The sequence below is a fragment of the Gymnoscopelus microlampas genome (assembly GCF_963454915.1).
Source record: "Gymnoscopelus microlampas genome assembly, chromosome: 12".
NCBI lineage: Eukaryota > Metazoa > Chordata > Actinopteri > Myctophiformes > Myctophidae > Gymnoscopelus > Gymnoscopelus microlampas.
Window position 1 is genome coordinate 22,461,783 of NC_139949.1, and position 265,000 is coordinate 22,726,782.

At 41.6% G+C, this 265,000-nt stretch overlaps 2 protein-coding genes, 1 long non-coding RNA gene and 1 pseudogene across 4 annotated transcripts in view; 2 read left to right on the forward strand and 2 right to left on the reverse strand.

The window, feature by feature from the left end:
• The window catches only part of LOC311057267 (kin of IRRE-like protein 3), a 152,709-nt pseudogene extending 94,151 nt beyond the window's left edge, over window positions 1–58,558 (forward strand). The window contains exons 7-16 of the transcript in view: window positions 28,284–28,432; window positions 30,693–30,820; window positions 32,575–32,701; window positions 43,575–43,675; window positions 44,576–44,774; window positions 49,691–49,798; window positions 50,649–50,717; window positions 53,301–53,422; window positions 53,644–53,730; window positions 58,082–58,558. The product of the transcript in view is annotated as a kin of IRRE-like protein 3 (transcript). The remainder of the gene's footprint in view (window positions 1–28,283; window positions 28,433–30,692; window positions 30,821–32,574; window positions 32,702–43,574; window positions 43,676–44,575; window positions 44,775–49,690; window positions 49,799–50,648; window positions 50,718–53,300; window positions 53,423–53,643; window positions 53,731–58,081) is intronic.
• LOC311056876 lies at window positions 40,278–41,512 on the forward strand. Its single transcript, XR_014601920.1, has 4 exons — window positions 40,278–40,303; window positions 40,647–40,693; window positions 40,792–40,841; window positions 41,142–41,512. It is a non-coding gene; the product is annotated as an uncharacterized lncRNA (long non-coding RNA).
• Window positions 58,559–115,855: 57,297 nt separating the features above from the next.
• LOC311057691 (oligoribonuclease, mitochondrial-like) lies at window positions 115,856–125,549 on the reverse strand. The gene is made up of 7 exons (XM_084074720.1): window positions 125,272–125,549; window positions 124,345–124,428; window positions 124,131–124,208; window positions 123,684–123,795; window positions 120,328–120,436; window positions 118,080–118,133; window positions 115,856–116,812 (listed from the first exon to the last, which is right to left on the reverse strand). Exons 1-7 carry the CDS (start codon window positions 125,542–125,544, stop codon window positions 116,674–116,676), a joined length of 849 nt encoding a protein of 282 aa, XP_083930846.1. The 5' UTR covers window positions 125,545–125,549; the 3' UTR covers window positions 115,856–116,673.
• Window positions 125,550–135,754: 10,205 nt separating this feature from the next.
• On the reverse strand, window positions 135,755–242,973 carry clmpa (CXADR like membrane protein a). Its single transcript, XM_084074719.1, has 7 exons — window positions 242,752–242,973; window positions 158,922–159,064; window positions 157,403–157,598; window positions 154,271–154,438; window positions 141,878–142,000; window positions 138,545–138,686; window positions 135,755–136,736 (listed from the first exon to the last, which is right to left on the reverse strand). Exons 1-7 carry the CDS (start codon window positions 242,780–242,782, stop codon window positions 136,337–136,339), a joined length of 1,203 nt encoding a protein of 400 aa, XP_083930845.1. The 5' UTR covers window positions 242,783–242,973; the 3' UTR covers window positions 135,755–136,336.
• Window positions 242,974–265,000: the final 22,027 nt, after the last annotated feature.

Below are 265,000 nucleotides of genomic sequence, written 5' to 3' on the forward strand. Positions count from 1 at the left end.
GCATGTCGTCACCGAGAGCTTAACAAGCTCCCACTAGCGACACTTCTTGCAGGCTACCATGCTAACACAGGGTAAACACGACATCTTAACATCGTGTTTTTCTCCAGGGTGACTTCTCACCCACAAGCTGACACCGAGTAAACACACCAGCGTCGTCCGCTCTTAGTGTGCTTTCTCCGGGTCAGCTCTGCACGCCACCAGCTAGCGCCATAAGATACCAGCTAGTTTTTAGCATGTTGTCACCAGTGAGCTTAATAAACTCCCACTAACAACACGTTTGGCAAGCAGCAAACACGACAGCGTCCCTGCTTTACATTGTGGTTTTTCTCCGAGGTGGTTCTTAGCCAAGAGCTAAAACACTGAACAAACACACCAGCGTTTACACTCTTAAATGTGTCTTTTCTCTGACCAGCTTAATACGCTACCAGCTAGCTTAGTGCGTTGCCATCGGTGAAGCTTAACAAGCTCCTACCAGCAACACGTTACACACTGCGTGCTGACACAGAGTAAACACGACAGCATAACCTGCTTCACATCGTGTTTTCTCCCAGAGGTGGTTTTAGCCACGAGCTAAACACCGGGCAAACACCAGCGTAGTACGCTCCTACTGTATTCCTTCAGAGACAGCCCTGTACGCCGCCAGCTAGCATAATATGCTACCGGCTTGCTTAGCACGTTGCCATCGGTAAGCTTAGAGCTCCCACTAGCAACACGCTTTGCACACGACGTGCTATCACTGAGTAAAAACATGACAGCATCACTGCTCCACATCGTGTTTTCGTCTCTAAAGTGGCCTCGTAGCCATGAGCTAAAACCGAGCAAACACACTAGCGTTAAACGCTCCTAGTGTTTCTCTTTCAGCTCTGCAAGCCACCAGCTAGCATCATAAACTACCAGCTGGGCAGGCTACAGTTAGCTACACGCTAACACCGACATCGTGTTGTTTCTCTGGGACAATAAAAGCTTATAAAGTTTTTTCTCCCATACACGACTCCCTTGTTTACAGACCTTGCCACAAACAGGCTCCACGCGTGTTGTGAACAATGACCGCTGCAGTCCAGCAACGAAGGGACCCCTGTCCCTCGAAAGAGTGCGGGGTCTGCGGGAATAGAATGTCGGGTCACGACGAACACAACTCATGTGTTATTTGCCTGGGACCAACCCACGCAGCCCGAGGGCCGTGTGAGGAAGGTCCGTTCCGCATAAGCATGCGGACTAACCGAACCTAGGTTCGTCAGAAAAGCGGGCCAAACATTTCCAGTCCCTTCTACACCAAGTTAGGAAGAGGACACGGACGAGGCCCAAAAGTTACTCCGGGGTACAGAATATGTCCCCTATAACCAGGTCATTGAGCAGGCGACTGGCCAGTAAAACGAGCCTCTCCCCACGACTCATACTCGACCTCGAGTTGCCAGCGGCGTAGCCTATAGCCACAAGCCGCAGCCAGTATGAGAGAACGGTTTTAATGCCTACTCCTGTTGGCAACCAGCACTGGGGCAACAGTTGACGTGTCCTGGGCTGAGCCCTACTCTTCCGCTACCCGTAGAAGAAGGGGTTGCCACACACCTCACGTCAGAAGCCACGGCTCTGACACGAGAGCCCAAATCCATTGCGAAGCACGCGTCGCCTAAATGGCAGGCGTTCTTGCTTGCAGTTTACAGGCCAGGAGGAGCACCCTAGCCAGCCAGAGGCAGGCCTCGGGTAGCTACTCTACAAGAGTGAAATACAGAAAGGAGAGGGACATGGCTGGGACTATGTCAGGAGGAGACGGTGGACACCGCCTCCCCCTCTCTCTCTGGTGGTCCTGGAGTTCTGGTGACCGGGCGGGGCGAACACGCTCCACCGCCCGATGGAAAGGAGAATGACTTTACACACTATACATTATGTGGATAATGTTGTGTAAGTATAAACATGAGTTACGACTGTAACCCAGGTTCGCTGATACTATGACCAAGATGTCTCCTTGGCAAGACATCGGAGTGGTTATTAGAAATTGAACCCTCTCTACCTGTTTCTCCAATAAAATTCAAACCGTTACAGCCTGAATTTCAGGGGCACGGCAAAAAGAAATGAAACAGGACAAAACCAGAACATAAGGGACACACGCTCGCTACCACAGAGGTCTCACAGACACTTCAGGGTAGCGGGGCGAATACTCGCCATGAAGAGAGGACGATTACGCCCTGTCCCCAAGGGAACGGCTCACGGTCGACTCTGTTCAACCACTATATGGCGCCACGGCACCACAATCGAGCCTAACCAGTGTTGTAGGAACCCCACTGTATGATATCGGAATGGATAAGGTGCAACACACCACAGTAGGTGCTGCACTCTATATCCAGGGATGTATACTACAGTTCGCCTCGAGACCTCCCCAGGCTAGTGGAAGCGATCTTCTCTTAAGCAGGGGACAGGCGGGCGATTTTCTACAGGAAGATAATTCTCCCTGTTAAGAAAACGAACTGTACAGGAAATGCCCAGAGACCAAGCTAACAGCGGCTCTACTCGTGCTATTCCTGGTCAAAAAGAAGGGGGGGGGGCTGCGTCCGATACTGGACCTAAGAGCCCTCAATCAGTATCTAATGGCGTTCAAATTCAGGATGTTATCAAATCCGTCTCTCCGCATGGTGCGTCAGAGAGACTGGTTCACATCGATAGACCTGAAAGACGCCTATTTTTATGCTCTTTTACCCACCACACAGAAATCTCTGTTGTTAGGGTTCTGAGGTTAAAAATTACGAATACACGGTGCTACCGTTTGTAACGTCCTCAGCCCAGAGTATTTGTCGAATTCACGCAGGTTGCGATTGGCCCTCTGAGGAGAGAAGGCACTCGCATAGCGTCTTACATAAGATGATGGGCTGCTACAAGCCGACTCAAGGATCAGCGGCAAGGCAGCATACTCAGAAAGTGGTGTCTCACCTACTGAAATCAAGTTTTCAGGATCAACTGCGTGTTGGTGCCTGCACAAACAGCGAATTTCACAGGCAGGACTCTGAACTCACTATTGTTCAAAGCCAGCCCGCCACTGAAAAGGATCAGTCCTTTTTGTCCTGCCTGGCACAATTTTGCACGGGCCGGAGGGTCTCCTTCAAAATGTGCATGAGAATGACAGGTATGATGGCCTCAGCCGTATCGCTAAGACGGCTGGGCAGTTGCGGTCGTGTGTTGGTCACAAAGGAATGTGTGACAGCGCTGTGTCGCTGGAGGAATCTGTGATTCCTCTCAAGACGACTGGTCTCTGCACCCGGAGATACCAGGACGGATCTGGGATCGTTTGATCGCCCCCTGGTGGATCTTTTGCCTCACTGGAAGACACGGGATGTCCGTTGTTCTTCTCAGTGGAGGGTGCGGTGCCTCTGGGTCGAAATGCACTAGTGCACAAATGGCTCGGAACTCTTTTTACGTTTTCCTCCGCTGTCCCTGTTGGCTCCCACACTCATGAGAGTGAGGGACCAGGGGCTGATGGTGATACTGGTGGCCCCAGAATGGGGTCACTGGGTGTCAGTCGAACCTGTCCTGTACGACCGCTCGTGGCTACTTCCGTTACGCAGAAACATGCTAACGCTAGTAGGGGACGAGTTAATTTGTCCATGACCAGAACATCTGACTCTCTGGGCTCAGCCCATGAGGGGATGAATCTGAGTACAGAGGGGTTAACCCAGAACGGTTTGAGATGAGGTGCGAGAAATCGCACCCTATATAGGCGTCTCGCACTGTGCCGTTCCAAACCCATGTCCATTAAGTCCTTCTGCAGGACTTAGTTGATAAGGGCAGAGCCTTTTCCACAATAAAAGTCTACTTGGAGGCTATCTCAGCCTGCCGTATTGCTTGAGGCCGAGACGGTGGGTCAGCACTGCCTGATTTGTCGTTCATGAAGGGACCAAACGTCTCTTCCCGAGCCTCTGTGTCAGATTGACAGAACAACTGTCAATCAAGACTGTGTTACTGATGGCTTCAGTGACTACTGTAGAGCTCAGTGATCTTCATGTACTGTCAGTACACGGGGAGTGTACACAGTTCAAGGAAGGGACTACAAGGGTGGTTGTCAGACCCAGACCTGGGTGTGGGCTAAAGAACCCCTTGGTACCAAGTGTCCTTGTGACCTTTTAATGCGTTTTCATCCGCCTCCTTTCGCCTCATGAGAGGATGAAAGGTTACATTGCCTTTGTCCGGTTCGGGCTTTGGAAATGTGCATTGGCAGATCTAAGGCTTTGAGAAAGTCAGATCAGCTATTTGTGTCATGGGCTCCACGGATAGTGGACTAGCCCATTGCATAACAGACACTTTCCCACTGGATTTTAGAGGCTATTCAGTTAGCCTATTACAGTGGTGGGATGCTGCCCCAGTGGGACTGTGGGCACATTCTACAAGGGAAATAGCGACATCATGGGCCCTCTTCGGGGGGGTCTCCATCTGAGATGTCTGCAGTGTGGCATGTTGGGTTAGGCCTTGACATTTGCCAGGTTCTACAGTTTGGACGTAACTGCAGCCCCTGTGGCGCATACAGTACGGTCCTTAGTGTAGCCTCCAGACACGGGGATCAAGCCCCTAGGCTGGTTACTCTGGACTTCGAGATAACAATCAGGGAGTGTATTATATCTCCCATAGCGAGACATCGAGTGAAATATTTGAAATAAAACTATAGGTTACTGGACGTAACCCCGGTTTTATGATAATATAAGCGAGATGTCTCGAAAGACACCCTTCTTGTTTACGAACGAGAAGAGAAAGGTTATCTTGAATTAGGGAAAATGACCCTCCACTGACTGATATAGGATGAGGGCGGGACCTCCAGTCAGAGGAAGGTCAGTCCAGCCAATAGAATTGTCTGGAAGTTTATGAAGGTGTACTTCTGTGTGATCACGCCGGAGGGCGCTCTCCCATAGCGAGACATCTCGCTTATATTATCATAAAACCGGGGTTACGTCCAGTAACCTATAGTCCTCATGTCATCTCTCATTACACATTCATTATGTTACTTTACGAAAAGTTTAAATATGGAGATTAAACACAAACGAGGAGCCTATCGGAGAGTAGCCTAAATGTTAACCTCACGATGCCAAAAAAAATTATGTCTATTGCAAAGTAAAAAAAACGAGGAGGAGCAGCAGGTGTCCTCGGAGGAGTCGGAGCCTGAGGAGGTTCACCTTACCGGTAAACTCCACAACAACGTCCACCCTTCAAGTTCCCCTCCATTATGGATTAACCCATTCAATCTGGGAACGCATCTGTGTCATTTTAGATTTGACCACTATTGACCATTAACCATTATTTTGTACTTTGGCTATTTATTTTTTTATCATGAAAATGTGTGTGCAAAAATATTTGAATATATATATTTTTAACTCAAATCTTTGCTTATGGGGGTCCCTGAAATACAATATTTTGAGATGGGGGTCGGTGGCCAAATACATATCATTTTGAGTATGATGGTTTTACCCATCAAAATGTTATTCCAGAGACCCCCCCCCCCCCCCCCCCCCCCTCAAATGTATTGAAAGATTTGCACAAATGTTCAAGATTCTTTTTTTTTTTTATAGCAGATGTACAAGCTCATAGAGCGGCACTATGAGCTTGTTCCCGGATTGTATGAGCTTCCCGGATATATGAGCTTGGTCCCGGATTGAATGTGTTAATATGCGATTGAAGACATCAAAGGTCATAATTGTAATTTTTATTCCAAATGGCTTTCATTGATTGTCCCTATGTTATCTGTTGCTCTGCTATGAGGTGCTTTCTTGCTTGTTAAAATGTGTAATATTGTTGCACTTGCTGTTACAATAGCACCATATGCTGTTATAATTACACTATCTATACAATATACTACGAGAAGCAGGTGATGCCGTTATTCCCAGCGCCCCTGTATAATGAAGTCAGTCAGAGTGTGTGTGTGTGTGTGTGTGTGTGTGTGTGTGTGTGTGTGTGTGTGTGTGTGTGTGTGTGTGTGTGTGTGTGTGTGTGTGTGTGTGTGTGTGTGTGTGTGTGTGTGTGTGTGTGTGTGTGCACTCGCTACAAGTGACAAAGTCACAAGTTGACACGGAACCGGTAGATTATCAACACAGTACTATGGTGCTAGTAAAGGCTGGGAGAGTGTGTTGTTGTTACTATTGTTTTATTGTCGTTTGAGTTGGATGAAGTGTCTCGTAGCCTAACTGAACGACTGGTTTGATGTTTTTTGAACAATGTCAGGCGGTCAATGGAACCACCGTGACATCGTGACACCTGTCAATCTCAAAGACACCTGACTTAATATTTTGAGGAAATTGAAGGCAAAAATAAGAATGAATACATTAACTAATTAAAAACATCCGCGTGGCCCACCCACTGTCAGCCAGGCCCAGCCACAACTTTCTGCCTACGCCACTGGATCAAGCTACAGCATTGGTCGGCCGGTTGGCCTAGCAACGGACCAATCAACCAGAGCAGGGATTCCCAACCATTGATCCAAGCCGGGATACACAATCGATTGATTCATCTTTAAAAGAAACATGAGGACATTTCCATCTCGAGGGCCCATGGATGGGCGGTTGTACAGAGATTCTGAGATTACTCCGTGGCTGTTTTAAAGTTGCCATGTTTTTATTTTCTTGATAGTCGCCATATCGAAAATTCCCAGTGCTCCTATATAATGAAGTCAGTCAGAGTGTGTGTGTGTGTGTGTGTGTGTGTGTGTGTGTGTGTGTGTGTGTGTGTGTGTGTGTGTGTGTGTGTGTGTGTGTGTGTGTGTGTGTGTGTGTGTGTGTGTGTGTGTGTGTGTGTGTGTGTGTGTGTGTCTGTGTGTGTGTGTGTGTGTGTGTGTGTGATTATGATTATGACACTCATTATGATTGTGACACCACATCAAAATAAAATATGTCCAACAGATTTTGATTGTCCATATACATTATGCTTTAAAAATGTTTTAAGAAACATTCTTTTTCTTCCCGAACATCTATTTTAGCTTACTTTGCCATTTTTGCAATTGTTCTCTGAGCCAGAACTGCAGCAGTGTGATTGCGCAATCATTGCGAGCTGGCGTGTGATCGTACGTGGCTAGGAGCTCCGAGGTGTAGGCCTACATAAAACTACATAGGATAGGCTGTGTGAATAGGAAGAATGATTACCTGCTGGAGGTCATTTGCATGCAGATGCGAGGGGACTTCAATTCATTGAATATATTAAAGAATATATTACTTTTTTTTTTCTTTTGATCATCTCTCACACACTTATGCCAGTGGTGGCACACATGCCTAAGGTTGCCTTCCCCTATTGCTCTAAGCAATTAAATCCAACAACATCTAGTCCTAGTGACTCTATTCATTTAGACTAGTAAAAGATCGGCTTACATATCGCCCTATGTGAATGATGTGATTGACTAAATGCTGTCTAGAATAATAATCTGCAAGCATGTGCTTACTATCACTGGGACTCTTCTTGAACGAGCCATAACAAATGGACACTTGATTTGAAAGGTTTCAAATCACTGTGTAAGGAAGGACAACACCAGAACAGGAGGAGGTATTGTCCTTCAGTATACTGTGTACACTGTATTTTCAACATCTGCCCATGTTATCCACAACTTGCGACAGTGAGGCAGAAATGTGTTTACTGTTTGTTGCCCAGCACTTCATTCTCCCATCTTTTCTCACCAAACTCTAGCCAGATGTTGCAGTTTACGAATCTTGCATTAAAACCAATATATAATACAGCAGTAACAGCACCATTGTGAAATCACAGACATATGCAGCTCTACAAGCTCACAACGTGCCACAACGCTACGTTTTGTGAACTTGTAGATCTGCTATTTTTGTCGAAGAGATTCGGTGTTGCGGGGGGAAAAGAGCGTACCAAGTACCAAGCGGATCGAAGCCTGTCAACTAAGTATTAGTCAGTGGTGGGAAAAGTACTCAAATTCTTTACTTACTGTAAGTAAAAGTGCAATATTTGCCTCTGAGATGTAGTGGAGTAGAAGTAGTAAAAGTACAGAACATTGGAAATGCTCCAGGTAAAGTAAAAAAGACCTCAAAACTGTACTCAAGTACAGTACTTGAGTAAATGTACTTAGTTACTTTACACCACTGGTATTAGTTTACTAAGTATAGAGGGTTTAAGTGGTTAAGTGCTTGAAGATCCAATAATCACTAGAGCGTACAGTAGGCTATGTGATACAAGAGTGCCAATTAACAGGAAACAAATGAAATGGTCAAAGTTGTCATATAGACGTGTAAGGTGTGTTGATTGATTCACGGTATCGACTGATGCATTGAGTAACGTGCCACAACACATTCCACAGCGCTGGAAGGCTTTGAGTGGGACGGCGAATGAAAATATTTTGTCGTACAATATATCTTAACTTTAACTAGTAAACCTGAAAAGGCAGCAATAAAGCATCCTTTTATTTCTTGGAGCTGCTAAAATGTTAGGAGAGAAAACAGCTCCCCAATGATGGATACATACAGCAGATACTTTATTAATGCCCTTGGGGAAATTCAGGTATCCCATAACTCGTACAGGTAAACATAAAGAAGAAGATAGTTAACCCATTCAAACCGGGGACGCATCTGTGTCATTTTAGATTGTTTTGGCTATTCAAAAATAGCAGATCTACAAGCTCGTAGCGCGGCACTCGGTGCCGCGCTACGAGCTTGTAGATCTGCTATTTTTTTTAAATCGTGAACATTTTGTGCAAATCTTTGAATATATATATTTTTTAAAGCAAACATTTGTAACTCAAATCTTTGCTTCTGGGGGTCCCTGGAACGAAACATTTTACAAATGTTCGCTTTAAAAAATATACATTAAAAGATTTGCACTCATTTTCACGATTTTTCCAAAATCACATCAAGATTGTGACAAAAATAGCAGATCTACAAGCTCATAGCGCGGCACTTGGCGCCATGCTATGAGCTTGTAGATCTGCTATTTTTGAATAGCCAAAGATGACGGAGATGCGTTCCCGGATTGAATGGGTTAAAACACAACAAAACAGGGTAACAGTAATAATGCTACTGCATGCCTGAGGCTAGAAGCTAAAGAAAACAGATGCTTTAAAACATAAAAGATACCACTTTAAAATGAGTAATTCTATAAATGAATAAAAAGTGATGAAGTGCATAAACATAAGCATGTGCCCAGAGGCGTGAGGGGGAGGGGACCGTTAAAGACCCCCACACATAACAACCACTCTGATGAACACACATCCACACACAGTCAACAGATAATTACAACATTCTCTATCAAATCAAACAACAGAGTATTGCTCTTGCAACTCATAACTCTTTTTCTTTCTTTCTCTCTTTCTTTCTTTCTTTCTTTCTTTCTTTCTTTCTTTCTTTCTTTCTTTCTTTCTTTCTGTCTTTCTTTCTTTCTTTCTTTCTTTCTTTCTTTCTTATTCTTAGTTTAACACCTTTGTGATATAGGGCACATGCACAACAAATTGCCCACAATTTCACACATTGTTATCGCCCATACAAGCTCCAGCCATACTGGGTTTTATCCTTGTCCACCAGGCCATGAGGGCAAGGGGTGTGTGTGTGTGTGTGTGTGTGTGTGTGTGTGTGTGTGTGTGTGTGTGTGTGTGTGTGTGTGTGTGTGTGTGTGTGTGTGTGTGTGTGTGTGCGTGTGCGTGTGTGCACGCGCATGTGTTCTTGCGTGTGCGTCTGTCTGTCTATGTGATTGTCGAGGCTAATGTGTACACTGCCAGTAGGCCAAGGAAGTACCTTCCCTTTCGTTTACATTTTGTGTATATATTCAGTATGTATATTTATTTTATATAATATATTTCACTTTAATGACGTCCCAGAAGTACGAGGTCATACATCATAGATGTATGACGTCACCGAGTGGCCAACATTTCCTGGCCCGAGATACAGTGTCCGCTCCACTGAGCAACATGAACACTCTCTGGTGGTGTTGGAAAAATGTTTTGCATAATATGCTTTTTATGCTTGTTCAGCAAAGCCATGATTCATTCTGTATTTAGGTAATTACACTTGCTGGCACATGGGAGCCGTCCTGTATAAACCTCACGCTATACGCCTACTGCACAGCTCCGCTGGAGCGAAAGGGGGCTAAAGAGCCCGTGTTCAAGGGCACCTCTACTGTTAGTTGTTGAAAGACAGGACACCGTCACTTGTTAAGTTTTTCCCTTCACCTTCCCTGTCGAGGTCTTCAAAGTCGCCGTGTGTGTGTGGAGGATTACAAATGATGACCGGTCACAAACGTGCTTCTCAAACGGCACCGCGACCCCTGATTTATGTTTTAAGACACCTTTGGGTCAAGCTCAAGAAGGTTGTCGTCATTCATTTGTCTTTAACTGAGTGTATACGGTGCTTCCTCAAGGCTACCTCAGGCATACTTCTTCGCAGAAACCACGTTCGGCGGCGAGGTCGTTATAGAACGGAACGATGTTCTAACGCTCGGCACTCAAAGCGGAGCCTCGCCGAGTCTGAAAGACAGTCTTGTCTTGCGGAGAACTTGTTCAGCTTCAGCAAGAAAGCCACATTCCTTTTATGTATTTCAAGCATGCCTTCAGGGCTCCAATTCGAACTTACTCACCAGCATTTTATAACCACATCATGTATCATGATTCATGAAAAAATGTTTTGTTTTGTTTCACTTCATCGTCTCCTGACCTCTGAGAGTCATCAGTTGTTAGTCCAGGTCTGTTCCGCCTTCGGTTTTCGGCTCAGAAACGGCAGACATTAGAATTTAAATGAGAGCGCTAAAGAGAAGGGAAGGGCCCTATATGTAATTAATGATGGGATTGTTTATTATGCTCGGCTCACACCTTGTAAATTGCACACTGGTGTTTAACCACAGCCAGACAGCTTCATCTAAGCTGTATCTATTTTAGCGCCGGGTAACAAGAGGCGAGGGGATTCCTTCCTCGGCAAACATCAAAGGCACACACGCATGAAGGCATTAGCATTGTTTTGACGTGACAGTGTTTATTATTATGCGCAGCACAACAAAAATGGACCATTACATTTGATTGGAAGCAAATAAGCTGACCGAATTTTTTCTGTTTTTCCTAAACAGTAATGGCCGCGTGGGCAATAACAGGGAAGGCCCTTTTATTAACCCATTAAGATATGAGGCCGATTCTATAAATGTCTTCTAAATCCCAGCAGTTCAAAAAACGTATGTTGCTATGCCAGTGGTTGTCAAACTTTTTCATAATTGTCAAGGACCCTCGAAATTATATGTATTTGGCCGCGGACCCCCATTTCAAAATATTTGGTTCCAGGGACCCCCCAGAAGCAAATATTTGAGTTAAAAACTGTTCGCTTTAAAACAATATATTCACAAATTTGCACACATTTTCAAAACATTTCAAAAATAGCAGACCTACAAGCTCGTAGCGCGGCACTCGGTGCTGCGCTACGAGCTTGTATATCTGCTATTTTTGAATAGCCAAAGTGTAAAATAACGCTTTTTTTTTTAGCTCAAACCAAAAAATGACACAGGTGCGTTTTCCCAGTCTTAACGGTTTCATCAATATTGCCCGTTTTCCTCATTTCTTCCACACGGGTTGTGTCTGTGGATGCGACCATGCACTTGATACTCGCTGATAATGAGCTGTGCGGGTTATTAGTCCGCAGTCCTTGGGTCATACGACATGCAGTGGATGCACTCAGACTTCCTATTGATCGGGCGTAAACAAGTGGTCTCCACATAAGCTCTTGACAGAGAGGGCCCCCGCATGCGTCTGCCGCCGGTGAGTGCTTTCAAGCCACCGCAGGAAACGTAAAGATTTTTATTTCTCTACCGGGGGAGAGAGCGAGCGGAATTTGGCCGGTGAGAAAAAACGGTGACACTCAACACTTGTGTTAACCCATTAAGACTGGGACCGCATATCTGTGTCATTTTTAGGTTTCTTTGGCTATTCAAAAAGCAGATATACAAGCTCATAGCGCGGCACAGAGTGCCGCGCTATGAGCTTGTAGATCTGCTATTTATTTTGAAACATCATGACAATTTGTGTAAATATTTAGTTTTTTTTTAAAGCGAACATTTATAACTAAAATCTTTGCTTCTGGGGATTGTACAAATGTGCTCTAAATCCAACAGTTTTCTGAAAAACTTTTTCATGTCAAGAACCACCCAAAATTATATGTATTTGGCCGCGGACCCCCAAATATTTTGTTCCAGGAACCCCCCCTCCCCCCAGAAGCAAAGATTTGAGTTACAAATGTTCGCTTTAAAAATACAAATATATTGAAAGACTTGCACAAAATTTCACGACTTTTAAAAAAAATAGCCAAAGAAATCTTAAAATGACACGGATGCGTTCCCGGATCGAATGGGTTTAAAAAAAAAACTCCCTTTTTCCCTTTACTTCCGCTGTGCGCGCCATCACTCAGCGTGTCACGGCTTCAATTTAATACTTCCATGCCAACAGGCTCATTCCTCAGTGTCTTTATAATGCTCTCTTGGCTGAGCACAGTATTGATCACCTGAAAAGTGCCCTTTTCCCCCACCGTGTGAAATGAAAAGGATCGGAGCTCTTGAGACTGGAATGCAACCGCCGAGTGCGAGGTCATGTGGAATGTGTAGGAAAGGGAAAGCGGCTATATCTTATAGGAATGCATGCCTCTGTTGAGGCTGATTTGTACTTTAGTCGTACTGTGGTGTTTCCCGTGCACAGTGGTGGAAAAAGTACTTCATGTTTTACCTAAGTAAAAGTATCAATACTGCAATGTCGAAGTAGTAAAAGTCCGGAATTAAAAATGTACTTGAGCAAAAGTACAAAAGTTTTGGAATCAAAATGTACTTAAAGTACCAAAAGTAAAAGTACTAAAATGTTTGAAAAAAGCCTATAGGTATAAAATAGGGCTAAAGTGGTTAATGTATGTTTTATAATGTAATCATTTATATCTGCAAAGTAACTAGTAACTAAAGTTTTCTAATAATTGTAATGGAGTAATAATACAATATTTGCCTCTGAGATGTAGTGGAGTAGAAGTAAAAGTATTGAAAATTGGAAATACTCCAGTAAAGTAAAAGTACCTCAAAATTGTACTTACAGTAAGTACAGTACTTGAGTAAATGCACTTAGTTATTTTATACCGCTGCCCGTGCATATAGGCAATCTACAAGCTCACAACGTGTCACATGACACAGGCGTGCAGGGAAAGAAAATCATTGCTGTCGGGGTAGAAACCTTGGCTTGTCATCCATTTGATGTTCAACACAATGGTGCAAAAATCCCCTGTATACGGACATAAACCCGTTCCACTGTTTGTTTTCTGGCAGACTGGCACCTGGCGTTCCCCGGGAAGAGAGGTGTCTCATTGTGTTTGTGTGCGTGTGTGTGTGTGTGTGTGCGTGTGCGTGTGTGTGTGTGTGTGTGTGTGTGTGTGTGTGTGTGTGTGTGTGTGTGTGTGTGTGTGTGTGTGTGTGTGTGTGTGTGTGTGTGTGTGTGTGTGTGTGTGTGTGTGTGTGTGTGTGTGCTATTTTCACTACTATGAAAATATATCATCTCTGGCGGGTCGAAATGTCCGAAACTGTTACCTTTCAGGATTCAAATTCAAAAGTAGTAGATCAACAAGCTCAAAACGCGACGCATTGCGCCGCGTTTTGATGCTTTTGTGTGACGCTGTAGGGTGTTAATTAACGTCAACAAGAAGTAAGAATGATGGAGATAGGCGGTTTCTGCCCGACAGCAACAAAAGAGCTCCATGAGATCAGCTCCAGGTCTTTTTCTGCTCCGTCTCTCTCCGCTTTCTTCTTTCTCTCTCTCTCTTGTCCAAGGATGGACGTGACCTATTGGACATGGACTCTGAGCAGATCGTTGGCCTGCGTCTTTTGTGCATCATTCATCCTTTTAGGTGTGATTCTGAAAGCGAGATGCAGTTCACATGAAGGGCACAGAGAGCCCTGTCAGGCTCGTTTCACCACACATTAGCAGCACACACACACAGCAAAATCCTGTGTGTTCATTTAACGCTGAGAGTGTACAAATTGACCCGCTGGGGTCGATTTTTACCTGTGTGTGAGCGTGTGTGTGAGCGTGTGTTTGTGTGTGTGTGTGTGAGTGTGTGTGTGTGCGTGCGTGCGTGCGTGCGTGCGTGCGTGCGTGCGTGCGTGCGTGTGTGTGTGTGAGATCCCACCCACATGCCCGCGTGTTTGTGTTTTGCACATTTAGTTATTTACAAATGTAGTAATTCATTTTATTTGTGTGCTTTTTATGCAAACCTGTCTGTTCTCATTCATTATGATGTATTAATTTTACAGTATGTATTATAGTCTGTGAGAGAGTGGCCCAGAAGACAGCCTGGCTCATGCTTTTAAAAAAGAAAGAAAAGAAAAATACAAAAACGAAGTGAGTGACAGGTGGAATGGGAGGGATAAAAAAAAAAGTGAAACAGAAATAGACAACAAGGGTGACAGAAGAACAGTGGCAAGGAGTCACAAGATACAATGAGATGTGAGCAGTGAGAGAGACAGACAGACAGACAGACAGACAGACAGACAGACGGAAAGAGAGACAGACAGACAGACAGACGGAAAGAGAGACAGACGGAAAGAGAGAAAGAGGGAAAGAGGGACAGAGAGACAGAGGGAAAGAGAGACAGACGGAAAGAGAGAAAGAGGGAAAGAGGGACAGAGAGACAGAAGGAAAGAGAGACAGAGGGAAAGAGGGACAGAGAGACAGAGGGAAAGAGGGACAGAGAGACATAGGGAAAGAGAGACAGAGGGAAAGAGGGAAAGAGAGACAGAAGGAAAGAGAGACAGAGGGAAAGAGGGACAGAGGGAAAGAGGGAAAGAGAGACAGAGGGACAGAGAGACATAGGGAAAGAGAGACAGAGGGGCAGAGAGACAGTGAGACAGAGGGAAAGAGAGACAGAGGGACAGAGAGACATAGGGAAAGAGAGACAGAGGGAAAGAGAGACAGAGGGACAGAGGGAAAGAGAGACAGAGGGACAGAGAGACATAGGGAAAGAGAGACAGAGGGAAAGAGAGACAGAGGGACAGAGAGACATAGGGAAAGAGAGACAGAGGGAAAGAGGGAAATAGAGACAGAGGGAAAGAGGGACAGAGAGACAGAGAGACAGTGAGACAGAGGGACAGAGGGAAAGAGAGACAGAGGGACAGAGAGACATAGGGAAAGAGAGACAGAGGGAAAGAGAGACAGAGGGACAGAGGGAAAGAGAGACAGAGGGACAGAGAGACATAGGGAAAGAGAGACAGAGGGACAGAGAGACATAGGGAAAGAGAGACAGAGGGAAAGAGGGAAATAGAGACAGAGGGAAAGAGGGACAGAGAGACAGAGAGACAGTGAGACAGAGGGACAGAGAGACAGAGGGAAATAAAGACAAAGGGAAAGAGAGACAGACAGAGCGGGAAAGAGAAAGAGAGAGAAGGAGACAGAGAGAGACAGAGAGAGATAAATACAGAAAGAGCGGTAGAGAGAAAGACAGAGACAGAGCGAGAGAAAGAAAGAGACAGAGACAGAGAGAGACAGAGAGCGGTAAAGAGAAAGACAGAGACAGATAGAGGTAAAGAGAAAGACAGAGACAGATAGAGGTAAAGAGAAAGACAGAGACAGAGCGAGGGAAAGAGAAAGACAGAGACAGAGCGAGGGAAAGAGAAAGAGACAGAGACAGAGAGAGAGAGTAATGTGGGGGTAGAGAGAGAAGAGATGAGTTGATGTCTCTTGCAAACAGGTCCACATTTCATCCCCATGGGAGGCCGTGGCGTTGGCACCTGGAGCTCTTTGCTCGCTGCTGAGTGCTTTTTATTTTGGAATGAAGCTGTCGCCTCTCGTTTCCTCATTTGTCACTTTTGTAGCGTCTAATGAGAGGCCGGGTTGAGCCGGTTAGGCTTGGCTTGTCATCCATTTGATGTTCAACACAATGGTGCAAAAATCCCCTGTACGGACATAAACCTGTTCCACTGTTTGTTTTCTGGCACCCGGCTTTCCCCGGGAAGAGAGGTGTCTCATTGTATGTGTGCGTGTGTGCGTGTGCGTGTGCGTGTGTGTGCGTGTGCGCGTGCGTGCGTGCGTGCGTGCGTGCGTGCGTGCGTGCGTGCGTGCGTGCGTGCGTGCGTGTGTGTGTGTGTGTGCGCGTGCGTGCGTGCGTGTGTGTGTGTGTTTTGATCATCACATGCAAGTATGGAAGAATTTCAGAAATAGACATTATGAGGACCATTTCCTTGTCCTTTTTTTTAGATTGGGTTAGGATAAGGAAAAGATTTTGTATACATTTCATACATTTGAAATGTTGTGAAATGGGACGTTCTGCATAATGAGTACTTTCTACTTCTGTACTTATACTCAAGTAAATTTAGAATTTTACTTGTAACAGAGTATTTCTACATTGCAGTGTTGATACTTTTACTCAAGTAAAAAAATTAGGTTTTATCCACCACCGGTTCACGGCAGACATTTTGGAACTGGCAATATGCCGTTCCTAGTGCGTACAGTATGTATATGTTAATTGGAATGTGACAGATGAGTGGACAAGTTGACATTCTGCATTAACAGTTGCTGTGCTAAATCAAGACTTAAAGTCGTCATCTGGTCCGTGTTTGTATCTTCATTTGTCTCTAGTCGCAGCGGAGAACACAGGGAGGGAGGAACGAGAGCGTGTGTGTGTGTATGTACAGTAAGCAGTGGGAGGAGAGAACACACAATACAATAGAACAGATGTTAGCTCGGCGTCCTACGGGACCTTCATATGTCTAGACTTATTCCATTTGGAGGGGGGGGCACATGCAAAGCAGAATATATTAAGAATGAGTAAATAATTGGTATGGCATATCACAAATAGGGCTATTGTTGTTATATATCGTCTTCTGTGTGGAGTTTGCATGTTCTCCCCGTGTCCCCATAGGGTAGGTACCCTCACAAAAAAACATGCTGTAATCCTGGTCTCTATACTGCCTCAGCCGGGGCGCCTGATGGAGGGGAAAGGAACTGGTTGGAATAACGTGTTCCTTCCACGCGCTACGTCCTATACCGGGGAAACTCCCCCCTGTCAGGTGATAAGAAGCGGCCTGCTTAACTCCTCATGTGTTGAAGGAAGCATGAGCTCAGTTCAGGGGCTCTCCCCAGGCTGGCAGAGGGAGAGTAGCGCCCAGGATTACATGCTTTGGCAATTGGCACCTCATACGTCCAAAACTGATACTTTTCAGGATTCAAATTCAGATCTACAAGCTCGAAGCTTGAGCTTGTAGATCTGCTACTTTTGATGCTTTTCTGTGAAGCTGTAGTATGATCAAGTACGGCATTATTTTTTCAGTCTAGTCCTTTATCACACTTCAACACAAATATGATGCTGTGCATTAACAACATTGATCATCCATGGAATCACCAGAAAGGTCTTTAGATCAGGGGTCTTCAACGTTTTCAGGCCAAGGACCCCCTAGCTGAGAGAGAGATGAAGCAGGGACCCCCTCTGTATTGTTTAAAATTGTGTTTCAGATTAAACTTTTGCTCTTTTTTCCCCTCTACGCCTATAACTCTTTGCCAAAAAAAAATGGCTCAAGTTCTCCTCAGAAAAAGGATGCTAGGGTTCAAGTGGTTAATGTAAGAAAAAAATTATCATATCACACAAAGATTTGGCGGACCCCCTGTAGTAACTCTGAGGATCCCCTGTTGAAGACCTCTGTTTTAGATAGATATATTGAATGAACAGTATTAAATGTTTATTATGAGCCTAACATTCAAGGCAGTTTTATTATAAGTGAAAATATGCTAACCGTTATCCCGTTTTGACAGGCTCTACAACACACATGCAACACTTAAGCATTAAATAGCAAACAAAAAGCCATATTCCTGTTTTTATCACTACATTTTCACGCACGTTATGAATTGCAGACAGGGGACTGGAGACCAACTAAACTGTTTGTTTAGTTTACCAGGAGATGTAGGAGAACAAAGCTCTCTGGAAGGAGAAGAGGCAATATTCACTGACTGTGCTTCCTCTGTTGACCAATTATTACCTCTCTGATGGGTAGAGAAACCTCATATGTCCCAAACTGTAACTTTTTAGGATTAAAGTTAAAAAATGGCACAAATTAGCAGATCTACAAGCTCAAAATGCGTCACTTTGCGCCGCGTTTCGAGCTTGTAGATCTGCTACTTTTGATACTTTTGTGTGACGTTATAGTTAGTGTGATCAAGTACTGTAGGACATTAATTTACAAAAAAAGGAAAAACATTAATAGCAGACATACGAGCTCATAGCGCGTCAGAGAGTGCCGCGCTATGAGCTTGTAGATCTGCAGTTTTTGAAACACATTTGTAACTCGAATCTTCATGGAACAAAATATTTTGAGATGGGGGTCCGCAGCCAAATACATATCTAAAAATGTTTTCTAAATCCTAACCGTATGTTGCTATATCAGTGGTGCTCCAACTTTTCCATGCCAAGGACCCCCAAAATGATATGTATTTGGCCGCCGACCCACATCTCAAAATATGTTGTTCCATTTTTAAAAAAATGTAGATCTACAAGCTCATAGCAGCGCTATGAGCTTGTAGATCTGCTATGTTTTGAATAGCCAAAGAAATGACACAGATGCGTTCCAGGTCTTAATGGATTAAGAGTATGGAGATGAGAGGTTTCTGCCCTGACAGCAACGGTATTCACACAGTGGCCATTTTGCTGTTCATCACCCTGACACGGCCCATGATCCTCTGCTTGCATCATGTTGTTTATTAGGATCCCCATTAGCTACCTATTGCAGCAGCTATTCTTCCTGAGGTCCTAAATATCACATTAACCACTTTCACCCTGGTGTCCTCTTTTTGGGGGGGCACGTTTGTGGCAGGAAGCTAGGGGACATGTTTCCCCTTCCTCCACTATTTTAAGCTCAGCCCTTTTTTTTTTTTTTCATTATAGGGCAAATCTTCCAAAAAAGAAATAGCAGATCAACAAGCTCACAGCGTGTCCTGATGCAAAGTGTTGTGAGCTTGAACTTAAAAAAAAAAAAAAAAAAAAAATATACATATATAGGTCTTAAATGGTTAATAGACAAGAAAAACAAGTGTGATACGTACAAAATAAATAAATTGATAAATAAATAAAATAACTCTAAGCTCTAGGCATATTTACACAAGTCGTAAGAAAGTCAGTTAAAGCGAGCTCAGGTACCAAGTTTACAATACGGTAGCTCATAAACACTTTGATGACCCCATAAACAAACATTCTGTGCTACAGTATAGTAGTACCACTCCACTGGAGACTCACCGGGAAACAATCAAATGCAGATGAGAGAGAGCTATTGTTCCATTAGACGCTTCTTTGTTGTCTTTTTAAAGCCAGTTTTAGGTCTTATCTGTGTGCGACCTGTGACGGTAGCCCCTCTCTCTGTTCTCATTGCTCTCTATGCAGTGCATTACTCAGTATTTGCATTGCACTCGGGAAATATGAAAAGACCTTTTTGATGAATGACTTGCGTTAGGAGTGTTCATTAGAGCTATATCCCAGTTGCTTATACTGTTTTTTTGGGGGGATCTTAGCCAATGAAATAGTTAGTTCTTACAAAAGATAACAAAGAGATAAGCAGTCTGTCTTATGACCCACCTTAGTATGTTGGCACACATTGTGTTTGTTGTGAGTTCTTTATCCCATTGAGACCTGAAGCCGGTTCTACATGTCTCCTAAATCTCATAGTTTTCTGAAAAACGTATGTTTCTATATCAGTGGTGCTCAATCTTTTTGGTGTCAAGGACCCCCAAAATTATATGTATTTGGCCGCTGACCCCCATCAAAATATGTTGTTCCAGGGACCCCCAGAAGCAAAGATTTGAGTTAAAAATGTTCGCTTTAAAAATATATATATTCAAAGATTTGCACATATTTTCACGATTTTTCAAAAATAGCAGATCTACAAGCTCGTAGCGCGGCACTCGGTGCCGCGCTATGAGCTTGTATATCTGCTATTTTTGAATAGCTCAAAGTGTAAAATAAAGATTTTTAGCTCAAATCTAAAAATGACACAGTTCCAGGTCTCAATGGGTTATTGCACACTACAGAGTGATTCGCGCCTGTTAGAGTGAACACAGTGGTATTTGGATTAATGTGATTTCACTGATTTGATGCCCACTCAGAACAGAAACAGTCTATTTGGCCATGGTGGTTGCAGATTAATTATTTTTTGTGGAGTGGAATCTGCAGGTTTTCGTGTCACAGTTACAGCCTGTGAATAACAGTAATCAATCTCTGTCCATATTTGATTACAGACAAGAAAGAAAAAAAGGAAAGAAAGAAAAAGATTGCGGTTGACTGTGGAAAACACTCCAGATGTCTGTCCATTTGAAGTAATATTTTAGATTGTAATTCTGCATGAATAAGATAGCTATTGTTTGAATTTTCTAGCAGTCTCACATTATCTTAAAGAATAAGAATACGCTGGTAACTTAAATAGAACAAATACAACAAAACAGCAAAGACCAACAATAAAAAAAAAATAACAATGCCAGCAAAATGAATGATTAATAAATCATTCTTAACTTCATGGATTAATGGAAGCCAGTTTATAAGCAAACAGCGTATATACTCTGTTGCCGAGATGATGCTGCAAAGTATGATTAGTGTCTTTTCGTATTTATGTAATGGTGTTTTCAGTGCAATAACTTCTGCTATTACAGCGAGACATGTTGCTGCTTTGCTCTGCTGCACTACTTATCCTGGACTTACTGAAAGGGAACTGTAACAAATCACAGAGAAAATGTAATGGAATAAAAAGATGCATTACTAAGAACACCTACTGTAGATTAAAATCCTCACAGCAGCTCACAAGCAGATCAATGCATCAAAACATTCTTACTTGTACTGTAAATGTATTGTTACTATACTACACTATTAATACACTATGAAGGACACCTTTCTTTGGCTCAACAAAGTCACTAGTGTTATTTTTATTTATTTTTTGTTAAAAAGTTAAAGCTTTATATTCTGATAGTAATCATTGTTATTTATCAGTAACATGGGTATCCCTGTCTGTCCAGCTCTTTAGGAAACAGAAAATACATGTTCAGGTTGTCGATTTCATCCAATCAGGAAATAGGATCAATTTATCAGCTTACATTTTCAATTCCAATTTTGCCTGTTAACGTATTTGGTTCATCACTTCCAATTTCACTTGTTTATCCTGTATGATTGGATAAAATTGGTATCCCAAACTGAACATTTATTTTCTGTTTACTAAAGAGCTGGAGAGATGCGGAGACCACTGTTATATAGAACAAATTATATAAAATAATACTAATTATATATACAGTATATATATATATATATATATATATATATATATATATATATATATATATATACACACACACACACACACACACACACACACACACACACACACACACACACACACACACACACACACACACACACACTGTATTTATTTATTCAAACCCAGGTCTTCCACTCTTCAATTTCCATGAAAGGCTTTGCTTTTGCAACATTCCGCGCCCTTGCAAGGTTAAGGCCAAAGATGAAGTCATTTCTTTCCTAGAAATAGACATTGTGAGTGCTCTACCACTGCCATGTTCACCATAAAACTTCATACAGGCTTGAGCGAGTTTGCATTTCAGCCTTCTGCCAAAGTCAAGGGTCAAGATAATTCTTACCATTGTTCAGGGGTCTTCAAAAATGTTCAGGCCAAGGACCCCTTAGCTGAGAGAGAGATGAAGCAGCGACCCCCACTACATATTGTATACAATTTAGTTGCAGATTAACCCATTGATACCTGGAACGCATCTGTGTCACTTAGATGTATTTGGCTATTCAAAAATAGCAGATATACAAGCTCGTAGCGCGGCACCGAGTGCCGCGCTACGAGCTTGTAGATCTGCTATTTTTGAAAAATCTTGAATTTTTTTTTTTAGGATTTTGTTTGTTTTTTAGAATCGCCTCAGGTCTTAAAGGGTTAAACATTTTCATAGATTTCCTAGATAGCTTCAGAGACTTGACCGTTGACTCTGTTCTTGACTGCTCTTTTTCACTCTGCACCAACTCTCCCAAATGTACAAGCACACAAGCGCCTCGCAACGCGTGGCGTTGTGAACTTGTAGATCTGCTATTTTCGGCTAATGTCCTCCATGACACAAAGATTTGGTGGACCCCCTGTAGTAACTCTGAGGACCCCCTAGGGGTCCCCTGTTGAAGACCCCTGACATAGTTAAGGGGTGTATGTGATGGTATCAATATACTTGAGGGTATTGAAAATTGGCCCTCAAATAATTGGCAAAATGCTACGATTGTACTGATAATATAACATTAATATGAAAAACGTAATGTAAAAAATGTGTTTTTTTCTCTTTAAAAATCTTGAAAAAACGAGTTACAGGTAAATATGAACTTCAATTATAGCATGTTAGCTCCATTGATCCAAGCCGGAACACAATCGATTGATTGATCATTAAAATAAACATGCTTTGGAGAGTGCTTTGAGAAGAGTGTCAGATCAGTGGTTCTCAAAGTCTTTGGGGGGTTCCAGGGGGTCCCCAGCAAAATGTGTTAATATACAGTCAACATCTGTTTTAACCATTTCAACCAAACATACGGCTGTTTGAAAATCAGCTTGCAGATCTGCTATTTTCAAAACAATTGTGATATATATGTTACAGGGAGATTGGCATTCCAGGGAGATTGGAAAATAAGCGCTTATTTTCACCACCCGTCCGCCCCCCCCAGGCAATTCTGTAGAACCAACGCTAGAGGGCAATAAAAGCCAGACATGAGTCCCACACCACACACGCACGCATGCACACGCGCACAAACGAGCACGCATACATACATGCATGCGCGCACACACGCATGCACACGCACACACACACACACACACACACACACACACACACACACACACACACACACACACACACACACGCACACACACACACACACACACACACACACACGAAGCACAAGGGGCGAGCCTGAGGGGGCGGGGGCGGGCTGGCGGGCTATGTTAGTGCAGCGAGTGGCAGTTGGGGCAAACCACAGAGGGGCAAACGCAGTCCCCACAACATCATTTACGATTCTGTGCCTATCGGTACATAACTCGGACGGCGCTTAGTCAACTAGCAGACCATCGGCCGGTCGTCGCGGGCACTCGTGCCTGGAGGCGCTCGGGCGCGACTCCTTGGCCTCAAGGTCTGCTTAGTCGCCGCGCCTCCGTCATGGTCCAAAACTATACTTTATCGGCGAAAATAAGTCTGCGGTTGTTTGAAAAAGTAATGTCCCAAGCGGGAGTCAAACCCAGACTCCCAGTGGTAGTGGATGGGGAGTCCAATGATTATCGAAGTGCGCCACTGAGGCTGGTATGTATGTATATCCATGTTGTCGTCGTCGCCGTCCTCGCATCGCAGCCCCGCCCGAGCCTAAAAACAAGCGCTCCACTTCCAATCTCCCTGGAATGCCAATCTCCCTGTGACATATATACTATATATTTTCATTGAGAATATGTTTGAAACATTTTGTCAACGCAAATATCTTTTCAGATGGGGGTCTGCAGCCAAACACATTTGGGAGTCCTGGTCTCCCAAAGTGGTTTGAGAACCATTGTGTTTGGATAATGGAGTCTTTGAGGCCTGTACTCCCTTCTATACTGAAATGGACAGTTGGTGGGCGTACAGTACTTCAGTAGAAACTATTTCTTCTGTGGATTATTTTGAGCAACTGTGTCATGGTTTCAGGAAAGAGATGTTCCTGTTGAGCTTTTCTCAATCCAAATGCCTTTGAGCTCGATTTTAATGGGGGTGGCAGCAGAAATATATACAGCAAATATATCTTCTACCGTTTAAAATGCATTTAGCATACATACTTACAAAGTATGCAAAGACTTACGAAGTGCAAAAGGGCTTTGCCAGGAGCACCTTACCCTTTAACAACAACTAAAATTCATATACAGCACTTTTCAAGAGACCTAAGGGTGCTTTTACATCGAGATGGAACAAAACAATGAGCAACCAACCAACAAACAAACAAACAAGCAAACTAGTTCCCATAAGCCCCACCACACACCAAACCATACTTGCAGTACGCTTAAGGCCAATTTATGCTTTGAAAAAGTAGCCAAAATAGCCGAACTACAAGCTCACAACGCATTTCAATGTGACGTCTTGTGAGCTTGTACAGTAGATCGGCTATTTTTATTTTATTTTTTTTATTTTTATTTAGAAAAAAGAAACATTACGTGAAAATGGTTAAGCCTGTCTGTGGCTTTAACCCATTAAGACATGGAACACATCTGTGTCATTTTTTTATTTGAGCTAAAAAAGCATTATTTTACACTTTGGCTATTCAAAAATAGCAGATATACAATCGTGAAAATGTGTGCAAATCTTTGGATATATATTCTTTTAAAGCGAACATTTTTAACTCAAATCTTTGCTTCTGGGGGTGTCCCTGGAACAACATATTTTAAGATGGGGGGTCCGCGGCCAAATACATATCATCTTGGGGGTCCTTGACATGAAAAAGGTTTGAGCACCACTGATATAGAAACATACGTTGGGATTTAGAAGACATTTGTAGAAATCGGCTTCAGGTCTTAATGGGTTTATGTTGAACCAATAAAATGTATTAACAAGAGCTTGTGACTAAATAATAACTACACTGTATCCATTTGAACTCAAGTTATTTCCACCCTCATTTTCGGGAAAAGTGGACGTACAGTACATGGTTTCCCCTCGTCAGCGACGATACGTGAACAAGAATCTTAAATGAGTCATTACTCATAATTCTTCCCGTTGTGGTAGTGCCTGCTGCTCCAGGAATAGCAGAATCAGATACCTATCAGGCTGTCATCAGCTAGCATGAGGAATCAGATACACAGCTCATTATAATTAATTCAGAATCGTGATGTGGCCTTTAATGGAGACTTGCTCATATTCATGTGCTGTCAGACCTTAGCAATATGGAACTATCTGGAAACTGTACGTACATTTTGGGTGAACTTCCCCATTAAATACATAATCGTTGCTGTCGGTTGGAAACCGCGTCTGTCCAAAACCGTCCCTTTTTTAGTATTTAGTATTTTTTAAAACATGATTCTGATTATAAAATAATAGCCAAATACTGCAAGTCTCATACTTGTTATCCATTTCACAATGTGCAGCAGACATGCTTTTAATCATTTTTAAAAGCTTATTTTTTTGTGTCGATTTTTTTTTTAGTTGTCAGTGTGTACCCCTGTCCACGCTGAGTGTCGCTCAAACACAATGGGTCAAAAGCTTGATTTATACTTAGTTGTGTGGAAATAGCAGATCTACAAACTCGTAATGCATCACGCCGTGGCACATTGTGCGCTTGTGGATCGTCTATTTTTGGAGTGCAACAACACGGAGCGCAAACCAAGCAAGCATAAATCAGGCCTTTACTCACAACCTCACAAGCCCATGTGTGAATTATTGGCTGTTTTTATTTGTCCAGGAAAATAAATAAAAAACAGAAAGAAAATCCAAGGTTGTTTTGGGGCCTCAGGCATCCACCAGCAGACTAAAACAAACAGGAAAATGTTGAGTTTATGTCTGACGGATGTCTGAATGACCACGGCATCGCTCTGTTTTATTACGTTACGAGAATCTTCGTATTATTTGAACGGATAGAGACTCAGGGCTCTTCCTGCGATGACAGACTTGAGTTTATTACATTGTGAAAATATGATGACAGACTGTCATTAATTGGAGCTGACCAAAAGAGTATTGAATTACTTTTCCAATGAGCTCATTATTCTCGGCGTTGTGCAAGTGGCCTGCTCCAGAAATAGCAGAAACGGATACCTGAGCACTAGGCTGTCAGCATCAAGGAGCAGATGAGGAATCAAATGCAAAGTTCGTTATAGTTAGATCAGAATCAGGCTGTGGTTCTTTTAAGAGAAATGTGCGCGTCGTGTGTCACTTCTGTTTTTGCCTCACCACCACAGAAGGCTAGTATATTTCGTTGCTGTCGGACGGGAACCTTGTATCTCCGAAACCGTTCATTTTCAGGAAATGGTGGGGAAAAAATCCTGTGTTCCAATGGATCCAGTGGACTGTAGTTATACTGTAGTCACAAGCCCTTTGTAATACTTTTAATTGGTTAAATATTTATTTTAAAAATCACTGACGGACTTAACCACTTCCAACCTGATGTCCCTACCGTGGGCATGCCATTTATAGGCAAAGATGTTTCATGTTCAAAACTATGCTACTTTTCCCCAGCCTAAAAAAAATAGCAAAAATCACCAAGGCTATGTTTACCACTTTTGTGTGACACTGTCATACGAAATAGAAAAAAAAAAGATTCAAACTGCAGATACAAGCTTTTTGTCTGACAGGAGGATATTATGTTGACATGGATGGAGGAGAAGGGCATTTCATCGAAATCGATGTCAAGTTACGATAACTTGGCATCTGTGAACGTTACTGACAGCAGGATAATGTGTCAGTCTTGCTGAGAATAGTCAGTCTCAATTTCCGCAGCAGGAACCAGAAACAGATAGGATAACTAGCGGAGAGACATCTGGCCATGAAGCAATTGATTTTGGAGTTGATATGGGCTTGACTTTCATCATGTACGTAGGTCCATGTTGCTCACACACTACTGCATGGTGTACTGGGTATGAAAATAAACAACCTTGTTTTTTTGTTCATGTCAAGGACCCCCGCCCCTACATTCAGTAGTATATTAGCATATGTGGCTGTTGACTCTCCCACGTTAAAAGATCTTGTGCCAGAGAACCTCATAAGAGAAGGTTAATAAATTTGTAAACTATTTTTCAAAAATAGCATCACAACTCGTAGTCTTGCAGATCTGCTATTTTCAGTTAGCCGTATAAAGTATAAAATAGAATTTAATGCTTAAGCTGTTCCTCGTTTTTCTGGGGACCCCCTGGAACCCCCACAAGGACCCCTGGGGGGCCCCCGGAGTGAGCTCACTTTGAGAATCATTGCGTAAGAACATTGCGGAGAAAAAAAAGCTAAGATGCGCGACAAACACTTCAAGATAATCAGACCTGTCTTGAAGGTACCAAGAGATGTCGTGTCAGAGCCCCGGAGTGCCCGACACACGTCTCGCATCAAACGAGTTCAAACATCCACACGTTGCCCTTTGAAGACGGCGACGACAAGCACTAGTCTGACAACATGGTCAACCTCCGTTTTTTTGCAACAGAACGTGTCAGGGGACTTCGCCGTATGCGGCGTGGCAGGCAGTAGAGTGATGGAGAACGGGCACCTGGGTGGGTTCCAACAATGAGAGCCTCTCCCCTGAGAAGTTTCTGATGGGGTTTGAAGATGTACGCGAGAGCCTTCAGATGGCTGCCTCACATGATCTCCGTTTCATGCTGGATTTGTCGGATGGGTGACGCGATGACAGTGAAAGAAATGCTAATGGCCAAACATGCAACATTTCCGTGCATGCTGATGGCCTTGTCAAGTACCTTGTAGGTGACGTCTTCCTCCTTCAATCATGACCCAGATTCCAGCCCCACTTGATCAAGCTTTCTTCCTGAATGAATGGGGTAGCATCATGTCATGTGTGCGTCAGAACACGCAGATGATCTGTCCCTTAAAAAACCTCTTGCTTTTTTCAGTACTGGCATACAGATAGGCTGCCACTGCCTAATCATGCTCCTGTTGAACACATTTCCTTTAAATAATTTAAGGTGGAGGTGGTTGACTGAAGCGCGGTTGACAAAACCGTCGAGGAATTCATAACAAGCTGCAGCGTCAAGGAGACACATTTACAGTATGTGTGTCAGTTCACCAGGAAAACCCTGCACCAACATGTTTCTTCAGTCTATCCTTTGTTACCCCGCAGCTCGACAAATATATGCTATTTCTTTACTCTAGAGATGAGTTAGGTTTAACCACTGTAAACCTGCCACCTCAATTTTGGGCATGTCATTATAGGCGAAAGTTTTAATTAAGATTTTGAACAATTTCGTCAATCTTTCGAAAATAGCAATGAAGTGCTGTCGCGACTCCACAGCTGTGCCAGACGTGTTGATTACATTGATTCTTTATCACTAAATGCAAATCCTTTCAATTAAAATTCCACCTTGACTATTCCAGAGACTTCAACATCTCGTCATTATTTTATTTCTACTTCATGTTGAGAGGAGCTGTGAATAATGCAGCACATCCTTGTGTTGGCTGTGTAACGTGTGCCTGTGCAAAAAGAGAAAAGGGGGGCTGCTGGTGAATTTGTTTAACCCAGATAGGTCTGTGTGTGTGTGTGTGTGTGTGTGTGTGTGTGTGTGTGTGTGTGTGTGTGTGTGTGTGTGTGTGTGTGTGCGTGTGCGTGTGTGTGTGTGTGTGTGTGTCACCATGTGACCCATTTCAGGTGGGCCAAGGGGGGCAGTGTGATCCCAGAGGTGTCGGGGGACACCTACGAGGCCGTGGTGGACCATTCCTTCTTCACGGAGCCCGTGTCTTGTGAAGTCACCAACGCGCTGGGAAACACCAACATCAGCAGGAACGTGGATGTTTACTGTGAGTTTTACTCCTTCAAACAACACCCCCCCCCCCCCAAGTACCATGCCTGGCTGCTCTTATTCTTCTGTTCTGTTTGAACTTTTTATTTATTTATTGTTACTGTATCGTGCCTCTCTCGATGGAAACCTAGAATTCCAAAGCCATTCCTTTTTTATTTAAAGTCAGGGTAAGGGATTTTCTTTGGTTAAAATGAGTGTTAAATAGTTCTATATTCTGATAGTACTCTTTTGCTATAGAGTGTTTGTTCAGTAACAGGAGTATCCATGTCTCTCCAGCTCTTTATCAAACAGAAAATACATTTTCAGGCCGGGATACGAATTTTATCCAATCAGCAAGGGCAAGGGAACACATACAGTAGCATACGAAGAACCACACCATTGAGAACGGTGTTCATTAGAACATAAATAAAGGATGGATGAGAGAAGGGGGACGTAGGTTCCGGCAGGCTTGCTGACCCAGGAGTCTTTGGCGTGGAGGCAGTTTGCATCGTCAGCGCGGCTTTCGTGGACGGAGAGACCCCCCCCCCCAGCAGGAACTTGAGACGAGGGAGAGAGAGATAGAGATGTAGGGAGAAAGAGAGGGAGAGAGAGGAGGGGTGGAGGGAGAGCTAGAGAGAGACACAGAGATAGAGAGAGATGATTGGTGTGTAGGGCGGAGTAAAGGTGTGGTTCTCCGCCTCCAGGACATCTGTTGTCCCAACTCGATTTAAACCATTCAATCTCTCTATAGTGTCAGCATTCATGAAATACATTTCAGTCAACTCACGAATGGATTCAAATATGTTTTAATAATTATAAAATCAGCAATACATTTGTCATGGTTTGGTGATGAATTGGATCTGCTTTTCCCTACCAATAGGTAAAAAAAAAAAACAACAGGTCACCCCAGCTACCACCTGTTAACCCATTCAGACCTGATTCTTAGCTAATGTCTTCCAAATCCCAACAGTTTTCTGAAAAATGTATGTTTCTATTGATTGATTGATTGATGTACTTTATTTAGTAAGACATGAGAACAACAGTACATGGAAGTACAAATTCACAATGCGAGGTCTACTAAACTGGAAGACTCATAAAAGCACTGAGCTTGTTTCAAATTAATTCCCCACGCACACAAATCATGATGACATATAAGAGACAGACAGATATACACACTACAATAGAATGTCATACAATCAGTTTACAGGTTACTGGTATGAAGAGTGAAAAATATGTACAAAAGAAGAAAGAGATGGGGGGGGGGGTAGGGGGGTGGGGTAGGTTAGGACTTGGACAGGGGCCATCTTTCAATTGCAGCCTCCTGAAGGTGTAACTTTAAGGCAGTTTTGAAAGTGAGTAGGGTTTTACACTCCTTTACTCCTTTTGGTAGGGCATTCCACATTTTTGATGAATAGCATGAGAACGAGTTCATTCCCTTTGTTGAGCCAAATCTGGGTTGAACATGATTTGTGGAGCTGCCTCTGGTGTTATGATCATGGACTTCATTAACATTTTGGAAGTATTTTGACAAATACAGGGGGATCCCAATGTTGTGGTGTATCTTGAAGACCAGGCCCATAGCAAGTTGCTGTACTCTGTCCTCAACCCTAAGCCATCCAATCCTAGCAAAATGAGCATGGGTTAGATGGGTTTTGTGATTGAGGCCAAGTAGTAGCCTTACAAGTTTGTTTTGGGATGTTTGGAGCCTTGTTTTTAAGGCCTTGGAGGTGTTGTGATACCATGAAGTGCATGCATAATCATAATGACCTTGTATGAGGGCCACTGCAAGAATTTTCAAAGTATTCTTACTGACTAGACGATCAATCCTCCACAAATAGTGTATTGCTTGGATGACCTTTTTGTTCACTTTTTCGGCGTTTTTTATATCAGTGGTTCTCAAACGTTTTCATGTCAAGGACCCCCATTAATGATATGTATTTGGCCGCCGACCCCCATCTCAAAATATATTTGTTCCAGGGACCCCCCAGAAGAAAAGATTTGCGGCAGGCAAGGAATGAGCAATGAGCAATGCAACTTCCCCATTTAAATAGGCTGCTCTATTATGAAGTGAGTGTGTGATTGGTTGAGAATAAGAGGCATGTACCTGAGACTGACCAATGGTCGGCCAGCAGCAACTGCAGTTGAGTTTCCTGACTGAACTTGCTCTGGCGCATGTACCATGCGCGCCACTCATGCTGAGTCTAAGGTAATGGAATGTCATGGACCATATCACAGGACAATACTGTGTATTGATGCGTTTGGTTTCTTCTCTTAATCAGTTGGGCCCAGGATGGCAGCAGAGCCTCACTCCCTGCAGGTGGACCAGGGTTCTGATGCCGTGTTCAACTGTGCATGGACAGGAAACCCCTCCCTGACCATCGTGTGGATGAAGCGCGGTTCAGGAGTGGTACGTATCACTGACTGACATGTGCCATATGTCAGTGGTTCTCAATCTTTTTTCGTGCCAAGGACCCACAAATGTATTTGGTCGCGGAGTCCCATCTGAAAATGTTTTGTGCCAGGGACCCCCAGAAGAGAAGATTTGTGTTAGAAATTCTAAATTATTCAAAAAATGCCTAAATGTTTTGATATTTTTCACTCAAAAACAAATAGCAGATGTATAAGCTCGCAGCGCGGCACAAAGTGACGCGCTGTGAGCTTGTTCATCTGCTATTCTAACCTAAAAATAGCAGATCTACAAGCTCACAACGCATCAGTATGAGCTTGTAGATCGTCTATTTTCAGCGATGAAATGTAGAGCAAAAACAGAAAAGTCTTAGAGCCCTGAGGGACTCTGGTGAACCAAGTATAGGGTTTAAGTGATTTAAGTGGTTAAGTAACATTCTGAGGTGCCTTTACCTTACTTAGACACTGAACCCATAATTGCTCCCTATGAGCAGGTTGGTGCCTTGCATGGTTTCCTCTGCCATCGGTTAATGAATGTGTGTGTGAATGGGTGAATGTAAAGCACAATCTATGTAAAGCACTTTATAAATGCACCATTTATTTGAATATTTCTATGTTTTAATACGTTTACTATACTTATAGCTCTTATCTAAGAGGCAAATATCGTACTCCACTACATGTTTTTTAATTTCTTTTTTACATATTTAGTTGCTCGTTACTTTACAGATTTAGATTGTTAATTCAAAACATACATTAACTGATCCATTATTATGTATTATTATAGGTTAATCTACTCAGCAGCACATTCACTAATTAAAATCAGCCCCACCTTTGCACAAATGAATGCATCACTAATTACAAGCCAATAATATGATTGTGAAATGGGCCTGCATTCTGCATAATGAGTACAAATAGAAAGATCGGTCCAGTGATCACTGGTCCAAACTGATGAATATCCTTCTCCTTTTTAAAATAGTTTTGATATCATTGTTAGAATAACAAATAATGAGAAACATGATTGATTCATCCATCCATGCCTGCCTGCCTCATTCCCAGTTTACTTAAAGGACGACTTCACCGCTTTTCAACCTATCATATAATTGGTCCTCACTAATACTCATGATAAAATGGTACAAGAGGAGGACTGTGGACAGTTCAGAGTCCCATCTACCAGTGACATCATCAATGGGGAATCCAAGCTAATAGAAACTGCAGGCTTTCTATTCCTGGAAAGTTGCAATGCAATAAAAGAAGCCATTGTTCTCGTGTTAATAAAAATCTAAATAAAAAATTTGAAATCTTGTTGGAAAAAAAATCATGCCTAACGATGATGTCACTGGTAGACAGGTTTCTGGACTGTCCACAGCCCTCCTATGAGACACAGACCAAGTAGAAAAAAATTGTACCATTTTATCCAATGTATTAGTGAGGACCAATTATATGAAGATAGGTTGAAAAGCGGTGAAGTCGTCCTTTAATACATTGGGAAAACTTTGACTTGATGGTTATTTGGAAATCATGCAGAATGTCATAGGATCATCAAAGCAGAGTGTTCTAATTTAAAGACGCAATCTGCAAGTTTTATGTTCTCCCTGGGATTCAAACCTATAGATTTGATTTGGCTAATAAGCGGTCCTTTTGATCGGTGCTTATTGCATTTCATCCAGGTGAGCTAATAAAGACCAGTCTCTCTCACGCAAGAAACCTGAGCAATCCTTTATGTGACCTTTCGACCCTCTCCCCCTCAACACACAGGCGCTTAGCAACAAGAACACTCTGACATTGAAAGCAGTGAAGCCGGAGGATGCTGGGAAGTATGTGTGTCGGGCCGTGGTCCCGAGAGTGGGTGCTGCGGAGAAGGAGGTGTCTCTCACGGTGAATGGTGAGTACACTCTGTTGAATCCACTGACCAAATGTGAACACTTAATCAGGATGAAGCCTGATTTATGCTGCGTTGTAAGGCTGCGTTGTAAGGCGGCGTTGTAAGGCTGCGTTGTGCGCCGGAAACGGATGATCTACAATCCTACAACGCTCCGTGGATGCAACGCGCTGTAGGGTTGTAGCTATTTTCAGAATTAAGCAGTAAAGCTGAGTAAGAAGCATTTAAGTCTTTATTACAAATTTACTGGTGAATTTGTAAATTCCCCATTTTTCCAAATTCACTTACAGTGTACATTTGTTCTTCTCAGTCTTTCTCACTTTAAATGTCTTTGTTTGTTTTTTCTTATGGTCTGTAACGGCCATTATTATGTTACACAATTTCTTAAAATGAAAATGTAGAATTAAAAACAATGTACTGTATTAACTTTGTTAACATTATGCCCCCAACGAAGAGGCAAGTTCCACGGCTTTGCTTGCACATCGATCAAAAAGGCAGCTGAATAGGCTGGGAAGCACAGTGTTACTGTACTGTATGCTATTTCTCACTGGCTTGCATATTTGTTTTTTGAATATGTCTGGTGGTCTGTCCGATCCTCCACCCCCCAGCAAATACACAATACCGTTCCACAGAAACAGGCCAGCTGCGTTAGCCATAACAGTGCCTTTGCCTTGGCAAACTCTTACTGTATGTCCTGGAAAAACAGGATAAAAGGTTAAGCAAGCATTATTACATCAATTTGTATAGGAAAAAATCTCCATTTCTGAGACCTGTGATTCCTGGTCACAGTTAATTGAAGCATTGCCACCTTTTTTGAGAGAATCAATACGTATAAAGACACATGGACAGTTTAATAAAATGACTCCGCAAGGTCAGCTAGATTGTCAGCATATTGACTTGGCTCCTTTGTAAGTGCTGATTTTCTAAAGGCATAAAAGCTTTGGGTGCACATGGGTGACTTCAATTCACTGTCGAGTCATATACGGGATGGGAAGCTTCATCGAATTTCTTAGTAAAAACCTTGTACATATTCTGATTGATACACATAATACATTTGATGAATTGCAACTCCAAATGAATTCTAAGTCCATTGAAAATGTTAGATTATATATTTTCCACACTTTCATTCCTCTCGGAAAAGTCCAACCTCAGATATTTCTGGATTCACGAGCAACACTATACAGGCCTTTTAAACTAACCCATTTTAAATGCATAAATTGCTGATATACTAGTTAAAAGTACATATAACTTATAACTTCAGGTTATCAGTTATATGTTTGGTAGGGCCCCTCTCTGGTCATTAAGGCTGCCATGTTTAGAAAAAAGCTTAAAAGCCAGCTTTGCACACAGTAAAGTGAGACTTCTTCACTCTCTTAGACCAATGGTTCCCAAACTGGGGGTCGGGTTCCTAAAAGATTTTGGGGGGGTCCCCAGATGATTAGCTTAATGTGCTACATTCTTTTCTCACTCAACAGTAAATAAACCAACATACAGTATAAGTGTATACAGGGTATCTGCACATCTCTAAAGTGACATTTAAGAACTTTTAAGACCTTTTTAACACCAAATTGGGCAAATATTACGTAAGAAAGAGGCGAACATTGTGAAAATAGCCGATCTACAGCTTGTAGATCGGCTATTTTCACAATGTGTATCTGTGGAACCGAGTCAAACTAAATGTAATGCCTTAACTCCTACAATTCCAAGGGTGGGGCGGGTACCCAGTTCAAATATGATTATATTGGGGGGGTCGTGGCCTGAAAATGTTGAGAATCAGAGGCGTGTCTTGAGGACAAGAAAAGAACAAAGCGAATCTCCGAGCAGGAATATGGTAACTTTTCTTGAGATTTACGATAAATATTAGAGTAAATGAGCACAGCAACGGGGGCAGTGCTGCCACCTCTCAAGAGTGTGCTAGAAGAATCAGGTCGCCTCCACTACAATAAGTAATCCAAGGTTATTATGCCATGCACTCGAAGGGGCACTAGAGCTGCCGCCATGTATTTAGTTATTATGCTCCAGGCTAGACTTTTGGTATTCCTACTGTGCCATGGGAGGTGAATGAAATAGTCTTCATGAATGTTGTAATGTCTGCTGTTGTAAACCAACGGTGCTGTGACTGAATATCTGGCTGTTAATTCTGAGATCTAGAAGGGAGGCATAGTGCTTCTTATTACCTTTTCTGCATTCCAATATGCTATAATACTGTTGTGATCACACGTTTTTCACCGAGAAGTTTTCCATTGCTAAAGTTAGCACGAGTTCTGCACCCTATTTATACGCGGCTCGCGTATGGCTGAAGTCCTGTAGGAACTAAAGGAGGGAGTTTTCAGAGCATAGCTCCATTCTAATACTATTAGAATGGACAATGGAGCTATGCTCTGAAAGTCCAACAGACTCACACATTATGTGCAACATAACAACATAACAAAACTAAAGCCTGGTAGTGCTACAGACTCATGTGAGCCATATACTTAATCATAGGCTACTAGAGCGTCACACAAAAGTCACATTCAAAAATATCACTGTTACTTTTCAGGGTTCACATTTAAAAATATCAAAAGCAGCAGATCCGCAACCTCAGAACGCGTCGCTTCGCGCCGCGTTTTGAGCTTGCGGGTCTGCTACTTTTGATATTTTTGAATTTGAACCTTGAAAAGTAACAGTTTTCCACTCGAGACGATATGTAAGACAGAGCAAATCATCACACCAGCAGCCATCGGAGCTGGTGTGTATTGGAATCGCCCCATATGTCGTCATTATTATTAATTTTATTTAATCGTATTTTTTCAAATCGTATGTGTATAGTCAGTGTCACAGCGCAAGGTCAACATGTTTCCCACTTATCCCATGGGCTCACTGTGGGAGTGGGTTGTGTGGTATCGGGTGCAGCAGGATACATGTGAGGAAGAGTAGGGTACAGTATGTTAATAACTTATACAATTGGGGTGGTTGTATTCTGTCTCCCTGCTCTTCTATTGAGACATTTAGATTGTGCCAAAGCAAAGGTCATGTCTCACCATAGACACAGGATCTGACACGATTTTTTGACCTGAAGGTCAAGATTCAATTTATCCCCCGAGCAAGCGGCAGGCTCTATTAGCTCAATGGTAACAATGTCAGCGCTTGTGCAGGAAACAGAGTTCAAATCCGGGGTAGAAGAAGAAAGTTGGCTTCTTTGTTGTTTAAATAAAAATTTTGGGTGGAAATTTCAGAAATTCTGTTGGAAAAGGTTTTGGAAATAGGGGATATTTAGGCTACTTGTGACCATAAAAATGGGTCCGTGACCCAAAACTTTGCCCGACCCAGTGGTTTCCAAACACTGGGTCTAGAGAGTACAAGGCCTCATTATCCTAATGCAGGGAAACACAGTTGAAGATTTAAACCCCGATAATAACCTTGATTCGGCCAAGACGACTGATATCCCAAGGTCTGAGCTGGTCTGCACAAATTAGGGCAGGTCACCCACCATGCACGTGTGGGGGTTTGGAGTCCAATCCGTCACCCCCTGATCGAGCCTCGGGCGATCGTTGCTGTCGGGCAGAAACCTCTTATCTCCATATTCTTACTTTTTGTGTTTTTTTTGTAAATTAACGCCCTACTTGATCATACTACAGCGTCACACGAAAAGCAGCAGATACACAAGCTCGAAACGCGCCGCGAAGCGACACGTTTCGAGCTTGTAGATCAGCTACTTTTGCTGTTTTTGAATTTGAATCCTGAAAATTAACAGTTTTGGACATAATGAGGTTTCCACCCGACAGAGACTATATCAAACGTGTTTGTAGGGTTTTTAACGTTCCTGTAGTTTGTGATTCCCAATCCTTACTCGTCATCGGCACGTGCGCGCGCCTCTATCAAGGAGTGTGTGCTTGTCAACAAGGACTGTAATCTGTGAAAAGTTGCTAATGTGTGATAATGCTTTTCACAGTTTTAAGGCTTCTAAGAGTGTTCGAGGCGTAACACAGTGTGTGGCATCTCTCTCTCCCAGTGCATTTCTACACTAGTCCCATTTTTGTTTATATCCACGATGACATCATTTACCAGAAAAGGCAGAAATATCCATCTGGAGCCATATTTCGTGTTCGCCATTACAGATTATACACTTTATCATGACTCCTGGGCAGTGGTGTAAAGTAATTACATTTACTCAAGTACTGTACTCAAGTGCAATTTTCAGTACTTTTACTTGTACTCCACTACATCTCAGAGCCTAATATTATACTTTTACTCCACTACAATTATTTGAAAACTTTAGTTACTAGTTACTTTGTAGATTTTGATTATTATTGCAAAACATACATTAACCACTTCAGCCCTACATACATTTCAGCATCGCGACGCATTGTGAGCTTGTAGCTCTGCTATTTCATACATTTGAAAAGTTGTGAAATGGGACATTCTGCATAATGAGTACTTTCTACTTTTGGTACTTTAGGTACATTTTAATACCAATACTTCTGTACTTTTACTCAAGTAAATGTTGAATTCCCGACTTTTACTTGCAACAGAGTATTTCTAAATTGCAGTATTGATAATTTTACTTAAAGGGTAAGACCACTTTGGTAGAGGTTTGGGTTGTGTAGTTACCTTGCCATGATGTAACTCCAAAGGTGGGCAAGAAATAAAAAATAATTGCTCCATTGATTAGAAATTGATAATTCAAAATATGCGCCTCATTGACTTACATTGTACGGTAAAACAGCTCTCAAAGTCACTCTTTTAGCACGTAAATGAACCCAAACAAAGTTGATTCAGGCAATATAGAGCATCACCAAACCCAGTACTGTTTTTTTTTTTTTAATAAAAATGTCAACTTCCTGTTGATTTTATTATTTGAAGATTTGGATCCGGATCCGCCGATCCAGTCCGGGTTTTCTACTTATTAAAAATGGCAAAATCAACAGGAAGTTGACATTTTTATTTAAAAAAAAACAGTACTGGGTTTGGTGATGTTCTATATTGTCTGAATCAACTTTGTTTGTGTTCGTTTTTGTGCTAAAAGAGTGACTTTGAGAGCTGTTTTACCGTACAATGTAAGTCAATGAGGAGCATATTTTGAATTATCAATTTCTAATCAATGGCGCAATCATTTTTGATTTCTTGCCCACCTTTGGAGTTAGATCATGGCAAGGTAACTACACAACCCAAACCTCTACCAAAGTGGTCTTGCCCTTTAAGTAAAAATTTTGAGTACTTTTTCCACCACTGCTCCTGCGGCATGAGAAGTGTAAAGCCTATCATTTAAAATAACATAATTCTTAGAATAAATACTGCAAAAAAGTGCTCTCGCGGGGACTGCGACACACGTACAGTATCAACACCCTCTCCGCAGGTGCAAGCGCGTTATTTTCGTCGAGCGGCTCGTCGGAAGTCACATTGTCACAGAATCATAAATGAAGCTTATATATACGGGTGACACTTTCTCCTCCCCTCGTCTCTGACGCCTTCAACATTTCCTTATGGAATCCACCCTTCGACGCTTCGACTCGTATATATATAATACCTCCTCTGGCCATATCCCAGACCGAGACCGCACACACCAGATACGGCCGTCTAATTATAGCACTAATTTGTGCTTCTTGTTCCCTTGTCAGATAAGAGAGGACCCTGTAGGACCCTGTGAAAATATAATGTCTCAATGTCGGTGCCCCTGATTTCACAGAGTGCTCCCCCCCACATCTCCTTTAAAAAATGTCAGTGTCAGGGTCAGTCCCACAATTAAAAGGTAAAATAAAGTGAACACCGTGTTCGTACCGATATAGAGGTAGAACAATGATAAAGTAATTGGTGTGCTAAAGCTGTAAGATCTGCTTTATTCACAATCTAGGTCTTAAATCCAAAAGGTGGGTTGCGGTGCCGCCGGAGAATTCAAATGGGTTCACTGGGTGAAAAAGGTGATATACCTGGATACGTGGGCAAGGCATACACCCACCAAACATAAATGATTGGTGGAAGTATTTCAATGAATGCGGGAGAGGACTGTTTACCTAAAAATGCCTTTAAGATACCTGGATATGCGTCTCTCTTTTCTCTGCTAGGGAATCTCCCTTACATATGTAAATTAGAGGTTTGTTCAAACAATGGGAGGTGTGGGGTTCAGAGTGGGGGGGGGGCTCAGAGAGAGAGAGAGAGAGAGAGAGAGAGAGAGAGAGAGAGAGAGAGAAACAGTGAACCAAAGTTGCATTGTGACATTCAAGGAAAAGCTAATACAAATATTTAAAAAAAAAAATGTGTTCTTAGGTCTTGCATAGGTGAGCAGTGTTAGTTTACAGAAAGGACATACTAATAAAGCATGACACAAACACACACACACACACACACACACACACACACACACACACACACACACACACACACACACACACAGACACACAGAGAGATCAGAGTGCAGTCTTGGGGCAAATATTGTACTTTTACTCCACTACAATTATTTGAAAACTTTAGCTACTAGTTACTTTGCAGATATAAATGATTACATTATAAAACATACATTAACCACTTTAGCCTTATTTTATACCTAGGCTATTTGAAAATAGCCGATCTACAAGCTCACAACGCGTCGTGTTGTGAGCTTGTAGATCGGCTATTTTCAAACATTTTAGTACTTGAACACATTTTGATACCAATACTTTTGTACTTTTACCAAGTACGTTTAAGGGTCATTAAATGGTTAAAATTATATCACAAACAAGGCTTACTTTATGTGTGTTTTCGTGTGTATTTTGGGGGGTAGAGATTTACATGCAAGCACAACATTTGCATGAAAGGTGTTGATGGGTTCAGTGGCCCTATTGTCTCAGGTCTCTCAGACAATAGGAGCTCCACCTCTATCACCATATTAACCACTTTAGCCCTATTTTATACATAGGCTATTTGAAAATAGCCAATCTACAAGCTTGTAGATCTGCCATTTTCAAACATTTTAATACTTTCACTTTTGGTACTTTAAGTATATTTTGATGCCAATACTTTTTTTAAACTTTTACTCAAGTAACATTTTGAACACAGGCCTTTTACTTGTTTTATTATGTTTATATTTTGTTTGTATTTTTATATTGTGGTATTGCTACTTTTATTTAAGTAAAATAACTGAGTACTTCTGCCATCACTGCCAAAAATACAGGTTACCACCAGTCATGTGGTTAATAAACTATTTAGTTTGTTTTCTAGTCTAGGCCCAGTAGTGCTCAAAAGAACAAAATGTAATGGACTTTTCTTGTAACAAGTAAGAGCATTTCTACATTACACTATTGATACTTTTACTTAAGTATAAAATGTCAGTTCTTTTTTTGTGCTTGTTGTTTAGTGCAAAGCATTAGTACCTCTACATAGTAACGTTTAACTTGTTAAAACTAACTAAACTAAGTAAATAGTTTATTTCCAATCTTTCTCTCTCTCTCTCTCTCTCTCTCTCTCTCTCTGACTGCCAACATTTAACATGCACATTCAAATGGTGGGGAGGGGAACATTTGTGTCTATCCAATCAGATGTGTCCAAACAGAGTTTTCAAACATTTGAACTGTTTGGGCGGTTGGGTGAATTCATTCTTCTCAACCATGTACTGCTGGCCTGTTGGGTGTTTTTGGACTAGCTTTGTAAATGGTAAGCTGCTATTTTATCTAATTGTAAATCATTAGTAGGTTATACTGTTTATTGTATTTACTTTGATCAGTTCTCTACAGTCTGTTTGATCAGTTGTAGGCTAGTGTTCCTTTACCTGTATGAGTTCAGATTGTTTTAAAACATGTGGCCTAGTCAAGTAGCTAGTCAATTCATATGCCATGATTTAATTTGTCAGCATAATGCAGTATAGTAAAATACACAGACTTTATACATTTTAGTAACTAAAGTTGGATTGCTTTGTAGTTTGTCTTTACTGTGGCTATATTGAATACAATGGCAAAGCATTGATTCATCCCACTAACCCCTAAAATGATATTTGCAGGGAGAATTCCATTGATTTCCCCACTGTTGACGAGGAAGTTTTATAAGGTACTACACACCCACACTCTTCATTTAACTTTTTTTTTGTGCACTCCTGTTTCAGTTGAAGTTTTCTGAGTTGTAATTGCTGTTATATTATTTTACAGTTGTTGGCACCCAGCGGTACATGTGTGAGGACCTTTCGGAGTTTTAACAGGTAATCTCCAGAATAAATTGCAATTTGCAGGACAATGGCTTGGTTTTCAGCAGAAGATTCAGCAGACAGTCAGCAGGCAATACACACACACACACACACACACACACACACACACACACACACACACACACACACACACACACACACACACACACACACACACACACACACACACACACACACACACACACACAGTAGTGTGGTAGAGTGTGGTAATTGTATTAACATTGTTGTGTTCCGGTTTCAGTGGTTTTGTGGTTTAATTGTAATTCTTTTTTTCTTCTTCTGTTTTTCTTCAAGGCTTCAAGGACTGCCATTTTGGATCTTCAGCCCTCCAGCAGTCCAAAGTTCAGGAGATCATCTCCAAAAAGGACACAGAGCAACTCCAAAGATGGACTTCCATTTTGGATCTTCAGCCCTCCAGCAGGAAGAAGTTCACAAGATCATCTCCAGGACCTTGTACCAAACGCTGTGTTCTCCAGGACCCAATGCTTGACGACAAAGAGCTTGAGGACTATGTTTTTAGTGCAAACATTTTAACTCAAATCTTTGCTTCTGGGGTCCCTGGAACAAAATATATTTCTTTATTTTCTGTATTTCTTCCTGTGGATTATACCAGGGACACATGACTTGGATTTAGCTCTTCCTTGGACCCAGCCACCGTGGATTACATGAGTAGCCTACAAGTGGCTTTTCACTGTTTTCCTTTTCCCGCTATTTTCTTTGCTCTTCTTCATGTCACTACTTGCTGACTATATGTCAGTCTATGTGGATTATGCGGTCGACACACACTGACATTTTGCACCGTAATCCTGTGTATAACGCACTGACTTTTAACTTTTTTTTCCAAGCACCTTAACTAACGTCCATAAGTATATCATGCACAGTATACATTGCTGCTATGTTCATGCACATATCTTATCTCAGGTACTAGTGTGAGTATATAGACACAAATTTCACCCACTTTTTTTAATTAAACCTGTGATGTGACAATAAACCTGATTCTGATTCAGAATATTTGAATATATATTTTTTAGAGTGAACATTTTTAACTCAAATCTTTGCTTCTGGGTCCCTGGAACAAAATACTTTTCTTTGAAACAGTTTACCTTATCTGTGTGCTCCTGTTCCATTGTTTTGTATACATTTATTTTTCTTGATCAATAAACATAATTACATGAGTTCTGCCTATGTGTTTTTCTATATTGTTTGTGTGTGTGGATATATATATATATATATATATATATATATATATATATATATATATATATATATATATATATATATATATATATATATATATATATATATATATATATATATAAATTAGTGCAGGTAGTGGGGGGGAACTATAAACCACCCCTCCCATTGGGGGTGGGGGGGGGGGGGGACAAGCCACAGCCCCTGGGGGGGGGGGGCTTTAAACCACCCTTCCCACTGAGGGGGGGGGGGTATAAACTAGGGGGTTTATACAAGAATTAGCATGCAGAATGTGGGGTGGGTGGGTGGGGTTATAAGCCACAGCTTCCAATCAAATGTAGTTTTCTGCACATGCTCAGAAGTGGTTGGGGTGGAAGGGTGAGAGGGGTGGAAGGGTGAGAGGGGTGGGAGGGGTGGGTGTGTGAGGTCCTTGCTGGCAGACATGCAAATGAAGGTCTCAGAAATGGTACATACACCTGAATATGTGGGAGGTATGTGGGAGGTGGTACATTAATGAATGAGGGCAGCATACACACACATACTCCCTTAAGTATCAGGGGTATGCCTGAGGGATACCCTCCCAAAATCATTGCTTTTCACCCAGTGGTTCTTTACTAATTCTGCACCTCGCTCCATCTCCTCTATTCTTTTTTTTCTTCTTCTTTCTTCCGTGTCCTGGTAATATCTGGCTTGTGTCGGTGTAAAATCCCGTGACAGGAATTTCTGAGGGTGCTCAAAGCGGGGAAACGGCCATTGAATTTGGAGTTTTATTTTTTTACGTTTTATTTTTTATTTCTCAGGGTCAGCAAGTTCTTCCTTTTGGCGAGAACCCTTTAAAAGCGACAAGGCTTTGTCATTATCTGTCGTAGCCGGGGCCGAGGCCAAAGGTCGGGCCGTTTCCAGAAGATTCTCATCTCATACAAAGTGTGCACTGTGAAACGCCCGAGTGTTCTTTGAACTCTTGAGAGCGTACAAAATGGAACCAAATGGACCCGTGAGGGTCCATTTGGTTCCATTTCGTACGCTCTCAGAGACAGTCACACACACTCTCTCTCTTAGAAAGTCAATGAGCCCCAGCAGCAGCGGATTCGGAACAACCACAATGACCGCTTCTCAAACCCTCTTATCTCACCACCAGTGAATTCCTCCACCCCCCCCCCCCCCCGACCCTCTCTTCTTCCCTCTCCTTTTGTCCACGCCGTCATTTTCCCAGGACTTCTGTCGTAAAAACATCACACGCGCTTCCTTTCCCTTTCCCCCCATGCCAGAAAGAAAAAAAACAACCTCTCACCCCCAACAGCAAAAAGCTAATTAAAAATCACGCGATGAATAACGTCTCAGGTTTTTTTTTTACTGTAAATGTAATACGAGCAAGCAAGCCTCTGCCCTTGCCACCGGTCGTCCCTTGTGGGCCAGATAATGCTATGCGCCCCGCGATCGTCAGAGTGATGTACGGCCGAGGTTTATTGTGGTGATTGAGTGTCTCTCTGTCTTTCTCTCTCTCTCTCTCTCTCTCTTGTGCCTCCTCCACAGGTCCGCCCACTATCTCCAGCACCCAGACCCAGCAGGCGCTCTATGGAGAGAAGGGTCAGATCAAATGCTTCATCCGTAGCACCCCTCCGCCCGACCGCATAGTGAGTCACTTGCCTTTTTTTTTCTATCCCTTCATTCATGGCCCGGCCGCTGCGTTCGGAACATATCGGGTCCGAATGCAGTGCAGTTCATTCTCAAAGTGGGGGTCCGGGGGGGCGGGCAGGTTGGTCCTTGAGGAGGGGGTTCCAGTGGGGACCCCAGCAAAACAGTTGAACCACTCTAAACCCTATTTTATACTACATAGGATATTCAAAGATGAACTCGTCGCTCTCAACCATCTACAACTGCACTGCATGGAACAGCTACAAATTCAACCAAATGGATCCTTTTATGTGTCCTTTTGGTTACATTTGTAGCCTCTCTGAGTTAGATTAACTCTGAGGATTTTAGTATTGAGTGATTGATTGAATGCCTTGTTAGTCAGAAATGTAAACGGCACAGTGAGACATTAAGGCTAAAAGGAGAACACACAAAAATCCCAGGGACTTGTTTCGATTGTTGGCTTATGTATGTCTCTCTCTCTCTTTTAATCACCGTAAACCCCACCATCCCTATTCTGGAGGGAACATTCGCCAAAAATTGCCAATCTTGCTTGACAAAGAGATTTGCTTTTGCACCAAAAAAGCCACCCAAAAAAAAATCTTTAAATAGATTTGCTGTAGAGGGAAAAAGTATAGAGGCAACCAGGGCAGGAGTTTCAGGGAGGCCACGAAGGCCATGGCCGTTGTTGCCCCTCAGTTTGGCCTTGTGCCCCTCAAAATAAATGGCATGCCCTGAGGCCACAGTGGCCTTAATTAGTGTCCTTAGTAGGGCATTAATTTACGAGAAAAAACCCTCCAAAAAGTTTAAATACGGAGATAAGAGGTTTTTCCGCCCGACAGGCAGCAACGATGTTGACCTTTAACCCCACCTGTTGCCCCTCCCCTCCCTCCCTCCCTCAGGCGTGGTCATGGAAGGAGACGGTGCTGGAGTCCGGTACGTCCGGCCGCTACACGGTGGAGACGGTCAGCACAGAGGAGGGGGTCATCTCCACTCTGACCATGAGTAACATCGTCCCGGCCGACTTCCAGACCATCTACAACTGCACGGCGTGGAACAGCTTCGGGTCAGACACCGAGATCATCCGCCTCAAAGAACAAGGTGAGGAAAGGAGCAACTACTCGCTTTGTCTGTCTGTGCTTTACGTCGTCAGCAGTGGTGGACAGAAAGCTCTTATTTCCCGTTTTCTATCTTTGTTGTTTTTTCGTTTGTTTTTTTACGCCCTACTTGATCATACTACAGCGTCACACAAACGCATCGAATGTAGCAGATCTGCAAGCTCGGTTTTGAGGTGGTTAATCCATTCAATCCGGGAACGCATCTCTGTCATTTTCGATTTCTTTGGCTATTCAAAAATAGCAGATCTACAAGCTCATAGCATGGCGCCGAGTGCAGCGCTATGAGCTTGTAGATCTGCTATTTTTGAAAAAAAAACTTGAAAATGTGCGCAAATCTTTGAATGTATATATATTTTTAAAGCGGACATTTGTAACTCAAATCTTTGCTTCTGGGGGTCCCATGGAACGAAATAGATTGCGAAGATTTGCAAACATTTTCAAGATCTTTCAAAAATAGCCGATCTACAAGCTCATAGCTTGTATATCTGCTATTTTTGAATAGCCAAAGAAATCTAAAATGACAGAGATGCATTCCCGGTTTGAATGGGTTAATGTCATTTTTTTTTTTTAAGTTCCTATCACACAAAGATTTGGCGGATTTGCAGTAAGTCTGAGGACCCCCTAGGGGTCCCGGACCCCCTGTTGAAGACCCCTGTAGTAGTCTCACATTGCCAGATGATCGGAGAGTCTGGGGACTCTGAAATGGAAGGTAGTTGCCGCTTACTAACAGAATCAAAGACAAGCAGATCTGACAATCCTCTTGAAGGCAGGCGCTGGCCCCAAAGTGAACTGAGATCAAAGGGATTGAGGTGGCAGCACACTTTGCACAGCTTTAATAGGACCCCCAAATTGATATATATATTTGGCCTCGGACCCCCCCCCCCTCCCCCATCTGAAAATGTTTTGTGCAAGGGACCCCCAGAAGAGAAGATTTATGTAAAAAAAAATGAATGCAAGATTATTTAGATTATAGATTTTCAAAAAATAGCAGAGCTTTAACATCTGCTATTTTTAATATCCAACGTATAAATGGATGATTGTGATGCTGTATTAACTCATTTTGCTGGGGACCCCCCGGACTCCACTTTGAGAATCACTGCGCTAACAAACCTACGCCTTCTGCTTTGGAGACATGAACAATCATGTCACTATCCCAGTAGGACCGCTCTAAAAACTTTGGATTGGCTCTGTAATGCAGTTTGTTTTTAATAAACTTTACTTGTTTTTCCACCCAGATTTAGCAATGAGAGCTGTGAGATTGTCCTCAGGATCTAGTTGAGAGAATCATTTAGAGAGACTGACTTATGAGACTAATCTTGGTATCGCAATGGAGCTCGCTAAAGATATTCCAAGACAGGCGCGTGCGTGCGTGCGTGCGTGCGTGTGTGCGTGCAATACACCCTCACAATACTGATTGATTGATTGATTAACAGTTTGCACAAGGTATGCGATTATACAATGATGTTAAAAGGGTAACACAAACAGCCCTGAGGCCATGTTTCCATTGTGGTCCTCTGTATTCAATTCATCAAGAGACTGTACTGTACGGATCCTCACAAGAGAGATTAGGAAAATCATGGAAAGTGTGGACATTTAGCTGGCCCTCCCTTTTCAAGAGTCTCTTTTAGAGTTAGAAGCTTTGGCTAGAAGCAGTGGTGGAAGGAGTTAGCCTGGGACCAGACGAATCTGCGAGTGCCAAAAAAAAAAGCACTCTGCGATTTGGGTCTGGCACCGCTCCATAGAGAATCCATTTCCTGTTCCAGAAGACGTGTGTAACAAATCAGGGCCCAGTATTCGAATATGGGCGACTGTAATTGGTAGTTGGTTGTAGGTCTAACCAATTGCGTCGAGGGCCATTGTTTTGATCCCGCCCCTTGGGAAAAAAAACTTCCTCATGGAAGCACCAGACTCATATCCACGCAGTGATATAGTCTAGCTACGCCAGGCTAGGAAGGAGTACTCACATTTTTTACTTGAGTAAAAGTATCAATACCGCATGTAAAAATACTCTGTTACAAGTAAAAGTACGGTATTCAAAATTGACTTGAGTAAAAGTACAAAAGTATTGGCGTCAAAATATACTTAAAGTACCAAAAGCTAAAAGTACTCATTATGCACAATATCCCATTTCACTTTCCAAATGTATAAACATTTATAAAATAGAAGTGGCGCGTTGTGAGCTTGCAGATCGGCTATTTTCAAATAGCCATGGCTGAAGTGGTTAGTGTATGTTTTACAAAGTAAAGCTAAAAATACCTCAAAATTGTACTTAAGCACAGTACTTGAGTACATGTACTGTACTTAGTTACTTTCTACCACTTGGAAGTAGACTCACGGTGCAGATACATGGAAGCGAAGCGAATCGCCTTCACCCTCAATAGTTTGTCTCTGGTAGGGACGTGCACAGATAGACTCTAGGTGGTGCTAGAGCACCTGCCCTTTGCCCTCTTGACCAGAAGTGCCCTTTTGAAAAAAAACGTGTTTTTTTTTCCAGTTTACAGCAGGGGTCTTCAACAGGGGGTCCGGGACACCTAGGGTGTCCTCAGAGTTACTACAGGGGGTCCGCCAAATCTTTATGTGATATGATTTTTCTTTTTACCGTAACCACTCGAAACCTAGCATCCCTTTTCTGAGGAAAACTTTAGCCAAAAATAGCAGATCTACAAGCCCACAACGCCTCGCGCTGCGAGGCGTTGTGGGCTTGTAGATCGGCTATTTTTGGCAAAGAGGTATAGGTGTAGAGGGAAAAAAGAGCAGACCAAGTAAACAAAAAAAGTATAATTTACTTGAGCACCTGCCCCTCAAAATGTCTGTGCACGCCACTGGTCTCTGGTGAGCACGGTGTCGCTAGAATGCAATCTGTGTTGAAATGTCTCTAATCCCCTGGAAGCATCAACAATCTGCAACATCTCTCTTCACTGTGCTTTATTTGGGTTTTCTCTGTACCCATTCAGAGACATTGTTAGTGCTTCTGGTGGGTTTAAAAATAGAAACAGCTTGTCATACAAAACAGAAGAATGGAACTTTTTGTTTGACAGTGGCAGCTGAAGGTGATATTAATTGTGGGTATATTTCACACCAGCGTTTGACAGGTCGATCATGAAATTTTAGTTGACGTTTAACAATTTCATTATGTTTCTTGGCATTGAACATTGGAACATATAAACCAAAATTGCACAGGGCAGATATGACAAACATCTTTAATATACACAGAAATAATGTACTATGGGCTACTATATATTACTATACTATATATTTAATCATTTTATATTTTCAAAAAAAGAATAGTTCAAAATAATAAAATAGTGGAAATAGCCGATCTACAAGCTCACAGAGCGTCCCAGCGTGTCACATCGCTGCGTGTTGTAAGCTTGTAGATCTACTATTTACTCTACCGTTGGACATGGTTGAAATAAATATATCGTCTCTGTTGGGTGGAAGCCTTGTCCAAAACTGGATTCAAATTCAAAAACAGTAAAAGTAGCAGATCTACAAGCTCGAAACGTGCCGCTTCACGCCGCGTATCTGCTACTTTTGATACTCTTGTGTCACGCAGTAGTATGATCAAGTGGGGTGTTAATTTATGAGAAAACACAAAAAGTAAAAATCTGGAGGTAAACGGTTTTGCTTTTTCAACAGCTGAATTCATACAGATGAAAGGAAACGATTATGGAAACTTGACTGCGATTATCTCAGATAATTGCGATCGGGCGATCATATAATAATTGTGACAGGCCTATTGTTCCCATCATGTCACATTCACCAGAACAGTGGTTCTCAAACCTTTTCATGTCAAATCGATATGTATTTGGCTGCCGACCCCCATCTCATAAATATTTTGTGCCAGGGACCTCCAGAAGAAAAGATTTGAGTAAAAAAAAGATATATGTATTGAAAGATTTGCACTTAATGTTCACGGTTTTTCAGAAAATAGCAGCTCTACAATGAGCTTGTATATCTGCTAAAGTATAAAATATGGTTCAAGTCGTTAAAATGATTGTGATGCTATATTATCTAATTGTGCTGGGGACCCCCTGGCACCCCCCTCCCCAAGGACCCCTGCGAGGGGTAGTCTGCAACAGACTCTCTCTACTTTGTGACACTCTAATCACCTGCTCTGCTCATAGAGTTATAATATGTCTAGAGGGCGGACTGCCCCGCCCCCAGTTATTCATTCAAGTTGCTCAGTGGCGTTTAAAGCACCCGGAAGTCTGCCGGAAGTACCAATATCGGAGCCAATAGAGGCCATGGAGTTATGAGCACACGCAGTATAGCATATTGAATGCGCAAGAGTTGCTATCCCAGATTTGACCACCAGGCGACGGCCGCTTCACCGTTCTACCGTGGTTCCGGGGGGCGTGGCTCTGCTCCACTGTACCGTTAATCCCACAATCCATTGCATGGGTTTTTCCCAAGCCCCCCAGAACGACGGTAGAACAGTGAAGCGGCCAAGCCTGGTGGTCAAATCTGAGAATGCACTTACAATGCTACTGCGCGTGCATCTCCCGTTTGTGCGCATGCTCACGACGCGTCACCACTCATGGAACCAATGGAATGGATCCATATTGGTTCCATGGAACCAATATTTCTTACTTCAGGGTGCTTCAAAACGCCACTGAGCACTTTAATAGAAATTAATAGCTGGGGGCGGGGCAAGCCGCCCTCTAGATTTATTATAACTCTATGGTTTTTCCTGCTACAGTGTGCCTGTTGTTTCCATTGAACATAAATGAGAAAGCATACATTTTATACATTTGAAAACTTGTGAAATGGGACATTCTGCATGAGTACTTTTACTTGTACTTTAAGTATATTTTGATACCAATACTTTTGTACTTTTACTTAAGTACATTTTTAATTCCAGGTTTAATAACTAAACCTGTCCTTGTTTTGTTTCAGAGACCCTACGATTGGCTGTCATCATCGGTGTGGCGGTGGGGGCCTTCCTTGCACTCACCGTCCTCATGGGGACTTTAGGCGCTTACTGCTGTGCCCGCTTCCAGAGAAGTACGCTCTCATTTAATTAAAACTTTTATACAGGCAAAAAAAAGAGAGAAAAAAAAGTTGTAATCGCGTTCACATTTGTGGCTCGAGTTTTTATTGTCTGTTTCTGACATTTTCAATCAAAAAGAAAGCCCTCGAGTATGCGCTGTAAAGTAGGTCTCAATAGGATTCTTGTCAAAATGTGGAGCTGTGCTTACTGTAGATATAAAAAACAAAACAGAGGGCTCTCAAACTTCCTAATTATTCAGTCCAACTTTCCAGCTTGAGTTTTCTCCATTTCTCTCTTTCTTATTTCATTGTTGTCGGGCAGAAACCTTGTATCTCCATATTTCAACTTTGAATGTTTTTTTTTTGTAAATTAATGCCCTATTCTTCGTCAGACAAGAGAGTCGCACGCAAGTAGTGAAAACAACCAAACTACAAGCTCAAAACGTGTCTACTTTCACTATTTACATTTTGTTTTTAAATAATGTAGAAAAGGAATGGTTTTGGACATTCAAGGTTTCCACCCGACAGCAATGATTTCCAAGTGATCTTTTTTCTTTTTTTTTTCATCCAGAATGATTTGTTTGGTACCCAATTACATGACATGACCTTTTAGATAAAGGTTGTTCTCACTCTGCTATAGAAGGCACACAGCAAAATACAGAGTGCTATTTTAACTCAGAAAGTGTAAAAACGTGTATTTTTTCAGAGTTAGATTAACACTCTGTATTTTACTATGTACTGTTGGTCTCTAGTTGCTTTGAGTGCAGAATGTCTGAGTAGAAATGGGAAATAAGGGGGGGGAAACTATGACTCACTATTTGCTCCTACTGTACCTTTACTGTTGTGTCTTTGTCGTTCACTGCAGAGGATGTCCATTTGGTCATGTCGTCGTTGCCTGTGTCCCTGTCACGACAGAGAGATCTGAAAGCAGAAAGTAAGTGGTGGAAGAAGTGGTGGAAAAAGTACTCAATTGCTTTACTTAAGTAAAAGTATCAATGCTGCAATGTAGAAATACTCTGTTACAAGTAAAAGTCCGGAATTCAAAATTTACTTCAGTAAAAAGTACAAAAGTATTGGCATCAAAATGTACTTAAAGTACCAAAAGTAAAAGTACTCGTTATGCAGAATGTCCCATTTCAAGTTTTCAGATGTCTTAAAACCATTTGAAAATAGCAGATCTACAAGCTCACAATGCATCACGACGCATTGTGATCTTGTAGATCGGCTATTTTCAAATGGCCGAAATGCATTTAGGGCTGAAGTGATTAATGCATGTTTTGTAATAATACTCAAAATGTACAGTAACTAAAAGTTTACAAATAATTGTAGTGGAATGTAGTGCAATATTTGCCTCTGAGATGTAGTGGAGTAGAAGTAAAAGTATTGGAAATTGGAAATACCACAAAATTGTACTTAAGTACTTATTTAGTATTAAATGTCATTAAATGTGTGCACAAGCTTCAGCATGTGTAAAATATTGTACGGTACCATTAACATCATCTTACTTCAATAGTGTCAACACCTAAATAAAGAACCCACAAAGAAGTGTCATCACTTACTGTAGTAGTTGCAGTGTACTGTAGTAGTTACATTACTGCTTGTTTGTTAATCAGTTCAACATGCGTCCAACTGATTTCCAAGCTAGCAGCGCGCCGTGTGACAAATTATAAATAAGGCTTTAGGTTAACCACTTGAACCCTAGCATCCCTTTAATGGGCATTTAGCGAATATAGGAAAACAATGGCCGAAAATAGCGGATCTACAAGCTCACAAGCCCGATTTGCGGCAAAGATATTTGGCGTAGAGGGGGGAAAAATGGAGGGGACCAAGTGCAGATCCCGGGGGGGGGGGGGGGGGGGGACACCTGTCAACAAAGTGTAGGGTTTAAGTGGTTGTTGCCATTGATTGCTGTTGTTGCTACGGATCATATCCGATGAGGTTTAGTGAAAGAGACTAAAGACTGATGCAGGCTGGCGAAGATTTAAATCTTTCAGCTACACCCCAGACAGCATTGAAGTGCTCATCCTCTTCCATGGGCCATTTTCCAAAGATTAAAAATGAAGACTTCATTCATCTTTTTCGTGCCAACTTTGGCGGCGGGGAAACTTGTCCTCTTGGAACTTTTTGTTCTTGCCAGTGGATGAGCTAATGTTTACAGGGCATTGTACTTTGTTGTGAGCATTCCTTCAAAACATATCCATTAAACACCGGGAAAGCATCTGTGTCATTTTAGATTTTAACCACTTTAACCCTTTTATATTTTAGCTATTCAAAAATAGCAGATCTACAAGCTCATAGCGCGGCACGAAGTGAGCTTGTAGATCTATGAGCTTGTAGATCTATGAATACATATATTTTTAAAGCAAACATTTTTAACTCAAATCTTTGCTTCTGGGGGTCCCTGGAACAAAATATTTTGAAATTGGGTCTGTGGCCAAATACATATCGTTTTGGGAGTCCTTGACATGAAAAAGTTTGAGAACCACTACGTATTTTCAGAAAACTATTAAGATTTAGAAAACATTTGTAGAATCGGCTTCAGGTTTTAATGGGTTAAACCCTACAGTATTATACTTAGTTGACCGGGGTACCTCTGTTTTTTTCTTCCATCTACAGCACATTTTGCTGAATGTTAAAGAGGTGGTGCCATGGTTTTGCACTTTTTCTGTCTTTCATGTGTCTATGAGGTTGATAGAACTTCATGTAGCCCCCTGGTGGTGTTTTTATGGTGTTTTATGTCTTCTCTGACTATTTTGAGTTTCTACCTGGAGGCTGAAACCTTGAGGGTCAAACGTGCCAATAGAGAAACAGCGCTTTAGTGACATAGTAAAAACATACCCTCCCCCTCATTATCATAACACAACAGGTGTGGGCATGAGGAGGAGGAGGGACTAGGACAGGTGGGTGGTGCGAAGGTGGTGGAGGAGGTGAGAACCAGGTATACTTAATGAACTGGAGGCGTGTCCACATAAAAACATAATTATAACAATTTCTGTACACTTTTTAAAAAAAAATCTTCCTCCTAGTATAACCATAATACCTGATGATTATGTTTTAGGGGGGGGGGGGGGATCACTGAAAATCACGGCACCCCGTCTTTAACCTATTATAGCTGAATGTTAGGCCCAGAATAGGAACGATAGGGTTCATCTGGTTAATAAATACCACATCTAGTTAAAAAAAAGTGTGTGATCTAAAAACAATACAAAAACAAAAGTGACACAGTTCACATACAGTACTGTAGGCATACAGCACCATGTAAGAAAATCCTGTACGTATGCGACTAGCATTTTCCTGCAAATGTTTGTCATGTATTCTAATACTATTCATTTCATATGCTTCCAGCATATGACTTATAACTTATATGGGTCATCATACCTATAGCAGTGGTATGATCAGAAGAAAGCAAGTGCCTTTTGAAGCTCTAGTGCTGTTTATGAGGAGGTATATACCCGTGTGTCTGTCACACCTTGCTAATGAGCCCCGCCTCTCTCTCTCTCTCCCCCGTATCGTGTAGATCTCAAAGGGGTGGCCGCCGCCAAGAACGACATCCGGGTCGAGATCGTGCACAAGGAGCACAGCAGCAGCGCGGCGGCGGCGCGCGAGACGGAGGAGCACGCCACCATGAAGCAGATGATGGTGATTGAACGCAATGCGGCGCGCTGTCGCGAGTATCTGTCATCCGCGCGTCACACAGACGTTTGAGAAAGAAAAGCATTATCCCCAAGTGTTTTCTCTGGCAGTACACACTGCCAGCCCAAGAGACTGTTTCAAAAACAAAAAAAAACAGAGGAAAAAAAAAAAATCTAAACACTATTACATTTCCAAAGCCCTGATTAAAGTTTTGCTGTGTGATCCAGATTGATCGTGGCGAGTTCCAGCAGGAGCCCGTGCTGAAGCAGTTGGAGGTGCTCCAGGAGGAGGAGAAGGAGTTCCAGCACATCAAGGTGGGTGGTGGTGGGGGGGGGGGGAGGATACCCACATCTATGGGGAGGGGGGGGGGGGGGAGGAGAGGGTAGGGGGAGAAGGGAGGGGATTTGATGTGATGGGATGTGATGGGAGGGGAGGGGATGGGAGGGGAGGGGATGGGAGGAGAGGGGCGGGGAGAGAGGGAGGGGGAGGAGAGGGGAGAGGAGGGGACAGAAGGAAATGCTGAAGAATAGACTCAGAGCGCGCATTTTCGATGTCATTTGCGAGAGTGAAGCGTCACATGACAGCATCTGGTTCACTAAGAAATGCATGCATTTCAGGCTCCGTGTGCACGAATGGCAGCCTTGTGGGAGCGTCTAGAGGCACACACTGCATACTGTAAGACTAACGGAGCTGACAGAACACATCACAGAAACCTCTCTGAGGACCATGACACATCCAAGACGGGAATGTAATATTGGAGCGATAATTTATAACACACATATTGTAATTCTATTCTTTACGTGGGAAATTGATGCGTTTTTTTGGTCATTTAGGGCTGCTTTATTAGTTCACAGCTGCAGGGTTTCACTCGTATTAGCCCAATGTTTAGCAGCAATCTGATCACGTGTAAATGATCAAATAATGTTGCACAAGCCCTTGAGAACGCGAGTATTGTTAACCTCAGATTTATATTAAAATCATCAGTAATGGGTCAGTGTTACATAAAATAGTTAAGCGAGAACATGACAAAAAGCCCTAATTTGATTGTCTTTGGACCGCAGTGTGAGGCCTGCACATTGGATTGATAAAAACAGAAGAAACAAATGGTTGTTTCTCCCTATTAATGTCCTTTTGACAGTAATTACAATGGAAGTAGTTGGGACGAAAGAGCCATTACAATTATTCATGTCTGTACTTCTCTATCAGCTCTGTAGCAGGAGCGTGATGATGATTTAAAGGTGGCTTAAATCATCAAGCTCGGGCCCTCATTGTAGTGATTTATTCAGCCATGTATTCCATACAGCTGTAGAGGGACCCAGAGCCAGCTATATACGGGGGAGTCACGTCTCCATTGTCACAGAGATACACATTCAGGCCCAGTTTATTAGCTACCAGACTGGCTCCACCCAGCCGTGACCCTGGCTGATGAGTTGTTTTTCAGAGATTCTATTCTGCATTCCCACCGTTTGTTATTCGTGTGGTTGTGGACCACCTGTTTTCTTATCCCATTCAAACCGGGAAACGCATACTGTGTAACCCACGTTATCCTTGTTTTCTACTTAGGCTATTCAAAAAAATAGCAGATTTACAAGCTCAAATATTTAGCGGAAATATTTGAATATATATATAGATTTTTTTTTTAACTCAAATCTTTCTGGGGGGGGGGGGGGGGTCCCTGGAACAATAATATTTTGAGATGGGGGTCCGCGGCCAAATACATATCATTTTGGGTGGTCCTTGACATGAAAAGGTTTGAGAACCACTGATATTAAAGCAACATGGGTTTTTCAGAAAACTGTTCGGATTTAGAAGATATTTGTAGAATTCCCCAGAAGCAAAGATTTGAGTTAAAAATGTTCGCTTTAAAAAAATATATAATATTTGCACAGATTTTTCAAGATTTTTCAAAAATAGCAGATCTACAGGCGCGGCACCGAGTGCCACACTATGAGCTCGTAGATCTGCTATTTTTGAATAGACAAAGAAATCTAAAAATGACACTTTCCCAGTTCAAATGGGTTATATCATTCTTGTCACTATCCTATTTTTATTTTTTCATTTTTCTAATCAACAAGCTGTCAATTTGAAAAGTTTTTTGTTTAGCCCCCCCACCCCCCCCACACACGTAATAAATCTGTTTGTCATTGTCATCCGTGAGAAAAAAAGGGGCCATTTCATGCTGGAGCTGCCACGCCTAGCCAAAGCCGGTCCCAATCACAGTCTGGATATGATCTTCAGTAACTGAATCCTTCCATGCCTGTCTACCTATTTATGAAACATCTCTCCTTAATAGTGATCCATAATACGATATTGATTTTCTGCTGCGTATCATCGCAAAGCATTTTTGAGTTGATGCCAAGGCATTTGCAGCTCTCCATCCTTCAGCCAGAGTCACTCTTACACATCCTCAGGGTCGTTGTAGTTTAAACACCAACTCTCGTGTACTTAGCTGACCGGTGTACCTCAGAGCTCTGTACTAGGCCCTCTTATCCCCCATCCCCCCCCCCTACACCAAATATGTAAATATGTTGGCGAAAATAGCTAATCTACAAGCTCACACACAACGTCCCATTTGGCTGAGATGTAGTGGAGTAGAAGTAAAAGTACTGAAAAATGGAAATACTCCAGTGAAGTACAAAATACCTCCAAATTATACTTAAGTACAGTAGTGAATGTTCTTAGTTACTTTTCACCACTGGATCTAGCTCAGACCAATTAGAATCTCCGCCTCGGACTCGTGTGTCTTATCATCACAGGTCAGGGTCACACTTAATGGCCAACGCACCTTAGATGTAGAAATTCCCACAGGCACATATTCCTCTGAATGTTATCGATGCACTCTGTTAAGGTCACGAGGTTACTTAAATGTATTTACATCTCAACCCAAGAGGAATCTGAATGCCTCTCATTCTTACTTGGACCAATGCCAGTTCTCCTCATTATGGATATTTATTATGAATGGCAGAATCATTTGTGTCTATCATTCTCACGCCACATTTCATGTTGCTTTTTAGATTCTCAATCTCAGTCTCAATCTGTACAAAACACTGCACAGTTTTTTGTTTTGTTTTACATACCACAGTTTAAGGCAAGTTTCAGAAAGCTTAATGTAACTGACATGTTTAGTTAAAGTTAACATGCATTTAGTAAACTAGTGACACAAAGGAAATGGCAGTTTAGCTGATGTTAAATGTTAAGACTTATTCAAGGCATTAAATGACACTATTGAAGTGGAATAATCAAATAATGAAAAAGGAAATCATTTCTTTTAGTTTCGCTTTTTGCTGTTTTGTTGATTTACCTTGTTTTGTTTTTTGAAAGTTTTCCTCAAGGAATGATAGAGGTGCAATTATAGTTAAAGAGTGATGGCAATTACAGCTTCAGACATTGTTGACTATTCATTCAGTCAAAGGGAGGCAATCTCTGATGTGGAAGTGGGCAGCTTTCAGCTTTCAGCCTCTGATGAGGAAGCCATTTATGTTTGGCTGCCATTGTTAGCTATGAATAGACAACTCTCCCACTAATCACTGTTTATTATACTTAAGCCATTTAGACCGGGGACGCATCTGTGTGTCATTTTTTTTTAGTTTTTTTTTTAGATTTTGTTATTTTTTTATTTCTTTATTTTTTTTTTAGATTTTTTAGATTTTTAGATTTTTTTAAAGATTTTGTTATTCTTTAGATTTCTTTGGGCTATTCAAAAATAGCAGATCTACAAGCTCGTAGTGCGGCACTCGGTGCAGCGCTATGAGCTTGTAGATCTGCTATTTTTGAATAGCCCAAAGAAATCTGAAAATGACGCACAGATGCGTTCCCGGTCTGAATGGGTTAAGAAGCCGGCATTAAAGTTAAAAGAAAAACATGGGTATTGAATCAAGGACTGGTGATTGGATGTTCACAGGCAGATTGTTTGTTCCCCATAGAACTGGAGGCGTGCGTCTCAAAGCCGTCTAATTTCCTGCATATGGGTTTGGCGCTAATGGAAGCCTTATTTACCAGATGGAAAGGTTGCCGTTTCAGGCTCTCTAACCCATAAATAAGTAATAACATTCTTTAATGTTTTGCACAACTAAATTGGGGGTATAACATTTCGACAAGGAATGAAATTATGACTACAGATGATGTGCTATTGCTTCTAGAAGGGTCTTAACTATGAATATTTCATGAAAAATTAAAATGCACACAATTACATGAAACTGCATAAAGGTAGATCATGTAATCCACGACGCATTTGGATGTCAGAGGCATTTAATAAACAGAGAAATTACATTTCAGTGAGACAGCAGCAATACATTGTTATGTTTTTTTTTTTCTTCATGTAGCAAAAATTGGCTTATTATTTTTCTATGTTAATCATTCCATTTTAATGAACAGCTTTGGTTTTGACCTTCGAGGGAGAAAGCAAATGTGCAAATAGATGAGAAACCCACAGTTTCTGTTTTACATTTCCATGTCTTCAGGGCTCCGGTGTTTGTATCTGTTACACTTCATATAAACCATAGTTTGTAATTACTAAATGTGTAATTATTTACTGTCAAGGCACAACAAACAGAGCTCTTGAGGGCAGCTTCTCTTCATCAACAATATCTGCATCCGAGCCACTTCCTCCAATAATAACACGGCCGATATTGTCTTTGCTTTTATTCCTCTGGCTTCGCGTTGCAGGACCCCACGAATGGTTACTACAGCGTCAACACCTTCAACGAGCACCACACCACCCCGACCATGTCCCTGGCCGCCAGCCAGACTCCCGACGTGGTCCGCAGCCCTCCCAGCGGGACCATGACCATAGGCAAGCACCGGGTTCCCACCGGCATGTCCTTCACCAACATCTACAACACGCTCGGCGCCGGCCCCAACCGCCTGTACGACTACAGCCAGCGCTTCGTGCTGGGCATGGGCAGCAGCTCCATCGAGCTCTGCGAGCGAGAGTTCCAGAGGAGCTCGCTCAGCGACTCGAGCTCCTTCATCGACACGCAGTGCGACAGCAGCGTCAGCAGCTACAGCAAGCAGGACGGATACGTGCAGTTCGACAAGGACAGCAAGACCTCGGCCTCGTCCTCCTCCCACTACTCCCAGTCTTCCTCCCAGAACTCAGACCTCACCAGGCCTCTGCAGAAACGCATGCAGACCCACGTCTAAACGTCGGGCGAAGAGATCGGGAAACAGAGCCCAGTGGGAATTCAAGGGACGTTTTTCAAAAGGAAACCAAAACTCGAGGTGTGTTTTCGTACAGTGTTCCCGCTGGTGTCCTTTCAGTGGTTTGTTGATGGGAACTTTTTTCGCCACTTCACGATGAACCTGCTTTTTGGCTGGCGTGGGAGAACGACACAGTGAGTCCTGATGAAACAAATGGAAGCAAAACGCCACATCATTCTCATGATTGCCACCGTGAAAAGAAAATACAAATCATGACAATCATTCTCCTGCTTTATCGACTCGCACGGCGTAAAACATCGGTGTAAACGGCCATTGGACGCTGTCGGTCCATTCTGTTTCAGTTCGCAGTCTGCCTTGACACGTGCATTTCCGAGGTGCAAAGTTATGGGCATGTGAATATAAAACTTCTTAACATAGCTTTTTGTTTCGTGTTTGAGGAATCGAGGGGTGTGCTCGGCTGCCCTGTTAGCATTTCAAGCACAACGGGTATTGCGGAAAAAAACTGACAGCAACCATTTGTGTACCCATGAAAAGATTGCGAGATGACTGATGATCCCTTCAAGCGGGGAAAGGGATGGGAGTTGGCACTATACAGCAACCGTTAGATGTCACAAGGTACCTGTAAGATTTGTGCTGAACACACCTTGGCAACCTCTAACCGGAGCTGGATTTGAAGTTGTGATCCCATTTATAAAATGTGCTGTACTTTGTTTTCTTCTTTTGAAGGCTATGGACTTTTATTTTGGGTTGTTTTTTGGGGGGAGGGGGCGGGGGGACTCTGTATACAAATTCTGCCCTGTGGTGTATGCCCTTGTGAAGGTTCATTATGAACTCCGAGATCACAGATGAATGCATGATGAAACCGTGGATGTGTATCTCGTCGTGTGTTTACACACGCAAGGTCAACGTTCTAACGCTTTTGTACACTCCCCCACATCTCCTTGCGGCATCGTTTTCAGTCATCCCCAATGAAGGGATTTTCTTTCTAAATGTTTATGAGTGTATACAGCAAGGGTGGCAAGATCTGTACTTTTCCCATTTAATGTGAGACACTTGCAGCTTGTGTGTGTGTGTGTGTGTGTGTGTGTGTGTGTGTGTGTGTGTGTGTGTGTGTGTGTGTGTGTGTGTGTGTGTGTGTGTGTGTGTGTGTGTGTGTGTGCACGTGTGCGTGCAGGTGTGTGTGTGTGTGTGTGTGTGTGTGTGTGTGTGTGTGTGTGTGTGTGTGTGTGTGTGTGTGTGTGTGTGTGTGTGTGCGTGCGTACACTGTATCTCTGGCAACCATCCTCCAGCTGCCAGAGCAGTTTCTCATTTCTATACTTAGCTGATATCGTGTTGTTTACACTGGAGCTCTGTAAACCCAGCATTTTGTGTACTGTGATTTGACTACTGAATGACGAGGGGTGAACATACAGTAAAAGCGACTTTTCTCAAACTGATATTCCCATATCTTACCGTGACGTTTCATGCACACTGTTTTGAGTGAGCTTATGAACGACTAGACGTACTAGAAACGAGATGCTGTCATCCGTTTGAAGTCTAACAATTGGACTACCGGCCTAAGAATAAGGATCGGTGAGCAAATGCCTGCCTTATGATAATAAGCAATTCCAGTGCTGCTCAACAAAATGAAGATAGGCCTATCTGATATGATTGGGAGGTTCATTGGGCTGTTTCAATTTGTCCTTTATCTGACAAGTAAACTATAAACTCATGGTAGAAAAGCCAGGAACAATCAAATAGGCAATCAATGCACGATGCAAATACAGTAAGAGACTATGCCCCATTATGTCACCTTTAATGATACAGGAAGGCTGTTAATGAGGAATCAAACGCTATACGATGAAAGCACAAATGGGTACAATACATGGCTACTCATGTTGTAAAGCTGAATATAACTGAATAGCATGGGTTGATGTACTGTCATAACTAAGCACTTACAACTGTATTTGGCTCACCTTATTGTATAATAAAAAATGAATCTCATCGCTGTTGTGTTTGACAATCCTGCCATACATTTTGGGATTTCTGTTGTGAATGTACATCATTGTACATAAAGAAATGTGTGCCAACACCATGTCTTGATTAAAGAAATCTGCAGTTTACCTCAATACAAGTTGATGCAACAACTTTTTTTGATTGATTTGTTCAAGTAAAGAAAGAAGAAGTGAAATGAACTCCAACTTTCACGGAGAATGGCCCATTTTAAATTCTCAACACAGCAGCCGCCTACTTCTCTAGTAGTGTAGTACCAGTGAGTTTTCTGCTTCTGTTCACAAAGCCAGCCCAACTTGCAACTTGAGCCATAATGAGCCGTTGCGCCTCCACAGACGATCTTTGTCAGACACAGATGGTCCGTGTCTGGGATTCAGATCTGTAGGTGAGATCACAGACATCCTCGCACACATCCACAGATGCTCTGTGTCAAACATTGCTTGAGTAGTAACTTCTTCTGCTTAACCACTTTTCAACCTGGTGTCCATATTCAAGGCTTGTCATTATATATGGTAAATGGTGCATTTATATAGCGCTTTTATCCAAAGCGCTTTACATTGATTGTGCCATTAACCCATTCACACACACATTCATACACCGATGGCGGAGGAAACAATGCAAGGCAAGGTTGATGAAAGGCACCAACCTGCTCATCGGGAGCAATTAGGGGTTCAGCGTCTTGCTCAAGGACATTTCGACACTAACTCTAGGGGAGCGCCCCAGCCCGGGATCGAACTGGGAACCTTGCGGTTTTCCAGTTCACTCTACCCGGCCACTCTACCCCTGGCCTGAGCCACTGCCGCCCCATATGTTCTTAAGTGGAGGAAATAGACGATCTACAAGCTCACAATGCGTCGCCAGTGGCGTTTCTGGCCACCCCGGCACCTGAAGCGAGATCATGGTCAGTATCATGGTCAGTATCGTGTCAGTATCATGTCAGTATCATGGTCAGTATCATGGTCAGTATCATGGTCAGTATCATGTCAGTATCATGGTCAGTATCATCAGTATCATGTCAGTATCATGGTCAGTATCATCAGTATCATGTCAGTATCATCAGTATCATGGCAGTATCATGGTCAGTATCATGGCAGTATTATGGTCAGTATCATGGTCAGTATCATGTCAGTATCGTGACAGTATCATGGTCAGTATCATGTCAGTATCATGGTCAGTATCATCAGTATCATGTCAGTATCATGGTCAGTATTGTGTCAGTATCATGGTCAGTATCATGTCGGTATCATGTCAGTATCATGTCAGTATCATGGTCAGTATCATCAGTATCATGTCAGTATTGTGTCAGTATCATGGTCAGTATCATGTCGGTATCATGTCAGTATCATGGTCAGTATCATGGTCAGTATCATGTCAGTATTGTGTCAGTATCATGGTCAGTATTGTATCAGTATCATGTCAATATCATGGTCAGTAGCATGGTCAGTGTCATGGTCAGTATCTTGTTAGTATCATGGTCAGTAGACTTAAAATGAAGAAAAAGGCTGCACTTTCCCGTAGCCACGATGCAAACAATTAAATGAAACACAACGACGTTTCGACCAGATAAGGTCTTCTTAAGGAATCCTGTGAAAAATAAATGATACACATTAATACGTGTCGATGAACGACAACCACACAGTACTTTACCATTGAAGTTTACATTTTTTTCGGAATGTTATCCTGTGTCACCCTTTATCCTCAGTTGAAGTGATTACAGATATGCATGTGATACAGATAGTGGAGACTGTATTATCAACAGTTTGACATCCACAGCCTCTAGAGTTAGATTCTTACAGGAAGTTTGTTCCCCCTGTGGACTTGCAATTTGTATGGACTTCCATGAAAGCACAAGCAATATAAACTATAGATGGGATATGGAAACGAAATATGACTTGCAGTACACTACAAATTACGCTTTTGGGTGCCGCACTGTATCTGCAGATCAGTGAAGCTGCTGGGACAATAATAATAATAGACTTTGTTTGTGGCGCGGGATTGAAAAATATAATATAAAGAATATATTTTAAAAATCTCAAAAAGTTGTCAAAGAAGAGAAATGTCAACAAGAACATGATGAGATCTCCAGCACTGGGAGCTATTGTTGATATCTGGTGTCTAAATTACAGTGAATACACTAATATCTGAAAGCAGTGATACCACTATATCCTCTGCATTGTTGAATCCATGTGCCTTCTTAATAATACAAAAATAAAATAAAAATCTGAGTATTACCACGATAACAAGAGCCTCGGAATTATGTATGCAGAGTTGCTATGGCAGAAGTTGCCCACGTTCTTGTGAATTATATCCATACAAAAGCCACGACTTTTCAAACCAATTCCCTCTCCAGACTTCAGGAATTTATTGGCCTATGATATTTGCTTCTTCTAGTGATTAATAAAGGGTCGAGGGCAGACAGACTTTGGACCAAGGGGAAATCAAGCAGTGACATTTCATCGCTACGGCCCAGAAGGGCTCCAACTTGTGGACCAAACACGCTGTAACCTTCTCCTCCCTCTGGCATTGGCAACACGCCAATCATTTATTTATGCCTTCGTTATACTGCAAATGATTTGCTTTTTCCTCCTGGTTTTGATCGTGTGCTTTATAATAATTGAGCCTTTTCAACTTAGCGGGCTGTCTACATCTGTCAGACGAGGCTAATTATACACAAGTGCTTACCTTAACAATACATAGGCGTTTTCTTTTTCCCCATCACTTTCCTTTTAATTAGCTTATTTCAAACTAATGAGTATTTTAACTAATGAGTCCTTGTCACTGGAGAAGAGATGGGTCTTGGCGGGCGTGTGTGTGTGTGTGTGTGTGTGTGTGTGTGTGTGTGTGTGTGTGTGTGTGTGTGTGTGTGTGTGTGTGTGTGTGTGTGTGTGTTTTATCCATTTGCTAAGTCTTAAAGTGTACAAATGTAACATTTGTGAACAGGGTTAGGGTTAATTCTGAAGTCTTATCAGAATTTCACAGTGTGCAGCAGTGGTGTATAGTACATTTACTCAAGTACTGTACTTAAGTGTAATTTATTTATTTATTTTTTACTTTACTGGAGTTTTTCCAAAATTCAGTACGTTTATTTCTACTCCACTACATCTCAGAGGCAAATATTATACTTTTACTCCACTACCATTATTTGAAAACTTTGAAAACTAGTTACTTTGTAGATTTTGATTATTATCACAAAACATACATTAACCACTTCAGCCCTATATACATTTTGGCCATTTGAAAATAGCCGATCTACAAGCTCAAATGTGTCGCGATGCAACACATGTGTGAGCTTGTAGATCTGCTATTTTCAAAAGATTTGTATACATTTTGAAAACTTCTGCATTCTGCATAATGAGAACTTTCTACTTTTGGTACTCAAAAAGTACATTATGATACCAACACTTTAACATTTTGAATTCCGGACTTTTGCTTGTAACAGAGTATTTCTACAGTGCGGTATTGACACTTTTACTTAATGTGGGTACTTTTTTCCACCGCTGGTGTGCCGTCCTCATGCTTTGCCAGTCACTTTAGGTAACAGTTAAGTTGTTATGTGTGGCGCTCATCAATCCGCTCTTTCATTTGTAAGAAAGTCCTCTTTTCATTCCAGTTGCCAACAAATGCTCTCTCCCCTGCCATTAATCCCTTGAACACAGATGTTTGGGAGAAGAAAGTCCATTTGCTAAACATGTGTCAGTAAATGGATGGCGAATACTTAATTAAAAGCCATTCCCTCAGTGAAAATCCTCTGAAGGATAGAAAAACATCAAATAGACTTACCTCATTAGACACCAGAGCCTGGTCGTGAGGAAAGTGAGCGCCTACTGGCTGGCATCCGTGCACTAAATTGGAATTAATGACAGAATTTCCACTATATGTTTAACATAGGTTTCATCTAAAAACAGAACATGAGGTCATTATTTTCTTATAAGGGGCATGAAATCCCAAGGCTGATTTTGTGGTTTGTTTTCAAGTTTCTGGTTAAAAACTGCGGCAGATTAAAACCATGACAGGTAACTAAGCAATGCAGCAGCAATAGGGTGTGATAGAGGGTTCCCAAACCATTCAGGCCACGACCCCCCAACATAATCATATTTGAACTGGGGACCCCACAACCCTGACAAGCATTTGGAATTGTATGCAGCATTATATTTAGTTTGACTCGGTTCCACAGATAAATATTGTGAAAATAGCCAAACTATAAGCTCTGTGGGGCGTTGTGAGCTTGTAGATCGGCCACTTTCACAATGTTTGGGTGGGCCAATGTGCAAAGCATAGACGGTAGTAAATAGTATATAGATATATAAACGTAGATATCTCATCGGCCGCTGCGGTTCATGGAAGCGATGCGCCATATACGCTGAATTCTCAAATGATTTTCACGCAGTTTGTTTTGTTAGAAATGTCCGACATGTAGTTATGATACAAAGATACTTAGTTGAATAAAAAAAAAGGATTTTCATATAAAAACACCATCGACTGATTCGTCTCTGTCGGGTGGAAACCTCATATGTCCAAAACTGTTACTTTTCAGGATTCAACTTCAAAAGTAGCAAAAGTAGCAGATCTACAAGCTCGAAACGCGGCGCGAAGCGACTTTTTATGCTTTTCACAGGTACTTCTATACAACTCAACTATGGGGGTGGTGTTATTGATGTGCGGCTGCACAGGCCAATGAGGCATCTACCTATTTATGTCTTGTATTGTTAAGGCACAATGGCAGGCACACCTAAATCTATCTCACATATTGTTCATTTCATTAGCTGCAGCGGCGTTGCTAACGTCACTGTGTATTATGAGGTCGCTCTTATATATATAGTTTTCACCCTGCTGTCATTTTTAACTTGACCATGGAAAACAAAACTACAAAATCAGCCTATAGAGTGTGACGGTTCCCTGTATGCTATTATAGTAGTATGTTATAGGTCACTCTTAGGTTGTATATGGTTATGGTTGCGTTGTATTCATTTCTGTTTCTCATTGGTTCCTAGGACTTGGGGAGCAGTGAGATATGTTGGCAATCAGCCAGATTGGCGTGCACCTGGGCCCGGGTGTCGACGCCCTATAAAAGCCTGCCTCCCCAGTCCTCTTTCTCTCCTTCAGTTCATTTGCTTTTGCTCCTCAACCCAGCTACACCTCTTTCTCCCACATTTATGTTCACACATTCAACACTCACACACACTACACAATCCACTCATGCATACACGCATTACACTACTGACTTTACTGATTTCCACACCTCATCTGTTCATTTATGATTATTTGTTCATTTTGGTTACTTAAATAAACACTATATTCTTTGTAAACTGCACAGACAAATGGGGGCTCGTCCGGGATTTGAACCCGGGACCTCTCGCAGACGACCGGACGAGCCCCCATTTTGTTATGACCCTGGCCTAGGGGAACCAGGGAACACAACAAAAATACAGGGGAGACGCAGTTTACAAAGAATATAGTGTTTATTTAAGTAACCAAAATCAAATGCTGCCGATTGTCTTTAAGAGTAAAAACTTGTTTATCATTTCATCAAACTGGCGCTATTCAGTCAAGGTCTTCAATACAGGTCAAAATGGTTGATTATAGTTTAAACCTGCCATTCGTATTCATAGTAGACTGTAGCATGAATCAATGGTCCCACTGCATTGTTCAATACTCCAGTCGGGAAAAAAAGAATGACATGATCAATATGGTTGTATTGGGGACAATGAGTTTGTCTTCTTTCAACATGCTTTATGCCTTTGCTTTTGCATGGCTGTGACTCACAGAGGCCATGAACCACTTAAACCCTCTCTAGTCTGGTTACATGGCGCCTTTCCGACATGTCGCCTTTCCGACGTTAACGAACCCTATACCTAACCCTCACCCTAACCCTAACCGCACGCGGAAGCCACTAGTCGGAGTGGCGAGATGTCGGGATGGAAGACGGTTACCCTCTAGTCTTAGTAGAACGGACCTGAGTTTCACCGTTATTTTTCTGTTTACACCAAATGTCTTTGCCAAAAATAGCAGATCCACAAGCTCCTAATGCGTCGATATGCAATATGCAATTTTCACTGAATGGTTTTTACAGCTTGGCAACAAGCTGTCAATAAACAGACCCTGCAACTAGTCTCACTTTCTCACTTTCTCCCTTTTCTCCCTATTGGCTAAAGACCAGCCAATGAGGGGTCACCCATATGGCTTCCCATACTCTGAACCAAGCCCCCAGAACCGCGGTAGAACAGTGAAGCTGCTATCGTGCAGTCTGGGATTGCACGACTTCCGCATTTAAAACGCTACTGCACATGCTTCTACGGTCTGAAACCCTAGTGCGCGCACACAAACACATATACAACACAAACCCTAGTGCGCGCACACAAACCCATATACAACACAAACCCTAGTGCGCACACACACACACACACACACACACACACACACACACACACACACACACACACAAAAGGACACAGACAGACACAGATGCACTTGTTTTCTTTATATTGGTAGCCAAGCTGTAAATGTTGTTTTTGATTGATTTAATAATTGGTCAGAAATATAAACAGCACGAGGTACAGTCACACATTTAGGCTAAAAGGAGGATAACACAAAAAAGTCCTGGGGACTTATGTTTCCATTGTGGTCCTATGTATTCAATTCATCAACATGCCCAGTAGAGGGCGCAAGGGTTCATGTGGTTAATGATAAGTTCACACCATCTATTGTACAAAGCATTGTTGTCTCCGCCAGGCCGAAAGGCATGGCGAGAGTATGTTTTGCCCCCTGTCCGTCCGTCCGTGTGTCCGTCCAGGGGGGTCCTCAGATGACAGTGAATTTAAGAACTTTTAAGACCCTTTTAACACCTCAAAAAGAAAGAATGAAAGAAAAAAAAGAAAAAAGACCATTACTGCATCAAAGGTAATCAACAAACTATAGGCCCACTGTAAAAACTAGTCAAACATTGGCCAAATTGTCAAATAATATAAGAAAAAATTGGAAATAGCAGATCTACAAGCTCACAACGCCTTGCAAGAGCTTAGATCTGCTATTTTCGCTATATTTATCTGTGTAATGCCTCAACTATACAATTCCAAGTGCTTGTCAGGATGGGGGTCCAGAACTACTGGACTAGAGCATCAGTAGAACATTTTCAATGTGCTAATACAGTATAATATATTAGCACAGAGCAGCATTGGCAGCAAATCATATCATGCTTTGCTGCCAAATGCATTTCCTTTAATATCTGTGTGTGCACACATCAAATGCACACACGCACGCACGGACGCACGGACGCACGGACGCACACACACACACACACACACACACACACACACACACACACACACACACACACACACACACACACACACACACACACACACACACACACACACACACACACACACACACACATTGAACTACAAAAGTTAAATAATCATGAGAGTCAAGAGGGATTTATTTGTCACTTTCTCTGGGACGTGTTCCGCAGATAAAGATGCTAGTGCTTCAGAGAAAACTACATTACCTGAAATAATATTTACACCGAAATTATATCTGACAGTAAAAATGAAATGAAAGAGATCACAAATATGATAAATACAAACGATATCTTTAAAGCATCCTTTAAAGATATGATTGTATTTATCATATTTGTGAACTAATGTAGTCCAGTGCCCCAACAGGATAGCTTAACCATAACATGAACCGCACCTTATAGCAGACAAGTCTTCTCATTTTTTGTCTTTTTACCTTTACCTTTTTAAATTATCTTACAGGGAAACCCTATTGAGACCAATGTCTCATTGCCAATGGTTCCCTGTTTACAAGCAACTAAATCATCGTTACTCAATAGTAACAGAACATGAACAAAAGTTTGGGGAATTGCACCTTAACCTGCACCTTAATGTTGGCAGAATAATACAGTGGCAAATGCACCATTTTAGCAGAAATATACATGACTTGGAATTGTTTTGAAAAATGAAACGTTTCTAACAAGCAATTATCGTTGTATCACACTGGTAACACCTGAAGGTCTTACTGGTGCTCTTGACTGTCTGGAAGACAATTATAGCCATGATTAACAAGACGCTTACACAATAACCTCAACGCTGATAATGGCATGGCAACACAGCCGGGGTCTTTGTCAAAACAGTCACTGGATGAGATAAAAAAGCAACATTATGTGACATTAGTGTGGCTAATCAGTGTTCCATTAACTCTCAGTCTCAAGAGTAACAAATGCTTACTTTGACATTAATAGTAATTAACTCATCATGAGATAATTAATTTAGGTTTAATGTCAAGGCTAGAAAATCATACCAAACTTAATTTGTGAACCCTATAAGTTCTCCTCACCTACTGTATATAGAAAACAATAAAGTGTATCAATCCGATATTGTGATAAATAAACATCTGGTAATTAGAAAGCGTTATTACATTTTCTACCGCTCTCATTTCTAGAAATGTGTGGATCAATGAAGGTCTTACTATACTGCTGTATATCAATGATTGGTGACTGTGAGTGCTGTAACAAAACCAATAGGACTGTTGACATGACCCACTCCCCCCTGGGAGACGAAACACATTCATAATGTGTTTATTGACATTTTGCAAGTGATGACATGCGCTGAGCAGAATCCTGCTGAGGTGAGATGCCAACACTTGACAGTGTCGGTGCAGTGATGACTGTAGAAGTCAGCTTTAGGGGTCTTCAACAGGGGGTCCTCAGAGTCACTGCAGGGGGGCTGCCACATCTTTGTGTGATAGGATTTTTTTTTCTTTTTTACATTAACCACTTGAACCCTAGCATCCCTTTACCAAAAATAGCAGATCTACAAGCTCACAACTCCTCGCGCTGCGAGGCGTTGTGAGTTTGTAGATCAGCTATTTTCAGCAAAGGGGTTTGGTGTAGAGGGAAAAAAGAGCAGACCAAGTACAGAGCCAATGGTCATGTTTACTTAGTATCGAGGGTTTACGTAGTCAAATGTCTGAAAATACACATTAGCATGAATCCACCCTATTGATCAATCAAGTCAACAAAACAGATAAAAACATTACTTTACACAACACTGATGATAGTGCTGCCAAAAAAGTCTATGACGCTATCTATGAAATCTATGAAATGTTTAATCTGCAACACAATTTTATACAATATGTAGGGGGGTCCCTGCTTTGTCTCTCTCTCAGCTAGGGGGTCCTTGGCCTGAAAAACATTGAAGACCCCGGGAGTAGAGGGTCTGTATTCCACAAAAAATCAAATATGTTCAAACAATTCATCGGCCGTAGATCTATCATATTCCCATTGTGTGTGTGTGTGTGTGTGTGTGTGTGTGTGTGTGTGTGTGTGTGTGTGTGTGTGTGTGTGTGTGTGTGTGTGTGTGTGTGTGTGTGCGTGTGTGTGTGTATTAGTCTACTGCGTAATATCTACGCAGTAGACTAATATCTACTGCGTAGATATTAGTCTGGAATCTCTGTGTGGAACCTGTATTTCCGAGGGGCAAATAAAAAAAAGGCCTCTGGTGATAAACCCGCCCCATATTTGTAAAATGCTGGTGACGAAAAAATGCTGGTGACGAAAAATGACAAAAAATGCTGGTGACGGAAAAATGCTGGTGACGAAAAATGACGAAAAATGCTGGTGACGAAAAATGACGAAAAATGCTGGTGACGAAAAAATGCTGGTGACGAAAAATGACAAAAAATGCTGGTGACGAAAAAATGCTGGTGACGAAATATGACGAAAAATGCTGTTGACGAAAAATGACAAAAAATGCTGGTGACGAAAAAATGCTGGTGACAAAAAATGACAAAAAATGCTGGTGACGAAAAAATGCTGGTGACGAAAAATGACGAAAAATGCTGGTGACGAAAAAATGCTGGTGACGAAAAATGAAGAAAAATGCTGGTGACGAAAAATGACGAAAAATGCTGGTGACAAAAAATGACGAAAAATGCTGGTGACGAAAAAATGCTGGTGACGAAAAAATGCTGGTGACGAAAAATGACAAAAAATGTTGGTGACGAAAACATGCTGGTGACGAAATATGACGAAAAATGCTGGTGACGAAAAATGACAAAAAATGCTGGTGACGAAAAAATGCTGGTGACAAAAAATGACAAAAAATGCTGGTGACGAAAAAATGCTGGTGACGAAAAATGACGAAAAATGCTGGTGACGAAAAAATGCTGGTGACGAAAAAATGCTGGTGACGAAAAATTACGAAAAATGCTGGTGACAAAAAAATGCTGGTGACGAAAAATGACGAAAAATGCTGGTGACGAAAAATGACGAAAAATGCTGGTGACGAAAAATGACGAAAAATGCTGGTGACGAAAAAATGCTGGTGACGAAAAATGACGAAAAATGCTGGTGACGAAAAAATGCTGGTGACGAAAAATGCTGGTGACGAAAAAATGCTGGTGACGAAAAATGACGAAAAATGACGAACAATGCTGGTGACGAAAAATGACGAAAAATGCTGGTGACGAAAAATGACGAAAAATGCTGATGACGAAAAATGACGAAAAATGCTGGTGACGAAAAAATGCTGGTGACGAAAAATGACGAAAAATGCTGGTGACGAAAAATGGCGAAAAATGCTGGTGACGAAAAATGACGAAAAATGCTGGTGACGAAAAATGACGAAAAATGCTGGTGACGAAAAAATGCTGGTGACGAAAAATGACGAAAAATGCTGGTGACGAAAAAATGCTGGTGACGAAAAAATGCTGGTGACGAAAAATGACGAAAAATGCTGGTGACGAAAAAATGCTGGTGACGAAAAATGACGAAAAATGACGAACAATGCTGGTGACGAAAAATGACGAAAAATGCTGGTGACGAAAAATGACGAAAAATGACGAACAATGCTGGTGACGAAAAATGACGAAAAATGCTGGTGACGAAAAATGACAAAAAATGCTGGTGACGAAAAATGACGAAAAATGCTGGTGACGAAAAAATACTGGTGACGAAAAATGACGAAAAATGCTGGTGACGAAAATGACAAAAAATGCTGGTGACGGAAAATGTCGAAAAATGCTGGTGACGAAAAAAATGCTGGTGACGAAAAATGACGAAAAATGACGAAAAATGCTGGTGACGAAAAAATGCTGGTGACGAAAAATGACGAAAAATGCTGGTGACGAAAAATGACAAAAAATGCTGGTGACGAAAATGACGAAAAATGACGAAAAATGCTGGTGACGAAAAATGACGAAAAATGACGAACAATGTTGGTGACGAAAAATGACGAAAAATGCTGGTGACGAAAAATGACAAAAAATGCTGGTGACGAAAAATGACGAAAAATGCTGGTGACGAAAAAATACTGGTGACGAAAAATGACGAAAAATGCTGGTGACGAAAATGACAAAAAATGTTGGTGACGGAAAATGTCGAAAAATGCTGGTGACGAAAAATGACGAAAAATGCTGGTGACGAAAATGACAAAAAATGTTGGTGACGGAAAATGTCGAAAAATGCTGGTGACGAAAAAAATGCTGGTGACGAAAAATGACGAAAAATGACGAAAAATGCTGGTGACGAAAAAATGCTGGTGACGAAAAATGACGAAAAATGCTGGTGACGAAAAATGACAAAAAATGCTGGTGACGAAAATGACGAAAAATGACGAAAAATGCTGGTGACGAAAAATGACGAAAAATGCTGGTGACGAAAAATGACGAAAAATGCTGGTGACGAAAAAAATGCTGGTGACGAAAAATGACGAAAAATGCTGGTGACGAAAAATGACGAAAAATGCTGGTGACGAAAAAATACTGGTGACGAAAAATGACGAAAAATGCTGGTGACGAAAAAATGCTGGTGACGAAAAAATGCTGGTGGCGAAAAATGACGAAAAATGCTGGTGACGAAAATGACAAAAAATGCTGGTGACAAAAAAATGCTGGTGACGGAAAATGTCGAAAAATGCTGGTGACGAAAAAAATGCTGGTGACGAAAAATGACGAAAAATGACGAAAAATGCTGGTGACGAAAAATGACGAAAATGCTGGTGACGAAAAATGACAAAAAATGCTGGTGACGAAAATGACGAAAAATGACGAAAAATGCTGGTGACGAAAAAATGCTGGTGACGAAAAATGACGAAAAATGCTGGTGACGAAAAAATGCTGGTGACGAAAAATGACAAAAAATGCTGGTGACGAAAAATGACGAAAAATGCTGGTGACGAAAAAATGCTGGTGACGAAAAATGCTGGTGACGAAAAAATGCTGGTGACGAAAAATGACGAAAAATGCTGGTGACGAAAAATGACGAAAAATGCTGGTGACGAAAAAATGCTGGTGACGAAAAATGACGAAAAATGCTGGTGACGAAAAAATGCTGGTGACGAAAAATGACAAAATGCTGGTGACGAAAAAATGCTGGTGACGAAAAAATGCTGGTGACGAAAAATGACGAAAAATGCTGGTGACAAAAAAATGCTGGTGACGAAAAAATGACGAAAAATGCTGGTGACGAAAAATGACGAAAAATGCTGGTGACGAAAAAATGCTGGTGACGAAAAATGACAAAATGCTGGTGACGAAAAAATGCTGGTGACGAAAAAATGCTGGTGACGAAAAATGACGAAAAATGCTGGTGACAAAAAAATGCTGGTGACGAAAAAATGACGAAAAATGCTGGTGACGAAAAATGACGAAAAATGCTGGTGACGAAAATGACAAAAAATGCTGGTGACAAAAAAATGCTGGTGACGGAAAATGTCGAAAAATGCTGGTGACGAAAAAAATGCTGGTGACGAAAAATGACGAAAAATGACGAAAAATGCTGGTGACGAAAAATGACGAAAATGCTGGTGACGAAAAATGACAAAAAATGCTGGTGACGAAAATGACGAAAAATGACGAAAAATGCTGGTGACGAAAAAATGCTGGTGACGAAAAATGACGAAAAATGCTGGTGACGAAAAAATGCTGGTGACGAAAAATGACAAAAAATGCTAGTGACGAAAAATGACGAAAAATGCTGGTGACGAAAAAATGCTGGTGACGAAAAATGACGAAAAATGCTGGTGACGAAAAAATGCTGGTGACGAAAAATGCTGGTGACGAAAAAATGCTGGTGACGAAAAATGACGAAAAATGCTGGTGACGAAAAAATGCTGGTGACGAAAAATGCCGAAAAATGCTGGTGACGAAAAAATGCTGGTGACGAAAAAATGCTGGTGACGAAAAATGACAAAATGCTGGTGACGAAAAAATGCTGGTGACGAAAAAATGCTGGTGACGAAAAATGACGAAAAATGCTGGTGACAAAAAAATGCTGGTGACGAAAAAATGCTGGTGACGAAAAAATGCTGGTGACGAAAAATGACGAAAAATGCTGGTGACGAAAAAATGCTGGTGACGAAAAATGACAAAAAATGCTGGTGACGAAAAATGCTGGTGACGAAAAAATGCTGGTGACGAAAAATGACGAAAAATGCTGGTGACGAAAAAATGCTGGTGACGAAAAATGACGAAAAATGCTGGTGACGAAAAAAATGCTGGTGACGAAAAAATGCTGGTGACGAAAAATGACAAAATGCTGGTGACGAAAAAATGCTGGTGACGAAAAAATGCTGGTGACGAAAAATGACGAAAAATGCTGGTGACAAAAAAATAATGGTGACGAAAATATGACGAAAAATGCTGGTGACGAAAAATGACGAAAAATGCTGGTGACGAAAAAATGCTGGTGACGAAAAATGACGAAAAATGCTGGTGACGAAAAATGACGAAAAATGCTGGTGACGAAAAATGACGAAAAATGCTGGTGACGAAAAAATGCTGGTGACGAAAAATGACGAAAAATGCTGGTGACGAAAAAATGCTGGTGACGAAAAATGCTGGTGACGAAAAAATGCTGGTGACGAAAAATGACGAAAAATGACGAACAATGCTGGTGACGAAAAATGACGAAAAATGCTGGTGACGAAAAATGACGAAAAATGCTGGTGACGAAAAATGACGAAAAATGCTGGTGACGAAAAAATGCTGGTGACGAAAAATGACGAAAAATGCTGGTGACGAAAAATGGCGAAAAATGCTGGTGACGAAAAATGACGAAAAATGCTGGTGACGAAAAATGACGAAAAATGCTGGTGACGAAAAAATGCTGGTGACGAAAAATGACGAAAAATGCTGGTGACGAAAAAATGCTGGTGACGAAAAAATGCTGGTGACGAAAAATGACGAAAAATGCTGGTGACGAAAAAATGCTGGTGACGAAAAATGACGAAAAATGACGAACAATGCTGGTGACGAAAAATGACGAAAAATGCTGGTGACGAAAAATGACGAAAAATGACGAACAATGCTGGTGACGAAAAATGACGAAAAATGCTGGTGACGAAAAATGACAAAAAATGCTGGTGACGAAAAATGACGAAAAATGCTGGTGACGAAAAAATACTGGTGACGAAAAATGACGAAAAATGCTGGTGACGAAAATGACAAAAAATGCTGGTGACGGAAAATGTCGAAAAATGCTGGTGACGAAAAAAATGCTGGTGACGAAAAATGACGAAAAATGCTGGTGACGAAAAAATACTGGTGACGAAAAATGACGAAAAATGCTGGTGACGAAAAAATGCTGGTGACGAAAAAATGCTGGTGGCGAAAAATGACGAAAAATGCTGGTGACGAAAATGACAAAAAATGCTGGTGACAAAAAAATGCTGGTGACGGAAAATGTCGAAAAATGCTGGTGACGAAAAAAATGCTGGTGACGAAAAATGACGAAAAATGACGAAAAATGCTGGTGACGAAAAATGACGAAAATGCTGGTGACGAAAAATGACAAAAAATGCTGGTGACGAAAATGACGAAAAATGACGAAAAATGCTGGTGACGAAAAAATGCTGGTGACGAAAAATGACGAAAAATGCTGGTGACGAAAAAATGCTGGTGACGAAAAATGACAAAAAATGCTGGTGACGAAAAATGACGAAAAATGCTGGTGACGAAAAAATGCTGGTGACGAAAAATGACGAAAAATGCTGGTGACGAAAAAATGCTGGTGACGAAAAATGCTGGTGACGAAAAAATGCTGGTGACGAAAAATGACGAAAAATGCTGGTGACGAAAAATGACGAAAAATGCTGGTGACGAAAAAATGCTGGTGACGAAAAATGACGAAAAATGCTGGTGACGATAAAAATGCTGGTGACGAAAAATGACAAAATGCTGGTGACGAAAAAATGCTGGTGACGAAAAAATGCTGGTGACGAAAAATGACGAAAAATGCTGGTGACAAAAAAATGCTGGTGACGAAAAAATGACGAAAAATGCTGGTGACGAAAAATGACGAAAAATGCTGGTGACGAAAAAATGCTGGTGACGAAAAATGACAAAATGCTGGTGACGAAAAAATGCTGGTGACGAAAAAATGCTGGTGACGAAAAATGACGAAAAATGCTGGTGACAAAAAAATGCTGGTGACGAAAAAATGACGAAAAATGCTGGTGACGAAAAATGACGAAAAATGCTGGTGACGAAAATGACAAAAAATGCTGGTGACAAAAAAATGCTGGTGACGGAAAATGTCGAAAAATGCTGGTGACGAAAAAAATGCTGGTGACGAAAAATGACGAAAAATGACGAAAAATGCTGGTGACGAAAAATGACGAAAATGCTGGTGACGAAAAATGACAAAAAATGCTGGTGACGAAAATGACGAAAAATGACGAAAAATGCTGGTGACGAAAAAATGCTGGTGACGAAAAATGACGAAAAATGCTGGTGACGAAAAAATGCTGGTGACGAAAAATGACAAAAAATGCTGGTGACGAAAAATGACGAAAAATGCTGGTGACGAAAAAATGCTGGTGACGAAAAATGACGAAAAATGCTGGTGACGAAAAAATGCTGGTGACGAAAAATGCTGGTGACGAAAAAATGCTGGTGACGAAAAATGACGAAAAATGCTGGTGACGAAAAAATGCTGGTGACGAAAAATGCCGAAAAATGCTGGTGACGAAAAAATGCTGGTGACGAAAAAATGCTGGTGACGAAAAATGACAAAATGCTGGTGACGAAAAAATGCTGGTGACGAAAAAATGCTGGTGACGAAAAATGACGAAAAATGCTGGTGACAAAAAAATGCTGGTGACGAAAAAATGCTGGTGACGAAAAAATGCTGGTGACGAAAAATGACGAAAAATGCTGGTGACGAAAAAATGCTGGTGACGAAAAATGACAAAAAATGCTGGTGACGAAAAATGCTGGTGACGAAAAAATGCTGGTGACGAAAAATGACGAAAAATGCTGGTGACGAAAAAATGCTGGTGACGAAAAATGACGAAAAATGCTGGTGACGAAAAAAATGCTGGTGACGAAAAAATGCTGGTGACGAAAAATGACAAAATGCTGGTGACGAAAAAATGCTGGTGACGAAAAAATGCTGGTGACGAAAAATGACGAAAAATGCTGGTGACAAAAAAATGCTGGTGACGAAAATATGACGAAAAATGCTGGTGACGAAAAATGACGAAAAATGCTGGTGACGAAAAAATGCTGGTGACGAAAAATGACGAAAAATGCTGGTGACGAAAAATGACGAAAAATGCTGGTGACGAAAAATGACGAAAAATGCTGGTGACGAAAAAATGCTGGTGACGAAAAATGACGAAAAATGCTGGTGACGAAAAAATGCTGGTGACGAAAAATGCTGGTGACGAAAAAATGCTGGTGACGAAAAATGACGAAAAATGACGAACAATGCTGGTGACGAAAAATGACGAAAAATGCTGGTGACGAAAAATGACGAAAAATGCTGGTGACGAAAAATGACGAAAAATGCTGGTGACGAAAAAATGCTGGTGACGAAAAATGACGAAAAATGCTGGTGACGAAAAATGGCGAAAAATGCTGGTGACGAAAAATGACGAAAAATGCTGGTGACGAAAAATGACGAAAAATGCTGGTGACGAAAAAATGCTGGTGACGAAAAATGACGAAAAATGCTGGTGACGAAAAAATGCTGGTGACGAAAAAATGCTGGTGACGAAAAATGACGAAAAATGCTGGTGACGAAAAAATGCTGGTGACGAAAAATGACGAAAAATGACGAACAATGCTGGTGACGAAAAATGACGAAAAATGCTGGTGACGAAAAATGACGAAAAATGACGAACAATGCTGGTGACGAAAAATGACGAAAAATGCTGGTGACGAAAAATGACAAAAAATGCTGGTGACGAAAAATGACGAAAAATGCTGGTGACGAAAAAATACTGGTGACGAAAAATGACGAAAAATGCTGGTGACGAAAATGACAAAAAATGCTGGTGACGGAAAATGTCGAAAAATGCTGGTGACGAAAAAAATGCTGGTGACGAAAAATGACGAAAAATGACGAAAAATGCTGGTGACGAAAAAATGCTGGTGACGAAAAATGACGAAAAATGCTGGTGACGAAAAATGACAAAAAATGCTGGTGACGAAAATGACGAAAAATGACGAAAAATGCTGGTGACGAAAAATGACGAAAAATGACGAACAATGCTGGTGACGAAAAATGACGAAAAATGCTGGTGACGAAAAATGACAAAAAATGCTGGTGACGAAAAATGACGAAAAATGCTGGTGACGAAAAAATACTGGTGACGAAAAATGACGAAAAATGCTGGTGACGAAAATGACAAAAAATGTTGGTGACGGAAAATGTCGAAAAATGCTGGTGACGAAAAAAATGCTGGTGACGAAAAATGACGAAAAATGACGAAAAATGCTGGTGACGAAAAAATGCTGGTGACGAAAAATGACGAAAAATGCTGGTGACGAAAAAATGCTGGTGACGAAAAATGCTGGTGACGAAAAAATGCTGGTGACGAAAAATGACGAAAAATGCTGGTGACGAAAAAATGCTGGTGACGAAAAATGCCGAAAAATGCTGGTGACGAAAAAAATGCTGGTGACGAAAAATGACGAAAAATGCTGGTGACGAAAAAATACTGGTGACGAAAAATGACGAAAAATGCTGGTGACGAAAAAATGCTGGTGACGAAAAAATGCTGGTGGCGAAAAATGACGAAAAATGCTGGTGACGAAAATGACAAAAAATGCTGGTGACAAAAAAATGCTGGTGACGGAAAATGTCGAAAAATGCTGGTGACGAAAAAAATGCTGGTGACGAAAAATGACGAAAAATGACGAAAAATGCTGGTGACGAAAAATGACGAAAAATGACGAAAAATGCTGGTGACGAAAAATGACGAAAATGCTGGTGACGAAAAATGACAAAAAATGCTGGTGACGAAAATGACGAAAAATGACGAAAAATGCTGGTGACGAAAAAATGCTGGTGACGAAAAATGACGAAAAATGCTGGTGACGAAAAAATGCTGGTGACGAAAAATGACAAAAAATGCTGGTGACGAAAAATGACGAAAAATGCTGGTGACGAAAAAATGCTGGTGACGAAAAATGACGAAAAATGCTGGTGACGAAAAAATGCTGGTGACGAAAAATGCTGGTGACGAAAAAATGCTGGTGACGAAAAATGACGAAAAATGACGAAAAATGCTGGTGACGAAAAATGACGAAAAATGCTGGTGACGAAAAAATGCTGGTAACGAAAAATGACGAAAAATGCTGGTGACGAAAAAATGCTGGTGACGAAAAATGACAAAATGCTGGTGACGAAAAAATGCTGGTGACGAAAAAATGCTGGTGACGAAAAATGACGAAAAATGCTGGTGACGAAAAAATGCTGGTGACGAAAAATGACAAAAAATGCTGTTGACGAAAAATGACGAAAAATGCTGGTGAAGAAAAAATGCTGGTGACGAAAAATGACGAAAAATGCTGGTGACGAAAAAATGCTGGTGACGAAAAATGACGAAAAATGCTGGTGACGAAAAAAATGCTGGTGACGAAAAAATGCTGGTGACGAAAAATGACAAAATGCTGGTGACGAAAAAATGCTGGTGACGAAAAAATGCTGGTGACGAAAAATGACGAAAAATGCTGGTGACAAAAAAATGCTGGTGACGAAAAAATGACGAAAAATGCTGGTGACGAAAAATGACGAAAAATGCTGGTGACGAAAATGACAAAAAATGCTGGTGACAAAAAAATGCTGGTGACGGAAAATGTCGAAAAATGCTGGTGACGAAAAAAATGCTGGTGACGAAAAATGACGAAAAATGACGAAAAATGCTGGTGACGAAAAATGACGAAAATGCTGGTGACGAAAAATGACAAAAAATGCTGGTGATGAAAATGACGAAAAATGACGAAAAATGCTGGTGACGAAAAAATGCTGGTGACGAAAAATGACGAAAAATGCTGGTGACGAAAAAATGCTGGTGACGAAAAATGACAAAAAATGCTGGTGACGAAAAATGACGAAAAATGCTGGTGACGAAAAAATGCTGGTGACGAAAAATGACGAAAAATGCTGGTGACGAAAAAATGCTGGTGACGAAAAATGCTGGTGACGAAAAAATGCTGGTGACGAAAAATGACGAAAAATGCTGGTGACGAAAAATGACGAAAAATGCTGGTGACGAAAAAATGCTGGTGACGAAAAATGCCGAAAAATGCTGGTGACGAAAAAATGCTGGTGACGAAAAAATGCTGGTGACGAAAAATGACAAAATGCTGGTGACGAAAAAATGCTGGTGACGAAAAAATGCTGGTGACGAAAAATGACGAAAAATGCTGGTGACAAAAAAATGCTGGTGACGAAAAAATGCTGGTGACGAAAAAATGCTGGTGACGAAAAATGACGAAAAATGCTGGTGACGAAAAAATGCTGGTGACGAAAAATGACAAAAAATGCTGGTGACGAAAAATGACGAAAAATGCTGGTGACGAAAAAATGCTGGTGACGAAAAATGACGAAAAATGCTGGTGACGAAAAAATGCTGGTGACGAAAAATGACGAAAAATGCTGGTGACGAAAAAAATGCTGGTGACGAAAAAATGCTGGTGACGAAAAATGACAAAATGCTGGTGACGAAAAAATGCTGGTGACGAAAAAATGCTGGTGACGAAAAATGACGAAAAATGCTGGTGACAAAAAAATGCTGGTGACGAAAATATGACGAAAAATGCTGGTGACGAAAAATGACGAAAAATGCTGGTGACGAAAAAATGCTGGTGACGAAAAATGACGAAAAATGCTGCTGACGAAAAAATGCTGGTGACGAAAAAATGCTGGTGACGAAAAATGACGAAAAATGCTGTTGACAAAAAAATGCTGGTGACGAAAAATGACGAAAAATGCTGGTGACGAAAAATGGCGAAAAATGCTGGTGACGAAAAATGACGAAAAATGCTGGTGACGAAAAAAATACTGGTGACGAAAAATGACGAAAAATGCTGGTGACGAAAAAATGCTGGTGACGAAAAATGACGAAAAATGCTGGTGACGAAAAAATGCTGGTGACGAAAAATGACGAAAAATGCTGGTGACGAAAAAAATGCTGGTGACGAAAAAATGCTGGTGACGAAAAATGACAAAATGCTGGTGACGAAAAAATGCTGGTGACGAAAAAATGCTGGTGACGAAAAATGACGAAAAATGCTGGTGACAAAAAAATGCTGGTGACGAAAAAATGACGAAAAATGCTGGTGACGAAAAATGACGAAAAATGCTGGTGACGAAAAAATGCTGGTGACGAAAAATGACGAAAAATGCTGGTGACGAAAAAATGCTGGTGACGAAAAAATGCTGGTGACGAAAAATGACGAAAAATGCTGTTGACAAAAAAATGCTGGTGACGAAAAATGACGAAAAATGACGAAAAATGCTGGTGACGAAAAATGGCGAAAAATGCTGGTGACAAAAAATGACGAAAAATGCTGGTGACGAAAAAAATACTGGTGACGAAAAATGACGAAAAATGCTGGTGACGAAAAATGACGAAAAATGCTGGTGTGACGAAAAATGACAAAAATGCTGGTGACGAAAAATGACGAAAAATGCTGGTGACGAAAAAATGCTGGTGACGAAAAATGACGAAAAATGCTGGTGACGAAAAGATGCTGGTGACGAAAAATGACGAAAAATGCTGGTGACGAAAAATGACGAAAAATGCTGGTGACGAAAAATGACGAAAAATGCTGGTGACGAAAAAATGCTGGTGACGAAAAATGACAAAAAATGCTGGTGACGAAAAAATGCTGGTGACGAAAAATGACGAAAAATGCTGGTGACGAAAAATGACGAAAAATGCTGGTGACGAAAAAATGCTGGTGACGAAAAATGACGAAAAATGCTGCTGACGAAAAAATGCTGGTGACGAAAAATGACGAAAAATGCTGGTGACGAAAAAATGCTGGTGACGAAAAATGACGAAAAATGCTGGTGACGAAAAATGACGAAAAATGACGAAAAATGCTGGTGACGAAAAAATGCTGGTGACGAAAAATGACAAAAAATGCTGGTGACGAAAAATGCTGGTGACGAAAAAATGCTGGTGACGAAAAATGACAAAGAATGCTGGTGACGAAAAATGACGAAAAATGCTGGTGACGAAAAAATGCTGGTGACGAAAAATGACGAAAAATGCTGGTGACGAAAAAATGCTGGTGACGAAAAATGACGAAAAATGCTGGTGACGAAAAAAATGCTGGTGACGAAAAAATGCTGGTGACGAAAAATGACGAAAAAATGCTGGTGACGAAAAATGACAAAAAATGCTGGTGACGAAAAATGACGAAAAATGCTGGTGACGAAAAAATGCTAGTGACGAAAAATGACAAAAAATGCTGGTGACGAAAAAATGCTGGTGACGAAAAATGACAAAAAATGCTGGTGACGAAAAAATGCTGGTGACGAAAAATGCTGGTGACGAAAAAATGCTGGTGACCAAAAATGACGAAGAATGCTGGTGACGAAAAATGACAAAAAATGCTGGTGACGAAAAAATGCTGGTGACAAAAAATGACAACTTCAGATGAGAGAAATCCAATCTCTATTGAGAGGGGCCAGACCTAATCTGTCAAGGGCAATTTGTTTTAGCAATGGCAGATTTGTCTGGAACCAGGCTAGAAAAAAAATATTGAATGTAAATTAAAAACCTTGCACGTAACAGATGTGTTGAAAGATCACAGGATCCTAAATGATGCTTCTGAAAGGACTATCGAATGATCAAAAAATAATAATAATAGTGCTCTCGATGAAAACTTGAAAGTGTTCTTTTTCTCTGTGCATTTACATTTTTGGTCTTCTATTTGATGATGACATTTCGAAGGAGAGCTTGAAACAGAATTTGAATATAGTGCTGAAGCACACCAGCATGGAGAGCGTAATGAAAGGTGTCACCGCTTTCAAATGGAATAAGTTGTGATGCCATGATGGTGAGCGTGGTTATGCAGAGCAGAGTTTCACCTTTATGGAATGGCATTCAGATAGTTTACTACAGTATAGCTACTTCATAAGACTCTGGATGCTTAAGGATAGATGCCTGTACAGTTGCTATCTCCCATTAAAGTCATCTAAGCATCAAAGTGTTCAGTGAAATTTCAACATTCAGCCTAACTTCAGTGTGATGAACGCAGTCACATAAAACAAAATAAAGTAAAAACAGACAAACATACAAAAAACGGTTGTGATTTCTTCTCTGAAGTGTGGGTTTGTTATGCCTCTGCTGTCATACAGCCATGGGCGCAGGCATTATGTTTTCTGGTTGCACGTTCACCTGACCGACCCTACCCAATCGTGTGAACGCAATATCTCAGGAACACTAGACTCCATATTTGGGCAAAAGGGACACAGAAATCTCAATAGCCAATATGGAGATCAGGAAAAGTTGTACTGAGCAAGATTAGCCACTTCTCAAACGTTAACATTTCCAGGTCTCCCCTTAACTCTGAGAGTGTACAAATGAGAGTGTACGGGTCCATTTGGTTCCATTTGTACACTCTCAGAGTTGCAGACCTGTAAGGGTCCATTTCGACTCTCCTAAAGGAACCCAGAGAGTCCCTGTAATCCACTTTGAGAACCACTCCCCCTATATATATTTGACCAAGGCTCTATAGGTCTGATACTAGGTCCCTCTACCCCAAATATTCATTGGGGTAGAGCTGATCTACCAGCTCACAATGCATCGCAACAATACACATTGTGAGCTTATAGATCGGCTTTCTCCAGCAAACGTTCGCCCCCCAGAATAGGGTCGTTAGGGTTCAGGTGGTTAGCGGGAGCCAGGAAATGTGTTGAAATAACATTTGGCAACAATGGGTGTTTTTGCAGAGAAACAGAGCCTTTTATCCCACACTACCCTACATACAAAACATCTTTTTTTCAGGCCAAATCCCAGCTACTAGTGGGGTTCCAGAAGCCTCTGTTTAGTTCATGTCATGCCCTGTTGTATTTCCATCTATTTCTCTTGTATCGGCCGGGATTGCATTCTCTCGCAGAGATGCAAAGGCAAGATGCACCCACACAATACGCCCATCAGTTAGACAATGGAGATCTTAGTCCGCAACAGTGATTCTAAACTGAACCAGGCGCGTGTGACGCCCGGGGGAGACAAACAACTGTCACGTGATCAAAGTTTTAACATCCTCATCACGTTAGATCCGCTGCATCCACAGCATCTAAACTGAAGTCTGGAGACACCGAGGACCGCATGTTTACAACTAGACTCGCAATCAATGAGAGGTGAGAGTTTCTCTGTGCTAAACCCAGCGTTAGCCAGAGATTTTATCTAACATTTCCAAACAGATGTTCTGGAAGACAAAAGTTCTCCCCCCGCAGCTCAGAAAAATGGATATATAATTGTCTGATCACAACGGACTTGCTTGGATTTCGTAAATCAATCACATTTTATTTTCCTCCTTCCTTACCTCGCAGCACTCATTCGAATGAGTCCATGGGTTTAATGTTGTTTTGCTTCTGTTTTCTACATTTTTTTGGGTGTGTTTTGTGTTTTTCTTCTTCCTCGGTGCCTGTGACACTGGATTACTCACTGTCAGGTGTAAAACATCTCTGATTAATGTTGACATTTGCAGCATTTGCAGCAAAACAAGCCTGGGCCTAAGATTGCAGACATATCTTCCCCTTCATGGTGTGATCGCCTAATGACATGATCAGACAAACACACCCAATAGCACGACTGAATTATCCGCCCAACTCATCTGCTAAAAAAAAATGCTTCGGCGGTCTTGGATTTGAGCAGATAGACACAGACACATCTATGACCAGTGGTGGAAAAAGTACTCAAGTTTACTGCGATGCAGAAATACTAAGTGTATGCTAAATAATAAGTAAAAGTCCGCAATTAGAAATTTACTTTACTTGAGTAAAAGTACAAAAGTATTGGTATCAAAATATACTGTAAAGTAGAAAGTGCTCATTATGCAGAATGTCTCATTTCACAAGTTTTCAAATGTATAAAATAGCAGATCTACCAGCTCACAATGCATCGCGACCCATTGGCTGAAGTGGTTGATGTATGTTTTGTTTACGATAATCAAAATCTACAAAGTAACGAGTAACTAAAGCTGTCAAATAATTGTAGTGGAGTAAAAGTACAATATTTGCCTCTGAGATGTAGTGGAGTAGAAGTAAAAGTTTTGAAAATTGGAAATGACTCCAGTAAAGTAAAAATACCTCAAAATTGTACTTAAAGGGGGAAAAGTACAAACTTTGGCTTTTACCTTTATCTAATCTTTCATTGAACACCACGCAAGTGAACAGATTGAGTAAGAACCACTGTGGTGCAGTGGTTTAGATACAGGGTTTTGTAACCAGAAGGTTCACAGTTCAAAACCAACTAGGATATTTTTCCAACTTTTACCTGACTCTTGCGCCTTTATCTAATCTTTCACTGAAGAATGTGCAAGAGACCTAAAAAAGTATTAACCATGGTGGAGCAGTGGTTAAGATACAGGCCTTGTACACAGATGGTCCTGAGTTCAAAACCAGCAAGTACATCTTTCCAACTTTTACCGGGGGCTTTTACCTTTATCTAATCTTTTAGTGAATACCACGCAAGTTAACAGAATAATAAGAACCTCTGTGGTGCAGTGGTTTAGATACAGGGCTTGCAACCAGAAGGTTCCCGATTCAAATTCAAGTAGGACATTTTCCCAACTTTTATCTGACTCTTGTGGTCTGTATCTAATCTTTCAGTGAACAGCCTGCAAGAGATCAGAGAAACTATGAACCATGGTGGAGCAGTGGATAGGATACAGGCCTTGCACACAGAATGTTTTGAGTTCAAATCAAACAAATAATACTTTCCAACTTTTACGTGTCTGTTTCACCTTTATCTAACCTTTCAATGAAGAACATGCAAGTGAACAGAATTAGGATGAATTACAGTGGTGCAGTGATTGAGATACAGGGATTATAACCAGAAGGTTGCTGGTTCAAATCCAACAAGGACATTTTTTTGAACTTTTAGCTGACGCAAGTGACCAAAGTCAGCAAGAATCACTGTGGTGCAGTGGTTAAGATACAGGGCTTACAACCGGGAGGTTCCCAGTTCAGTTCCAACTCGGACATTTTTCCAACTTTTACCTGACGCTTGCACCTTCAAATCCCACACATGCTGATTTGCCATTTCCAGGATTTGATTTCCAGGATTTGAGTCTTGAGACTCAAGACCCAAAAGAGTCTTGAGTCGAACCAATTATTGACTGATATCCTTAGTGATGCTTCCCTTTGCAGACTAACTTCTAGAAAAACAAGTTAAAACCACCAGGAAACCTGTAACTCTCAGCCAACAGCATAGCTCAACTGGTAGAGCGTCTGTCCAATATCATGACTTGGCTTTACTTGAGTGGGTTCGATTCCCACTCGAGTCAAGTGTCCCCGGTAACTTGGGGCAACGGATAAATTGACTGATATCCTTAGTGATGGATAAATTGACTGATATCCTTAGTGATGCTTCCCTTTGCAGACTAACTTCTAGAAAAACAAGTTAAAACCACCAGGAAACCTGTAACTCTCAGCCAACAGCATAGCTCAACTGGTAGAGCGTCTGTCCAATAACATGACTTGGCTTGACTTGAGTGGGTTCGATTCCCACTCGAGTCAAGTGTCCCCGGTAACTTGGGGCAACGGATAAATTGACTGATATCCTTAGTGATGGATAAATTGACTGATATCCTTAGTGATGCTTCCCTTTGCAGACTAACTTCTAGAAAAACAAGTTAAAACCACCAGGAAACCTGTAACTCTCAGCCAACAGCATAGCTCAACTGGTAGAGCGTCTGTCCAATAACATGACTTGGCTTGACTTGAGTGGGTTCGATTCCCACTCGAGTCAAGTGTCCCCGGTAACTTGGGGCAACGGATAAATTGACTGATATCCTTAGTGATGGATAAATTGACTGATATCCTTAGTGATGCTTCCCTTTGCAGACTAACTTCTAGAAAAACAAGTTAAAACCACCAGGAAACCTGTAACTCTCAGCCAACAGCATAGCTCAACTGGTAGAGCGTCTGTCCAATATCATGGAGTCGAACCCAGGATCGCTCGGTCCTGGGTTGAACTGGATTTGAACCAGCACACTACTACAAGTTATTCTACGGATATCAGTCAATTTATCCGTTGCCCCAAGTTAGCGGGGACACTTGACTCGAGTGGGAATCGAACCCACTCAAGTCAAGTCAAGTCAAGTCATGTTATTGGACAGACGCTCTACCAGTTGAGCTATGCTGTTGGCTGAGAGTTACAGGTTTCCTGGTGGTTTTAACTTGTTTTTCTAGAAGTTAGTCTGCAAAGGGAAGCATCACTAAGGATATCAGTCAATTTATCCATCACTAAGGATATCAGTCAATTTATCCGTTGCCCCAAGTTACCGGGGACACTTGACTCGAGTGGGAATCGAACCAACTCAAGTCAAGCCAAGTCATGTTATTGGACAGACGCTCTACCAGTTGAGCTATGCTGTTGGCTGAGAGTTACAGGTTTCCTGGTGGTTTTAACTTGTTTTTCTAGAAGTTAGTCTGCAAAGGGAAGCATCACTAAGGATATCAGTCAATTTATCCATCACTAAGGATATCAGTCAATTTATCCGTTGCCCCAAGTTACCGGGGAGACTTGACTCGAGTGGGAATCGAACCCACTCAAGTCAAGCCAAGTCATGTTATTGGACAGACGCTCTACCAGTTGAGCTATGCTGTTGGCTGAGAGTTAAAGGTTTCCTGGTGGTTTTCACTTGTTTTTCTAGAAGTTAGTCTGCAAAGGGAAGCATCACAGTAAAGACACCAGTGGGATTTGAACTCATGGCCTCTGGATCATGAATACTGCGTCTCAACCCATTGAGCTAACTATTGGCCAAGCAATACAGCCTTCCTGGTCCTTTGACTTGAACAACAAACAAGACAAATACATTTATTTTTTCACCATTGTGTCACTACCGAAACGAAAGTTTTTCACTACGTAAACGAAAGTTAAATCCGAAAAAATCACTAAGTGTGGAGGCCAAAATCGTCCCCCCAAAAACCTGTTAGGAGTACGTTTCAGACAATTTTAGTTGATTGGTAATTTTCGTTTCGGTAAAATTTTACCGAAACTAAAATTACCAATGAACTCTAAATTTTCTGAAACGTACTCCAAACAGGTTTTTGGGGGAACAATTTTGATCTCCACACTTAGTGATTTTTTCGGATTTAACTTCGTTTCGGTAGTGACACAATGGTGTCACTACCGAAACGATTTTTTTTTACTAAGTCCAGAGCTCGATGAATGTTAGGGACCAAAATAAAAGTCACTACAAAGTACTACCAATCAACTTTAAATTGCCTGAAACGTACTCCTAACAGGTTTTTGGGGGAACAATTTTGGCCTCCACGCTTAGTGATTTTTTCGGATTTAACTTCGTTTCGGTAGTGACACAATGGTGTCACTACCGAAGCAAAAAAAAAATGACTAAGTCCAGAGCTCGATGAATGTTAGGGACCAAAAAAAATGTCACTACAAAGTACTACCAATCAACTTTAAATTTTCTGAAACGTACTCCTAACAGGTTTTTGGGGGGATAATTTTGTTCTCCACACTTAGTGATTTTTTCGGATTTAACTTCGTTTCGGTAGTGACACAATGGTGTCACTACCGAAACGAAAAAAAAATGTACTAAGTCCAGAGCTCGATGAATGTTAGGGACCAAAAAAAAAGTCAATACAAAGTACTACCAATCAACTTTAAATTGCCTGAAACGTACTCCTAACAGGTTTTTGGGGGGATAATTTTGGCCTCCACACTTAGTGATTTTTTTGGATTTAACTTTGTGTGACCAGGGCACTTAGGCCCGGAAACAGGATACCAGACTACGCCACTCTGGGAATTTCACCCAGAGAATATTATACAATGCACAATACACCTTGAATACTAGACCACAGGTTGTTATAATAAGGGGGAGCAGAGACGTGTGTTTCCAGTTGAAAATAATATTTGTTTTTATTTATAACTCAAGGCAGAATAAGAAACTAGAAGTGAGGCTTCAAACTGGAAGGGGTCAAGTTCATGAAGTTTAGGAAATATATTTATTATCAATTACAACAACTAATTAAAATGTAGTCCAATATATCAAAAGTATCAAATAAGGTTAAAAGGGGCCAGAGCCTAAGATACCAGTAGCAGGGAGGTATAGGTGTCCTTAGCACACAGGGGGAGGCAGGGAGTGAGGGGAGAGCACCGCCACCAAAAGCGCACACAAACTTCATTCACTGCAAGACACAAGAGAAAAATGTTAAAACACACGCAACGCTAGGTTATTTAAAATACTGAGCATGCAAGCAGGATATCATGCACTAAAGGTAAAACCAAACTCCAATACTACAGCCTATCACCAGTGACCACCCGCCTGTCGGGACCACAACTATGACCACCCGTATTACTGGTAGCCTATGGCCAGAGCCAAATATACCTCAGTTTACCTTCAATATTACTCAGTAATAGAGGAACAGAGAACAGATAAACAGTTGGTTTGCACAACAAAAATAAACCTAAATCAAATAACCAAAATAATAAGGACAAAAACAGCAGCGGCAAACGGAGCTTCACCTAACAAAACAAACATGACATAATTAATAACCTGATCAATACATAAAACAAGCTACAATGTGCGCAGCGCGACTGCCTTACCTCTTTAAACAGTTAGAGCAGCACAGACTGGACAAACAGACAGACAGCACGCCACGCACACCTCTCGCTTACGAAGAGGACAGGTCGGGGAGGGGGGAGCAGTGAGCACCTGCAGAGTAGAACAGCATTAAGTTTTGCTAGGCTCACACATCACTATGCAGTTAACACATATAGTTACATTCAGTACCTTAAACGAGACGCTGAACCACGACGCTCCCGCACACAACCCACAACAAGGCAGACGGACAAATGCCAACTAGCGTCCGCGTACAGCTGCCTATTAATCAGCCTGGTGATTACGGGGGCGTTGCGTTGCTAGGGGCAACCAGAGAAGCTCAACCCACTACATAGAATAGAAACCCCATTCAAACTTTAAAATGTTCATCCTAATATGGACATGTTTGCCTGAAAAGGGATCTTTGAAATGTTTCATTGTTTTAGAATAGTACTCCTTTAAAAGTTCAGAGATTTATAATGGAGGTCTATGGAAGATTTTGGGACCTCAAAAAATACTTTCACCTAGAAACTCCATTCACAGTTAAACAATTCCATCTTACTGTGGACATGCATGCTTGAGATTTTTTCTTTGAAATCATTTGTAGTTTTGGATATATTTAACTTTAAGCGCCCCATGCATTGTCGATGCGGCAATGGATATTTAAAGGGAAACGAGTACAGGCTACTAATCCTACATACTTACGCCTAGTAACCTCATTCATACTTTAAAATGTTCATCTTACTGTGGACATGTTTGCCTGAAAAGGAATCTTTGAAATGTTTAATAGTTTTAGAATTGTACTCCTTTAAAAGTTAACAGAATAATAGGAACCTCTGTGATGCAGTGGTTTAGATACAGGGCTTGCACCCAGAAGGTTCCCGGTTCAAATTCAACTTGGACATTTTCCCAACTTTTATCTGACTCTTGTGGTCTGTATCTAATCTTTCAGTGAACAGCCTGCAAGAGACCAGTGAAACTATGAACCATGGTGGAGCAGTGGATAGGATACAGGCCTTGCACACAGAATGTTCTGAGTTCAAATCAAACAAGGAATATTTTACAACTTTTACGTGGCTGTTTCACCTTTATCTAACCTTTCAATGAAGAACATGCAAGTGAACAGAATTAGGATGAATTACAGTGGTGCAGTGATTGAGATACAGGGCTTATAACCACAAGGTTGCTGGTTCAAATCCATCAAGGACATTTTTTGAACTTTTACCTGACGCTTGCACCTTCAAATCCCACACATGCTGATTTGCCATTTCCAGGATTTGATTTCCAGGATTTGAGTCTTGAGACTCAAGACCCAAAAGAGTCTTGAGTCGAACCAATTACTCCCACGGAGACATCAAATTTCTCTTTTGGGCTTTGAGTCTTGGGACTCAAGGCCCAAAAGAGAAATTTGATGTCTCCGCGGGAGTAATTGGTTCGACTCAAGACCAAAAAGAAGGTAAACTGACTGTAATGATTAAAAATGTCATATATAGAATAGAAACCCCATTCAAACTTTAAAATGTTCATCCTAATATGGACATGTTTGCCTGAAAATGGATCTTTGAAATGTTTCATTGTTTTAGAATAGTACTCCTTTAAAAGTTCAGAGATTTATAATGGAGGTCTATGGAAGATTTTGAGACCTCAAAAAATACTTTCACCTAGAAACTCCATTCACAGTTCAAAAATTCCACCTTACTGTGGGCATGCATCCTTGAGATGTTTTACTTTAAAAGGATTTGTAGTTTTTTAAATATTTAACTTTAAGCGCCCAATGCATTGTCAATGGCAATGGACATTTAAGTACAGTACTTGAGTAAATGTTCAGGGTTGCATTCTTCGGCTACTGTACATTTAACACCTTCTCTTCATTATGCAGAAAGCCCAGATTAGAATGAAGTTGTTTACTGAGGAGTGAGGCGGGTCGTTAGAGGGCTATAACTATAGGCCTATTGATTATTTTCCTAGCGATTGTTCTATCGATGACTTCTTCCTTCAATCAAATCATTGAGAAGCATTTCTACTTCGGCAAACAACTGTGTCTTGCCAAAATATAGTGAGGATAGCAGATCTAGCTAACAATATGTCGCATCACGGCGCGTTGTGAACTTGTAGATCTATTTTCACTATTTTTTGGGGGGTAGGCTTTACACATATGCCTATCAGTGGTGGAAAAAGCACTCAAATGTTTAATGTTTTAAAAGTATAAATACTGCAATGTAGAAGTCCTCTGTTACAAGTAAAAGTCCGGAATTAAAAATCTTAAAAATCTACTCTGTACGTAAAAGTACAAAAGTATTGGTATCAAAATGTACTTAAAGTACCAAAAGTAAAATGTTTGAAAATAGCAGATCTACAAGCTCACAACGCGTCGCATCGCGACGCGTTGTGTGCTGTGATGTATAAAATAGGGCTAAAGTGGTAATAATTACAGTAATAATTACTTTACAGTATCTGTAAAGTAACTAGTAACTAAAGTTTTCAAATAATTGTAGTGGAGTAAAAGTACAATATTTGCCTTTGAGATGTAGTGGAGTACTAGTATAGACAATTGGAAATACTCCAGTAAAGTAAAAGTACCTCAGAATTGTACTTAAGTACAGTACTTGAGTTACTTTACACCACTGATGCCTACATACTGTACTGTATACAGTAGCGTGGGGGTCATGGTTTCACCAGTGCTGTGTGAACCAGGTGTTAACCTATATGGTATTAACCTGTACATAACATCTTTCAAATGTGCTCCGCCCCCTCCCATACCCACTGTCTTCCCACTGCTGTGATATGTGTGCTGATTGTCCAGCAGAAAGCATGTGCATCGGTGAGAGTCACAACTTAGAATCAGAATGATTGCCCTAACTAGCACTAGGATATGACTCATGGAAGAGAGATTGTCAAAACTATAAATTCACAATTCCCACGATGTGTGAAGTCTTGGCACAGAACATCTGCTTTTGGCTGAATCACTTCCCCTGCAGTGAACGCCTTAAAGCACCTCTCACATTACACAGATGTGATATATTACACTCAATATTGAAAACACCTACCAAACTCACCTAGGAGATTCTGGATGCGGGAGAAGGAGGATTCAAAGCAGGTTTGATAGATAACTCATGGGCATTAAGTACATTATACCAGTGGTTCTCAACCTTTTCAGGCCGTGACCCCTCAAAATACTCATAATTTTGAACTGGGGACCCCCGACATAATCATATTTGAACGGGGGTCCGCCCAAAATAATCATATTTGAACGGGGGTCCGCCCAGCCCAAAATAATCATATTTGAACGGGGGTCCGCCCAAAATAATCATATTTGAACTACTGGGACCCACGACCCTGACAAGCACTTGGAATTGTAGGAGTCGGTTCCAAGATAAATATTGTGAAAATAGCAGATCTACAAGCTCACAACGCCTCGTGTTGGGAGGTGTTGTATGCTTGTAGATTGGCTATTATCAAAATGTTTGTCTCTTTGATGCAGTCATGGTCTTTCTTATTTTCTTTCTTTTTCTTTTTCTTTTAGGTATAGGTCTTAAAAGTCCTTAAATTGTCACTTCACTGTTATCTAGGGACCCCCCAAAGAAATGCGGGGAATCTGGGAACCCCCCTGGGGAGTATACTGTAGTTGCAAGGCTCATAGCTCACGACATGAATGCTGCCTGTAACTGCAAACTGTTCCTGTTCGCTGATGACTCGGCACTCCTGATTTCGGGAGAGGACAAGTTGCAAGTCGAGGAAGCTCTCAGCTCTGAACTCTCAAAAATCCGTACCTGGCTTACCGATAACAAACTGTCACTACACCTTGGGAAAACCGAATCCATCCTATTTGGGACCAAACATTCCCTCAGTAAAATGAAGGTAAATGACTTCAAGGTCAAAGTCGATGACACAATCATCACTAGCAAAGAAGAGATTACCTATTTGGGATGTATTCTTGACAAACACCTGTCAGGTGAAAGCATGGCAACAAAGGTGTTCAAAGGAGTAAACCAGAGAACCAGATTTATGGGCAGTGTTTCCTCCTTTGTCAACCCTCAGGCACTCAGGACCCTCTCGGGGGCCCTGATTCAGCCCCTTTTTGACTATGCTAGCTCCTCTTGGTACTCCAACACCTCAGTGTCACTGAAGACTAAGCTTCAAACCTCCCAAAACAAACTGATTCGACTACTTCTCGGACTGGGGCCCATGACCCACCTCTCTCCCACTCACTTTGCCAGCCTAGGCTGGCTCAGGGTGGAAGACAGGGTTATACAACTAAAAATGGGACTGGTCTTCAAAATTGTAAATGCAGATCTGCCCGAAATGCCCCCTATACCCGCATATCTGTATAAGTACCTCGAAAAAGTTAGTGACACCCACAGTCACAAAACTAGAGGGAGCGTAAACAATAATCTGGTAACACCCACCCATAAAACAAACATGGGCAAATTCTCCTTCTATAGCACTGCCACCAAGGAATGGAATAGTCTAACCCCATCCCTCAAAAAATGCAGTTCGCTGGGCTCATTCAAAACAGCCCTAAAAACTCATCTTTCTGGAGGCCTAAAGAGGAGCTAGTACCAGTTTCCCTGTAGACAGACGACCCCCCCCCTCCCCCTTTTTTTGTACATACTTTTTATTTTATTTTCTAATGTTTTTTTTTTTTTTTGTATATATATATTTTTTGTACATAATGGTATTTTTTTCCCCCTCTGTATTCTTATGTTGATTATTGAACTGTTTGGTTGCTACTATATATGTCTATGAAATTAATTCAAGGACCCCAATGGAAACAAGCCCGCAAGGACTTTTTTGGCCGGACCTTTTAGACAAAAGTATTATAAATGTAACTGTGTTGTTTTACATTCTTTTTGCCTAATAAAAATTTCAATCAATCAATCAATAGTCTCCACCAGGCCGGAGACTATGTTTTCAGTCAGTCAGATTTTGCGGTTTCCATACCAATTGGCTATGATGACTACCTTCCAAACTGTGCGGGCCCTGGGTAGGCAACTTGGCCTGGCGAGGACCTGTGCTCTGAGGAGCGCGCTTTTCTAGTGCTTTCTGTTTCCACTCCACGGACAGATCCTGGGCTTCCAGCTAGCTGGTCTCTTGGTGCATAATCATTTTTTTCTTCTTTTTTTCATTGCACCTTTTAATACAACGCTCTCACACTGCATAACATAACAACACACACTGCAGACATGACTACTGACTTATTCAGTCTTCATACCCATTACGTTTTCTTGTTTATTTAGTGCCTTAGTAACTATACACTAAGTATAGTTCAATATAAGTTTAAACTCCAGCCATGTAACCGCCTTGGTACATGACACATGCAACATAATAGAGCCACATGTGTAGCCTACATAGGCTACAGATCAATCCAGATATTAAGTATGGAAAACATTGTCCGGTTTTTAAATGCGCATGAGTGACATAATTATCCCTGTTTGAGTGCAATCTAAAACTGCTATTCTGTTATATATATATTATCTTAATTACCGCAAATGCCTTTCACATCCTGACAACATGGGACATTTCTACAGTAGCTGTGAATTCCTCACATTAAAATAAACAGGCTGCAGCCTATTTTAAACTCCTACGCATTGTTTCATGTCAAGTCAAATTTAATAACAGTGTAACACCAAAGCATGGCGTCCAAATACATTTTGGAGCTTGTATTTTGCACATTGCACTTCCACCCCTCCACATTATTATGAAGCTTTGATTGAGTCATAACGCTACCCTCCAATATATGCTTGTGTTGGCCGTCCATGTTGTTGTTTCTTTCCCCCTCCAATCTAATTTAAGCATGCTGTCAAAATCTGGCTTGTCTAAAGCGCACATATTGATAGAACAGCTTACTGCACTATACTGCAGCTACAGTGATGGTGTCTTGGAGTCTTTCAGCAACTTAAAGAGCCCGTAAACAGTAAGTACCCTAACCCAGTATGAGTAGGCCTATAAGCAGTATTATGTATTCATTTTTTGTCAGACCACAGAATAATGTTTGTTATAAACCACCCAGCCAATTTAGAATGATTTAATACATAAGTCACAAAAGTTGGTTTCAAAGTCATGAAAAATAAGCAGTAGCTTTTCTGCTTTTCTTTTTATTTTGATGGGGGGGTCCACTGAAGGCAGTGAAATCATTATTTTATACCCTAGAGTACAACGCCAAAAGATGGCGATGCACTCCAGGGTATAGAATCAGAAGATTGGTGTACCTTGGCAGAAGACTGGTGTAGTTATTTAGTTATTCAGTGACTCTGATGACATCACTGAAACTCACCTGAGCATGTCATCAGGTGAGGTGTTTAGCCCCGCCCAGAAAACCTGCTCTCAGTGGGAAATGCCCAAAACAGGGCATTTCCTGTTTGTGGGCTCTTTAAGACATATTGTACGACAAATAGCGAACGTAGCTCATGTACCCATATTGTGAGCTTGTAGATCTGCTATTTTCGTTATTGCTGTAATGACATACCCAAAATTGGGGCACCAGGTAAAGGAAAAGCCTTTGGAGGAAAAGTCTTCATCAGATATCTCCAGGGGAGCGATTACTTTAATAGGAAATCAAACAAACAGGAAATAGTAAACCTAATATGATTATCATACTCACTGATGCTTATAAGTATCACAATTACAAAACTCCAAAAGCTATTCAACTGCCCACGTCAAACAGAAATGGAAGAAGGAATGGGGCCTGGAGAAGATACAGTATATCAGAGGATGATTGGAATGATATTTGGGAAGGTCAGGGCTATGAGCGCCAACTCAAGGCGATGATGGCGTGAATTCTGCTGGAAGAACATATCGAGATATTTTATGACCCCAAAAATGAAATTTATACAGCAGGGTCTTCAGGGACAGGATGAGTGTGGGAGGCAGTGAGATAAATCAATGCCAGGCCATTTTCATATATTTTGGGCCTGTCCTGTAATTCAGTGGTTACCAAACTGGGGGTCGGGACCCCCAGAGGGATCCCCAAATTATTTGGGGGGGGGGATCCCCAGATGATTACTTTAATTTGCAACAGTAAACAAACCAATTCACACACATTCAAATCCAGCCCAAAACCCTATTCCCGCACTGGCTTCCATGGCGTGGCTTGCTAATCATTAGACTGCCAATCCTAACCTCCCTGGATCGGATCCCGCTACCGCCACCGTCACTAGTTTTCCAACAACCGCAGACTAGTTTTATTGCCGATAAAGTAACGTTTTTGTCTGCGTCGAAGGCGCGACATCTCGAGCGGACTTGAGCCACGAAAAGGCACCGCCGAGTGAGCTCAGGTGAGCGAGTCGCTGTGCCGAACGCTGCGAAGTCCGTTTGAGCCCACTCAGCGCCGTCCGAGTTATGTCCCGATAGAGACAGAATCGTAAATCATGTTTTGGGGTGAACATTTGTCCCAACCATATATCAAAGTGACTAGGCCTACTGGCCAATCACAGCGCGTCTTTTCCGGGACTTGTCAGAATCTAGTTATATAATAATATAATGTGCATCACATGATACTGTAGAAAAGGTAACGTGCACCAATGGCTGTGTTGAGGTTGAAGTTATGTGACAAATCTTGTTTGGGGGTCCCATGCACAACATCATTTCCAACAACATGTTAGTTTGGGTATCCTTGACATGAAAAAGTTTGAGAACCACTGCAGTAAAGTTGTTGTTGTTGCGTTGGAGGGGAAAGCAGACTATTTTTTTCTGAAACACAATACTAGCTTTGTTATCATGATTCCCTTTGTTCATGCTAGTGTCTAGACCAGATCCAAGGAACCAGAGAGACAGTGGACGACGTCACCTGGAGATCTGTCATCAAACATGATGGAGGAATAGAACAGCATCTTCCGCCTCAAACTGAGGGATGACCTCAACAATTTCATCTCTGTCCGGTGTAAACCTAATACAGTATAATACTAATACTGTACGTCCGAAACTGTTACTTTTCAGGATTCAAATTCAAAAGTATCAAAAGTAGCAGATCTACAAGCTCAAAACGCATCGCTTTGCGCCGCGTTTCGAGCTTGTAGATCTGCTACTTTTGATACTTTTGTGTGACGCTGTAGTGTGATCAAGTAAAGGCATTAATTTATGAAAAAACTAAAAGTTAGAATATGGAGATAAGAGGTTTCTGCCTGACAGCAACGATTTGTTGAAAGCTTCTGAGTGGATGACGAGGAAATATCTTATGATTTTTGTTATTCAGTCATTTAGAGGTGCATAACCTTTTTCGTTTTGCCTTCACATTAAAGTGTTATTGGTTGCTATGAAATCATTTAGCGGTGTATAATTTGTCCAGAACGAAAAAACGCTTTTACTATTAAAAAACAAAGAAATAAATACTTGCGGATAAAATGATGGGAGTATTAAATCACTGGTTTTCAAATTGGGGCCCGGGGGCCCCTAGGGATCCTTGAGGTATTTCCACGGGGTCCCCAGTTAATATAGCATCAAAGTCAGTTTAACCACTTTCACGATGCAATAACTATTTGAAAATAGACGATCTCACAGCGTGTCGCGATGTGAGCTTGTAGATCAGCTATTCTAAAAAACAGCAACATTTTAACAGCACAAATCTAAATGGGGGGTTCCTGGCACAAAACAGTTTCAGATGCGGGTCAGCGGCCAAAATCCATTTAAATTTGGGGGTCCTTGGCATGAAAAAGTTTGAGAACCACTGGATTAAATAATATTAAGGCATCTCGGTGAGCGCAACAGTGGGAAATGAGTTCCTAACACTTTGAAATACAAATGCATCACTTTAACTTTTTCTTCGACATTATTTCGAACACAAATCTTGATATTTCTCCCTTTCTTTGATGCCAGTATGGAAACCGACTGCATACAGTATGTCATTATAGCCACTGACGTGAATTTGAACGTACTATAACTGCCATGCATTCTGTTGCCATTGTAACAGACCAAAGCATCTCTGTTTAAGGAATATCAACACTAATATCCATACGGGTACAGAAGAGCCCTTCTCTCTCCCCCATAAATCTTGCTGGGTTACTCTCTATTTCATCACTATTTTTTTTCCATTATTCCTTTCTTCAGAAAGAGTGCAGCTGAGAGATGCAAAGTTGGTAATATGCACAGGCCTTGTGCTGGCTCCCACTGGTGGATTACTAGGTATATGTACACAGTTGCAATATATACAGTGAGTATTATGTACATAGCTACAAGGACAGACTGGAGGGTATTGCTACAGGCCAACAGCTCCAGATAATACGTGTGTGTGTGTGTGTGTGTGTGTGTGTGTGTGTGTGTGTGTGTGTGTGTGTGTGTGTGTGTGTGTGTGTGTGTGTGTGTGTGTGTGTGTGTGTGTGTGTGTGTGTGTGTGTGTGTGTGTGTTATGGGGGTGGATGAGATAACTGCACAAGAGCTGCTGTTAATGGGCCCCTGGAACGTATAAATTAGCTGAACCTTTTTGATCACCAAACCAGCAGCGCAGCCTGGGTCCTCACTCACCAGTGTCTAGTACCTCCATTCACAACGGGTCATCGCATCGGGCACCTCAAAGGGTTAATCCGGCCCTGCCAACTCCCACTACATCACTGGTACATGCAGTGGTGGAAAAAGTACTACAATGTTTTACTTAAGTAAAAGTATCAATACTGCAATATAGAAACACTTAGCCTGGTTCCAGACAAATCTGCCATTGCAAAAAATAAATTGCCCTTGGCAGATTAGGTCTGGCCCCTCTCAATAGAGATTGGATTTCTCTCCCTCCAAAGTTGTGAGGGACCAATCAGGGCCCAGTATGCAAATATGGGGCGGGTTTATCACCAGAGGCATTTTTTTATTTGCCCCTCGGAAATGCAGGATCCACACAGAGATTCCAGACTAATATCTACGCAGTGATATTAGTCTGGCCATGCCAGGCAAAGAAATACTCAGTTACAAGTACAAGCATTTAGCATTTGTAGTAAAAGTACAAAAGTATTGGCATCAAAATGTACTTAAAGTACCAAAAATAAAAATACTCATTATGCAGAATGTCCCATTTCAAGTTTTCAAATGTATAAAGATCTACAAGATCTACAAGATCACAATGTGTCGCGATGCGACGCATTGTGAGCTTGTAGATCGGCTATTTTCAAATGGCCAAAATGTAGGCTATAGGGCTTGAGTGGTTAACATATGTTTTGCAATAATAATCAAAATCTTCAAAGTAACTAGTAACGGACGTTTTCAAATAATTGTAGTGGAGTAAAAGCACAATATTTGCCTCTGAGATGTAATGGAGTAGAAGTAAAAGGAAATTGGAAATTGGAAATACTCAAGTAAAGTACAAATACCTCAACATTGTATTTAAGTACAGTACTTAAGTAAATGTACTTAGTTACTTTCCACCACTACATGCCACCAACAAAAGGTCTCCGATTACTGGTGGAGAGTTTCTTAGGGAGATGTGTGACAACAATCATCTCCAGCACAACATCGGGGAAAGAGCCAGGAGCTGGTGGTGAACTACCAATGGAGCAAGAAGAGACCCCCCCAATTCCCTTCACAACTCGAGGGGAGGAGGTGGAGGTGATGGACAGCTACTAATAAACTGGACTGGACCGACAACTCCACAGAAAAGGGACCGAGCAAGCTGTTCTCCCTGAGGAGGTGGAAGTCCTTCATGTGCAACGTGCTGCTGCAGAAAGCTCTGCCGGTCTGTCGTATAGCCGGTGTCCTCGTCTTTCTCCTGGCTTCGTTGGGGGATAGCATCAAACCAAGTAATGCCAATTAGCTGTGCAAGCTGGTTAAAGGCTAGCTCCATAGTTGGAGAGTTGAACTGGATAGTCTGGAGGAGGTGGTTGTGGAGGGGAAGCTGGACGCTATTCTGATTAACTACACCAGTGGTTTTCAACCTTTTTCATATCAAGGTCCATTATGGATTTGCCATTTTGAGCCACAGACCACCGTTTGATGAGATTTAGACTCTCAGACCCCAAATGTTTTGTTATCGTTGGATACGATTTTGTCCACAATTCCATGTTGTATTGATGTTGGTACCATAGGAGAGATAACAGGCAAACGTTGATCAAAATAACAATTTTAGTACTGCAGATATTTAACAATAATTTAGCTCTTGAGAGCGTAAAATGAAACCAAATGGACCCGTAAGGGTCCATTTGGTTTCATTTTACGCTCTCAAGAGTTAAATATCTATAAGGGTCAATTTGTTACAAACCCTCCATCATTTAGCTGGGGACAATCTGGAACCCCTTCAAGGACCACTGGTGGTCCCCGGATCACTGGTTGAGAACCACTGATCTACACCCATCCCGTCTATGATGAGCTATCAAAGATGTGAAGCATATCCAGCCAGAAAATCATCCCTCCCCAGCACACCACAAAGTGCCTTGGCCAGTGCTTTGTGCTAGTATAGCCATCAGGCTCCACAAGCAAGCTTTAACCCCCAAATGAGAACTTGAGAGACCTGCACTGTCTGTTACTGACTTTTGACTACTGACTTACTGACTCATGCATGCACTCGGGCACACGTGGACTACTAGGACGCACACTGCAAAACTTTGCGAGATAATTGTTTAAAAGTTAGTACACCCCCCAAAATGCCTTTTTTTCTATCGATTAGTCACCCCATGGAGACTTTACATTACATTATTACATTACAGTCATTTAGCAGACGCTTTTATCCAAAGCGACTTACAATAAGTGCATTCAACATAGGTAGGGAACGAAACTACTAATCACCAGAAGTCTTAAGTGCATTTCCTGTAAAAACAAGCAACCAAGAGTATACCTAGCGCTAAGGTAAAAGTGCAATATATCAGCTACCTACTTTCTTAAACACATGAGATAAAATAGCCAAATCAAATGAGCACGAGCTAATACAAAAGTGTATCGACTAAGCAAGATCCAATACAGCAATACAACAATAGTTCCTACAACTAGTTAACAACAAGTAGGCCAGGCAAAGAGGAAGGGTAGTGTTTCATGAAGAGGTGGGTTTTCAGCCTGCGGCGAAAGATGGGCAGTGACTCTGCTGTCCTGACATCAGTGGGAAGTTCATTCCACCACTGTGGGGCCAGAACAGAAAAAAGTCGTGACCGTGTCGATCGACCAGAAGGACCGTTGAGTGGCGAGGGAATCAGTCGCCCCGAGGTGGCAGACCGGAGTGGTCGGGCAGGGGTGTGGGCATTGACCAAAACCCGGAGGTAAGAAGGAGCTGTTCCTTTCACTGCCCTATAGGCTAGCACCAGGGTTTTAAACTGAATGCGAGCTGCTACGGGGAGCCAGTGCAGAGAACGGAGAAGGATAGTTGTGTGAGAGAACTTGGGGCGGTTGAACACCAGACGAGCCGCAGACTTGAATTCAAGGATATTTTTTTGTTTTAAGCTAAGCTAATAATTTGATGACGGGCAGTGGTTCCGGTAGGAGACACAAAGAGTCTCCTTTGTGTCTACTATCGGAACCGCTGCCTACCGGTCCACTGGTCATCAAATGATTGGCTTAGGAATGTGACAAAAGCCAAAAAATATCCATGAATTCAAGTCTCCATGGGGTGACTAATTGATTAAAAAAATATATTTTTGGGGGATGAACTATCCCTTTAAGGATAACTGTTGAGAAGCTGTACTTATAGTATAGTCACTCATAGACTGTACTAACTACAGTATACATTCAGATACTCACGGAGATATATATTACATTTATTCACTGTTGTTAGACAGACATCCAGATATCCATTCTTATATTCATTATTGATAGACACAGCCACCCATTCATTCATATATTCAGTGGGACAGGTGGTGACAGATGTATAGTATAACGATAGATGTATATCCATCCATCCATATATGGATATCGTGTACATTTTTGATAGAACCCACATTATGTTCGCTCAATCAGAGATCCATTGCAGATATCTAGGGCCAGCGACGCGTTGTGAGCTTGTAGATCGGCTATTTTCAAATAGCCTAGGTATAAAATAGGGCTAAATAGGTTAATGTACAGTATGTTTTATAATCATTTATATCTGCAAAGTAACTAGTAACTAAAGTTTTCAAATAATTGTAGTGGAGTAAAAGTACAACATTTGCCTCTGAGATGTAGTGGAGTAAAAGTAAAAGTATAGACAATTGGAAATACTCCAGTAAAGTAAAAGCACCTCAACATTGTACTTAAGTACAGTACTTGAGTAAATGTACTTAGTTACTTTACACCACTGCAGTGGGTTCTGAGTCAGTGACATTCTTGTCTATCTTTTACACTGAGCCTGTTGTTCTTCCTTTGTGTTTGCAAACTCTCAACACAGCAGTTAAGCTACAACAAATAGGGAAAGAGAGAAAAGAGAAGAAAGGTACATAAAACACAGAACAAGAATAACAGGAAGATGCAATAACATGCAGTCAAACCAATATACAATATTTTATTTGTATCTTTTATTTTTATTCTTATTTATTTGGTTTGGTTCTTGATTCTTACCCTCTCTTCTCCTGTGTATTATTCTGGCTGCTGTTGCTGCTAGATGAAACCAGAATTCCCCTCCGGGGATCAGTAAAGGTTTATCTTACCTTATATTATCTGACTGCAAACACAAAGGAAGAACAACAGGCTCGGTGTAAAAGATAGACAAGAATGTCACTGACTCAGAACCCACTGCAGTGGTGTAAAGTAACTAAGTACATTTACTCAAGTACTGTACTTAAGTACAATGTTGAGGTGCTTTTACTTTACTGGAGTATTTCCAAGTGTCTATACTTTTACTTTTACTCCGCTACATCTCAGAGGCAAATATTGTACTTTCACTCCACTACAATTATTTGAAAACTTTAGTTATTTACAGTACTTTGCAGATATATATTATTATGTTATAAAACATACATTAACCACTTTAGCCCTATTTTATACCTAGGCTATTTGAGCTCACAACTTGTCGCATCGCGACACGTTGTGAGCTTTTGTGAGCTCAAAATAGCTTGTAGATCTGCTATTTTCAAACAATTTAGTAATTTTACTTTTGGTACTTTAAGTATATTTTGGTACTTTTACTTTTGAATTCCGGACTTTTACTTGATACAGAGTACTTCTACATTGCAGTATTGATACTTTTACTTAAGTAAAACATTTGAGTACTTTTTCCACCACTGACCCACTGTATAGCACAGTTTGTTACAATAATCATTACACCAGATTATACCTCATTATACTACTGGCCTGTATGTTCCTACCCCTATGGTACTACCACACGCATGGAGACACCCCGTCTTCAAGTTTGAAGAATGATAACAAACCATTGCCTCTTGCATTTGTTTTTTGTGTTCCATGTCCTGTCTGGAAGTGGGAGACATTTGTCTAATAATAGAAAATATGTTTGGTTTTACATGTGGTATTATATTTGTCTTGCAAGGTCTTGTAAGATCCTGCAATTCGATATGACTTTATTACAGAGCTGCGGCCAACAGTAAAAGCAGACACTGTAGCAAGAGTGGGTGAGCTTTTTATTTTATTTCCTACTTTAAAATGATCTGCCTCCACTTTTAGAACATCGTTGTAACTAAAGCCGTACTTTCATCTTGGTAGGATACGCGGTGAAATCTGGAGTGTTAAATCAACTCTGAACAGTTCCATTAACAACCTGGATTTAGCTGTGTATGAGCCCAAATGTAATGGTTGGTTAGTGTTTTCTGGTTTTCATTTATGTCATTTCGGAGGCTGGGCTTGCATGGCACATTAAAGACATCAGTACTTTCCCTTCAGAACCTCGAGCTGTGATATGTGTAAATTGAAATAAAATGAAAGTTCTTGTATTACAGTGATAGTGCGAATTGGAATACCTGCTGTAACAGGATGTGTTTTGAAGCCTTAAGGGCAGGAGACAGCGCCCAGACACCAGCTGCAGTTGATGTGACAAAGGCCTTTCTCTTCCCTTCTACCAAGATGTCACCGGTGTACACAGCACAGCAACACACATAACCCAGCATGCATAATATCATCAACACGAACACAACACCTCGAGTACAACAGCCTGGGTTTCCATCTCCTTTGTGTCTCCATCTGTCTGTCTTATGTCCTCTGTTTTCATGGCGTGCCTCACTTTGAGCCAATTCATCTCAACAAAGGCAGTGACGCATCATAGGAAACAGTGGAACACGAGCAAACAATTTCTTGACAAAGCAAGCAAACTGTCAGAGATTTAATTCCATTTTTTGTTATGTCAAACATTTTATTTCTCTGCAGTGCTGTAGCTAGGAATGGTGCCACGGCAGGTGGCATATAGTCAGAGACAGAATGATTATGGATTATGCTCGATGTCAAGTCAAGTCAAAGAGTGGGAGCAAATGATGAGCTTGGCGTTTATTAGAACCAGCAAAAGGAATCTGTCCTTTTCATCATTATTTGCCATTTACTTGATGCATAATAGATTAGATGTTGACAATAATAACATTGAGTCGGTGCTTGCTGGCAACACTGGTTGTTTGAAGACTATATGAGACTGATTATATGCCTCATGTGTATAAACAATGGGAAAATAAACGAGAAGTAGAGAGATGAGGCAGGAGCTGTTCCCCAGACCTTTGGCTGCATGCAAAGAATCTCTTCTGAGCAAGTGGATCATGGGAAAGACTTTGGCACCATCCACTGGAAGTAGAGGGAACTATCCATCTCAAAGAACCCTACTCGCACTTTGTTTAGAACAAAACAGGACAACATCCTCACCCTCACACTCCACACTGCCCTCTCTCCCACCATTCAACACCATTGTGTCCTCTAAGCTCGTCACCAAGCTCAGAGACCTACAGTAAGACTCAAACTCCTGTGCAACTGGATCCTGGACTTCCTGACAGACAGACCCCAGTGCACACAGCACCTCTTCACAGACCCTTAGAACCAGGGTCCCACAGAGCTGTGTGTTGAGCAGTCAGGGTACTAAAGTATCATTTGGTCCCTACAGTATAACAAGAAGAGGAGAATTCAAGTTTTTGCCACTGTGGACCTCATGAAGGATACAGAAATATGCATGTTTGCAGCTGTGTGCCTCATGCAGGAAACAAATTATACTTTAGTACCCTGACCCTGACATCTCCTCCTGGGCCACACACAGCACAAACAACACCACAGTCATGGCCTGATTATAGACTATGATGACGACACACACAGACACGTCGCTAGGTCTCTATTAGGTTGGGGGCTTAGCCCCCCAGGCAACGGGCACATGCACGCGGTTAGGGGTAGGGTTAGGTTAGGGTTATAGATATATAATAAAAAAAAAAAAATGTATTGGTGGCTTTGGATAAAACATTGGTGGCTATAGCCACCGAAGCCCCCGCCTAACGACGCCCCTGGACACAAACACACTTTCTCATTCTGTTTGTTCCTTATTCCATTGTGGGAAGTAAACTAAAATTATTTAAATCTTTGCTAATCGTTTGGTGTCCATTTCATGTTGGCGTCTCCACTTCGAGCCTTGGTTTTTGAATTACTGTGTGGAGACCGTAACAATCTACTACATCTCATCCACATCTCATCAATCCTCCATGTCATGTTGCTCACATACTGCTCACAATCTGTGCGTCTCTTTTTTTCTAATCCTTTTTGATCTTTTTTCTAACTTTCTTTTTTGTTTTCTGTAATTGAGGGGAAAGCACAGCAAGGCGTGGGCCAGAATGAGCATATAAACGTTGTTCCTTCTCATGGAGACATTACATAGGCAGCTGTGAGACGACACGCTGATCAGTCTACAGTGAACCTCCTGCAGTAGTGCTTTTCAACAGGTCCACTAAAGACAGCCATGAAGATGATGCTTCTCCTCCTGGCGTGCTCTGCAGCACTGATCTCCCATATGGATGCCGCTAGGGCTAGGCCCATTGTCGTCAAACGCAACACCGTCCTGGAAAATCTCGGACGCTTAAATGCCACGCTCCCCGAAGTAAGAGCTTGTGACCACAGCTGCAAAAAATAAATGTGGTCATCTTTTTTTGTTGAGTCTGGTAAACTGCACAATGTAGTAGCCTACCTCTTTATTAGTTCTCTAAAATATATGTTAAGTGCTGTTGAAAACATGTTCACTTGCAAAATGCATATTTCCTCTTTTGCATTGTAGGAGTTGAAGCATAGCTTTGTGGAAGACATTGAGAAACTGACGCGTGTACCTCACAAATGCAAGGTGAGATTAACCGCTGATACACTTGTCAGTAATTGCTAGAACAGTTCTCAGTGCATTTTGTGATTAACATCTTGAGCAGTATTTGTAAATGTTTTACAGGAGTCTGCACAGCATAGCAGCTAGTCATTTGTATGAAGAATAATGACATACATTTGGCACATGACTAGATATTTAGATGCTTATTGATTGTTCTTCTGTTCCATACAGCATGAATTATTCTGCAAAGTAGAAGCAATCCTTGCTAATCACACAGACTTCGAGAAGGTGAAGGAAGTATTGACGGCCCTGACTGTACTTAACGCTGACATCAAGGTAAGAACTGCAAGCATAATTGAATCATTGATTGGTGGGATATGTAGACATACAATATACTGAACACTAATACGTCACACGACCACATCGCAATGACAAAGCGATATATATTGGGCTCAAATCTTACTGACTGAAAATGGACCCATAGTAACTTACTGTAAGAGAATCTTAGTTCTGATTTATTTACCATGGCAAGTCAGTTACGTCTTCTCTTTCATTCACTTAATGGTGGTGAACAAAGATCATCCTCATTGAGGCCGGGGTTGTCATGATTACTGTCTACACGCAATTGACAGAAAGGAGACTATCTGTTTAATTTCAAACTAGGAAATTGCGATTCACACATGGAAGCGAATTTGGCACGGTTTCAGCGCGACCGCAGCCCCTTTGACTTGCATAATCAAATGAAAGTTGAATATTTTAAAAAGTATTTAAAAAACTGCTTCTGTGGCTTGGCAGTGTGCACAAGAAATGTGGTGCTGATTGGTCCAGCGGTTTGCAAGATTAGCTCCTGACACAGAGACCGACACACTTATCGAAGTTATTATTTAGTTCAGGACGCTATACGGCCCTCACACCTACATGTACATCGCACCGTCGATCCAACCGAGATCCCTGATGTCATCAGTCTATGCTCATATATGGGCATATGGGCATGAATATCTCTGTAGCTGCCAGTCCTTGTCCATTGTATGCCCATATATGGAGATCACTAATGTCATCTGTATATGCCCATTGCCCATATATGGGCATGGCTATATCTGTGATGGGCTGCGGTGGTCCACCGGCCCACTCGCCCGCCGACCCATTAGCCAATTTAATATAGAATGTTCAAAGACTTTGAACATTAACATGAAATGTAATGCCACTCAGAGGAGGGATTATTTTAGCCTAATGGATTTCTGTGCAGTTGATAGTTTTTCATCTTTCAGGGCACTTGCGACAAGGTGAAGGAGAGTGAGACAACAGATGACGAAATAGAATTCCAGAAGCTGCTGAAACTCTTCAAATAATATTGTCTCCAATACAAAAACTTCCATGGATGAACCCCCCAGCCAGACAGCAGGACACACAGTTTGGTTCCAGAAGTGAGGTATCCACCTTTAAGAAATTGCCACCTACACTCTTTCAGTCTGTTATTGTGACTGGATTAGCTAAAACTTCTGATTGATCAAATGTTACTTTTTTGTTTATTTTTTATTCTACTTAGAAAAACCAAAAGACGAAGGCACTCTTCCAGTCGATTATTTTCCCCTATCATTATTTCCCCCTACCAAAGAGCACATTGGAGTCCCCTTTTCTCCACATAATTGCTTACTCTGTGTCTAGGCAGAACTCCTCTCCTTTTTTGTAATTGTTGAAACATTTTCTAAATTGTATTATGAGCTTAATGTGTTTTTTCTTAATAGATTTAATTGTTTTCTCCATTGATTGTGTGCATTTTCCAGTTTGTCAAAGAAACCAATGCACGTCACTGTAGGTGTAGGTTTAATCATTTTTTTTTTTTGTATTCCTACTCTATCCACTTTATCCCTGGTGTCCCTGTTTGGAGCATCTCATAGGCAAACAATCAAAAAGACATTTTCAAAAATACTTTTTAAAACAGCGGCTCGCCGGCTCTACAACCTCACAATGCAGTGCATTGCGTTGAGCTTTTTTTTAAAGGGACTACACCATGAATTTGAACTTTTTCTTCTTTTTTTGTGTTTTTGGTCTCCCCTACCTCAATTCTATCCCCAGAAATACCCCAGTTTGAACACTCAGGCTTTCACAGCAAATCTGGGGTTTTCTGTAAATTGGTCTCAAAACAGGCCAAACTGATTTGGCACAATCCCTCCTGTTTTTCAGTTCCAACTTTTTTTTTTACTTTTTCCACACAGAACCAGAACTATCACCGCAGCCACCCATTCCACCCTCACCGCAATAAATCTGAAACAATCATCGGCCCCGACTCCCTCACCCGCTCCACCCAGGACTTCTCACTCAATATCGACGGCTCCCTCATTAAAACCTCCCCCCACATCCGCAACCTTGGTGTAATTTTTGACCCCACCCTGTCATTTCTCCCGCACGTAAACAACATCACCAATCTTTTTTCTTTTTTCACCTCCGGAACATTGCCCGTCTCCGTCCCTCCCTGACATTTTCCGCTGCCGAAACCCTCATTCATGCCTTCATCTCATCCCGGTTAGACTACTGCAACAGCATCCTCCACGGTATCACCGCCAAAACCCTCAATAAACTCCAATATGTACAGAACTCAGCCGCCCGCCTGCTCACCCACACCAGAGACCACATCACACCAGTCCTCCGTGACCTCCACTGGCTCCCGGTCAAACACAGAATCAACTTCAAAATCCTCATCACCACCTACAAAGCCCTCAACCACCAGGCACCCCAATACATTTCCGACCTCCTTCACAACCATGTCCCCACCCGTTCCCTCAGATCTAGCGATGCCAACCTCCTCAGATTCCCCACCAAAAAAACGAAGCGCACCTGAGGTGATAGGGCATTCTCCGTTGCAGCACCCACCCTCTGGAACCCACTCCCACCTCACATCAAAACCGCCCCCACCCTTGCCATATGCAAAACCTCCCTCAAGTATTCCCCCTAGTATTATTGTTGTTGTTGCTGATAGATTAAGAACGTAATTTAAAGTTTTGACATATTGTAGAACTGTTGAATGACTTGCAATCACATATTATAATGTTCCACACAATAGCCTATTTTATCGACACAATATTCTTTGGATGAGGAGTCCCATTTGCTAACACATACACTACTAATACTACATTTAAGAGTACATGGACTTCCAGATGGAGCAGTACGTCTATAAGAGAAAAAGCGATGGTGTGTACATCATCAACCTGAGGAAGACTTGGGAGAAGCTGCTGTTGGCTGCCAGGGCCATCGTTGCAATTGAGATAATAAGAATGTATTATTATCCTACAAAACGATATACATGCAAATATAATTTTTTTATAGGTCATGGTTATATAGCCTTCCTATTCTATGCATTATAACTTATTTTGTAGTATTGTTTTATCGTGTATACAATCAATGTCACGCACACAATTTTATACTGATAAGTTAAATACCCATTTTTCTATATATTTTAGAGAGATGCATTATGCATAGCCTATATATTCTTTCTTGTATTATGTTGTATAGACAGATTCAACTCAGCAATCAGTAGTGCCATTTAAAGTGTTGCACATGCTTCATTTGTCCAGAACCATGTTGGCCAGAATGTACTAGGTCCAGATCCCACTTGCTATATGTTTTGGGAATGTTCAAAACTATTGTATCGGAATACTTTCGTACTTTCTCACGTGTGACAAAACGTCCATAGCTACCTACTTAATGGGTAGAGAGGCTGCTGGGAATCAGAAGGTCCCCGGTTCAGCCCCTGGCGCGTGTAGTCTATGTGCTGAAGTGTCCCTGAGCAAGATACTTAACACCTTTATCCCCTAGTTCTGCTAATAGTTAGGAAGGGTAAATGAAGAAGACACATTTCATGCATGCGCAAATGTACAGTGATAAAAATACCCCCAAAAGAGTCGGGAATCATTTAACACCCCCAAAAGAGTGGGGAATCATTTATTATTATCCTCCGACAGCAACCTTTGGTGTTTGTGCCGCCAGGTCAATTGAAGGCCATAGCTTTTTCTTCATAATTAGCCAGAATAATTCTGCTCAGTTGGAAGATTGCCATCAACTGATCAACATTAGGTGGTGAGGAGGTGATGGCATGTTTAAAGATTGCTTCAAAAGGATTGCGAGCACACGTCTAAATCAAGTCTCTTATGTATGGTTCAGAATGAGGACCAATAAAACGAGAAAGATCACCAGCTCACTTAAAGTAGTTTCAGGTTCTTTCATAGTTTGGCACAGGCAGCAGCACAGCTGCACAGCTCGGCCGGACCTGCATTGTGTCTGTGGTCTGTGGGCTGCTGCCCGTGCCACTGCCAAACAATAAAAGAACCTAAAAGGACTTTAAAGGGACTACACCATGAATTTTAACTTTTTCTTCTTTTTTGTGTGTTTTTGGTGGTCTCCCCCACCTCTCTTCTATCCCAAAAATACCCCAGTTTGATCACTCAGGCTTTCACAGCATATCTGGGGTTTTATGTAAATTGGTCTCAAAACAGGCCAAACTGATTTGCCCCCGAAAGCGACGTCACTAGCGGTACAATCCCTCCCGTTTTTCAGTTCCAACATAAAAAAAATATATATTATTTTTATTTTTTTCATGTTTTTTTTTTTTCCACACAGAACCAGGAGATAACATGCATACAAAAAACTGGCTCAATGGCGCCACGTGCCAAATCAGGACAATGTGGTATTGCAGGTAAAAGTGCTTTAAAAGCCATGAGAGAAGTTAGTTTGAATGAGTATATCTGAGGCTTGATTTAGGCTCAAACCTTTTGAAAAACGTTTGAGGGACATAACATGATATTAAATGTTAAATATTTTAAAATTCATGGTGTAGATCCTTTAAACCCATTAAAGACCTGAGGCCGATTCTACAAATGCCCTCAAAATGAGTTTTTCTCACACTTTCATGTTTTTGTTTTTTTCCTTATAATTTTTATCCCCCGATTTTGTAACCCTTTTTTCACCCGGTGCCAATTTGCTAAGTGAACCTGGGCACTACACTCCCCCCACCAGCCTAGGGAGGGAGGCCAGGGCCGAGCTCATGCCTCCTTCAATGCATGAGAGCCAACTGACCTTCTTGTCACCTGACAGGGGGGAGTTTCCCTATCGTAGGACCTCCCCCCCTGTAACCACTGGAGGCGTCGAGGAAGTTGTTGTATCCCCCGGAGTTGGCGGTGTCATAGGACCTACGTGAGTCTGCCACCGCCGGTCTCCCATAGGCAGATCCATGGGAGACTGCACGGCGCGTGGCGCACTTCGTGACGAATGCAGACAGGTCGTCGAAGGTCTCCTTCATGCCTTTAGAACGATGCCTTTAAATGATTCTGTGCTAGATGTTGTATGAGAGGGGTGGTGTCTGAGGTGGTGTCTGAGGTGGAACGGTCTGGGGGGTGGTTGGAGGCCTCAGAGCGTCCGGGCGCGTTGCGCGCGCCATCATCGGCATCACTGCCGGAGTTGGAGGGCAGAAGTAGGGGGGGAATGCCTGAGGGGGTGCTGGTAGCCGGGTGGCCAGGCACGGCGCTGCGGTGGCGGCTGGCGGAACGCGAGCGCGGGCGCCGGGTTTGCTCAGGATCAGACGAGTCCGATGTCGAGACGGTGGTGGCGATTGGCGCGTCAATGTGCGGTCCGGGTCAAGGTGTCGAGTCTCGCTGCGTCGAGCCTCCTCTCGGATCGGGAGGTGGCCAAGTCGGCGGACAAGGTGGCTACCAGGGCGCCCAGGTTGTCGATAGTTGTCTCGAGTCTAAGGGTCTTCAGGTCGGTATTCGCGGCCATGGGGGCCGGCGTGTGGTCAGGGCTGCTCATCTAGACTATATAATTGTCCCTGCGGGCTTTAATGCACTCGCAATCGGTCTCGCTGGCTAAGCGGAAGGCTCCTACTACACTATGAGGAGGATCGAAAACGACCACTGTTGGAGAGCTTAATCGCTGGTTCTTACTGTTAACCGCCGCGAGTGCCGAAGGCCCGGAGAATATCCTGAATCACACAACTAATATATGGTGAAAAGGCCTGGTATTTATATTATTATATTATTGCTATTATTACTATTATTACTACTGCAACCGTCGACTGGTGTCCCTCTGACGGCGACTTAGTATTTATGGGTAGGATATGATGCCATGCTGTCGTAAGACGACGTCACGCTGGCGTTGTATCCATATTTGGGCGTAGTACCGGATATCGCTGTCGTCCTTCGTAACACTGCATAACGGAACATGCTTCCACTTGCCCTATTGCAATGTTTGCATGACAAATGTGCCATCTTTCCATGGGGCCAGTGCTGCTGCTTGGAGCATAAACAAACAAAGGGAAGGTTAAAAGTCCTTAAATTGTCACTTTAGAAATGTGCAGATACCATATTTACACTTATACTGTATGTTGGTTTGTTTACTGTTGAGTGAGCAAACAATGTCACACATTAAGCTAATCATCTGGGGACCCCCTCTGACTGACCATCTGGGCACTGACCACTCCTTAGTGTGGAGTCATATTAATCAATCAGTTATTTATCCTCCTATTCTGTCTACACCCAAAACGGTTAACAAGGAGTTTAATATGGTTATTAGACTTAGATTAATAATAATCTCATTGATATTATTTTATTATTTCTTTATGAATGCTTCTTAGTATTATTAATAATAACACAATTGCTGTTGGCAGTTTTTGAGTGGTGCCAACCACTCCTACATTTGACTTTGTCCGTGTGTCCGTATGTCCGTCCGTATGTCCGTCCGTATGTTTGAGCACGGCTGATTGGTCAAGCTTCACGTGACACGTGACAATATGTTGTCACGTGTCACGTGACAACATATTGTTGCTGATTGCAACACAAGGATGCAACCAGTTACACTTTCAAAGGCACCACTCTCTTCACACTGGGTGTGATTTTTTTTTTCATTTCAGACTTGATCCCTTTAGTTTTAACAAGCACTTAACCTTCCTGTCATCCACACACATAAACTATTCAAACATACAAAACGGGCAATACATTTTACATAAGTCTAGCACTTCTCTGAGTCTAGGTGACTAAAACCTGACACAGATACAGTATGCATCAATAATGCAAAATGTTAACATGAGCTTTTTGCCATCCTTGGGTGCCCTCTAGTGTCCATCTATGATATTCCAGACAAATGGATATTTCCAATGCAGATGTATTTGTCTTAAAAATGCACACATCCTCTTTATAGATTATGTCAAATATATAACCGAACATATTTGCTTTTTATGACCAGACACTGGTCATATGACCAGACACTGGTCCTGTCATGGAGTGCACAAATACAAAATATATATAATTCATATTATTTTACTCTTGACATTGTCTTGACATCTTGTTTTGATTGAATACTTTATTAACAGTTTGCAAAAAATGCATGGCGGCCCAATAAGCCCAGGGCTAGTTTCCATTGAGGTCCTGTGTATTCAATTCATTGAGTTTTGTACATAAAACCAAATGGATGCCAACATTCAATGTAAAAATGAAAATCTAGAAAACTTTTGCTTTTCTTTAGTTAAGTATGTTGTATGTATGTATTTCTCCTTTGTACATTAATTATTTTCAGTAAAGTAAAAAAATAAATTAAAAAAAAGTCAAGTGCAGTTTGTATTCTTGTATGGCAGAGGTGTATTCTATGTATTCTAAAAGAAACAACCCAGCATCATCATCCCCATTCCCAAGCAGCAGAAGGTGACCGGCCTCATTGACTCAGGGCACCACAGGGCTGTGTCCTCAGCCCTCTCCTGTACTCCCTCTACACACCAATGACTGCTAGGGGACACAGGCTTCAAACCACACGGTGAAGTTTGCAGACGACATGGCAGTGATGGGCCTTGTCGGTTCCAATCCGTGTAAGACAAGCAAAATGGGTGGAGGATGACACAAGCAAGTTAAGAGAAAGTGCAGAGGTTGTCTCCAGGGGGGGGGGTCCCAGATAACAGTGACAATCTAAGGACTTTTTAATACTAAAAAAAGAAAGAAAGAAAGAAAAAAGACCATTACTACATCAAAAGTAATCAGCAAACTATACTATAAAAGCTGGTCAAACATTGGCCAAACTGACAAATAATATAAGACAGAGGCAAAATATTTGAAAATAGCCACAACGGGCAAAGCGAGGTGTTGTGAGCTTGTAGATCGGCTACATGTACAGTATCTGTGGAACCGAGACAAACTAAATGTAATGCCTCCACTCCTACAATTCCAAGTGCTTGTCAGGGTGGGGGTACCCAGTTCAAATATGATTATTTTGGGGGGTCCCCAGTTCAAATATGATTATTTTGGGGGGTCCCCAGTTCAAATATGATTATTTTGGGGGGTCCCCAGTTCAAATATGATTATTTTGGGGGTCGCGGCCTGAAAAGGTTGAGAACCACTGCTTTACAGGGTAGTGCATAATGTAGTTGGTTTGAGCAAAGATGGTGGATATAGAAAGATAGGCCATCCCAATTGTAGCCACTAGAGGCAAAATGGTACACAAATAGCATACAAGTGGTCTCCTAAGTGGGCGTCGGCTGACGGCAGATCTCGCGAACGTCCTATGTTTATTGGTGCTAGATCACACACGTGTGTTTCTGGGAAGGTTGATAATAAAGTTCTCCTGATGTCTCTCTCTGAAAAAAGCCATTTTAGTGTCAAAATGTTCGGAATATTGTGTGGCTTGTGGCTATTGGGTAAAATATTTATTTCAGTGACCATGGGGTAAAGATGTCATGCAGATACGGGAAGTAAACCGGAGATGGCATGTTTTTCTTTCTTTGTCTTGGGTTTTAAGTTAGTAGTGACATTAGTGAATTTCAAAATAAAAGTGTGATAATACTTATGCAAGCTAGCAACACACACGTCGGGCATAAACCATTAACGAACAGAGAAGATACACTGTCTCAAGCTTAAAACCAGAACTTTATAACAAACAACAGGTTTTGGTCAATTTCACTTATTTGAAGCCCATGGCCTCCACAACTGGAGACCCTATATTATTTTCTGACAACAATTCTGTAGGTTTTATATTTCTGAGGTCCTAATCTGTCAAGACAGACTCAGAGCTCTGGGGTGGAAAAACTCATAATCTTTGTTTTACCGATGGGTTCCCAGATTGCTGAGGTCCTAATGGATTGCCCAAGTATCTGGTAATTGTGACCATAATGATTGTCTGTCTCAATCATTTCCCCAGGACCTAAAATCTTGGTTGTAAGCCTTGAGACACTGTGCTGTTCCCTAAAAGTTTAAATATTGAGATAAATATTTTAGCATACAGATGCAGGCAACTCTATTGTTATTTCTCTCAACAAAATGTTTATTGTTGCTGTTGTTTCTTAACAAAAAGGGTTAAACAATAACTCCATCTGAGACAAAAATTGGCTAAATGAATACAAGCCTTTTTCTCTGTGCAACAGAGTGACAATGGCAACTTTTTATGATTTAACTTTTGAGCAAGTAGCTTTCTTTTCAACCCGTTTTAACATCAACCTTGATCCAAGCAATGAAACCTTAAAAGGTTTGGACCGTACAGAAATAAAAAAGGTTCATTCTGGAACTACACAAAAAAGGGAACTAAAATAAGACAAACAATCATCATTCTTAACGATTCATCCATTAAGGGAACGCATCTGTGCCATTTTAAATTTCTTTGGCTATTAAAAAATAGTAGATATACAAGCTCATAGCACGGCACCGAGTGCCACGCTATGAGCTTGTAGATCAAATTTATTTTGAAAGAAAATCCTGAAAATTTGTGCAAATCTTTGAATATATATATTTTTTAAGCGAAATGTTGGCTTTAAAAAAATATATATTCAAAGAATTGCAAAAAAAAACAAGGAAAAAAAATAGCAGATCTACAAGCTCAGTAGATCTGAGATTTTTTGAATAGCTCTTAAACTGACACAGATGCGTTCCCGGTCTTAATGGATTAAAGCAGCTTTTTTTCTTTTCTTTCTCTTTTCACGAACCAAAAGTCAGAAGGAGGTATAGAGGGTTTAATGCTCTCATCCAGAGGTGGACACATCCGTGTTGCTCGCTCCATTCTCCAGGACCCTGCGCTTCTTCTCCTCTGTTGGGGATTTGAACACGTTGGCTCTGTAGTACTGCAGCTCTTTGATGCTCTCCTGGATGTCACCCAGGGCTCTGCGAGGGTAGGGGTGGATTTTAGGCTAAAATGAAGACCTGAGGCCCAGTCTACAAAATTCTCAAACTTTTTCCTAATTCAAAATTATTCGTCATTTTCACGATTTCTCACAAATGTTCAACAATAGCAGATGTACAAGCTCGCAGCACAGCACAACGTGAGCTTGTATATCTGCTATTTCTGAACAGCCAACACTAAAATTTAAAATGACAGATGATTTCCCGGTTTTAACACATTGCGTGCCAATCGCGTAGATCTACGCGAACCTAAATAATTGCGCAGCGTGCCAGTCGCGTAGAGTCGCGTAGAAGTGGTCTTTTTTTTTTTTTTTCCTTGCAGGTTCACATTTCATTGTAGGCCTCCCTCGCAGTGACACATTTCATTGTAGCACACCCGGAAACGGAAATATCCGTATCCGGAGATTTTCATTCCCACCCGCCTCCGCTCTAAAGCTTCCCCTAATCCTCCATTATCTCTGAGTTTTTTTTCTCCTCGCTGATCGCTGTTTAACATATACCGTGACTACTTCAAAATGATCGATCGCCGATTGAAACGGTCTTCTCTGGGCCACTCACACAGCTACCCTGTGTGTCTACAAACAGTTTAACGCACGATCTTAAGGTATTTAGCGAGGTCTGTGGTGACGTGAAAAAAACAACAACAAAAAAACAATAAATCGCTGGCACCGGTGAGTACATTATGATATTAAACTCTGGCGTGGAATGTTTTAATCGGTTAAAAGTAGGGGTGCAGCTGTTATCGAACTAATCCATTGAATTCATTATTAAAAAAAAAGTTTTGATAAAATAATCGATTTGGGGAAACAATTAAAAATGTATTTTCCCCCCTCCATTTCCCCGGCTTTTTCTTTTTTCATTTTTGAAATACAGCTGCAAAAGTGTTTTTTTTTATGGCAAAAATAGCAGATCTATAAGCTCACAATGTGTCATGATGTGATGTGAACTTGTAGATCTACTATTTTTGCATGACATAACATTGTACAACAAAGAATAACACTGGGCCTAAGTGGTTAATCAGACTAATTGATTTAGTCAATTTGCCGATTCATTGATATATACAGTACATAAATGAGTTTCTCAATTATTAGAAAAATGTATTGATGGAATAATCTTCTCTAAGAAAATAATCTTAAAACGGTGATATTACTCCTGGGCTTACAGTATTTATATAATGTAATGAGTGAGTACATAAGAGGATAATTCATAGAGTAACAGAGGAAACAACAATGTTTAAAAAGGTTCTTGCCTGTGGGATGCTTTCTTCTGAGGTGCTTTCTTATATTCTTCTAGGAACCAGCGTCTGAGGGCATTTATATCAGTGAAAAACGTTGTCATATCACAGTAATTCTCTATAATATCCATCTAGCCTACGGCTAAACTAGGACTCTTCTGTCATTCAGTTTGTGTCTGTCTCTGGCATGCAGATTTATGAATGGCAGGGAACTTTATCAGTAGGGCTTGAGTGAAAAGCAATCCATTAATGAAATCAACAAGGAAAGTATGTTAGACATGTTAAATAGTCTACATGTCACAAGCCGGTTTTCACTCTCACTCTCTCACACACACACACACACACACACACACACACACACACACACACACACACACACACACACACACACACACACACCTTTCTCCCACATCACAGAGACAGCTAGGCAACACAGACTCGTGGTCGGGCATAGGAAGAGGGGGAACAACATTTGGAAAATATTCAAATGCAACCCCTAACAGAGTGATACCATCAAGACGGAGCAGTTTGTGAGTCATCAACATCTCAAGAACAAGCCTCTCAACGAGCGGTACAACAGGTTCTCATACGGCTTCAACCTTTTTTTGAAGACAATGTATTAATATGTGTTGTGGATCTGTTCAAAAACAGATCTGTTCAGAAGGATCTATTTGCAACAAAAGCAAAGGAGGGCAGAACTGGACAAGTAAAGCTTGTTGAAAAAGACTTTCACCATTGAGAGAAAGTCAATCAATCTTTATTTCAGACTCTACTAATAGGTCCATATAAAAGACAATACAGGGGACAACACAACAAAGATTAGAACAACAAAAAATATATAAAAAGGAGGCACTTAAAATCTAAAAACCATACAGACACCCTCTCCAATGTCTCCAGAAACAAGAAGAGTACCTAACTGCTCTTCTTAGGCATGGTTCGTCACTATAATTTCATGTTTGCTCACCTCTGATCAAAGTTAGGAGCCTTTGCATGAAACTAGTTGTGACACTGCATTAATTTAAATCAATTAAAGAATCCTTTAAATCCTGTGATGCCCTTTATCATTATCTAATCACTCATCATGTACAGGTACAGATGTGCCACTTCAAAACTTCACACGTTACTGTTCTTTCCCTGAAAGTGCCCTGAAAATGCATTTTTCCTCCCTGTTCTGCCCTTAAAATGCACTGTTTTGCCCCTGAAAAGAAGTTGTCACTACACACCCCCGTTTTTCCCTTCAACAGACATCCATATACATGAGAACAAAAGAATGTGTTGAAGAAGGTGTCAGACTCATTATGAGGCGAAAGGTGATTTGAAGAGGTCCTTGACCAGTTGCTCAAATTAATTAGCATCGTAAAAGCAGTGATCATCAAAATAATTCAGCATTTTAAATGCCCTTCTTTGTCCCTCTTATTGCCCTGGAAATCCCCTGAAAATGTACTGTCTTGCCGATGGCAGGACATTTGAAGTTTTGAAATGGCACATCTGTACGTACATCTTTTTCCATTGTTCCATTGGCATACCTTATATCACAACTATGCAAGGTCTAACGACTTTCTCATCATCATGATAGAAGATTTCTCATCAAGATGTCACCGTAATGGAAACCACAACTATCGAAGCTACCTTACCAAACCAAAGAATAGTTTTGGTTTGGTAAGGTAGAACTGGTAGAACTTCTCAAGTAACACTGCCCTCTGAAAAGCCAGCAATTTCTACAATAACCATATGGTACGCATCAACTCATCTCTGCACCTAAATGGCCCTTTGCTCATGCAACGTGTGATGGAAGCACTAACTGTACTGATAAGACCCAATTATTGAAATCCCAAAGACGGAATAGACTTTCACCATTCAGTCTTGAGGGTTTCTTCAGAATTGGGTTACCTCTTTAACCCTGGCTGGCATCCCCATTTTGGGTAATTTCTGAAATGTTTCCAAAAATACCAGATCTACAAGCTCTCAACATGTCATGATGTAATGTGTTGTGAGCTTTTAAAAAACATATATACTTACATTTCTCTGTGGCTCAGTGGTTAATGCAGAAATGCTATCATTGTAAAATGTGTAGCACATTGGCATAGACACTATGGCCCATTAGGAGTTCATTATGTATTTCTGGTCAAATTATCGATCACTTATTGTGTGGCAAAAATAAAATGTTGATGAAAATGTCCATCACAAGCTGGCATGGTGATGAGGACCCCTGCTCTAGGCTATAGGGCCCAACATCAACACAACATTAGACACAAAAGCTCACCTGCAAAGCTCCTTGATAGTGCTGACATCAATGATTCTATAGTGGAGGTGGTGCATGAACTGGGGCATGAATTTGTCCAGGAACTTCTTATCCGCATGCACAGAGTTACCTGTGAAATGATTTGAATTATTCAAATGATGAAAACGGTACAATCCTTCTATGCTGAAAGTCAAATGATCTGCATCAATTATAGGTAGCTGGGTTACACTAAAGCAGTGGTTCTCAAACTGTGTGTTGACTGAGGCACACTGGTGACAAGACAACCACACATTATTATAGCAATATATAACTACTAGAGTCTCGGGGGGCTTCGCCCCCCTCGACCCCAGCCGCTGCGCGGGGCTGTGTGCTTGCTGCAGGCTACGTCAAGCTCGCCCCCGCTACGCGGGGGCTCGCGTCTAGCCCGCGGCCACGCCCACGTAGCGCCCGCGGCCACGTGGCAACTCATATAAGTGGCGTAGCGTCATGAGGGTTAGTGGGGCCGTGGCTGGGTCAGTGAAGACCCTGTAGTGCGGATGATATGTGGCATAGAGGGGCAGATTGTAAATCCCCAGAGGAAACATCCGTGGGCTACCATTGGTTCAGCGATGTGTGCGGTCGCCCTGCGGCCCCTCCTACTCCAGCAATGTGCAGTATTGAGAGCCCTGACGTCACAACAATTGGAGGGATGGGCACTGCACTGTGGTTGGTTAGGGTACACCTAGGGCCCAGGTAGAACCCAGTTAAAGCCTGCATGGGCAAACCCAATTAGAACCCGCCTTGGTCGCACATAAACATGGCTAGTTGGGGCCCACCTAAGGGCCAGGTAGAAGCTACTTATAGCCTGCATGGGCATGGCAGTTGGGACTGAAGTGGATGCCGCTGCGCTGACATTGCTGACATGGGGTCCATATAGTTTAGCCCACCTTGAAACCATATGGGAAGTACGCTGGCATGCTGGCTGTAATGCAAACGCTGCATCATACCTGCAGTGTGTAGTTTGCTGTTGTGTGTGTAGCAGATATACCTGCAGTGTGTAGATCAATGTCCATATGAAAGTCAATGCTCAGCAGTGTTTTTTTTCCCCAGCAGAGTTTCTAGTGTCTCTGTGTCTCTCTGGAAGAGGTTGCACATGAACTCTGCAGCCGCACTGAGGCGCTCCAACACAAACACTCTGACATTAAGCTGCTTCACACAACAAACATCAGCACCACGCTGCTGTGAGTCCAAAAGACACAATATCTGCTGTCCCACCGACGTCATGTGTTCATGTATCGACAGCCGTACAGAGTCCTTTTGACACATTTTACCGCGTTTATCCAGCTCTCACTGACTGTCCACATGGGGCTGTTATTTTGCTGCGATGAAGGCAACGATGTGAGAGATTAGCTATCACAGACGGACGGACAGGGGGTGAAACATAGTCTTGCGCCATGCCTTTCGGCCTGGCGGAGACAATAATAAAAGGAAAGTAAATGAAATGACCATTTCTGCAACAGAAGTAGTCAACAAACTATACTATGAAAACATGGGCCACATTGTGTAAGAATCTAAGAAAGAGGCAAGCATGTAGAAAATAGCCGATCTGCAAGCTTACAAAGCCTCTGAACGTGAGGCGTTTCGAGCTTGTAGATCGGCTATTTTCACAATATGTACTTGTGGAACGGAGTCAAACAGAATGGGGGGGTCCCCAGATCAAGTACGTTTTTTTGGGGGGGCGGCCTGAAAGGGTTGATAAGCACTGCTGTAGTCGGAGCGAAATTATCTGAAATTACTACATGACCATAATGCAGTCTAACATGCGTTGCACGGGGCGGTCCTGCCATTACGTTAGTTACTGTAGTTACTGTGGAGCTACATAGTTCTCCAGAAGACACACACAAACATACACCATCTACAATGGACTAACTGAGCAGCAATATTGACATTCACCACACGAACGTGCATTGTTGTGAAAGTGATTGCACAGCCGCTGCAGGCATGACAACCACGTTAGCGTTAGCGACATGGCAGCTATCACAGCGCCCTGTCCGTCGAGGGAGTGTGATGGCTACAGCAGTAACAGCAAGCTGTCTGCGATGCCATTGTCTGGAGACTGGTGTTAGCGTGAGACGACCAATGAGAGTGAGCGCTGTAGTTGTTGCTAAGATACGGTGGCGTCTCTGCCCCATAGCTTGTAGATCTCTCACGCATGATTGGCGTAGGCTGCGTTGCCAGGTCTGACTGTTTGTATAAGCGATTTAGGGCTGATTTGGGTGGACTTTCGGGCTCGTTTCCATAGACCACGGCAGGGGCGCGTGGGGACCCCGGGGGTCCCCACGCGAACGCAAATGTTTTACATTTTGTGGGAGGCAGGGAATAATCATAGTATACCTTCAAAAAATAAGTAGAACACAACACTGGGACCCCCGTAGAAGAGGGCGGGGCCCTTGGGATGGGTGTTGTTTGTTTGATGTAGGTGGTTGCTTCTTTCTGGCGCTGGCTGTGCAAACCTGGCAACGCAGCGCATGCTGCCGTACGTTACACCAGAAATGGTGCCTGGAGAAAATGGTGACCAAAAAAAAAGTTTTGAAAAAAAGGAAAAAACCCCCGCAGCGGCTGGCTGCTGTTGTGGTGATGAGGTCGTGCGCACGGTAAACGGTACGAAGCTGGCTCCCCTTCCGTTTTGTCCGACATTTGGTGAGTAGAATTAATTATGTTGCGCGGTGGAAACGGTGTAGTGAGCAGTGAGATGTCCCCTACGCGAGGCGTAAATTCAGCGCGGCCGCCGTGGCGAGTCAGTAGGCGACATGTGGTCTGGCGGTGCGTTGTTTATTCGATAACAGAGCTGTGGGGTGTCGCCACCGAGGGTGCGGAAGTTGCTCGCCATTTATATAGTTAGATACAATGAATATTTTTTATTTTATTTACTATATCAGTATTTAGGGTTAGTATTGGGAATTTGCTTCCCAATACAGAGGAAAATTATATACCCTGAATATATATTTTTTCCAAGTATATGATATAGTATTATTTTCAAATGTACAGTAAACAAAAAGCCAATCTACAAGATCGCACATCCCATCACTATGCGTTATGAGCTTGTAGATCAGCTATTTTTCGATAGGAATAAAGAAGTGCCTTGAGATTATGACTTGCCCATTGATGTGCCTTAGCCACAAACATTTTGATAAACCACTGCACTAAACCAGTCTCTGTGTGTGTGTGTGTGTGTGTGTGTGTGTGTGTGTGTGTGTGTGTGTGTGTGTGTGTGTGTGTGTGTGTGTGTGTGTGTGTGTGTGTGTGTGTGTGTGTGTGTGTGTGTGTGTGCATGTGTGCGTGTGTGTGTGTGTGTGGTAACTGTATGTTCCGTGTGCATAGAGTGAAAAGCCACTGACCGGCAAGAGGACACTGTCCAGGCGGGGTGTGCTGTCTGACGAAGGAAAGGAACTCGTACTCGGCTTGCTGCAAGCTGATCTTACTTTGCATTACTGCCTTTGTCAGCCCTGACTGAGACAAAACAACACATACTGTAGATAAGTACTTTGTTGCTGTCGGGCAGAAACCTCTTATCTCCGTATTTTAACTTACAGTGTTTTTAATGCCCTTCTTGATCATACTACTGTACAGCATCACACAAAAGCAGCAAAAGTTGCAGATCAGCTACTTTTGCTATTTTTGTATTTATTTGAATCATGAAAAGTAACAGTGTGGGCCATACTATGAGGTTTTGAGCCGACAGAGAGGACCTGGAAGGACTGCACCATCCACTGACCATGTTTTATTGACTAATGTTCAATATATTCCATAGATTCATTGTGCACACAAACAAACTAAAGCTTTACCTGTCCATGATGCTCCTTACACCAGTCATCCATCCCATACAAGAGCTCATTTGGTTGGTTGATTATCAAGTTCGGTCCCTGTCATCAGAAAACGATTATTAACAACTTAAGACCTTTTTGAAAAATGTCACCTAAGGCCAGGTGTAAAGTGGTTAAGTGCAATATTATTCACACATGGATAGAGAAAGGAAACAACACAACCAGTGTTAATTACCTCAGCCACAACATTGAGTTCAGAGTCTGTGATAATGCATGCCATCTCGATGATCTGGTCCTTTTCTATGTCCAGGCCAGTCATCTAGAAGGAGCAGGAAAGGAAAACAATACAATACAATGAAGACTGTCTGTTGTACCAAAAGAAACACATGAGCTGCTGCAGCAGCAGCAGCAGCAGCCAGCAAAGCCATCTGTAATGCATTTCAAAGTGCACCATCACCGTAGTTGCTGACATGTTACTACTGTAAAACACACAGAATGGTCCAGATTGATTCAAGATATGTATTTGTCATTGTGCTCAGTCAGATATACTGTACATATGTACAGTGTTTTTTTTTTTTTTTTTGCACATGCCACATCATGCTGTTTTTGTACCCCTCCCCACTCTGAAGCCATACCTCCTGTAAGCAAAACGTTACATACAAAAAAAACAGGGTGCCTCAATAATCAATATGTGCAATGACAGCGCTTAGTAGCCTTGGATCAACACTATCACAGATGTATGTTAGGATCAAGTCTATCACAGATGTATTTCAGCCTTGGCTCAAGGCTATCATAGGATGTACATGTATGTTTAGCCTTGGATCACTATCATAGATGTATTTTAGCCTTGGATCAAGGCTATCATAGATGTATTTATCCTTGTATCAAGGCTATCATAGATGTATTTATCCTTGTATCAAGACTATCATAGATGTATTTTAGCCTTGGATCAAGAGTCTATCATATATGTATTTTATGTACCATAAAATACATCTATGATAGTCTTGATACAAGTCTATGGCACCATTTACTGACTTAAAAGTTAGCAAGCTAATTAGCAAAGCCTTCAAGTAATGCACTGTGCTTGGGCCAACAAACATAGATGAGGTGCACATGAAGTAAAATAGACAACACGCAGGCATTGAGTGTTGTGTAAACTTGCCTCCAGGTCCACCCACACCATCCTCTGGCCCATGATCATCTTGTCAGGCTCTGATGTTCTGCTAGATGACGACATGTTGATGTTGTTCTTTAGGAACACTGCAGTCCGCAGTCCACTAGTCCTCCTCTGCTGTGTGTGTGTCTGTAAACAATGACTTGTACGGATCAATGAATGGTGTCTCAGTTGACGAACGACTGCTGGCCGACTACTACACCTCCTGCACACAAACTCCAGAGTAGAGACAGTCCTCCACATGCTGCACACACCCGGCATCCTGTGTCCACTTCCGACCTCAACTGTCGTAAAACAAAAGGTGCGTCATCAAGTCTGTGTGAGCCCTGATACTTGCATGGGTGAACTTCAACATAGTGTTTTATTTGTCTCCCTTTTTGGCCCTTACATCTACATAAACGTCCATATTTCAAATATGAAGTGCATACCCCATGGCCACGGATGTTACAATTATGTACGGGCCCTCAGAAGTACCCGTATCTTCCGTATTGTTCAATAAAAAGCATTTTGATCCGATTGCTGGCCATTTATTCCATTTCTTCATATGCTTTTAACTAAGCAATCCTATTGGTTGGGAGGTGTATTGCACTCTGATACATAATAACTCTATGAAAAAAATAGCCACTAATCAGATTAAAATGCTTTTTTATTAAACAATACGGAAGATACGGGTACTTTTTGGAAGCCGTACATTATTGTAACATCCGTAGCCATTGGTTAAGTACTTTATATTGAAATTTAAACGTTTATGTGTATGTACGGGCCATAAAGGGAGAAAGAACAAACGCTATGTTCAAGTTCATCCATGACGGTCATGACAGATCCATGGCTATATGTACTCTGCCGGTAGTCGAAGTAAAAGTCATCACACGTTTTTGAAATCTCACACAATCATCGTAATAGTCTATGTGTGCTGGTTTAGTGGTTATTTATTACATCATGACCTCAGGATTATTATCTAACCAGAGAGACAGCTAGGGTGTTAATTTTGACTCCCTATTATCAAGATATTTTTTAAATAGAGCTGCGGGAACCACACGTTATATTTGTGTTTTATTGTCATTTTAATGTGTGTTGATTAATCATATTTCATTCATTTTTTTAAACATGAAACGCATCCAGGAAAAGTAAAACGTTTTCTTGTTCCCCCCTCTACACAGTCCCCATCTAGTGGCCAGGAAGGTGTAGTGTATGGACATTCACAGGAAACTTTAAAGGATCACTTCACCCATTTTCAACCTATTTTCATATAATTGGTCCTCACCCATGTTCATTCGAAGCGGGCCTACGTGCTAACATCTGACGTCAGAATTCTTATGGGTTAGGTTATAACGACAAAAAGTCAATAAGAAGTTCTGATGACCGGTCTCCGAACTCTCGGTTGTCACCTCAGCACTAGTTGTCTTTACTGTCCGAATTTAGTTCGGACATTAGGCCTACCGACAGTGTGATTGGTCACAAGTTGGGTGGGCGGTCCCAATTAGGAAAGAGACAGGAGAACAAAGAGAGCAGAGAGAGAAGAGATTCACCAGTAGACAGTACACTGCCCTGTCATGTTGTGTTCGGTCTGTTCATCTACTTGGCAATTATCCACAGCAGAGCGCAACCCTCGTTTTCCTCCGCCTCAAGACAAGTTTCTCCTCCTCCTCCTCTTCCTCCTCCTCCTCCAGTAACCCCAAAACCACTGCCATCTTCGCCATTGCTGTCATGTTCTCCATTTCATTCTCCCACAATAACAGTCAGATTAGAGAGTGGCCGAGAAGAGCGGGAACTATAACCAATTCGGAACCAGTGGTAGTTGGGTCAACCCATCCCATAAATATATAAATATATATTTTAAATGAATGGCCTTTGAACAACAAATAGGCTACACGTCTCATCTTTGACCCATATTTCTGTTCAGTTTTCCCACAACAAATGTTTTGAGATTGAAATGAATTGTAATTGACAGGAGTGCATGCATGCGTGCGTGCGTGCGTGCGTGATGGTCGTATAAATCAAAAGTGTTAAAAGCTTTAACCAAACAATACATAATTATGACTAGTTTGCTATGCTCTCTATGTTCTCCCTTCTATCACCATCAAGTGCTTCAGCTTAGAATTATTGTCTGCCGATTAATAAAATACTATCAAATGTAATAATGTTAATACAGTAGCCTGGGGGATAGTGTTTAACCTTGTCCGTGAACACAGTTTCAAACACTTTAACTCATAACCTGTCAGGCCTTGACAAAGATTTTTACAGCAGCACTTGTCCTCTGTGCCATTGGAATTGTATTCCTGAACTGCATGATAAATCACTTCTCAGCCATGGTAAAAGGACATTTAGGGACTCATGAGTAGTGGTGGAAAGTAGTACATTTACTCAAGTACTGTACTGAGTTAAAAGTTTGAGGTTTACTTGTCCATTTTTCAATACTTTATACTTCTACTCCACTACATTTGAGAGGAAAATGTTCTACTTTTTATTCCACTACAATTACTACATCAAAGCAGCACTATGTCCTAGGGTAGATACCCTCCCAGGATTACAGAGGCAATTGGCACTGGGTGTAAAAAAATGGGGTTACAAAATCGAGGGATCAAAATTTTGAAGAAAAAAAAAAAAAGGAAAAAAAAGAAGAAGAAGAATGAATTGGAGTACTTCTTCCACCACTGCCCATGAGTAATGTGAGCACCTCTCCGTGTGGTACAGTATGCAAACACTTCCATTGATGTATTGATCACATGGAGCCTGAGATAGGGAGGAAGCCGGCGTAGGAAGAGTTATTGGAGGGAGAAACCTGGGCAAACAACAGCTCCAGATGACGGCTCAATTGATTTAATTATTAATCCTCAGCGGTTAGTGCGAGTCAGCAGCAGGCACATTCGTGTGTGTGTGTGTGTGTGTGTGTGTGTGTGTGTGTGTGTGTGTGTGTGTGTGTGTGTGTGTGTGTGTGTGTGTGTGTGTGTGTGTGTGTGTGTGTGTGTGTGTGTGTGTGTGTGTGTGTGTGTGTGTGTGTTCTATACATACTATATATAGGCTGCTATATTGTCGCTTTCGGGCAGAAAAACCTTGTATGTCCATTACTTACTTTCCAGGTAATGGAAACAAATAACCTTCCAATAGATCCAATGTAGTTGTTTAGTCACAAGCTGTTGTTAACACTTTACATTGGTTCAATATTTACAAATATTGAATATTGAGTTCGATTAGGCGAACTCGCTGTGGGCGCTGGGGGGCGTGTCCTCTCCTCCGCGTCATCAGTGCCCATATATGGGGTTGGCGAAAGGGCCTTTCTGTGTGGAGTTTGCATGTTCTCCCCGTGTCTCCTAGGGTAGATAGATACCCTCACAAAAAAACACGGGTCTCTATACTGCTCCCCCCCTGGTCAGCCGGGGCACCTGATGGAGGGGAAAGGAACTGGTTGGAATAACGTGTTCCTTCCACGCGCTACGTCCTACCGGGGAAACTCCCCCCCCTGTCAGGTGATAAGTAGCAGTCTGCTAACTCCTCATGCGTTGAAGAACGCATGAGCTCAGTTCGGGGCTCTCCCCAGGCTGGCAGAGGGAGAGTAGCGCCCAGGATTACAAGCTTAGGCATTGACACAAGATAGGGCCCCAAGTTTGCATCATTATAGATGAATTGTAGAGGGGTGTTGTGGGGACTAGTATACTTACCTACTTACTTACTTTAAATTCCCTGAGGAACATAGGCCATTGATGAAACTCCTCCATCCCCTTCGGTCTTGTGCCCTCCGCTCCAGTTGTTGCCATGACAGCCCTTGCGCCTTCATCTCCTGCTCTGTGGTTCTTCTCCAGGTGGCTCTAGGCCTTCCTCTCTTCCTCCTACCTTGCGGGTTCCATGTTTAGAGCCTGTTTTGTGATTGATTTATTATGTATTCGCAGTGTGTGACCTATCCAGTTCCATTTCCTCCTCCTGATTTGAGTTTCTATTGTGTCTTGTCTAGTGAGGTGACTGAGGTCCCACAGGTTGGCATTGGAGATGGTGTATATTCCTAGGAGGCAGCGGCTGAATTTTGTATTCTGTTGAGTATCTTGGTAGTTATCTTCCAGGTTTCTGAGCTGTAGAGTAGGGTGGATTTGACATTTGAGTTGAAGATTTGTAGTTTGGTCTTGCGTGATATGTCTTTCGCTTTCCAGATTTATTTAAGCTGTTGAATGTGGTCCTTGAATGTGGGGACTAGGATCCTAATCTGAAAATGGCTAGACACATTTTTATTTATAAAATAAAGCATTGACATAGCTCTTTGGTGTGAGTATGAGCGGAAGATATATTCTTTACCACTAGAGAGCAGCGGTTAGCTTGCTGAATTCACAACAAATGAATCCTCATTTGTAGCATTATAGTGGTAAGCAGTATAAGAGTGAAGGTAATCTAACAAATCATACTGTATTCAAACTATTTCCAAATAGTTTGCATTTGGAAAGGTACAAAGGTACAAAGGTGCTCATATGGTAGCAAAAAAGAAAATTTCAAATGTTTTGATTATTATTAGTAAGTTAACCTAGTTAACCTATAAACAATATTATATTGAATTCTCCTCATGGTTTTCTTTATTTTTTATGTCAGGATGTATTATAGGACTACAGTTACACTGTTTGAATGTGGAGACACTTGCCTTAGGCCTGTACTAAAGCCTGATTTATATTTATACTTTGTCATATGACAGTGGCGCGCACAGAAAATAGCCGATCTACAATCTCCTGAATCAACCCATATATACATGTTTTGAGTTTGTAGATCGGCTATGTTTGGCGTATGGCATAGTACATATTAGGCGTGATGTGAAACAGTCACTTTTCAGCTTTTACACATATGTTTCGTTGTGAAGTCTGAAGAAAACAGCCTGAGCAGCCTTTTCTCCCCACTGGGGTTTCTTTCCTTGAAATTCTATGTTTCTTGTTGGTTCTTTCAAGTTCATCCGGAGTGTGAAAAAGGAATGTGTTTACTGGCATTCCATTTAGCAGATGCAGCAGATCAGTATTTGAGTTACAGACCGAGAGAAGTGGCGCATGCAGTTGTTTTGCCTGTGGGATTATACTGAACAAGAATAAAATCATACACACTTCCTAGTCAAACTCATCACTTTCAATACACTGGAAAGGGCAACATTTCTGAAGTGCATATCCCTTCAGTACTACACAACAGTGTCAACCTTTTTTATACCTTGAACCAGTTCTCCCTCTGTCTGAGCTTTTCCATAGGCCTACTGTTCCATCATCTCACTTACTTAACATGTTTAGTAGACAAAATGTATATGTTTTTTTTTTATGAAAGTGTTTTTCTTATTCGTTCATTTTCATTCATTCATACATTTATGTACAGAATTAACGACTTTCAGGCTGGCATCCATTTGAATTATTATTACTATTTTTAGGAGCAAAAATAGCCGATCTACAAGCTCACAATGCTTCGTGATGCAACACAATGTGACATTTTAGTTCCACAATTTTGGCTATTTGTCATATAACAGAAGTATCTAGAGATTAAGTGGTTGTTCTTCTCTGTAAAGCAGCAGTTTTGAATGATCCCAAATATACATTAGTTGGTTATAATTCCATACTTTGCATGAATGCTTGACTTCCAGTTTTCCCCCCAAAATAATCATGGAGTATGACTGGGCAGCCCATAGAAGATTATTTTCTGTATGTAAACAGTAAAGACATTCACTCATTGTTAATTTCATCAAACGTTTTATTAAAAAACAGCAGTACTTAGATACTATACAAATATACATGTTTCACTCAAGGGGTGAAATATATACAGTACACGGCTTTTTGGTTTAGCCTGAATCAAAATAAAAGCATGGCATCGATATGATTAGCACAAGTGAGAGACAATTCGAAGAGGAGTCCCTTTTATGCCTAATGTTATGCTCCATCGTATGACGGTGTGGCGCTTTTCTGGACGCAACACGGTATCTTACAACAAAGTATAAATTAGGCTTTAGCACTGCATTGTTCCCATACTGTGTACACAGTGGGCTAACAGGACATCTACACCAGTGGTTCTCAACCTGTGGGTCGGGACCCCCAGGGAGGTCCCTACATGATTTTGGGGGGGGTCCCCAGTTGACAGTAAAGTCACAATTTAAGGATTTTCAATTTAAGACCTTTTTAATACCTAATATATATATGTGTGTGTGTATATATATATATATATATATATATATAGAGAGAGAGAGAGAGAGAGAGAGAGAGAGAGAGAGAGAGAGAGAGAGAGAGAGAGAGAGAGAGAGAGAGAGAGAGAGAGAGAAGAAATCAAATGAAAAAAGATCAAAAGTAATCAACAATCTATACTATAAAAACTGGTCAAACATTGGCCAAATTGTCAAATAATATAAGAAAGAGGCAAAAACTGTGAAAACAGCCGATCTACAAGCTCACATATGCGAGGCGTTGTGAGCTTGTAGATCGGCTATTCTCACAATATTTATCTGTGGAACAGAGTCAAACTAAATTGATTGCCTCAACTCCAAGTGCTTGTCAGGATGGGGGGTCCCCAGTTCAAATATGATTATTTTGGGGGCCACGGCCTGAAAAGGTTCAGAACCACTGATCTACACAAGCACAATGTAGGTTACAAGAGAGTACAAAGTACTTACAGTATTACCGAGTGCATCACAACATACAAATTCAGAATCAAATGAGGAACCAAAAAATATAAATCTTTATGAATTTACAGTTTGAATTGTATTGACCATTACATTGTATCTACAGTATTATCATCTCTATTTTATATAATCATTGAGGCGAAAAAAGAAAAAGGAAAAGAAAAACTTTGTCCTCTAGTTAAGTATCTGTGACATGCATATAACCATTATTCCTCTGCTTCCATGGAGAATTTACCCCTTAAATCTCTCTTCAACCTTACACCTCGTCCATGGTGTCAAACGCTGACACTCATACAGTACACTAATGTTTCTTCAATGAACAGTGTCTTTAAATGTCTGTTTATAGACGGGACACTATCGAGGATAAAAGGTTTTCCTTATGACACAGCCATGTGTTTAAGGTTATTTCCTATATAATGTTTGACACCAAAGACATTCCAGTGAAAAGTACAGGAACTATGATTCCATCTATCTACCATTCGAGCATGGTTAAACAAGTCAGGCAATAAAGAAAGGGGGGTATAGGCTTACTTGAAAATTCAACAGAGCCCCCTGGATAAAAAAGGGAAATCAATCATGCTGTGTATCCCTATACCACATGAAATAGCTGTAAGCTGAATTCAATCATCTCCCTGGCCTCGCAGTATTGGTTTTCCTAGGCATTATGGGGAAATTCAAAGGAGGTTGCGCATATATTGACAATATTCACGTTTTGCTCTTACATCATACTCGGTGAAGGTGGGCAGCATTGTTGGCAGATTTTGTGAGAGAAATAATCAGCCATATCTATGAAAACAAGTCCAAAAGAAGCCACTTGGCTGCATGAGCACTTTAAACCACCTATACATTGGCTATTTTCAAGAGATCTTGAAAAGAAAAAGTGAAATATTTGGAATATATTTGAAAAATAATTTCAGATGGGGCTCTGCGGAGAAACACATGAATTTGGGCGTCCTTGACATGCAAACGTTTGAGAACTGCTTTAAACAATAAAACGAAGAAATAGGAAGCAAGCCCAAATAACTGCACTTTAGAAACAAGCCCAAAACCCGCAACTACCAATATTTACAAGCAACTTTACAGAAGAAATAATCTCTCTAATCTGTCAGCACCGCTGCCCTAAACATGTAGTGTTGTTGTTGGTAGCACTAAACGCAGAAGCACCCGGGAGGAAGTGGACTAAGAAAGGGGAGGAGCCAAACCGAGTTCCTGTTTCTACACAAAAAAAGGAGATGGTGCTCCCAGTGGCAAAAACAAAGGAAACATATATATATATGTTTCCTTTGTTTTTTTTTTTTTTTTTTTTAACATAATGGGTTCCCAGATTGCAGGGGAAAAAAGATAAGCAGACATGGCAACACTGAAGCCAAGTATGACGTATATAAGAGCAAAAGGGTCGGCGTGTGAATATAGTCAATGAGGGACTCTCCCTCACGTCTTGTAATGTTTACTGACTCTCCACTGCTCCATCTGCAGTGTGAGTGTTGAAGGAGGACCGGGTTAAAAGCAGTGGTGGGCAAGCAACAAACATTCAACACATCCAGAGGGGTCGAGGCTCTTTCAACTGGACACTGGAGGGAATGCCCCGCCATGGCTCAAGTGATAATTACAATATTCGCCTTCTGCTAAAGTGGGAGTTTAAATGAACATCTGCTGCGTAAACATTTTTTTTGTCCCCCCGCTGCGTCCATGCCTGTTGGATTGATGTTATCTGGTTGCGATGGAAATCCGACCTCGTCTCGCTGTTGAGACTGAAGAATCACAGAAGTGCCACGTCTCTCTTCGCAGAGACGTGTGTTTTAGCTGGTGTATTTAGTCAAGCCATTTGCTCGATAAACTGGGTCATCTGAAAAAGTTTGCATGTTCAATGCATCTGTAAAGTCTTTGGCTTGGATGCAACAAGGAGGATTCCTCGAACTGAGAATGCGCGTTAGCCCCGCCCTCACCCTTTCTTCCTTGTCTATGCACCGGATATAGAGCACACAGCTTTGAAAGGAGAGCGAGGTGGTGTGGGGAGACGTACAGGACAAGTTGAATGAAAGAAGAGAGATAAGCCGCGGCCTACTTCTCTTCTTTTATGCGACTTGAAACGAAAAGTCTTGTGACTAAAGAATGAGAAAGGAAGGATCATGGTTTTGTCCTCTCTGGCCAGTCGGAGACGAGGCGTATAAGGACAGTGTGTCTGAGTGAGCTATGACTGGTATGCACAAGGTCAGATAAAGTGGTGCTCTCCTCCTCCCCAAAATGACATCAGCTGTGATTCATTTGTCATGTTACCTCTCAAAAAGCCAGTTAAAAATCCTTGCTGGGTCATGCAGTGTTTCGTCAAGATGTGTAAGTTAGTTCACTGAAATAATACTGTGTCTCCGATGAAAGCAGCGCGTATGACCCGCGTATACTATGACCCAAGGCACTCTTTAGTCTTTAGGATCATTATTTCTCAAAATATTTCTACTCAGAGAGTGCAGTTTAGTATGTGATATCTCTATATATATAAATGTGTGAGCTATATAAAAGACTATTTTTTTGTTTGTTTTTTAACTGTGCAGGGTTTAACATATTGGTGGATTTGAAAACAATCTCAAATAGCATCACATTCTTGCAATGGTCCAAAAGAAATCTATGATATACACACACACACACACACACACACACACACACACACACACACACACACACACACACACACACACACACACACACACACACACACACACAAAAAGAAAACTAAAATCTGTTACCATCATATGTGGCACTTTCACAACAGGGCCTTTTCTATGCCCTTCTCACAATCCTCAGACAATTTTGGTATGCTAACTGGGGTTGCCTGTATGTAATGTATGTATGTATGTACCTGTATCTATGTGTGTCCCCACAACAGTAGACCAATCAAATGAATGACTTCACAAAACAGAAACTGTACAAGCAGGAAATGCGAAAAGTGAAACTCGAGAAGAGTAAGAAAGTTAAATCGTAGTTGATAAGCATTAAAAAAAAGAAAAAAAACTTCCAGCGAATCTCTCAGTTACACCAACATTGTACTTGTGAAGCATGTTTACTATAGGTGAAGTATTTATAAAGATTACTATTTGGTCAAGGGAGATGTACTGAGTAGACTGCCACCACACCAATCGACCGATTTTTCATGTATAGTGAAAGTCACCGCCGAACACTACAATTTGTGTGGCTTCGTTCACAAACTGCACACTCGGTAACAGGGAGGTCATGCCGTCTTGCTTTCCTATTTGCTGCGCTGAGCTTAAATGACTGTATTCAGTATGGACCCCTCTAACATCTCCTGACTACAACGTTATGTGCTAGATACATTGAAAGTGGGGGAAATGTGCACATCTAGGCTCTAAGTATTTTGAAGTCAGGATAAGGGAGGCAGCGGGCAAAAGAAAGTCACTGCCATCAACATCCATGTTGCCTCCATGTGACAGATGTAGGTGTACTTTATATTCTTAAAGTAATATCTTTATACAATCAGAGCCACACATCCCTTTCACAACAGTATATTATTTTTGGCTGTTATTTAAAGCTGCAATCCGTAAGATTTACGTCCTACCCGGGATTCCAACCCGGGTCTCCCGCACGAGCACCGAAATGTCTACTGCTGAGCTAAATCGTTCAGCCCGTTTGGGCAGGGGAGATATTATGCTTTGAGCTTCAGGCAATATCTCTTGTCACCCAGCAGTGTGCCTACCTGAACACAGGATTATGTTCTCAATAGAAGAGTAGGGAGCCCACCCCCCACCCACCGCAGTACTGTTAGTTATATTTATATTAACATACTCTACCATACAGGTTGGTTATACTAATGTTTTATTCGCTAAAAAGGTTATGGATCGCAGCTTTAAATCAGTCGGCACACTACCTGTGGAAAATGGTGGAAGAGGAGATGTCCCGAAGGTTATGGTTGGCCGCGCGCCCGTGCATATGAGCGTGATGTGTGCTGTTTGATATTATCTTTGTTAGTTATAATGACCTGCAGTGACCTCTTCAGCTGTAGCAAGGCTGAACAGCTCTGAGCAGATCTGCAGAGACTGAAAGTCTGCACAATGTCTTCCATATGTTGTTTATCAGTGCTCCTCGCTCTTTTGTGTGGCACCCCGCCCGCGCGCCATTGCTTTGCACGAAAACCCACTCTCTCTTCCCACAAACAATCCGCGTGTTGCTTAAATTTACAAATGTTTCATTTCTTGTATGAGATTCTTCTTCGTTTTTCATCTAAAGCCGCTGTTGACTTCATTACAACGTGTAGTTCCGAAGGAAGTGATGCTTTTCTGGACCGTGAAGGGGTGGGCGGTGTGGGCCGGGTGACATGGCTGGATTTGAACCGGTGTGTAACTCATGAGGGGGTCAGTCTTTTTGTTTGTGTTTGAAGCTTTGTCCGTCCTGAGGCTGTCCTAGCGTCGCTCCATCCGTCTCAGTCACTCACACAGTTTGGAAGGCCTTGGTCTGGGCCGGGATCATGACGGGCGTGGCCCCCATGCGGGCCAGGTTCGCCGGGCTCAGCTTGGGCGGCGGGGTGGGCTTTATGGAGTTGGAGGTAGACGTGGAGGTGGAGGTGGGTGGCGTGCTGGACTCCGCGGGGGTCTTGAGGGGAGGCACCTGGTGGGGGGTGTAGGCGGGCGGGGCCTGGGGGAAGGCGGAGCGGTAGCAGTTCTCTTTGAGCGCCGCCACGGCGGGCACGCAGGGGCGCTGGGCGCGGGGCGGCACGTTGTGGTGCATCATGGACTGGGTGGAGGAGTCGCCGGAGCGAGAGCTGCCCGAGCGGGAGGATGAGAGCGAGTTGGGCTTCACCAGCTTGGCCTTGGGAGCCTCGGCATCCTCCCTGAAACAAACAAATCACGTTATGTTTTAGCATGGATGCTTTAAGTTGACCTGTCTCAAATGCGGGGTACAACTAGTAGTAAGTACCTCTCTGGGTACTTTGGGGTACTATTTCTCAGCCATCCGCCAAAAAAACAAGTTGCCAGCTAGCGTGCTGCATTATTTTCTGACCTGACCTGACCTGAGTTTTGAATATTAAAGCCAAACAGGGGGAGGTTTAAGACAGAAACACCAAAAATGTATCAGTATCAGGAAGAATGTTTTGTGCTGGTTCGGCGGTACTCAGCTGAAAACATACTGGAACAGGGTAAACTGGTAAATAAAGTTTGTGAACCACTGCTATGTCTCATTGCCCATAAACGATGACCTTCACTTGATGTGTTGACATAATGTGTAGACATGTAAACAGGACCGGAAGGTCTCGTCTGCGACCCAGACCTCTTCCTTTCTCTGTTACATTATTGATACCCGGTCCTTCCCAGGAGCCTGCATAATTCATCCTGATGCTTGCAAAAGTAGCTACCGGTACACGTACACGCTGCAGCGGGGATCCAAAAAAGAGCTGATGTTCCAGCCGGTAGTGCCAGCATATTAGGCATAATTTAGATGAGATGGTGCAAAGGGAACAGGGCTCAGGAAGTTAAACGTGCTGTTGGATTTCCGAGGGTTTTCTAGGCACTTTGTTTGGAGGACGGCGGTGTGGGGGGTTTGTGGTGCGTTCCGAGCATTATTATCTGCAATGACGGTGCAGAAATGGCTCCAGGAAGGAGTCCAAGGATTTGATGCTTAATTGTCGGAGGCCGAAAATACACCCTTACATTGTGAGCATGTAGATCGGCTATTTTCGGCATACGAAACTGTCATACAACGAACAAAGCACTGTATATGACAGGCTTAATTAACAGGGACATGGTAGAGAAACTTTCCCCTCTTTCAGTTCCTTTGAGACTGCGTTTTCTTGCAAGTCTGAGTAAAAGTTGGATAATGACTTACTGTATGTGGACAGTTTTAGGCTAACAATAACAGTGAACGTTACGATGTTTATGTAAAGTCAATGGCTCTTACTCTGAATACCCATTCCCTTTCCTGGACGTTGTAAACAAAGCCTGGTCGGTCGGCTGTATCTAACGACACAATAAAATCATCAGAGTTAATTGAACACTGAGGATTTTACCGTGTTGCTATACTGCTGAGTTATCAGTGGGATCATTTCAATCTCTAGACAAACATTTCCACAATGTGACCGGATGAAAGAGAGAGAGCGTTCGGATGAAACTTGGCGGCCATAGCTGAATGGGTAGAGAGGCTGCCTGGGAAACAGAAGGTCCTCCCGGTTCGCGTCCCGGGCCCCGGCTATGTGTCGTAGTATCCCTGAGCAAGAAGACACTTTACCCCTAACTACTCCCTGTTGCTGCCCACTGCTCCTGATACTTGGGTTAATTGCAGAGGACACATTTCACTGTATATCACTGTTGTTGGGCAGAAATCTCTTATTCACACATATATCTATTCAAACTTTTTGTGTTTTTTTTTAATCAACACCCTATTTGACCATACTACAGTCACACAAAAGCATCAAAAGTAGCAAATCTACAAGCTCGAAACGCGTCGCGCCCGGATTTTGAGCTTGAAGATCTGCTACTTTTGCTATTTTTGAATTTGAATCCTGAAAATTCACAGTTTTGGACATAATGAGGTTTCCACCCGACAGAGACGATATGCAAATATACGTACAGCAACAAATACAGGACCAAATGATGATGATTATTATTATTATTATGAATTAATGTGATGCAGTCGACTCTGTACCTGATCTCATTGGGAGTCTCCTCTTCATCGTATTTCTTCATCTCTTTCTTGCGGAACACCAGCCAGATGATGAGGATGAGGAGGAGGACGCCGAAGGACACGCCTACGACCGCACCGGCCACCACACCCATGCCTCGGACATCTGCACAGGTCAACACACACACACACACACACACACACACACACACACACACACACACACACACACACACACACACACACACTCGCGCGCGCGCGGACATACGCACAGAGGTCGAGATCATCAGTGCATATACGATAAAGCCAAGAAATAATACAGTATGAACTGAATTTCACTTAACATTTAATTTGCATTTATTTCAGTCATAAGAAAAGAAAACGCAAGCAAGAGAAGCCAAGTCAAGTTTTAATCTAGTTTTGTAACTTTCAGTGAGGTTCAAATCTGAATATTCATGTTGCAACTTAAATTGCAAACAGACTGGTCAGATGTGGTCATGTGGATGCATCACAGCTGACCATAAGGTGTCAAATTACTCTATGGGTCTACAGTATGTGCTGTCAAATTAAATGTACGTATGTTGTTCTGCAAAATGTGTCACCTTGGCTACTCAAAAATAGCAGATATTTAAGCTCAACATACTGACATACTGTAGCCTAAACTTGGACTAAGCCAGTAGCTGTGTACCGAGGCACACTGTGCCGGGAGACGAATCCACGTGTACCTTGGGATTTTGTAACAACCACACATTATTATCACCATAATACTGTATACAACTTAAAAAAAAGGTCACTTTTGTTTCAATTTTATTTATCAGTACAGAGGCAAATTCAACACACTAAAGAACTATTTTAACCACTTCCAACCTGGTGTTCTTAATTGGGTATGTCATTATAACTTTATAAAAATGTTCAGTTATTTCTTTTATTTTTTTTAAATAAATACACACACACAAATGTTCTAACATTGTGAAAATCACACATACAAAAGTGTGATACAAGCTCACATTTGCTTGTGAGCTTGTTCGCTATGAACATAGGTGTGTGCCTAGAGCCTTTGACTTGCCCTCTGGCGGGCCTTTGGGCCACAGAAGGTTTTGACAACTAAGCTGTCCATCAAGCTTCCATTTTGACACATCATCATCTATTTATAGCTTCATTCTTTTCTCTTTCGGGGAGCAACAGCAATGCACTGCTTCATGGAGGCAGGGCGGTATGACTGCAGTTCATGAGTGATGTCGTTTGTAGCCTATGGGGAAAGGAACAAACTGCGTGTGTCCAATAAAGAGTCTCAGTTAGAGGCCATAATAATTGTGGGACTCCTGCAGGCTCCACTAAGACTGCTGTTAGTAGATGGAAGGTGAGCTAGAGGAACCCCTGTCGAGCTGTACTAATAGACAAAGAACCCAGTGAACCACATGAACCCTACAGAGTCCCTATTCTGGGAAAGATCTGCTATTTTCGGCGAAGAGATTTGGCGTAGAGCAGTGGTTCTCAAACTTTTGCATGTCTACGACCCCCAGATTTCTGTGTATTTGGCCGTGGACCCCAAACTGATTTTTTTTCCTGTGCCAGGGACCCCCATAAAGTTTTTGAATACTCAAAACTACACATTTCGACATGAAAAAAAAAGAAGCACCTCACGACGCTTGTGGATCAACTATTTAAAAAAATATTGTCACCATTTTCAAATAGCCGTATAAAGGTTTAATGTGGTTAAAATGATTTTGGAACCCCGTCAAGGACCCCTGGGGGTCCCCAGACCCCACTTAGAGAACCACTGGTGTAGAGGGAAATTAAAGGAGGGTTGGCCTATAGGATAGAGCCCTGACGCCGGTCAACAAGCATTCATTTCAGTGGCCCTTTCTCATGATGTGTATAACCAACCATACATTTCTTTGTGCTGGCTGCACTGCGAGCGCTTCTAGTTAACCCATTAAGACCGAGAACGCACCTCTGTCATTCTAGATCTATTTGGCAAAAATAGCAGATCCATCGGTGCCGCGCTATGAGCTTGTAGATCTGCTATTTTTGAAAAAATCATGAACATTTGTGCAAATCTTTGAATATAAATATTTGTAAGTGAACATTTGTAACTGTCAGATATCTAAACGTAATGTCTTGCTGTATCAGTGGTGCTCAAACCTTTTCTTTTCAAGGACCCCCCAAAATGATATGTTTTTGGCCGCCAACCCCCATCAAAAGACGTTGTTCCAGGGACCCCCCAGAAGCAAAGATTTGAGTTACAAATGTTCGCTTTAAAAAACATATATTCAAAGATTTGCACAAATTTTTAAGATTTTAAAAAAAATAGCAAATCCACAAGCTCATAGCGCGGCACTCGGTGCCGCGCTATGAGCTTGTATATCTGCTATTTTTGAATAGCCCCAAAAAAATCGTAAAATGACACGACAAGATGCGTTCCCGGGTCTTAACGGGTTAAAAATCCCCGGAGCCTTTCACAGAAAGGCGTTGGTGTTGTCAGTCACTGTAGCTCCTTTTCCAAAAAGCCCTGCGGCGAGCTTTATCAAAAAAAAAGCGCCGGGAGCGCTTTTTTGATGAAGCTCTGGGATGAAGCTCCCCCCATGCAGCACCGTGCCAACACTATTCTGGCTGCCAGAGGACAACCTTATTATATGGACACACTCCCTTATACATGAGAGCGGATGAGAGATGCATGGTCGAGCAGGGGTCTTCAACAGGTGGTCCGGGGACCCCTAGGGGGTCCAGAGAGTTACTACCGGGGGCCAAATCTTTATGTGGTAGGATTTTTCTTTTTTAAATATTAACAACTAGCATCCCTATTCTGAGCAGGCCTTTTGACTGTATTCCGTTCTGTCTAAACATCCTTTTTTTCTGAGACAATAATGTGCTGTATACTGTATTTCACTGTACATTAAGTACACGTACAAGTTCTCAAGTATACGTCTTTAAGTAAACGCGATATCTGGCACTCCTTTCCTAGTACCAGTATGTTCCCTTTAATGAACTGGTATAGTTTGCATACTTATCACTGCTATTAGCATCTAGTGCATTATCTATTGGTTGTTACCCGTAGCTGCATCTCCTCTTTTCTGTATCTACCCTGAGTTATCTTACTGCTGCACTGCCTTTGGCAACTGTCTGTCTGTCTGTCTGTCTGTCTGTCTGTCTGTCTGTCTGTCTGTCTGTCTGTCTGTCTGTCTGTCTGTCTGTCTGTCTGCCTGCCTGTCTGCCTGCCTGCCTGCCTGCCTGCCTGCCTGCCTGCCTGCCTGCCTGCCTGCCTGCCTGCCTGCCTGTCTATCTAGAGACAGTGTGAAAGTAAATTCAGAACTTCATATTGAGGTGTAATGGTCCGTGGAAAGCCGAATCACTCACAGTGCATCTTGACCTCCACCGTGCAGCTCTCCTCTCCCACATCGTTGCTGGCTGTGCATTTATAGACTCCAGCGCTCTCCTTGGTCAAGTTCCTCAATGTCACAATCTCTGGGTTCTTCAAATCTGATTATACAGAAAAAGAAGACATAGCACAATGCACATCACATATCACGTTGCATTCACAATGCGGTTTTCACTCCGACCAAAGACTTTGTGCTTCTTAATCCTCTGCATCAGACAGCAGACTGGTCCTTCCCGGCCAATTAGTGTATAAAATACACTTGTTTTTTGATTTTTTTTTTCCGTTTCGGTAGTGACGACTAGTGACGAGTGACGAAAACAGAAAAAAAATTGTTCCCCCAAAAACCTGTTAGGAGCACGTTTCAGGCAATTTAAAGCTGATTGGTAGTGATTTTTCTGTGAATTTTTTTTCCCGTTTCGGTAGTGACGAAAAGTGACGAGTGACGAAAACAGAAAAAAAATTGTTCCCCCAAAAACCTGTTAGGAGCACGTTTCAGGCAATTTAAAGCTGATTGGTAGTGATTTTTTTGTGATTTTCTTTTTCCGTTTCGGTAGTGACGACTTGTGACGAGTGACGAAAACAGAAAAAAATGTGTTCCCCCAAAAACCTGTTAGGAGCACGTTTCAGGCAATTTAAAGCTGATTGGTAGTGATTTTTTTGTGATTTTTTTTTCCGTTTCGGTAGTGACGATAAGTGACGAGTGACGAAAACAGAAAAAAAATTGTTCCCCCAAAAACCTGTTAGGAGCACGTTTCAGGCAATTTAAAGCTGATTGGTAGTGATTTTTCTGTGATTTTTTTCCCCCGTTTCGGTAGTGACGAAAAGTGACGAGTGACGAAAACAGAAAAAAAAATTGTTCCCCCAAAAACCTGTTAGGAGCACGTTTCAGGCAATTTAAAGCTGATTGGTAGTGATTTTTTTGTGAATTTCTTTTTCCGTTTCGGTAGTGACGAAAAGTGACGAGTGACGAAAACAGAAAAAAAAATGTTCCCCCAAAAACCTGTTAGGAGCACGTTTCAGGCAATTTGAAGCTGATTGGTAGTGATTTTTTTGTGATTTTTTTTTCCGTTTCGGTAGTGACAAAAAGTGACGAGTGACGACAACAGAACAAAAAATGTTCCCCCAAAAACCTGTTAGGAGCACGTTTCAGGCAATTTAAAGCTGATTGGTAGTGATTTTTTTGTGATTTTTTTTTTCCGTTTCGGTAGTGACGAAAAGTGACGAGTGACGAAAACAGAAAAAAAATTGTTCCCCCAAAAACCTGTTAGGAGCAAGTTTCAGGCAATTTAAAGCTGATTGGTAGTGATTTTTTTGTGAATTTTTTTTTCCGTTTCGGTAGTGACGAAAAGTGACGAGTGACGAAAACAGAAAAAAAATTGTTCCCCCAAAAACCTGTTAGGAGCACGTTTCAGGCAATTTAAAGCTGATTGGTAGTGATTTTTTTGTGAATTCTTTTTTCCGTTTCGGTAGTGACGAAAAGTGACGAGTGACGAAAACAGAAAAAAAATTGTTCCCCCAAAAACCTGTTAGGAGCACGTTTCAGGCAATTTAAAGCTGATTGGTAGTGATTTTTTTGTGATTTTTTTTTCCCGTTTCGGTAGTGACGACTAGTGACGAGTGACGAAAACAGAAAAAAAAATGTTCCCCCAAAAACCTGTTAGGAGCACGTTTCATGCAATTTAAAGCTGATTGGTAGTGATTTTTTTGTGATTTTTTTTTCCGTTTCGGTAGTGACGAAAAGTGAGTGACGAAAACAGAAAAAAAAATGTTCCCCCAAAAACCTGTTAGGAGCACGTTTCAGGCAATTTAAAGCTGATTGGTAGTGATTTTTTTGTGATTTTTTTTCCCCGTTTCGGTAGTGACGACTAGTGACGAGTGACGAAAACAGAAAAAAAATTGTTCCCCCAAAAACCTGTTAGGAGCACGTTTCAGGCAATTTAAAGCTGATTGGTAGTGATTTTTCTGTGAATTTTTTTTCCCGTTTCGGTAGTGACGAAAAGTGACGAGTGACGAAAACAGAAAAAAAAATGTTCCCCCAAAAACCTGTTAGGAGCACGTTTCAGGCAATTTAAAGCTGATTGGTAGTGATTTTTTTGTGAATTTTTTTTTCCGTTTCGGTAGTGACGACTAGTGACGAGTGACGAAAACAGAAAAAAAATTGTTCCCCCAAAAACCTGGTAGGAGCACGTTTCAGGCAATTTAAAGCTGATTGGTAGTGATTTTTCTGTGATTTTTTTTCCCCGTTTCGGTAGTGACGAAAAGTGACGAGTGACGAAAACAGAAAAAAAAATGTTCCCCCAAAAACCTGTTAGGAGCACGTTTCAGGCAATTTAAAGCTGATTGGTAGTGATTTTTTCGTGATTTTTTTTTTCCCTTTCGGTAGTGACGACTAGTGACGAGTGACGAAAACAGAAAAAAAAAAGTTCCCCCAAAAACCTGTTAGGAGCACGTTTCAGGCAATTTAAAGCTGATTGGTAGTGATTTTTTTGTGAATTTTTTTTTCCGTTCCGGTAGTGACGAAAAGTGACGAGTGACGAAAACAGAAAAAAAAATGTTCCCCCAAAAACCTGTTAGGAGCACGTTTCAGGCAATTTAAAGCTGATTGGTAGTGATTTTTCTGTGATTTTTTTTTTCCGTTTCGGTAGTGACGAAAAGTGACGAGTGACGAAAACAGAAAAAAAAATGTTCCCCCAAAAACCTGTTAGGAGCACGTTTCAGGCAATTTAAAGCTGATTGGTAGTGATTTTTTTGTGAATTTTTTTTTCCGTTTCGGTAGTGACGACTAGTGACGAGTGACGAAAACAGAAAAAAAAATGTTCCCCCAAAAACCTGGTAGGAGCACGTTTCAGGCAATTTAAAGCTGATTGGTAGTGATTTTTCTGTGATTTTTTTTTCCCGTTTCGGTAGTGACGAAAAGTGACGAGTGACGAAAACAGAAAAAAAAATGTTCCCCCAAAAACCTGTTAGGAGCACGTTTCAGGCAATTTAAAGCTGATTGGTAGTGATTTTTTTGTGATTTTTTTTTTCCGTTTCGGTAGTGACGAAAAGTGACGAGTGACGAAAACAGAAAAAAAAATGTTCCCCCAAAAACCTGTTAGGAGCACGTTTCAGGCAATTTAAAGCTGATTGGTAGTGATTTTTCTGTGATTTTTTTTTCCCGTTTCGGTAGTGACGAAAAGTGACGAGTGACGAAAACAGAAAAAAAAATGTTCCCCCAAAAACCTGTTAGGAGCACGTTTCAGGCAATTTAAAGCTGATTGGTAGTGATTTTTTTGTGATTTTTTTTTTCCGTTTCGGTAGTGACGAAAAGTGACGAGTGACGAAAACAGAAACAAAAATTGTTCCCCCAAAAACCTGTTAGGAGCACGTTTCAGGCAATTTAAAGCTGATTGGTAGTGATTTTTTTGTGATTTTTTTTTTCCGTTTCGGTAGTGACGAAAAGTGACGAGTGACGAAAACAGAAAAAAAAATGTTCCCCCAAAAACCTGTTAGGAGCACGTTTCAGGCAATTTAAAGCTGATTGGTAGTGATTTTTTTGTGATTTTTTTTTTCCGTTTCGGTAGTGACGAAAAGTGACGAGTGACGAAAACAGAAAAAAAATTGTTCCCCCAAAAACCTGTTAGGAGCACGTTTCAGGCAATTTAAAGCTGATTGGTAGTGATTTTTTTGTGATTGTTTTTTCCCGTTTCGGTAGTGACGAAAAGTGACGAGTGACGAAAACAGAAAAAAAAAAATTCCCCCAAAAACCTGTTAGGAGCACGTTTCAGGCAATTTAAAGCTGATTGGTAGTGATTTTTTTGTGATTTTTTTTTTCCGTTTCGGTAGTGACGAAAAGTGACGAGTGACGAAAACAGAAAAAAAATTGTTCCCCCAAAAACCTGTTAGGAGCACGTTTCAGGCAATTTAAAGCTGATTGGTAGTGATTTTTTTGTGATTTTTTTTTTCCGTTTCGGTAGTGACGAAAAGTGACGAGTGACGAAAACAGAATAAAAAATGTTCCCCCAAAAACCTGTTAGGAGCACGTTTCAGGCAATTTAAAGCTGATTGGTAGTGATTTTTTTGTGATTTTTTTTCCCCGTTTCGGTAGTGACGAAAAGTGACGAGTGACGAAAACAGAAAAAAAATTGTTCCCCCAAAAACCTGGTAGGAGCACGTTTCAGGCAATTTAAAGCTGATTGGTAGTGATTTTTCTGTGATTTTTTTTTCCCGTTTCGGTAGTGACGAAAAGTGACCAGTGACGAAAACAGAAAAAAAAATGTTCCCCCAAAAACCTGTTAGGAGCACGTTTCAGGCAATTTAAAGCTGATTGGTAGTGATTTTTTTGTGATTTTTTTTTTCCCTTTCGGTAGTGACGACTAGTGACGAGTGACGAAAACAGAAAAAAAAATGTTCCCCCAAAAACCTGTTAGGAGCACGTTTCAGGCAATTTAAAGCTGATTGGTAGTGATTTTTTTGTGATTTTTTTTTTCCCTTTCGGTAGTGACGACTAGTGACGAGTGACGAAAACAGAAAAAAAAAAGTTCCCCCAAAAACCTGTTAGGAGCACGTTTCAGGCAATTTAAAGCTGATTGGTAGTGATTTTTTTGTGATTTTTTTTGTGAATTTTTTTTTCCGTTCCGGTAGTGACGAAAAGTGACGAGTGACGAAAACAGAAAAAAAAATGTTCCCCCAAAAACCTGTTAGGAGCACGTTTCAGGCAATTTAAAGCTGATTGGTAGTGATTTTTTTGTGATTTTTTTTTTCCGTTTCGGTAGTGACGAAAAGTGACGAGTGACGAAAACAGAAAAAAAAATGTTCCCCCAAAAACCTGTTAGGAGCACGTTTCAGGCAATTTAAAGCTGATTGGTAGTGATTTTTCTGTGATTTTTTTTTCCCGTTTCGGTAGTGACGAAAAGTGACCAGTGACGAAAACAGAAAAAAAAATGTTCCCCCAAAAACCTGTTAGGAGCACGTTTCAGGCAATTTAAAGCTGATTGGTAGTGATTTTTTTGTGATTTTTTTTTTCCCTTTCGGTAGTGACGACTAGTGACGAGTGACGAAAACAGAAAAAAAAATGTTCCCCCAAAAACCTGTTAGGAGCACGTTTCAGGCAATTTAAAGCTGATTGGTAGTGATTTTTTTGTGATTTTTTTTTTCCCTTTCGGTAGTGACGACTAGTGACGAGTGACGAAAACAGAAAAAAAAAAGTTCCCCCAAAAACCTGTTAGGAGCACGTTTCAGGCAATTTAAAGCTGATTGGTAGTGATTTTTTTGTGAATTTTTTTGTGAATTTTTTTTTCCGTTCCGGTAGTGACGAAAAGTGACGAGTGACGAAAACAGAAAAAAAAATGTTCCCCCAAAAACCTGTTAGGAGCACGTTTCAGGCAATTTAAAGCTGATTGGTAGTGATTTTTTTGTGATTTTTTTTTTCCGTTTCGGTAGTGACGAAAAGTGACGAGTGACGAAAACAGAAAAAAAAATGTTCCCCCAAAAACCTGTTAGGACCTGTTAATCCAGTATCCACGGAGCAACGGGATCACATGGAGGAGAACTAAAGAGGGATGCGGTTTTGTTTTGTTTTGGTACTCTTTCTCTTCTTGCCTCTTTTCTTTTTCTCTCTTTCTTGTCTCCCTCTCCCCTCGCTCTCTCTCTCTCTCTCTCTGCTTCTCTCCCCCACGCTGCTCAGGAATGTCAACAAAACTTTGGAGAAAACAGCTGATACCTGGTCACATGACCAACAGCTGTTTGGGTGCGTGTGACTAACAGCTGTCCAGAGCTGTATGGGAGCCCAAAAGGACCAAACTACTACAAAGTAAGACTGTGTGGGTTAAGCTAATAGAGTTGAATGAACTTATATAGTAACCCATATTTAATGTTGTTTTGTCCGTTCTATATATATATACATTTATTTTATTTTATTTTTTACTCTCTCTTATTTTAATTTTATATATATATATATAACAGCATTTTATTTATTTTTATTTGTTATTTTCCAATAGTTTATATTTTATATATAGGCCCATTTCTTCTCTTTTTTCTTTTTCTTTTCTTTTTAACCCCCTGAACAGTCTTTCCTTGTTTATCAGTATTAATTACTAGTATGTCTTGGTGGCAGAGGGGGGGAGGAGGGGGGGGGAAGGGAAGCGGGGAAGGGGGACAATTTGACTAGTGTGAAAAACAAGATAGCATACAGTTAAAATAACCTATTTGTTTTGTTTGTGAGGTCGAGAAGTCCAGGGGATACTGGTTTAAATATGGTCGATCACTACTGGTTCATATTGGACAATGGTAATATCATTTAAGATGCACGGTAGTGCGTGCAATTCGTTAGGTAGGTTAGAGGATTTATAGCTTACAGAAATAGGATTTTTGGAGTCCTGCTGCTTGCCCTATTTTTTTGGACAAGCCTAGGAATGGTTAGGAGTGTCTTTTTCTTTTTTTTGTCATGGGGTGTGGGGTCGTGTTTCGGCGTCTGTGTGGGACCAAGGGTGGTGGGCGGGAGTGTACGTGCACGCGTGTATTTATACGTGTGTCTCTCTCGGGTCGCTTTTTGTCCCTTGTCATTGTGTTGTCACTGTGTTGTGTGTGTATGTCCTAGTCATGTATTTTATTTTCATTCTCTTTCCCACGTGCTTTCCCTCCAAGTTACCCTCAAAAAGAAACTATGGTACTACTTTTGTGGTAATATATACATTATGATATTAAGTTTAAACTTCAAGTTTGATAATGGCTAATGCAATAAAAAATGTAGGAACATGCGTAAGATTTGTCTCCTGGAATGTTAAAGGGATAAATGGTCCAGTTAAGAGGGGCAGAATATTTTCACACTTGAAACACCTTAAAACTGAAATTGCTTTTTTACAAGAGACTCACCTTATTAATAAGGACCATCACAGGTTAAAGGCGTCATGGGTTGGCCAATCCTTTCACTCTAATTTCAGCAGTAGAGCAAGGGGTACAGCAATTTTAATACATAAAAAAGTACAATTTTACCCCACTACTGTTATAGCGGACCCTAATGGCCGGTTTGTAATTGTATCAGGCTCTCTTAATAATGTGGCCGTTGTCCTTGTAAACCTATATGCTCCTAATTGGGATGACGAAGCATTTATTGGAAGAGTAATATCACTCTTGCCAGATTTAAACTCTCACCGCCTAATTTTGGGGGCAGATCTTAATTGCGCAATATCTCCATTGTTGGATAAATCGCACCCAAAACGGGGAATTCCCTCTAAAATGGCTAAAGCAATTTCATCCTTCATGAGTCAAATAGGAAGCACAGACCCATGGCGCCATCTCCACCCAAATGAAAAACAGTTTAGTTTTTACTCTAATGTCCATAAATCTTTTTCAAGAATTGATTATTTTTACATTGATGATCATTTTCTTTCTGCAATTAATAATATTGAATACTCTGCTATAGTGATATCTGATCATGCTCCATTGCTACTTGACCTCTCACTAACACTTCCCCTGAAATCACGACCTCCCTGGAGGTTGAATTGTGCACTGTTAAGTGATGATGGATTCTGTGATACTATTTCTAAAGCAATTGATGAGTTTCTTAACTTTAATGACTCTGAACATATATCCCCGTCTTTACTATGGCAGACATTAAAGGTGGTTCTTCGCGGGGAGATAATATCATATGCTGCCAGGCAAAATAAATTGAAAAGGGCAAAACAGGAACAACTTTTGGAAAGCATACAAAAGCTGGACAGCATACTGTCAATGTCAAGGTCCCCTGAACTAGAGAAAGAAAGGCAAAATCTCCAGATGAATTATAATTTACTCTCAACTACTGAGACTGAAAAATTACTGTTAAAACAGCGTGGGCTTTTTTATGAGCACGGTGAGAAGGCAGGACGTATTCTGGCACATCAAATTAAGAGTCAAGCATCCTCTCAGGAAATTAAACAAATAAGGACCCCGTCGGGTGAACTGTCTGTAAACCCGGCAATTATTAATGACTCTTTTAAAACATATTATTCAGAGCTATATACTTCGCAATCCCCAGCTGACAACTCTGACATGATAAGGTTCCTGGACAGCCTGGAATTTCCATCTGTAACAGCTATTCAAGCAGAAGAGTTGAATCAACCATTAAAAAAAAGTGAAATTGAAGACTCAATTAAACTAATACAAAGTGGGAAGGCGTCCGGTCCTGATGGTTATCCTATAGAGTTTTATAAGAAGTTTATTGATAAATTATCCCCCCTTTTGTTAAAAATGTATAATGATTCCCTGGACCGGGGAGCACTACCTCAAACTCTCACTGAAGCCTCAATAATACTTTTGCCTAAGCAAGGCAAGGACCACACTGAGTGTAGCTCATACAGGCCTATTTCCCTTTTGAATGCAGACTATAAAATCTTAGCTAAAGCCTTAGCACTACGTTTCGAACCAGTTATGGCAAATATTATATCACCAGACCAAACTGGATTTATGAAGAACCGCCACTCCTTCTCTAATATACGTCGCTTACTTAACATTATTCTCTCCCCTGCATCCACTGAGACAGCAGAGGTGGTTGTCTCTTTGGATGCAGAGAAAGCGTTCGATAGGTTGGAGTGGGGGTATCTATTCGAGGTCCTTAAAAGGTATCGTATGGGCTCTAAATTTATATCCTGGATAAAGCTTTTATATTCTTCACCTAAGGCATCACTGAATACGAACGGCACAAGGTCCCAATACTTCTCACTCAGCAGAGGCACACGCCAGGGCTGCAACCTGTCCCCTATGCTCTTCGCCGCGGCGGTGGAAACGCTATCTATGGCGCTTAAATCTGCCAACTTCACTCAAGGGATTTATAGAGGGGGCTCAGAACACATTCTTTCGTTATATGCAGACGATTTATTATTATTTATATCTGATCCGTTAACCGTTATTCCCCAGACAGTAGAACTATTGAACAGATTTGGATCTTTCTCAGGTTATAAATTGAACCTCTCAAAGAGTGAATGCTTCCCAATAAACAGCTTGGCCCTTCAAATCCCAGAAACGTGCCTCCCTTTCAAAATGTCTAAAAACTATTTCAAATATTTAGGTGTGAATATCTGTAGACACTTATCAGACCTCTACAAAAATAATTTCCCACCTCTAATGGACAAGCTTAAATCGGATTTGGAAAGGTGGAATAGCTTACATATAACCCTTGCCGGGAGAGTAAACTGCATCAAAATGAATGTGCTCCCACGCTTTCTGTATCTTTTTCAAAGCCTGCCAGTCTTTTTACCCAAATCCTTCTTCGGAACAGTAGATAAACTAATTTCATCCTTTTTATGGAAAGGTAAAATTCCTAGGATAAGGAAGGAGTTTTTACAGAGACATAGCTCTGAAGGTGGACTATCTCTACCTAATCTCAGAAACTATTATTGGGCAGCCAATATACACAAAATGATACTCTGGATACAGGATCCTACACTGACCTGGTGCGACCTTGAAGCTAAAACATGTCCTACCACCTCATTTCTAGCCTTACTTACATCTAAATTACCTATTCAACCTAAAACATTCTCAACTAATCCAATTGTGGTCTCCACCTTAAGAATCTGGTCTCAATTCAGAGTTGCCCTTGGACTCAGAGGAATGTCTAACCATAGCCCTATTCTGAACAACCACCTTTTCTCCCCATCCAAAAATGATGCAGCCTTTTCTTTGTGGCAGAGATCAGGCCTTGTTAAGTTAAGGGATCTTTATATAGACAATATATTCTGTAGCTTCAGCGAACTGTGTGAAAAGTTTAACCTCCCAAATTCTCATCTGTTCCGATATTTCCAGGTTCGAAACTTTGTGAAAAATAATAACTCCTCCTTTCCAAATGCTATCCCCAACTCTTTAATTGACACAGTTTTGGACATCTCCATGAGGGGGAAAGGTTTACTTTCAAAGGTTTACACCTCAATTTGTACTCATACAGTTATTTCTTTGGACAAAATTAAAACAGATTGGCAACATGAACTGGGCAGGGTTATAGATGATGATCTTTGGGAGGAGGCTTTAATGAGAGTGAATGACAGTACATCATGTGCTAGGCTGAACCTAATACAATTTAAAGTGGTGCACCGTATTTATTTTACTAATTTTAAACTTTCTAAAATATACCCAAGTATCACAGATTCCTGTAACAGATGCCATATGTCCCCAGCAAATATGACACACATGTTTTGGTCTTGTCCCCGCCTACAAGGCTACTGGACTGCCATTTTCAAACATCTTGCTGAAGCCTGGAACATAGAGTTGTCACCGGGTGCAGAGATGGCGTTGTTTGGAATTTGCCCAGATCACCAACACATCGGAAGGGGTATAAAGCAGAATCTTGCCTTTATATCTTTAATAGCAAGAAGAAGGATACTACTGGAGTGGAAGTCACCACTGGCCCCTAAAGCATCTGTATGGCTTAAAGACCTCATGATGTACCTAAATTTGGAGAAAATAAAATTTAATCTGAGAGGATCACCGGGCAAATTCGATCAGGTTTGGGGCCCCATGATTAAATATATAACTAAATTAAAGACGTTACAGGACAGATAAAGCAAACACTGCCATCGACACGTTGACAAGCTCTAGGTTAATGCATGTTAAAGGAAGAAAATAATAGATTGCTATGTTTCTTTTCTTGGATACACTCCATATGTACCATGGGGAGGGCTAGGAGGGGTAGTGAGGGAAATAATACATATGAATTGACTATTTTCTTTTCTGTATTTTTTATTATTTATTTTTTTATTATTATTTTGTTTTGAGTTAAGTGTATGTTACATGTCTGAATGTTGTATGTGGGATTGGGGTGGGGGGTAGATGTAAGGGCACAAGAAAAAAAAAAAAAAAACTACTTTTGACATCCTATGGCAACTGTTTTTCCTATGTACTATTTGCTGGTCAAAAGCAATAAATAAACATTTAAAAAAAAAAAAAACCTGTTAGGAGCACGTTTCAGGCAATTTAAAGCTGATTGGTAGTGATTTTTTTGTGATTTTTTTTTTCCGTTTCGGTAGTGACGAAAAGTGACGAGTGACGAAAACAGAAACAAAAATTGTTCCCCCAAAAACCTGTTAGGAGCACGTTTCAGGCAATTTAAAGCTGATTGGTAGTGATTTTTTTGTGATTTTTTTTTTCCGTTTCGGTAGTGACGAAAAGTGACGAGTGACGAAAACAGAAAAAAAAATGTTCCCCCAAAAACCTGTTAGGAGCACGTTTCAGGCAATTTAAAGCTGATTGGTAGTGATTTTTTTGTGATTTTTTTTTTCCGTTTCGGTAGTGACGAAAAGTGACGAGTGACGAAAACAGAAAAAAAATTGTTCCCCCAAAAACCTGTTAGGAGCACGTTTCAGGCAATTTAAAGCTGATTGGTAGTGATTTTTTTGTGATTTTTTTTCCCCGTTTCGGTAGTGACGAAAAGTGACGAGTGACGAAAACAGAAAAAAAAATTTCCCCCAAAAACCTGTTAGGAGCACGTTTCAGGCAATTTAAAGCTGATTGGTAGTGATTTTTTTGTGATTTTTTTTTCCGTTTCGGTAGTGACGAAAAGTGACGAGTGACGAAAACAGAAAAAAAAATGTTCCCCCAAAAACCTGTTAGGAGCACGTTTCAGGCAATTTAAAGCTGATTGGTAGTGATTTTTTTGAGCTTGCAGATCTGCTACTTTTGATGCTTGTGTGTGACACTGTAGTGTGATCAAGTAGGGCGCCAATTTACAGGGGAAAAAAGTTCAAATATGGAGATAAGAGGTTTCTGCCCGACAGCAACGATACGTATCTAGTGCCTGGAAGAGGAATTCCTTACCAAGGTGCTAAAGTACCGACATCTTAAGGATGCTATTATACAGCTTGGTTACATTCATGTAAACCGCTTGTGTTCATATTTGGAAGCCTCGGTAATGTCCATAAATGTGTTGTGAGAGGCCTGCAGATTGCAGGAATGCCCAAGCTAAGAGCTAAGGCATTGGCTAAATTCCGTGCTAATTGGCAGTCGCCACATATGGAGGAGACGATGGTTCCTGTATATCCGTGATCTGTATCCTGAATCACTTATTGTTGAGTTTCCCGAGTTTGAGCGTCTACTATTGTTTGCTTAGGAATGGGTCAAAAACAAAAAAATATCCATGAATTCAACTCTCCATGGGGTGACTAATCGATAGAACAAAAAGTCATTTTGGGGGTGAACTATCCCTTTAAATGTGTGTGTTACAGCTACTGTAGATCATCATCATCACATGGACAGTCAGACCAATAAACACACACACACACACACACACACACACACACACACACACACACACACACACACACACACACACACACACACACACACACACACACACACACACACACACACACACACACACACACACACACACACACCCACACACACACTACTAAAGTGTTTCTTACCTAGCAGGGCGAGTTGGGGAAGCTTTCCGACATACTTGCCCTTGTCCAGGATCCTCTCCCACTTGTAGTGGATGGGGTCGGAGCCGTCGGCAGACCTACAGCTCATCTTCACGTCAGCACCCTCCAGCAGCCTGCCCTCCATCCAGCAACGTGGCTTCGAGGGTTTCACTATGCGCACGCACGCACACACACACACACACACACACACACACACACACACACACACACACACACACACACACAGTCAGACACAGCATTAAGAACCTGAGGCTGATTCTACAAATACCATCAGTAGTTCTCACACTTTAAAGATTCTTCTAAAATGTAAAAAAAAAATAGTAGATGTACAAGCTTGCAGCACGGCACGAAGTGGCGTGCTCTGATCTTGTATATCTACTATTTTTCCATAGCCAACGCTAAAATCTAAAATTACACAGATAGATTTTTTTCCTTCACTTTCACAGTCTAAATCTGGACTAACAGCACTTGATAATTTACATATCACAAGGATGATTCCCAAAAGCTCTGTGCAGTGCTGTGTAAAGATGTTTTACATTCCAACAATAAAAGCCAAACAGGAATGGATTTTTGAGAACACGTGTACGTGTGTTGCACAAATAACGCAAACACTTTCAGTTATCACTGGGCATCAATTTAGGAATACAAAACTCTTCTCACTATTTCTGCTTTAAAAAAAAAACATTTACATCTGCTATGTATTGAATGCAGACCCTGAACTTGCACATAAGCCATTTTGCAACAGTTCGGGGGTATATACCCCTGCACTGGAGCAACAGTAATCTGACTCTGTTACTTATGATCTCTGCCGTGGGAACATTATGGATGAGTTCTAATTAACGGGGAAAACACGTTTTTGCTGCAGCAGTGGAATTGAGATACTGTTGCGTTTTATGAGGGACCCACATGGTGTGTACGCTCCTCCCCGGGCACACACACAGATCACACAGCGTGCTGATTGGGGAGGGCAGACTGCAAATCGTTGCTGTCGGGCAGAAACCTCTAATCTCCATATTTGAACTTTTATTTTCGTAAATTAACCCCCTACTTGATCACACAAGCACATCAAAAATAGCAGATATACAAGCTCGAAACGCTGCGCGAAGCGACGCGTTTTCAGCTTGTAGATCTGATACTTTTGATACTTTTGAATTTGAATCCTGAAAAGTAACAGTTTTTGACATAATGAGGTTTCCACCCGACAGAGATGATATGTGACCACCAGGCTTCCAAACCCTGCAGTCTTCCTGAATAACAGAGTGGTCATTATTTTCATGCCATTATTGTGCTTTCTCCTGGTACTGTACATTGTGACATGCTGCTCAGTTTTCAAGAGCACACCAGTATAGGGAATTGCAGTGGCGGAAATACCTGTGGTAAAATATTATGGGTTTTCTATCTGTGGCACTACAAAATGGCCGCCACTGCTATGCTTTAAAGCGTTGAATTTCGTCAAAACAACACGTTATGCCTAAATACATAATAAACAGTAAACAGCATACTCTTTCTGCTGTTTATTGAACTGCTCCACCAAACGTTTTGGGTTGCATATATCGCCTCCATCGGGTGATGATGGCTGATAAAGGCGTGTAGTTCAATAAACTGCCTAAAAGCAATAAGCTCACACTGGACGCAGAAGCGCTGCTGCACTTAACTGGCTGTTCCCACCAGAACCTCAATAATACAGTATGTTTGTTTATCCAGTTTTGATGGATTATTAATCTGACATAGGCTATTGCCAGAGTCGCTGTGCGCCACTCAAAGGAACAGAACAGAAACTATAGCTGCACATCTATAGCTGCACATGGGTTTAAGTTATATTGTGTTTACTCTTATTTACTTTACCAAAATAAGATAAAAATCAAATTAGATCTGCGGAACTACGCACCGGTACGAGGTGTGTGTGTGTGTGTGTGTGTGTGTGTGTGTGTGTGTGTGTGTGTGTGTGTGTGTGTGTGTGTGTGTGTGTGTGTGTGTGTGTGTGTGTGTGTGTGTGTGTGTGTGTGTGTGTGTGTGTGTGTGTGTGTGTGTGTGTGTGTGTGTGTGTGTGTGTGTGTGTGTGTGTGTGTGTGTGTGAGTGAGTGAGTGAGTGAGTGAGTGAGTGAGTGAGTGAGTGTGTGTGTGTGTGTGTGTGTGTGTGTGTGTGTGTGTATGTGAGTTGTGCAACATTTAAAAATATATATTTATTTACAGTATATTATATAACATTACATAGCCTACAAAGTCATGTTAAACAGGTCTTAAGCCAGGGTCAAACACAGTTAAATGTGGGCAGCACATTTAACTGGTTAAGCTAACAGGGCAAATAGTAACAGCAGAACAGCTTGGAAGAGTTTAAATTGACAATGGAATGTGGAATATCAGGCCTGCTAGAGGAATTCAGAGTGTTTTCTTTCTATTATTTTAATTGCCCCCATCTATCTCTAAAACACAGTTTTTAACAAGCATGCAAACTAGCTCACAACGCATCACAGATCTGCTGTTTTCTGACAGCAGCAGATCCATGACACGTTGGGAGCTTAGATTGGCTGTTTTCTGCCGCAACGCTAGCGTACAATTAAGTATAAATTGGGCTTCATGCCTTGTTTCCACTAAGCTCTGTGTGATGTCCAAAATTCAGTTTAGTCCATACAAGAGTATGTTTTTTTGCTAGAGATTTCGGAGAGCCTGTATGCCTCGTGTGCCATGAAACAGCAAAAAAGACGCTGTTTCATTCGATTCAGTTGCTTAATGTTTATGATCACTTTATTCTCCTCTTTTCTTTTCTCTTTTTACCCCTTTTTCTCCCCAATTTAGTCATTATGCCTCCCCACATACATTTGTGTGTTGTCACTGCTGTTGTATCCTACTGAGTATCCTACCAGTGTCTGAGGAGCCCCCACCAGGAGGACGAAGAGCCTTCATCCACTTTATACTTTGGCCATTCAAAAATAGCAGATGTACAAGCTTCGCACGTCTGCTATTTTTGAACATTTTTAGAAAATTCTTGAAAGTGCAATTTCTTTTTTTACACAAAACTTCTCTTCTGGCAAAAAAACATTTCCAGATGGGGGGGTCCATGGCTCCTCGTTGACGTGATAAAGTTTGAGAACCGCTGCAGCGCAAACTACTTACCGAGCACGATGAGGCTGACGGTGCTCCACTGGTACTTGCCGTCGTTCTTGACCTTGCAGTTGTACTCCCCTGAGTCGGCCAGTGACAGGTCACTGATGAGCAGAGAGGCGTCCCCCCTCAGGTACTCCCCGGCGAAAGCCACGCGGCTTTCCGCTTCGGTGGGGTTATAAACCCGCCCGGCGAAATATGTAATCACCTGAGGCAGGGAATGGGAGCGGAGGGGTGGGGTGGTGGGAGGTAAACGAGACATGTTTCAATTGAAGTTAATTAGCTAAATTGAATACGTTAATGAATTAATAATTGATCATTAATTAAAGTGTAACAATGTCAGTGAATGATTGAGATGCAAAAACAAGGTCATCGTCACCCTCTGGTTAACCTCGGGAACCCATTCATTTACCCTCTGATTGAAGTGAGATATCACTGCTCAAATATTGTATAGAAATGTATGAAATATTACATAGGATAAGGAGTAACTGTTTAGACTTTTGACCTGAATCCTATTTATCTATTATTGTAAGGAGGACATAAAAAAAACTCTGACATAATACTGTAGTTCTGTGTGCCAAGAGCTCACTCTCTAAGGTAATCTGTGCTAGCCTACATAAAATGACACATTTTTGTGTATTTTGAGAAGACAATTTGTGTTTCCAGCATTGTCACATGTCCTCCTCACAATTAATAAGAGTCAAGTTTAGATATTTGGTCATAATTTATAAATCCTGCCGCTCCAGTGACAAGGATGAATATACGGAAACTGCCAGGGTGTAAGTTAATGATATTCATGTTATGCATCTGCGTCAATGCCACCAAGACCGATTCTTGTATGATTACTGATCTTGGGTGAACACTGAACAGTGATAATAAAGTGAAACACCAACTGTAATGGTGGGGGGGGTAAACTATTACAAGTATGACCTCTGTGATTTAGAGAAGCAAGAAATGTTGCATTCTTACTGATTATTTCCAGTGGTGGAAAGTAACTAAGTACATTTACTTAAGTACTGTACTTAAGTACCATTTTTAGGTATTTGTACTTTACTTGAGTATTTCCAATTTCCAATACTTGTACTTCTACTCCACTACATCTCAGAGGAAAATATTGTACTTTTACTCCACTACAATTACTTGAAAATCTTAGTTACTAGTTACTTTTCAGATATAAATTATGATATTACGAAACATACCTTAACCACTTTAGCCCTATTTTATACATAGGCTATTTGAAAATAGCAGATCTACAAGCTCACAACACGTCGCTTTGCGACGCGTTGTGAGCTTGTAGATCGGCTATTTTCAAACATTTTTGTACTTTTAGTTTTGGTACTTTAAGTACATTTTGATGCCAATACTTCTGTACTTTTACTCAAGTAAATTTAGAATTCCGGACTTTTACTTGTAACAGAGTACTTCTACAGTGCAGTATTGTTACTTTTACTTAAATAAAAAATTTGAGTACTTTTTCCACCACTGATTATTTCTCTCCAGTAATAACCTTTAACTCTGGGTGGGCACTCACCACTTTCTTGAGCTTCAGCCATTCGATGTCCAGTGTAGTGGCGTCACCTGCCCAGTACTGATGGTGGCACGGCAGAGTGGCATTGTCTCCAACGACCCGTTTCATGTCCGTCTGGGCACATGTCGTTAGCACACCCAGGAGGACTGCAAATGGGAACAGAGAGAGAGAGAGAGCAGTTCACATCAGGTCCGCGAGGCATTCAGGGCACTTAGAAAAACTTGGGATTGATTGTCCGTGTTCTGGTCATTAGCGTCACACCTAGGATTTAGTCACAGGCAGGCGATTTGATGTGGTTTAATTGCCCTCTTCTCTTTGTTCTTCTCACAGATTACTGAAGATGACCCTCATTGTTCTAATGTTTTTATACAGCATTACCTCACATGCAAGGGCTAAAATGTAATTAAAATAGCATGTTATGTAGACAGATGCCAGGTCATTTGTAGACCTGGCATCCTATAATGTGTATATAGTTTCAATGTACAGATATGTTTTGATATTATACTGTTTAGACGAGGGGTCTTCAACCTTTTCAGGCCAAGGACCCCCTAACTGAGAGAGAGATAAAGCAGGGACCCCCTACTCTATATTGTATAAAATTGTGTTTCAGATGAGATACGTTTTTTTTTTTACTTAGTCTGCTCTTTTTTCCCTCTACACCTATAGCAGGGATGGCAAACTCATTTTAGCTCAGGGGCCACATGGAGAAGGGCCAGAGGGCCAGAGGGCCGGACCGGTACCGGACCGGTAAAATCATGGCATAATAACTAATAATAACAACAACTTCAGATAGTTTTCTTTGTTTACTTTACTTAGTCTTAGTTAGTACAAGCACATTCTGAAAATGTAAACTTCACAAATAGGGATGGCCAAATGGAGACATTTTATTAACCGTTTACCTACCGTTAGGCCATACCGATTAATTCATCGATAACCGTTAAGAAAAAAAGTGCCAAAATACATTTTATTTCAAAGGGCCAAGTCTACACAGTTTGTTTTGTGTCTCCAGCAGAGTTTCTAGTGTCTCTATCTCTCTCTGGAAGAGGTTACACATGAACTCTGCAGCCGCACTGAGGCGCTCCAACACAAACAATACCAATACAAAGACGAGGAAGAAGAAGAGGAAAGTGGAAGTTACGTGTGGTTGCAGGTGTAGACTTGGCCAAAAAACAATCAAAACATTTTTGGCACTAAAAAAAAAAAAAAAAGTTTTTTTTTTTTTTTTAACTTTTTTTTCAAAATCATCTCGCGGGCCGGATTAAACTAGTTAGCGGGCCTGATCCGGCCCGCGGGCCGTATGTTTGACATCCCTGACCTATAGCCTCTTTGCCAAAAATAGCCGATCTACAAGCTCTCAACGCCTCGCAGCGCGAGGCGTTGAGAGCTTGTAGTAGATCTGCTATTTTTGGCTAAAGTTCTCCTCAGAAAAGGGGATGCTAGGGTTCAAGTGGTTAAGGTAAAAAAATAATAATATCACGCAAAGATTTGGCGGACCCCCTGTAGTAGCTCTGAGGACCCCCTAGGGGTCCCGGACTCCCTGTTGAAGACCCCTGGTTTAGACTGATGATAAGTTCTTGGTTTACTGTACCTATGATCCTAGATTACTATCTCTATGCATTTGATGTATTACCTTGTGTTTTCCTTGCTTACTGTAAATCGCTCTGGATTAAGAGTGTCTGCTAAATGCCTATATTGTAGGCATTATTGTAATTAACCACTTAAACCCAATCGGCGCCGTCAGGCAGAAACCTCTTATCTCTATATTCAGTTTTTTCATAAATGAATAACGCCCTACTTGATCATACTACAGCGTCACACAAAAGCATCAAAAGACAAGCTGGAAACGCGGCGAAACGCGGAGCTTGGGGATCCAATCCTGAAAAGTAACAGCTTTGGACATATGAGGTTTCCACCCGACCAGAGACGATATACTTGTTGAGTCCCTCAGGGCTCTATAAGAGTACATTTTTGTTTTACCACCACTGCTGCTCTCCACCAAATAATTATGAATTATAGATTTGATCTGTGTATATCTTTTCCCTTCTCTCCTGAGATTGTCAAGCTATTACACCAAACAGCCACTAGAGGGAGATGTGCTCGCCACAGAGATGGGAGACCAATCAAAGTAATGGACGTTCTGTCAAGCAGGAAGGTAATTCCCAAGCCACTCATTGGTTATATTAGTTACTCCCAACGGCCAGAGTGTCATCATCCTTCTTACTGATTGGCCTCCCACTTCATTTACATACTTGAAGTACTCAGTCACAATGTAAATGTCACTTAGACAGTGCTTCTCAAACGTTTTCGTGTCAAGGACCCCCAGAATGATATGTATTTGGCCGCGGACCCCCATCCACGGTTAAACTGATTCTGATGCTGTGTAACGAATTTTGCTGTGGACCCCCTGGAACACCCACCGAAGGACCCCTGGGGGTCCCCTGACCCCACTTTGAGAACCACTTACTTAGCATGATAGATTCTGATATACAGTACATGGCCATAAATTGAAGACCTGGACAGATCCAAATGGATTGTTGTTGTGATGTTAGACCTTTGAGTGTAAACTGTGTGAACATAAGCCATTTCACATGAACTGAAGCACTTTTTTAAAAATGTTAAAAACCCACAACCCATGCCAGAAGAAGTCTTGGTGTAGTCATGGACTTACATCTCAATTTCAACAGCCGCATTAAGACAATTACAAAGTCAGCCTACTATCACCTTCAGAATATATCAAGGCTTTATAGGACTTATGTCTCTCAGGCAGGATTTGGAAATAAACTTGTCCATGCATGCATTCATCTTCAGTAGACTCGACTACTAGACGATGTCTTCACAGTTCTCCCTGGGGAACGAAATCGATCAGACAACTGCAATCGATTCAGAACACTGATGCTTGAATCCTTGCTAATACCAAGAAAGTGGATAATATCACTCCAGTTCTCAGATCTTCACACCCAGCGCCCTGTCTGTCAAAGAATTTATCTCAGGGCCAGTATACATTTCTGATCTTGTGCAACCTTCACAGTACATCATCAAACACCCATACCTCTCACATCATGTGGGACAGGTCTGCTTTATGAACCCAGCACTAAAACAGTTCAGTGTTTTATGCACCACGTATCTGGAACAAACTTGCAGAAAACTGCATGTTCGGCCACAACTCTCAGACCGTTTAAATCAAAGCTAAAGAGCTTTCTGATGGCCACTGCCTTTTACTAAGGTTTTCTAATCATTTCTTCTGCACTGCAAGGTTAAACTTGAATTCGTTTTTTTTTTTTTTACATATTCGTATTTAATAGTATTCAAATGTCCTTTTACTGTCCTAACCACTTAAACTAAACCCGATATACTTTGCTGTACATCAAATAGCAAAAATAGCAGTTATTTAAAAAATCAATCATTTGTGTTCCAGCTTGAATCAATGGAACTAACGTAGTAGGCCTACACTTTAAGTTGCTATTCATCTTATCACAATGAAAACACGTTTTTCAAGGTTTTAAAAGGGTACCATGTCATTCTTTTAACATCATGTTTTTATATTATCATTTGGGAAGCACTGCGCTATGCAAATAAATTTGACTTGGCCTCCATTGATAAATCATAAATATTACACACAGTAATATTTAATATTTAGTAGTTATTTGTAAGCAGGTGAAAAAGTTTCATTTCTTTTCATGCAGTTCATACCAATAAGCCTGTACAGATGTTATGATGGGCAGAATCCAAAGGGGATATTAGCTTACACAGTAAAAATCCTCAGTAATAAATGCATCCATTCATAACTCTGTGAATGTACAGAATGGAACCAAATGGACCCGTCAGGGTCCATTTGGTTCCATTCTGTACATTCTCAGAGTCACATTATCACCGAGGATTCCACAGGGTACCAACCACACAGCAGGGCTGACAGTGATACTGGCACAGCTGACCAGAACGACCAAGAGTCTTGGGAATGGAGGATAAAACACTAAAGCGTGCGATTGTTCCTCCCTTTATGTATTCATCCTCCTTTTGGACAGTGATCAAATGCATGAGCTGGGGCCGGTGTGGCTGCATGCACGCATTTGTCACCAGTTTTGGATGACCAAGACAAAAATAGAATGCGGAACTATAGTGTGTGTGTGTGTGTGTGTGTGTGTGCGCGTGTGTGCGTGTGTGTGTGCGTGCGTGTGTGCGTGTATGCGTGTGTGTGTGTGTGTGTGTGTGTGTGTGTGTGTGTGTGTGTGACTACAAGCGCTCATGTGTGTAAGTTTGTGTACTTTAAGCTCGCACCCGCGCACACGCACGCACGCACGCACGCACGCACGCACGCACGCACGCACGCACGCACACACACACACACACACACACACACACACACACACACACACACACACACACACACACACACACACACACACACACACACACACACACACACACACACACACACACACACACACACACACACACACACAGGGGCCCATGTGTGATTATCAGCAGAAAAAAGGCCTGAGCTGTTTGGTTGGGAGGAGAGGGAGAAGGAGGGGAGGCTCGTTGAGAGCTCAAAGGAGAGGCTGCATGGTAGCTTTGTTCCTCCTCTGTGAAGATGCCCTGCCTGGGGGGAGACGTGCTTCACTACCTTCTCCCCCTCCTCCTCCTCCTCCTCCTCCTCCTCCTCCTCCCTCACGGACCCCCAGCTGGACCAATTACAGTGGCACCGGCCCACCACCCGGTATACCCTTCAAAAGTGCCCAAAGTCACATCATCACGCCCGCGTTGCTCGCTCTCACATGGCCGAGTCAGCACGTCACCTCATGACTCCTAGAGAGAGAGAAGTGGTTCTCAACCTCCTTTTCCCCCATTTCAAGGACCCCCCCAGTTTGATTATCGTTGTTGTCGGGCAGAAACCTCTCATCTCCATATTCAAACTTTTTTTTTTTTTTTTGTAAATTAGTGCTCTACTTGATCATACTACAGCGTCAGACAAAAGCATAACAACTAGCAGATCTACAAGCTCGAAACGCAAGCTTATTGATCTGCTACTTTTGTGGTTTTTGAATTTGAATCCTGAAAAGTAACTGTTTTGGACGTGTGATGTTTCCACCCGACAGAGACATTAGGCCACAGACCCCCCAATTTGATACAAAATACATGTATCTCTGGGACCCCCCAATCTGCACTGCAATTAACACCCCTCAGTGTTAATTGCAGTCATTTACCTCTGAGTTAGCTGTACAATTACAGTGGCACCCTGTACTGTACCCTTCCAAACTGGCCAAAGTCACATCATCACGCCCTGCGCTGCTCGCTCTCACATGGCCGAGTCAGCACGCCGCCCATGACTCCAAGGCTCCTACAGAGAAGTGGTTCTCAACCTTTTTTTTCATTTCAAGGACCCCCATTTGGTTCCATTTGTACATTATCAGAGTTACAAATGGATAAATGTATTACAGAGGATGTTCACTGTGTAATCTAATATCCCCTTTGGATTCTGCCCATCATAAAATCTGTACAGGCTTATTGGTATGAACTGCATGAAAACAATTAAACCTTCTCACCTGCTTACAATAATGACTGATTGTAAATGGTGCATTTATATAGCGCTTTTATCCAAAGCGCTTTACATTGATTGTGCCATTCACCCATTCATACACACATTCATACACCGATGGCGGAGGAAACCATGCAAGGCACCAACCTGCTCATCGAGAGGAATTAGGGGTTCAGCGTCTTGCTCAAGGACACTTCGACACTAACTCCGGGGGAGCGCCCCAGCCCGGGGATCGAACTGATCCGGCCATTCTACCCCTGAGCCACTGCCGCCCGCGATTGATTGATGCATTGCATTGTGAGCTTGTAGATTTGCTATTTTCAAAAGATTTTTATACATTTGAAAACTTGTGAAATGGGACATTCTGCATAATGAATACTTTCTACTTTTGGTACTTTAAGTACATTTTGATACCATTACTTTTGTACTTTCACTCAAATACATTTTGAATTCCAGACTTTTACTTGTAACAGAGTATTTCTACATAGCAGTATTGATACTTTTACTTTTACTTAAGTAAAACATGTGAGTACCTTTTCCACCACTGGCTTTAAGTGGTTTAATTGCTGTACAATTACAGTGGCACCCTGTACCCTTCAAACTGTCCAAGGTCACATGGCCTGCATTGCTCGCTCACATGGCCGAGTCAGCACATCACCCATGACTCTAATACACTCCTATAATAGAGAAGAACAGTTTCCCAAGCATTGGCTCGGGACTCATGTTCGTGTTCACAGACCAATTTTTTGGGGTCCAGTCCAGAGTAAATTTCCTTTTTTTCCCCCTTACGTTTCCTACAAAATAATTGTTTGTTATTATAAAAAGAAAGGGCAAAGATACCGTTAAAAAAATAACGAAAAAGTGAATATAGCAGATTTACACACTCACAACAATTGCAATGCATTGCGAGCTAATAGATCAGCTATTTTAACTGTTTTTGAAATGGGGCTTAAATCTTCTCTGTCGGGTGGAAACCTTAGATCTCCAAAACTGTTACTTTACAGGATTCAAATTCAAAAACAGCAAAAGAAGCAGATCTACAAGCTAGAAAGATGCCTTTGTTTGACGCTGTAGTATGATCAAGTAGGGCATTAATTTACGAAAAAACTCAAAGTTAAAATATGGAGATAAGAGGTTTCTGCCCTGACAGCAAAGTTTGGGTCCTGGGGAGACATTAGTTTTATCTTTTGGGCCTTGAGCTGAAAAGTTTGGGAACCACTGCTAGAGAAAGCTCTGGTCTAAGGGGAAAAAAAGAAAAAAACATCAAACTTATGCCTGTGAGCTCAGTTGTCCATATAGTCTTCTAATTGCTTTCCCCTTCACGATCGTGTAGGAAATTAGATTTTTTATTTTTGTCATCAAATAGACGTGAACTAAGCATGACTCCTCCCTGGGAGGCTCGTGAGCTGCATGCAGCAGAGCTATAATGTTTGGCCTTTTAATTCCACTGTGGTCTGTTGAACATTATTGGTGTTAGATTTAAATGTAACTCATGATAGTCACGTTTGGAAAAGTCTTAATCACATTGTTCACAGACTGGCCGTCGTACCGGTGCGATAGAAAGTGTCATTAAACTCATTAACACATTGACTGCCTGAATTATTTTCACTGCCTATTGTTATTCATGGCAGAGATTTTTCAATGAAAAAAAAAAAAGTACTCAGGAGCCGAGATACACATTTTTAAAGTTTTAAGTTAACAAGGAAGTGGATGAGAGTAAAGATCTTCGATTTTTTTTTTTTTTTTTTTTTTTTTTTAATTATTTTTTTGCTAAAATCGAAAAAACTCGATCTTGGCAGGCAAGTGATGAAAAGCTAATATCGAGTTAACTCGATCTAGGCAGTCAATGTGTTAAAGGTAGGAACATTTTACAACTTCAGATATTTACATATTGGTTCATATCTAGACAAAAACATCAGTTACTTTTAAAAAACGAATTTACAAAAAAAACGGACTTACAATGAGAAACGCACTTGCACTGCAGGCAGTCGCTAGTCTTACATATACTGTAGTGTATTGAACATACTTGGTGTAAAATTGGCCAATAAACTTACATTATAATTGCCTCACATTCAAAACCAGCTCTACTTGCAGTGCTCTGGAGGCCTCTCCGCTGTTAACACAAAAACATTTACTAGATATTTCCTGAATGTTGGGAAGGGATGATTTAGGTGTTCAATCAATCATTTCAAAATATGTATTGTCTATGAGAATGCAATATTATAACATTTGTACCTTTTTCCCACATTATTTGAATTTGCAGCATGTCTTTAAACATGTTGGCGTGTCGTTAATTTACAGAATCAGAAAAACTTTCAAAACAGCATAATTTATTTGTACGTTCATCAAATACTCCGGACAAAAAGGCTACGGAAATGTGAGTCCATTCATTATCTTCCCTCAATGAGAATGAGAATCAATGATACTTTTTTAAATATCATTTCAGCCCCTAAGGCATGAGCCTAATGAGAAATGTGTGTCCATTTTCTGAACAAATTACTGTCTGGGAGGAGCACGGTGATACAGTCTGCTATGCTGTATTAATGTCCACATTTACAGCCAGGTTGGCTCAGGGGAAAACAGTCACACACATGCTCAGCCAGCCAAGCGCAACACAAAATCCTGAGTGCAAAAGTCCATCAAAAAGGCTATGGCTAGGGCTCATCAGCTTGTCGGCTTGCGATGGACATTTTAGCCAGAATCACACACACACGCACGCACGCACACGCACGCACGCACGCACGCACGCAAACTGGATCCATAGTACACCAAGAATGTCAATGAGAGCATGGAGAGAAAAATAACCCTGTTGGTGCCATATCGCCACTAACAGGCATCACCAGAAGGAATGTGTTCCTGTGATGTGATTCACATGGGGATTGAGAGCTACATTACATACAGTAAATTGTCCCTCAAGTTAGCCCATGAGCTTAGATTGGGCCATGAAGCTGTGATCAAGTCAAATAAAAAACATGCTGTCGTCAGCAGCACAGATAATGCTGCACTACATTTCATATCTCGTCTTAGTTCGGGTGGAAAGCTCGAATGTCCAAAACTGTTACTTTTCCCCGCCAAAAATAACAAAAATAGCCGATCTACAAGCTCACAATCGTGACGCCTTGTGAGCTTGTAGATCGGCTATTTTTGCTACTTTTGTGTGTCACGGTAGTGTGATGAAGAAGGGCGTTCATTTACAAAAAATAAACATTTGAAACATGTCTGTTTTGCTGACCAAACATTTTCGTCTAGCTCAGATCTGCTACTTTTGCTGCTTTTGAATTTGAATCATGAAAACTAACAGTTTTTGGATATATGAGGTTTCCACCCGACAGAGACAATGTGGTCGAGGGTCAGTCCTCCTTGGTATGTTAGCACGCTAATGATGTTTGGTCTCTTTCAACATGTTCACACAGCTCTGTCCACAAAACCACCAAACCACTAGCAGAATATTCTCAAACCTTTTCATGGACCCCCAAATTGATATGCATTTGCCCGCGGACCCCCCATCTGAAAAATGTTTTGTGCCAGGGACACCCAGAAGAGAAGATTTTGAGAAAAAAAATATTAAAACATAGCAGTAGATCTGCAATTTTTTAATAGCCAATGTATAAATGGATAAAGTGGTTACAATGATTGTGATGCTATATTAGCTACTTTTGCAGGGGACCCCCCGGAACCATTATCTTTTTATTATGAGTATTAGTGAGGACCAATTATATGAAGATAGGTTGAAAAAGTGTCCTTTAATGTATGTTTTAGGTACCGTAGTAAGTATCTACATTACATTATTTGCCTCTAAGACTACTTTACACCACTGACACGTTATTAAGAGTGTAAAGACTGCTAAGGTTTTACTGTAGGTGAACCTATCAGTAGTCTGTAGACTGCCTGCCAGCACCACTTGTTCCAAAACACCGACCTTCACAGATCAATAGGAAATATACTTTTTGAACTGCTAAGTGCTTTTTTGCTGCAATTGGCAACTTTTGTTCCCATTAAGTGGAACATAGCGCTGACTGTGCATGTGTACGCGCGCGTGCGTGCGTGTGTGTGTGTGTGTGTGTGTGTGTGTGTGTGTGTGTGTGTGTGTGTGTGTGTGTGTGTGTGTGTGTGTGTGTGTGTGTGTGTGTGTGTGTGTGTGTTTGTTTGTGTGTAATAGGATGAAAGAAGTGGTCCTTCAGACAGCATTGCAGGGCTTCTTACTATCCAGTATACCAGTAATACTATGTAAGCTGTCTTGATATCGCTGTTGTCGGGCAGAAACCGCTTATCTCCATATTCTAACTTTTTGTATTTTTTTGTAAATTAACGCCCGCTGCTTGATCATACTTCAGCGTCACACAAAAGCATCTAAAGTAGCAGATCCTCAAGCTCGAAACGCGTCGCGAACGAGCTTGAGGATTTGCTACTTTAGATGCTTTTGAATTTGAATCCTGAAAGGTTTTTGGACATATGAGGTTTCCACCCGACAGAGACGATGTGGTCGAGGGTCAGACCTCCTTGGTATGTTAGCACGCTAATGATGTTTGGTCGCTTTCAACATGTTCACACAGCTCTGTCCAAAAAAAAAAGAAGCACCGAACCACAAACGAGCAGAATATTGTCTCCTTTAGTCTCTAATTAATGGCCAGCTGCGCCACATGTGGTCGAAAGAATGCTTTTTCATATCCTAAAAGACGTCCTTAAGCTATTGCACAGCACAACCTCAGTATGATCGAAATTCTAACTAATTATAATTTAATTGCGTGGACTCAAATGTATCGTTTAATGTGCGTTGTGTTGTGTGTGCGTGCAACGCGAATGCGCGAGATGAACATTTTTCCCGTCTCCCCACAAATGAACCCTCTTTTCAATTGGCTTCCTTTTGGCTGATGTGGAACTTTGCCTATTATCATAAGCCACAGCATAGTTTTGGTTTTCATTAAGTCTAATGCAATAGCCCCCGGGGCAGCTTGACGGAGTACTGCAGACATTCTTTTCGTCGCTCTGGGGAAAGAAACCTCTTATCTACATATACTAACTTTTTTGTGTCTTTTCGTAAATGAACGCCCTACTTGATCACACTACAGCGTCACAAAAAAACATCAAAAGTAGCAGATCCGCAAGCTCGAAACGCGGCGCGAAGCGACGCGTTTCGAGCTTGCAGATCTGCTGCTTTTGCTACTTTTGAATTTGAATCCTGAAAAAGTAACGTTTTTTGGACATGTGAGGTTTCCACCGCGACAGAGACGGTTTTTACAACTTTCAAGGAGGCTGTAAAAGCAGGGCCTAAACACTGCAGACACTGTGGTGTAAAAACATGACTAATTGGGGTGGTGTAGTTAGCTGGACGGCACTCACACCAAACCATGAACTAGAACCCCTTTCATGGCTGCAAAAACGGGGCTGAGGTCTGAGGCTTAATTAGAACCGTATGGAGCTGCACTGGAGCAGAACGTTGATTAGTCATTTGTTGTCTAAAGCTCTTTTAAATAAACCAGAGTGATTCGCGCTTGTTAAAGATATCGTCGCTGTCGGGTGGAGACCTTGTATGTCCCCCAAAAAAAGTACATTTTTTAAATTATTATTATTTTTTAAAACATTTTAAAGTAGTGAAAATAGCCCATGTACAAGCTCTTGTAGATTGGTTATTTTCACTACTTTTGTGCGACACTCTTGTATGATGAAGTAGGGGCATTAATGTACAGAAAAACACAGAAATGTTTGAAACGCGGAGATATGAGGTTTCTGCCCGACAGCGACGATATATAGACTAGAGGCTTGCATCCGTCCTCATCCAGTCGCACACGTGGAGCCGTTTAAGTCTAACCGACCCATGTTTTCTGCTTCCCTCGTTTGTTTTACATTCTGCAATGTAACATAAGAACCGAGACGGGAAGATCGTATGTGGCAGCTCGAGCTTTTGACAGAAAGAGATAATAATGGGTGCGTTTGTTGTTGGGAGTCTGGTTGTTGGGTTTGCTTTCATTTAAGTGCAGAAACTGAACTAGGAGGATTTTTACGTGCGTCACAATTGAGTTGGTTAGACAACAAAAAGAGATGTATACGATATATTGTCTCTTGTAGGGCTTGGCAATAGGAAAGTATATTGCAGCAAATATGCCCTGGCAAATTGGAAACATACAGCATTATAGTCAATGCTTCATTTCCTGGAGGCCCTGCGTCAGAGCTAATAACTGTCTCTGGGACGTGTGGTGTATGCATGGCTCTCTGGCACGCGGCGTTGTCTATTATATTGGTTCTGTATGCTAAGAAGAAGCAAAGCCTGATTTATACTTAGTTGAGCCGCCGGTGCCGTCTCGTCCCGGAAATAGCAGATCTGCAAGCTCACAGCGCATTGCAGCTGCAACGCGTTGTGAGCTTGTAGACCTGCTATTTTCGGCGCAAGACATTCGGCGACCGAGCATAAATCTGGCATAAAAGGAGGTTATGAGGTTTGGAATAGGGAGTGACATGTTCCAACTACACCCTTCTCCTCCAGGGATTGGGATGATGCAGAATGTCGAAGAAATATCACCTTTGTTGACTGTGTTAGTGAAAATATGCTTAAACATCAACACTGTTTTGAATAGCAGGAAATATTAGACGACAGAATTGGGGGAATGTTTTGAAGAACTATAGTCTAGACAGCCATCGGGAGTGGAAGCTGGCAGCCACGTCTCTCTGCAAGTGCTCCCGGAAAATAATGGCTATACCAAAGCCTGTTCTTGACACATCATACACGGGCAACTGGCAGACCCGAAGACACATGCGGCCCCCACCTGCACTTAATATCAGAATAACGATATACTGTTGTGTTCAACTGTTCCAGTTCCAAACATAAAAGTTTACATGGCCCGTTTTAATTACTAAAGTCCATTGTATTAAATTGTAGTGTATCTTTTTATGTCCATTGTGTTTGTACTTAAGTTCATAAAATGTATAAGCATTAATAAATGCATTTGAAAAGTAATGAAACATGTACACTGAATAATAATAATAATAATAATAATGCATCCAATTTATATAGCGCTTTTCTTGTTACTCAAAGTTGCTCTACAAGACAGAACAAACAAAAAAACAACTTTATTAAGAGAACAACTTAAAAGGCTAAGAACTAAGCAAAGAATGGCTATACTATTTTCACTCCTTACACAATGGACATAAAAAGATACACTACAATTTAATACAATGGACTTTAGTAATTCAAACGGGCCATGTAAACTTTAATGTTTGGAACTGGAACAGTTGAACACAATAGCATATCGTTATTCTGATATTAAGTGCAGGTGGGGGCCGCATGTGTCTTCGGGTCTGCCAGTTGCCCGTGTATGATGTGTCAAGAACAGGCTTTGGTATAGCCATTATTTTCCGGGAGCACTTGCAGAGAGACGTGGCTGCCAGCCTCCATATAGCCCTCTCCATCATCAAAGTTGCCCACCCCTGGTCTACATTGACTAGGAAAGCGTATTTAGGAAATATGATAAAAAAAAAAAAGAAAGACTTGTAGAAGCGTTGCATTTTAAATAGGATCCCACTAAAGCGCATAATAATGATAATGACCCACTACATTAAGAGCCATCTGCTTGTTTTATTTCTGTAATCACACTTGCAACTACAGCCGTTAAAGCCATGCATTCTGCTGATTAACAAGAAAACACTCAATCGATGTGTATGTAGAAATGCGTCAGACTCATTCCCAGGTACAGTATGATGCAATAAGCTCTATATCGTCTCTGTCCGGCGCTCGAGCTTGTAGATCTGCTACTTTTGATGCTTTTGTGTAGTAGGATCAAGTAGGGCGTTAATTTACAAAGAAACATACAGTTAGAATATGGAGATGAGAGGTTTCTGCCCGACAGCATGTATTATGATAAAAGTCAGAGTTGCCAAAAGTAACAAATAAAGAAGAGGCATTTAAAAAGAAAAGAAAAAAAGAAAGTATTTCATTTTCTAAAAGGTAACATTGCACACTCTCAGAGTTACAGTACATTGACAGTGTACAGCCCCTCAATTCAAACACACACACACACACACACACACACACACACACACACACACACACACACACACACACACACACACACACACACACACACACACACACACACACACACACACAGCAGATGGATGACAGAGAGGCAGGAAGTGGTCTCAGCAGGTGGGGTAAAGGTCTACACCAGATGGATGTAGAGGCATGGTGGTGGACCCTGACATGGACACTGGACCTGCTGCATGCTTGCACACCAAAATATAATGCTGGCACGTGCGCACGCATACGCACACGCACACACACACACACACACACACACACACACACACACACACACACACACACACACACACACACACACACACACACACACACACACACACGCTCCTCCAAAATACAAGCAGTTAATTGGCACATACAGTTTAGAGTCCATAACCTGCCCAACCTGCCCAGATACACACGAACGAACGTGCGAGCGCGCACGAACACACACATGCACGTACGCACACACACACACACACACACACACACACACACACACACACACACACACACACACACACACACACACACACACACACACACACACACACACACACACACACACACACACACACACACACACACACACACACACACACACACACACACACAGGTTCCTCTCCTACGTTGATGCAGGTCTGTAGGCAGGAAGCAGAGGAGGTGAACTGATTGTAACCAGATGAATGGTCAGGATGCTTACTAACCCCCTCTCCTCTCCTCTCCCCTCCTCCCCTCCCCTCCCCTCCCCTCCCCTCCTCTCCTCTCCTCTCCTCCCCTCCCCTCTCATGGCTCCCCTTTTCTTCTACCTCCCAAAGACCTAAATTAAAACAATGTGGGCGATCTGGTGCCAAAACATCACGTCTAATGGAGAGTGCCACAGTAGAACAAGAGAGAGAGAGAGAGAGAGAGAGAGAGAGAGAGAGAGAGAGAGAGAGAGAGAGAGAGATGGTTGTGGGAGGAGAAGTGGGGTTTAGATATCGTCTCTCTCGGGCAGAAACCTCTTATCTCCATATTTTAACTATTTGTGTTTTTTTGTAAATGAATAACGCCCTACTTGATCATACTACAGCACAGCATCACACGAAAGCATCAAAAGTAGCAGATCTTCAAGTTCGAAACGCGGCGCAAAGCACGCGTTTCAAGCTCGATCTTCTACTTTTGCTGTTTGTTTTATTTTAATCCTGAATAGTAACAATCTTTGACATATGAGGTTCCCATCTGACCGAGACGATATGCAGATGATCCAGGGATTATACATACATCACCATCGATTTACCAGTCAATACACTATAGAAATGCACCATTTATCATTTAATACACCTATAAGCTCAAAGTTTAGCTCAAAGGAAGGCATGTATTCTGTCAGTGGGGTGAGCAGTGACGTCAAATCACAGAAAACTAAAGGCCAAACTGTACTGTAGGTGTAAGGCGAAAAAAAAAAAGAACTAATCCTCGGGTGAACAGCTCTTCTCTTCGTGGCAGCCGAGGTTCCACAATAACTGTCTTTCCCCCACACTCATTGCCTCCCTCCCATACTGCGCTGATTAAAATGCATACCTTATCTACTTTATATTTATACATTTTGGCAACACGGGGGGGTTTCCATACCGCTGGAGCACTCAGGACATTATAGCACTTGGAATGTAATCAATGCGTCAGCCCTTTTAGCTGGGGACAACACTCACGGTCCAAAATAAATGGATTTTCTTTCAGCACCAGGAAGTAAAAATCTCATCTCTTGACTAAGTGGCTGCTATCTGTCAGTAGCACTTAAGGGAAGAGAATTGTGTACTGTGCCAAAAAAGATGGACAGAAAAATAAAGAATAAAATAAACAGGGCCTTTAGTATGACATGATGAGGTTAAGCTAACATAATGTAAATGTTAGCGATGTAGCATACAACTTAATTCAACATTTCGACATATAGATAGTCCGTTAAGTACTGTGGGTGAATCAAATGATTATGGCTTTCAGTTGCAACAGTAGGGAGAAATAGTGAGAAGGGAAGAGGCAGCTATCAAGAAAGAAGGTGAAAACAAAATGTTAAGCCTGTTTCATAATGTGTTGTGTGCCGTTGTCGCTCGGCGATAATTGCCAATTTACAAGCTCACAACGCATCGCAGAGTAACACTTTGTGAGCTTGTAGATCGGCTGTTTTCAGCACCATGGGAAATTAAATATGAATCCAGCGTTAGGCACTATAACTACATTGATAACTATAACTATATCTATCATTCACCACGGCCTTTATTTAAGTTGTGGTGTGGACTCATCCACTTGAGTCCACCACACTCAAGTGGACTCAAGTGGAGTTATACTTACAGTTACAGTTATAGCTATAGTGCTTGGTGTAAAAGGCATTTAAGCCCTACTTGCGTCAGAACTCTTAAAGCCCCCTGCATACTCCATTTTAATCCATCTGACGTCAGAACTTATCATTCATCCACCAAAAGTCCCTTAGGCAGCTACATACTCCAAATGAATCCACCCACCCACCAAAACTGGGTGGGTGGATTGCTGCAAAATGACGTCACTGAGCAGCGGTGATAAACGGTGAGGTGGTCACCTCAGCACACACTCTCCAGCCACCCACCCCTCCAATGGCGCGTTCGGAACCAGAGGGAGGTATGATGGTGTCTGTCTCATCAATAAGGAACTTTAGACAGTGGATGTTAAGGGAGTTAGGTGGGTGGATGGATTCATTTGGAGCATGTTGCTGCATTGCCTTCATCAGTGGTTCCCAAACTGGGGGTCGGGACCCCCAGTTTGGGAATTGCGTCCCCAAAAGATTTTTTGGGGGTCCCCAGATGACTAACTTGATGTGCAACATTGTTTTCTCACTCAACAGTAAACAAACCAACATACAGTATAAATGTATACAGGGTATCTGCAGATTTCTAAAGTGACAGTTTAAGGACTTTTAAGTCCTTTTTAATACCAAATTGGCCAAATTGTCAAATGTTACGCGAGAAAGAGGCAAACCTTGTGAAAATAGCCGATCTACAAGCTCACAACGTCTCGAAGTGCGATGCGTTGGCGAGCTTGTAGTTCGGCTATTTTCACAATATCTATCTGTGGAAGCGAGTCAAACTGAATGTAATGCCTACTATTCCAAGTGCTTGTCAGTTCAAATATGATTATTTTGGGGGGGTCGCGGCCTGAATTGTTTAGGAACACTTGGCCTATACAGTACATGCTCCGAATGCTGACCGGTGGATGGGTTGGTCCACTTTGGTCCAAGAAGAGGAGAGGAGACCTCTGGCTGGATTGTCATAGGACTTACTGCAGCACATTCATGTTCCCTGAAGGATGCACACTAACCATTAGTGAACTTTAGCACCACCCTCGGGTGAAAATGTCAACTTTGCACACAGTATGTATCATAATCTAATATGGCAGGTTGCATGGTGGCGGTGAACCCCTGCTGGTTTTAGTGACCCCCGTGGCCTGTCCTCTAGCACCACCCTTCAGCCCATTTCCACTTGGGTGTAAAGAGCCTCTGAGAGCTCTAGGGAGCATAGTTACTGTATGTGTTGAGTGACTAGCATGCTAGTGGATATAGGAACTGTTCATGTTCTGCCTTTTGAATGATGTGGGTTGACTGACTAGTTGATGTCATTTAACTTGGTGGTTCTCAAACTTTTTCAAGTCAAGGACCCCCAAACTAATATGTATTTGGTCGCGGACCCCCATCTGAAAATATGTTGTGACCCCCAGAATAGAAGATTATGTTCCAAACATTTTGGAGATTTTTCAAAGAAATTCTAAAATAACTACTTTTGAATAGCCAACATATAAATGGATAAAGTGTTTAAAAAGATCGTGAAAGTGTTTAAAATGATTTGCTGAGGACCCGCTGGAACCCCCCCAAGGACCCATGGGGGTCCCCGGAACCACTGATTTAACTATATAGTCATTTAGTTGCGATGATGTGGGTTAACTAACTAGTTGTGTAGAGAGGTGTGTTGTTGTTGTTTTTATATAGCTCCTTTCATCCAAAGTGCATTACATTCACCCATTCGAATAAATATTTACACATATTGGAGGAGGAAAGAAACCAATGCAAGGCCTGCTCATTTGAAGCAGTTGGGGGTTCAACGTCTTGCGCAAGGACACTTGTGTCAGGGAGAGCCTGGGATGGAACTAGTAGGAAACTGTAGGAAGTGTGACACGTTTTCAGCTTGTCGATCTGCTACTTTTGATGTTTTTTTAATTTGAATCCTGAAAAGTAACAGTTTTGGACATGTGAGGTTTCCACCCAGCAGAGAGACAATTTACAATTTACGGATTTAGCAGACGCTCTTCAGAGCGACTTACAATACTGTCTTTGCTTCTGGCGGTCCCTGGAACAAAATATGTTGAGATGGGGGTTGGCGGCCAAATACATATAATTTTGGGGGTCCATGACATGAAAAAGTATGAGAACCACTGTTTTTTTTTTACACAATGTAATAGCATACGCGGTGTCAGCCAACGTGAGCCATGACGTCACACGCTTTGCGGTTTTCCCCTGTATTGCCTGTTTACATGGAGACGCGAGGCGTTTTCAAAGATTTCCACTCTGGAAGGGGGTTTCACTTTTTTGCGTTGTCAACCCCGAAAAATGCTGTTGCCGTCTAAACGGAAGGCACATCTGACATTTTATTTTGCCGTTTCCTCCAGAGACCGTTGTCGTCTAAACGGGGCCAGTGCTTATACATTTAAAGCTTACGATCTTAGACGTGAGTGTCTCTAGCAAGTCCCTGGAGCATGTCAGTCTGAATAAGTACCAATGAATCCCGGAGCGGGGGAAATAAATGACGGAGGTCGGCCGAGGGTACGCCATTTGTCAGCCTGATAAGGTGGGCTTTGACGGGTGTACGCAGGCAACAGGTTCAAAGGTCATCTGCTGTCACAGCATGCCACGCAGCCATGCAGTATACGAAGGGGAGGGAGGGGCTGTGCGCCGAGTTCTCTGAGATTGTGGTGGTACAGCAACATTTTCATGCCAAGGACCCACAAAGTAATATGTATTTGGCCACGGACCCCCATCTGAAAAGATTTTGTGCCAGGGACAACTATGAATAAATTATAAATTATACAGATTTTTTCCAAAATATTCATAAAATAGCAGATCTACAAGATCACAAGGCGTCGCACCAAGACGCATTGTGAGCTTGTAGATCTGCTATTGTAAATCTGTTTTTTTTTGTTGTAGATCTGCTCTTGTAGAACCGCTATTGTAGATTGGCTATTTTTGACTATAGCCAAAGTATAACATAGGGTTAAAGTGGTTCAACTGATTAAGTGATTGTGTGATGCTATGTTAATTGTGCAGGGGACCCCTTCAAGGACGCCTGGGGGTCCCCAGACCCCACCCCAGAACCACTGTCTGACTTAGAGGAGAGTGTGTCAGGCAGGGGACCGCTCAGAAACATACAGTACGTACATGCACAGGAAACCTGTGCTTAATTAATTAAAAAAGAATCCCCATTTCCAGCATGTTGTGTGAACTCCCAGTCCCAAACCATTGGGTCCCACTCCCGGCTAACGTACACAGATGAGCACTGGTCACTGATGTGTGTCCAACGTGCTGCGAGGTCACACCAGGGGCCAAACACAATAGCCTGGGACGGGTCAGATGGCCACCAGAGATGGTTAATGAGCTGACATGAGCGCTCAGTCCTCTCCATACCCCCCCCCCGGTCACACAGAGTATAGTGAGTATCTCCACGATGGTTAATAACCCAATGTGAATGTAGGAATACGTTGCTGTCGGGGCAGAAACCTCTTATCTCCATATTCTAACTGTGTGTGTATTTTTTTTCGTGAAATGAACGCCCTAGCATCAAAAGTAGCAGACCTGGGAGCTTGAAACGCGGTGCGTTTTGAGTTGGAGATCTGCTACTTTTGCTATTTTTTAATTTGAAGTAACAGTTCTGGACATATGAGGTTCCACCCGACAGAGACGAATAGTGAGCCTGGGCTAATATAGCCCATAGGGAATAACCCCCCCCCCCCCCCCCTGTACTGTACCTGATGGCAGCTAATTGTCACATATACTGTCAAACCACAAGAATAGCTACTGAACAGTGTAGTATTGGTTTATTTAACTGAATATATTCTGGGCAGGCTGTGATATGGAGTTATTAATGTAATCTCTCTATCTATCTATCTCTCTATCTATCTATCTCTCTATCTCTCTATCTCTCTATGCATATATCCTTTTGCAGTGCGCTCGATTTACGATAAATTGTTACATGCCTACTGTCTGTCTGTCTGTCTGTCTGTCTGTCTGTCTGTCTGTCTGTCTGTCTGTCTGTCTATTGGTAGTAGTAGTAGCAGTAAAGTACCTATACTGTAGTATAAGGTGTTTTTTCTGTGTCTGCAATATAACTATGAAATAGTGAAACAGAAAATGACAGAAAAATGACAGAAAATTCAGTGAGCTCAAAATGAGTAAAGTCACAACAACCTTCATTTTTATGCTGCACTTTAAAAGGGAGATTTATTAACAAACATGCCCATGGCAGATGTCCCCTACTGGGCATAGTTCTCTCTCTCTGTGTGTGTGTGTGTGTGTGTGTGTGTGTGTGTGTGTGTGTGTGTGTGTGTGTGTGTGTGTGTGTGTGTGTGTGTGTGTGTGTGTGTGTGAGAGAGAGAGAGAGAGAGAGAGAGAGAGAGAGAGAGAGAGAGAGAGAGAGAGAGAGAGAGAGAGAGAGAGAGAGAGAGAGAGAGAGAGAGAGAGAGAGAGAGAGAGAGAGAGAGAGAGAGAGAGAGAGAGAGAGAGAGAGAGAGAGAGAGAGAGAGAGAGAGAGAGAGAGAGAGAGAGAGAGTGTGCGTGCGTGCGTGTGCGTGTCTGTGGGCGTGCGTGCCCGTGTGCGTATAATGGAATGAGTGCGTGGCAGAGAGTGCTGATGATCAAATGAACGGCACTATTAGTATGCCAGTGCGTGTGTGTGATTAAACACGCACACACACTTCTCATAAGTGATGTCATATTATGACATAATTTATGACTTGTTTCACACATGAGCTCTGGAGTTTCTAAACCTGAGCTTCACAGACGTTTAGAATGGCAGTGGTTCTCAAATGTTTGAATTCCAACGACCCTCCTCAGGGTGATACGCCTTAGGGCAGTGGTTCTCAAACTTTTTCATGTCAAGGACCCCCAAAATGATATGTATTTGGCTGCGGACCCCCATCTAAAAATATTTTGTTCCAGGGACCCCCAGAAGCAAAGATTTGAGTTACAAATGTTCGCTTTAAAAATGTATATATTCAAAGATCTGCACAAATGTTTTTTTCAAAAATAGCAGATCTACAAGCTCATAGCGCGGCACTCGGTGCCGCGCTATGAGCTTGTATATCTGCTATTTTTGAAAAGCCAAAGTATAAAAGGTCATAATTATTCTGATGCTATATTTACATATTTTGCTGGGTACCCCCTGGAACCCCCTCAAGTACCCCTGGGGGTCCCCGGACCCCACTTTGAGAACCAATGCCTTAGGGCCAGTAGTTCTCAAAGCCTTTCACGCCATGGACCCCCAAATTGATATGTATTTGGCCACGGACCCCCCATCTGAAAAGGTTTTGCCAGGGGCCCCCAGAGGAGAAGATTTATGTACAAATTATTCAACATTTCAACGCGCTGTGAGCTTGTAGATCGGCTATTTTTGAATAGCCAAAATAAATGGTTAAAGTGGTTGTGATGCTAACTTAACTACTACTAACTTTACAGAGGACCCCTTGGAACTCAAGTTTACAAATGGAACCCGAATCTGTAAGGTTCCATTTGGTTTCTAACCATCTATCATTTTGCTGGGGATCGCCTTGAACTCCCATCAGGGACTACTAGATGTCCCCGGACCCCACTTTGAGAACCACTGTATTAACGGAACACGTTGTATCCAATTCCATCCTTGATAAAGGACGTGGGATATATTGTATATCAGCCTCAAGGTAGTGAGTGATCGATCTCTAAAAGTCTCGGATCCATATTGAATGGAAGTCTGAACAAATCTGTATCTTAAGTTTTATACAAGAGTGAGTATCCATTGCAGTTGAATACAAGCGGGTCCATTTTTTCCACTGAGGATGTGACTGTGTACAGCCGGTTACTGAGGTTTTGTGTTACAATGTCTGTTTGGTTGTATTGCATGACATTTGAGAAAGACACTCGTTCACACTGGACACTGCGGTCACAGCGCGGGGCACGGAGGCATAATGGTGATGCCTTCTCCAGCTACTGCTATATTTGTGCATAACACAGTGTATTGGTGGGGCTACAGGTAATCAAACAATAGTCTTTCATTTATAATAACAAATATATATAATTGGTTTAAAAATAAATCCATTTTAGGGGGAAACAATTTGAATGTTCTTTTTTTGGTCAAAATAATATTTAAAAAATGTTCAAAAATAATTTATAGATAACCTATTTTAGCCACTCTAAAAAGTACTCAATAGAATAATTGCTAGGGAAATAATCGATAGTTGCAATCCTACAGCAGATGTAATTTCAGTATAAGGTTCTGTGATTTGTACGTTTGCATTGCATGCGCATGAGTGGGTGCGTGCGTATGTGCATGTGTGTGTGCGTGCGTGCGTGTGTTTGCGGTGTTTGGGGCAGAGTGTGGTGAGAATGCAGAGGAAGAAGGCCAGAGACTGAGCGGAGACGTCTCCGAGTGGCACCATGTTGCCGTGACCCCTGCTCATGACCTACATATCCACCTAATGCTGCTCTTATCTCCTGCTGCTCTGCCTCCTCCCTTTAGCCCTTATTCCCCTGCTCCCTGCTCCACTTCTCAACTCTCTTCTTTCTTCTTCCTTCCTTCCTTCCCTCCTTCCTTCCTTCCTGGCCTCCTCACATTTCTTCAGTAATAACAAACCCCCCCCCCCCCCCCACCATTACCTTGGCCTTCATCTCCATTCATTTAGGCCAGTGATGCTCAACCTTCTGAATTTCAAGGACCCTCAGTTTGATATGCATTAGACTACCGTTTCCCAAACAGTGGGTCGGGACCCCAAGCATCTTTGGGTTTTATGGGTCTCGAGTAAATATCTCCTCATTTCTGTTTCCTACATTTAAAAATATAGATATATATATTATTTCAATGGATTTAAAAAAGTTTAAACCAAAAACATCACAAAGTTTCATCAATTACAAACAATTCCACCATTTCTCAAAGTATTTAATGAATAAAAAGATTTTTTTTTCCTAATTTCCATAAATAAATAAAAAGATGCAGTGAAAATAGCAGATCTACAAGCTCACAACATGCCGTGAAGCGACGTGTTGTGTGCTAGGGGACCACGGACCCCCTCTGGATACCATGTTTTACCTCTGGGACCCACATGTACGCTGTAAAAAAATCTCTCAGTGTTTATTTAACTCTGACAGTGTACAGACTCTCAGAGTAACAGAACCATAAGGGTTCATTTTGAGACCCCTGCATTAGAGTGCTATAGGGCAAGCCAGGAGCAATGCCCCAGGAACAGTGGCTTGCCCCAAGACACTTTGACAGGGATTTTAGAAGGGTGAAAGGGCGTCATCGACACCAAGAATGAGAACTATTAACCCATTAAGACCTGAAGCCGATTCTACATGTCTCCTAAATCTCAACAGTATTCTGAAAAACGTGTGTTTCTATATCAGTGGTGCTCAATCTTTTTCATGTCAAGGACCCCCAACATTATATGTATTTGGCCGCGGACCCCTATCAAAATATTTTGTTCCAGGGACCCCCAGAAGCAAAATTTTTAGTTAAAAATGTTTGCTTTAAGAATATATATATTCAAAGATTTGCACACATTTTTACGATTTTTCAAAAATAGCAGATCTACAAGCTCGTAGCGCGGCACTCGGTGCCGCGCTAAGAGCTTGTATATCTGCTATTTTTGAATAGCCAAAAGGGTAAAATAATGCTTTTTAGCTCAAAATGACACAGTTCCAGGTCTTAATGGGTTGAAGATGTTGGGTTGAAGATGTTGAAGAACTTGTTCTGTAAACATGTTGAACGTGACGCCCCATGAATTGGGATGGATTTTGATTGGCCGGGCAGTGTTACTGTCGTTCATCGAATTGCTCTGATCCAAACGTTCTTCACTGTCGTTTGTCGGTGTGGACTCCTCCGCCATCCACTTCATCTAGTCACATTAATCAAATTTATTATGCAGATTGGTCATATATTATGCACTTTATGCCTCTCCTCTCTCTTTTATGTTATGACTCTCTATCTATCTTTTAACTGCAATGATGAGCCTGCACAACTTTCTCCCACCTTACTTATAATGTGATGTGACAATAAAGATTGATTCTGACTTGAGTTAGAACGATGTGTATATATATATATATATATATATATATATATATATATATATATATATATATATATATATATATATATAGGGGCAACGACGTTGTGGCTACCGTGAAATTCCTGCCCTGTATATATTATGTATATATATATATATATATAACTTTTTTACAAATTTAGAACATTTTCTTTTTTTTCTCCATTTGTTTTTTCTTTGCATTTGTGTATTCATGTTTCTTGGTTTGTCTTGTTTATATGATATTGCTTGTGTTGGTACATGTTCTGTCCAAGAGGTTTTTTTTATGCCTGTTTAAGATTCTTTTAAATCTGTATTTGTCCCAAACTGAAAGAGCTATAAAAATAATGAATCGAAGAAGGAAAAAAGTAGGGATGCCAGGGTTATAATGTATTTATAGTTATCATTATGGTTGTTGGTGTGGACAGGCCTTTAGAGTGCTATAGGACAAGCCAGGAGCAATGACTCTGGAACACTGCCTTGCCCAAGGGCACTTTGACAGCGATGAACGCCTAGGTCAGGAAGTTACATAGATCCAGTGGTGGCAAAAGTTCTCACATTTTGTACTTAATTAAAAGCAATGTAGAAATACTCTTATAAGTAAAAGTACCAGTATTCAAAATGTACTTGAGTAAAAGTACAGAAGTATTGGCATCAACATACACGTAAGTACTAAAAGTAAAAGTACTCATTATGCACAATGCCTCATTTCACAAGTTTCCAAATATATGAAATCCTTTAAAAATAGGTCTGAAGTGGTTAATGTATGTTCTACAAAGTAACTAAAGTGTTCAAATAATTGTAGTGGAGTAAAAAGTACAATATTTTTTTGTAATAATACCTCAAAAGTATACTTAAGTACAGTACTTGAGTACGTACTTTGTTACTTTCCACCACTGCATAGATCAGACCTGTAGCGCTGCCACTGCTGCAGAGCAGCCTCACTCTGACTGCATGGTATAGTCATTCTCACTGCTGGAACATGTACTCTGTTACAAATAAAAGGCCTGTATTCAACATTCTACTTGACTAAAAGTACAAGAGTACTGGCATCAAAATATCATTGCTGTCGGGCAGAAACCTCTTTTCTCCATATTTTAACTTTTTGTGTTTTTTTCCATAAATGAACGCCCTACTTGATCATAGCGTCACACAAAAGCATCAAAAGTAGCAGATCTACAGTACAAGCTCGAAAGCTCGAGCTTGTAGATCTGCTACTTTTGCTACTCTTGAATTTGAACCGTGAAAAGTACGTTTTGGAAATGTGAGAAACTCACAACTTTTGTCGAAAATAGCATTTGCATATATTTTGCGTATAGTTTCAATAGATGAGGTGTAAAATACGGCTTAATTGGTTAATGTGTGCTTTGTAATAATAATATGAATCTACAAAGTAACTTGGAACTAAGGTTTTCCAATAATTGTAGTGGAATAAAACTGTTACAATATTTGCAAGTTAAGTAAAAGCACCTCAAAATCTTACCAAAAAAAAAGTGCACTACTTGAGTAAATGAACTTATACAGTACTTTCCCCACAGGAGATGACCCAGCTATAAGGTCTCGTTGCTTCAGTATTCCAGAACACACTTTGCTAATTAATTCCTGCGTGGGCCTCGATTAACTCCAGTGCTCTCCTAGATGTGCTTGGTTTGAAAACGTGCTCTGAGGTTTAACTGTGTGTAATGTCGCACTACGGAAACCTCGTCTGAACTGGTACTTTTCAGGAAATGGAAAAAAGAACCACTCAGATCCTCTGAGCGGGGAGAGACTGTCTCCCCAACCCATCATCATCCGTTTTCACGTCTGGAGACTCCCGTTCAGAACCCAGGCTTCAGACGCGCCTCCTCAGGAGACTTGGCTCAGATTTGAACCCATTTGATTCGGCGTAATAGGAACCTGTTGCGACCGCATGCCCTTATTGCCGACTGTCTCTCCAACCCATATACATTATGGAATATGTAGAGGGTAGAGACTGGAGAGACAGACCCGACACGATCAACACATTCTCACTCCCAAGCAGCGGGCCTGATGGCGTCATAATGTCTGATTTTACACTTGGTTGCATGCTGAAAATAGCCGATCTACAAGCTCACAACACGTCGCGCTGAGCTTGTAGATCTGCTATTTTCACCCGAGCGCAATCAAACATAAAATGACTTGTCTTGTCCTCACTAACATTTTAGTCTAGTTTTTATTTGTTGACAAAATTGTCAATATATTTAGTTACAGTTTTAGTCATCGTAGCTTATTTAGTTTTTATTAAGTTTTCGTCAGTGAAAAAAGGTAGTCGACGAACATTTTTGTCATAGTTTTAGTTGACGAAATCAACAGTGGTCCCAAGAAGTCAAACATTTGACTGGAATGGAGGGGGGGGGGGGGGCAAAAACGGCACATGCCCGAGACGGCACCATTTGACTGGAAGGGGGTACCCTTTCCGGCACAAAGTGGCGTGTTTTAAGCTTATACATCTGCTACATTTTGCCGTTGGAATCCTGAAAAGTAACAGCTTTGGAAATGTGACGTTTCCACCGTACATATGGAATATGTAGGGTGGAGAGACAGTCTCGACACGATAGAGAACCACTGTGTTCCATTGGATCCAATGCAGTTATTAGTTATTATTTATTCACAAGCTCTCGTTAATACTTTTCATCTGTTAAATATTTATAAAACCCACAGACACAGCTTGTACGGATATTTTCGCTACTTTTGTGCGACATTCTTGTATGACGGGCGTAGTTTTATGGAACTACATAAAAAATAAATTTGAAATATGGAGATATGAGGTTTTTCTGCCCGATATCAACGACTTTACAACCTCATGAACAGTGGAAACGAGAACTGCATTTTTCATGCTTTTTTAATTGATCAGAACTTTCACGGCACATGCTGTTTCAGTGTGCTACGCTGCTAGAAATGACACACACACACACACACACACACACACACACACACACACACACACACACACACACACACACACAGTGAGAGTCCGTTTCTTGTGTCTGCATCGGAATAAATTTGCATGCCAATATTCTTCTGCAAAACAGCGTAGGCAATTAATCTATCTCTAGTTTTTTGACACATTTGCATAACATCAAAACGGAAACGCATGGTTATACAAAATATAACCCTCCCACCCAACACTCCCACACGCACACGCACACGCGCACACGCACACACACACACACACACACACACACACACACACACACACACACCAGTCAGTGTGTACTGTGTGTGTACGCGGCAGAGGGAGAATGCTGTCAAAAAAAAGTTGTGCTGTCACCAGAAAAAGCCAACTCTTGTCTCAGAGCCAGAGGGGTTTGGCCATTAAAATGTAACACAACAACAGAGAGACGGAGGGACAGCGGGGGGTGTTAGGGGACGGGCAGCTGACGTCCGGGAGACAGCCTTTACCACTCAGCCAAGGGGACACAACGTCCCACACACACACACACACACACACACACACACACACACACACACACACACACACACACACACACACACACACACACACACACACACACACACACACACACACACACACACACACACACACACACACGCACGCACACACACTTATAGGGCTGAAACTATTGATTATCTTCTTAGCTATTATTCTATCCATTACTCAAACTTTTTCAAGTCAAGGACCCCCAAATTGATATGTATTTGGCTGCGGACCCCCCCCCCCATCTCAAAAATATTGTTGTGTGCCACGGACAGAAGCAGGGCAGAAACCTCTTATCTCCAAACTGGAACTTTTTGTGTTTTTTCGTAAATGAACGCCCAACTCGATCATACTAACATGCAGCGCCACACGAAAGCATCAAAAGTAGCAGATCTGCAAGCTCGAAACGCGGCGCGAAGCGGCGCGTTTCGAGCTTGTAGATCTGCTGCTTTTGCCGTTTTTGAATTGGAATCCTGAAAAGTAACAGTTTTGGAAATGTGAGGTTTCCACCCAACAGAGATGTTATTAAGGAATCAACGCGAAAAATGTCTAAATTGATTTCTTATAATCGACTGAATGGATTAGTCTGATAAGCCACTTTACACAGTGTCGTGCACAATCAATTGTTTTTCTTCCCTAATCGATGAACTATTGCACCCCTATCACAATTTGCACATGCATGCGAAAATCTATATCCCAAGTAGGCGTAACAACAGTGTTGTAGTTGCACAACGTGCAATATTCCAGGTACTGCAGCCAGCACCTGCATTAGGAGCTGCAGTGGCACACAAATTAGTGCGCAGTGGTGTAAAGTAACTAAGTACATTTACTCAAGTACTGTACTCAAGTACAATTGTGAGGTATTTTTTTACTTTACTGCAGTATTTCCAATTTTCAGTGCTTTTACTTCTACTCCACTACATCTCAGAGGCAAATATTATACTTTTACTCCACTACAATTATTTGAAAACTTTAGTTACTAGTTACTTTGTAAAGTTTGTAGAATTGATTACCCACTTCAGCCCTATATACATTTCGGCCATTTGAAAATAGCCGATCTACAAGCTTGCGATGCGACGCATTGTGAGCTTGTAGATCGGCTATTTTCAAAAGATTTTTATACATTTTATACATTGAAAACTTGTGAAATGGGACATTCTGCATAATGAGTACTTTTGGTACTTTAAGTACATTTTGATACCAGTACTTTTGTACTTTTACTCAAGTAAATTTTGAATCCCGGACGTTTACTTGTAACAGAGTATTTCTACATTGCAATATTGGTACTTTTACCTAAGTGAAAAATTGAGTACTTTTTCCACCACTGCAAGTGCGAAACACACGACAAATGCAAACACAGACCTCAAAGGCCTCGTTTTGCATACAGAGAAGAAAACGATTACGGGAGCCATTTTCAAACCTTCAGAAAAAATAACGTCCAGTGGATTCCGCTGCGTCCGCCCCTGACCTCTAGTTGTGATCAATCGATCGGCTCTAATCGCTAATTAATGTATGTGATTTGGATGGAAAGCCGAAGCGTGGAGTGCAGCTGTAAGGCCTGTTTAGAATACTGAGGGTTTCAACCTGTTCAATACAGCTATATACTGTACAGTATAGCACAATGGTTGTCAAAGTGGGGTCCGGGGACCCCCAGGGGTCCTTGAGGGGGGGTTCCAGCAAAAGTAGTTAATATAGTGTCACAATCATTTTAACTACTTTTAACCATTATTTTGTACTTTGGCTATTCAAAAATAGCAGATCTGCTATTTTTGGAAATTTGTGTCAAATACATGTCATTTTGGGTGGTCCTTGACATTAAAAAAGTTTGAGAACCACTGATATAGCAACATATGTTTTTCAGAAAACTGTTACAGGATTTAGAAGACATTTTTAGAACCGGCCTCAACCGGTCTTAATGAGTATAAATGAGGACAGCCGTGACTCGTCAGTGACACTGTCACTGTAGACAGACTGGACATCATCATCATCATCATCATCATCATCACCACCACCACCATCATCATCATCACCACCACCACCATCATCATCATCAGAACCGTCATGGCTCGTCCCCCCCCACCCAGAGTTAGTCACAGCCTTGTCACCGTCTTGTCACGCGAAGGCTCTGGCCTCTGTCAAGAGGTCACGGCAAAGCCAGGACAAGGCCGTCTTAAACTGACTGATGGGTTGACGTGACGCACTGTCATACATGCAATGATGAAATGTGACGGTACCACCCACGGTGGTTATAAGAGTGATTCAGGTTCATTTTCAACCCAAATTATAAGCAAAGATAAGATACAGCTGGTGCCTGCCGCTCAATTAACCTGTTCATACCGGGAATGCATCTCTGTCATTTTAGATTTCTTTGGCTATTTATTTTCTGTTGTGTTTTTCTGTTGTGTTTTTTTCTTTTTGTGTTTTTTCTATTTATTTTAGTTTATTTGCTTAAAAATAATTGTACACTGTAAATTATCAGCAAAAAAAGCAAATAAACGCCTTTGTTAAAAAAAATCATTTTTTTGCAGATCTATAGAAGCTCATAGCGCGGCACCGAGTGCTCAAATGTTCGCTTTAAAAATATATATATTCAAAGATTTGCACAAATGTTCACGATTTTTCAAAAATAGCAGATCTACAAGCTCATAGCGCGGCACTTGATAACGTCAATTTTTGTAAGCAATAACAATCATCCTTCCATAAATGTATAGACTCAGGGGGGTCGCTGCTAGGGGCTTGACTGTAAAACTATGAATATTAGGGGAGACAATGAGTTTCATCCTGGCATTTGCCAAGGCACCAATAAGGCAGAACTGCTAGTCAAAGCGAAGACTGGCCAATCACGGCGCGTCCTCGCCGGACATGCTTGCAGAGACTGTTGGGTAATGAAGTCAAAGACGTTGGCTGCCATGTTATTTGTGTCCAAAGTGGCCACTGATACCCCCAAACTACTGCTAGTGCTACTGCTACTCCTCTTTCTTGTTTAATTTTTGGAAACCCTAACTATCTTCCACTTTTTTTGTAGAGTATCCTGTTGTGTGCCACCTGAGTTACTAGTCCAAATATTATCCATCATCTTTATCTGTTGCGTTCTGTGTTCTGTGATGGAGGAACCAGAAGTAGCATTCACACTTATTGTGTAACAAAACTTTTTTTTTTCTGTGTCAAAGACTTTTGGCATGTTCTATTTTCCCACCTATTCTTCCTATTGGTGGCTGTGGCGTCACTAGAGTAACAAAGCCTCGCTAACAATGCTTTGTTACTCTAGTGACTAGAGGAATACCGTATAACATGGTGCTTTGTTTGCATCTGTTTACAGCGGTGTTTCTCAAACTTTTTCATGTTAAGTAAATTGATATGTATTTGGCTGCGGAGCCCCCATGTCAAAAATATGTTGTGCCAGGGACCTCCAGAAGTAAAGATTTGAGTTTAGAATGTTCGTTTAAAAATATATATATATATAATTTTCAAAGATTTGCAAAAAATATTTTTGAATAGCCAAAGTATTTTATGGTTAAAGTGGTTAAAATAATTTTGATGATATATTAACTAATTTAGCTCTGGACCCCCTGGAACCCCTCCAAGGACCCCTGGGGGTCCCTGCCGTACCCCAATCAGCATATATGGACTTTTATCATGGTCATTTAGCTATATTACCGTACAAAGCAAAGTCCTACCAAAGTGCAACATTTTCTTTCGCGCCGTGTTGCTAGCTTGCTTATCTGCTATACTTTTGATGCTTTTGTGTGACGCTGTAACGTGATCAAGTAGGGCGTTAATTTACCCCCAAAAAACACACACAAAAGGTTAGAATAAGGAGATAAGAAGTTTCTGCCCGACAGCAACGATTTGCACAATCTCTTGAGTTAAATTACCACTCCGACTTTTTTACAGCGATAACAGCTCCCCACAGCACCGCTGTCACGCCATGAAATTAGCACCCGGAGGTCCTGATAAGAGTGAGTCTACCTGGAGAGAAGGAGGAGAAGAAAAGGAGGAGAAGAGGAGGAGAAGAGGAGGAGGAGGGAGGAGCAGGGTGTTCTGTTGTTGCGGGAGTCGTGACTCTCGTGTCAGTATGAATAATGTTAATGTGGGGTGAACCCCGCCAAGCGCCCCGGGGCTCCTCTGACATTGACATAGCGGGTGGCGGCGTGTTCATGAGGAGTTTGACATGCAGGGGAACAGACGTGATGAGACTCCCTCATCTCAGAAAAGCATCTTAATGATGCGACCGGGAGGTGTCCTTTTCGCCTCGCGCCCATCACCACGTTTCCCCCCCTAATTCCCAGGTTTATTATCATAATGAGGCTTAAGAGGTATTACGATGTCTTTATGGCACCGATGAGTAGACTATAGGCACATGGAATGACCCAATGGCTTAAACCCATTAAGACCTGAGGCCGATTCTAGGAATGGCTTCTAAATGAGTAGTTCTCAAACTTTTTCGTGCCAAGGACCCGAATTGAGTAAAATTGGCCGTGGACCCCCCTCCCCCCAATCTGAAAATGTTTTGTGCCAGGGACCCCCAAAAGAGAAAAGTTGTGTACATTTTAAATAAAAGTTTCAAAACATTCAAGATTTTTCAAAAATGTAAAAAAAAAAATGAAACCCCAAAGTGACCCGCTGTGATCTTGTAGATCTGCTATTTTTGAGAACCACTGTTCTAAATCCTAAGAGATTTTTTGCTACATATATTATAGCTAAAATCGAAAATGACACAGATGTTTTCCCGGTTTTAAATAATGGGTCAAACGATGCTCTGTCGCCCGCTCCTTTTCCTACGTGGATCTGATTACAGGCTTTTCACATTCAGCGTCCTTTTTTTATGTCTTTAATAATGTGACAACGAGCAAACGAGAATACGTGGCTATAATAGTGCTTTTTCTTTTTTGTTGGGAAGCGGCGGATGTATGCTAACTATTTCCAGATCAAAGGGAAGAGAATTCAAAGGCGAGAGCAGCGAGCAAAAAGCTCGCTTTTCCCCGACAAAGGCGGCAAATTGGGAACCCGCCACTCTCTTTCATTTTGACATAATTGAGTGCAAGGACGAGCACAATAGCACGAATTAGGGAGAAATCCCATCTCGATGCCAAAGTTTTCATGTGTTAAACAGGACTGAGCGAGATCAATGGACAGGGAGAGGGAGCGATGCTTAGTTTATACGCCGTCACAAGGCGGTGTCGCTCGGCGAAAACAGTCAGCAGGTATACAAGCTCACAACGCATTGCGCCGCGGCGGGGTTGTGAGCTTGTAGATCTGCTATTTTCCCGTCGTACGCCGACGGCGCGAACCAGGCCCTTCTCCGTGTCCAACCCCGGTGCTCTCATAAAGCCTCGTTTGGCCTGTTTATTATTTTCAGCCACACATTTTTCGGGACAACAATGACAGAACCATCTGCGCTGGAGATTAGATTGAGCACCAATGGGGTTTTTGGGAAAGGATTTGCTTTCATTGCAATAGAAAAGACAGGACTAAACTAATTTAGAGAGAGAGAGAGAGAGAGAGAGAGAGAGAGAGAGAGAGAGAGAGAGAGAGAGAGAGAGAGAGAGAGAGAGAGAGAGAGAGAGAGAGAGAGAGAGAGAGAGAGAGAGAGAGAGAGAGATGCAGAGTATACTGTATGTCATGGTAGTGTGTTTGTTTGTGTGTGTGGGTGTGTATTTAAAATACAGTGGGAGTTTGTGTGGTAAATAAAATGGTAACTGGCGCATTATCCCATTAAGACCTGAGGCCGATTCTACAAAATGTCTTCTAAATCACAGAAGTTTTTTGAAAAAAAAACCTACAGTATGTTGCTACATCAGTGGTTCTAAAATATTTTCCTGTCAAGGACCGCCAAAATGATATGTATTTGGCCACGGACCCCATCTCAAAATATGTTGTTCCTGGGACCCCCGGACGCAAAGATTTGAGTTACAAATGTCAAAGATTTTTCAAAAATAGCAGATCTACAAGCTCATAGTTTGTATATCTGCTATTTTTTAATAGCCAAATAAATCTTAAAATGACACAAATGCGTACCCGGCCTTAATGGGTAAATATAGCACCTTTCTCCAAGGTGCTTTATGATTACATTTACACACCCACGGCAGAGGAAACCATTCCAGGCATCAAAAGGAATGTGAAGTTTCCTGGTTGAATCCCAGCTCCTACTGGCTGTGTGTCAAAGTGACCTTGAGCACTTTGACACTAAACTGCTCCTGATAAGGAAGTTGGTGGCCTTGCATGGTTGCCTCCACCGTAGGTGTGTGTCGTGTGTGTCGTGTGTGTGTGTGTGTGTGTGTGTGTGTGTGTGTGTGTGTGTGTGTGTGTGTGTGTGTGTGTGTGTGTGTGTGTGTGTGTGTGTGTGTGTGTGTGTGTGTGTGGGTAATGTGAAGGGAGAAAGGCGCTATAGAAATGCACCATTTACCATTCTGCTGCTCTACAAGGACGTGATGAAACAGTTATGTCCAAATACCCCTTTGTCCTGCCAATTGATATTTTCATTTTTCACCCGTGCTGTACGTCTTTTTCTTCTATAATGTTGTGGAATAAATGCATTGACTGAATGCTCACCATTTCATCTTATTCATTTCTCCCTGTGACCAGATCACTCCTCTCCTCTCCTCTCCTGTCCTCTCCTCTCCTCTCCTCTCCTCCCCTCTCCTCTCTCTCCCCCCCTCCCCTCTCCTCTCCTCTGCTAAACCCTCCCTCTTCTCTCTCTCTCTCTCTCTCTCTCTCTCTCTCTCTCTCTCTCTGTCTCCGTGGTGAGTTATAGGCTCATGAATTGCTCCGTTTCCAAGTCTCAGCATTTCTTACTTGGCCCGCTGACCCGCCTTTATTACCACGAGTCCCAGTCAGTAAATTTGATCAGCCACATCTCGCTGATGTTTGATTCATTTCATACCTCCCGCAAATATCCATCCAGAGGCCTTCAGTAATTCAATGCGCAGGCTTTCTTCAAAAAAAAAAAGACAAAGACAAGATGTATTAGCAAAAAACAAACAAACAAAATTCAATAGCCTATTTGCCTATTTGATTGTTGTCCTCTTCCTGAATCTATATCTCTCCCTCTCTCTCCATCTCTCTCGCTCTCTCCTCATATTTTCTGGCAAGACTTGACACAGAACGAGCAACGCACTCACACACTCACACATGGTGCTGCAATGCAGTCTGGGAGAGAGGGACAAGGAGAGGAGAGGAGGGACGGAGAGTGAGAAAACAAGGGAGGGAGGTACAACTGACGCGTGAGAGCATGGTGTCGAGGTGGCGTTAGAAAGCTATAGTAATACTGTAGGTGTTTTTCAGTTTGCTTACTTTGAGTGTGTCCGTGTGCCGTGGCCATATACCGTTGCTGTAGGGCACAAACCTCCACATGTTAACTTTTCACGTTTTTTTCATAAATTAACGCCCTACTTGATCACACTACAGTGTCACACAAAAGTAGCAGATCTACAAGCTCGAAACGCGGCGCGAGCCGCGTTTCGAGCTTGTAGATCTGCTACTTTTGCGACTTTTGGATGTGAATCCTGAAAACGAACTGTTTTGTATGAGGTTTCCACCCGACAGAGACAATATGTGTGTTTTTGTGTGTGTGTGCGTGTGTGTGTGCGTGTGCGTGCGTGTGCGTGTGTGTGTGTGTGCGTGTCAGTAAATAGAGACAGAAAGCGTGCCCCTGAGGAGTGAACCTCTCTGTAGGGCAGCCCAGCGATGCAGCAAGCATCAGTCAATGTGTTTATGTCTGCTGCGATGCTGTGACACTGGCAGTCCAGCTTACTGCAGTATATCGCTGTAGTCGGGCAGAAACCTCCTATCTCCATATTATAACTTTTTGTGTTTGTTTTTTTTCGTAAAATGAACGCCCCTTCTTGATCATAACAGCGTCACACAAAAAGCATCAAAAGTAGCAGATCTACAAGCTCGAAACGCGGCGCGAAGCGACGCGTTTCGAGCTTGTAGATCTGCTACTTTTGATGCTTTTGAATTTTAATTCTGAAAAGTAACAGTTTTGGACATATGAGGATTCCACCCGACAGAGACGATATGCTGCCTAACCTACAGTATTCTGCGGAAACAATGGAAGCCTCTCACCTGGATGTTTCGTATAGTTTGTTTCAGTTTGTTTCATGTCAAGGACCCCCAAATTCACATGTATTTGACGCCCCTTCTGTAAGGATTTTGTGCCAGGGACCCCCCAGCTTTTAGAACGCCGATTTTCAAATTGCCTAAATATGACAAATGAGGTCAAAAAAGTGGTTAAATTGTGGGGCTTGGGGACCCCTCTGGAATCCCCCTCAAGGACCCTCTGGGGGTCCACGGAACCCACTTTTTAGAACCAGCGTGTTACAGTACTGTTTCCTACAAGATGAGAGCTGCGTGTTAGCTCCTCTGATTGTGTGGTTTGGGCAGAGGTAAATGTTTGCAAATATCACCCGCGCTGATCTCGACCAACGCATACAGTACAGCATGAATTATGCATAAAGTTCTAAATTCCGTAATAATCTCCCTCTGTGCCCGTGGTATTGTGAACGGTCCTGCGGGGGACTCGGAGGCACCACAGAATCCCATTATGGAAAAACTAACACCGCTTGTCTCAACACGAGAATATTACTGTAGCCGCAAAGAACGGTGAAACAGCAAAAAAAAAAAAAAAGCAACCGCACCAACCGACCAAAACGTGCTCTGTTTATTTCCTGTTGCATAACCTCACAAGGTGATGTATTAATGTTCTTGCTCATCATATATCACGTTCGGCTGCAATTTAAGCAGAGGGCTCACGACGAGAAGACGGAAGGGTTGACCTTCAATTCACCCTGCGGTTCAGCACTGATCATCTCTGAAGTATACATCAGTTCTCCTCCATGCAGCGAGATGGTACGGAAATTAATCCATATATGCCTGTGGTTCTGGAAGAGCAGCCAGGGGTCCTTGAAGGGGTTCCAGTGGGGTCCCCCAGCAAAATGTGTAAATACAGCATCACAATCAGTTTAGCCACTTAAAACCCTCTTTTATACAAAAGTGGTGCAATGCGTTGTGAGCTTATAGATCAGATCTTTTGGAAAAAAATGGGGAAATCATACAAAATTCGGGAGAAAAATCTAGTGTTTTATGTTTTTTTTTGCACAAATCTTCTCTTATGGGGGTCTCTGGCACAAAGTCTTTTCAGATACCGGCTCCACGGCCAAATATAACATCAATTTGGGGGTCCTTGACATGTAAGTGTTTGAGAACCATCGCCATAATACCGTACTGTATATGCACATCCAGAAACAATGCTACACAGTGGACTCAAACGCATACATCATTACAGTGCGTTTTTTTACGTTCCTGTTCAATAGTGAGTGTGTGTGTTTTTGTAGGAGGAAGGGAAGGGAATGGAAGGGAAGGGGGGCTTCCTGATGATGCCCCCCCCCTGTCCCCTGGTCCCGTAAATATTGCCCGTCACTCTGTATTTTAATCAGGCAGGCTAAGATTGATGCCCGCAACCCGTCATGTTAACGGCGGGCATCGATCAAAAAGGCCACGGCATTTTGCTCCTGTCAGCATGGGTGGGGTGAGACACGCTTCCCCAACCGGGAGATTCCCATAGAGGCATTATAGAGACACACACATATCGTCTCTCTGTCGGGTGGAAACCTCATACGTCCCCAAACTGTTTCTTTTCAGGATTCAAATTCAAAAGCAGCAAAAGTAGCAGATCTGCGAGCCCGAAACGCGGCGCGAGCTCGCCGATCTGCTACTTTTGATGCTTCTTTGTGTGACGCTGTAGGATGATCGAGTAGGGTGTTAAAGGAGTAGTTCACCCCCAAAAATTACTTATTTTCTATAAATTACACACCCCATGAAGGCCTTGAATTCATGGAGATTTATTTGCTTTTGTCTCATTTCTAAGCCAAGAATTTGGTGACAATAATAAAGATGCTTATGTATCCGGTAGGAGACACAAAGGAGACTCTTGTAAGTCGGTAATCAAATTATTGGCTCAGGAATGCGACAAAAAAACAAAAAATCTCCATGAATTCGAGGCTTCATGGGGTGTTTAATTGATAGAAAATAAGTATTTTTTGAACTACTCCTTTAATTTACATTCAAATTACATTTAAATTTAAAACCCAAAAAGTTTGAATATGGAGATAAGAGGTTTCTGCCCCAACAGTAACGATATGCAATTATACATACAGAGGATAGACAGAGTGGGAGTAACATTCACATAGAAGCAGGACACACACACACACACACATGTCTCTCGGAGTTACAAATGGTTAGATGGACAGTTTGGACACGCTGAGGGTTAGACCGCGTACACATGGGCGTCCCCCGTATTAGAGCGGTGATAGACGTCCCCATAGATCAGAGCCACCCACGTCCCACGCTCCCATCGGCAGGCTGTCCCAGGAGACGGCTTTTAAAGGATATGGAAATTGATCGGAGCGCCTCAGCCATCGTCCCACGCTGTGGGGTGGGATGGGGAGGCTCCCGACCCACAGCATGAGGGAGAACAACTCATCGCAATGTTAGAGACATGCAAAACAACACAAGCTACTGGACATCGTATTACATCATATAAGTTAAGCCATATGAGATCAATTAGGATGTTCCATATAGGCTCAAAAACGCACAATGTTGATTTTTGCATTGCCTTCATAATCCATAATGTTTTATTTACGGTTAGGATATAGGGACATACTCTTTAGCAGGGGTGGGCAACCTTTTCGGGGTACAATATCACCGTTTTCCAAATGTGATCACAGTGCCAGACCACCTTTAGTTTTGAGTCTTATTATAGGCTGCTAATAACAATAACACAAGCACAGAATACGTCAATTATGTAATAATAAAACCTAACAAAGAACGAGACACTTATCTAAGTATCTAATGTGAATAGTTTTGTGTGGCTTGAAAGTTAAAGAGAAATCAAACATTTTGCCTAGGGCACTGCATTGCAAGATTTAGCTTAGCATGGTGCTTGGCTAATCCAGAGGCAGCATTTTAGAAGTGGAGCCATCAGTGCCAAGTATTATAGCTGTATGCAATTGGCTGCAATAAATGTTGCAAATCTCTGATGAGTGTTCCTGCTTGAACCATGATTTGGTAGTAGGCTATGCAAGAGGGTATTATCCAGTGGTGGAAAGTAACTAAGTACATTTTCTAATTTAGATGCAATTGCGAACAATTATAGCCAAGTACGATAATGTATCTATTGGCCAATCATACGGTTCACTGCAGCTCAACAGCCAGTGTGAGGGGTGGTCATTTACTAATGTAGGCTACTGTACTTAAATAGATAGTTCACTCCCAAAATGACTTTTTTTCCCATCAATTACACACCCCATGGAGACTTGAATTCATGGGGATTTTTTAGTTTTCGTCGCATTCCTAAGACAATAATTTGATGACCGGTGGCAGCTCTGGTAGGAGACACAAAGTGTCAACTTTGTGTCTCCTACCGGAATCATTAGCATCTTTCCGCTGGTCATTAAATTATTGGCTTAGGAATGCAACAAAAACAAAAATATCTACATGAATACAAGGCTTCATGGGGTGTGTAATTGATGGAAAATAAGATATTTTTTGGGTGAACTATCCCTCTTTAAGTACAATTTTGAGTTACTTTAATTTCACTTGACTATTTCTGTTTTCTGATGCTTTCTACTTCTACTACTACTATAAATAAATATTGTAATTTGTTTTTCAGAAAACTTTTGGGTTTAGAAGGTCTCAGGTCGTAAAACATCAGAGTACTTATTTCCACCACTATTATTACTGTGATTACGACATCCTGAGGTGTGAGCTGATAAGCTATCTGGAAACTTTAAATAGGCTGCTGTATTTCACCCCTCTGGGATATGACTAGCATTTCTGTTCTACACAGCAAAGTGTGTTTGTTTACCACTCTGGGTTTTTACCATGCACAACTTAAGCTTCTAAAACACAGATAAACACCTATCTGATCAGCCAGTGTGTTGGATTGGAACCGACATCTGGAAAACTGTATCCCTGCCTATATCTGTCTACAGTACCGCCCAAAGCCTATATTCACACACCGTGTGATAAACATAGATTATGTCCCAGGCAAAGGTCAAAGGTTATTTTGCTCTAATTTCCACTGAAATGTCAACATTTAAATGTCAAACGGTATGATAAGGCTTAGTTTTCATACTATCCATTTCTGTACCGACAGACAGTTTTAGGACCATACATATTGAGGTGATTTGTTCTCAGCACCACCGTTCATATTGTCACTCCTGTTGGATTATATCCTACTACAGTAATAATACAAGAAAGAGGCAAATATTTTGAAAATAGCTTATAGATCAGCTATTTCCACAATATTTATCAGTGGAACCAAGTCAAACTAAATGTAATGCCTACAATTCCTACCATTCCTGTGCTTGTCAGGGTGGGGGGTTTAGGAAATATCTTTTTGTGTCAGGGACCCCCAAAATATTTTGTGTTTTGAAAATAGCCGAAACTGATTTTGACTCATTAACCCATTTTGCTGGGGACCCCCTGGAACCCCCTAAAGCACCCCAAGTGTGGCTCCCATACCACAATTTGAGAACCACTGCTGTACGGGGCCACAACATCTATAAATAAACCACACGTCTTGTTTACATCCCAAGCAGCCAGATGAGATGGAGTGCATTCCAAATAGAATACTCCAAAAACCATGTGTGTATGCAGAACGAACGGAAAGAATACATGTTTTATGTAACAACAAATGATTGCCCCATTCCCAATGAGAGTGCATGATGCAATACTCTGTATACATTAACATGATAGGTGGATGAGGAACGAGAGCCTGGGACTGGCAGAGTGATATGTGGATCGTCCCACTCCCCACTCCCACACAGCAATTGATTAGTGTGAACTATAGCATCGGTTCTCAAAGTGGGGTCCGGGGACGCCTAGGGGTCCTTGGGGGGGAGGTTCCAGGGGGAGCAAAATGTGTTAATAATATAGCATCATAAAAAATGTAACCACTTTAACCTTTTATACTTTGGCTATTCAAAAATAGCAGATATACAAGCTCGTAGTGCGGCACCGAGTGCCGCACTACGAGCTTGTAGATCTGCTATTTTTTTTAAATCGTGAAAATGTGTGCAAACATTTGAATATATGTATTTTTTTAAGCGAACATTTGTAACTCAAATCTTTGCTTCTGGGGGTCCCTGGAACAAAATATTTCAGTTGGGGGTCCGCGGCAAAATACATATCATTTTTGGGGTCCTTGACATGAAAAAGTTTGAGAACCACTGAACTATAGGGCTGGGCAAATCACCGAAAATATATAATATATATATATATTTAGAAATTATATTATATTTTAGACTTATAACCAAATAATCGAGAAGCAATATATGTTTTTTCCTCATACATCAACAGATCCGACATGAATTGAATCTGCAATGGCTGCCGTGTTAAGTTGTTAGATGGGTGGGCCGCTGCTTAGTGGGCTTAGTGCAGTCTGTCTCCTCATCTGGACTATAATGATGAAGCCTTTAAAGTAAACACAGCATCTACTATGATGAAGCCTTTAAAGTAAACACAGCATCATCAATTGCACAACAAGTCATTAATTTCTTCCCTTTTAAGACACAGTAAACACAGAGACAGTACGATAAGGAAAGGTCATGACCCCTGCGCCTGTGGGTATTTGAAGAATGTCAGTCTCTGCTGCTGATAAGATCTCAAGAAGCACAGAGCATGATGTGGCACCAAAACACAGTCGGAATGAATGAGAGAGAAAAGGGCAAACAAAGCAAAAGCACTGAAGAGGACAGGAGGGAGGAAGAGTGGATGACTCCACTATCTCTAGTGGGTCTCAAAGTGGGGCCCGGGGCCCCCCCACGGGTCCTTGAGGGTGGTCCGGGGGGGTTGACAGTTAGGGACAAATGGACGTGTTAAGTAACTAAGTACATGTACTCAAGTACTGTACTTAAGTACAATTTTGAGGTATTTGTGCTTTACTTTAGTATTTCTAATTTCCAATATCCAATACTTTCACTTCTACTCCACTACATCTCAGAGGCAAATATTGTATTTTTTTTACTCCTCTACAATTATTATAGTAGATTTTGATTATTATTACAAAACATACATTAACCACTTCAGCCCTACAGTATACACATTTTGGCCATTTGAAAATAGCAGATCTACAAGCTCACAATGCGTCGCATCACAAGCACATTGTGAGCTTGTAGATCTGCTATTTTCAAAAGATTTTTATACACTTTATACAACTTGTGAAATGTGATTCTGCATAATGAGTACTTTTAAAAAAATCCATACTTTTACTTGTAACAGAGTATAACATTGCAGTATTTATACTTTTATTTTAAAAAACTAAAAAACATTTGAGTACTTTTTCCACCACTGCAGGTCTGCAACTCTGAGAGTCTAAGCCTGATATTTTGTCTTGTCCTATGTTTTATTTTTTTCTCCGGACTGTGCCCCGGGCCAGTGTAATAACTGTATGGGGGAGGGCGCACTACAAAAACCTGAACCTATGAACCTAAGAATTACATCATGTACAGTAATGTAACTCTGAGAGTGTACAAAATGGAACGGGTCCATTTGGTTCCATTTGTACACTCTCAGAGTTATGGGAGGTCATTGGCCTTTAATGCATATCAAATTAGGTCTCCTTGAAATTAAAGGGTTTTGAGAATCACTGCACTATCTAATGTAATCAATGCCCCACTCCCTCAGCCACCGCCTTGTTTTCTGTGATGGCCCCACTAAAGCTAGAGAACAACGTCTGTTGCCAAAGACGAGATGCGAAAGTGAACGGGCAGGAGTCGTGCCAATCTTTATCTCACCGTCTCACACCAGTTATAGAGAAGTGGGGGTGAACTAAGGTGGATGGGAAGAACACGGCAGTCGTATTACTGAAGCTCTCTGTGGATATATCTTCGCCTATATCAGATACATCCGTTAGTGGGGTTGTTCGTTATGCCACCTTAACCACATGAACCCTATAGTCTCACATGCAACAGAGGTGAGGCATGCCAGCAGCAACTTCTGTACTCTGAGCCAACTCTCTCCTCACTATGGGGACTAAAGCAATTCACTGTTTACAGCAGGGGTCTTCAACGTTTTCAGGCCAAGGACCCCCTAGCTGAGAGAGAGAGATGAAGCAGGGACCCCCTCTATATTGTATAAAATTGTGTTTCAGATGAACTTTTGCTGCTCTTTTTTCCCTCTACAGCTATAACTCTTTGCCAAAAATAGCCGATCTACAAGCTCACAACGCCTCGCAGCGCGAGGCGTTGTGAGCTTGTAGATCTGCTATTTTTGGCTTAAGTTCTCCTCAGAAAAGGGATGCTAGGGTTCAAGTGGTTAATGTAAAAAAGATTTGGCGGACCCCCTGTAGTAACTCTGAGGACCCCCTAGGGGTCCCGGACCCCCCGTTGAAGACCCCTGGTTTACAGTATTATTTATTAAAATGTCATACTCTATTTGATCATTTTCTTTATAATAAATAAGGCTATGGGTATGTGAAAACAATCTGGGAACCCATAGGCAAAATATATATATATATTTTTTTTTTTGTAGAGACCGGATGTCAGCCTGTTCAGTCTTCTTCAGCCCTCCTCTTCCTTTGGTGCTCCTTTGTTTATATTCCTATAATGACAACAACTCTGCTTTTTGCCGACAGATTCAGCTGCAGAGCTCTGAATCTGTCCTGAGAGATTAGAGATAAACAAAAGATCACCAAGCATTTTGTCAATGTCATCCTCAGGTTCGGCAACACGCTCGGTTGCCATTGGCTGGATAGCTTGTGAACTGAGTAAAACATTTATTTCACTGTTCACCGGAGGAGGTTTCAGGCAGAAGATTCTTTCAGGATGATAGAAACGTAAAACAAATAAATGAAATGTGCGGTTAAACACCGGCTGTTCATGATTGGAGGAGAAGATCAAGCTGTGGCTAAGGGCTCCAGAATCACTATCAAACATAATGTAGTCGCTGTCGTGTAGAAACTTGTATCTCCACATTTCATAGATGAATATCCTGCTTCGTCATACCACACAACGTCACACAAAAGTAGCAAAAATAGCAGATCTACAAGTTCATAACGCGTCACATCGCAACACGTAACTAAAAGATAACTACATAGGATCCATAGGAACCACAGGTTCTTTTTTTCCATGTCCTGAAAAGTCGATATAGTCCGTTTTGGACATACAAGGTTTCCACCCGACAGTACCGATATGGCTTGGTAAAGTCACAAAATAACAGCGCTTGGTACCTGTCCAGAAGAAATAGAGCAAGTCTTCAAACGTTTACAGTCCCTCAGCTCTCGCCAACAACGTTCACTCACTTCCTTTATTTCTTGATCGATCAAGAAATGACTCTTTATGTCCTTCTGTCTTTATCTTGGATATAATTTTGATCGTTGTCTTGAGTAAGCTGTGAAAGTTTGTGGTATGCTGGGCCAGTGATGGAAGACGTACTCACATTCTTTACTTGAGTAAAAGTATCAATACCCTCTTGTAGAAATAGTCTGTTAAAAGTACAAGATCGGTATTCAAAAATTACTTGAGTAAAAGTACAAAAGTATTGGTATGAAAATGTACTCAAAGTACCAAAAACGAAGAACATTATGCAGAATGTCCCAACTAAAGTGAGTAAAAAGAGTAAAAAGTACAATATTTGCCTCTGAGATGTACTGGAGTAGAAGTAAAAGTATTGAAAATTGGAAATACTGCAGTAAAGTAAAAGTACCTCGAAATTGTACTTTTAAGTACAGTACTTGAGTAAATGTACTTCGTTACTTTTCCACCACTGATGCTGGCTTTCGGCCAATTTCAACAAAGTTAGGGCAGCACAAAACCTGCACCACTACAGTCTGTCAATCATGCTGACATGCACATGACTGACAGGCAGCTAGCTCTGTCACATAGTTATGGTTCAACTTCACCGAGTTCTCCCACACGGGGAGTGGCAAGACTCCGTGGGAGTGGGAGAGAACCCAAACACAGAGCGAGGAATAACACAGAGGCTGCAGTTTCTCACACCATTTTTTTGGCATGATTATTTTTGGCAATCTGTGCTTTATTTGTGCTTTATTAGCTTACCAATAAATCCTACGAAATCCTTCTAAACAGTTTTCGGGAAAAAATATATCGTTGCTGTCGGTCAGAAACCCCTTATCTCCATATTCTAACTTTTGGTGTTTTTTTCGCGTCAATTTACGTACAGTATGTCCATACTTGATCATACTACAGGGTCACACAAAAAGCATCAAAAGTAGCAGATCTACAAGCTCGAAACGCGGCGCGAAGCGACGCGTTTTGAGCTTGTAGATCTGCTACTTTTGAATTTGAATCCTCAAAAGTAACAGTTTTGGATGTACGCGGTTTCCACCGGACAGAGACGATGTATTTAGCTAAAATCTAAAATGACATAGATGCTTTCCTGGTTTTAATGGGTTAATATCACTGACCGAGATAAAGGAGACGTCCATGTCCAAGACATGACAGGCGTTAAGATTCAAACTCAGGTCCTTGCGAGTTCAGTAGCCACCAGGCACCTCTTGTTATGAAAAAACAAAATCAACAAAATGTTCTATAGGAGGGTGACATTGACTTTGCAGACTCCCCTGACCATGGCGGCCGGGGCAGAGCGAAGACAAGATCAATAGCGCGATGCCATCTGCAGTGCCAGGTGCCGGGGCATAAGCTATCCAGCCAGCCGCTACCATTGTGATAATGGAAGACATGTTCAGGGTCAGATTGCCGTAGTGGAGATCATATGAACATAATATGGTGTGTACAATTGGAGTCATGCAGTAGGGAGACGGCGGCTGTTGTGCTGAATCAAACGCATTTAAAAGCTGCTTTGTTTTTTTAGGTGAGGCTCCCTCCTGTCTCTCCTTTTATTCACTGTATTGATTGGACAGAACTATTACATTAACACGGACCGGTGCATCATTGCAAAGCAAACCCACCCAAAAGAGGAACAAGATTATTATCTATCGATTTCACAATATTAACATCATTGTTTCCATTTGGGGTTAAACTCATCTCCTTTGAATCCTAAATCCACGACTGGAGGCACAGTAAAGGGGAAAGGGTGTATACATTTTGAGCACGTAAGGAGCTGTTAAGAGTCAAGTGTCTTCGACTTGTAGAGTGGGCGGAGCCAAGGGTCAAACCGACGACCTTTCGATTCCCAGACGTCCTCTCCACCTACTCAGCTATGGCCATTGGCCGCCCCTATATAATATGGCTCCTGGCTGCTGTAGTATCCCTGAATAACACTCAAGAGGTGGAAAAAGTACTAAAATGTTTAACTTAAGTAAAAGGTAGAAGTACTCTAAGTAAGTAAAAGTCAGAAATTCAACATTTACTTGAGTAAAAGTACAAAAGTATTGGTATCGAAATGTACTTAAAGTACCAAAAGTAAAAGTACTAAAATGTCATATATTTATATCTGCAAAGTAACTAGTAACTAAAGTTTTCAAATAACTGTAGTGGAGTAAAAGTACAATATTTGCCTCTGAGATGTAACGGAGTAGAAGTAAAAGTATAGACAATTGTAAAAACTCCAGTAAAGTAAAAGTACCTCAAAATTGTACTTAAGTACAGTATTTGAGTAAATGTACTTAGTTACTTTACATCACTGCTGTTGTAGCCACCTAGATAAGCCGTAGCTTGTTCCACGACTGCACAAACATGACTAACAGAGCTAGTTATGCATGTGCATGAATGAGTCTACGCGCCGACATCATTGTGAACGTGACTGATAAACTGCCGTTGTTAGTTTAGCGCGGTGCGCAGGGCACAAAGTGATAAAAGCTGCTCATAGCGTGTGCTCACCGCGCGCTAATGAAGTCCTTTCACTAGCCACTGCAGAGTAAGGACAATGATTTATGCAACTCCAGCTTTTCATTAACATCACAGAGAAGTGGGGATTTAACATTGAATATAAATGATAATATGAATATGAAATATTCAGAACACCAGAAAGTGTCCCCTCCCCCCCTCCATATATTATCTTAAGCACCACAGAGGCAGGCACTTCTCATTGGTTATTATACTGTACCTAAGCTACGGTGATTAATATTTCATGGGTGTAAGAATGCTCCTTTCTTCATGCATGAATACAATGCACTAATGGTCATATAATGTCGTTATAATGAATACATTTTGGCTCTATTAAGGCAGATATTTGAAAAATAAATGTTCAGTTATTGAAAACAATATTGACACACATTGATACGTGTAGCTACCAATGTCTCATGCGATACATTTCGGACAGCAGGTGACAGTATTTCAATTGCGGGAACACAGTCAGATCTGTTAATTTATAAATGTATAACTCTGAGAGTGTTAACCAAATGGTCCATTTGAGTTAAAGTATTTTATTGGGTACCATAGGCCTTTTTGACGCCAAGTTGTGACATTAATGATGCATTAAATTCGGTGAGACCAAAGCAAGACAGCACTAGGTTTGTTTATGTACACAAGTACACTTATTTACATAATACTGTAGGCCAATTTTTGCAAAACAAATCTTTTGATACTACTCTTTACAGATTTTGTCCAAACCTCACAGAAATCAGCACACGTTGTCTCTGTAGCCATGTGATCAAGAGGTATCTGCTAGATTTTTCATATTCTTATGAAATAATTCTGATTGGCTATGATTAGCTTCCAAAGTTTGCGGGAGTGGCCCGTTTTGCACAACATACCACAAATCAGGGACGCATTGTCCAATTGACGTGGATCTTTGCACGCACATTTCCCACTATAGGCCAAGGACGATCTGACACCCAAATGTTTCAAAATACAGCTGCCGCTGGAACAGGTCGTAACACACAGCCTCGGGTAGGCAACCCGGTCAGGTGGGGATCTGCGCTACGAGGAGCGCACGTTTCTAATTGCATCTCTCTTTTCTGTGTCTGTGTTTGTCCTGAGTCTCGTACTGCGGTACTGCCATGACAACTGACATGATAAACCATCAATAAAGTTATATCTGACTAACACTAGTATCACATAGCGTTGCTGCCGAGCAGAAACCTCTTATCTCTGTATTTTTACTTTAAATGTTTTTTCGTAAATTAGCGCCCTAATTGATCATAACAATGTCACACAAAAGTAGCAGATCTGCACGCTGGAAACGTGGCGCGATGCGACGTGTTTGAGCTTGCAGATCTGCTACTTTTGATGCTTTTGAATTTGAGTCCTGAAAAGAAACAGTTTTGGACCCATGAGGTTTCCACCCGACCGAGACGATATGGTCTTCTTTTTTTTAAGACCAAAGAAGTAAAAAGAGCAAGTTATGCAAAAACTATATCTCAGTAAAAAAAAAAAAGCCTCATTATCATTAGCAGAGTTGTAGTAGAGTAACATGCGTATAAATAACAACATCACATGAAGAGGAAACAGCAAACAAGGGAAACTTCAAACACTTGTTCAGCAAGCCATCGGAGAGACACAGAGACACCGAGACAGTGGCACCAGTTCATTAAATCTACCACGTCTGTACATACTGTATAAATTATTTAAATGACCGAGCTAAAAATAAGATATACAACTTCACAGGAAATGTTCCAAAAAAATAAAATAATTATAATCAGAGGCACAACCCTGTGTTATTATAATATATTTTATATTATTAAATATTATTAAATATTAGACAGTCTGCTTTGATCATAGGACGTTAACTAGGGAGTTGTGGCCTTCACTGTGAAGATTTACATTTGCAATTCAATAAATTGATAAAACAGCTCATCGGGAAAGTGTGAAATCCTCAGTGTTAATTTAACCACATGAAACCGTCCCTATTCTGGGCACCATGTCATAACAGGTGAACATTCGGCAAAAATTGGCGAACATTCAGCAAAGATTGCAGAGGGAAGAAAGGAAGAGGCCAAGTACAGACCCCTGTGCGACCCCGGTCAACAAAGTACATATGGTTTAACTCTTGTGCACAAATGGAACCGTATGGACCCACACAGGGTAACTCCAGGGTCCATTTAGGTTCTGTTTGTACATTGTCAGAGTTAAATGAACACTGAGGATGTCACTGTGCAAACACCCAATAGCAATGCAGTTGAGGCACTCATTTTAAGGCAATAATGTTGTTGTTGTCGGGCAGAAACCTTGTATCTCCATAATTCAACGTTTAACGTTGTATCTTTGTTTTCTTTCGATCATTCAATAGTGACATTTAAAAGTAGTGACAAACAATAGCCAATCTTCAAGTGAACTTGTTTTGGACATACAAGGTTTTCATCCGATGATAAATTCAGCACCATGGACAGTGGTCCGGTCCTCTGTATAAACACTAATCAACCTTGTTTGAACTTCCCATCCTGATGTTTGCCTTCATTGTTTGCCAGTCATTTTTCTTTGTTTGTCAGTGTAATTAGCGTGTTGTACGTTTGCTCTAGTCACCGAAATTGATCCGTTTTGTGCAGTAGCGTGACTAGAAGTGGCTAAGCTACTACTGCAGCTTAACAACACAAGTATAGCTTCACTACTGTCAGAATGATGTGGCTTATCTTTCCAGCCCATGTAGTGGGGGTCACTTGACAGAGGCTACATCACTGTGTTTTCAGTGGCTTTCAAACTTTATTTCTCCAGGAAAACTACACAGGTGGCCAGTGTGCACGCGTGAGAATGAGAGAGATAGAATTAATGTGGTGTTAAAAATAGCTCAACAGCAAGCCAAACATTAACTGTATCAAATTAATGTGCCATACGAGCAGTGGGACCCCGGGGCCTTTCAGCTGGTGTTGGGCACCCAAGCGCTTGCAGAACAGCTGTCCCTCACTTGATGCTGCTTTAGTTTAGCGGCTCACGCACTGGGCTTTACCGAGGAATTCGTTCCATGATGGCAGAACGTAAAACACAGCCAAAACTTGCATTGGTGGAAAAAGTATTCTAATTGCTTACTTAAGTAAAAGTATCAATACTGCGATGTAGAAATACTCTGTTAACTTACTAAAGTAAAAGTCTGGAATTTAAAATGTACTTGAGTAAAAGTGCAAAAGTATTGGTATCAAAAGTGTGTGTGTGTGTGTGTGTGTGTGTGTGTGTGTGTGTGTGTGTGTGTGTGTGTGTGTGTGTGTGTGTGTGTGTGTGTGTGTGTGTTTTTGTGTGTGTGTGCATATTTCACACTTCAATGCAAATGGTAACGGATTAAACATGTACTGTATGTCGGACCAAAATTGGAAACATTACACAGTCATTTACGTAACTCAATCATTTACACTGGCTTATCTTTGGCTACCTATTTATTCTGTGACAATTTGCCTAAACATTGCTGAGGGGATATGCTGGGACATGATTGTCAAACATGAAACGTTAAGTTGTGGTCGTACTTTTCATCTCCCCACAATAATGCAGTGCATGCGTGCGTGCGTGCATGCGTGCGTGCGTGGGATAGAGAAAGAGACAATGTTTGCAGTGCATGATTTGTATGTTGTGGCTTACATCAGAAGTCATTCTCGGCCCAATAAAACAGCCCCACTGATTTAGTCATTGATCCAGCTCAGATTAAACAATCAATCCCCTTGTGTCAACATGAGATATCTTAATGAGTGGGTAGAGGGAAATTAATTAAAAAACCTGCTGACGTCCATGATTGTTGTTGTGGCTGTTGTGGTGCTTTTGTGTGTGCGTGTGCGTGTGCGTGCGTGTGTGCGTGTGTGGGTGTGTGTGTTACGGGTCCATTTCGTTCCATTTGCACGCTCTCGGAGTTATAGACGAATAAGGGTCTATTTAGTCCCCTGGTGGTCCTGAGGAAGGATTATACATTAAAATGTAATTGTTTTTATGGTTGTTTATACCTAACCTTTATATTTTACCATCACTTATGATAGTGCTTATATAAAACATTATGATATGACATGATATTTGGTAGCCTGTAGGAGCCAAGATGTCTTCTTCGCTAGGCCTGATACAGTAGCGATTGTTTTTGTTAAAGCCTGTCTTGTTATGGTTCAGCTTGTCCTTGTAGCAGCTAGTATAACTATAGTCTGAGCCCTGCGCTCGTCGGCAGAACTACCTTACCACCGATCCTTGTCAGACTGTGTGTCTGACGTACTTCTCCCCATGATATCATGTGCATTAAAGCAGTGGTTCCCAAACTTTTTAGCTCAAGACCCAAAAGGAGAATTCGATTTTTTTTCCCGGGACCCAAACTAGTGAAAATAGCAGATCTACAAGCTCACAACGCAGTGCTGTTTGGGAAACAGTGCTTAAAGCATACCATCACCACCTAGAATATTGTCTCGACTCCCGTTGCCTCATCGATTACTGATTGATCCACAATTCCACGACAGTCCCCAGACACGTGCCCTAACACACTTGTGTTTACAGTGTGTTAGGGGCTGAATAAACACAAGTACCACAGTGTTCCCTGCGGCTACGCTGGACAGAACATACGCTGAAACCTGGTCGAAACCATATCAAGCTGACATTACTGTTCCTTTGAGTATGCATAGAGCAGAGTGGTTCTCAAACTTTTACATTTCAAGGACTCCCCTAAACTCTGACTGTATACAAATGGAACCAAATGGACCCGTTAGGGTCCATTTGGTTCCATTTGTATACCGTCAGAGTAACAGACTTGTAAGGGTCAAGTTAGAACCCCATCAAGGACCTCTGAGAGTCCCTGGACCCCACTTTGAGAACCACTGGCATAGAGCATTAAAGTGCACTGAAGACAAAGTTGTAAACAAAATACACAAACAAAATGTGGACATTTGAAAGGTACAGTACTGTGTAATTTGACGTTGAAATGTGTTTCATTCCATTCATATATAGAATGCTAAAATGTAGAGGGGCTGACGCCAAACAACAATGTTAATCTTGTGTAGGCTACCGTATAATTATTTTACATCTGCATGCACATTTACACGGTGTGCATGCATAATTACGCAGTCTTGATATGCGAGGTATCATGTGCCAGTGAGTGTTGTACATGTGTTTGAATATGAGTAGGTGTGTGTAGTGGGCTGCCTCTACACACAGGGAGACAGGCAGATACGGGGGATAGGGGGATTAGCGTTGTCAAAGCTTGTTCTTGTTCTTCTTCCTGGCCTGCTCGTTCATAAACCTGATGGGGGGGATATTCCGCAGCCTACTACCAGTGGCATTGTGGCTGTGAAGCCATTTTTCAAGTGACAACTGGAACAGTCTGTGGTTGGGATGGCTAGGGTCTTTGATACGCCTTGTCAGCTTTGCTGACACTGTCTGTCGTATGCTGTATGTCCTGGATGGAACTGAAGCACAGCCCCCTCTGCAGTGCTCTGCAGTCGAGGGAGCTACATTTCCCGTACCAGGCACTGTGATGCTCTTTGTCTTTTAGTATTGTTTTGGCTTTGTCTTACTTTGTGTTATTGACCTCTGCAACCGCACCCCTTCAGTGTCAGGACCACAATGTCTTTTTTTATCCTTTTGAATATTATAATAATATTTTCAATCAATTCAATCAAAAAGAGGTTGCTGCCTCTGTATAGGACCTTGGGCCCCATGCCAGACTTACTTCAGTCACCTGAGGTGAAAGAAGTGTTGCTGTAGTGTAGTCCATGCTCAGCTCTTTGGTTTTGTCCACGTTGAGAGACAGGTGGTTCTCCTGGCACTGCAGTGTGTCAGGAGGATTTCCGTCTCGTCATTGTCAGTGATCTTGTCGTCAGCAAACTTGACCACTAGGCTGAAGCTGTGCATTGGCCACACAGTCGTAGTCTGGTAAACCCCCTCCTCCCTCCGGAAATCTCATTTCCATTAATCGAATGCAAATGAGATTTCCGGAGGGAGGGGGGTTTACCAGGCTAACACAGTCGTGGGTGTACAGGGAGTAGACTAGAGCAGTGGTTCCCAAACGTTTTAGCTCGAGACCCAAAGGAGAAATGTTACGTCCAAAACTAGTGAAAATAGCTGATCTACAAGCTCCCAACGCGTCGCATCGCAACACGTTGGGAGCTTGTTTTCACTCCTTCCTTCCAAGTCGGCCATCCCACCCATGACCCAGGAGTCACAACCCATTAAAATTGGATTCAAAAACTAAATGTGAGACGCCAGAGGATTAAAAGTTACGTTCTTTTAATCTAATTTCTTAGATAAAAAAAAGATATACATATTTTTTTAATGTTTAAAAAAAAATAATTTTCTTAGGAAATTTCTTTAAAAACCAAACGGTAGGAAACAAAAGAATAAAGGGATATTTACTCACAACCCATCAAAATGGGTCCGCGACCCAAGAATGGGTCCCGACCCAGTGTTTGGGAAACAGTGGACTTGGGTGGGTTACCAGATACAGTAGGCGGGCTGTAGACCAGAGCTGAGCACAGAGCTATAAATACAGTAGATACCAGACTTTTCCCCAGGCGGGAAGATCGATGCGAGTTAAAGTTTAATGTTGAGGATATATCCTGGAGTGGTTGGCAGATACAGTCGAAGAACTACAGGGGTGGAATAGCTGAACGTGGATTAACTGAACGTCACGCTCTCTACGCTCGAGAGGAAGAGCCAAATGGGGCGGCTATAGCTGAATGGTTAGAGAGCCTGCCTGGGAATCCGGAGGTCCCGGATGTCCTGGGTACGATTCCAGCCCTCAGCAATGTGTCGAAATGTCCCTGAGCAAGACGCTTAAGACTGAACTACTCCCCTCTCCGTGCTCCTCTGTGAAGCTGAACAATGAAGTTCCCTGGATGTTATCCGTATGAAAAAAAAGACAAGGCAGCTGTTGAAACATGACAAGCGGTGGACATTCACAAAATGACCATTATTATGACGATGGAAATGTCTCCATACAAGGAACATGGACATTCTCCGTCACAGACCTTATGTGTCCACATGAGGCAGCCAACGTCACCTGTCCTCCATGCCACTCCCCAAATAAATACATACATAAATCAATGAAGGTTCGTCCAAAAACACCACCGGAACTCCGAACCCTAATGGCGTTGGAGCCAGCCCTGATGTACTGTACTGTAGGTGAATGTATGCACTTCACCGGGTATGGTCTAGTTTATAGTAATACATCTACGGTACAGTTGTATACAGTGCTGTAGATGTATGTATAGTACTGTAAGTGTATGTACAGTAATGTAGGTGTACAGTACTGTAGGTGTACAGTATGTACAATAGGTGTATGTACAGTACTGTAGGTGTACAGTATGTACAATAGGTGTACAGTATGTACAGTACTGTAGGTGCTGCCAGTGGACATTGTGGTAAGAAGGTTCTATTTGTTGCCTCAGTACACCTGTGTGTATGAGGCTCAGAGATAGATACTGACAGGTTACCTGCAGAGGACCAGCCTGTTCTGGTGACTAAAGAGAGAGACAGACAGATAATCAGAGAGAGGGAGAGAGAGAGAGATGTCACTTACATGCCAGCAGTTGGCATTTCTTTACATGTGAAACAGTGTGTGTGTGCGCGTGCGTGCGTGTGTGCGCTTGCATGCATGCATGCGTGCCTGTGTGCGTGTGTGCGCGTGTGTGTGTGTGCGTGCGTGCGTGCGTGTGCGTGTGTGTGTGTGTGTGTGTGTGTGTGTATGTGTGCGAATGAAGAGGTCCTCCCCACTGATAGTGCAGAACAGGTGGGGCCTAGAAAAGTGTGTGCCAGCACTGCGGAGAGAGGGAGGGAAGAGAGAAGGAGGCATCGAGAGAGAGAGAGAGAGAGAGAGAGAGAGAGAGAGAGAGAGTAAGAGCACGGGGAAATCCTGCACAGTGAAGAAGAGAGAGAGAGAGAGAGAGAGATGGAATGGAGAGAACATGAGGAAGAAAGAGGTACAATGGAGAAAGAAAGAAATAAGAAAGGATGACAACATGGCATTCCTACCTTCTATTCCCTCCCCTTCTGTCTCTCTAATGCTTACATTTTAGCGCACCGTTGTACAATGAAGTATACTGTACATCGTGGCGGTCTATTTTCACTATTTAATCTTTTTTTCTTTTTATAAAATAAAAAAAGAACGGTTTTGGACAGCGACGAAAGGGCTTAAGATCTTTGATCCAGTATGTGTCATGGCTCCCCTGCTGTGTCTCTCTGTTCCCTGCTATAGAGGTCAGTTTGGAGGCAGTGTGGTATGGATAGCCAAGGGGCCAGCAGCATGCCAGACCTGGCAACCTGCCTGACCTGGCAACCTTCACGCACAACAGAGATGAACAAACATACATAGATATTCACACACAATGCAAGCTCATTGCACACTTGCAAGCATGCCCATGGACACAGACTCACCACTGCAGTGCAACACGACACACACACACCTACACACACACACACGTACGCACACACACAAAATATTGTTGCTGTTGGGCAGGTTCTTTTTTTCTCCATTTCTTGAAAAGTTACAGTTTGCACATACAGTATGAGGTTTCCACCCGTCAGCAACAATATGCAACATGAACAAGTACTTCTAGACATGATATCTGCTGTCTTCTTAATCCTTTTCCCCCTCACATACACATTCAGTGCACATATGCAATACCCACACATGTACTATTCCGACAATAGATATAGAGACAGTAACGGATCTACACTGTGTGCATATAGATAAATCTCATTCAGATCATTTAATGGAGTTGAGCAGGAGTTCGCAGCAGGAGAGAGCTCTGGCTGTGGCTTTTTGTGAGGGTGCACTGAAGGGGAGGAAGACAGACGCAGTGTAGGGCTGTCATCATTACAAATATTTAAGTTGACAATTTAATTGTCATACAAATAATTGCGATTTGATTGTGTTTTTGGTATTGCACGCTGGAACATTATGAATAAACGTTTAATTTCTGTTTAGCTTTTAGGCGTCGTAAATAACGATTATCTCAAATAATTGTGATTAGGCGATTATGTAATAATTGTGACAGGCCTACGTACGCAGTGTAGATCGAACACAGAGACAGAAGTACACAGATTTTGACTGTGTCTCGCCCCCTTCTACAGGTAACACAAATTATCGATGTGACAGTTTTAGCACTTCTTCCAAAACATTTTCAGTTCCCATGGTAACCTTATCTGTATTGCGGAGGAAGTGTGAGCCAGGTGGCTGAAGTGGCACTAAGGTGTCGGGAGACAGATAGGGGACCAGAGTGTCGCCCAATAGCGTCAGGGCAATAACGTTCTAGATTAGAGAGATGAGAGAGTTTAGTGGAAGTGTATAACACTAGAGGTTCTCTAGTGAGTTCCACTACTTCTTTAAACATTTGTTTTCTAATTTATGGAATTTATTTGATTATAAAAATTAATGCAATTCTGTTTCTTATTCATGTAAAGTTTTGCTTTTTAAAATGTTTTGAGATAATAATAATAAAAAACAAAAAGTATAGGAAAACAAAAAAATAAAGCGATATTTATTTACTCATGACCCATACAAATGTGTCCGCAACCCACAAATGGGTCCCGAATTCTGTGGCCTACTGGCAGTGTGTGCAAAACATTTGGCATCTATCGGTCCAGCAGCTTGCGAGATGAGCTTGGAACACACACAGACCAACCCTCTTACAGACAACTAGACTCCTACAGGATAAAAAGTCGTTGTACCGGTAAGTCATTAATGTAAGTGTGAATATTATAGAACCTCTGACTGTACTTTTATATCATTGAGGTTATTGTAAGCCCGTATTCTTCACACCACACAAACATGGACAAAATTACCATGACTAGAAAAAGAACATGCAGCAGAATGGTGCAAACATATGCCATGTATTCCATTAAAACCGGGAAAGCATTCGTGTCATTTTAGATGTTAGCGTTGGCTATTCAAAAATAGCAGATATACAAGGTTGTACATCTGCTATTGTTGAACATTTTTTAAACAACTTTAAAGTGAATTTTGGAATAATTTGGAATTACGAGGCAGTTGTGGAATCGGCCTCAGGTCTTAATGGGTTAAATACTAATATAACAAATCATTGCTGTCGGGCAGAAACCTTATACCTTTTTTTTGTGTGTGTGAATTAATAACCTACTTCCTCATACTAGTGTCAAACAAAAATAGAAGATCGACAAGCTCACATTGCGTCACGATGCAGCGTTCTGTGAGCTTGTCGATCTTTATGTATTTTTTTAAAGTCTGTCTGTGGGATTTATAAATATTGAACCAATAAAAAGTAATAACAAGAGCTTGTGACTAAACAATAACTACATTGGATCCATTGGAACACAGGTTCTGTTTTTCCCCCCCATTTTCTGAAAAGTAACAGTTTGGGGACATCCTGTTCCGAGCTTCCCAACCGACAGCGACAAAATATGTGACCTTGTGCAGTAAGCCGCAGCACTTGTTTTCGCATCGTACTCTCATTATTCTGGATGGGAGGTGACACACTGACACTATGAGCTAATTCTCTGCCTCCATATGAGCGCATTGGCGGATGTGTAATGAACAAGCTCCATGACTACAGCCCGTTTGTTCAGAATCCTCGCATCCGAGGCTGCCAAGGCAATTTGGAAAGATTGAAGTAGGTTTATTATTTATGTATTGAACAGTTTTCGCTGCGCTTTTGTTTGGCGTCGGGATGTCTGAAACTCCAAACTCTTTCCAGCCTTTTTAAATGTAAGTATAATTCTCTATGAACATTGTGGTGAGTCATTACTATGGCAGCAGATCCACTTGCATAGGGTGTATTGGCATTGGGTCTAGCTATACCCCATAAACTATAGTTGAACTGTTTACATTCATATACTGTATAGGGTATGACGAGTGTATACTCTTCATATACTGTACAGTACAGATTTAACCCATTAAGACCAGAGGCCGATTCTAAATCAGTAGTTCTAAAACCTTTCGTGCCAAGGACCTACAAATTTATATATATTTGGCCCACGGAGCCCCATCTGAAAAGGTTTTGTGCCAGGGACCCCCAGGAGAGAAGATTTGTGTCAACATTTTTCAAACACTTTCAAGATTTTTTCAAAATAATTAAAAATAGCAGATGTACAAGCTCGCAGCGCGGCACGAAGTGACGCGCTGTGAGCTTGTACATCTGCTATTTTTGTATAGCGAACGCTAAAATCTGAAATGACGCAAATGCTTTCCTGGTTTTAATGGGTTAAAATACAAGTCTGTATACAATAGGTACATGCCAACATACCATTACGCATACAATACTGCACTGTATGACACAGTATCTATGATATCAATTTACCGTACTGTGGTGTATGTATCAGTGCAGATTCTTCATCCTCTGCACAACCCTCCTCTCTATATTATCTACTTCACTGCGTTGGGGCTCTATATAGTTTCTTTCTAAAAATAGCCATTCCAATAAAAAAACATGATTCACCAAAAAATAGCTCTGGCATCCGCACACCTCCCTTCCTCAGAACATTGATGTGGCTGGATTTGCTGACTCATTGCTTACATTAATGCAGTGAAACAAAGAGGGAGAGCCAGACAGAGAATGCACACTTTTTCCTCAGACAATACAGTGGCTGATCGTCCACACACACACACACACACACACACACACACACACACACACACACACACACACACACACACACACACACACACACACACACACACACACACACACACACACACACACACACACACACACACACACACACACACACACACACACACACACACACACACAGTGGGGGGATAATGGGAGGACAGAGGACACATAATCACCCAGTCATAGACCCATCAATCATCGTTTTTATTGAATGAAATGAGTGTTTGCCAATCTGCTATTTTCACAGCTTTTGTGTGTTGCTGCGTTCACACACTGGCGGATACAGAAGATCAAAACAGCTACACAGCATTATGTGTACCTTTGTATCTTTGTATCTGAAGTTTAGACCACTAGGGCTGTCACGATTACAAATTTAAGTTGACCATTAATTATCACTCAAATAATTGCGATTAACAATTTAATTGTGTAATTGTGAAAATTAATGGAACATTATGAATAAAAATTACGTTTCTGTTTGGCTTTTAGCTTTCGTAAACTAAAGTTGCACAGGGCAGTTATGACAAATAAGACATATTTAATTACTTTATACTTAAAAATAAACATTAATAGTGGAAATAGCCGATCTATAAGCTCAAAACGCGTCGCATCGCGACGCGTTTTGAGCTTATAGATCTGCTTTTCCACTATTTTTGTCATTTTTTGTAAATTTATGATTTTTTTTAACATGGAATTGATGATGACGATCATGACAATTATGCAAAAATAATTGCGATTATATCAAATAATTGCGATTAGACAATTATGTAATAATTGTGACAGGCCTATAGACCACCACAACTTACAGTATGTCGGATGTGTCTTTGTATCTTCATGTCGCTGGTGTCCCAGTGTGATCTAATATGAGAGAGACGACACTAGCGTTGACTCCCACTGTAAGAATGGAATGCGGAAATGCTCTGTCTATCTCTATCTCAATGGTATAGCTTCAATGTTTGGAACTGTAGCCCATAGCAGCCCGCTTTGCGGCGAGATCAAAGCGTGTCATAACTCTCTCTCTCTCTCTCGCTCTCTCTCTATGGGTCTGTGGTGTCCATTGAAAATGAATGGTAGCCTGTATCTTTGTATCTGCCAGTGTTAACGCAGCATGACACTCCTGTATGACGACGTAACGCATTCATTTACCAAAAAGCATGGAGATATGAGGTTCCTGCCCGTCAGCGACGATATATAGTACTGTAGGTCTACATAAAGCTGGATTTATACTTGCGCACCCAAATGAGCAAGGCGTCGCTCTGCAACACACTGTGAGCTTGGAGATCAGCTATTTTCGGCGGGCGACACCACCACGCGCAACGGTATAAATCTCAGGAAATAATTGAATGACCTAATCCGCTCGACTTCAACACAGAAAGGTGTTGTAATACGGTTCGGTTTTACAATTGATGTGCAATGGTTTCAAATCTGTACCGTCAGCACATTTAGGAAAAAAATAACATCTCCCAGCAGTTCACGTCCCTGGAGACCCCGCGTGCGAATAATGTGTGAAAGAGTTGAATAAGTCAGGAAAACGTGCTGGTGCAGAAACAATAAGTGCAATCTAGGTAATTGAAGACCCGGCTTCTAATAGGCCTGATGAGTAGCAGAGGCCGTCTATCACGTTGACAGACATTCGTGAGTTCAAACCTTGAGAGACACTTTCCCTGCAGTTCAGTTCAGTTCAGTCCTCGCTCAGATGAATAGCATCTACTAAAACGCACCAGTGTGCCAGTGCGTGCATGTGTGTGCGCGTGTGTGTGTGTGTGTGTGTGTGTGTGTGTGTGCGCGTGTGCGTGTGCGTGTGTGTGTGTGTGTTATAGAGAGAGAGGAGGAAGGGGGGGGTGCAAGTGAATGAACGAGTAAGGGAGAAATGCTGAGGCTTTAAGAGAATGACACCACACACAGACATAAAAGAAAACTTGAGGACTCGGAGCTGCATTGTTGCAGTGCCACTGTGTGGGTAAGAGTGTGTCTGTCTGTGTGTGTGTGCGCGCGCGCGTGCGCGTGCGCGTGTGTGTGTGTGTGTGTGTGTGTGTGTGTGCTCGCTCGCAAGTGTGAGAGTTGTTTGTGTGAGTGAGTGAGTGAGTGAGTGAGCAGGGACTTAGGAAAACAGACATAGAGATAAGAGAGTGAGAGTGATCTAAAGAGAGAATCAGAAAAGCAAAAGACAGATTGGACGGAGAAGTTCAGATAGAGGACATTCTTGTTTTTGGTGCAGCCAGTGTTTGACAGACAACATATACGACATATCTGTGATGAAACCGGCCAACCGGTAAATCGGTCAGGCTCTGGTTAGAATGCACAAAAGACAAACATGCTAAAATGTTTTCCAGCTCCAGGGATTTATGCCAAAATGAAACAGACAAGCATGACCATGGGGTTCAATTAGCTATAGTATAGGGGGGATGGGGGAGACCCGTGCCTCTGCTTTTGATATATCCTCCCTCTCTGGCCATTCATTTTTATGTTTTGGTGGGGATATGTTTTCTCCCTGCTTCTGGTTAGAATGAATTAAATATATGCATTTCATTTGGGAAATGAAGACTGTCAGACAGACATGTTTGATATTTATGATCGATTGAACAATGTAATTAAAAGTGTATGTTAACAATTAACCTGGCATCCCTATTTAGGGCAAATTTGTCAACATTTGTCTACATTTATGATAATTATAATCGATATTATAGCACAAGCTCACAACGTATCATGTTGTGAGCTTGTAGAGCGGCTATTTTCACAATTTGTCATACAAAGACGTATAATGCTGTAGGTCTCAAGTGGTTCTGTTTTTGTTTGTTTGTTTTTTTTACAAATGGAACCCCAAGGTTTACAGGTTTGTGTGATGACAGCTCCTCTGCCAACTGAAGTGATGAAAATAGCAAAGGAAAGACTCAAAGGAGCAAGGTTGCATTGACACCAACATTGCAAATGCCACACCCCCTACCTACTGCACCTCTCCTGGGATGGTAAAGAGTGCATTTATACTGTATAGAACCTTTCTCCAAAGCACTTACAATGTGCATTTCATTCACCCATTCACACACACACACCGATGGCAGCGGAAACCATTCAAGGCACCAATTGCTCTGCATTTAAAAAAAAGGAAGAAAAAATAATGACACTTCTCATTGACATGACAAGTGTCCATGACCCACTGTGAATGGTAAACGTGCATTTATATAGCGCATTTATCCAAAGTGCATTTCATTCACACACCGACGGCGGAGGAAGCAAGGCAAAGCGTTAAAGTGTCTTGCTCAAGGCCACTTCTACACTAACGCGAGGATCGAACCTGGAACCTTCCAATTCCCAAGCGGCCGCTCTACCTCATGAGCCACTGCTGCTGTCCCACATAAGTTCACGGCGAGTCCCCAAAATACCAAATAATATGCAGGAAAAACATGCCATTGTGCCTTGGGAAACTGTCAATTTGCCTAGGGACAGCCTCCTAGGGTCCTAAGGGACCCATTACTTGAGTTTCTGCCTAGGGACAGGCACACACTCAAATGGGTCCATGTAGATCACTCTCAGAGTTAACACTGAGGTTTTTACAATGTACTGAACAAACACACAAACACAATTCACTCAAACACACACTCGCACGCACTTGCACACACGCAAGTGTGGGCTTCTCAGTGGCAGGTGAGCCAGTAGGATACAACAGCAGTGACAACTTACAGAAATGTGTATGGGGAGGAATGAATTGGCTTAATGGGATACAAAGAAAATGAATAACTAGAAAAAGTGCTCCTCGGAGCACAGGTCTCCGCCAGGTCAGGTAGGCTATTGTGGCCTCCTGGTGGCGCTATAATAGGCCAATGTTAACATAGTGTGAATGTGTGTGCAAAGTTTGACCGCAATCGGACGGTGCGTTCATGATTAGTGGAATTTTGTTCAAGACAAGGCAATAATGCAAACTTTAGATGTCAATCTTAGCCGATCAGGATGGAATATGAAAACTCAAACACATCCGTCTTGATCACATGACTATAGAGATCATGTGCAACGATTTCCGTGAAATTTGGATAAAATTGGAAGGAGTAGTATAAAATAATGTGTTTTACATAAGTCGGCCTCCTGGTGGCGCTATAAAAGGCAGATGTGAAAAATGCAGGGCAAAGGTTTTTCCTTGAGCTCTAGGGAGTGTGCATACAAAGTTTTACACAGATCGGTGCAGTTATAGGTAAAAACACGAGTCGGCCTGTTATAGCGCCACCATGAGGCTGATTTAAAAATGTTCAAATGGTATTTCTTCCTCGGCCTAATGGGAATGTGCGTGCTTAATTTCACGGAAAGTGCATGCTGCATTCATGATTTGAGGCATTTTGTTCAAAACGGAGCACTCCTGCAAACTTTGGAAGACATTTTTAGCCAATCAGGATGGAATATGAAAAATCTGAATGACCCGTTTCGTGTAATGACTATAGAGATACTGTGTACCGATTTGCGAAAAAAATCAAAATCTGTAGGAGTACTGTCAAAAAATATATTTTGCACAAATTGGCCTCCTGGTGTCGCTATAAAAGGCCCATGAGAAAGATTTGGGGCAGAGGTTCTGAATTGGCATCCAGGGAGTGTGTGTGCACAGTTTCGCTGCGATCAAGCCAACGGTGCCAGAGATTAGCTGGTCACAGACGGACGGACGGACACACAGACACACAGACACACGGACGGACGGACGGACGGACAGAGGGAAAAACATACTCTCTCGCCATGCCTTTCGGCCTGGCGGAGACAATAATAATAATTATAATCAAAGTGGTACATATTACTCTGTGTGTGTACGTGTGCGTGTGCGTGTGCGTGTTCGTGCGTACATGCTTGTGTGTGTGCGTGTCGTGTGCGCACGCACACGCGCTGCGAGTGAGTGAGAATGACACTTCAGCATTCCAGTGCAGGGTGCGACTACTGAGAACGCTGAAAAGCAGTGCTAAAGAGTGCCGTCTGTCTCGTCAAAAAGAGTGACGCTGTTACGACCATGGGGTCTCCATGCATATCATAATGCGGTATGTGTGACTAACTCTGTCCCGGTGTGAGGTTGCTCCTGTTGAATGTGTGGCAGGTGTGTGTGAGCTGCCTGCGTGAGTAGATGAGTTGCGTGAGTGATTGAGAGACTAGGTGGTGATCAGGAGGTGACCAGCAGGAGCTGATTGGTCCCAGGCTGACGGTGGAGGAGGATAAAAGGCTGGTTCCTTGTACTGTACTGTAGCTCCTGTGGGCCTCTCTCTCTTTGCTTCCACCAGCAAACAGCCATTATGCAGTGTTTCCTTTTGTATCTGCACTGCTGAGGTTATCTGAATGAATTATCCCTTTAAGACCGGGAACGCATCTGTGTCATTTTAGATTTATTTGGTTATTCTTGAAAAATCGTGAAAACGTGTGCAAATGTTTGAATATAATAATTTTTTAAAGCGAACATCTGTTACTCACATCTTTGCTTCTGGGGGTCCCTGGAACAAAATATTTTGAGTTGGGGGGGGGGGGGGGGGGTCCGTGGCAAGATACATATAATTTTGGGTGTCCTTGACATGAAAAGGTTTGCGAAACAATGATATAGCAACATACGTTTTTTCAAAAAACTGATTTAGAAGACATTTTGTAGAATTGGCCTCAGGTCTTAATGGGTTAAACAGCCAGGTTGTGGTAAGGGTGGGTGATTTGTAGTTTGGTTCCCCTTTTCTCCTGTTTTGTTGTTAGGAGTTACAGTAGGTTAATAATTCTGTTATTTTTGGGTTAGTTAAGTTAGGGTGGTCATTTTGTTTATTATTTTCTAATTTCTAACAGTAAACCCACTCACACATGTCATGGCTGACTTGCTGGAGATTCTTTGATGGTTTGAGAGAGAGCGGTCATACGTCGGTTCCCCTAGACTGGGGGCGTAAGTAACAGACACGACGGGTCATTTTGCTGCAACACATCATCATAGACAGTATGACCTGGGTGACAATGTTGACAATGACTAGTACTGACAGGTCTAATGAAACACACCTGGCATTACCGCAACACCTTGGTTGAATGATTTAATTATTATTTAAGGTCTCTCCATTCCCGAGATATAATCAATTATGTAACCCTGCTTTTAACCTTCTATGATTGATTATGTAGCACTCTGAGATTCCCTGTGAATGAAAAGTGTAACACAAATAACATGTATTATTATCATGTACTGCTGGCATTGACCTTGATTGTGACCTTCACCTTTTGTCTTTGATTAGATTTAGCGTCAGCACATTTAGAAAAAAAACATCTCCCAGCAGTTCACGGCCCAAGAGACCAGCGTGCAAATAATGTGTGAAAGAGTTGAATAAGTCAGGAAAATGTGCTCGTGCAGAAACAATAACTGCAATCTAGGTAATTGAAGTACCTATAAAGATTAGATTTTTATTGTGGATTTAAAAGCACAACAACACAAAAGTGGTATATCGATACAAAACCCCAGAAGCTATAGCACTTAAAAGCCTTTTACTAAAAACACTAATTTCCAAAGTGGTCCTCGATGGAGATAAACCTTTTGACCCCAAATAATAATTTGTTCAGCTTAGCCTGTCCCAACAAGTTTACTGAAAATCCGTCCATCCCTTCTGAAGTTATTTTGTTGATAGACAGACAGACAGACAGACAGACAGACAGACAGACAGACAGACAGACAGACACACTGACAGCAGTGATTGCAAATGTCCTGGCATGCTTCGCTGCGGGGTAATTACCTCGGCTTACGCCATTTACAGCCTACCAGGATCCCTGTATCGTTAACATGAGCATAATCTGTCTGCGGACATTAAACCTGTAACTCTAAAGTTAATCGTATCTATGAATCTGCCATATCGAACGGCAAAGGAACACCCAGCGCCTCACCGGCTCTGAAGCGCAGTGGGATGCTCCGCAATCTGTCTTGGAACTATTATCCCTTTTCTCCGCTTAATGGCTATATAAAAGGTCAGTGCGACTCCTGGGAATACCATTCTGCCACTGTCATGGGGTATTTCATATGACCTTATATAGGCTCTTGCCGATGTGGATATAATACCTGCATGGGTCCGATACATGTCTCCGCTAGAGAAAGGGTGAGAGAGGCGTATGGTTGAATTCGTTCAATGGTTCAGCGCACAATGAAAGAAATCAAATTATTACAAATAACCCCCAATGGCTTTCACACGCTATTGTGTGGCACACAGACGAGAAGAAAAAAAAAACAGAATCGTGTTTGTATGCTTGTGATCTGGTCTCCTTTCACAGCATCTTTCCCCACCCAATTCCAAATCCATTTCCACTCCACTGTGCTGTGAAATTTAGGGACAGCCACCCAATTAATTTCCAGTCAATCCTATCACTGTACCAGGCATTACTGTTGACATGTGTGAGCGAGCGCTTCTGACTCCGAAAGCGCTGAGACTCATGCCTCATCCAGCCCCAGTGATGGATGAGTTTGAGGGGGGGGGGGGGGGGGGGTTGCAATAATCCATTCTAAACATATTTGTCACCTTCTGCGTGCTGAATCCACACATTCCATTCCATGACTAAAGCTATCATCGCCGAGGAAATATAAGCGTTCAAGGTTGTGAGATGGTGGCCACTTATTTCCGCCTTGGACAGGATTATGGCTTTTAACAAGAAAAGTACTATAAAAAAAAAGAACCGGAGATATGTCATGGAAGGAGATTACTCTGCAAATGGAATTATTTGGAAAGTGTGAATGTAGTTTATGATAACACAATAAGAATCTTTCAAATGTCCTCTGGTCTAGATGACAAGTCATGAAATTAAATAACCACCATTTCCTCCACTTCTATAATGTATTGTATAGCAGCTATGTGTAGCTACAGTATACTATAGCTACATATACAATGTTGCCTTTGATATTGGCGAAGCAACATTAACCCATCAAAACCTGAGGCCGATTCTACAAATGCCTTCTAAATCGGTGAATCAATCGGTGAATCAGTAGTTAAATCGGTGAATCAGTAGTTCTCAAACTTTTTCGTGCCAAATACCCCCAAAATGATATATATTTGGCCACGAACCCCCCCCATCTGAAAATCATTTGTGCCAGGGACCCACCCACCCAGAAGAGAAGATTTGTGTTAAAAAAATGCAAAATTATTCAAGTTTTCAAACACTTTTTTTTTGTTGTTCAGAAATAGCAGCGTGACAAGCTGTGAGCTTGTATATCTGCTACTTTTGAGAACCACAGTTTTCTGAAAAAGCGGTTTTAATGGGTTAAAGACCCAATCCATGATTGTAGCATAGCCCTAGTGTGTGCATGTCCAGTATACTCACGTGCTTCCCTGACCGTTTTTCTTTTTTTAATCGAACCCTTGTGCCAGTGTATGTTAGACTAGTTGTAAATTCTAGCCTCCAGTCGCCTCATTAATCCATTAAGACCGGGAACGCATCCGTGTCATTTTAGATTTGAGCCATAACCATTATTTTATACTTTGGCTATTCAAAAATAGCAGATGTACAAGCTCATAGCGTGGCACCGGCAACCAAAAGCTTGTAAATCTGCTTTTTCTTTTAAATCATGAAAATGTGTGCAAATCTTTGAATATATGTTTTTTAAAGCAATTTTTTTTTTACTCAAATCTTTGCCTCTGGGGATTCTACACGTCTTATTTTGCTATAATATCAGTAGTTCTCAAACTCATGTCAAGGACGCCCAAAATTAGATGTATTTGGCCGCTGACCCTCATCTCAAAATATTTAGTTCCAGGGACCCTCCCAGAAGCAAATATGAGTTAAAAATGTTCGCTTAAAAAATATATATATATTCAAAGATTTTTTTGCAATTTTTTTTTTTATTATAAAATAGCAGATCTACAAGCTCGCGGCACAAAGTGACACGCTATGAGCTTGTAGATCTGCTATTTTGAATAGCCAAAGTATAAAAATATGGTTAAAGTGGTTACACAGTATGTGTTCCCGGTTTGAATGGGTTAAAGAAGTCCTTTATCTCTTAAAGTACGACAGAACACTTGGAGCACTGTACTGCAGGGCCATACGGGAAGCAGCACCAGCATCACCAGAGAGACAGTGGACTGCCTACTGTAGATTTTAAGATTTGCAACCGCACTCCCTTTCCTCACAGCAGTTCCCCTGAGTGCTACAAATAATTCACTATCCTCCCTTCAAAAAAACGACAGAATAACCTGACTCAGTGACAACCTCAAATCTGACACAGACCTATTACCTTGATCTCTTGGCAGTCTACCCCCCAGGCAAATAATTTCAGTGGGGACATGGTCAACATTAGTCTCTGCACTGCAGCCAAATAACCCATTAAAACCGGGAAAGCATCTGTGTCATTTTAGATTTTTGTTGCGTTAGCTATGCAAAAATAGCAGATATAAAAGCTCACAGCGCTTGTACAACTGCTATTTTTGAAAAGATCTTGAAAGTTTGAGAACTACTGGTTTAGAAGGCATTTGTAGAGTTGGCTTCAGGTCTTTTTAAAAGAAAAGGTTTTTGATCCCACAAATTTGTAACCCATTTTTCACCCAGTGCCTATGCCTAAGCTTGTAATCCTGGGGGCTACTCTCCCTCTGCCAGCCTGGGGAGAGCCCCGAACTGAGCTCATGCTTCCTTCAACGCATGAGGAGTGAGCAGGCCGCTTCTTATCACCTGACAGGGGGGGAGTTTCCCCGGTAGGACGTAGCACGTGGAAGGAACACGTTATTCCAACCAGTTCCTTTCCCCTCCGTCAGGCGCCCTGGCTGACCAGGGGGAGGCAGTATAGAGAAAAAGAATAAACCCGCACACTCATCTGCTCCAAAGTAAATTCATTGACAACGTTACCTACCCTAGGGGACACGGGGAGAACATGCAAACTCCACACAGAAAAGCCTCAGGTCTTAATGGGATAAATATAGACTAAATGAACTCTAGTGCCTGGATCCAATTGATGCACTTCAGCTCTGCACTCACTCACGGTATCACAGAGCTGCTCCACAACAAGATGTCTCAGCTTCATTCTTACTGCACTGCTGAATGAACTGACTTCCCGAAAAAAGGAGTAGCCTTGGGGGCTGTATATGCTCTCTTTTCTTCTCAACTCCTTTATAGTAGCATCAACAACGGAACCACCAACAATCCCTTCATCTAAAGCAGCTCAAGTTTGTCAATAACGTCACCCTGGTAGATATAGTCTTGCGTAGACACAGACAACCATTCCACAATCGCTGAATGGTATATATATAGAGTCTGGAACTACAGCCACTGAAGCTGTCTGTCACTGTCTGTCCCTCACATATTTCTGATGCAGCAAGCTATATATGATGACCTGACGAAGATGTAATCTGACATCGAAACGTTGTTTTTTTCTGGGGGGTTTTCTGTGCTTTGCACCCTGTTATCAAATAGCAGATGTAAAAAGGCTCCAATAGTCCGAGTTGCTCCAGCACCTTCTTTATTAAGCTATACATCAAAAAACATGCTTTGACAACTTTGATTTACAATATAGGACAAATTTACACGACTGTAAAGACAACATGGAAGGGAGCGGAGGCGGGACATCTGCTTTACGCCCAGATCGTTTCCAGTGCTTTTCCGTTGCACAAACTGTATGATAGAAGTGTTTGAGTCAACAGTAGGCTATGGCTTGAGAGACTATGAGATATGATCACCAGCTGTCACCATGCTGCACAGAGTAGACATTCACTCAAAACAATGGAGATTATAATCATTATTATTCTTTACCATTTACTGTATTTTTATCTATCTATTTCCTCCTGGAAACCAATTGCCAAGATGGAAAATATCCTTTCTTTCAATCATTGTATTTTCGTTTTTCACACATTAGCACAAACTGATACATCACTCACACCACTTCAACCCTATAGCATCCCTATTCTGAGAGGAACATTAGCCAAAAATAGACGATCTACAAGCTTGCAATGCCTCGCAATATCGGTTATTTTCGACAAAGAGGTTGGTTGTAAAGGGAAAAAGGAACAAACCAAGTACAGAGCCAACGGTCAAGTTTACCAAGTATTGAGGGTTTAAGTGGTTAATGTCTGAAATAAACCAAAATAAATTACATTAATTTACACAACACTGATGATAGTCAATGAAGCTATCTATGAAATCTATGAAAAAGTTTAATCTGCAGCACAATTGTATACAATTTGTTGTGGGGGTCCCTGCTTCATCTCTCTCTCAGCTAGGGGCCCTTGGCCTAAAAAAATGTTGAAGACCCCTGTCCTAAGGCAGTGGTTCTCAAACTTTTTCATGTCAAGGACCCCCAAAATGATATGTATTTGGCCGCGGACCCCCATCTCAAAATGTTTTGTTCCAGGGACCCCCAGAAGCAAAGATTTGAGTTACAAATGTTCGCTTTAAAAATATATATATTCAAAGATTTGCACACATTTTCATGATTTTCCAAAAAATAGCAGATCTACAAGCTCATAGTGCGGCACTCGTGACGCGCTATGAGCTTGTATATCTGCTATTTTTGAATAGCCAAAGTATAAAATATGGATAAAGGGGTTGTGATGCTTCATTAACTAATTTAGCTGGGGACCCCCTGGTACCCCCTCAAAGACCCCTGGTGGGGTCCCCGGACCCCACTTTGAGAACCAATGTCCTAAGGACATCATGGGTTCACATACGGGACACAAACATCTCCTCCCAGAAAGACCTCCAGGGGAGGATGTTCCTTTTCACTTGCACCTGAAGAAACCGAGTTTCCTCCATTACGTGTTGGTTCACTCCGCCCACTCAACCATCTGAAACAACAATCGTAGCCGAGGAGAGGCTCGCCGGCCGCCAGATGTTTTCTATCAGGGAACCTGCATAATGTGTGTGCAAAGAGCTCGGAGGATTGTAAACTGATCCCGCTAAAACAGCCCAGTCTGTGGATTTAGAGAATACGCTCTGGGAGATGGTACGCGTCCATCACTGTTGGCACCGCATCGCATGTCCAGACACATTTCCCCAGGCTCGATCATCACTTCCTTCCAATAAAGGGCCTTAACCTCTTTAATCTCTTTGTATTTAAATGTAAACCACTTTAACCCCAGCATCCCTATTTTGGGCATGTTGTGTAGGCAAAAATGTTTTGTTCCAAGCATTTTCACAAAGAATACAGCAGACCTACAAGCCCACATTGTGTTGCGATGTGACACATAGTGAGCTTAGATCAGCCATTTCATTATTGATTTTTTTTTATAGGGCTTAAGTGGTTAATTGACGTTCGTAAATGTCTACTGTAATACAAATGGTATCTTTGGCTCATATGACGAGCTGTACATTTTGTATATACAGTCGGTGGTGGAAAAATGACTCATTTTTTTTTACTTTAGTAAAAGTATCAATACTGCAATGTAGAAGTACTCTGTTACAAGTAAAAGTCCGGAATTAAAAATTTACTTGAGTAAAAGTACAAAAGTATTTGTATCAAAATGTACTTAAAGTACAAAAAGTAGCAGGTACTCATTATGCAGAATGTCCCGTTTCACAAGTTTTCGAATGTCTAAAATGTAAAAAAAAAAGTACTTAGTTACACCACTGTATACAGTAGGCCTATGTACTGTACCGCTGTTGTGTGCAGACTCACAATGCATTTCTTGAAGTAAAGCTTCTGCAATTTTACAAGTCAAATGTCTTGTGAATGTTACTGCATTGAGGCAATAAAGGCCTGCTGAATCTGATGCTGATGAATGCTTATTGAGTCTGAGCAGGGAAAGGTGGTGCAGTAAGTACTAGGCTGATGTGGTCTGGCATAACGAGGTGACTAGACTCCAAACTCTGTTACTAGAAGTGTTGACATTAGCATCTGATGTTGATGATGACACCAAAACGTTCAGTTTCCCTGTAAAGACTAATTACCCTAGCCCGCAGCAACGTGTGTAATTTATCCTGTGTGTGTGTGTGTGTGTGTGTGTGTGTGTGTGTGTGTGTGTGTGTGTGTGTGTGTGTGTGTGTGTGTGTGTGTGTGTGTGTGTGTGTGTGTGTGTGTGTGTGTGTGTGTGTGTGTGTGTGTGTGTGTGTTTTGTTTGTTAGCAAGGTAACTTGAGAACGTCTGGGAGGATTTTCATGAAACTTGGCAGGAATGTAGGCCATGCACCCAAAAAGACATGAATAACTTTTGGTTTGAAAAGGTCAAGGTCACGGTCAAGGTGAAAAATCGAGATCAGATGGGTGGATTTTCATGGAACTTGGTGGGAATAATCAGCAGGCCAGGTTCTCAGCCCAGGGGTCTTTGAGGGGGTTCCAGGGGGTTCCCAGCAATACTAGTTCATATAGAATCAGTTTAACCATTTTAACCTGTAGGCTACCTCTGCTATTTGAAAATAGCCGATCTACAAGCTCACAATGCATTGCAATGTGACACATTGTGAGGTTGTATATCTGCTATTTTCAAAATATATTGAAAAATCATTTTAACAACCAAAAGCTATATGGGGTCCCTACTCCCTGGCACAAAATATTTTCAGCAATTGGTTTGGGGTCCTTGATATGAAAAAAGATGTTCATGTGGTGACATTACTTGTCTGCAACTAACCATGCTATTGCTGTGGCCTGTATAGCCGCCCAGATTAGCGATGATAACTGGCTTATTAATTGCTTAAGCCCTATATACTTAGTCCTTATGACAAATAGCGACAATAATAGGCTATCAGCTATTTTTTGCTATTTTTTAATTTGCCATAAATAGGGACGCCAGGGTAATGTGGTTACTGGGAGGCCATTACCACAGACATGGCAGTCCTATATTTCCATATCGTTCAATGTCAGGAACTCAACCAAGTGGAGAGGTTATTGGCATGACTGGCATCTCCTGACTGGAAGGAAATGTTTATATAATAAGACAATGTTTGTGCTCATTACTTCTGCAACAACAAAACCGGAGGCCCTTGTTATTTTGTTATGTCCCATCGTTCCATTAAATATGTCATAAGACCGAGTTGCCAGCGTCCTCCTGTAATTGTTTATTTGTTGTCCCCCCCCCCTTCCCCTGCTGCAGAAATGAAATGTCTGTTTCAATCAAACACACGACTGACCCAAAAGAAGAGAATTTGTTATTCAAATGTGTAGTTATATATAGATTGACATTTATAATACATGTCATTTACAGCAGTGGTTCTCAACCTTTTCAGGCCGTGACCCCCCCGAAATAATCATATTTGAACTGGGGAGTGGGGACCCCAACCCTGACAAGGACTTGGAATGTAGGAGTTGAGGCATTACATTTTCTTTGACGCGGTTCTACAGATAAATATTGCGAAAATAATGCGAGGCGTTGTGAGCTTGTAGATCGGCTATTTATTAATTTTTGCCTCTTCCGTATATTATTTGACAATTTGGCCAATGTTTGACCAGTTTTTATAGTATAGTTTTTTGAGGTATTAAAACAGTTTTAAAAACTTAAAAGGTCCTTCAATTATCACTTCACTGTCATCTTGGGACCCCCCTGGGCCCCCCACAAAATCATGTGGGGACCGGGTCCCGACCCACAGGTTGAGGACCACTGATTTACATTACATGTAATTTACAGGAGTTTATTTCAATTTCAGGGCATAAGGTAGTAATTCTATACTATACATTGTACATATCAACATCAACAGCGGGTCCAGCCCTATGAACGCAAAAGTCTATAACTGAGTCACTGATGAATGAAGTTACACCATTGGTCAGGCCAGGCGGCCAAGTGTTGGGAGTTTCTTCATTACAAATTTATTCTGTGCGAACAGTTTCCTATTACATCATCAGCCGTCTACCGTGGCTCCATATTCTTCAATTATGCCCGCAGGGGTCTTGAATTACATCCACAGAAGGCGTTTACAGCGGTTCCACTCAGTGCATTCCCAACTTATTGCACGCCAAGAACGGAATATTTGGTTGCTCCTGGAAGATTCCCGATAACTTGCCGAATGTCGCCACTTCCTTTTTCCATTGTTTCAAATGAAAAGCCCTCTAGTTTTTCATACACAGCCGAGCCATACACTAGGTTTTCACCTAGTCGTGTTACTTGATGTAAATGGTATGGTACGTCTTTTTCCTAAATGCTACTTTAAACTACAGACAAAGCCAAGGAAGGCATGTAACCTTAGCATTAGTTTTTTTCCCCCTCTGGCAGCCATGCACACTACAGTTAGGCTGTCAGCCTGCATGAGCAGCAAGGTAAAATAGCCAGGAATAGACAGGAGAGAGACAGCCACTGAGAACACAATGGTGAGCTGGGGAGAAAACAGCACCTGCATTAAGGGCACATATTTGTACTAAAGCGCAATTTGTCAGTCCGTTGGAGCGATAAAAAAAGTAGTACCAGTGCAAAAAGGCAACCAAAGACGAGGGAACTTGCCACTAACCCGGATAGGCAGTTGTCCTTTTTTTTACTGATTAAGATGTGGCCAAGCTAGATGCCATGTGGAAATGCATGACATTGCATGGCATTAAAAGATTGAGCAATTAGAGTAGTGATGTTTAATTACGGCATGATTTGCATGACCAACAACAGCAGGGATGGTTTGTGCTTCGCCTGTGCAGAATTCAATCCCAAACACGACAGAAAGGTAAAAACCAGAGTGTTACACACGTCTGTAGGCCCAACAAGGCTGTGTGAAGGCCTCATGCCTTCACACAGCCTTCATCCTGATGTTAGGTCTAATGACTTGTAAAATGCTTAGATGTGGGCACCATCTGTTAGGATGGGCCAAGTGAGCAAAAAGGGAAAGACAAAGGGAGAAAGGGGAAGGGATTAGACAGAAGGGGGGAGACAAAATGAGCGAGAGAGACAGTGACAGAGAGATGGAGGGAGAGAGAGAGAGAGAGAGAGAGAGAGAGAGAGAAATTGCATAGCTTAGCAGAACTGCTTCATACGCATAGCTGTTCACTAACCTCAGCTTAATGGGTGACTTTAATATCCTCAACAAACAGATCAATTCTCCTCCATATTTGCCTATCGTTTCCAGAGAAAATAAGATGCTCCATTCATCATATTCATTAGTGTTAGTTAGTGTGGCGGTATAACTCACAGGACGTTTCAGTAATAGGCTACTGTAGCTAATTCTGCGCAAAATAATCTCACCCCTTCAGTAATAATTATATCCATCGCATCAAATGGCTTACTGTATATTCAAGCAAATAAGAGCTTTAAACCAAGCATGTGGTTTGAAGATTGAATTGGAGATATACGCATAATTATAGTCCGCAGTGCACAACTATTTCAACTCCAATTATTGACTGTGTGAATGTGTGAAAGCCATAACACCCTACAGCAGCGTTGTCATATTGCTTGTCAGATATTAATTTCCTTCCGAATTAATGATCTCGGCGTCAGACCAAGCCCAACCAGATGCCTACATGAATAAGCATAATGGGTAACTGTTTATATTTGTTGTGTGATCACCGGGTTGTTGTCCCGTACAGTATATATCCCATCTACAGTACAGGAAGACAGTTCCTCTCAGAGCACAACATGCCTATAGATGCCATCTGCAACCTTCAACCGTCGGACGCCTTCACAGTTATCCGGATGAACATTAATGGCTCACTATAGAACACCACAGTCAGCGGGATAAGTTGACTTTCATGGATGTTTTACTTTTCAAAGCTCACTGGAACACCCCATGCCCCCAACACACACACGCACACACACACACACACACACACACACACACACACGCACACGCACACGCACATGCACAGAATTGCACACAGTCACACACACACATGCACGAGCACTCATTTGTTGAAAATCAAATCCATTAAGCACTACGAATAATAGGCCACTCCACATAGACACACAGACCCACTTACGTATATGCACCCCACCCCCTCTCACATACACATAAACACACACGCACACATGAACATGCACACACGCATACACGCATACACACACACACACGCACACGCGTAAAAGAGTCTATAAATCTACAGGGCGGGTGGAATTAGCGTTGCAAGAAAAATATTTTGGAAATGAATATCATACTCATTTCCACCGTGCAAACATGATGAACATGTGGTCTGCATTACAGCTAACTGGAAGCAGACGACGGCCCCACCCAGCACCATGTAAACAGGACAGTCCCTGCTCTGCATCCAGGACTCATTTAAGGGATTATCGTCGTTGTCGGGCGGAAACCTTGTATATCCATATCTTAGCTTTTTGCATTTTTTTTTCCTTAATTAATGCCCTACTTGATCATACTACAGTGTCACACAAAAGTAGCAGATCCACAAGCTTGAAACGCGGCGCGAAGCGACGCGTTTTGAGCTTGTAGATCTGCTGCTTTTGATATTGCTTTTATTTGAATCCTGAAAAGTTTTTCACCCGACAGAGACGATATACATATTTAAACTTGTAACACGTTTTCTTTTCATATTTTAGTTCAAGTACAGCGTGTCGTGGACAAGTTGCAGAAATGATGTACAAGCTCACGACGCGTCGCGATACTATGGGTTTTGGTCGTTTTTCAAACATTTTGAAAGTGAAAGTGGTTAAGTGTGTCTGGGTTTTGTAAATGTTTAACCAATTAAAAGTATTAACAGTTTGTGATGACTACATAACTAAATAATTTAACAACATTGGATCCATTGGAAGGCAGGTTGTAATTTCTTTCCCCACATTTCCTGAAAAGTTACGTTTTTTGACATACAAGGTTTTCACCCAACAGTGACGTTATGTGATTTTAAGTGCTCAAATGAGCTAGAGTTCAGTGGACCATCGGCCCACCAGAGACACTGAGTCCAGAGGAACTGAGCAGTTAACACAATCCCATCAGCATCTAATAGGATACCAGGCTGTTGTTCTGAAACAAGATATCCACTTTTGCTAACATTTAACCACTTTCAACCTGACATCCCTGTTTTGACCATGTCATTGTAGGTAGTTTTGAAAAATAGCTGATCAATAAAACTTTTATAATGATAATAAAATAAGCCCCTTTCAAGTAGATTTAAATAGGGCTTAAGTGGTTAAAAAAAAATAATAATAATTGTTTTTGCACATGCCTTAAATGTTCTCAAATGGAGACTTTAAAGCAAATCCAATTGATTAGAAACGTTTAAATAGTAGACGTACAGTGCAAGCTTGCAGTGAGCTTATACATCTGCTCTTTTTAAATAGCCAACGCAAAAATCTACAATGACACAGATACTTTACAGGTTTTAATGGGTTAAGTGAAAGTAGCAATACCACAATATAAAAAGACTACGTAAACTAAAGTAAACGTCCAGTCCAAAATGTACTTAAAAGTAACAAAATTGCCACTTCAGCATACAATAAATAAATACATAATTAAATAAAAAGTCAAACGCACACAGACCTCCAGCTCTCATGTAACGCAGTAAAAGAAATGGTTTGCCTCTGCCACTGGCAACACCTGCGGCTGATTAGGGACAGGGTTAAATACCCTGTAACCCTGGCAACCTTGGCCTTGACCAAGCCCTGCAGTGACGTCAACAAATTAGATGGAGCAAGGCTCATATGGCTCTTACAAAAATACATCTATCCTTTATCCTTTATATAATACATTTCTAAACCCAAAACCCCCCAAAAAAAAACTGCCACTGTGTGGGACTAAACACAAAAACAACATATCAATGTCACTAACAAGACACGCCACAACGTGCAGAATTACTACGCGCAGTCTGTAGGCCACTTCATACTGCTCAGCACACATCTGCCCCCTCGCAGCATAATTAATTGCGGCCAACACAAACTCACAACATTACAGTCGGCCATGTTGTTCCTTAGCGTCATCGCCGACCACCGCCCAACGAGACCCAAGTGAGGTCAGACAACACACTCCATATTTGGGCATAGCTCCATTGGGAACATCTCCTATTATGGCTTTAACGAGACCCAAGTGAGGTCAGACAACACACTCCATATTTGGGCATAGCTCCATTGGGAACATCTCCTATTATGGCTTTATATATCATAGAGACCAACAAACACAAAGCACCGCGCAGCGGATAGGGGGGAGGGGCGCGCAGCGCCCCGACCCTCTAGTATTATATATACATTTCTAAACCCAAAACCCCCAAAAAAAACCTGCCACTGTGTGGGACTAAACACAAAAACAACATATCAATGTCACTAACAAGACACGCCACAACGTGCAGAATTACTACGCGCAGTCTGTAGGCCACTTCATACTGCTCAGCACACATCTGCCCCCTCGCAGCATAATTAATTGCGGCCAACACAAACTCACAACATTACAGTCGGCCATGTTGTTCCTTAGCGTCATCGCCGACCACCGCCCAACGAGACCCAAGTGAGGTCAGACAACACACTCCATATTTGGGCATAGCTCCATTGGGAACATCTCCTATTATGGCTTTATATAACCGCCCAACGAGACCCAAGTGAGGTCAGACAACACACTCCATATTTGGGCATAGCTCCATTGGGAACATCTCCTATTATGGCTTTATATATTATAGAGACCAACAAACACAAAGCCCCGCGCAGCGGCTAGGGGGGAGGGGCGCGCAGCGCCCCGACCCTCTAGTTTTATACATTATGATACCTTGTGAAATGGGACATTCTGCGTAATGAGTACTTTTACTTTTGGTACTTTAAGTATATTTTGTTGCCAATACTTTTGTACTTTTACTTGAGTGAATTTTGATTACCGTACTTGTACTTGTAACAGAGTATTTCTACATTGCAATATTGATACTTATTGATACTTTTACATTTAAAAAATGCAGTACTTTTTCCACCACTGGTTATTTCCACCAGTGGTGGAAAAAGTGGGAGACAGTGGCAGCAGGGCTAGTGCAGATGGATGGAGTGTGAGCAGGGTGACAGGGAGGGACTGGAGGGGCGAGGACTTAGTGTCACAGTGATTCCTGTCAGCCCGCAGAAGAGGCGCTCAGTAAGAGGTGGACCACCCCCCCCAACCCCCTCCCCCCCCTGCTGTGCTGCGCTCAGCTAATTAAAACTCACCCTCACCCTTCACACATGCCTGTGCATACTGTACTTACACAGTCTCACTGAGGTCAGCCACACGCACATGTGTTTACCAGCTGCACAATATGGATTATTTTTTTGCTTGCAAGATCGTCTCGCTGTATTCATTATTTTATTTTCTCTGATTTAGCTACTTGAACATTAAGCGTCCCTTATTCTGGGGCGTGTCGTAATAGGCACACATTCGGTGGAAAAAACGGTGAACGTTCAGCGGACCAGATCTACAAGCTCACAATGGGCTTGTAGATTGGCTATTTTATGGTAAAGAGATCTGGTGTGAAGGGAGAAAAAAGGAGAGGGGCCAAGTATAGACCTAAATCCTATTGTTCTGACATTAGGATATCATAATACGTATGGAAGGGGAAGAAATACCCCCCATCTCTTCTGTGTATTTCTTTAGCGAAATGCGGAAGTGTGCGTCTGTGACATCATAGACGTCGTTTAAGGTCATCGGGCGAACAGCATTAGCCTATTAGGCACAAGGACGTGAAACAATACGTTTAATACGCCCTTCCACATAGAAGTGCTAATTCTATCGAGACTTTTAAATCCCTTCTCAAGAAGACACACTTTTTTTCATAAGCTTTTAATCACATCTAAGTCTATGTCTTGATCTGATTGATGTATGTGACGTGTGACTTTGTTGTTGTTGCAATTGCATATTTTCTTGTTGATGTTTTTGTTTCACCTTGTACAGCACTTTGGTCAATTGTGATTGTTGTAAATGCGCTCTATAAATAAAGTTTGATTTGATTTGATTTAATACACTTAATAATTTGTTGGGACTTTGGAGTATGTTGAAATGCTGAAAATCGAAATGGCACAGATGCTTTCCCGGGTTTAATGGGTTAAAGTGCAGTACAGTACTACTTAACCACATGAACCCTAGCGTCCCTATTCTGTGAACATTGGCGAACGTTCTGCGAAGATAGCAGATCTACAAGCGCACACTGCGTCACAATGTGATGCGCTGTGAGCTTGCAGATCGGCATCTTCTGCAATGAGATTTGGTGTAGAGGGAAAATGGCGAGGGCCCAGTGTCGACCCCTGGAGGACCCCAATCAATGGAGTATTATATACATGTATGGGGTTTACGTGGTGAAGCAAGTTCCCTTCATAGATCCCTTTGTATCCCAGTCATGGTGATTAATGCATTATTTCGGCAATGGAAATAAATGTTCAGATTTAACAAGACAACTCAATGTTTCAAAGAACTTGGTAATTAACTTGGTATTTTATTTAATCTATGTTGGAGTGTTTCATGATCTTGATAAAGGTCCTTGCGACCGAAATGTTGACCTTTTTTTAATAAATCAATGCAGAGGTGGTAAGTATGCGCGGTTGACTTTTCCATGGAATTGGATCTCTGCACCGCGGAATAGACAAAGCAATGCTGTGCGTGTCACCTTAGAACTACTGCATGTATAGCTGTTTCCTACAGCAACCCAGGCGCCAGTTGTCACCTGGGTACTTTGCGAAAAAGAAATTACAGTAAATATGGTGTTTATTCACTGCATTCCCAACTAAATCAATTTTCCATTTGTTGTGGGTAATAACACATTTCTCGCTTTGAAACAACTCACTGAACTCACCAAAGCAAACAAACGAAACGATACATTGGGTTTTTAAATCTTTTCCTCTGTCCCTTGGAGCTCCAAGTGACTCATGCACAGGACTTGGTTGTGACGGTCCACTGGACTGAGTGACTTGACATGTCGCGAAACAACCCGCTGACGCGTTTGGCACCTGAGAGGGGAGAGCAAGTGGTGAACACCATGACCCGAGTTGAATACTAACCTGTTTGAAGAAGGGATGGCATGTTTATGACAGGATAAAGCCTTCTGTGGGCAACGTTAACGGACACCGACAGCACTCCTACGCAGCAGCAACACCCAGTCGGAATCTATCCCATGCACTTGTGCCTCTTCACTGCTTAGGTAACTGTTTTTAGAAATAGTTCTTCTTTCACTCAAGGGGGACAACGCCCGTCACAAGGTGATGATGTCATTTGTCCATGTGTGTGGTCCCTAGTATGGAATGTATGCATGTGCTAATAAAAACATATTTAAAATATTGTTTTGATGCGCATATTATTAACTAGTATTAACTTGTTTTTTAGTTAGCACATGCATTCCAATCCACACATTCCATAGGGCTGGACCACACATGGACAAATGACAACATCAACTTGCGACGGGCGTTGTCCCCATTGATTAAAATAAATAAAATATTGAAGGTGTTTTTAATTCTTAATTTTAGTTATAGAGGGCAATTATAATGTATTAAGGAATATAAGGCTTATTAGCCAGGGCTCCTTATAAATTAACACTGAGGATTCTACAGTAGATTGGGGTCTCAGAGATACAAATGTGTATCAAATGGGTGTCTGTGGCCTAATGCATATCAAACTGGGGAGGGGGGGGGGGGGTTCAGCCAGTGAGATTCACTGGCTTAGGTCACTCGTGAAATAGGTTAGCGAGCGAGACAGACCAAGTCACAGAGAGAGAGAGAAGAAGAGATGACAAGGCAATGAGGGATCGAGGCTGCCAGTGATTCGAGGCTAGAGCACTGCAAGATGTCACATCCCAACCTCTGGCGCTGGAGAGTTCTGTCATCTCCACACTTGACAGATCCCTTGGCCTGCCCCTGGTGATCTACTCTATATATAGAGTAGAAGGGGACAGATATTATGGCTTAAGTTGTTGTTTACAACTTGAGAAAAATAAATAAGTAAATAAACATAATTATTGAAGATAGGCCCGTCACAATTATAACATAATCGCCTAATCACAATTATTTGAGATAATCGCTTTTTTTTTTTTGCATAATCGTTTCCATGTTGAAAATGTTTCATATATTTTCAAACATTGTTAAAAATAGTGGAAATAGCAGATCTACAAGCTCAAAACTTGTCACGATGTGATCATGTGGCGCGTTTTGAGCTTGTAGATCGGCTATTTCCACTATTCATATTTTTTTGAAAGTAACGTTATTAAATATGCAAGTTATTTGTCATATCTGCCCCGAGCAACTTCAAAGCCTAAAAGCCAAACAGAAATGTAATTTCTGTTCATAATGTTCCAATGTTCAACGACAAATTTGTATCGTTAATCGCAATTATTTGACCGACAATTAATCGTCACGTAAAATGTCATAATCATGACAGCCCTAATTGAAGAAAACATGGTTTGGTGTCTGCTGATAGAGAATGAGAATCTCTGTGATTTCAGCACTGCACAGAGGACGAACAGGGTAAAAACAAGGAGGGGAGAACAAACAAATATAGATTATCATAAAGGTCGCAATCAAAGCATTCTAAAAATAGAGTGCGACATGGTGAGCCATTGTCTGAAGGAGACAAACGCAAGGGGAGAGCTGGGCGAGTTAAGTGCACAGTACAGTATGTATGTCCGGCGGAAATGATGACAACAGTAATTCTAATCCTTTTTCATCAGAGACTAATTTTAAGGGTTTTTTTTTTCTATACGAATTGGAGAAATAACTTAGTGCAAGTGGTCGCTTAGGACAGGGGTTCTCAACCTGTGGGTTGGGACCCCCACATGATTTTGTGGGGGTCCCCAGTTGACAGTGAAGTGACAATTTAAGGACTTTTAAGACCTTTTTAATACCTAAAAAAAACTAAAAAGAAAGAAAAGAAAAAGACCATTACTGCATCAAAAGTAATCAACAAACTATACTATAAAAACTGGTCAAACATTGGCCAAATTGTCAAATGATATAAGAAAAAGGCAATAGCAGATCTACAAGCTCAAAACGCTGTAGATCTGCTATTGTCACAATATTTATCTGTGGAACCTAGTCAAACTAAATGTAACGCATCAACTCCAACATTCCAAGTGCTTGTCAGGGTGGGGGGTCCCCAGTTCAAATATGATTATTTTGGGGGGTCACAGCCTGAAAACGTTGAGAACCACTGGCTTAGGACAGGCCTCATTTTCAAGGTTACACAAGAAAGCAGATGTTGAATGATATAATAGCATTTCAGCACACAGCACGTCTTGGATGTGCTCATGGCAGAGGTGTGAGGCTATAGCTCGGTAATGAGGTGATTTACCACAAAGTCAGCGCCGCACTTACTGTAATTTATGTCTTCACAAAAGAGGGTGATCGCTGCTTCAACAACTATAACCCACTTCGCCGTTTAGGAAGGAACATTACCCCCCCAAAAAAGTCCTAACAAAGTCAGAATCGTTCAACGTCACATAATTTCTAACAAAACAAGGGACGAGTTTTGTTTAAATTGTGGAGGGACCGCGGCAATGCCATGAGGTAGAACATGATGTCGTTGCCATGGCTTGTCGAACTTGCAACCATAATGCAACTAATGATAGCTCTAATCATCACCCCATGGACAAGGAAACTGAAGCCTGGTTAACAACACATGGTTGCACATCGTGTCTCGTGCCGAAAATGCCAGATCTACAAGTTCACACCGTGTCGTGCTGTGTGACACATTGTGAGCTTGTAGATCTGCATTTTTTTGGCGTGAGACAGTGGTGCGCAACTAAGTCTATCAAAGCGTTAATTGCGATGGCGTGCCGTGCTCTGTGTCCCCATGGTTAAGCATGAGGCCGGGACATGTCCATGTGTCTGAAGGCATATAGGCATCTCAACCAAAAACACATAAGCAAATGACATGTATTAAAAGACCATCTTTTTCCAAGTGTTTGGCAACACCCTCCCTGTGTTGAAATGAGTTTCAGAGGCAGCAGCTCCAGCATTTTCCAAAATGCAAATATTGCTTCACTATAACCTTGGAAGACGGAGGACCATGAAGAATTCATGGAACTACCCCCCCCCCCCAAAAAAAAAACCTCACTAGCCATACAATTTCTCCACAATTAACATGTTAAACATGTTAAAAACTGACTCCATAAGGATGTATTAAAATAATATCAATTTGCTATGAGAACGTATCCAATAAGTCAAATTTACACAATGCAGCTTTAGAGGAACACAATTGCATGTCTGCAACTTTGTACTGTAGTCAAGTGCAACTGACATGCTATGTATTTCCAGTATTTCCTATAGCATTTAGACTCTCTTTCATGCCCATGAAAGAGACTGTCTTAACCACTTAAACCCCATATGGTTGACCGGAGTCCCTCAGGGCTCTACACTAGAGTCTTTTCTGTTTTCTGTTATTGTGGAGAAAGCTTTGCCTGAAAATAGGGCAGACAGCTCCCCCTGTTTCAAATGATACAAAGGGCAGCTGGCAGTCAATATTTATAACCTGAACTAACAGACAAGGTAGTGGAGAATGCCCTTGGAACTGTCAGAGTTATATGAGAGTCTGGAAACATGCTTACTCAATGACCCCCCCCCCCTCCCCCCAACACCACCAACTCTCCCCATCTTAACCACTTAAACCCCAGCATCCTCCTTATTGTGGGGAAGGCTTTCACAGAAAATAGCCGATCGACAAGCTCACAACACATCGCACTGCGATGCGTTGTGAGCTTGTCGATCTGCTATTTTCTTGGGTTGCTTGGGTTTAGTGGTTGAGAGACAGCACATTAGCCTATCCCTACTGCAGAATAGTCACTGAATAGACCACAAAGCAGCACGAGAACTAAAGTGACTATGTCAGATCCTGTTGTAAGAGGGTTAACTGGTGTACAACAACCAGCATGACTCTAACATGGAAACACAATTTGATTGTTAAGATTCATACAAACATTGAATTAATCCACAAACTTTATAGGGTTCTGTTTATTGCCAGAGGTACAGCTCTATTAGGCTTTGCTCTGCCTCATAGATCCACCCTTGACAGTTGGTCATGCTCCCCAGCCCTTCTTAGAATATTACAAATGGACGTGATTGTTAAATTAAGTGTTATATCTAGGCTACCTTATTTGAACATGCTCATCCACCACAACCTTGTTGCTAAGAGAAGGTGAACTGTGCTTTACTTATATTGCTCTGGCTTGGCATCACAGTTATTCTTGACAAAAAGCCAACTCATGCAATGCCTAATACACTCACTCAATGTATTGATCTATGCTACAAACAAGTTATCAATTTAAAAGGCAAAAGCTCTCCAACAAACAAATCACCGGAGTCATCACTCATCATCAACGAAGTCTGTTTTTTTTTTAAATATAGCCATCATAAACCACCTCAGCAATAAAATACAAAAAAATACAAAAAATAAATTGTGAACTTACCCAAGAATAGAATCACGATGGAGACCGGCATCACGGCATGCAGCAGAGGGGAAATTCCACTCAAAAATATCACACCTCGATACTCGTCTTCTCTCTGTCTGACTATCAGGCTATAACGACTTTACTGTAACTAGTAGCTACAGTATGACCTTACTGTTACTGGAGAGAGTGATCCCCGCATGTCTCAAGCAGCAGCACCGTTATTCTAACAGGGTCCCGTTCATTCATATCAGAGCAGCATCTTCTCAATGCAATGATAATAATCACCGGCAACGTCAGTTCACTTGACCAACAGAACAGTGCATGTCCGAGATGGTCTCTGTCTCTGCATCCACACGCAGCGCTCTCGCTCTCTCTCTCTCTCTGTGTGTTCCTCTCTCTCTCTCTCTCTCTCTCTCTCTCTCTCTGTGTGTGTTCTTCTCTCTCTCTCTCTCTCTCTCTCTCTCTCTCTCTCTCTCTCTCTCTCTCTCTCTCTCTCTCTCTCTCTCTCTCTCTCTCTCTCTCTCTCTCTCTCTCTCTCTCTCTCTCTCTCTCTCTCTCTCTCTCTCTGTGTGTGTTCCTCCTCTCTCTCTCTCTCTCTCTCTCTCTCTCTCTCTCTCTCTCTCTCTCTCTCTCTCTCTCTCTCTCTGTGTTCCTCTCTCTCTGTGTTCCTCTCTCTCTCTCAAGGTGTGCACGTATACTGTAGCACTCTGGAAAAGGGGGACCTCTACAGTTAGCCGTAGTACAGTAGCCTATGCATTGCATTGCATGTTGTCTGTATAGCGCTAAACTCCGCATCCTCCTGCGGGACAAGCGTGACTGTCCCATGCAGGTATACAGACCAGTTGTCTCCGCACTGTCAGTCATTTGGAGAAAATCCATGTCGAACTAGTCGCAGGTTCTATGCACAGCAGCAGCCATTGTTAAGACATTCACAGGTGTTACCAATGACAAAGACCTATTCAATCAATCAATCAAACAAATTAATGAAGGCTCATCTGTTCCATTCTGGTCAAACAGACTCAGGGTACTGATAGTGTGCATGTTTGCTCACTGACACTGCAAGACCAGTAGTGCACGTGGGTATATGGTTCCTTAGGGGCTTCCAAATGGCCCTTTATGGGTGTTACGAGGTAATGGGGTTATGGGGGTCATTGAAATTAAAAAGTTTGAGAACCACTGCTACACGAAATGGAACAGAGCCTTCATTAGTATCATTGGTAACACCTGTGAAGGATGTAAGGAAGAGAGAGTGTTTATGGGACAGAGAAAGGTCAATAATAACTTGATTTTCTCTTAATGTGTCTCTCTGAAAAAAATACATTTTAGGATGAAAATCTTGGTAAGATTGTGTGGCTGTGGCGATTGCGTTCAGAAGCTGTGTTCACGTTCTTGTCCATTGGAATTAATAGACCTGCTTCCCGTCTCCTAAAAAGGCGTCTGCCTACTTAGTACTTCACACAGATATAGGAGAAGTAGCCTAAACCTGAGATGGTGTGTCTTGCTATTTTCGTCTTGGGCCTAATTGCCTTCCAATATGTCTGCTGTGCATAGAGCCACACACAGGTATGGAAAACTTACAAATCCTCAGTTACAAATAGAAATGAACACAGATCATTTTACTGTGCAGGAATCCACTTGAAAAAGAAGAACATCAACATTGATAAAATTGCCAAAATGGCAGAGCCCCCTTTCAGAGAGGTATAGGCTATTAAGGCTACTTTTAGTAACTGGCAATATTTGTGTAGCTATTTGTACCCAGGTGGACCTGTTACTAGGGCAGTATTAGCCAGGTACTGTAAGGTTGCTGTAAGGTTGGCTCACCTGAGGAAGACAGGAGCTTGACGGCATGGTTTTTCACAATATATTGGCATAAGGCCGCCTGGTAATTTAGTAAGTAGGCTATGGTAAAAAGTGGGCCCTTAATTCCATGCTGTTGTGCTCTTTCTCCTCTGACACGCCAGCCAATGGTATTGTATGTTTGTTGGTTTAATGTCTATTTTCCCCCCTTTGTTATGCAACACACACACACACACACACACACACACACACACACACACACACACACACACACACACACACACACACACACACACACACACACACACACACACACACACACACACACACACACACACACATATGTACGTGTATACTGCACCTGTGTAGAACACAGAGGTCAGAGTCTGTCATACAGTTTCATTAAGGGGTAGGTGTGTCAGTAGGCAGATGTAGTGAGTGGTGGGCTGATAAACCATTATATCAAACTTTTCCTTGATTACAATTAATGAACTTTTATTTTTATATACAGTATACATCTATATATACCTACAGTACATGTATTATATTCTTTACTGTATGCAGAATGCAACACATTGTGTTTGTACTGTATCAGCTATTGTATCTTCACAATTCTTGTATGCCACCATTGTACAACAAAGTATAACACAAGGTCAGACCAATTTTAGTTGATTATCATTTTCATGTCGATTCGTTGATGTAGGAAATGAGAAAAATGTATAAAAAAACTTCTCAATTAATCGATTAACTTACATATGACAAGATTATTGTTATTGGTTCCAAACATCGTTTTTTGTATGTTTTAGGTTTATTGCCCAGAGTCCCTCAGGGCTCAATACTAGTGTATTTTTTTGTTATCGTGGGGAAAGCTTTAGATGATGAATAGCCCGATCGACAAGCTCACAATAGGTCACAACACAACTGTGAGCTTGTCGATCGGCTATTTTCTGTGAAAGCTTTCACCACAATAAGGATGCTGGGGTGTAAGAAGTGGTTAAGATGGGGAGAGTTGGTGGTGGTGATGTTCGGGCGCAGGGGGGGGGGGGGTCCATTAAGTAAACATGTGCCTGCTGTTTCCAGACTGTCATATAACTGACAGTTCCAAGGGCATTCGTTCTGCACTACGTTGTCTGTAGTTCAGGTTATATTGACTGACAGCTGCCCTTTCTATCATTTGAAACAGAGGGAGCTGTCTGCCAACATTTTTGCTTGCTCTAAGAATTTGCTTCAAACTTGACTTAAAACATGTCATTCTCATCATGGGATATAGGATCCTCAATTATGTAGGACCTTCCTTCAGCATCAAGCAAAAAACAGAAAGTCAGAATTGTTTTGTAGAAATATTACTGCCACTAAAATTCAAATACAATGTCTAAGATGATCACAACCATTCACCAACAGAGCAGATTGGCTAATACAAATGATTTATTTCCGATCTGTGCTGAACATAAATTTGATAGGCAGGCAAGATACAGAAAATGAGCTGATTTTCTTGACACAGAAACCTGGTCCAGGTGAAGACATTTCTCAGAAAATCTATTTCTTGCAAATGATGCAAGCAGATTATTTTGCCCCAACATGATCAATCACTAAATTAATATCCTTCACAAACCTGAAAAGTAACTGGGTGAATAAGAACATTTATAAAAGATAGATTATGTACGACTATATATTGTCTCTTTATTTTTTTTTGTATTAACAATAAAGTTCCAACCATCCAATTCACAAAGAGACACAAAGTAGTGGTATGAGACAAACCAATTGCCTCTTAATATATAGGCTATTGGCTTATACTATTCAATATGCACTCAGTGTAGCTGGATGAGTGTCATTTCTAGGGCTATGGTCTGATAACAATCAAATATAGAACTTTACTTTAACAATATATTGCCAAGAACTATATCCCTGGTTAATGGTACCATCAAACAGTTGTCTTTCTAGCATCAGCATGACAAAGACAATAGAAGTCTACATGATCTCAGATGTGCGTTGCCTGTGAAATTCCTCCTGAAATAGCAGAGAGTGGAACAGAGACAAGGCTCATTAAAAATGCATCAAGGGTATAGCAGCCCCTGTGTTTCTCCTTGCTCAGGGATTCGTCATGGCTCAACAAAGGCTTTGGACATTATCATTGTTTCCTGCAACGTCCCGCATTGTAGTTTATTGCTGTCTTGGTTTCAAAGTGGCAAGCTTTTATGAATATTCAGAAAAGTTTTTGCACCAACAGCTTTCACACAATACAAACCTAGCACGTATTCTTCAAATATTCAGAGATTGTCAAAGTATATAGCTGGCAGAAAAGCATGGGTCGGGGACACTCTTACAGTATGTGTTTCACACATTTCCAGCTTCAGCAGCAGTTTTATGGCAAATTTATGCACCGTTGTATGACATGTCAGTGTCACACAGCAACAATAGCAGTTTACAAGCTCACTAGGCTGTGAGCTGTTGTTGTACCTTTACAGGTCTGTAACTCTGAGAGTGCACAAATGGAACCAAATGGACCCGTAACGTTATGGTCCTTGTAAATAAAAAGTTAGAGAACCACTGTCCTAGTGGACTCCTAATGTGCTTTAGTGTCATAGTAAATCAGTGTCATACATATGCAGAAGAAACCCTGGAGACTCAAATTCATTAATTGGGTCTTATGATCAGAGTGAATGAATTAGGAATTATAATGTTATATGTAAAAAACAAACAAATTTGCCACGGACAACGGCAAGTCTTGCCACAGACACATTGACCTCTGGTCGTACGATTAAGTATAAATCAGGCTTTGACTGAACCTTGCCAACTGACCTGACTGAAAATGTCTCCGCCTTGGGGCGCCCGCTGGCCTATCACTCCAGGCGCATACCACATCCGCTGGTAATCCAGCTTGACAGCGTGTTGCGGGTTCGACTCTCGATCCCGACGACCTTTGCTCTGGGTCACCTCTCCATCTCTCTGGCCATTTCCTGTCAGCCTACTTTCCTATCAATAAAGGCAGAAAAAAAAGTCATAGTCAGTCATAGGGGAGGCCCAGTAAAAGCAACTCAGTCCTTCTTAGTTCCCTCTTCTCTTTAAGAGCCACTGCATGGTTTATCAAATCAAAAGTTAAAGGTGAATGATAGGGGGGAAATGCCATAGCTAACTGGTACGATGCTGATAACCACATTTGGAGCAGTACAGCTGCTCGTGTGCCTTGGAAAGCATTACCTGCTCAGGGAAGATGCCCCAGAACCTTTCAAAAACAGCTCCAACTTCATCGAGAATATAGGCTACACGTCTCAGGGCAAACAAGGTTGTGCTGGAGGGTGAACAGTGTGTGGAGAGAAGTGATCCAATTGCTCCGTTTCCAAATCTAGCTCCCGTTTCCCCCATAGAGGCCTGACCAAACTCTCCCTGCTCGCTGAGCACTGACCGGGGTGGGCACGCTATGAGAGAAGACACTGCTGGACTCCATCACCAGTGTAGGCTATCTGTGTTTACTCTGGGCTCCTCTTGTACACCTAATCTCACATCCTCAGCCTCTGCAAACCCCTTTGCCAACGTATTCTCTCACTGTGGGAAAAGCAAGCTGTGAGGGGAACTGAAGCTGCTGCTGCTGCTGCTGCTGCTTCATCCACAACCCTGGAGCACCAGATGGCCAGTCCTCGGTGTTTGAACTCAGAAAGGATTACACACCGCATTGATCAGTCCCCAAACCAGTAACGAAAATCACAGCTTATAAACGTGGGGAATACATTTGTCGAACATAAAGCGTTCTAAAAGAAATCATTGCCAGTCACTCACTCCAAAGTACTATGCCCATTATTCCAGGTTCCATAACAATAAAAAGGGTTCCATCTGTAGCCAGGGTGATTCAGAGATATAGGGCATCAAAGCTTTATTTTGGTGTTTGATTTAGTGATACAATAGAACCCTGTCATATTATTCATAAACAATGGACACAAAAATATGTTTTTTGACTCCCATATAATGTTAAAATGACAGACTCACAGACAGATTTAGACATAGATGTATTGTTGGAACAATACATGTTCTAAATTTCAGATCAATCAGAGTAGTAAACAGTACTGAAGGATACTGAGACCCGTAGCAAAGACCGGGGGGTTCAAGGATACCTGATGAACTTATTTAGTTAAGTCAGAAGTTGAACTCATAAGTCATCATTCTTTCCATGGTTTACATGCTCTACATGCTCTCTCACTTGTTTGTTCAATGATTTGTCTTGCAAAGACAACCTATTTAATTGTAATTTCAATTAGGGTTCTTTGGCAAGGTCACTCCTGGTGTTCTGATGCAAAAACTAGTTTAAGTTTTAAAGCACAACACAAGTTCCTTATTAAAGCAGATATCAACATGAATATCCAGCCTACTTGGCTTTCTCAGAACACTGTACTTTATAGTTAAAGTCCTCTGTGTAGTAGCCATGCAGTTGCCAAGAATTCAGCATGGCTAAAAGTAATGAGTATACAATCATAGCAAGGAAGATTACTGAATTTATAGGGATAAGATATATAATATTGAGTAATAGGTCATGCTAATATGGGAGCAAAACCATAACAATTTCCTTCTTGCATTGTGGCAGGGCAGGCATGGAAACAAAGGCATTTGTTACAGTCAGCGACTTTGTCTTTTGTAGAGGTGGTTTCCTCAGTCATCCTATGTTTTATTACTGAGGACAACCATATTCATTCGGCTCGCCCAGGGACTTTCTTTCTTCCTCCACTCCGGATTATTTTCCCTGTTACGGAATGGACAACATCAAAAGCCTCGCTACAGTGGCCATGCCCTCTCTCCCACCCGGCCTCCCACGGCCCCAATTATTCATGAAGGTTTTCTTGTGTAAAACATGAGTACACAGGGGGAGTTTATAAGTAATTACCATGACCTGATTAAAAAACAACAGTGACTTTTTGAAATTTGACAGCCAGAAATAACAATATTTCCAAGGGAAATATTGAAAGATTGTACAAGACTTTCATGCACTTCATTTCTGTTTTTGTGTACATCCGGTGCTGAAAATGATGAGGGACCAGAAAGTCTCAAGCCAAAGTCAAAGTCAATCAAGCCAAAGCCAAATTATGTTGGTTATCATAAGGTGACACAGTATTCCTTATCTGAAGTTACTGTATATCCATGAATTGTGACTCAATTTTGATTGAAGGACCATACCGGTCCTTCAATCAAAGTCCATTTGTAGTCCTATGACTATGACTCATAGTTGCCATTGAAGTCCTTGGTTTTCAGTACAGTATGAAAATTCAGACATTCGGAGACTTGAAACGTGCTATTGGAAGCATTTATTATATTACTTTTTCATCCAATTAATTTGAAAAGTCTAGTTGAAAATAATCTCTGGAGAAAAGACTGATTAATGAACAAAATTCAAATGATGGTTCATGATTTATTAACCGCAAAGTGATCTTTAGCATCAATTATTCAGCGACGTACAGTGACGTTTTAATGACTACTGTATGGAGAAACAATGTAAACATGCGTGAAATCTAATAATAAACCCATTAAGAAACAAAAAGTGTTTGTTTATATACAATATATACTGTATGTCCAAAGCAGACATGTACATTATTGACAGTGGTATGGTCCTGAAGTTACAATAGTATGTCATCTATGTGAGAAGTTGTCTCCTTTGCCCACATCTGTCTTTTTAAAGACAAGCAAAGCAAACTATTGTGCTGTGTGTTTACAGTCTATGGTATTTAGCAAAGCATAGAGCAAAGCAAGCTGAATTTGTGCTCATCAGTAACAATACATTTTGACAGTACTGTAAATGTACAGTGACAGTCACTCTCAGTCACTCACCGTTGCTGTATTTGGAAAACACATTGAGCCGCTCACTGCGGCTTCCAGGTAATAAAGGCTCAAATTAAAGGAGTTCCCTCTGAAAGGCCTGTTACATACATTTATATTCAAACCAACATGTTTTACTCTGCTGGTCCTCCCTATTCTTCTCTACTCTTTTAAGTTGAGATGTACAATAGTACACATATTTGCTTTCAGATGTTATGGCCAGACGTATTTTATTTTGTATTAGTTTAATGATTTGGTCGTGATTGGTTATATTTGGCATATAGTATTTTGTAGTATTATTTTGAATTGTGTTGTTTCTGTGTTTCTGCACAGAAAACAACACAATTTTTCCTGCACCTGGGCAAGGAATCTCTTAAAAGGAAGGGACCCGCTGGACGCCCAGGGATGCACCATGATGGATGGCAAACCACGCACCGAAAGTTCGATGAAATACATAACATGGCAGTGAATGGATCCGGCTGGACCAGCTCATGAACAAACACTATTTCTGAACGATTGCGACTGTTGTCACATAATCGGTTCAGGAATATGAAAGAAGACGTATCACAGGTTGTTTTCCAATCAATTGTTTTTCAATGTGCACAGTACTTAATTTTATTGAGGCATCTAAACAGCGGCAGGTATCGCTTCTGGCTTGGAGGTATCGCGTGATTTGGTTGCCAGACAGGAAATGGTGGACAGTATCGCGATACTTTGGCCGTTCAGAAATGTACTTTGTGATCTTTAGATATCTCTATAAAATTATACAGTGAGTACACATCGAAAAGCAGCACAGCAGAAAACAATGTGTGATATGTCTTTTTATTTTCCTGAGCCGAGTATTTTATAGAGGTCTCAATCGTTCAGAAATAATGTTTGTTCATAAGCCGTCCAGCCGGCGTTCCTTGCACCTGGGGAATTGATCACTGTTGCTGATACGTTGGCTCTGTTCATGCCCCGACGGCTGATTGGCCGTGGACCCTAGCTGCTCCCTTCAAAAGCCTTCGTTTAATGGTTGTTTCCCACCAAACCAGCAAACCAAACCCTTTGTCCTCTGTTCATCTGTTATAAGTCTCTGGAAAGGCCCTTAAAAGACTGTTGCTGTGTCCGTTATGTTTTGATAGGTTTAGGTTCTGTGAATTTGTTTTAATTGTGTTGCGTTGTGTTGTGTTGTGTTGTGTTTTGATTAGGTTTATGGTTAGGTTTTGTATTATTTAGGTTGCCTTCTTTTGTGTACATTTTCATGATATTTTGTAACCATTTTCCTTTTTGTTTTGTAATAACACAGACTACACATACAATCAGAACATATTTTCACATCAACTCTTTCAGTATCTTCAACTTCTTTAGACTATTCAACAAAAACATGATACTTTAATAAATACTAGAGGTTCGGGCCGCAATGTGGCCCTGTGTATGGAGATCTCTGTATCTGTCAGTCCTTGTCCCTGTTATGCCCATGTATGGAGATCCCTGATGTCATCAGTATATGGTCATGGTCCCTGTGCCCATATATTGAGCTGACTGATGCCAGCCGGTCCTCCCATTAGCCAATTATAATACAGTAGGATGTAGGTATAACTTAACCACATGAACACTACACATCGCGTCCCTATTCTAGGCATCAAAATAGGAAAACATTCGGCAAAAATAGTTGAATATTCAGTGGAAATACAGGCTATTTTCGCTATCTGACCTACTACACAGCATAGGGTATAAGTGGTTAATTTATCCAAGAACAAATACGATTAGGAAAACCCAAGGTGTATCAAGAAGACATCCAGAAGATGGAGGCTGCAATATATCTAGGTTTTGTGCACTTTCTACCAAGCTACATAGGAGGTTATGGACTTCACCAAGGGACACATTAAACCCTCTCTATAAACTGCCACTTAAACTTTGACCGCCATAAGGCTTTTCAATGCAGCAGATTTGAAATGAAACAGCCAGGGCTTTTTCATCAGGAAACTTAGCGATGAATTTCTACAGAGCAGGGCAGAATGGTTTTATTTCATATCACAGGGCGTGTGAACTCCTTAGCAGAAATACTTACTCACTGTCTGGCAGAAACCTTGTATCTTCAGGGCTTCCTGCAGGAAAAGGGTTAGCCTAGGGGGAGGCACTGGGGGAAGACCTTGGGGGAAGCCCGCAAAAAATGTTGATTGATTAATTCATTCTTATTTGTGCCCTCAAAATATTAACGAGTTGGAAAGTGATGGAAAATACAACTACATTATGCTATCGTTATTAACATTTATTCAACACTGTGTTTGGCATCAAAACCAGTTTAACTACTTAACCCTGTACATCGGCTATTTGAAAATGGCTGATCTACAAGCTCACAACACGAAACGTTGTGAGCTTGTAGATCAGCTATTGCATTTGCATTTTTTAAAATCTTGAAATAAATGTTACACAAAAAAATAATCTTTTATGGGGGTCAGTACCTGGTGGTCACTAATAATGGTCACTATCACTAACAATAATAATAAACTCTATTCTGACAGTCTGATGTTGCCAGGCTTGCTATGGGTTCACACTTATTTTACATTTTTGTAGCAACAGTGAAAACTTGTTCTTCAAAAACAGCATATTGCAGGTCAACTGTGCTCTTATTTTAAATTCCACCGACCACAAGTCAAACACTTACTTTCCAATACTTAAAAGCGGTCTTATTTACTTTTGAAGTCCACCGACCGTAAGACAAACACTTACTTTCCAATACTTAAAAGCGGTCTTATTTCGTTTTGAAGTCCACCGACCGGAAGTCAAACACAGATTTTCCTATAATTTGCCAAAAGCCCATTGACCAGAAGTAAAAGGTTTATATTCGTCTGACTTGACGAACATGCTAAGCTTTGCTGACCACTGATCATTCAATAAACTTGTCGGTAGCATATTAGCGACACAAGAAATCAACGTAAACAGTAAAGCTTTTCACACAAAGCCTTTATGAGCTGTTTGCAACATTCTTGTTTTCACACGTCGGTTATGTTTAGTAATCCATTTGCAGTGAGAGGCAGTGAGCGGCTCAGCCCCCGCACCATAGAGTTATAATATATCGCCCTGCACAGACAAAGTCCTGTGAAACCAACGCTCGGATGCAGTCGTGCTCATCTCATGCACACGCCCGCCGGCCCGTGCTGGAGTTAAATCATTTTGAAAGTTTTTCTATGTGACTCACGGGTAAAGATGAAGGTTTAAAACAAGTTTAAAACACTTAAAATGTGAGGTACACAGCATTGGCTGCCTTTAGCTGAAGCCTAACCTCACGTCCAACCTTTCTACCACGGAGGAAAAGCTGCAGGGTGCAACGATAGACGTGATTTAAAAAAAATCTATATTTTGCCGCAATGTGATGCTTCGTGAGCTTGTAGATCTGCTATTTATACATGTTTGAAAACAATGTTTAAGCGAAAGTGAAAACAATGTTAAAGTGAAAGTGGTTAAGTCTGTCTGTGGATTTTATGAATACTCAATCAATGAAAAGTATTAACAAACGCTTATGACTAAATAACTGTATAGGATCCATAGGAACACATGTTATTCTTTTCCATTTACTGAAATGTCACAGTTTTGGACATATAAGGTTCCCACTGACAGCGGTGTGTATGCTATGGCAACTCATTTTCCCTTGATCTTGCAGGATCAATAAAGGTGTTGAACTGAAACCTTGGTAACCTGGGGAACACAGTATCCATCTCGTGGAAATGTCCTTATGCATTAAAGTTTACTTTTGTGATAACTACATTACTGCATAACCCATAAATGGTCAGACAAGGCTAATTTTTGATTATTTGTGATGCTATGTGTCAGTATCCTGGTGTCAGTATTCTGGTCAGTAGCCTGGTGTTGGTATCCTGGTCAGTATCCTGGTGTCAGTATCATGGTGTCTGTATCCTGGTCAGTATCATGACCAGGATACCGACTCAAAATACGTGTTTGTATCTCAAATACATTTCTCAGACCAGTATTTTGTATTATGTATTGTGATCAATGTTTTGAGCCAGTATTTGTGCTGTATTTTGGCCCAGTATTTGTGCTGTATTTTGGCTCATCTCTGGCTGAGGGAACATGGGGCTGACTCCATCTATTCCACATTGGTGGTCTTGTTGCTCTTCCAGTGGTGTTCAAAAGACGCAGAAATAATTGTGTTAGTCAACATGACTGAGCTTTCAAAAGACACATGTTAGAATGCAGAAATAATTGTGTTAGTTAACAGTCACTGCACATTCTCATCATGTAATGCTAAACAAAATTAATGTTTTTTTCCTTCTTCTTTTTCTTTTTTGTTAATGGAGAGCAAGAAATCCATTTATGCCAATCTTGCACTATAGCTAACCTTGAGATTACTTTGACTGTACTTTTACGGGGGGAATATATTAAAATATATTGTTAAGCATTACTGTCCATTAATGACCTAAAGCTCAGCCTCACTGCATTTGAATAATTAATGTCCTGCAATTTTTTTGAAATAATGATGAAAATAACTTTGCTGCATAAATCATATTTATTGAGGAACAGTCTACATGTACAATCATGATTCAAAGCACTCCCTTTGTCTGGGCGATTAGCCAGAGGTCAGCTTAAGCTTAATAGATATTCATTCTATGTGTGATGCTATAGTGTGTGTGTGTCTGTACATGTACTGTGTACATGTACTGTGTGTGTGTGTGTGTGTGTGTGTGTGTGTGTGTGTGTGTGTGTGTGTGTGTGTGTGTGTGTGTGTGTGTGTGTGTGTGTGTGTGTGTGTGTGTGTGTGTGTGTGTGTGTGTGTGTGTGTGTGTGTGTGCGCGCGCCGTAATTGGTTCTCTGTGTTTTTTGCTGTTGGTGGTGTACACCAATTCTCCGGCACTGGTACCGCGCTCCTTTGGCACAGAGCCAACCATGCAGCACTCGCATATGGACCAGAAGAAATGTCTTCCAGGAGAACACACACACACACACACACACACACACACACGCTCGTGCACATTACAGTATGTACTGTACAATATAAAACGACCCTAATAATCACTCATTTCCACAAGTAATTAACTTTCCCTTGATGGTTAGCCTGCAGGGAGAAGATACATTATATGGTATTAGAGGTGAGGAGTCTCAACTTTAGGCTTTTAGAAAAATAGTTCCAGGTTCGATCCCCAGCTCCTCCTGGCTATGTGTGGAAGTGTCCCTGAGCAAGGCACTGAACCCCTAACTGCTCCCGATGAGCAGGTTGGTGCCTTGCATGGTTTCCTCCGTCATTCGTGTGCGAATGGGTGAATGTGAAATACATTGTAAACGCGTTGGAGAAAAGCGCTACAATGTCCATTTACCATTTATGTTAAAGATAGCTAATCTATTTACGGGGTAACAGGATATCTATCAGAGTATGAGACCAGTGGACCAGATGGATAGATAGTCTTTAGGTATTTATTCATGGCAGTACAGGGAAATGGCAGGATGGAGGTGATGATGAAACGGTGATGACACAGTTGATGATTCATGGCTAATAATGCATCAAAATAGGAACACAGGAAAATGGAACACAGGAACTGAACAAAAAACTAAACAGCCTGCCTCTCAAACACACACAGAAGTGGCTGCTTTTTAAAGGGCCTACTGCAATTGGGTTTAGGTGCTGCTAATCGAAATCAGCGAAGGTGTGTAGAGTCAATACTCAGTCCAGAGATCCTCCCACCTGGGATTGAGCAGGAGGGGATTGTGTACAATTTATATTAGCAACAGTATTTCTTGGGAGAGACACTGCAAAATCCTGGATTTCATTTACACTCAGGATTTTGCGGTGTGCAGTTACTTCACTGGTGAGTCGTGACAAGCAAGATATATAGCAGCTTACGTTTTTCTGAAAACTCTTTAGATTTAGAACAGTGGTTCTCAAAAATAGCAGATATACAAGCTCACAGTGTGACTTTGTGCTGCGCTGGGAGCTTGTACATCTGCTATTTTTGATCATTTTTGAAAAATCCTGAACGTTTTTGAACATTTTTGAATAATTTTTAACACAAATCTTCTCTTCTGGGAGGTCCCTGGCACAAAACATTTTCAGATGGGGGTCCGCGGCCAAATACATATTTTGGGGGTCCTTGGCACAAAAAACTGCGAAGGCATTTGTATAGAATCGGCCTCGGGTCTTAATGGGTTAAAGGTGTTCGTTGAGTGTGGTGAAACAAAACAAACCCCACCACTGACTGAGTCACTGGCTAAGCAATTTCAACGGCGTTGCATTATTAACCACTTAATCCCCAGCATCCGTATTGTGGGGAAATCATTCAGAGAAAATTGCCGATATGTACAAGCTCACCATGTGTCGCAACACAGCTTGTCGATCGGCTATTAGTTTCAACAAAGATATTTAATGTAGAGCGAAAACAGAAAAGTCAGTAGTATAGAGGCCTGAGGGACTCCGTTCAACCAAGTATAGGGTTTAAAGTGGCTAAAGAAACCCAGAGCACTGAAGCTCCAAATAATATCAGAGATGGCATTCTGTTGAAGCAAAAGCTTCGTCCAGAATCAGAATTTGAAATTATTAAGAGCCACATACACACATACACCAGTTTTCTCCTACCCAACCGAATTTTGAAGTCTATTAATGAGTTTATCGTCTCTGTCGAGTGGAAACCTCATACTGTATGTCCAAACCGTTACTTTTCAGCTCGAAATGCGCCTCGAATGTGCTACTTTTAATGATTTTGTGTGACGCTGTAGTATGATCAAGTAGGGCGTTAATTTACGAAAAAAACACGAAAAGTTGGAATATGGAGATAGGAGGTTTCTGCCCGACAGCGACGATATCACGTTCTTAACTAAAGGTTGGAGCTGGTGCCACTGGTACAACAGTTTAGAAACTAATCAATAATCAAGTGTCAGGGCTGCTATTTTCTTTACATTGACATGATTTCTTTAAGATGACCCCAGTCCCTTAACCATTTTAAAGGATATAGTAGCCTACACATTTTCAGTTTATCACCAACAAGGCAACTTGTTTCTTAATGCAAGCCTGGAGCACTTCTCAATATAAAACCTTCATATAATATGCATATACACACACACACACACACACACACACACACACACACACACACACACACACACACACACACACACACACACACACACACACACACACACACACACACACACACACACACACACGCACACAGTAGTACACTCACAGAGGGATGCTGCATCACACTGCGGTAAAATGAAACACACACACAGTCTCTGGACCTCATTTGCCTAATGAGCAACTTGTTGTGCGACGTGTTTAAAAAAAACACACAGAATGAAGAACAGATTTTTTTCCCAGTTGCATGCACTATATACTGTACTGAAGGTTTATTTACATGTCAAAAAATACTGATAAATTAAAGCTGCAGGGAAAAATGGGAGAGGTGCAGATTTTCATCTTAAAGAGCATGGTTAGGATGTTTTAATCGAGGGTGTTTGAGATGAAGCCCAAAGCTGTGTCACATGGTTTTCCAAGTGGGGTCCGGGGACCCCCGAGGGGTCCCTGGACCCAGTAAAATGTGGTAATATAGCGTCACAATCCTTTTAACCACTTTAACTTTATACTTTGATTATTCAAAAATAGCAGATAGCTCATAGTGCGTCACTTTGTGAGCACTATGAGCTTGTAGATCAGCTATTTTTCAGCTATTTTTGAAAAATAGTGAAAATTCGTGCAAACATTTTTAAAGCGAAACATTTTTACTAAAATCTTTGCTTCTGGAGGTCCCTGGCACAAATCACTTTCAAATGGGGGGGGGGGGTTCGCGGCCAAATACATATCAATTTTGGGCTACTTGGCACGGAAAAGTTTGATAAGCACTGATTCATACTGTAATGATACTGTATATGGCTCTTTTCCCCTATAAGAACTAAGCAAACCATATGCCGGGCCCTGCCACCAGCAGGACCCGGCATATGGTACTAACCCGGAGTTCTGACCCAGACTTATACCTATCGGTGAAAATAGACGCTCTACAATCGCACATTGCGTCGTGTTGTGCCACGTTCTGAGCTTGTACATATTTTTCCTTTTTTTTTATGACAGTTTTTTTATTAAGTATACTGTACTCCCCCGTTCAGAGCTGTAAATGAAAAACAATCGCAAAACGTCCGGAAAGTTTCAGGTTATACAGAAGGTTCTTCTGGGTTAACCTTCGTAGTCGAAAAGAGTGAAATAGTGAAATGGTCAGAGAGAAAAAACAAGACACCTGCAGGGAGATGATGAAACCAGGAGAAGAAAAGACTGGTTACACTTGGCATCCTGGCAGCAGTAAAGAAAAGATAGAGAGAGAGAGAGAGAGTGTGTGTTTGGAGGGGAAGGCAAAGAAAGGAGGTGGAGCAGCTAATCAGGCGATATTTTCACATTGAGACACATCCAGCAGACACATTAATTTCAAGCAGAGCTGTGAAAGGCCAGACACTTAATTAACTCACCTCGCTTAATATACAGCCTCTTATTTCAAGCACTCGTCTCAAAATAGAAAATTAAACGGGCTTACCTGTAGATATACAGACCCCTTTCCTCTCATTTCTGTCTCTTTCTTAGGCTGGGTAGCCAGGGTTTATACGAGCATTACACATAGATAACAAGAGTATGAATCGTTATCGAGGGCAGCGTTATTTTTCAAGTAATTCAGAATCCAGCTGTTTGGAGACTATTACTATCAAACAAGCGGGCAGGTATTTCTAGTCAAGACGAGCTATAATTCCGTGTGATCATTGGATTATTATTATCTCCATCAGGAGATCATGCGTTTTGGCCCTGTGTTGGTGTCTGTGTGAGTGTAGCAGCTAATCTTGCATAATGCTAGGCTGATCAGCGTAATAATTTCTCTTGGTAAACTGTGTTAATCACATGCCATGCTGCTCTTTCACGGCTGTCGGTAAAAATGTTGTTATTGTTAGTAAGGCATGCCTCGTGGTGGAGATTTGTGCTCTACTTAGCACACCTTTCTAGCTACTAATTAACCGTGAAACCATTTCAATTACTGGCTACCATCATTGATACTCTTTACAGGCAGATTTGGTTGATTGATTGATTGAATACTTTATTAACAGTTTGAAAAAACGTACAGTGGCACGATTATACAAATTTTGCTAAACACAAAAAAACCCTGAGGGCTTGTTTCCATTGTGGTCCACCATCAATTCATCGACACATTTAAAGACATACAATACAATAATTTGCAAGACATTAGATCCCCCACTCTGGGGACCTGGCATAGCAGTAGAACAAATGTAACCCCTTGTTTGTGCCAAATCTGGGTTAAACGAGATCAGTAGATCCCTCTTGTGCTTTTTACCTGGAACCAAATAATATAATCTCAAAAACATCAAGGTACGTCTCCCAGTCACGTCTTGTAACTGTTACTTCATGCTGTTGCAGGACGGCATCGGAGAAACCGACTGGTCAGAATGATTTAGAGGCCATGGGAGACTTTCAGAGGCAAGTGAAGTGAATGAAGTAGGCATCAATCATTGGCTGCACACACTATATCACGAGTGGGTTATTCAAATTAATGAAAGACATCTGTGGCATGGGTTTCTGTGGACCATTAGACTTGCAAATGAAGTTGGTTTTAAGACACCCAATATTAATCTTTATTTATTCTACAGATCTGGGCTTAAAGTTGAAAGAGATGCTCCCAAAGTACCAAGCTGAAGTGGAATTCATGAATGATGATGTCCTCCACTGCAACAGTCATTTCTGAATTATGAAGTTTGATGCGAATGGTCGCATGACATAGATAACAGATGTTCTCTAGATAATCTGTCAGATTGACTTAAACCCTTTACAGGTATAATTCCCCCTTGATCTCATTTAAAAGCAAGTTAGGCCAGAGCAATATTGGCATTAAATAATGTTCAGAAGTGTGCCACGTGCTTATATCCGAGATGCTTCAATTACGCTAATTATGCTAATTACATTACAGCCTCCTGAATACATTAGTCAAAGATTTAATTTCCCTGTAAAAAAAAGCGGATAATATAATAAAAGTTTCACAACAACACTTTTCTCACAACAGGAACTTGAATAAATTCACTATTGATGTCAGCTATAAATGCATCTGGATCAATGTGAAATTCTAAGGTGTTGATAGTGAATAATTAGTGGTAATTCAGACTGCTGCGATTTTGCTCTGCAACGTTCTAATGCTTTCCTCTCCATGGTACGACGGTATTGCAGAAGAATTATACATTATACTATATTGTTATTAGGGTTGTTTATATCTAACCTTTATATTTTACCATCACTTATAGTACTTATATAATACTTATTATTATATTTGGTAGCTTGTAAGAGCGCAGATGTCTCCGCTAGGCCTGATAGCTTTTGTTTTGGTTACAGCCTGTCTTGTTATGGTTCAGCTTGTCCTTGAAGCAGCTAGCTATTGTCTGAACCCTGTGCTCCTTGGCAGAACTACCGTACCACCGACCTGAGTGCTATTGTACCTCCCCATCATGTACATTAAAGCATAACCATCACCTCCTAGAATATTGTCTCGACTCCTATTGCCTCATCAATTCACTGATTCCAGCGCCAAAAATAGCAGATCTACAAGCCTATTACCATGCTTACTGTGTAAGCACCTTGCTTGCTTACTGTAAATCGCTCTGGACTAATGCCTAAATTGTAAATTGCAGATTCACAAGCACAGATAACATTGTACTATAAATCTATTTGTATTTGCTATGTTTTCTTGTTTTGGATATGCGGAAACACTAGTCTAATATAGTCCAGTTCTATAATTTCGTTCAAATTTTCGGGGGATTAGGAAAACTATACATTTTTGGAATCTTCAGAGTATAACAAATCAGAAAATCCATGATTCCATTTGCGCAGAAGCATTTTGAAAAATGGCGACCTTTGAATATTCGTTTTTCAATATTTCGACTTCTAGATCTGGATTCTAGTGGCTAAATCTACATTTTTAGGGTCAGGAAAACCAATGGTGCTAATTAACAACATTTACAAATGATAAATGGCACAGATTTGGGTCATAATCCTTGATTTTGGGGGAAAAAATGAAAAATATTTGTTTTTCCACTATTTTGACTTCTAGATTAAATAGGATCATGATTCAAGTGGTTAAATCGACATTTTTCAAGAAATCCAATGGTGCTAATTAAAATCAGTGATCAATAGCGCATATTTACATAACAATCTAGAATAATATATGATTATCTGAAGAGACAGAGACAGATGATTTCTATCATTGACACAAGGTTGCGTCATTTATTTACACAAACACAAACTAGACCAGTCTATACATCATCCTCACTATCGTCATTGCTGTCACTAGCCAATGTATCTTGACAGTTTTCATAATTTTGGCAGTCAGCAGTACACTGACATAGCTCCGTACAGGGTAGCCCCACTGATCTGCACGACGATCTAAGTGAAGAACAGTCTGCTTTACAGTGACATCTGACCATCTCAATGATTGCCTCTGGTGCTGGGAGGGACTCAGTTGTAGCTGGTTTCAGCTGGCCGTCCTTGTCCTTGTAGTAGCCATTGTTGAGTGGGTCAAGGAACTCCTGCTGAGCAATGTGGACTCTTAGGACATGCTGCTTGAAAGCACCAAGGGTGGGTGGAAGCTTGTCCCCTTCTACCTTGTGTTTGCAGAATATCACTCACTATCATCATTGCTGTCATTAGCCAATGTATCTTGACAGTCTTCTGGGATTTTGGAAGTGGCACCAATATGGAAAATTCTGGGTGCAGATCGAGCAAAAGCTTTGCCTGCATTTCATGCCTTTACAGGAGCAGACAACACTGGGAGATTGTCTAGGATAGGCAAACCTACCTGGTGGAACAGCTACCTCAAAGCTGGTGATGATGTCCTCGAGGCTCTGAAGATGCTTTCAAAAACCAGTGATGTGTCAGAGGATCTACTAACTACAGTAGCTAAGTTTGTATGCACTGTATACTTACCAAAGGGGATCAAAATCAAAAATCGAAAACATCCCTGAGCTGAGATGTCATCTATTCTGCAAACACATGGCAGAAGGGGACAAGCTTCCACCCACTCTTGGTGCTCTCAAGCAGTATGTCCTAAGAGTCCATATCCAGGCCAGAGTGTGGAGTCAGGCACACATTGTCAGCAGGAGTTCCTTGACCCACTCAACAATGGCTACTACAAGGACAAGGACGGCCAGCTGATGATGATAGTGAGGATGATGTATAGACTGGTCTAGTTTGTGTTTGTGTAAATACATGACGCAACCTTGTGTCAATGAGAGAAATCATCTGTCTCTGTCTCTTCAGATAATCATATATTACAATTCTAGATTGTTATGTAAATATGTGCTATTGATCACTGATTTTAATTAGCACCATTGGATTTCCTGAAAAATGTAGATTTAACCACTTGATCCTATGTAATCTAGAAGTCAAAATAGTGGAAAAACTAATATTACATTTTCCCCCCAGAAATCAAGGATTATGACCCAAATCTGTGCCATTGATCATTGTCTCCGCCAGGCCGAAGGCATGGCGAGAGAGTATGTTTTACCCTCCGTCCGTCCGTCCGTGTGTGTGTCCGTGTGTGTGTCCGTGTGTCCGTCCTGTCTGTGTGTTACCAGCTAATCTCCGGCACCGTTGGCCCGTTCGCTCCGAAACTTTGCACACACACTCCCTGGATGCCAATTCAGAACCTCTCCCCCAATTTTTTCACATGGGCCTGTTATAGCGCCACCAGGAGGCCGATTTGTGCAAAACCCATTTTTTCCCATTACACCTACAGCTTTTAACCAAACGTCATGCAAATCGGTACACAGTATCTCTATAGTCATGTGATCAACCCGGATCTGTCCGATTTCCCATATTGCATCCTCATTGGCTAAGGTTGGCTTCCAAAGTTTGCAGGATTGGTCCGTTTTGAACAAACTGCCTCCAATCATGAACGCAGCTTGCCATTTCCATAAAATTGCACACGCACATTCCCACCAGGCCGAGGAAGAAATGCCACTTGAACATTTTCAAATCAGCCTCATGGTGGCGCTATAACTGGCCGATTTGCATTTTTAACTATAACTGCACCGATCTGCGTGAAACTTTGCACGCACACTCCCTAGAGGCCAAGGAAAAACATTGGACTGCATTTTTCACATCTGCTTTTTACAGCGCCACCAGGAGGCCGACTTATGTAAAATACATTTTTGGAGATTATTCCTTCAGATTCTGTCCAAACAACATGCAAATTGGTACACTGCATCTCCATAGTCATGTGATTCTGATGGATCTGTCCGATATTTCATATTCCATCCTATTTGGCTTACAGTGGCTTCCAAAGTTAGCAGGATTGGTCAGTTTTAAACAAAATGCCTCAAAACATGAATGCAGTGTGCAATTTCCGTGAAAGTTTGCATGCAGATTCCCACTAGGCCGAGGAAGAAATGCCCCCCTTTTCACATTCACATTGGCCTTTATAGCGCCACCAGCAGGTCTAATTTAGCAAAACACATTTTTGGAACAAAATGCCTCAAATCATGCATGCAGTGTCCCATTGAAAGGCCTAAGAAGAAATGCCACCCTTTTCACATTGGCCTATTATAGCGCCACCAGGAGGCCACAATAACCTACCTGACCTGGCGGAGACCTGTGCTCCGAGGAGCACTTTTTCTAGTTTGTAAATGTTTTTTATTATCACCATTGGATTTCCTGACCCTAAAAATGTAGACTTAGCCACTAGAATCCAGATCCTATGTAATCTAGAAGTCGAGATATTGAAAAACGAATATTCAAAGGTTGCCATTTTTCAAAATCCAAGATGGCCACCATATTGGCTTCTGCGCAAATGGAATCATGGATTTTCTGATTTGTTATACTCTGAAGATTCCAAAAATGTATAGTTTTCCTAATCCCCCGAAAATTTGAACGAACCTTCTTTTTTGGACATATAGAATTGGACTAATATGTGTTTATTTCAAGGGGAGCTACCATTAACTTCTACCTCAGTTGTGGATGCAACCTACTGCAACCTCCTCAGTTGTCTATCTATGCAGCTGAGGAGGTTGCATTAGGACACAGGTAGTGAGGTGGGTATAAATACACTTGCCAGGATAAAAAAGTAACATTTTGAAATGTTCATGTCTTTAGTTTGAAAAATGCACATTATATGTATCTGTCAAGTCTCCATCTTTTCCACCTCATCGGTTTGATACAAAAGCAAGCTTGTGGCTGATCGAAACAAATCCCCTGACATCACCACTCTGTTGTGTTTTCCCCTGTCTGTGTAAATGTCAGAAGAAGATCTACATTTCTGCAAGTATTTCTTTTTCATAATGGAAGCACTGTAATTCTAGTATACGCTATGGAAAAGTACTGTGTTGACACAATAATACTTGTAATATAATAATCAAGGTTGCTTGAAATATTTTGTTGTGCTCTCAAGTATTGAAGTATATCAAGTATTTTAGATTTTAGCTGTATATAGCAACATACGTTTTTCAGAAAACTCTTTAGAACAGTGGTTCTCAAAACATCTCAAAACATAGCAGATATACAAGCTCACAGCGCGTCATGTGAGATTTGCTGTTTTTGAACATTTTGGAAAAATTGAAAGTGTTTGAAGGATTTTGATTTGTTTTTTAGCACAAATCTTCTCTTCTGTGGGTCCCCGGCACAAAACATTTTCAGATGGGGGTCCGCGGCCAAATA

Bases quoted from the DNA above. Each gene is read 5' to 3' on its own strand.
- clmpa (XM_084074719.1), bottom strand. From the start codon at position 242,782: ATGCCGGTCTCCATCGTGATTCTATTCTTGG. The intron at 159,065-242,751 runs GTAAGTTCACAA...TCCCATTTGCAG, and splicing joins CATCGTGATTCTATTCTTGG to TCCTCCTGGGTGTGCTAACG. The intron at 138,687-141,877 runs GTGAGTGATTCG...TGACCTGTGCAG, and splicing joins GGTGGAGGTCAAGATGCACT to ATGTCCGAGGCATGGGTGTG.
- LOC311057691 (XM_084074720.1), bottom strand. From the start codon at position 125,544: ATGCCGGGTGTGTGCAGCATGTGGAGGACTGTCTCTACTCTGGAGTTT. The intron at 124,209-124,344 runs GTAATTAACACT...TTCTGATGACAG, and splicing joins AACTCAATGTTGTGGCTGAG to GGACCGAACTTGATAATCAA. The intron at 120,437-123,683 runs GTCAGTGGCTTT...ATCATTTCACAG, and splicing joins TGGACAGTGTCCTCTTGCCG to GTAACTCTGTGCATGCGGAT.